General features: G+C 44.5%; 2 pseudogenes; one reads left to right on the forward strand and one right to left on the reverse strand.

Moving 5' to 3' along the window:
• The first annotated feature begins 52,577 nt into the window (after nt 1-52,577).
• On the forward strand, nt 52,578-224,611 carry LOC146857418 (uncharacterized; annotated as a pseudogene).
• On the reverse strand, nt 190,552-193,951 carry LOC146857419 (uncharacterized; annotated as a pseudogene).
• Nucleotides 224,612-288,358: the final 63,747 nt, after the last annotated feature.

Consider the following 288,358-nt stretch of genomic DNA (forward strand, 5'->3'; position numbering starts at 1 on the left):
AGATATTTTAATTTAGTCTTTTGCCAAACAATTTCATTCATAGGTATCATATCAGGAGTACAATAAATGTTTAAAGGGAAAAATTCAGTTTTATTAGTGTTTAATTTGTAACCAGACACCATAGAATATTTTGATATAATCTCTAATAAAGAAGGAAATGAGGATAAGGGGTCATCAATAAACAAAAGTACATCATCAGCATACGCTAAAGTTTTAATAATAATCTCATTAATAATAATTCCTTTAATGTTATCACATTTTCTTATAGCTGTAAGAAAGGGTTCAATGCCAATTAAAAACAATAGCGGGGAAAGGGGACATCCTTGTCTAGTACCTCTAAATAGGGAAAATTGATTTGAAACTTGGCCATCAATAAAAAGACGAGCAGTCGGAGCACAATATAGAGCTGAAATCATATGAATAAAATTATCACCAAAGTTAAATGATGACAGAGCATGAAATAAAAACTGCCAATGCAATTTATCAAATGCTTTCTCAGCATCCAGAGCCATAATTCCTGCAGGAGTAGTTAACGTATGACCCTGTTCAATGACATGTAATAAAGTTCTCGTATTATTTGCAGAGTGTCTATTTTTCATAAAACCAGATTGATCCGAATGTATAATAGAATCTAGTACAGGGGATAATCGTGTGGCTAATATTTTGGCATATAATTTACAATCCTGATTAATTAAAGAGATAGGGCGATAATTAGATTCAAGGGTGGGGTCTTTATCAGGTTTGGGAAGAACGATAATTAAAGCTTCAGTAAAGGATCCTGAAGTAATTCCCGTAGAGCCAAATGTTGTAAAAAGTTGAAATAAAAAGGGTAAAAGATGGGATTGAAACTCTTTATAAAACTCCGCCGGGATACCATCAGGACCCGGAGATTTGTTTTTTTTAAGAGACTTTATAGCGACTAAAATTTCATCCTTAGTAATTGGAGAGTCAAGCCCCATTTTATCCGATGGAGAAATTTTAGGTAGACCACATGAAGATAAAAAAGAATCAACTAAAGAGTCATTGTGAAAATCAGGTTTATCATATAACTTGGAGTAAAAATCCAAAAATTCATTCACAATATCTTTATGAGATATATCATTTTTACCATTGGATCCATGAATAGAAGTGATTTGAGTTTTATCTTTTTTGATACGCAAATAATTCGCTAACAATCTTCCAGATCTGTTTGCATTAAAACTAAATTTAGCTTTGGCCTTAGAAATCTGAACGCCAGCTCTTTTACTAAGAATTGTATTAAATTCATATCGAAGCTTTTGCAACTTACTTCTATATTGAGGGTCATTAGACGAAATAAAAAGACGTTCATTTTCCGCTATTTGCTTTTCTAGCTTTTTAATACTGGCATTAAAAATCTTATTTTCGTAAGCCATAATAGAAATAGTAACCCCTCTAATATAAGCTTTAAAAGCATCCCATCTATTAACCATTGAAGTAGTACCTTCAGGGTTAAATTGAAAAAAATCATGAATGGCAGAGAGGAGCTTTGGTTTATTAAGTTCATTGAGAGCTATACCAGAATTCATTCTCCATCTAGGCTGGTTAGTAAAGGTGGAATTTAAATTTAAAATACAAGAAACCATAGCATGGTCAGAGATGTCAATGTTGCCAATCCTAGGGTTACTAACACAGTTGATCAGCTGCTTCGAAACTAATATGTAATCGATCCTAGAATGAGAATTATGTGGGTTAGAAAAAAAAGTAAAAAATTTTTCTGTAGGCAAGTGTAAACGCCAAATATCAACTAATTTTGTGGTTTGAAGAAATAATCTAAAAGCAAAATAAACCTTAGGGGGGTGGAATTTAGTACTAGATAATCTATCTAATAAAGGATCAGATATGACATTAAAATCACCTGCAACAATTAAAGGTACATTACCAATTTTTACAACCTCCGTTGAAAGAGTAGACCAAAAAACAGGGTCATCTGCAGTAGGGCCATAAACATTTAATAAAAATAGGATAGAATCATGAACTTTAACCTTAACAATTAAATATCTGCCATCCGTATCTGTAATTTTGCTCAAGACTTGGCAATGCGTTTTTTTCGCACATAATATAGCTACACCATTTGTCTTGCCATTAGCAGGAGAAGAAACAATATTGTCAACCCATTTTTTCTTCATATAGTTTAAAATTTTATCATCTATATGAGTTTCTTGTATAAAACAAAAATCAGCTTTGCAACTACCCAAATAATCCAAAATTTTTGTACGTTTCACAGGATGGCGTAAACCTTTAACATTCAATGACACTACTTTAATATTAGCCATGACAAAATAAAAAGGAGAGAAGGATTAGAAAGAAGAAGGTCAGAAAAAGACACAAATGTGAAGAAGAAAGTAGCTCCAGAACACACAAAAGGGAATGGAAGAAATAAAATATAGCAAAAAAGACAAACAAAATACATAAATATGAACATTGGGACGCACACACGCTTTACAAGCATGGCCAGAACCGCTGGAGCCCAAAATATTATGAGTTACATAACTCTGTCAAAGAAGATCATACATGAAAAAAAAAATCAAGTGGTAGGACCCTGAGTGTCCATAGTTTGCTGTATTTGTAGATCCAGAAATTGTCGCAGATCTTCAGGACGCTGAAAGGATTTTGAAAAATTATCTTTCCAAATGCGCATAGTTGAAGGGTCAAAAAGGCCATATTGGTATCCAAGGCTTCTCAATCGTGGGCGAAGATCAGTAAATCCCTTACGTGTTGCAACAGTTTCCTTGGCAAAATCTTGATGAATAAAGATTTTGTGACCATTGACCAACAATGAAGGAATTTCTCTAGCTGCTTTTCTGATCATAACCAAATGATGATGACGGAGCACTTTAAATATCATTTGTCTAGGCTTGGTATGTTGAGGATTGCGACGTGAAGGAATTCTGTGAGCCTTATCAATTTCAAATTTTTCTGGAAATTTGACGTTTAAAAGACCAGGAATTAAGTTCTCTAAGTATAGTCGACAGTTAGAACCCTGAACCTCTTCTGGTAAATTAAAAATGCGAAGGTTGTATTGTCTATTGCGATTTTCCATGTCCAAAAGTTGTGAGCACAGAGGAGATATTTTCGCCACAAGTGGAGTAAAAGCGTCGACTTTAACTTTATTGTCCTGTATTTTAATTGAGTTGTCTGAGATTTTCATCGACATACTCGCCATTTCCTTTCGTACATTTTTTATTTCATTCGCAATAGTTTCTGTATTCGCACGAAGAGCCTGAATTTCCTCCAAAATTAAAGAAAGCGAAGGTTCAGATGACTCCACCACTTTTGATTTTATTGGGGGCGGTGAAATCTGCTGTTTTCTTTTATTGTTGAGGGGATTTTTATTATCCATTTTTGAGAAAAATAATGAAATTTGAATAAAAATGAAGAAATTATGAGTGAAAGGAGCGAAAAGATGCAAAGCAATCCTCAAAAATACTGGTGCAGCAGCTAAACTGGACTAGGGGAGTGGCTAGGCCCAAGCCAGGCCCTTTCCTGAAGTATGCTCCGCCCCCCTGACAGACTAACCAGGCAGTACCTCAATGCAGAGCTCGGAGCAGGAACCAGGGAGACAGAAACACGACTTCCCACGATCAAAACGGCCCAAAAACTCTTCACAATGCTGGTAAGCCTATAGTTTTAGCAGCGACCTCCTTTTAAGCACAATTCTGACAGAGAATCGTCGTTTTAAATAAAAAAACGGGCGAAAACGCGGAGGAGCTCACCGGGTGGCGGCCATCTTGAATCGCGCGCTCGCGCGTCCTCCATTCCGGTGTAATTATGAGTGTAATTCAACGACTATGAGTGACATTTTCTCGCAAGCAAAATGAAACCTATGGATATCAGAAGAAGCATACAATTTCGTTTACAGTCCTATTTAAACTCACAAACAGCAACAAATAAGCGTTTTTCTCTTGGGAAGGTGGCAGCCCTACTAGCAGATGTGCATAGACCTGCACTTGTGTGTGTGCACCCATGCCAGGCCAGATCCACTGTACATTGTGCGAGGTGAGGGCAGGCTTACTCGCAAGTCGTTGACACATTCCAGTGTTAACAATGTATTTGATAAACCACCATCGGGCTCACACATGTGAAATGTCTGATGTGAGGAGTTTCTGGGGCCCAGGAGCAAGGGCAGAGCACAGCAAAATGCACCCTTTGGAACAGCAGCAGTGCTGCTCCCATTCACAAGCACAGACAGCGACGAGTCGGGCTGCAGCACCAACAGTGACACTCATTGTGTGAGTACTGTACACAGTCAGTCACGGGTGCGGCTGTACTGTAGTCAGTGCGGCCGGGGATGCCTGGAGAATTTAACATATTTAAGGCTAGAAGTGCCTTCCGCGGGATCATCACCGGGAGCAGTTAAAGACTGCGGTCGACCTCCTGGGCCAAGGGCTCTGTTCAAGCGCAGCACACGTCCTGCTGAGTCCGTCCCAGTCTGAGCCGCCCTGCCACACGGCTGTGCAGGACTCAGAGCTGGCTGCAAGCCATGGCTCTCTGCCCTAGCCCTGCCCCCAAATAGCAGAGTCACTCGGAAGGCCGCGCTGCTGGACCTGGCGGTCACGGTCACTTTGTTCCTATGAACTGTATAGAGGTGCACAGGGCTTTACGTGGGATGAAAAAACTGGGGGGGTCACTCAAAGGGGTGTGTCCAGTGTAATTAAGGGTGTGGCTTTAAACACATAAGCTAAAAATCTGTGCTTAGCATAGTGTGCCGCCCGAGTTACATCGTACCTAGAGCAAGTCACGACTATTGGCTTTGTCAATGGTTGTTAGTTGCATAAGATAAATAAGCTGCAACTATGGCTTGTATATAATATTGAACAAGCTTCCACTTAAAGCCCTGGTGACACCACAACAATGTTGCTGCTCCTGAGTTTCAAAAAGAGAAGTGGCAATTTGCAGTGTGTGCTATTCAAAATGGCCCCCTCACTCGCAACAGCGCTCAGAGTCTTGTGTTTTAAAAAGCAGACACATGGGAGATGTAAGAAGCAAGGATTTCCCTTCCCCTACAACACTCACCTGGCATGACGTCATGCCGTAACTCCTCCACTTATGAGAAGTGAGCAGTAGGCTAATGGGCTGCATAGTTAAATACATATAAGGTCCCAAAGGCGGGACCGTTTGCATTGCAAATGCTTGTTTTTCTTGCATTCAATATTTCCTTTATAAAATGTTTAATGTGAAAAAGTCTATAAAGCCGACTATTAAATGGTTAGAATAGGTAAACAAAAGGTGCGTAGCTAGAGCTTGTGGCGCCCGGGGCTATCCCTTAGATTGCCGTCCCTGGGGAGGGGTTGCTGGGGAAAAAGGACGGCAAGCACTTGAAAGAGGACCGAGAGACACGTAGTATCGCCGCTAATAGTTACCTCGATCATGCAAGTTACATGCACATACATGACACGGTCCAAGGCTACACAGTTGAATACACCGGTGACTGGCAGTACAAAAGAGAACACACAGACTGCATGATCTATCTGGGGACTCAGAAAAACCGCATGTGACATCCATCAGAGAGCTGCGTGAACAATTACCTGATAATCCCCTCAGCACAATGCAAACATGCACATACATGACACTGTTCAGGGATCCATCATCTACGGCTGACATTAAATGACCATTCATCATGGTCCCTCCATTAAAGCAGTGCACATTGTGATCTGCATGGTACATGTTCTTTGCAGCAGGCATATTAACCCTCTGTGCTACCTTTCCAGGAGTCAACCCTTCCACTAGACAAAACGCGGATCTCTCTCTAGGAAGAACATTAATCACCGAAGTTATCATGACATTTTTATTGTTTATGAAAATTGCTGGAGGGCAGGAAGGAGGCAGCAAGTTATTTTTAAACCATAATATACTTGCAAACACTACGCACCCACCCGAAATAGGTACCCAGTGCGGTCACACCGTTTGCACCGCCCTAACCTGCTCAAGGTTCATGTGACCTCAGTGACAGAGTCACAGTGACTGGATCACTGTTGCTCTAGGGTGTGCTGCTTCGTAGGCCTGCCCGCAAGACTGGAGATGAACTTCAGTATGGATTGTGGTGGACAGGACTTCAAGGTTAACTCACAATTGACACAACTAGGGTACACCTGCTTGTGCTAAGACATCAAGCCTTCTAAGGTCTAGTGGGGCCTTCTAAGGTCTAGCATGGGAATATGCTCCCTCAGTAGAGTGGTCTGGTGGACTGGTCATGAAGGCTGAACCCAGTCCCCCAGTTCCAAATTCGACAGCTCTGGCCATAGTGCCACATCCTCTCCCCCACTGAACACCATAATGCCCCACTGAGAGAAACTTGCACTGCCTTCAGCTACAACCTAATTGTGCCCGCTATAAACACTTGGATGTAGCTCAATTCAAATTATGCACTTGATAAGAGTAATATGCTGCCTAAAAAAAAAGTAAAAGCAACCACTTATAGGGAATGCAAGATTAAGTAAATCATGTGAAATGTAAGCAGGAACAACATGGTTACCTTAACGATCTCTCACTCACTATTCAGAAATCAGCGAGTGGTTTTACCTGAAAAGTTATGGACATGACTAGAGGGCCCTGAAGGGAACCGTTTTAATGTCCATTGCTTATATCCTTAATAAACGTAAGCAGTATGGCTTAAAAAGACCACATCCATAAACACAGAGCCATGGTACACATTTGTTTTCCAATCCACCCATCAACCAGCTATTGCAGTACCTCTAGGAATGGTACACTTCCTCACCTGGGAACAACAATGCTGTTCAAAGAAAGACGAGAAAACAAAAGTAGCGCTTCACTGCAAAATCTGTAAAGTGAGGCTGATGTGTTTGGATGTAAATAAAACCAATCTGGCCACTTTGCAACCACTCTGTCTTGCTTTATTTAGTTATGTATTTATTTTTCATATTTAAAACCTTCTATTTCTCTCCATCCCGCTGCACTTTGGAATAGAAAAATGTCAGAAAAAGGGTATTTCCCGCAAGAGTGTTCTTCTTTTTTGGATCCATTTCACAGGGAAGCAACTAAATGAAAGAAGGAAAGAGGTTGTGAACCGTTTCTTCAAGTTACTGTTTGCAGTAAGTGAGGAGCAAGACAGGAAGAGAGGGAATAATAGGAAGAGAGGGGGGGGACAGCTGCCAGCACAAAAAAGAAGAGGACATTGCCCGAGTCCTATTCCTTCTCTGCCCGTACCCGAACGTCCACGAAAGCAAGCCGAGCCTTATCTGAATGCCTTTGTCCGCCCCCAAAATAGTGCCGCCTGGGGCGGACCGCCCCCACCGCCCCCCCTAGCATTACAGGCTATCTATTGTACAGAAGGTCTTTTGAAAAACGGTTTTCTGCCACACAAAGCTCTGCTTCGCAATATTCCTGGATTCCTCGAGAAGCGATTGCTTCTATATCTCCACACAGGATGCAGGAGGCCAATTCTCCATGCTTAACTGAAGTGAGTAAGTAAAGAGAACCTGGCAGCCTCAGCACCTTTATCTGTGAAGCACAAACTGATGACAGCCTGCAGACCACCTATGTACACCGCCACACTGCCTCGTGAGGGCACCTCCTCCTGTGCTCCCAATCGGTCATGTGAGGGCATTTTCGAGGCACTGTGGCCACGGATCATTTATGTCTTCTGTTTCTTGGTGGCACCCTACGATCTTCCTCTGTTTCTCCTGCCATAGTGCAAATCATTCGCTGTCCCTTATCTGCTGCTACCTAATTTATGCTATTGCTGAGGGTGCATATTTTGTTGGCAGACTGGTTTATTGCTTTATGTAACTTTTTAGCCCCCTTCTTCTCCTGCTATCTCATTAGGCTGTACATACGAATATATGACGTTACTTAGCATACCATTAGTGCGCATGTTATTAGTGCAATTTTTTTACTTCGCAATTACCATTACTACGCATGTTTTCAGTGCGCATGCTTTTACTTCGCAAGTTAATTGAAATTAAATAAATATGCTTTTACTTCACTTAACATTAGTACGCATACAACTACAAAGCGTTTTAGTTCGTAATAGGGGTTTTGGGTAGGGGAGTACTTTTAAAAATCGGGTATTATATTATTATTCGTGTATTAAAGTAACACCCTTTTTTTAAAAAAAATACACACGTTTTGTAATCATTCTTCATATTTTTTATTTCCTTTACCCTTTAAATATATTATATGTCCGTAAAAAAAACGTTATTATTTTTATAAATAATAAATTTAATAATTTATTGTGTGTTCATAAATTGAACATAAAATGTATAAATCAGTATTCAATCAATTGTAAAATGCTTTATGATATGTCGACAATTTCTTTTCAATCTTAATTGTAGCACCTGCCACAATTTAGACACATTCACATTTTTCATTTTAACCACAAGAATACACTAACCCTCAAACACTACTCTACCCTACACTACTCTAACACTGCTTTATTACCCTAAACCCTAAAACACTGCCCCCTACACAACCGTCCCCCTTCCCCAGTCAGTGCCCTACACTCTAACACTACCCAGTACGACCCCCCCACACTACCCTAAAAAACTACCCTACACTACACAACCACAACGCCACTACTCTAAACCCTAAATCACTACCCCCTGCAGGACCTTTTTCCTTTCCCCACTCCTGTTCCTACACTCAATCACTACCTGCATGATCCCCCAGCACGTCCCTAAACCCTAAAACACTACCCTACACTACACAAACACCACAGCACTACCCTAAACCCTAAATCACTACCCCCTGCAAGACCATCCCCCTTCACCCAGTCCGCTCCCTACACGCAAACACTACCCTCCACGCCCCCTACACTTTCATAAACCCTACAACACTACCCTACACTACACATACACCACAACACTACACTAAACCCTAAAACACTACCCCCTGCACTTCCCTCCCTTGACCCCTGTTCCTGGTCCTACTCCCAAACCCTACCCTTCACGACCCCCGACACTACCCTACACCCAAATACACTACTGTACACTACACAAACACAACCCTACAACTTATTAGACTACCCCCTGCACGACCCTAAAAACTACACAGCCCCATTTACCTCTCTCTCCTCGTGGTTCACCTTCCACTTCTCCTGCTTCCTGCATCAGAGTCGCACGGCATTATTTGGAATCGGAAGCGCCTCCAAATGAAAACAACGATGTGAATAGCCTGCGAAGTTAAGGTATTTGTGTCCATAGAAACAATTTTAAAACCTTGGGAAACTTTTATATTTAACGTTTATATATTGTTTTTGCGCATTTTAATACTCTAACAATACCGAAGTAATTTTTCTAAAAACGTACATGCATTGTGGTAATGTTATTTGCGCAGTCACCTATTTGCAAAGTAACGGTATGTGCGTACTAGTAGCATGCGTAGTAAAAGCATGCTAAGTAATCGTACCGGCGAAGTAAAAAATGCATAGGAACGGTAAATCGTAGTAGTGGCCACGATTTAAAGGTAGAATACCGTCCATAATCCTTCCTATACACTAAGCTGCCATTTTGTGACAGTTATGGAAGTATTTCTAGTTTTCCAAGGTGCACCCTCTGCATTCTCACAAAGTATATACTGTAGCTATTCTACAAGAAAATCATATAGAATGCATCTGAAAGTTAGTAAATATGCGATTAAATATACTGGATCTGGTGGTATAGAATAACGGCAATGTAACAATGCATATCCTATACTATAAGCAATACCATTAGCCAACCTCATAGGTTATAGGGTTTCACAGTACATATATAAGATCCCATGCATTCTCCCAGTCTGTCCATGCCCCTTCTTCCATACCATGTCCACCATGTAATGGCCATGTCCTCTTTTCCCCTAATGCTCTACATCTGTCCCACTCTCTTCACATAAAGCTCCCCTCCCCCACAACTGCCATTTTGTGTCAGCGGTCACAGAAGGCTTTTATTTTGCCGTCCATCTCCCCTTAGAGGATGTTAGTTAGATGATAGTTGTCTTAACTGGGTGGAGTGTCAACTAGCTGTAAATCACTCGAGTGTTCAATCCTATTTTTATGTATTGGAGGTGGGCCTGGAGCTGGAGCCGATTGCTCAGTATAAATAAATGCAGAGCAGACAATTGTTTTCCTTAACTATCTGACCACAAGGTCCAGGCCTCGGGTCCTTTTATTATCTTCCCGGTCATGTCATGGCCCATATCACTTGGGCCATGCGTGAAGGGTTCCTCTGCTTTCCCCCCCCCACTATCTTTGAAGAGTGGGATGTTCCAATCTCCCAAACACAACATCCCTCCTTCACCCACATAAAACAAAACATGGAAGTGAAAACAAAAATTCAAAAATATGCTACAGCTGGCATGGCGATTAAACATTTGCAAACATCATGTGTAAATATCTTGTCCCAAATGGTTTTGTTATCATTGCCAGAATAACTAGGAAAACATTATCCAAGCCAAGTAGTATACTTTATCATAGAAAAAAATTTCAAGTCAAGTCAAGTCAGCTTTATTGCGGTTAGATTTACCATAAAAGCACATACAGAAAAAGAAAATTAAACAATACAGTTGGCAAGTCAATTAATACATTCAATACACAAATCTCATATTCCTAGTTAATTGGTAGACATTTTTAAAAAAAATGTAAATAAATTCTAGAAAATTCTAAAATTAATAAAAGACAGATCATTTAAAAATATAAAAAATGTGTCTAAGGACTTGATGGTCATAAGCTTAAAATTAGAGTGCTACAGCGTTGTTTATCAGATTCCTTCGGGTTATCCACATAGAATGTAAGTATTTGGCTACTGCAAAGGCGATTAACGCATCGGTATCTGTTTTCAGGACCCTAAAAAAAGCCAAGTATTGCCTTATGCCCAAGTTCTTGCATAACTGGATTATCCACTTCTTCCTGGTGTAAGAATAAGCTGGGCAAAAGAGGATAACGTGTACAGAAGTTTCATCTTCTTGTAAGCAACCTGGGCAGGGTCGTGCGGGGCCCCCTTTCCACCTGTCAATTTTCTGAAAAAGGGGTAAAGTGCCATATCTAAATTGCAGATACAATTTCTTTGCCAGTGTGGGTTGGATTTGATCGATCACAGATTCAAAACTATAGAAATGCTTGAAGTCCAAGAAATTATCAGTCAAACTTGAGCTTTTTGTTGAACTGAATAAGTTCATTAGATTTTTTTCTTTGATCTTACATATCATAGTTTGTTTAGAAATGGCTGGGCAGGAGACTTCGGGGTTAAGCCAGAGTTCCTCAAGCCCAGTCAATATAAGTGATTTTTTTACAAAAGCCATCCACGGAATCTTACCGGATCCTAATGTTGCTAGCACTAATTTGAGCTCCTCCTTATAGTGCGCCAGTTCTGGGGTGCTCCACAAGCGCTTCCAGTAGAGTAGGGGCCGAAGGGCAGTAATTTCTGCAATTGGACAGATGTTTAGATCTAGTCTTAAGGGGACCAGAGGTGTAATTTGAGGCAGGTCCAGCAGCTGTCTTATAAAGTTATTTTCAGTTAGTGATAGATTACTAACTGGTATATGTCCCCAAAGTTCCGCCCCGTACAAGGAAGATGCTCTGGCTTGAACTTTAAAAATTTCTAGGGGGGCACTTATTGTTTTGTATGTGCAGTTCTTTTGTACTTTCAGAATACCTCCTGCTGATTGTGTAAGCCTTAGATTAGCTTTAGTCAATTGTGGACCCCATCCCATTTTATCGTTGAGGGTCAGACCAAGATAGTCGAAGATCGGAACCCTTTCAAGAGGTCTAGCATCCATTGTTGGATGGGGGCAGTTGACAGTATTGGCGTTAAAGACCATATATTTGGTCTTGTTTACATTAACCACCAAGTTTCTTTTCGAAAAAAATGTCATCTTAACAGAAAATTCTTCAACTTCTTGGAAGTCGCTAGTTAGTGACCTAGGTTCTATCTTCGCCTACCTTGCCGACTGGGACCAGGTTCACTTCCTTCCCACTCATCCAAAGGCTGAGCGACCTCCGCACTTGGACCTGCTCTACTAGTGTCTCTCCTATGATTCCGTGGAGACTCTGAGGGGTAGGGTTGCTGGTGGTGAACATCAATACCCCTCGTGGTGACAGAGGGGAGGGGCAAATACCATTTTGCAGACTTTTCATGTTGTCATCATTCTCTGCAGAATCAGTCACAGGAGCTAGATCTCCCCGATTCAGGCTCAGTCTATCGGTACAATTCGAAGAAAGATACATTCCTCATTACTCTCTCCCCTTGCTTCTGGGAAGTGATCATAATTTCCTTCACTGCACTCACTCTCCATGTCTCAACCTCAAAAGATTTACTTCCCGGACATCGATTTTTGTCAAGTACCAAGTAACCAATTTCAAAATTCCGTCCGTGGCTTGGCTTGTCATCTCCGTGATGTGCTGTCATTTAGTGTATGGCATTGCTGCAGAGCCTCTGCAGAGTTTTCTTTGACCACAGAAGTTTCCACAACATGAAGAATGGTATCACCCACCATCTGATTAATACACAAAGTGCTTGGGGATACTCCAGTGGTAACATGTGGAGTGAGACAGTACACTCAAAGGAAGGGATACAGTGAGCACTGCATGTTCTGACCATTAGCTAATTGAAATTCTCAGTATTTTATTTAAAGTTTGCATGAAACCCTCTGCCTCACTGTGTGCTTGTGGCCAGCGGGGAATGAGCTTCCTTTGATGAAAGCCTTGTGAAGTAAGGTACTCAGCAAACTCATGACTAAAAAAGGGAGGACTATTGTCAGTCCTGAGTTCATTCAGCAGACCATGAGTTGCCATGATTTTTTCCACCTAGGGTAAGTCTGGCGGCCGTCATTGACTTTAGAATCTCATCTTCTGGGTATTTTGAGAAATCATCTCAGTGCCAAGGAATGGGGGAAAGTGATTTAGTGATGAGGGGTGCTGGCGGATCTGTCAGGCAAGCGGCTTGGCACATAGAACATTTGCTTACAGTGCGTTCCACCTGGTCATCTAGACCAGGGAACTAGACCTTGCATCGGAGCCTGGACTTCGTCATTACTACTCCTTGATGAGTGCAGTGGGCTAGATCAACCACCTGTTTTTGCAGTGATTCTGGAATGACCAATCTAGGACCTCTTAATATACTTCCTTAAGGAGAGACCACCAGTTCATGCCAGGCATTATGTAGTGACAACAATGTCAACTGGCCATCATCCATTCGATGAGAGGCATTGTGAGTGAGAGTGTGCCACTTTCTAGAAGACACTGCTGATATTTCAAACTGAAGGCAATCATCTGACGGGGTAGTGGCTACAATGTCATCCAGAAAGATAGGCAGAGACCTTGACTTCTCTACTGCCTATCACACGTACCCCTCCACATCTTCAGCATCTGACTCTTCACTGACAGTGGCTAGTCTTGCGTGCCTGGAGAGATAGTCAGCTGGGTTTTGAGATCCTGGGTGATACATCACTGTGAAATGGTATTCCTGTAGCTGAAGGATCCATTTCTCGATGCTGGGAGGTGGTTTTGATGAGGACCCTGTGAATATGGGTATCTGTGGCTTGTGGTCCATGTGAACTATAAACAGATGCCCGTGAATATAAAGGGGAAAATGATGACACCCCCAGTGGGCTGCAATGGCTTCCTTCTCAATATGAGAATAACACTGATCCGTATCTGTTAGAGCACCACTGGCATACGGCACCAGAGCCCATACACCTTCGCCCTGTTTTTGAGAGAAAATGGCCCAGGCTAATAGGGCTGGCATCCACGGACAATTCTGATTCATGGCGAGGGTCAAAAGTAAGCCAGCGTGGTTTGTGCTGACAAAGCTTGTTTTGTCGCTTCAAACGCTTCTTCTTGGGCAAGCCCCCAACCCCAAACTGCATTTGCTTTAGTCAGTCCTCGAAGAGGAGCTGTGAGTGTGGTCAAATTTTGAATGAATAGGTCACACTATGTGACCAACCCTAAGAAGCTGCAAACGCCTGTGACACTGGTTGACGCTTGGGCTGACTGAATGTCCAGAACCTTTGTGGGTCAGGCATGATCCAATGCTCAGAGAAACAGTAGCTGAATAAAGCAAATTCTTTTTGGAGAAAAGCACACTTTTCAGGGTGCAGGTTGAGTCCACTGTCCTGCAATTGCTTGAATGTTGCCGTCAGCTGGTCAAGATGTTGTTCAATGGTTGAAGCATACATTAGGATGTCATCACTGACATTGATGACACCTTCAAGACCGAAGCAAATACAAGGAGATGATGGACGGAGTGCTGAAACCGGTCCCAGGATGCTTGTTTCCGGTCCAGGGAAGACATGGCTTGGCAATTCGGGCTGTACTGTTCCCATGAGGCACAGGGTCAAAACTGATTTGCATATAGCTGTGTCTGAACTGGGGTGGCGAAGTGAGCTAAAGAACGATGATGGATTCAACCCAGATCTGCGACTGGGGATGAGTGTCTGAAAAGTTTCAGCACTCCGTCCATCATCTCCTTGTGTCTCCTTTTTTCACCCTAAGTTGGCAGGGTATGCCCAGATGTGGGTCCCTTGCTCACTTTGCCACTGGATTCAAGCTAGCCTGGCTTATGAGGGCTGTTAGCCCGAAACCGGTCCCAGGATGCTGGTTTCCGTACCAGGGAAGATATGGCTTGGCAATTCAGGCTGGACTGTTCCCATGAGGCACAGGGTCAAGACTGATTTGCATAAAGCTGTGTCGGAACTGGGGTGGCGAACTGAGCTAAAGAACAATGATGGATTCAACCTAGATCTGTGACTGGGGGTGAGTGTCTGAAAAGTTTCAGCACTCTGTCCATCATCTCCTTGTGTTTGCTTTGTTCACCTTCAAGACGAGCCAGCACACCCCTGATGGTATCTTGAAAAAAAACTTCTGTCGCACTCGACACCTCTGGCGTTTGCATCTCCTTAGACCCACGCGTCTGGAGAAAGTAGTGATAGATCTGGATTCTGGAGTCTGCAACAGTTGATGGTATTCTGCTCGGAGATCCATCTTTGAGAACCATCTCACTTCCCCCACGATATCATCCAGAGTGGGTGTCAGGTGGTGTTCACGCCGGATGGCTATGTGGGTTAGTCGCATGTCGATGCAAATCCTGACTTCACCGGGCTGGTTAGGTTTGCAGGCGACTACAATTCCTTGGCTTTTCCCCCCTCAATTGCTTTGAAGAGTGGGATGTTCCAATGTCCCAAATACAACACCCATGGTACAGCATCATTTTTCCCTACCTGTCTCTCTGTAATCATAGGGAAATCAGTTTTTTTTCTCAGTAAAAAGCCTACTTTTCTAGTTGTTTAACCAGATCTCCATAAACTGGAATGCCGAAATGTAGCTGGCCTATTTAGTAGATTGGAAAATTTCAAGCAAATCTGTTGATGGGGTCAAAATTATAAGCCAATCAAAAATGCCTTTTCAATGTAAAGTATGTATGCAGCCTTTCATTCTCACAAAATATATGCTGTAGCTATTCTACAAGAAATCATATACAATGCTTCTGAAAGTCTATAAATATATGATTAACTATACTGGATGTGTTGGTATAGAATAACAGCAATGTAACAATGCATATCCTATACTATAAGATATGCCATCCCATAGGCTATAGGGTTATACTGTACATATATAAGATTCTTTGCATTCTCCCAGCCACCTTTGAGAACTTTAAGATACTCAGAATGGCCGGATACAACACTTCGTTTCTGGGTTCCTTGAGATACAACCTTGTTGGGAAGTGTGAGTTTGGATACATAATGCCCCTCTACATGATCCTTGTGTTTTATCAAAAGAATTACTTTGGCCAAAGAAGTAGAAATACCCACCATTAAAATACCGGTCTATCATTAGCAATGGTGCAGCCAGGGCCGGACTGGCCGTAGCGGGCACCGGGCAATCCCCCGGTGCGCCGCACGGGTGGGGGCCGGTTTTGGGCCTCTGGGGGCCGTTTATGTTACAGGGCCGTTTTTGCAGCATAGCTGCAAAATCGGCCCTGTAACAAAATCGGCCGAAAACCGGCCCCGGCAAAGAACTCGGCGGCAACCCCAACCCCTCAGGGGGGCCTGCCGAGCACTTTGCCAGGGCCGGTTTTGGTTCCCAGTCCGGCCCTGGGTGCAGCTCATTTTAGTCCTTATTATAAGTGGCCTTTTAATTCTACTGGGATCTTTAACGAAATTACAGACCTCATCAACATTGCTAGATCCATGGAAAAACTGCAGATCTGTTGAAAAACAGTTATAATCTCTGATGATGGATCAGCAGGAAATGAGGACTAACCAGGGTATCATGACATAATTGCCGATTCCCACAGTAATTCCTAACTTCTAAGAGTATCCTAAGGGATGTAATACTCAGTAACTCCAACTCCAACCCGTAGAGTTACTCATGCCCTTGGTGTTGCTATCTATAGGGAGGCTCATTTATGGTGTTCTATTCGACAACACTCAAAATTGGGGCATATGGGTCATCTTGAGTAGGTCTGAGCAAAATTGAAATTACGCTGGTGCAATTTGCCTAATTTTGTGATTTTTGCGTTACGCTTGTTACAAGAATTCTCCCAAATTAAGCCATTTTGTGTAATTATGTGCCGTTTACGATAAAGTATTTACTGCAAACATGCCATTCACAGTAAAAAGTTACCAGAAAAGCATGGAACACTAGAACACCAGTAGATTTTTCTAATGATGCTTTTGTAAAGTGGGGGCCACTCGGCCCTCACGCCCACATGGCGGTGTGGCGCCCCCCCTCCCCCGGCCTTTCGGTGTTGGGGGTGTGTCGCGGGGCGATGACGCGCGCGGCGCGCCCCCAACACCGATATGTTGATGCCTCCCTCGCGACCCGGAAGTAGCCTTTCAGCTTCCGGGGCAGGGAGGCAGGACGACTGGGGTGCGGGCCCCCTCGGCCGACGTGCAGCCCCCAATATAAGGCGCGGGGAGCGGGCTGGGCGCCCTCTTGCTCCTGGCTCGCTCCCCGCGTCTTCCGTGTGCCCCACGCTCGGGGCGTACTAATTATTTCCCCACCCACCAGCCCAAAACACAAGCTAATGAACAATGCTAGTCAGGGGTGCTAGTTAAGTTGGACATAGGCCTTTTTCCCGTTGAAAGGTAGGATTGGGTGTGGTTAGGTAGGAAGGTTGTCTGCACTTAGGCTTTTTTTTTCCCGTTATACAGGTGTGATTATGTTATTAAACAATGTTGTGGGTACCTAGGCCTTTTTCCCGTTATATAGCTGTGATTACGTTGTCATTAAAAAGGTAATATTGTGTGTACTTAGGCCTTTTTTCCCATTAGCACAGCATGCTTTGTATCTATATTGTTTGGTTTTATTGTAGTGTAGTTGTCCTTTAGCGAGTTCTTTTCCCTAGGTTCATTGTCGTATTTATTAGGGTTGGTCATGATCGGTGAGCAGCAATTTAAGGTCCTAAGGGGGGCGTTACCATCCACGGAGGGGGCGACCCAGGGGGAGGGGCCACTGGTCCCTCCTAGAACTTCAGGGGCAGGAATATCCGCTAGCTGTTAAAAATGCGGGGGAGGGAGTCACGCTTTCCTTAGGCTGGTAGCCACCCCGCACATACACCATGACGTCAGCATATGACGCAAAGTGTAAGGGCCCTCCTTGTTGGTTAAATGGAGTTCACGATGCCGACGGGGTAGGCGGTCCCCTGTCGCGCATGCGCACCCCTAGGTAAGGGCGTGGTTAGTAGGACTTGACACCGGTTAGCGACCTTGCCGTCCGGCCAGTAATGTTAGAATGCAAAATTCAGGCAGGATGTTAGATTCGGATAGGAAACACGCTGTATTAGACGTTTGTTAAGGTTAGCCTTTGATATTTGTCTACGATACTGTAAATCTAATGTCATGAATTTTGCTTATTCTTACATAACTGATGTAATGTTGATATTCATCCTTTTATTATTTTGTATAATAAACACGGCCGGGGGGTCTTCCAAAGATAATTTGCTTATGTTATGCTATGTTATGTTATGTTAACCAAATTTATATAGCGCACAGCTGCCCCAGCAAAGGGGCGTCCCGGCGCTTCCAGACAAGGGAACGGCACATAAACAGACAGTGGACGAGCCATGATAATGCTAGGCATCCAAAGAAAACAGGAAGGTCTTGACGGCCTTCCTGAAAGTCAAAAGTTCATCAATAGCGCGAATATGGAGAGGAAGTGAGTTCCAAAGCTTGGCAGCGAGCACACTAAAAGATCGGCCCCCGGCCCTAACCGGTTTAAAACGTGGAACTGTAACCAGATGTACCCCTGAGGATCTTAAGGACCGCGATGGTACATACGGCGAAATAAGATGTTTCAAAATCTGGGGGGAAGAATGCTTCAGAATTTTAAACGAGAGGCAGAGAGACTTGAACTTAATCCTCTGACAGACAGGGAGTCAATGAAGTCCATGAATAGATTTTTTGGCCAAGCAAAATCTCGGCAAGCCGATCAAAGCCCTGGCGGCTGCTTTTTGGACTCGTTGGAGTCTACAGAGTTCTGCCTGATTGGCTCCAAGCAAAAGGGAACTCGCATAGTCCAACCGAGATAAAATAGTCGCTTGTACAATAAGCTGCCTGGTTGGAGCGTCATAGAATTTAAAAATGGGTCTAAGCCTGCGGAGAGTCCCAAAGCACATGGCAGCGATTTTCTTAGTATGAGGAACAAAACTAAGTTTAGAATCTAGCCAAATGCCAAGATTTTTTACCTCAGTGGCAGGAAGAGGGGTAGGGCCAAGCTCAGGTGGCCACCAACAATCACCCCATAATTGGCTCTGATTGCCCACAATCAGCACCTCCGTTTTTTTGGCGTTCAGTTGTAAACAATTGTCTGTCAATCAACTAGCCACCGACCTGATTCCCTCACAAAACTTGGTGGCCTCTAGGTCAGACGCCCCACTTATTGCAACCGCCAGCTGCGTGTCGTCGGCATAAGACACCATGGTCAGATTACATCGCTTGACGACAGCAGCCAGCGGCTGAACATAGATATTAAAAAGAGTGGGGCTAAGAGCTGACCACTGTGGGACACCCTGTGTGATGAAATGGGGTTTGGACTGGTAAGGAGGGGTAACGACCCTGAAAGTGCGACCAGATAGGAACGATCGAAACCATTCAAGTGCCACGTGGTCGACACCAGCCTCAACCAAACGCTGTAGTAGAATTGCGTGTCGAACGCGGCACTGAGATCCAAAAGCACTAGAGCCGCCGTATGACCAGAGTCCACCAGAGTGCGCAGGTACTCAACCATAGAGAGAAGCGCGGTCTCAGTACTGTGGCCAGGTCGAAAACCATTCTGAGAAGGATCCAAAATATTGGCAGAATGGATATGGTTACATAAGATAGTATTAACATGGGCCTCAGTCAATTTTGCCACCCAAGGAAGAAGAGAAATGGGGCGGTAGTTCTCAAATTTTAGAGGATCGAGAGCCGTTTTTTTCAAAATAGGCATCACCTGCGCTTGTTTCCAACTGTCGAGAACAGTGCCGGACTTCAAGGATAAATTTACAAGATCACAGAGTGGAGGAAAGCATAAAGTTGCAGAATCTCTAAATTGAGCAGGACGAAGAGGATCCATAGGAGAACCTGATTTAACTTTTGCTGCAATCTTATAGAATTCTTCCATAGAGATCTCAGGGAAGGAACACAGAGACATGATAGTTTTCAGGCCAGAATCCAGTTTCCCCAGAGGAACAGATGAACCAGGGAAAGAACAATAAATGGCCTCCACCTTTTCCACGAAAAAGGCCTCTAAGCCCTCACAGTGAGTGGCCGAACAGATATCGGCAGCAGGAGCTCTACTGACTGTGAGATCCTTGAGCACCTTAAATATTAATTTAGTAGGGTTGGTGCTCGAATTAATTTCACAGGAAAAGTAGGCGGCACGAGCTTTACAGACCGCCCTATGGTATGTTTTTACCTTGGCAAGATACAGTCGTTTTTTGTCAGGCAGATATGACTTACGCCAAGCTCTTTCCGCTTGTTTACAAGATTTCCTTTGGAGCCGAAGTGAGTCATCATACCAAGGACTGGGTCTGGCGCTTCGGCGCTTACTCTCCGTCATGGGAATCAGGCAGTCCAAAGCTCCTGTTAGCCAACTGCAAAAATGATCGTAGCCCGCCTCAGTATCAGTAAAAGGCCCCAAAGGATGAAGACCAAGGAGTCGATGAAAATCGGCTAACTTAAGTTTTTTCCATGGGCGTCTGAGAGACGTAGGCACGGCTGCACTGAGAGGGGAGTCCTCAATCCGAAGATGCAGTTCTATAAGATGATGGTCAGTCCAGGCCATTGGCCTGGGGGGCAAGACTTTCACCGTAGATACATTGGTGAAAAAAGGATCTAAAATGTGCCCACCAATATGAGAGCTGTGTTTAACCAGCTGAGATAGCTGAAGGGCTTCCAAATCAGCGAGGATGCTACTCACTGCAGGGGAGTAAAGAGCATCCAGATGAAGATTTAAATCACCAATAACGCTGAAATTAGCAGCCCTTAAAGCTAAGGCACTAACAGCTTCAGGAAGAGCAGATCTAAAAGCGGCATCCGTCCCAGGTGGTCGATAAATGAGGAGTCCGGAAAAGGTAAAATGTGGACTAACCGACAGACAAAAATGAGCACTTTCACAACCTACTATATCCAGGACCGTCCAAGAACATGGATAACAAGATTTGACAGCGGCCGCAATACCGCCGCCGCGCGAGTTACGATTATGTGTATATATCACATACTCCGAAGGGAGAGCTAGATTGATTGCAGCCAAGGCTTCGTCATGAAGCCATGTCTCTGACATAAAAAGAACGTCAGGGCTTTCCTCCATGAGTAAAGTGTGAATGTCCGGATGATGTTTGACCAGCGATCTCACATTAAGGTGACATATCTTGAAGTCATTAGGGGCCCGTGGATTAGTTGGTGAAGTGGTTGGACAATCTGAGCATTCAGGAAGGGCTACCCGATGGCCAATAATTGGGGCGGGAGAAATGAGGCTGAAGACACACTCTTGGCATTGATAAGGGCCAGAGAGGGTATGTATATGCACCTGAGTGCAGCAGGAAAAATTTCGTAAACTGAGCAGTTCCTTGCGAGAATACATTCGTAATCACCTGGTCTGACACAGCACCAACATAAATGAGTGCTGGAGCCCTGATCGAGCCCTGACTCGGCGCGGACGAGCGCAGACGGGCAGGACTCTGGCGCGACTCCGCGCAGGGAAGGCGCTCCCGCTGCGCGTCACCGCTGCGCGCTTAAAGGGCTGGCTTATATAGAGTGACATCGTAAGGCAGCACCGCTTAGGACGCTAAGGATGGCGCCCAAAATACGTCCCCACAGCTCCCTAATCCAAAATGGCCACCAAATCCCCCGATTAACAGACCGCCAGGACCGGACCCGCTCTAACAGCGGTGGATCGACTGAATTAACGTGCAGGTAAGAGGGCGACCCCCAACAATAAAAACAGGGGAAAGAACTGAAAGCTAAACAAAATACAGAATGCGGGAGATTAAAATACCAATAGGCAGAGCGCGCCTTGACAGCACTATGCACACGGGTACACTGACGCGCTAATGATCGTAAAAACCTTGACAGGGCTGACCCCCTTGAAGTACCGCTTATGACAATTCTTAAAGGTGGTGTGGAAAGCTGGGAGGGGAGGGTAGCCAGTCACGGACCATGTGTACTGTTTGTTAGCGCAAAATGCAAAAATTGCCACGAGGACTCATTTCACACTAAAATATAGCACTAAATGATGAATTTGTATTTCATATAATTACACAAAGTTTTGCGTAATTTGCCGAAATGTTGTTTAATGACACAAAAGCTAATTATGTGACTTTTGTAATCCCCTAATCTTGAAGATGTGCTATGTAGCAAGAAGTAATAATGAAAAAACAAAAGCACAACAGAAATAAAAAGCATGAATACTCAGTATTCTTTCATCGTAAAAATGAGAAGGGCATTTAGTCAACTCACTACTGCTGTTTTATAAGTTGTGAGACAATGTGGCAGAATGAATAGTGAAATGAAAACTGAGAACACTGGCTTCTGAATTCATGGAAGTAGAACAATAATTTAACAGCATCTGAACACGAATGTTGTCTGAAGTACACATCCATATCCGGCAATTCCTTATTTTACCTTCAATTATCGTTTGATTTTAAATTATTTTCGAAGTGTTTGTGAAGCAGGTGCATAGCTTTAATAGGTAACTCTATTTTTGTCCACATTTTTGGATTAGCTTAGTACTTGCTTCCCTAGGCCACAGTAACTAACTTTGTGATCCCTTCGAGCTTCTGGTGTCTAGGAAATCTGCACTTCAGTCGCACAGCCCTAGAGAATAGTATGCTAATAGGTTACTGCAGAAAGCCCATAGGGTTTTCCATGGAACCAGGTCTTTGAATCCTTTGTGCTCCAGGATGTAAGAGTGTGTCTGCGTTGAAGGCCGCACGGTGTTGGACTATCTGTCACTCAAACAAAAGGTCAAGTTGAACAGAGGAATAGCCACTCAGAATGGCAAGAAAGAGTATACATAGCAAATCTGTTTTTACTTCCTCTAACATCTATAATTAAAAGATTAACCGTTACTGTTTATTTGGAAAATGAGTGGACGCTTTGCTGCTCTGGAAGCATTAATTTACGATGCTCTATAAGGCGGCAAACAAGCTTGAGGGCAAAACCTCATGGTTTTGGTTTGTTTCTAAAGACCCCTTGATCACTCCTGGTTCCCCGTTTTACCAGGGCCATACGGTATCACAGTAGGTCTCAAAATCCAAGCAGCCATCATCATGCAAAGGAACATTCTGGAATGTTTATTGTTGGCGATTGTTCGAGATGTGCAACTGGGTAAAGTTTTTTTTTTCGTTGACGCTTAATTAAGTTAAAGCAAATTCTTATGGAGAGCTGCATTTGGCACTACCATAAGAGGCCACAAGAGGTTAAACGTTGACAACAAATAACCTTAAATACACAGGGGCATATTTAAAGCTCCTAGTGCCACCGGAGCGTCAGGCATTTTTTACGCCCCGGTGGCGCTGTGTGTTGGCCCATATTTACAGGGCCATGCATAGACACCCTGTACGGCTTTTAATGGCCTTGTACATACAGCCCCTTTTCACACATCACTTTGCATGAAGAGGACGCGCAATAGGTGTTGCTGTCGGCGTTCCAAAGCAGCACCCATTGTTTTTTTATGCTGTTCCAGATTTAGAAGGGTGTGTAAATCTGAGGCAGTGCCAAAAACTAACGCCACTGGGACCTCATTTACTATATTTTGATGCACGACAGCGCAGCAAGCCTTCCTGCTGTGCTGCCTTGCATCAACATAAAAGCGCAGGAAAGTGCCATATCTACAAGATACGGCGCATTCCTGTTCTTCTCCTCTGCACCGGCGCACAAACAGCAGCTGTGCGCCAACTGAGACACCCTTGTGCCATGGTGCAAGGCTGCCTGAGTTGCAGGGATGATTGTTGTTGTGAAGGAAGGGACACCTTCCTACACCAAAACAATAAATGGCATTTTGCAGAATGCAGCACGCAGAGAAAACTGGGGAGAAGTACAAGTATCTCTCCCGGTTGTGCCACTCCTACGCCTCCCATGGGGAGGTGTAGGTTTCTGATGCATTCCCTGGTTTACGACCCTTTGTAAATCTGGGAATGTGTCAGGTTCCATGGAAGGTGTGTAGAAACACCCACATCAATACCCATGAAACGCCCCTTTCATGCAGAGTAATGCCTGAAAGGAGTCCATATTTACAAGGCCAAGAAAAGTCATGCAGGGTGACTTTACGCGTCCTTGTAAATATTAGCAGCCAAATTGCTCACTGGTGCATCTAAAAAAGTCATGCAGGGTGACTTTATGTGTCCTTGTAAATATTAACAGACAAACTGCTCACTGGTGCATCTAAAAAAAGTCATGCAGGGTGACTTTATGTGTCCTTGTAAATATTAGCAGCTAAACTGCCTCACTGGTGCATCTAAAAAAACAGTCATGCAGCACAATGGGCTTGTATATGAGGCCCTGAAAAGCAGGAATTAGAGCGGCACAAGAAGGAGAAATACTTTTATTTCTCCTCATTTTTTGATCTTTCTATGTATGCTGCATCTGCAGCACACATAGAAGGAGAAAATTGCCATTAATGATTGTTTATGTGCAAAAGGGTGTCCCTTTCTGCACAACAACAATCATCCCTGCAACACAGGCACCCTTGCACCATGGCACAAGGGTGTCTGCGTTGGCACTAGGTAGCTTTTTAGCGCTGGTGCATGGAAAAACACAGGGGTGCACCGTATTCTTGCAAATGCAGCGCATCCCTGCATTTTTAAATGCTGCAGCATGGTGCAGCTAAATTGCTTGCAGCGCCCGCCATTTCTTTGTAAATATACCCCTCAGTCTATAGTAAAAAGGGAACGCCTATCGAACGAAACATCATTTTACCTGGGACGACAAAACTATTGTGTTGCAAAAGAAATACACTAAAAGAGAAAACATACACTATGAGCATTGTTTTCAGCTGTGATCCAGATCGTATACCTGGAAAAGCAGATGATTTTGTGAAAAATGCCCCATGCAGAAAAGGCACTGTTTCGACAATTTCAGCATTTCTATATGAATGTTATGCATTCACCTCGTGAACAGGAGGGAGGGTAGAGCCACGCAGAAACTTTTTAAGGGATGGGCAACATGGACAATTGCCCAAAGCTCCCACCGTCCAATGGGGCCTTTTGGAAAGTGATCTTTCTGTCTCACCTCTGAATATTTCTTTATCACAACCACTCTCCCTCGCCTCTACCTCTCACTCTTTCTCTCTTTACCCAGCATCTTCCTAAGGATTTGTGGGACAGTGTGCAACACACATTTCATTTGTTTTTGTGTGACTCACTTCCTGAAAGTTTAAATGTAATTGAATATTATTTGACATCGGGGAGGGGGGGCTAGGGGGAAATTGGCTGAAAATGAGTTCTAAAATTAAACTTTGTTCCGAACAGGGGGCCCCAAAATGTGTTGTGCTCGGACCCCCAAAAATCCTCAACATGACACTGGGTAGTAGGTGTGGTCAATACTTGGGTGTTCAGATTTTTGAAAATTGTCTGAACCATGGATGGAGATGGGAGTAAAAGAAATACGAGTTCCGGGGAAGAAATGGCATTTAGAACCACTATCTCTGCTAATTCAATGCTTAGCGCACAGTATATTGTCATCACTTATTCTTATGTAACAATTGGGGTATTTTCACATAATCAGTTTTGTGGAGTTCTCGAAGTCTGCTTTATGTAAGGTTTGTCAAGAAAGAGTTGTATGGTAGGCTAGTTGTTTCGGGTGGATGTTTGTAATTTAAGGCCCACTTGATTTACTATATATTTTGCAAGCTTTGTTTTTTGTGCAAATTCCTTCACCTTTGGTGGGTTGTCATAAAATCAACTACAGAAATATAGTGCTGCAAAAATATTGCAGAAAAAAATACTGACAGCCTTAGTATCAAGGAGGTAAGTGAACATAGTAAGTACGGTACATATAGATAAACTACTCTTACCTATATATCTAGATACATTGATGCTACATCTATCATCAAAGTGCCTATATGTACAGTTAAGTGTAGTAAACCTATAATTACATACATATTCTCACCAGGTCGATTTTCTGGTCATTGATTTTTGTGCTATGATATTTGATGATTTGTTTTGGTGTGCTGTTTATTAAGACGGTGCTTGCTTCGGCACATTGCGCATTCTTAGTAGAATCTTGCGGTGGCTTCATCTGAGCTTCCGGAAGACTGTCACCCAGATACTAATCATTAGTCGCCTTGATTATGGTAACGCCCTAATTCTAGCATCCAATGAATCCTTTTCATCCAAACTGAAGGTGGTTCAAAACACCGCAGTCTGCCTGGTGAACAAATTGCCTCCACGGATGCCATCAGCCCCCCACACTCACAGCCCTTCATTGGCTCCCCATTAGAAAGAGAACACTTTTCAATCCGCTCTGCATGACCTGCAAATAATTGTCAGTGAAAGGCCCAAAATACATACAGGACAGACTCCTCCTCTACCACGCGTACCTAAGGTCCAATAATCAACTTCTTCTATGTCCTCGGCGCATTCGAGCTTCAAAATATGGTGGACAGGCCATTTTCTATCTTGCCCCCTACCACTGGAAGAGGCTCCCTCTGTCCATCCGTGCATGCTCCAGTTTCTCTGGCTTCAAAAAGCAGCTAAAGACCTGGTTGTTCTGATCAGCTGCCTCTCAATCTGCCTGTCCTCACAGCGCCGAGATGTTCCTTCGGGGCCGAGTCGCAGCTCTATACCAAGAGCCCTTGACATAAGGTGCACAGTTCTGACATGAAACAACCTTTATCGGAGCTTCTTGAGGCTGAGAGCATGTTTGATTAATGTTGCCATGGCCCTTGTTTGTGCTTCAGTAGAGAGGATTCAACCTGAGATGTCCTGGGCTTGAATGACAGTTTGTGTGGAATCAGATTTCCGTTTTCCTTTGTGTATTTTTAAAGCATCTGCAATTAAGAGAAGGGATTGTATATATTGTTTGTAGAGATGTTATTATGGAATACCAACATTGTAAGTGCGCTGATGTTAGCAGGGTTAACTGTATTGCAATTTTCCCTTGGTGCATTCTAATAACATCTCTAAATAATAGAAAAAATTGCAGACACTCTGTGTTGTAGTCATGTGTGACCCACACCATGTTTGGCCCTGATTATGGTCCTTGGGAACTGTTACAATAGGATCGAAATATCGACCTTGTCTATGAAGGGGATGCCTTATGGAAGACAGCAACATCCTTGTTACTCTTGGGATTGTACTATGAGGGACAATGCTGATAGGCTGCTGGATAGCTTGTCCTTTCATATATTAAAGGGGGCTGAGGATAGGACTCCTGTGTGGCAATATGTTGGGGAAACGACAGGCAAAGAGGAAGAATATCATGTATTCCACATCCTCTGAGGACGAAGGACCTATTCTAGTGAAGCGTCCTGGCAGGGATGGACAGGAGCCGGATATCAGTGCTGTTAATCTTCCTCTCATGTCAGAGAGGTGCAGGATATGATTGAGGAAGCAGTATCAAGAGCTTTGGCTTTAGCAAAAGATAAGTATGGTGCAAAGCATTCTAAAGAAGGGAGGCATGGTGTTGGTTAGACCTGGCACCATTGGCGTGGGTCTACCTTCCATTTTTTCGCTGTTGCCTCCGGTGTTTTTGCTCTGTTTTTGATGGTCTTGATGCTTTGGGCACTTTGCCACTGCTATTCACTGCCAAAGTGCAAGTGCTCCCTATTGTATACCTGGGACAGGTCTGCTCTTAAAAACAATGCTATCTCCACCCCCTGCCAGGAAGCTGCACCCAGCAGGACAGAACTGGTTTTGGCTGGGCACAGACACCCTCTGCCTCCAGAGGACAAAGGATTTTGCAATATAAATATTGGGGCCCAGATCTCAGAACTTTAGATGACTTCTGGGAATCAAGATGAACCTTTGCCAAGGAGAAGAACCAAAGAAGCTGAAGGAGGAGACTGCCCCTGTGCTGTGCTATTTCTGGGGTTGGCCTGCAATGGTTACTTACTTGCTAAGGAAAGGAGAAAAGGAACTTTGTGAACGTTCATCATCTTGAAGAAGACTCTGCAAGGGCTTGAAGTGTACTTGCCTCCTGCTTGAAGTCTCAGGGATACAAGACTTCACCACCAGCTCCCTTGAATTCCCTTGCTGGGAATTCTACCTGCAGAGAGGTGCCTACTGTTGTTTGGGCCCTCTGAGAAGACAACGTGTTTCTGGGAGCTGGCAGCGTGACGCAACGAGGATGAAGCGTGTCACCGCTGCAGCAGTTACCGTCCCATCACCGATGAAGCGTGTCGCCACCGCAGCTGTTCGCCGTCGCATCATCGACGAAGCGTGTCACATCACCGGAGAAGCGTGTTGCAGGGCCTGTCGCGGCTCAAGACTTCACCGAGTCGCCGTACGGCCGTCGAGCATGCACGCATTGCATCCACGTTGTCGCATCGCATCAAAGACGCCATTGTGTCGCATCACACCGGATCGTCACATCTCATTGGGGCGCCATCTTGTCACATCGTCCCGGTGCCGCAGTAAGAAACGATGCATCAACTCCCCACACAGTAAGGAAGTGACGCATCACCTCCCCTGTGCTGCAGTAAGGAACCGACGCATCCACTCCTCTGAGTGTAAGGGATGGCACATCAACTTCCCTGCGACCCTTTTGTTTGTATTGCGTGATGCATCCCAGGTACTTTGAGAGTAAAGTGTCGCATTTACCATCTACATTGAACTAAAATATTTCTACCATTTTAAAGTCAAATTTTTATTATTACAGTATTGTGGATTTTTGTCATTTGGTCTTGTGTTAAGTCTAGTAAAGATTACTTATTTTTCTGGTGTGGTGTCCATTTGTAGTGTTTTCACTGTATTACTGTATGTGTTCACAAATGCTTTACACGCTGCCTCTGAGATAAGCCTGTCTGCTCGTGCCAAGCTACCAAGGGGGTGAGCAGGGGTTATCCAGGAGTGTACCCCCCTTTCCCTGACTAAAAACAAGGGCCCCTACTCGGTCAAAGGTACCTACCACTGCCAACTAGAGACCCCCATTTCTAACAGTGTTCCTTCTTATCTGATGCGGAAAAGCCATCCACATCAACAGGAAAATACCATCCACATTATTGCCTTATCTGCTTTCGTTTGGTGTTCCAATGTCGGGTCCCTGATACTTAGTAAAGCCCCCTCGATGGTGGTCAGGATTGGGTAACCCAGCATGTCTTTGAGGTGTGAAAGGATTTCTTCCCAGAAAGGCCGAATGCCCGGACAGTCCCACCAGTTGTGGCGAAAGTCCCCCTGAAGGCTACATCCCCGCCAGCAGAGATCGTCGGTGTCAGGGAAGATCTGTTGAAGTTTAGTAGGATAAAGATACCAATCCAGCAGCATTTTATAATGAGCTTCCCTCAAGACCACAGATTTAATGTGTCTAGTGATATCGCCCCACATGCGTTTCCATTCCTCCTTGGTAATGTCCTGCCCTAGAACCCTTTCCCAGAAAGACATATAGCGTGCCCGGGGTGCGTGCAGTGTATTTAGCAGCAGATCACAGAGTGAGGAAATGGCGCCCCTCATGGTGCCTGCCTTTTGAATCGCCAGCTTCTCCATGGCTGTTAGCGCTCTAGTGGCGGCCTCTCTGACATGTGGGAGTGTAGCCCAGTGCTTAAGCTGGAGGTAGTGGTAGTGTTCGCTGTGGGGCATCATAAATTCTCTTTTGAAGCTGTCAAACTTTAGAACATTGTAGTTGTGAAATAGATCAGAGAGCATGAGGCAACCCCCTCCCTCCAGCAGTCAAAGGATCCCTCACGTTGTGCCAGTGGGAATGCCGAATTAAAGTGAATTGGAGTGAATGGGGAAGGGAATGAGGTCCAACTCTCCCTCCTTGTGACCTGGTCCCAGATTGTCAGAGTGGTGCGGGTGGGGGTGTTGATGTAAGCATTGGCAGGTCGGTCCTTTTTGGGCTTCCAAAGGATATCCCAGATAGATCGTCCAACAATTGACCGGTTCATGTGAAGCCAATGCTTGTCGGACTCCTGCGCAGACCACTCCATCACCACTCTTAACTGTGATGCCTGATAGTACAGAGTGAAGTCCGGCAGGGCCAACCCCCCTTGTTCCTCAGTCGTCTCAGGACATGAAAAGGAAGACGAGCACTACCTCCTTGCCAAATGAATGTGGTGACCAGTGTGCACAGGCGCGATATTAGTTCTCGATCAAGTTCAATGGGCAGGGCTTGAAAAAGATATAATAGTTTTGGTAAGACTGTCATTTTAACCACGTTGATCCTCCCGAGCCGAGAGATGTAGAGGGTCTTCCATCTCTTGAAGTCTTGTTGCAACTGCATCACTAAAGATGGGAAGTTAGCTCTATAGAGATCTCCAATTTTGGACGTGAGATGTACCCCCAGATATAGGAGAGAATGGTTGGCCCATTGTAGAGACGCCTGGGCTCTCACGTTAGCCACCTCAGCGGCAGAGAGTGTGAGATTAAGTATGAATGATTTAGACAGATTTCACTCAAATCCTGCCACCCTTTCAAATTGTCCCAGTCCCTCCCGTACTGCCCGGAGCAAGAAGGCTAGGTCCGTGAGTAGGATGTCGTCAGCAAAGAGAGATGCCTTGTGCTCTATGCCGCTGAAGCAAATTCCTCGGATTTTGACGTTAGCCCGGAACTTTGCCGCAAGGGGTTCGATACTGAGGGCAAATAGAAGGGGGGAAATTAGACACCCCTGCTAACAAAGGGGAGTGATGGAAACCTGTTAACTAAAACTCGGGAGCGTGGGAGGTGGTAGTTGGCCGAATGTCCGCATGGCGAGGAAGCGGAACGACCAGTCCACCCTGTCGAAGGCTTTTTCCACATCGAGACCCACCAAAATTGCTGGAAGCTTAAATTTAAACACTTTCTCGATCAGGTGTATGGTGCGTCGGAAATTATCATGCGTTTGCCTTCCCTTTATAAAACCGGATTGCTCAGGGTGGACTAGATCGGGCATCAGGTCCTCTAATCTAGCGGCTATGATTGCAGAATAGAGCTTCCCGTCAAGATTGAGGAGAGCTATAGGTCAATACGAGGCAGATAATTGAGGGTCCTTACCGGGTTTGGGAAAGACAGATATCACCGCTTCAGCCATGGATGGTGATACCCGGGCATCTTCCGCTATTGCCTGGATAATGTGGTGAGGTGGGGGAGGAGTTCGGATACGTAGCATTTGTAAAATTGTGCCGTGAGGCCGTCAGTTCCGGGGGCTTTATGCAGCTTGAGTTTTGAAATGGCCTGTCTCACTTCTTCTGAAGTGATGGCGCCGTCTAGGAATTCCGCGGTCGCGGGGGAGACACTTGGGAACGTCACGGAGTCAAGGTATTGCTGTTGTAGGTCCATATCGGGGGTAGCACCTTGGTAAAGTTCCCCATAAAAGGGGCCAAAGATGTTAGCTTTGGAGGCCTCATCGTGAGTGAGTTGGCCACCCTGGTCTAGGATGCCTCCAATGAATTCCCGTTCTCTCTTCATTCGAAGCTGACGTGCTAAGTGGGGACCCAGCTTGTCACCTTGGGCATAGGACATCTGGCGCAACTTCAAGAATGTATACTCTGCTCGATTGTTGGAAATGGAGCGCAATTTGCCCCGGAGTGCAGTGAGTTGTCGCTGCAGTGCCTCAGTGGGTGTCGCTTTGTGTGCCTTTTCAATGACCTCTAACTCCCTTTTGAGTGCAACACGTTCCTTAGCCCTTTGTTTATTTAGGGTCGCATTAAGTTGGATGCATTTTCCCTGCAGCACCGCCTTGAAGACGTCCCAGTTATTCGGCGGGGATGTATCCTGCGGGCTATTGAGTGTAAAGTATTCTGCGATGGAAACCTTGAGTTCCTCACGAAATGCCTTATCCCTCGTGATCGCCTTCGGGAAGTACCATCTCGACGCGCTAGACTTAGGCCCACTCCAGTTCAAACTGATGGTGACCAGGCTGTGGTCCGAAATTGAAATCAGCAATATCTGCGCTGCCTGCAGCGACCCTACCAAGGCCTGACTGATGAAGATATAATCGATCCTGGAATACGTCTGATGAACGTGGGAGTAATGTGTGTAATCTTTGGTGGTAGGGTGGAGTATGTTCTGTTTGACCCCTTTTGAGAAGCTACTGGTTGTTACCCGATTGGAGTGAGAGCTGTCTAATGTCTCATGCCATGTGAGGTTGAAATCGCCTAGCAGGACCACTGGGCCCTCCGTAAAACCTCCCATCAAATCAAGTGCAGTGGACAGAAATGTGGACTGGCCTGAATTGGGAGCCTAGAGAGAGATAAACATGCACAGGGTGCCCTTCAACCTCCCCTTGACCATTATAAGTCGGCCTTCCTGGTCTGTCTTAGTGGCTTCCGGTTGGAACTTAGCAGCAGTGTGAAAGAGCAGAGCTACACCGTTGTGCTTAGTACCAGCCGAGGACTTATATATTAAGGGGTATGATTTCTGTCAGAGTCTTGTGTCTTAAGACTTTTTTTTGTTGTTAACTTTGTTTTATTGAGTTTCAGGCAATAAAGGAAACACAAGACAAACCCCACATATTACTGTTTGGGTAAGCAGGACCCTCTCCAGCGTTGGACCAACCTCCCAACGTCTTCCCAATTCACAGCTATAGTTCGTCTGCGCCTTCGGCCTGGTTGCCCCCACGCTCCTCACCTCTCCTGCTCCTGAGCCTCCTGCTGCCTGAGCACATCGCCGCTGCGAGCCGACGCCGATTGCAACGCCCCAGCCGCCGCTGGGCCGCCCGCTTAGCCTGCACCCGTTTTTTCCCGCCGCTGCCTGCGGCCCCGCCCCCACGTCAGACGATTGGCTGCCACGATCCCGCCTCCCAGCTGACCCGACCTCCCGGCTCCCTTCTTATGATGCCCCCTCAGCGACCGCGCAGCGGACGCGCGCAGTGGGAGCACCGACTGAGCGCCGAAGGTGCGCCAAAGGTAAGCCCGTCTGCGCCCGTCCGCGCCTGGACCGCGCCCAGTGCCAGGACCCCTGGCCCCCGCAGACTCCAGCCCTCCCGCCGCACCTACGATGCCACCCAACTCTACGCACTCAACGCCGGCCGAACCCTGGGTTGCTACCGAGCCACCCCGAGACGCACCCACGGACCCTTCTGCTGCCACTCCTGCAAGTTCACCTGCATCCGGACCTACACTACTCCTGCACCGACCAAGACCAAGACGAGCAACAGCAGCAGCCACCTAAAGTGCATCCTACTCAACACCCGCTCCGTCCACAGACACGCCATCGAGCTCTGGAACCTGCTCGACACTACTTCACCAGACGTCGCCTTCCTCACGGAAACCTGGATGAACGCCTCTTCAGCGCCCGACATCGCCATCGCCATCCCAGACGGCTATAAGATCATCCGAAGGGACCGCATCAACCAGACCGGAGGAGGCATCGCCATCATCCACAGGAACACCATCCGCATCACGATCAACACCGACGACACCCTCGCACCCGCCGAGCACCTGCACTTCCAGGTCCACATCAACCCCAAGACCACCCTCAGAGGCACCCTCATCTACAGACCCCCGGGACCACGCACACAATTCAGCGAAGACATCGCCGACTTCATCAGCCCGCACGCCCTCCCCTCCGCTGACTACATCCTCCTCGGGGACCTCAACTTCCACCTGGAGAACAACAACGACCGCAACATCACCACCCTGCTGGACAACCTCGCAAACCTCGGACTCAAGCAGCTGGTGACCAACCCCACCCACTACGCCGGACACACACTTGACCCAGTCTTCTCATCCAGCAAGAACATCGCCTTCAGCCACGCCACCGGACTCCACTGGACGGACCACAGCTGCGTCCACTTCAGCTTCAAAAGGACCACGATCCACTACCAACAGCAACAGGTTGCACGCAGAAGCTGGAACAAGATCACAGCCGACCAGCTCGCGACTTCCCTGAGCAAGAACCCACCCACCAGCGCAACGAACCCCAGCCAAGCGGCCACCAACCTCACGAAATGGATCAGCGACTGCGCAGACGACCTCGCCCCCCTGAGGACCCCGCCTAGCAGACCCGGCAGCAAGAAAGCCCCATGGTTCACCGACGAACTCAAGAGCTCCAAGAAGGACTGCCGAGCCCTCGAGAGAACCTGGCGCAGAGACCCAACACCAGACAACATGACTGCCCTCAAGCTCGCCACCCGAAAACACCACCAACTCCACGCAACCAAGAAAACTGCATTCAAGGAACGACTGGACAAAAACGCACACAACAGCAAGGAACTCTTCAACATCGTCAAAGAGCTCTCCAACCCCAACGCCGGAAACAACGACATCACCCCTTTGCAAGACCTCTGCAACTCCCTCGCCTCCTACTTCCACAACAAGATCGCAGACATACACAACAGCTTCAGTACTCAACCGACGCACGCCACGACCGAACCACTGCCCCCCACCACCACCCTCCGCGCCTGGACCCCGATCAGCGCCGAAGATACCGTCCGCACGATGAACTCCATCCACTCCGGATCTCCGACCGACCCCTGCCCTCACCACGTCTTCAACAAGGCCGACGCTGTCATCGCACCCCACCTGCGGGACATCATCAACACCTCCTTCGACACCGCGACCTTCCCGGAGAGCTGGAAGCACGCCGAACTCAGCGCTCTACTAAAGAAGCCATCAGCCGACCCCACCGACCTCAAGAACTACCGCCCCATCTCGCTGCTCCCGTTCCCTGCAAAAGTCATCGAGAAGACCGTCAACAAGCAGCTGGCCGCCTTCCTCGAGACAAACGGATCCCTCGACCTCTCGCAGTCTGGCTTCGAGCCAACCACAGCACCGAGACCGCCCTGATCGCAGCCACCGATGACATCCGAGCACTGCTTGACAACGGAGAAACAGCGGCCCTCATCCTCCTAGACCTCTCCGCGGCCTTCGACACTGTCTGCCACCGTACACTAGTGCAGCGACTCAGCAACGTCGGAATCCAGGAGAAGGCACTGGAATGGATCATCTCCTTCCTCGCCGGAAGGACACAGAGAGTCCGCCTCCCCCCGTTCAGATCTGAAGCCACCGAAGTCATCTGCGGCGTTCCTCAAGGGTCCTCGCTCAGTCCAACCCTCTTCAACGTCTACATGAGCCCCCTCGCAGACATCGCACGCCAGCACAACCTCAACATCATCTCCTACGCCGACGATAACCAGCTGATCCTCTCCCTCACCAACGACCCCGCCACCGCCAGAGCCAACCTTCACGAAGGGATGAAAGAGGTAGCCGAATGGATGAAGAACAGTCGCCTGAAACTGAACTCGGACAAGACGGAAGTCCTCATCCTGGGATCCTCACCCTCCGCCTGGGACGACTCCTGGTGGCCCCCCGCCCTAGGCAGCACACCCCAACCAACAGACCACGCACGCAACCTGGGCTTCATCCTGGACTCCTCCCTCTCCATGACCAGACAAGTCAACGCCGTCTCCTCGTCGTGCTTCAACATCCTGCGCATGCTACGTAAGATCTTCCGGTGGATCCCCACCGAGACCAGGAAGACGGTCACCCAGGCCCTCGTCACCAGCCGTCTGGACTACGGCAACTCCCTTTACGCCGGAACCACCGCCAAACTCCAGAAGAGACACCAGCGGATCCAGAACGCCTCAGCACAACTCATCCTGGACATCCCCCGTCACAGCCACATCTCCGGACACCTGAGAGACCTGCACTGGCTCCCGGTCAACAAGAGAATCACCTTCCGTCTCCTCACCCACGCACACAAAGCCCTACACAACCAAGGCCCAGGATACCTCAACAGCCGCCTCAACTTCTACGCTCCCAAACGCCAGCTTCAATCGACCGGCCACGCCCTCGCCACCGTCCCCCGCATCCGAAGAGCCACCACAGGGGGACGGTCCTTCTCCTACCTCGCCGCCAAGGCATGGAACTCCCTCCCGACCCACCTCCGCCTGACCCAGGACCACCTCGCCTTCAGGAAACAACTCAAGACCTGGCTGTTCGAGCAGTAGCAGACCCCCCTCCCCTAGCGCCTTGAGACCCTCTGGGTGAGTAGCGCGCTATATAAATGCCTTGATTGATTGATTGAGGCCATTATCCAAAGCTGCCCAGCAGGGCGAAGGCCCTCGCCAGGTACACACAAAGCAAACTCATTTTGACAGAAGAATAAAACCCCAAACCCCTTACCCCCTCAACCCACCCCCGCCCGGAACCGGTGTGTCATGGTTAGTTCGAATGCGGTTAGCACCTATGATGGTTAAGGTATATCTATTCTTCAGTAGTGTCCTCTGATGGCGAAGAGTCTGTAAGTCTCAGGAGGCGGAGATATTTCGGGCATGTGACTTCATTACATTCCAGCGCTAGTAGAGCAAGTAACGGGTGCCATATAGTGTTAAAAGAGGACATGGATTGGGTGAGAGTTGCCTGAATGCGCTCCATACCAACTATGTACCATAACTTATGGAGCCACCCCGTGTGCGAAGGGCGAGTCTGCGTGGCCCAAAGCGATAGGATATGTTGAACAGCCGCCCCCAATCCCAATCCCATCTGTTTTCCCCTAACTGATTTCAAAGGAAATCTAAGTGCATTGGGCAGCCCCAAGAGTGCATAAGCTGGAAAACAAGGAATTTCAGTGTCAAATTGTTTGTCGATGTTGTTAAGAACCTCCGTCCAATATCCCGTCACTTCTCGGCACTCCCACAACAGATGAGTCAGTGTGCCCTCCTCGTCAAACCCCCTCCAGCAAGTCAAACTGCGGTTGGGATTACACCTGTTTAATCGGACCGGTGTTAGGTACCAATAAGTTGCTACTTTGACTGCTGCTTCTCTGTTCGCAGTGTTCCTAGCGGTGTGATTTGCTCTATAGTATATGGCCTGCCATTCCCGTTCAGAAGGAACTCTACCCAGCGTTTCTGACCTGCTGAGCGCTGCTTGAGAGTGGGTGAACAGAGCATCCGGTAAAGCAGTTTTCGGTCTGCCTGCTTGGTAACAAGCCATTTCTCGTAGGTCGTCAGTGTTCTACCCACAAGCGGGCGTATCTCCGGGTGCATCAACCAGTGTCTAAGTTGAAAGTACTAGTATCTTTTTGGGTTGGTGAGATCGTATAGCTGTGAGAGATCTGAGAACTTAAGGAACCCGTCAAATAAATGGCCTGCGGATTTGCATTCCGAGGTGCGCCACTGCGAAAATGCACCTATATCCATCCTGGGTTCAAACAGTGGCGTAAGCGATGAGGGGAACGAGGTAAGCCCCTTCTTAGTCGCAACCACATCCCATACCCTCATCACTGTGCGGGTGATTGGGGATTTGTTGATATATTTCGGTCTGTCAGTTCGCCTCAGGAAGGGTATCCGCCATAGGGCTGACTGCGCCATCGCTCTACCCTGGAAGAGCCACCTCTTCTCTGATTCAGGCCGGCTCCACTCCACTAAGTACCGAAGTTGGGATGCCTGAAAGTACTTTAGGATGTTAGGGATCCCTAGCCCTCCCTCGTCTGGAGGCCGGTGAGAGAGATCTCTGCGCATTTGTGGCCTCTTCCCAGCCCATATGAATTGTTGTATGGCGTCTTGCAGCTTTCAGAGTGTTCCCATGGGGGGGACCAACTGGGATGGTTTGAAAAACATCCAACATTTTAGATAGGATGGACATCTTTATCGCCGCAATGCGGCCAAGGAGCAACAGTGGTTGTTGCTGCCATCTTCTCAGATCTCCTTGTATTTGAGAGAGGAGTTTTGCGTAGTTCAGGGAGACTGTCTGCTCTGTAGTCAGGCTTAGAATAATCCCCAGGTATGGGATCAAGGCATACGATTGGTGGTCCCCATATTCTGGAGATGTGATTTGTGGCATAGGGTCGTTGCACCCAAGGGGTAAGAGCATTGATTTCCCTGTGTTAACCTTGAAGCCAGACACCTTCCCAAATGCCTTCAGCTCTCGCAGGAAGGCCGGTACTGACCTTGTAGGTGCGTCTAAACCTGCCAGGATGTCGTCGGCATACAGACTGATTGTATGGTGCTCCCCTCCAAAGGGAATACCTACTATGTCGGGGTTATCTTGGATCTTCTGGGCTAGGGGTTCTATGTATAAGGCGAAGAGGAGGGGCGACAGTGGGCACCCCTGCCTCGTGCCCAGTCTAATGTCAAATGGGCGTGAGTTTGTACCATTCACCCTTATCGACGCCCTCGGTTTATCGTAGCAGCTCGCGACCCAGGCCCTAAAGCGTTCCCCGATGCCAAAGTGTGCCAGCGTTTTGTCTAGGAATCCCCAGTCTACCCTGTCAAATGCTTTTTCAGCGTCGATCGACAATAGCATGGCATCCATCCCATTATAGAGGGCTTTGTCGATTAGGTGCATGAGGCATTTAGTGTTGCCGCTTCGGAATAAAACCAGATTGATCTGGCTCTATGATGCCTGGTAGCCGTGGACCCAGTCTGGCTGCGAGGACCCCTGTAAAAAGTTTTAGATCCAGGTTAAGTAGGGAAAAAGGTCTATAAGCGGCACACTGAGTGGCGTCTTTCCCTGGCTTAGGCAATACAATTATGTCTGCCTCCAGCATGTCTGAAGGTATAGAACCTGGCCCCTGAAAGGAATTGAAGAGTCGAGTTAAAGTTGGTGCCAAAAGCGGGCAGAATGATTTATAGAAGCCAGCTGAGAAGCCGTCAGGCCCCAGAGATTTCAGGGGCTTGAGGCGGGAGATCGCTCCGATCACCTCCTCGATCCTAATTGGCATGTCTAGAGCTGCTGCTCCAGATGTATTAATAGCCGTGGTCACCGCCTGGCGGAGGTAGGTCTCCCCATCTGCGTTGATAGTCTGGTCTTTGCTATAGAGAGAGGCATAGAAGTCCCTAAATGCCTTCACTATCTGATCATCGTTCCCTAACCTCTCTCCACGAGCGTCATGGATGGTGGCGATTTTAGAGCTTTGAATACGAGCTCTGAGTTTGCTCACAAGGAGACGCCCTGTTTTGTCACCTCCTACATAATATCTGTGTTTTAGCCGCAGGGCCGTGTACTCAGCTCGGTCAATGTCCAGGCCTGCGAGCTGTGCCCTGGCCGCCTTCAACGTTGGCCGTAAGTACTTCCCTATTTCTGTTTGCTCCTTGGTTTCTGCTGCCGAGATCGCTATCAGTTCACCTCTCACTACCACTTTAAGAGCCCTCCACAGCGTAGATAGAGATGTGTCGGACTTGTCATTAGTTGTGAGATAATCCGTAATGCATTTATGGAGCTTTTGGGTCACCCCCTTCCTGTGTAGCAAGGATTCCCGCAATCGCCACCTCCCTCGAGATGTTTTAGTGCGAGGGACTGTGAGAGACACTAACACCGCCTCATGGTCGGAGAGCACAGCTGGGACGATGTCCACCTCATCTACTAATGTGTTAAGTTCCGAAGAACCAATAAAATAATCTAACCTGGCATATGTGTGGTGCACATGTGAGTAAAAGGAGTAATGTGTGCTCCTAGGATGGGCCTCCTGCCAAATATCCAGTAGCCCCCTCTGTCTCATCTAGTTCCTCCCCTCAGTTGATATTGCCCCTGTAGAGCCACAGCGGTGGCCCGATCTATCTAATTTTGAATCCATAACAAGGTTGAGGTCCCCTCCCACGAGAACGTGCTTATCCTGAGATCTTAGAAGTTCTGACAATGTGCCCTTGAGTAAGGTTTCCTGACCCGAGTTAGGGACATAGAAAGACCCTATAACCATAGTCGTTCCACCTACCCTCACCGTGTGCGCTAATAGTCTGCCTTTAATCTCTGCCACCTTATCACCCACGGTGCCATGGAAGTGTCTAGCAACCAGTATAGCTACCCCCGCCTTCTTATCCGTAGTAGAGAATTAATACTGCTGGGGAAAGGCCCGGGATCTCATTCTATGCCAGTCCCTAGACAAAAGATGTGTTTCCTGTAGGAGAAATATCGAGGCACCCGAGTTCTCTAGATATGACAGAATGGCTCTTTGTTTGATGGGGTTATTTAACACCTTTATATTAAGGGTAACAATTTTTATAGTAGGTCTCAACATAATGTCGTTATGAAGTGATACAGCATTGTCATCAGATTTCTGCCCCTGCTAAACGCCCTTCCTGAGATCTCACCCAGGGTAACACACAGGTTCCATCCTCCCCATCCCTCCCCTCTTCCCCCTTCCCTCACCCCCTTTCTCATACCTCTCCCTCACCAAGGCCCCCTCTCCCCCCACCCGAACCCCAAAAGAACAATCCCAACAAACCACCATTGTCCAATGCCCGCATACCAAAGATGCCGGCAAATGGGGAAAAAAGAGAGTAGGGTCCTCGCGCAGCCCAGTCGACCCTGGCTCACCCCCGCCCCCTACCCCAGCCAGCCATATTTCCGTGCTATGGGGTCCCCATGTGCTTCTTTAATTTCACTTCGGAGTTGAGGTGTCCCGCATCGCCACTTCCAGGGCCGATGCCATCTCTTGGGATATAGCTACTCACTGGGTCTGGCGTTGATTCGGCTGAGGGCGAGCGTCCACGTCCCACTCTCTGCCATCCGCTACCCGTCGACTGCTGTGATGGAATAGGGGAGGACGCCTGGCTGTGGGGTGCTAGGCCCAGAAGTTCGCAAGTTTCTTGGAGTGAGCGAAACTGCTGTATCTTGCTGTTCCATTTAAAGATTAGGCGGAAAGGATGTCCCCATGAATACGGCACTCCTTTGTCTTTTAAGTAGACTCACTTCCTTGAATGCTTTCCTCTTCTGCTGGGTGATGGAGGCCAGATCCTGGTATAGGGCTATGGGGTGACCCTGGTATTTGAGAGGTTGTTTCAGTTTTGCCTCCCGTAGTATACGTTCCTTCAACGGGAATTCCAGTAGGAAGGCAAGAATGTCAGGCGGCGGAGCCGGCGCTCGCATCCCAGCCCCCACTCTGTGTGCTCGATCGATGTGGATCTCAAAGTCTGGGGGCTCACCAAGGATTTCTTTGAAGAGGCCCTGGAGGTATCTGGCCACGTCTGCCCCTTCTTCTCGCAGTGGAACTAACCCTGGGCGCGACACTACGCTTCGCCCACGTAGTGTACGTAGCGCTGCCTGCTTCGCAGTTTTCGAAGTAGGCGAAGCAGGCAGCACCTACGCACACTACGTGGGCGAAGCGTAGCTGCCTGCCGCCCACCACCCGCCTCCCGCCCGCCGTACTTTTAAAAGAAAAAATTAATTTGTAATAAAGGAAATTAGGCACTTACCTGACGCGCGGCGTCTCCCGGGGCTCCCTCTTCCTGTTTTTCAATTTTCCTGACTAATGCGCATGCGCGGACGCCCGCGCATGCGCATTTCTCGCAAGAAATGCGCATGCGCGGGCGTCCGCGCATGCGCATTTGTCAGGAAAATTGAAAAACAGGAAGAGGGAGCCCCGGGAGACGCCGCGCGTCAGGTAAGTGCGGCTTTAATTTGCTTTATTACAAATTAATTTAATCTTTTAAAAGTAGGGTGGGTGGGTGGTGGGTGGCGGGTGGCGCGTAGTGGGGCTACGCGAAGCGCGTAGTGTGCGTAGATTTGGGCACACTACGTGCTGCTTCACGTAGCCCCACTACGCCCACTACGCCCACCCTTAAGTGGAACCCCCTGACGCGGATGTTATTGCGTCGTGACCGATTCTCCAGATCCTCAGCGTCCGCCTGTAGGTCCATCTGCTGATCCTTTAGGCGGATGATATCTTGCTGTAGGAGCTCTACTTTCTCGCTTTTGGACTGTTCTCCATTCTCAGTGGCGGCTAATCGCTCCCTGAGTTCGTCAACATCCCGACGTATTTCTCTTACTTCGCCTGCCACCTCCTGTTTTAGCGTCTGAAAATCATCCCGGAGCGTGTTAAAGAGCATTTCCAGAAACTCTCTGGTGATAGGAGCGTCATTTGGCTCCCGTTCAGGGTGGGGTGGGATGCCGGCGAAGCAAGACCCCCTTTGTTTTCTGTTGTGGGGGTTTTGGTGAGCATTTCTCTGAGCGTTCTCTCCCCCTTCTTCCGTGTACCAGCAATCTTGCGGCACCCCACCAGCCCTGTTTACCAGCAATTGCACACCCGCGCAGGGGGTGCCAAGGGGTGCAGCTGTCCAGGGAACGAGGTGAGATCGCTGCACCCCCACCAAGTCCTATTCCGCAAGCCTCCTCCTGCGTCACCTCCGTGTGCCTGCTCACCCACTGCAGGCCTGTCTGACCGGGCCCCCAGTGCTGGATTACCCTAACGGTCCCGCTGAGTTGTAGAAGAGGGGGAGGCCTGGGACTCTCCACCCCCTTCCAAGGGCTCTGGTGGCAGTTCAGTGTGGGTTTGTCTATGTGTGTGAGCTCTCTCGTCCAGACCACCCACCAAGCCACTCCTCGTATCGGATCACCTCACCTGTGGCCCCACTTGCTCAATGACCGTGCTGAGGTTTGCGTAGATGTCCTGGTAGGCTTCAGACGGGCCGTCTGTCTACATCGGCATCCCTCTCTCCCCACTGGGTATGTAATGTGCACCCTGCCTGGGCCCCCGGTGCACTCTCTGTCTCCTTGGCCAACCTTAAGTATGTGGGCCCAGCCGTTAACTGCTCGGCGGTGGCAGGTGACTCTCGCTGCCCCGTCTGTCTGGATGTGGAATGCGGTGAAGGCCGCCGTGCACGGCCCGACCCAAGCCGCTGTTTTGCTTTTGCTAGGGCCCGCCCGTAAGGCCTGTCACACGTGGGGACTAATCTCTATTCGCTGCGGGCAGGCCCCACTGTCCCTCTGTTCGTGGAGGCACTCCACCTGCTCCCTCCAGTGCCCTTATATTGGCCCCTGCCGCTGCTCCTGTCTTTAATGGGGGCGCACGTCCTCTTCTATGCAGGCACTTTTGGGGTTTATTGTCCTCGTGCCCACCTTCTGCCTGCCGCTGCGTGCCCCCGGGGGCTGCTGTCAGGGATCGCCGCTCTCGCACCACTCCCTGGCGGGTCCGATAGTTCGTGCTGGGGTCTATGCGCCGAAGACTTGCGGCCCCTTGCCTCCTCACCTCTGCCCCATGGCAAATGTGTGGCTCTCCCTGCATGTAGCTCTGCTAGGGCCTGCCGGCTCCAGTTCCTAGCTGCCGTCGCTATTGTGCGCCTGCCAGGGCCCTATGCTGGAGTCCTCGTAACGCCACCAAGACAGGTGGCGTCCGTTCGCAGCCACGTAGGCCCGACAGCCCAGACCTCAAATTTCGTGCCTCCGCTCAGGATCGACCTTCTGCTCCCCACCGCGCGCCGGTTGTGCTCCACCGGATCCTCTGTCCCGCTGCTCTGTCGCTGCTGCCTCCCACTCACTGTTTGTCAGGGCTGATGGTCGGCGGGCTGTCACCGGAACCTTGGTGTCTCTACGGCCGAGCTCAACCGTGTCCACGTCAGTGCTCACTCGGCCTGGGCCCCATTTCGCAGCTGCGAGCTGTGGGCTGCTGCGGGGTTTCTCGGCGGTAGCTCACCTCCAAAAATGCTCACAGGTATGGCTCCTCATCTCAACTCTCCGCCGATGTCAATGCATAGCTGGGGACTCTTATGCTTGAATTGGCCGGGGAAGAGGGCCTGGCGCAAGGAGCCTCAAGGTCCTGCATCCTCCTAGGCCGCCATCTTGGCCACGCCCCCGTCTTCAGACTTTTTAAGGTGAGTCTCTTGAAGGGCCACCACATCAAACCTATGGTCTGTGAGGTATTTCCAGATTTTCTGGGGGAGTTCAGCCCCTCAACATTCCAGGATGCTACTGAGACCATCGCAGTAGTACCCCCCCCGAGGGCCCTCCCCCTCAGGTTCCCAGTATCGCAGAGGAACTAGATCTACTGCCCCCCATTGCCCCATCCCATGAAAATTAAAATTAAAGACTACTCTGAGATCACCAACAGGAATTCCCCCCTCAAACCCAGAACCCCAACATCCCCTGGAGAATTTGTGCCGAGACGCCAACATGTCTTCAACTCTGTCCATCGTTGAGAAGTGAAACAAAAAATCCTGGGCAGTACGGCAAGACCCGCACCCTCTGGCTGCCTTGTGGCAAAAACATAGAGAGCAGTTGCAGAGATCAGCGATATCGGTGACTACGGTGCATTCTAGTCCGATCTCAAGATGTGCTTCCTGGGTGGCTCAAATGTGCCGGTAATTCGGTAACCATTAACTCAGTGCCTGGACCGCGTAATTGAGTCTCCGTGTGAGAGAGTGACTATAGACCCCTCCTTTTATGGAAGTGGTTAATTTGGGATTTGTCTGTTCTTTGTGATGGTGTGCCAGGATCGAATCCCTCTCCACAGCGGCCTGAGCCGTGCAGGGGACCTGCAGCGTTGTTGTCATCCAGTATTGGGAGGCCCAAAATATGCAGACCCCCACTCAGTTCGGTTACATGGTGGGGCTTATTTTGGTATTCAAAGGCGAGACCAAAAGGATAGGTCCAGCGGTAGCGAATATTGTCCTCCCGGAGCTTGGTGGTGACAGGGCGGAAGGCTTGCCTGCGCGCCAGTGTGGAGGGTGTCAAATCCTGGAAAAGTGCGCACTTATACCCCTGGAAAGAAGTCTTGTCCTTCTTCCGTGCGACGCTAAAGATGGCCTCTTTCGTTTGGAAGGAATGCACCTTCACCAAGACATCTTGTGTCCTTTGACGTTCTCCTGTTAGTGGGGTCCCCACCCGATGAACTCGATCAATCTTTATCTTCAATTGGCGAGGTGCCACAATTTCAGAGAAGAGTCCAATTATAAACGCCTCAAGGTCTGGCCCTTCCGCGCCTTCTTCCAGGTCTCGGATACGTATGTTCTGCCTCCGGGATCTGTTCTCCAAGTCCTCCACCTTCAGGAGCACTTGCTGGAGCTGGGACTGGAGATCTTGCTGGGTGTCGTGCACCTTGCTTGAGCGAGCCTCGAGGTCCTGTGTCCGTTCCTCCACCTCCAACACCCTGACACCCACCGCGTCTACATCTTGTCTGAGGGTCACCATCCCCTCCGTTAGGTCGGCCTTCAACTGATCCATCGTGGCGTGCATATCCTGCTTTATTTCTTGGCATAGTTCAGTTTTAAAGTCTCTTAAGGAAGCCACCAGGTCCTCCCTGGTGAGGGCCATGATCTTTGCCTGTTCAGAATCAGCAGCCTTGTCAGTGGTCGCAAAGAAGCGAGATACTTTATTTGTCGCCTTTATTGGTGGCATAGGGACAAAGCGAAGTGTGCCTCCCAGGCAGGTAGTTTTTCCTTCTGAGGATTGGTGCCAGGAGGAGGGCTCCAGTCCCCCAATCAACCCGGTGCAACATAGGCCCTGCTTTTAGCAGATTACATATTGGGTGCCATCTTAGAGTCAGGCAACTTGTGTAGCATACTGGCACAAAGGCACTATCAGCCAGGTGCTTTCAAAGAAATCAGGTGAGACATAGACAGGGGAGAAGGTGTCCAGCTCACCTCATCCCCTTTGCTGTCATTGTGACAGGATTGCGGAGACGTTTCAGCGGGCAGGCGCCATGTTGAGGTCAGGCAGGCCTCGTTGTCCCGTCGCTCCCCTCGTGGAATCACTTACTGCAAGCAAATTCGACAATTAAATCCCCCAGCTGGTGGAAGTCGAACTTCAGGAGCCGTCTTTCAGCCTCACACTGTCAGCACATCTACAGGGTGTCCCCGGTGCTTGAAGAGCTGGGCCGTGTCTCCGGTGCTTAAAGAAGCGGGCCGCCTCACCTCATGGCGGAAAGATCTCGTCTCACTAATGGCCGAATCCCTAATGATGGTGGTAAATAGTGGAATCCGCCTCCACACCACTCCACTGCCGACGGAGCCCACGAACAGTTACAACGTAGAGCCGAGGGTGCCCAGGGCCGCGGTGCTCACTACTCCGCGCCGGTCCCGGTCGGCGCCGTGCCCTGCGCCATCTCAGCTGTCATCCTGGCCTCCTGCTTCGTCTAGCCTCGGGGCAGCCTGCGGAGTGCGGGACCACGTTCAGGATCCGCCGATGCCCTCTCGCCCAGCATGGATCACCACCAGGTAGGATTATTCAATTTGCAGCCCTCTTTGTGCGCTGGAAATGATTGGTGGCAGCCATGGGGGTCCGTAGCTGAAGCGGATCACGTCCGCTCAGCCATCTTACTTGGCCACGCCCCCACTCCCTCGCTTTCATTCATATTTCCTTCTGCCCTCTGAGTATGTACAACTGACACATAGGTTGTATGAGAGCTTGGTTACTAACAGGAGGTGTGGTGGAGGGAAGTTTTGTTTATAGGATTGGCGTGTGATGCCCTGGTTACTTACCACTAATCTTCATTACTTCCTCGTCACCTGAGTTATACAATGAGCTTCAGCTCTACAGCAGAACCCTCCAAGCAATTTTATGCTCCAGTCCTCCCATCCCTCCTCAACATGGCAGACCTCCTTCAGCCTTTACCTGGTACAAGAGAAAGACACACAAAAAACGATGGATATAGGCACAGATTTCTGTACAGGGGTGAATGTATGGCATTGTTTAGCATCCTCTCCATTATTTCTTCTTTTTGCATTTGTCACCCCGAGTGAGACAAGTATGCCCAGACGTGGGTCCCGTGCTCTCCATGCCACTGCAGTCAAGCTAGCCTGGCTGATGAGGGGTGAAAGCCTGAACCAGGTCCTAGGATGCTTGTTTCCAGTCTAGGGAGGACTTGGCTTGGCAGTTTGCACTGGACTGTTCCCTTGGGGAACAGGGTCAAGACTGATTTGCATATGGCTGGGTCTAAACTGGAATGGTATGGCGAGTGAAACAAACTATGGATTTAGGCCCAGATCTCTGTACTGGGGAGAATGTATGATATTATTCAGCATTCTGTTCATCAATTGTTCACTTTGCATTTGTCACCACAAGTGGGACGGGTATGCCAAGACGTAGGTCCTGTGCTCTCCATGCCACTGGAGTCAAGCTAGCCTGGCTGATGAACCGATCCTAGAATGTTTGTTTCCAGCCCAGGGAGGACCTGGCTTGGCAGTTCAGGCTGGACTGTTCCCATGGGGAACAGGCTCAAAACTGATTTGCATACGGCTGGATCTAATCTGGAATGGCATGGGGAGCAAATAAACAATGGATTTACGCCCAGATCTCTGTACTGGGGTGAATGTATGACATTGTTCAGCATTCTGTTCATCAATTGTTCTTTTTGCACCACTACAAGAGGAGGCACACCCCACTTCCAGCCTGGTAAGCAACCACTTGAAGACGACAGGCAAACAGGAAGGGAGGGATGGCAACTCATATGGCGAGGAAGACTATACTCGGAATAATGTTGATTACTGGTAAGTAACCAGGGCATTACCCCTCGTAAGTATTCCTCACCACCTGAGTTGCATAGTGAGCATATACCAAAGCCAAGTGGCTTCATGGTCACCAACAAGAAACCACAGACCAAAGGTTGAGGCAAACACCAAGTTTTTAATCCAAACAACAAAACAGAGGGGAAAAAAAACAGATACCCAACAGAAGGAGTGCCAATCAGGTGCAGGCAGTGCCAGCCTGTAGAACAGCCTCAGCAAAACCCCCAGCAGAAGGACCTCCCAAAACCACACAATAGTGGCCCATGAACATGTCGGTAGAGGCCCACATTGCAGCCATACAGATATCCTTAACCGAGAACTCCTTGAAAGAGGCCCAGGAGACAGAAATACCCTAGGTAGACCTACCCTTGACCCGGGCAGACACCTCCAACACCTGGGAACCACAGGCCAGAAGGATCGTCTGCTTAATCCACCTACTCGGGGTGGAAAGAAAAGGCTTATGACCCAATCTCACCGGGCCAAAAGTGATTATCACACTTTCAAAAAGTCAACGTCCACTCCAGATAAACCAACACCACCTGCCTCACATCCAGCAGGGGGAGACTAGCATCCACCCCAGACCCAGGCACCGGGGAGAAAGTAGGCTGAACAACCTCCCTGGAATGATTGGCAACTGATGGGACCTTGGCAAAGAACTTAGGATCGGGGCATAGCACAACACGATCCGACAAGACACGCAAGAAAGGAGGAGACCGCAAAACCAACCCCAGCTCTCCAATCTGACCAACAGACCCAATGGCGCCCAAAAACACCACCTTCATGATCAAGAATGTTATGTCCACAGACCCCAGGGGCTCAAAAGGAGCTACCTGAAAGGCATGTAACACCAACGGGAGATCCCAGGCTGGGGCAGGACAAATCACTCTAGAACATTGAATAAAACAACTACGCATTAACCGGGCCACCAATGGATCCAGCTCATCCAAATGAGGACTATGGAATGCCCACAAAGCAGCCCCTTGATCCCGAAGCATAGAAGGAGCCAGGCCCAAGGCAAAACCATCTGATAGAAAATTCAACACCCTGCTCGGGTCCACCGAACCAGATTCCAGACCTTTAGAAACACACCACCTAGAAAAGGACCCCAATGCTGGGAATAAGACTGAAGAGTCGCTGAATGTCAGGAACTTGAAGCAAGTCAACCACTTCCACGGAGCAGCCACGGGACAAGAGGCTCACCCTCTCAAGGGCCAGACCTAAAAATGGAGCCGATGCAGAACCTCTGCAGGAAGTAGTGAACCCCTCAGTAGAATACAGAAGATTTGGAATCGCCCAACACTACTTAACGGCCAGCTCCCTCAGAAGAATATACCACGGGCGGTGAGTCCACCCCGGTACAGTCAACTGAACAAATGCCTTGTCCAGGTCGAATCTTGCACAGAACCAAGGCAATCAAAGGGATCAGAGGAAATGCGTAAAGCAGGGTGTCTGGCTACCTGAACGACATCGCATCCAACCTCCACACCTCCAGACAGGGAATAATCGTGCAGATGCTGGGTAGCTGAGCATTGTCCCTGGCAGAAAACAAATCCACAAATCAACTGCCGGGCACCCAAACTTCATTTGCAACACACGGAACACCTGCCCCAACAGTGAAATCGAGGACATAGGGGAAAAACTCTGCTCAGGTGATCCGCCACACAATTCTCTCTCCCTGGGAGATACACCACCGGCATAGACAACACAACACCCTCTGCCCAAGTCAGAATCTGCTGAGCCAGGTGCCAAACGGGCCGAACCCTACAGCACCCCTGATGATTGAGGTAACCCATCACAACATGATTATCTGTCTAGACCAGAACAAGATGCTCCCGAAGGGCTGATGCAAACTCCAGACAAGTCATCTGAACCGCCTTCAGCTCCCGGAAGTTGGACGAGCAACCATCCTGCAGCCGATCCCAGAGACTCTGCTTGGGCCTGGAATACAAAATCACCCCCCAAACCAACCGGCTGGCATAGGTCGTTACCACCTGGGAGGGGGACACCTGAAACAGAAGACTCCTTGCTTGTTTGGACTCCACCATCCACCAACCAAGGGCAAGCAAAATCTGAGGGGACACTACCACCGCAGATCGGAACAACGGGACCAATGGGATAGGAGATGGTTTTCCAACGCGTACAGATGTAAACGATCCCACGGCAGTACATTTATTGCAGCCGACATCAAACTCTGCAACCTCAACCACTGATGCACCGGGTCAGAATCCAAGGCCAGCAGACAACCCAGGTCCCTCCTCATGGTTGGCCTCCTCACGGCCGGCAAAACACCAAACACCAAGTCCTGGGTGGGAATCAAGTGCAACTTTTTGTGGTTGATAAGGAAGCTATGCCTCTCCAGAATCTCGCAGGCCCTCTGAAAGTAAAAAGTCCCCTTGGAAAAATAAGAGGCAGAAATCAGCCAGTCATCAAGGTACAGGAATACCCAAATTACCTCCCTATGGATGATTCTAATCAAGGGAGCCAGGACCTTAGTGAAGACCATAGGGGCAGAAGACAAACCAAATGGCAATACCTGGAACTAGAAATGCTCAGTCCCACACAAAACCTGAGGAACCGCTGGGACGCACGGTAGTGGAGGTAGGCATTGAGCAGATCCAAGGAAGCCACCACGTCCCCCTGAACCAGTAAAGGAAGGATCCCCTCGAAGACAGAATTTTATGGTTTAATTATTTTTATTGAACAATGCAGGAAGCAAGATAGCATGAAACAGGCCATACAGAGCCCACCATAAATACTAAGAAGTGAATTGCTATTACAAAAAAAAAAGAATTAACTGTTACAGTCCCACCCACCACCCCAAGAAACGGAAGAAGAAGGAAAGGAAGAAGACACGGAGAAAACCACCCCCCACCCTCCCCCGGTCCATTCCGTCTGTGCGGTGCTGCTCAGTGCAGAGTGTCATTGCTAAAGGCTAGTCAGCCTATGTAGAGGGATCCGGTGCAGTTAGGCGTAAGAGGCGTAAGTATCTCGGGCAGGACAGCTCCCAGAATTCTTGTGCAAGTAGGGTAAGGAATGGCTGCCAAAGATTGCTAAAGGGTGAGCCTTTCCGGGCCAGGGTAAGAGAGATCTTTTCCATGCCCAGGACGTGCCATAATCACTGATACCACCCTGTGTGTGCAGGGATGCGGTAGGTTCTCCAATGAATCAATGTGTTCTGGATGGCTGTGCCCAGTGCTATGGCTATCTGTTTCCCTCGCCTGGAATTCAAGGGGTAGGTAAGCGGATTTGGCACCCCCAGTAGGACATATGCAGGAAGTCTAGGGATTTTGGTGTCAAGATGTTTGCCAACATCGTCCAGTATGTGCGTCCAGTAAGTCCAGAGGTGTTCGCAATCCCATAGAAGGAGAACCAGTGTGCCCCTCTTCCCACACCCTTCCAACAGTCAGGGCTCTGAATCGCGTCAGCTTGGTGGAGTCTCTCTGGGGTGTAGTATCAGTGATAGACAAGCTTGGTGATCGTTTCAGTAAGACCTACATGTGTCGCCGTGTGGTGCGCTCTGTAGCATGCACCCTCCCATTCCTTGGGGCTAAGATTACGTCCAAGCTTCCTCTCCCAGCGGGTGCACCCCGCATGATAAGTGTTGGTATATCTGGACAGGAGCATCTTATACAGACCTGAGATCAGCTTCTTGTCCGAGGACCTTGTGATGAGCCACCGTTCATAGGGAGTGGGAAGTCTAGTCGCCTGCGATCGATAGCCAGGATGCACATCCCAGTGTCGCACCTGTAAGTAGTGCATGCGTTCAGAGTCTGGAAGGCCGTAATCAGCCCTAATGTGTGAGAAGGGGATAATGTCACCTTTAGCAAATAAGAGGCCTAATGCTCGACATTCGGCCTCTCTCCACAATCGGAAAGACCTCGGGCCAATCCCGGGGCTAAAGTCAGGATTATCAAAAAGTGATGTGAGTGGAGAAGGGAAAGGAAGACAACATTTTAAACTTAACATGAGGGACAAATGAGTTCACCCTTTTCAAATACAGAACAGGACAGAAGTCCCTGGAAACATTTCTTACAAGAAAAATAATGGAGTAGACCCTTTAACCCCTTTGATAGGCTGAAATAGGACAAATTGACCCTTTTTGAGAAGATCCTGAAAACCCTCCAGTTGATGGCAAGGGAGTGTGAACAAAAAATTCTAGATGGTGGAGAGTTGAAGACAATCAAGTAACCCTCCCTGACAATAGACAGGACCCACTAGTCGGAGACCGACCTTTTCCAAATCTCCACGAAAGTCAACAATTGACCCCACACAGGAGGCCGATCCACAGGGCCTCATGGATAGTCAGGACTTTGACGAGGGGACAGAACCACCATCCAACAGTTGCGACCGGGCATTGTGGGAGAAAAGAGCTCCCCGGCTGCGACCCCTCCCCTCAAATGGCAAACTCCCCCTAGGAGCAGAAGACGGATCGAACACCCTCTTGGTGCCAAAGAACCTCTCCCTAGAAGGACGGATGGGAGCCAACAGCTTCCTATCCTCTGTCGATTTCTTCAGCATCTCCTACAGGGGAGTGCAAACAGTTTAGCCCCAGAAAAAGGAATCTATATCGAGAATGGACTTCTGTGACACTGCGGCCTTCCAGTGGCGCAACCAGACCTGGTGCCATGCCTCAATAGCAGCGCCCCCAAAAGCAGCTGCAGCAGCCCCTACGGTATCAAAGGAAATGTCGGACAACTGTCTCGTCTGCTGCTCCAAGACCGCCAGGGTAGGCAAGACATCAGCCCCCTGCTCCATAAGCTTGGTGAAAGACTGAAAGTCCTTCAAAAGAGACTGAACAGTGTAGGAAAGGTAGGCAGATGCCCTAATGGAGAAGTTGGCGGCGGCATAAGACCTCTTAACTGCCGCCTCCACTCTTTTGTCTACCGGGTCTTAAGGAGAGGAATCCTCTGAAATGATGGACCCATGAGAGGGCAACCCAGCTATTAGAAAATCACCCTTCACAGCATCAGGAAAGTCTTTAGAAAAATTCTGAATAGCATAGCTTTTAAAGGGATAGCCCTGGAAAGACGGTACTACATGTAAAAACAAGCATTGGCATAGCCAATAGGTCTCGCCTTTGGACCTTACAAGTGTTTAGCCATGCAACAGTTGCATAACTAAACACTTATAAGGTCCCAAAAGCGAAACCTATTGGCTCGAAAGTGATCGCGATCAAACATCAAAGCGGCTGCGCGGCCGCGAAAGTGAAAATAATCGCGGTAAAGTGCGACGCGCGCGCCCGCGCACATGCACTGTAGCTCTAGGCTGGCCTGGTAGCACTTTTTGGAGCCCTCTCAATAAGTCTCGCCAGACCAGCGCATGCGCTGGGTCAGGTGAGACCTAATCATCCGCATCCTCCTCAACCTGAAGTACAGAAAAAGGCAGGCTATCCTTAATGTGCTGCAGGACCTGCTTCAGCTCCTGCCCCTGCACATATCTGCCTCGGAGATCATCCACCTCCTCATCCACCTCAGCACTGGTGGAAGGCTCAAGGCGCTGCTTTATGGGGGAATGGGAGCACTCACACTCTTTAAAAGCTGCAGCCAGAGCAGCCTGAATCCTCTGCTGGATGGCCTGCAAGGAGGACGCCTCTGCAGGAGCCTGCACCCTAGGGCCTGCCTCCATGTGGGGTCCTTCACCAGGCCCCATTCTGCCCCACACACTGAGAGGAAATGTAAATCTCCCAGCAAAGCGAAAGGAATAAGTAGTGAATTCATGTCGTAGAAAACAAACACAACCGAGCCCAGATGGTTGCCAAGCAGCCCACACCAACAGCAGTGAGCCTGCCAACACCGGGACGCTACGCCCGCATTCCTAGGCAAAACGCCGGAAAGGCTGGAGTGTGTGGCGCGTCATGAGAGTAGTAGAGCCAGGCCACCGTAAGACAGCCGACCGCCCTACTGCCGCCCAGCAAACAAAAGCAGCAGGAGAAGGCGGCACAGGCCAGTGGAACAGCTGAACCAGCAGGTTACTCTCAGAAGTGCCCCAGCGAAAAGAGAGGCAGACGTAAGGAAAGAGCCACACCCCCAGAATGAGCCCGCTGAAACAGGGCCTCCACCATCCATGAGGAGCTTGCTCTGCTGAGCCTCGGCGAAAAGCCCCACTAGAAAAGGGTAGAAAGGTGTTTAACAAGAGCCCGCTTCGCAGGGTCTCCACCCCAGGTGTCCTTGTCCCACATACCTGAATATCGCGCTTGGAGAGTCTGAAGCGCAGAACAAAAGGACAGGAAGTGGAGTGGGTTGTGCCTCTCCTTGTACTGGGTCAAGGGTGAAGGAGGTCTGCCATGTTGGGAAGGAAGGGGAGGACTAGAGCGTAACATTTCTTGTAGTGTTCTAGCTGAAGCTCACTGTGTAACTCAGGTGGTGAGGAAGACTTACCGGGAGGTAATTGGTCTGATGTGTCAGTGAGCAACATGTGTAATGAATGAAAGCGAGGGAGTAATGCCATTACCTGTAAGTAATTTAAGCATTCCCATTTAGCTGGGTAAGAAAAACATGTATTCCTACTGTATATGAAAGTATGACTCCCCCAAAGGGTACAATAGGCTTTCTAATTGGTAAATATTGCACTGTACAAAAACACATGACATAATTACGTTTTTTTTATCATTACAACCCCATGTGTTACTTTTCAGATGACTGTTGGGCTCACAACCTTCTGTAGAATATTTCAAGAAACCCTTTTGAGAAGTATACCCAATCTACACTTCGATGAGTAATCTGAGATATTGCCTCGGTTATTCGTTTGTTGTTGAGTGTAGTCTTGTCGTTGCTAAAAGTTTGTATGGTTTTCTAAAATTTTACTCTAAACCGAAGTAATCTGAGTTTGTGTTTTATGTTCTGTGGTTGCTGTGACCCTGAATACCTCTCGGTTGGCTTAATAAATCTTCCAACGCACAGAACATTTGGTAGAATATTTGGATTGATTTCGGATTACTCACATCACTTGTAGCACGTAAACTGCAAGGCACACATTTCAACACTAGCTGTCACACTAGATGTGGACACTAGATGTCACTATTGTCATATAGAACGCTAATTTAAAAGCAGACTACCTTTGCCCATATTGTTTGTTACATAAGCGGACATGGTAACTAGGATATACGAGACCAAGTAAGAGCTGTGAAGCGAGAGTCAGAGGAGAATTTGGAAGCGAGAGTCGGGTAATTGAGCGAAAGATATGGGAGGACAAAATGCAACTATACCATTTACTAACCAATGCAAATTTCTACTCATATCAGTCATATGTTCATTTAAACGAAATGCGTAGGTGGGAGATATACGTAGGCTATGAAACTTCTCATATGATCCTTTCTTAAATGTGCATGCGTCATGGCATTGAGAACGAAAAATACAGTCTTTTGTCTTTTTCTACTTGTTATTCTTTTCGCAGAACGAGGTATGGATGGGCGTCTACCTCTAAAGTTGAGTTCAAAGGAAGCAGGATTTGCAGTACATTATAAAAATATCGTGGTACACTAATATAATACTAATATTCTGTTGACACTAATATTGTAGGACATAACAACACATGTTAGCATGTTGGGGACTATTTACAAATGTACATTTACACGAGTACATCTACTCTTTTAAATGTGTTCATATTTTGGAGTAGATGTATTACTTTTGAGTATAAATGTATTTTAAACAGGCCCAGCTCCAGGAATTTTTATTTGGGTGGGCCAAGGGTGCGTTCGGGGGGGGGCCACTACCGGCCCAATTGATCGCTTCTGGAGGTAGTCTACAAGCCATAGATTACATCATATCTACTTGTAAACAGTCACTATGATACAAGGATTGCTTCAGTGTGTATGCAGAGCATATGGAGAGTTATTTATTGGCGCCCCACCACTGACCTCTTTCTCTGTAGATACCTTTACTACAGCCCTCTAACATTGCACTCCATCTCTCTGCAGCCCCTCCCCCTCATGGCCTCCTCCTCTGACTCCCTCACTACCACCCTCAAACAGTGCTCCTCATCTCTCCGTATCTCCCACCCTCTCCCCATGACCTCCTCCTCGGATTCCCTCATTGCCACCCTCAACCAGTGATCATCATCGCTCCAAAGCCCCTCACCATCGTGACCTCCTCCTTAGATTCCCTCACTACCACCCTTCACCAGTGCCCTTCATCGCTCCATAGCCTCTCCCCCTATTGACCTCCTCCTCGGATTCCCTAATTGTCAAACTCCACCAGTGCCCCTCATCACTCTAAAGCCCCTCCCCCAATGACCTCACCTTGGATTCAATAATTGCCACCCTCCACCAGTGCACCCCATCGCTCCATGGCCTCTCCCCCTCATCACCTCCTCAGACTCCCTCACTACCAACCTCCAGCAGTGCACTTCATCTCTCCGTAGCACCCCATGACCTCCTCCTTGGATTCCCTCACTGCCACCCTCCACCAGTGCCCCTTATCGCTCCATAGCCTCTCCCCCTATTGACCTCCTCCTCGGATTCCCTAATTGCCACCCTCCACCAGTGCCCCTCATCTCTCTGTAGCCCCTCTCTCATATTCAATTTAATTTGTTGTATAGCGCTACTCATAGTGTAGGCTGTCACAGTACTTTACATCATGCACACATATGCAGAGACAATGAATCATACAAGTATGTAAATCAGCCTATAGGAATGTCACATAAGCCAATGAGAATTACAAGGTGTAGGAATCACATGTAATCCATACTGGTGCAAAAGATACACAATTGATGGACGGAATGCAGAACAAATCAAAATATTCACCCCCAGTCAATAGATCTGGGTTATATCCATCATTCTTTTACTCACCATGCTACCCCAGTTTAGACCGGGCCATATGCAAATCAGTCTTGACCCTGTGCCTCATGGGAACAGTTCAGCCCGAATTGCCAAGCCGGGTCCTCCCTGGACCAGTAACAAGCATCTAGGACCGGTTTCGGGGTTTCACCCCTCTTCAGCCAGGATAGCTTGATTCCAGTGGCACAGTGAGCCCAGGATACACGTCTGGGCATACCTGGCGCACTTAGAGCGAGGAAGCAAAAGACACAAAATTGATGGACGGAATGCAGAGCAAATCAAAACATTCACCCCCAGTCAATAGATCTGGGTTATATCCATCATTCTTTTGCTCACTATGCCACCCCAGTTTAGACCTGGCATGCTCAGATGTGAATCCTGGGCTCTCCATACCACTGGAATCAAGCTATCCTGGCTGAAGAGGGGTGAAACCCCGAAACCGGTCCTAGGATGCATGTTTCCAGTTCAGGAAGGACCTGGCCTGGGTGTTCGGGCTGGACTGTTCCCATGTGGCACAGGGTCAAGACTGATTTGCATATGGCTGGGTCCAACTGGAATGGCATGGTGAGCAAAAAAACGATGGATTTAGGCCCAGATCTCTGTACTGGGGGAATGTATGACATTATTCTGCATTCTGTCTTTCAACAGTTCTTTTTGCATTTGTCACCCCGAGTGGCACGGGTATGCTCAGATGTTAGTCCCATGCTCTCCATGCCACTGGAATCAAGCTATCCTGGCTGAAGAGTGGTGAAACCCCGAAAACGGTCCGAGGATGCTTGTTTCCAGTCCAGGGAGGACCTGGCCTGGCAGTTCGGGCTGGACTGTTCCCATGGGGCACAGGGTCAAGACTGATTTGCATATGGCTGGGTCCAAACTTGAATGGCATGGTGAGCAAAAGAACGATGGATTTAGGCCCGGAACTCTGTACTGGGGTGAATGTATGACATTGTTCTGCATTCTGTTCATCAACAGTTTGTTTTGCATTTGTCACCCCGAGTGGGACGGGTATGCTCAGACGTGAGTCCCGTGCTCTCCATGCCACTGGATTCAAGCTATCCTGGCTGAAGAGGGGTGAAACTCCGAAACCGGTCCTAGGATGCTTGTTTCCAGTTCAGGGAGGACCTGGCCTGGCAGTTAGGGCTGGACTGTTCCCATGGGGCACAGGGTCAAGACTGATTTGCATATGACTGGGTCCCAACTGGAATGGCGAGCAAAAAACGATGGATTTAGGCCCAGATCTCTGTACTGGGGTGAATGTATGACATTGTTCTGCATTCTGTTCATCAACAGTTCTTTTTGCATTTGTCACCCTGAGTGGGATGGGTATGCTCAGACGTGAGTCCCGAGCTCTCCATGCCACTGGAATCAAGCTATCCTGGCTGAAGAGGGGTGAATCCCCGAAACCGGTCCTATGATGCTTGTTTCCAGTTCAGGGAGGACCTGGCCTGGCAGTTCGGGCTGGACTGTTACCATGGGGCACAGGGTCAAGACTGATTTGCATATGGCTCAGTCCAAACTGGAATGGCATGGTGAGCAAAAAAACAATGGATTTAGGCCCAGATCTCTGTACTGGGGTGAATGTATGACATTTTTCTGCATTTTGTCCATCAGCAGTTCTTTTTGCATTTGTCACCCTGAGTGGGACGGGCATGCTCAGACGTGAGTCCCGTGCTCTCCATGGCACTGGAATCAAGCTATGCTGGCTGAAGAGGAGTGAAACCCCGAAACTGATCCTAGTATGCTTGTTTCCAGTTCAGGGAGGACCTGGCCTGGCAATTCGGGCTGGACTGTTCACATGGGGCACAGGGTCAAGACTGGAATGGCATGGTGAGCAAAAAAACGATGGATTTAGGCCCAGATCTCTGTACTGGGGTGAATGTATGACATTGTTCTGCATTTTGTCCATCAACAGTTCTTTTTGCATTCGTCACTCAGAGTGACGGGTATGCTCAGACGTGAGTCCCGTGCTCTCCATGCCACTGGAATCAAGCTATCCTGGCTGAAGTGGGGTGATTCTGTCCATCATCAGTTCTTTTTGCATCCATATTGGTGGGCAGTATGTTTTAAGAGGGTTTGGTAAGGAGAAGCACAGACACAGGATTTATAGCATGCCCCAGTGTTTGCCGGGTTGGCTTTACTGATTAAAATGTATATCTGCCAAAAACAAACTCTTTATAGCAACATTAGAGTAATGAAAGAGTGGGGAAATTTGAACTATATTGCAACACTAAAAAAAGAAGTTCTAATTATTCCATTCAGGTTTGTATGCAGCTCTTCGATGTCAGTTCGTAGGTCACTGTCCTATTTTAGGATTGTAACTTCTGTACTGCAAGTAACCCGCTGAGCTATCCACATAAAATACAGTTTATCTGCATTTAAAAATTACGAACAGACAAAATATTTCTCTCCAGCAAGATCATTAATCACCAGAGTTATCTGGACATTTTAGTAGTTGTGTCTTGCATCCGTCATGATACGATACAACGATATAAATTACATATACACGGCATACACGAAGTATGTGTGTTGCTGGACCCTCACAGACTTTTAAAATATTAACTAATATACACACATCCTCGAAGCATAAACGAAGTATGTATCTAGCTGGGCCGAAGCAGATTTAAAAAACCGGAACAATAGTCACACATTCTCTTACCTACTCCTATCCGGATCTGATAAACAGCTGAAGAGGTCAGGAAAGATTAATCAGGATCAACAAACTAATTTTCTCCAGCGCTAAAAGCAGGATATATCCACGCAGCAGGACGGTACGCAAAGATTACCTGGTACCAAAGAGGATTTCTCCCCTTCGCCATGCCCCTGTACCTGCACGAGTGGGCGGGGACACAACCCACCTTTCGAAAATGAGATGAGTGATTGGGGGTGCCTGTGAGAGCCCAGGCCCAATCGCGCAACTCCTAGAAAAATAACGTTCAGAGGAATGTTTTAACTTGCAGTGGGCATTTTCAGTTGGCCTTCCTGACGTCATTGCGAGGGCCAAGATTCATGTTTGGGTGGGCCAGGCTCATGTTTGGGTGGGCCTGGTCCACCCGACCCACCCTCTAGAACCGGGCCTGATTTTAAATTGTAGACTTACAAATACCTAACCCCTAAAACCAAAGGGTTCAGTCAAATTTATGAGTGCAAAGTAACTACTTGTAACTTTTCATAAATAGGCAGAGCTCTCTGCCACTGTGGCGAGATCTACGCCATCACAGTGGAAATCTCTCTTTGAGGAAGTATATGTTTTATAATATTTTTTTAACAATTTGTTTTTCTGGTAGAATATAAACGTGAAATAAACTAAATCAAATATTTTTGCCGTAAACCAAATAAAATAAAATATTAGCAAACAATACCTCTTAAAAATAAAAGTTTATTAAATAATTAAAGAATTTAGGTATATTTTGTTTTATAAATATTAATTGTAGACAAAATAAATTATAATATCCTTCTGAGCAATTTTATTTTTAATTGATATTTAGTGGAGTTAATTAAAACTTGTGTTTAATAATATAAATTAATTTTGAAAAAGTGTATAAATATAATTCACTTTTTAATAAGTTAACTATAAGTTTTTAAACTAATAAAATATTTAATTATTAATGTTACGAGTTTATGTCTATCTATCTATCTATCTATCTATCTATCTATCTATCTATCTATCTATCTATCTATCTATCTATCTGTCTGTCTGTCTGTCTGTCTGTCTGTCTGTCTGTCTGTCTGTCTGTCTGTCTGTCTGTCTGTCTGTCCAGTGAAATTCAGCAGTTATAGTTAGCTGAGCTTACTATAACTTGCGCCCCCAAATGCACTGCTTATGACCTCACATATTACATCACTCATGACATGGTCAGTGGCTTATCTGATGACATTACTGGTGACATCTCAAATGACATCATCCAGTCACTGTGAGAGTTTTTAAAACGTTTACGAGTGTTAATTATATAAACCAAGGTGTATTGGTGATTCAGTGGGTGTATGAGTGCCTGTATGGATGATTCAGTAGGTGCGTGACTGACTGTATAAGTGAGTGATTAGGTGTCTAAGTGAATGTATGGGTGAGTGACTGGTTCTGTGAATGTCTGAGTCAGTGTCTGTATGGGTGTGTGAGTGGGTACGAGAGTGGCTGTAGGTGGGATTGATTGGTAGTCTGATTGCATGTATGGGTGTCTAAGTGTCTGTGTGGGTGGGTGAGGGGATGTGCAACTGCCTGTATGGATGAGTGAGTGGGTGAGTCAGTGGCTGTGTGGGTTAGTGAGTGGGTATATGGCTGTGTGGGTGAGTGAGTGGATGTGTCAGTGGGATATGGGTGAGTAAATGGGAAGATGAAAGGCAGTATAGGTGAGTGATGGGGTATCTGAGTGACTGTATGGGTGAGTGAGTGAATGTTAGAGTGGCTGTATTTGTAAGTGAGTGCTTGTGACACTGACTGTATAGGTGAGTGAGTATGTGTTAGTATCTGTATGAGAAAGTGAGTGTGTGTGTAACTGTGTGTCTGAGTAAGTGGCTGTGTCATTGGCTGTATGGGTGAGTGAGTAGGTGTATGAGTAGATCTATGTGTGACTGACTCATCGTGTGAGTGGCTGTATGGGTGTATTCGTGGATATGTCGGTTGCTGCATTAGTGAGGGGGTGTATGAGTGGCTCTATGGGTGAGTGAGTGGATGTGTGTGTAGATCTATGTATGAATCAGTGAGTGGGTGTGTTGACTACTGGTATGGGTCTTTAAATGGGTTCAAGAATAGTTGTGCCGGAGTGGGGTATGAAATGTTCTAGGGGGGAGTGAGTGGGTGCATTAGTGATTCTGTGGATGATGTCATCAGTGATGTAATTGAGATGGCATCAGTGATGCCATCAGTGATTTAACTGACCATGTCATGAGTGACGTAATATGTGAGGTCCTGAGCAATGCAATGCAGGGGTGCTAGTTATAGTTAGCTCAGCAAACTATAACTGATACATTTCACTGGTATTGTATGAATGAAACTTGAGCCTAACTATAATGTCCCTGTAACTTCAGTTTTTTTCCAATGAATTTCTAAGGTTTTTAAATGCTAATTCCTAATTGTAATGTCCCTGTAACCTTTGGTTTGTTCATTGAATTTCTATGTGTTTTTAAGTAGTAATTAAATTTGCAGAGTGGAGGAGAAAGGGGGCATGGCCTCCCACTGTGTGGGACTTACTGGAGGGGACAGAATTGCTTGTTGGCCCCAAGGACCTTCCGGATCCAAGGAGACTTAATCCCCCAACCGGCAGTGCTCCAGGAGGTAAGTTTGCTGAGTGGTGGTGAAGGGGCCGTGGCCTCCTGTGACATGCCAGAGGTTTTTTTTCCTTTCTTTTTTTAAGGGAGGGGAGCTGTGTAGCCCCCTTCCCTGAGCCATTTTTGGCCCTGGGAGTCCCCTCCGCCAGGGCCAGGCCTTTTTTCAATGAGCCTGGGAGGGGGCCACGCAGCCCCCCTCCCCGGTCCTATTTCACCCTGGGGACCCCATCCTCAAAGCACTGCCATTTAATTTTTTGCTAAAAAAATAAGGGGGAGGGGCAGCACAGCCCCCCTCCCCGGCCTATTTTGGCCCAAGGGACCCTATCCCCTGGTGCACAGCCTTTTTTATTGTTGGAGGGGGGCCGTGCGGCCACCCTCCTGGGCTGATTTTGGCCCAGGGATTCCATCCCCAGGGGCCTGCACTCTATTTTGGGTGCCCTCATCCCACCCAGATAACCCATTGACATTTGTTAGGAACCACGGGGGGCCTCAAGGCCCCCGCAGTCTCTGCCAGCTCCCCGTATCCACGAGAGCCTGCATTGATTTCACATACGTGGAGCTACTGGAAAGGTAGTTCCCTGTCTGTGAAACCAAATATGCTCCGCTTTTAGCAAGCAAGTGCATTTTTTATGTTCTCACTTGTTGAAAGCAGAGCAGGGATTGCTATGGCTTGGCGGGCTCTGCCAAGCCATAGCAAACTGCAATGTCACAGGGTGGGCACCCTGGGAAATTGCTGGAGCTGGCCCTGAGTGAAAACTGGCCCCAGGGCCATCTAGGGATCCATGCGGGGGGCACACTGCCCACATCCTTTGTTCTAATTTGCCCCGGGAATAGATGGTCTCTGAGGCTGGGGGTCTGCAGCGGACCCCCTGCATATATATATTGGGAGCCCTGGGGAGGTGGTGGTCCGTGGGTTGTTGGGGGTGCCAAGTGGGCCCCCCTGAATTTCTATTAAAGGTTGCCCTTGGGAGGTGTTGGTCCCTGGGGCTGGAGGGAGCCACACACCTCCTCCTTTCTTTCAGTCATTGCCCCGGGAAGGTGGTAGTCTCTGGGGCCGCAGGAGGGCCCAGCGCCCACCCACATTATTACATTATGAGCCTGGGGGAAGTAGCTGCGGAGGAGACCATATGGGCCTCCCCAGCATTAATTTCAATCAATAGCCCAGGGGTGGTGGTGGTCCCCAAGGCTGCGGGGGGCTGTGTGGGCCCCCCACATCAGTTAATATATGTATGCCCATGGGAGGTGGCAGGACCCGAGGCACAATACTATAAAAACTGCCTCCGGGACCTAGCTCGGCCACCTGGGGGCTAATTAATAACGAAGCGTGAAAGTCTGCCTTTCCTTTTTAAAAATATTTTTCAGTGGGATTCTTGGACCCAGCACTATCGAAAATAAAATAAAAAGATGTGTTTTTACCCCTAATCCACCCCAAGAGGCCTAGGGGGTCAGGGTGTTTCTACCCTGCCACCTTTTCTTTATTTTTAATGTTTTTTCTTAGACTCTGTTCAACCAAGTCACAAGATGGCTGCCAACATTTCCTGGTTTGAAGTGTTGGCAGCCAACCAGATCTTAGCACAAGATCCCGGTTGGTTCGCGTATCATCCACGTCCACAGTTGTATATCTAAAAAACTGTTAAATAAGTCCGCAACAACTGAACGGATTTACAACAAATCTCAAAAAGGCGCTTCCTTGGACAAACTTCTACCTGGGCTCTGAAGGTTGGTGGTATTTGTGGGTACTGTACTATGATAATCCTAGTGTCTTATCACATCTAAGAGTAAATCCAGTTTAGGGCAGTCACTATACCGACACTTAACCTAGAGTTAGAGGTCTGGTAGAACAAAGTGGGGTATTCCAGCAACCAAACAGTGTGTACCCAAGAATATTTTGCCATCCTGTTCTCCTTCCAAGTGCGCCCGCGGTGTTATAAGTAAAACCAAGTAGACCTGTCAAGAAGGCTTTGACACTCAAGCAAGATTTTACACTGTAATGTCAAAAGAATACTCAAAGCCACCTTCCTGCATATTCTTGGAGGCTCAGAGGTGTCATCTTTGCCCATTCAGGGCAGCCTAATGTTTGCTTCTAGGATGCATTTCACAACTTTTTCACACTGATTCAAATGTTAATCAGAGGCTGAGAGAAGTTTGAGAGCAAATGCAAATTAGCCTCCAGGAATTTCAGACAGGTAAAAGGTTACGTAAAAAGATACTTTGATCTAATATTTATTAAAATCGGACATAATGTTTTTGTGTAGTTTTATACAGCATGAACTCCGTCCAAAGTTATCAGAATGCTTTACATAAGCACCAGTTGTGTTACAGACAGACACATTCATTTTGTTAGGCACTGGGAGATTAAGTGATTTGTCCTGAATCACAGGATGTTGAGCGTCCCTGCGGAGACTTAAACCCAGTTCCCCAGCTACAAGGACAACCACTCTAGCCATTAGGCCACATCCTCTCCAGTTGAATTGGATTTGTAATAGCTATTAAAAATGGTTGTTTAGTTGTTTTTCTAGCTAGTCCACGTTCCAAAATACTGTTTTAGTTTTTCAAATCTGTGCTGTGAATTCCCTTCAAATGACACATAGGCCTGCCCGTTGATAAACAGCTTTTGGATGCTCATCACTGTAGGACATGTTAACATTAACTTTCCATATTTCCTACATTTGAATACCATGCACTCTACCTTGTGAACTACAAAGCCTAGGTAGGGAAAGTGAGGTTTGGCATGTCAAAAGGGTTTATTTTGACCAGTCAGTTTGCAGTGTTCAAACTGTCACAGTCAGGCTACACTGGTAGGCCAGAAGCCACATTCTACAATGTCGTTGTAGTGGATTGCACAATAGGTGCTGCAGTCCAGTAGTGACATTTAACTTACAGGCCCAGGTTACATTTTGGACCACACACTAGGGACTTGTAAGAAAGTTAAATATACCAATTAGGCATATACCAATTCAACCATATTTAAAAGGGCGCACAGGCACTTTACCACTGTTCAGCAGGGTTAAAGTGCACAGAGTTCTAAAGTCAGCTAAAATATAGTGTCCAGCAAAAGGCGGATTTCCTACATCTGTTATTCATTAATGGATTTGATCTGTATTGCGACTGCATTGTTCGAAAGAGGTCTTACTGCCTTCAGGGATGTGTCATAACGGGCCATGATAGATCTGATTTATGTTATACCCTTTCATGATTATTGGTGTCTCCGATAGGATCAGGGGATATGAGTTTATTTTCTGCTTTCAGCAGTGTGAGGTATTAGTTCAGGATGTTCAACAATAGAGACATCCATTCTCATTTATTATGAAAATGTGCATTGTATTCAGTATTGCAGTTTTCAGTTTATGGACTAGGCACATTTTTATATTTGCTATTGACTTTTCATGGCATTGATATATTTTATTATTACTCATTCGAGGCTATTTACCTTTTCATGTGATTCGAAAATATTGACTTTTAATTAGATATTTTCCTTTTCATTTAATTCGAAAACGTTTATTTTTCATAGCATTGATATATTGTTACTTCTAATCATTTGTGAATATCTTCCTTTTACAGTGCAGGCATATGTATCTTTTATCAATCTGCTCAATTTCCAAACCTGGAAGGCCTCTGGTAATCCCTGTTTATTTTATCTTTCTTATCCCTCTGCTGTCACTCACTCCTGTTCACTTATAGTGCAAAACTATATTACTCCCTCCACAAATAACTTTTACTTGTTTTCTGCCGCCCAGGGCCCCTTGAATTCCACTGCAGGTCAGCATAGAGTGTTATTTACATTTTCCTGCCAAATTATTTGAAAATTGGAATATATATCACTTGATAAAATCATACATCTATGATTGTTGTTATCAGGCACTGTTTTTAGTCTTTATTGTTTCTATGAACACGTGCTTGTTATGTTCTAAGTTTACCAAGATACAGAATGACATTAGAAAGTTAGTTTATTCATTAAATACAGTTTAATTGCAAATTTATACGAATCAAAAAGCTGATACAGGTCTTTAAAAACAGCACACCCGAAAAGTGTGCAATAGACACACCACGTTCTTTGTTGGATAATGCAAGAAATATGATGGATAATAGAGAAAACTTGGAAGATATAAGATAAAAACATACAGAAATCACATGCAAAAGAGTAAACGAGTTGGATGACAGAGAGAAGAACCATAGGCAGATTGGTGACTGGACATAATAGCAGCTCACTGCCAATATTCAGCCTCTTGAAGTTAGCCACTTCAAACATTACTATTCAGCTTACATTTTTCAAGCACCATCTCATTTGACGCACTAGTAGTTTCTTTGTGTACTCTTCTGTTTTAATTGATACATTTTCTGTTTTCATTTTAGGGGAATAAAGCAACCTCCTGAGGACTTTGGAATTTTGCAACTTTAATATTCCACATTCTTTCAGTAAATAAATGCCCTCTGCCTTCTACAGGCCCTCCTTGAACTCATTAAAACATTGTTTGGATAGATAGCCTCAAAGGCCAGGTTGCTCCACTTCCTAATGTACAGCAACAGTTGGGGTTGTAGATGTTTCATTGTTTACCTAACAGTAATTTCCTCTGTCCAGCCATGCAGACATGGAACTCACAATGGCTCTCTCCAGGCACTCATCTTATTTACCGCTTTGTGCTTCATTTACTCATTGAATAGGGTCTGCATTTTTGTGGTACTTGTAAATTCACATTGTTAAGTGAAGAGCTGTGCTGTTAAGCATGTTTCATTACTAAGTAGAGATTGCTGGTGGTGCAGAATGGGGAAAAATGGGACACAAGCCTGAAATGTGGTTCACTTTTCTATTTCCGCGAGAAAAGTGGAGCACGGAACTTTTACCCTTTTCCATGCTTACAGCTGATTCTCTGCTTTATATAGAAACAGAGGGGCATATTATCAAGGTCAGGCGTTAAAATTATCGCCGCTTTATCGGCAGAAAACTGCTGCTAAAGCGGTGATAATGGGCTTGATAATATGCCCTTGAGAATTCCAATAGAAGCCCATGTTTTGGTGTGAACATGGGGTTCTATTGGAATTCTCTGCGGCATATTATCAAGCCCATTATCGCCGCTTTAGCTGCAGTTTTCTGCCTATAAAGCGGAGATAATTTTAATGCCGTTCCTTGATAATATGCCCCAGAGTTATTATAAAAATGTATATCTGCGTAGGTGGTTATAGAGGGTTTACGCTGGAAGAGCAGCAGCTCCATTGCTCTTGATGCTTATGTCATGTTTTGGGCTGATGATATGTAACCTGAGTTTACCAGAAATGTTTGCAGTTTTTGTTCGCCTAGTCTATTGATTTCTCTAATTGTGGCTACATTTAAATTTCAGGCTATTTTGTGGAGTCTGTGTGTGCCTATGGATCTTCGTTAGTAGTCAGAGTGGAAGTAGGCCAACATTGATATCAGTGCACGCAATGTTTAGTGAGTTCAATGACAACATTTTTGTGAGTTCAGTGACACAATATTGTGTATCATTGAGTAAAATATCGTAGTCAGTAATATCATCCCAAAACATACAGAAATATGTTTATTCAAATATATACAGTTTACAGTAGTAAATGTTAAATATTATAATATATAATATTAATTTAATGTAAAATAAATATATTCCACAAATTATTTATTACTAAATATATATACACACACATATATAATTATATATTTATATAACTTTATATAAACACACGCATACACACCCACACACCCACACACACACACACACATATATATATATATATATAAATATATATTACCTACTGGCGGTCGCCAGTAGGTAGTTATAGTTAGGACCCTGTTTCCATAGGAAAACCGCAACATTCTATTTGGAATAACTTTGGCGCCGGTCGACGAATCCTCGCGAAATTTTCAAAACTAATGGGGCGCTACGCTCCGCTCCTACCCTGAAAGTCTCGGGGGGATTCGTCAAGCGGGGGCTGAGATAAAAGGGGGGTCCCAAAACGCGTTTTTCCCATGCATTTTTCCATAGGACCTTTAGACACAGCTACAGCCCGAACGGCTGAACAGAGTTCCTTGAAATTTGGCAGAGAGGTAGTCTACAGGTCAAGGAAGTGCCTTTTGTAGGTTTGGTGTAAATCTGTTCAGTAGATTCTGAGAAAATAGCCTTTAAATCAATATATATATCTGAGCCAGCTTACGGTGTGCTTACGGTGCGCTTACCGTACGCGCACGCCGCCGTGCGCGAGCGCGATTCTGATTGGCTCTTAGATCTTAGTAAACATTCGAATCGGTCGAAACCAGGAAGCGGCGGCCGCCATTTTCTCTCTCGCAGTCTGAGAGGGGGTTAAAAAACAAAGGCCAAAAACATGTAAAGGGGCTGTTTAGACAGCTCCTAAGCACCCAGCCATGTTGAGGGAGTCCTCAAAGACCCCCCAAGGCCAAAAACGGAATTTTAATTTTTTCGATAATTTTGCCGATTACGCTTACCGTACGCTAAAAAGTAATAAATACCAAAACATTATCGATACTCTCCCCACCCCATGTGCAAATGGTGCCCGAAGGGCACCATTCCTGCATGGCATATAAAATATGTGAAAAATTAAAATATTACCTTTCACAACGAAGCGCATCATATGTCCTCCATGTGCGCACGGTGCGCGAAGCGCATCGTGCGTACATGGCCCATCTAGCGTAACGTGGGCACGCGGTGTGCGTAGCGCACCGCGTGCCCACTGTGCGTGCACGGCACTAACTGCGTAAAGTGGGCGCGTGGTGCGCGAAGCGCACCGCGTGCTCACTGTGCGCGCACGGTGCGCGAGGCGCATCGTGCGTGCACGGAACGAACTGCGTTAAGTGGGCGCGCACGCCACGAATGGCGTAAAGTAACTTAGCATTTAAAAAAACGTACAAATTCACTGAAAACACCATAGGTTTCACACACGTTATAGTTAGGAATTAGCATTTAAAAAACCTTGCAAATTCAGTGAAAAAACCATAGGTTTCACACATGTTATAGTTAGCTGGAAATTTTACTGATAAAAAACCAATGAAATTCCCCCGTTATAGTTAGTGCAGGCAACTATAACTCACGCGACCACAATCTTCTGCTGATGCTAATACTGTATTTAGACACTTATTTGCCCATGTCTTCTTCCATTAAATTTTAGCTATACATATATTACAAATATTTTTTTTTCATAAAGACACATATGTCATCAGCAGAGGATTGCGGTCGCGTGAGTTATAGTTGCCTGCACTAACTATAACGGGGGAATTTCATTGGTTTTTTATCAGTAAAATTTCCAGCTAACTATGACATGTGTGAAACCTATGGTTTTTTCACTGAATATATATATAAATTCACCATAGGTTTCACACATGTTATAGTTAGGTGGATATTTCACTCGTAAAAAACCAATGAAATTCCCCCGTTATGGTTAGTTCAGATAACTATAACTCGCGCGCCCGCAATCCACTGCACATGACGTCACATATTACATCACTCATGACATGGTCAGTGGCATCACTCATGACATCACTGATGACATCATCCTTGTGATAGAGTGGCGGTCGCGTGAGTTATAGTTATCTGAACTAACCATAACGGGGGAATTTCATTGGTTTTTTACGAGTGAAATATCCACCTAACTATAACATGTGTGAAACCTATGGTTTTTTAAGTGAATTTGCAAGGTTTTTTAAATGCTAATTCCTAACTATAACATGTGTGAAACCTATGGTTTTTTCAGTGAATTTGTACGGTTTTTTAAATGCTAATTTATTTATGTATTATTATTTTTTTTATATATTTATTTTACAATAAACTACGTATTAAAAATGATTATTTTTTTTTTTTGGTTTTCACCCTGCGATTTAAAAAAAAAAATAATAATTTGGGGGGGTTTTTCAGGGTGCGCGCACTGTGCGCGCACCCCCGCGATTTTTAAAAAAAAAAATTTTTTTTTTTGCCTTCGGGGTCCTTCAGGGACCCCCTGACAAAGGCTAGGGGGTCAGGAACTCTCTACCCTGCCCCCTTTTCACGTTCGCCACCTTCCTTTTTCACACTCGCACTGAAAACAAACAAAATGGCGGCCGTTAGGGTGCTCGCACGGTGCTCGCACGGTGCGCGCACCCTGCGCACGTATAGATATGTATATGCTTTTAAATGCTATTTTCTCCAGAAATACTGAACAGATTTACACCAGACCTGCAAAAGGCACTTCCTTGACCTTATGGCTACCTCTCTGCCAAATTTCAAGTAATTCTGTTCAGCCGTTCGGGCTGTAGCTGCGACTAAAGGTCCTATGGAAAAATGCATGGGGAAAACGCGTTTTGGGACCCCCCTTTTTTCTCGGCCCCCGCTTGACGAATCACCCCGAGACTTTCAGGGTAGGAGCTGAACAGAGCGCCCCATTAGTTTTGAAAATTTCGCGAGGATTCGTCAACCGGCGCCAAAGTTATTCAAAATAGAATTTTGAGATTTCCTATGGAAACACGGTCCTAACTATAACTATCTACTGGCGACCGCCAGTAGATAATATATATATATATATATATTCACTAAAAAACCATAGGTTTCACACACATTATAGTTAGGAATTAGCATTTAAAAAACCTTGCAAATTCACTGAAATAACCATAGGTTTCACACATGTTATAGTTAGCTGGACATTTCACTCGTAAAAAACCATTGAAATTCCCCCGTTATAGTTAGTTCAGCTAACTATAACTCGCGCGACCGCAATCCACTGCTGATGACGTCACATATTACATCACTCATGACATGGTCAGTGACATCACTCATGACATCACTGATGACATCTCAAATGACATCACTGATGACATCACTGATGATATCATCCAGTGAATATGTGTCTTTCTGGAAAAAAAATATTTTTTATATATGTATATCTAAAGGTTAATGGAAAAATAAATGGGTAAATAAGTGTCTAAATGAATGTTTTTTTTGTAAAATTAATTGTATAACTGACTTATTAACAGTATCTTAGTGAATAAAGTGATGTAATATGCGATATCATCAGCAGTGGATTGCGGTCGCGCGAGTTATAGTTAGCTGAACTAACTATAACGGAGGAATTTCAATGGTTTTTTACGAGTGAAATGTCCAGCTAACTATAACATGTGTGAAACCTATGGTTTTTTCAGTGAATATATATATATATATATTCACTGAAAAAAACATAGGTTTCACACACGTTATAGTTAGGAATTAGCATTTAAAAAACCTTGCAAATTCACTTAAAAAACCATAGGTTTCACACATGTTATAGTTAGGTGGATATTTCACTCGTAAAAAAACAATGAAATTCCACCGTTATAGTTAGTTCAGATAACTATAACTCGCGCGCCCGCAATCCTCTGCTCATGACGTCACATATTACATCACTCATGACATGGTCAGTGGCATCAATCTTGACATCACTGTTGACATCATCCTTGTGATAGAGTGGCGGTCGCGCGAGCTATAGTTATCCGAACTAACTATAACGGTGGAATTTCATTGGTTTTTTACGAGTGAAATATCCACCTAACTATAACATGTGTGAAACCTATGGTTTTTTAAGTGAATTTGCAAGGTTTTTTAAATGCTAATTCCTAACTATAACGTGTGTGAAACCTATGGTTTTTTCAGTGAATTTGTATGGTTTTTTAAATGGTAAGTTATGTATGTATTATTATTTTTTTATATATTTATTTTTCAATAAACTACGTATTAAATTATATATTTTTTTTATGGTTTTTCACCGTGCGTGCACGGTGCGCGCACCCCCGCGATTTAAAAAAAAAAATGTAAATGTTTTTTTCTGCCTTCGGGGTCCTTCTGGGACCCCCTGACAAAGGCTAGGGGGTCAGGAACTCTCTACCCTGCACCCTTTTCACGTTCACCACCTTCCTTTTCCACTCTCGCACTGAAAACAAACACAATGGCGGCCGACACTTCCTGATTTCGACCGATTCGAACGTTGACTGACATGTAACAACCAATCAGAATTACGCTCGCGCACGTTAGGGTGCGCGCACCGTACGCGCACGGTGCGCGCACGGTGCGTGGCTATAGATATGTATGTGCTTTTAACTGCAATTTTCTCAGGAACTACTGAACAGATTGCCTCCATATATGCAAAAGCCACATCCCTCACCTGAGGACTACCTCTCTGCCAAATTTCAAGTAATTCTGTTCAGCCGTTCGGGCTGTACCTTCGACTAAAGGTCCTATGGGAAAATGCATGGGGAAAACGCGTTTTGGGACCCCCCTTTTTTCTCGGCCCCCGCTTGACGAATCCCCCCGAGACTTTCAGGGCAGGAGCTGAGCTGAGCGCCCCATTAGTTTTGAAAATTTCGCGAAGATTCGTCAACCAGCGCCAAAGTTATTCAAAATAGAACTTTGAGATTTCCTATGGAAACACGGTCCTAACTATAACTATCTACTGGTGACCGCCAGTAGATAATATATATATATAGATATATATAGATAGATATATATGTTAGCAGCACAACTCAGTCTAACCAAAACAAAGATGCACACTCACAGCGATCCGAAGGTGAAACAGAGATTTATTCCAATCAGTTAATTTCAAAAACACCATTAGTATGACATTTTTACCGAGCTCTTTTCAGCGTAACACATGCCTTGCTCACGGGTAATATGCTTTGAAAACCATGCATGTTAAGTAACTACATCAAGTGTAAACATTAAAGAAGGATTCTGAGTCTTGCCGTATTTCCTCGACTTCTCCATGATTATTTGAAGCCCATTTTGTGTTGTTAATTATATGACTTATTTTTATTTCTGCATAATTTTAACTAATGTTAAGATGGCCTCCGATGTATGGGGAAACCCTGTGGACCTGTGAGTCCTTCTTTAATGTTAACCATAACGTCCCTGTAACCTCTGTTTTTTTAAATGAATTTCAAAGGTTTTTTATATTGTATTTTCTAACTGTAACCTGTAACAGTAGGGGCATCATTTATGAAAAGTGACGCTTTGCAGGGCAAAATAGCAAAGCATCACTTTTTGTTGCGCCATCCTCGCGACACCATGGATGCGCCATACAATACGGCGCTCCATGTCGCAAGGATTTACGGATATATCAGTAATTCTGACGTATCTGGTGGTGCAAAAATGATGCATTGCTCCAGTGTTACAGAAAACTGCCGCAACTCCAGCAATGTGTCATGACCCATGGGCGAGTACCATGTGAAAAGACCTGTGTCAATCCTTATGCCAACTTGAAGCAGGCGTAAGGATTTTAAAGCAGTCAAGTTGAAGACATGGCATCGTAAAATCTCATACATTTCACTGCGCCACTACGAGGCTTTTTTACAGGGGACTCTGATGCAGGTATAATGTAGTGCAGGCCTTTACAAAGTCTGCCTAGTTGCATCGCTTTGTAAATAGGGTGCAGTGTGGTGCATTGATTACGTCGCTGCAGCGTCACAATAAAGTGGCACAAAAGCAGTGCAGGCCCTTCATAAATAGGGGCCTGGGAGTGTGAGTGACTGTGTAGATCAGTGAGTGGGTGTGTGGCTGGCTGTATGGATCTGATAGTGGATGTGAGTGGTTATGTGGGTGTGTGAGTGGGTGTGTGAGTGACTGTATGGGTGTGTGAGTGTGTGTGAGTGTCTGTGTGGGTCTGTGAGTGGATGTCAGAGTGGCTGAATGGGTGTGTGAGTGGGTGTATGAGTGTCTCTGTGGGTGTGTCAGGAGCTGTGCGATTGACTGGGCCTCAGTAGAACCTCACCTGCTGCTTCTTTCAAAAATGTTGATGGATAAATACACATAAAATGAGTAAACATTAAAAATTGTTAAATTCAGAGCAAGATGTTTAAACATAGTGCAAAAAATTTGACACCTATTATAAAACACTTTTTCGAATTTAGGCCTCTCATTTCATTATCACATGTGCGTCCACATTAGAAGACCTTATAATGCCTACAAAGGGTGCTTTAGATACTTTTGTTTTTGCACCACAACACTTAAAATCGCAACTTCTGGTCATACCATTTTGAATTAACTTTATTGAAATCTCGTAAGTAACTTATCTTGCAATACGAAATTGTTGATTGTATTTGAAAATCAAGTAATGATGAGTATAGAACATCAGAAGTATATCATCATCTGTATTTATGTATGTGTATATATAGATGTCTCATTGGATTTCAATCCATGTATGCACTGATATGTGAAGTATGTTTACTATGTTCATTGACCCTTATTTCTAGTGGAATTTGCTGTACTGAATTCACTCGAAAAAGGCTACCAGCCGAAACGCGTCGTCTTGATGCACAATAAATCAATTGTGCAGTCTCCTGGTGTGCCGCTCCTTTCTATCTTCATTTGAGGATTAACCGAGGACCCTAAATATATATATATATATATATATATATATATATATATATATATATATATATATATATATATATATATTCACTGAAAAAATCATAGGTTTCAGGGGTGTTATAGTTAGCTGGACATTTCACTAATTCAAAACCATTGAAATTCCTCTGTTATAGTTAGTTCTACTAACTATAACCTGCGCGCCAGCAATCCACTGCAGATGACTTCACATATTACATCTACTAGATGATGTCATCAGTGATGTCATCAGTGATGTCATTTGAGATGTCATCAGTGATGACATCAGTGATGTCACTGACCATGCCATGAATGAATTAATATGTGACATCATCAGCAGAGGATTGCGGGCGCTCGAGTTATAGTTAGGAGTCAAAATGTGCCCTAATTTTTTTTTCTGCAGCACTGATCATAATTTCTATGGCAAAATGAACCTACTCATTTTGTTCCTTTACTAATTAAATGTTTTAAGTGTTACCACTTTATTCCAATCAAGATGGGTTCAGGTGTGCAATACGTTTGTCATGAGTAGGACTGTTAGCGCTCTAGTTGTTCTTTAGAACACTCTGGGACATACTGTCATTGGGCTATACTTGGGCTACATCTGGGTGATATTTGTGCTACATTTGGGCTCTTTTGTCTCTGGTGGCCATCTTGGGAGACTTATTTGTTATGAAGTTTTTAAATTTCCTCATTTACTACAGTCTCATCAGTAGGAAATACTTTCAGTTTTTTACTTTGATTCCATCAAGAAGGCATTCAGATGTATCACACATTTGCCATAGATTCAGAATGTTAGTGCTCTAGTTGCTCATTAGATCAATGTAGTAAAGCTACTGCTCACCAGGCAAGTCTGCTGCTGGTATTGAAAGTGCATGTTTCAGTCTGCATGTCAGAATTTGTTAATGAAATAGAAGAGGATTTGAGATGTCACTCAAAATGTGCCCTAATTTTTCTTTCTTCAGCACTATTCATAATTTCTATGGCAAAATGAACCGCCTCATTGTGTTCCTTTTTAAATTAAATGTTTTAAGTGTTACCAGTTTATTCCAATCAAGATGGCTTTAGGTGTGCCATGCGTTTGTCATAAGTAAGACAGTAAGTGCTCTAGTTGTTCTTAAGAGCAGTCTGGGACATTCTGTCATTGGGCTATATTTGGGCTATATCTGGGTGATATTTGTGCTACATTTGGGCTCTTTTGTCTCTGGTGGCCATCTTGGGAGACTTATTTGATATGCAGTTTCCTAATTTCCTGATTTACTGCAGTTTTCTCAGTAGGAAATACTCTCAGTTTTTTACTTTGGTTTCATCAAAAAGGCATTCAGATGTGTCACACGTTTGCCATAAATTCTGAATGTTAGCACTCTAGTTGGTCATTAGATCACTATAGTAAAGCTACTGCTCATCAGGGAAGTCTGCTGCTGGTATTCCAATTGCATGTTTCAGTCTGCATGTCAGAATTTTTTAATGAAATAGAAGAGGATTTGAGAAGTCAAAATGTGCCCTAATTTTTCTTTCTGGAGCACTAATCATAATTTCTATGGCAAAATGAACCCCCTCATTTTGTTCCTTTTTAAATTAAATGTTTTAAGAGTTACCACTTTATTCTAATCAAGATAGCTTCAGGTGTGCAATACGTTTGTCATAAGTAGGACTGTTAGCGATCTAGTTGTTTTTAAGAACACTCTGGGAGATTCTTTCATTGGGCTATACTTGGGCTACATCTGGGTGATATTTGTGCTACATTTGGGCTCTTTTGTCTCTGGTGGCCATCTTGGGAGTCTTATTTGTTATGAAGTTTCCTAATTTCCTCATTTACTACAATCTCCTCCGTAGCAAATACTTTCAGTTGTTTACTTTGATTCCATCAAGAAGGCATTCAGATGTGTCACACATTTGCCATAAATTCAGAATGTTAGCACTCTAGTTGCTCATTAGATCACTGTAGTAAAGCTACTGCTCACCAGGGAAGTCTGCTGCTGGTGTTGAAAGTGCATGGTTCAGTCTGCATGTCAGAATGTTTTAATGAAGTAGAAGAGGATTTGAGAAGTCACTCAAAATGTGCCCAAATTTTTCTTTCTGCAGCACTAATCATACTTTCTATGGCAAAATGAACCCCCTTGTTTTGGTACTTTTAAATTAAACGTTTTAAGAGTTACCACTTTATTCTAATCAAGGTGGCTTCAGGTGTGCAATACGTTTGTCATGAGTAGGACTGTTAGCGCTCTAGTTGTTCTTAAGAACACTCTGGGACATTATGTCATTGGGCTATACTTGGGCTGCATCTGGGTGATATTTGGGCTACATTTGGGCTCTTTTGTCTCTGGTGGCCATCTCGGGAGACTTATTTGTTATGAAGTTTCCTAATTTCCTAATTTCCTACAGTCTCCTCAGTAGGAAATACTTTCAGTTTTTTACTTTGATTCCATCAAGAAGGCATTCAGATGTGTCACACATTTGCCATAAATTCAGAAAGTTGGCACGCTAGTTGCTCATTAGATCAATGAAGTAAAGCTATTGCTCACCAGGGAAGTCTGCTGCTGGTATTGAAAGTGCATGTTTCAGTCTGCATGTCAGAATTTTTTAATTAAATAGAAGAGGATTTTGGAAGTCACTCAAAATGTGCCCTAATTTTTCTTTCTTCAGTACTCATCATAATTTCTATGGCAAAATGAACCCCCTCATTGTGTTCCTTTATAAATTAAATGTTTTAAGTGTTACCAGTTTATTTCAATCAAGATGGCTTCAGGTGTGCCATGTGTTTGTCATAAGTAAGACAGTAAGCGCTCTAGTTGTTCTTAAGAACACTCTGGGACATTCTGTCATTGGGCTATACTTGGGCTACATCTGGGTGATATTTGTGCTACATTTGGGCTCTTTTGTCTCTGGCGGCCATCTTGGGAGACTTATTTGTTATGAAGTTTCCTAATTTCCTCATTTACTACAGTCTCCTCAGTAGGAAATACTTTCTGTTTTTTACTTTGATTCCATTAAGAAGGCATTCAGATATGTCACACATTTGCCATAAATTCAGAATGTTAGCACTCTAGTTGCTCATTAGATCACTGTAGTAAAGCTATTGCTCACCAGGGAAGTCTGCTGCTGGTGTTGAAAGTGCATGGTTCAGTCTGCATGTCAGAATGTTTTAATGAAGTAGAAGAGGATTTGAGAAGTCACTCAAAATGTGCCCAAATTTTTCTTTCTGCAGCACTGATCATACTTTCTATGGCAAAATGAACCCCCTTGTTTTGGTACTTTTAAATTAAACGTTTTAAGAGTTACCACTTTATTCTAATCAAGGTGGCTTCAGGTGTGCAATACGTTTGTCATGAGTAGGACTGTTAGCGCTCTAGTTGTTCTTAAGAACACTCTGGGACATTATTTCATTGGGCTATACTTGGGCTGCATCTGGGTGATATTTGGGCTACATTTGGGCTCTTTTGTCTCTGGTGGCCATCTCGGGAGACTTATTTGTTATGAAGTTTCCTAATTTCCTAATTTCCTACAGTCTCCTCAGTAGGAAATACTTTCAGTTTTTTACTTTGATTCGATCAAGAAGGCATTCAGATGTGTCACACATTTGCCATAAATTCAGAAAGTTGGCACGCTAGTTGCTCATTAGATCAATGAAGTAAAGCTATTGCTCACCAGGGAAGTCTGCTGCTGGTATTGAAAGTGCATGTTTCAGTCTGCATGTCAGAATTTTTTAATTAAATAGAAGAGGATTTTGGAAGTCACTCAAAATGTGCCCTAATTTTTCTTTCTTCAGTACTCATCATAATTTCTATGGCAAAATGAACCCCTCATTGTGTTCCCTTATAAATTAAATGTTTTAAGTGTTACCGGTTTATTTCAATCAAGATGGCTTCAGGTGTGCCATGTGTTTGTCATAAGTAAGACAGTAAGCGCTCTAGTTGTTCTTAAGAACACTCTGGGACATTCTGTCATTGGGCTATACTTGGGCTACATCTGGGTGATATTTGTGCTACATTTGGGCTCTTTTGTCTCTGGCGGCCATCTTGGGAGACTTATTTGTTATGAAGTTTCCTAATTTCCTCATTTACTTCAGTCTCCTCAGTAGGAAATACTTTCTGTTTTTTACTTTGATTCCATTAAGAAGGCATTCAGATATGTCACACATTTGCCATAAATTCAGAATGTTAGCACTCTAGTTGCTCATTAGATCACTGTAGTAAAGCTGCTGCTCACCAGGGAAGCCTGCTGCTGGTTTTGAAAGTGCATGTTTCAGTCTGCATGTCAGAATTTTTTAATGAAATAGAAGAGGATTTGAGAAGTCACTCAAAATGTGCCCTGATTTTTCTTTCTTCAGCACAAATCATACTTTCTATGGCAAAATGAACCCCCTCATTTTGGTCCTTTTAAATTAAATGTTTTAAGAGTTACTACTTTATTCTAATCAAGATGGCTTCAGGTGTGCAATACGTTTGTCTTGAGTAGGACTGTTAGCGCTCTAGTTGCTCTTAAGAACACTCTGGCGACATTCTGTCATTGGGCTATACTTGGGCTACATCTGGGTGATATGTGTGCTACATTTGGGCTCTTTTGTCTCTAGTGGCCATCTTGGGAGACTTATTTGTTTTGAAGTTTCCTAATTTCCTCATTTACAACAGTCTCTTCAGTAGGAAATACTTTCAGTTTTTTACTTTGATTCCATCAAGAAGGCATTCAGATGTGTCACACATTTGCCATAAATTCTGAATGTTAGCACTCTAGCTGCTCATTAGATCACTGTAGTAAAGCTACTGCTCACCAGGGAAGTGTGCTGCTGGTATTGAAAGTGCATGTTTCAGTCTGCATGTCAGAATGTTTTACTGAAGTAGAAAGGGATTTGAGAAGTCGCTCAAAATGTGCCCTAATTTTTCTTTCTGCAGCACTAATCATACTTTCTATGGCAAAATGAACCCCCTCATTTTGGTCCTTTTAAATTAAATGTTTTAAGAGTCATCAGTTTATTCTAATCAAGATGTCTTCAGGTGTGCAATACGTTTGTCATGAGTAGGACTGTTAGTGCTCTAGTTGTTCTTAAGAACACTCTGGGACATTCTGTCATTGGGCAATACTTGGGCTGCATCTGGGTGATATTTGGGATACATTTGGGATACATTTGGGCTCTTTTGTCTCTGATGGCCATCTCGGGAGACTTATTTGTTATGAAGTTTCCTAATTTCCTCATTTCCTACAGTCTCCTCAGTAGGAAACACTTTCAGTTTTTTACTTTGATTCCATCAAGAAGGCATTCAGATGTATCACGCATTTGCCATAAATTCAGAATGTTAGCACTCTAGTTGCTTATTAGATCAATGTAGTAAAGCTGCTGCTCACCAGGCAAGTCTGCTGCTGGTATTGAAAGTGCATGTTTCAGTCTGGCTGTCAGAATTTGTTAATGAAATAGAAGAGGATTTGAGAAGTCACTCAAAATGTGCCCTAATTTTTCTTTCTTCAGCACTATTCCTAATTTCTATGGCAAAATGAACCGCCTCATTGTGTTCCTTTTTAAATTAAATGTTTTAAGTGTTACCAGTTTATTCCAATCAAGATGGCTTCAGGTGTGCCATGTGTTTGTCATACGTAAGACAGTAAGTGCTCTAGTTGTTCTTAAGAACAGTCTGGGACATTCTGTCATTGGGCTATACTTGGACTATATCTGGGTGATATTTGTGCTACATTTGGGCTCTTTTGTCTCTGGTGGCCATCTTGGGAGACTTATTTGATATGCAGTTTCCTAATTTCCTCATTTACTTCAGTTTTCTCAGTAGGAAATACTCTCAGTTTTTTACTTTGATTCCATCAAGAAGGCATTCAGATGTGTGACACATTTGCCATAAATTCAGAATGTTGACACTCTAGTTGCTCATTAGATCAATGTAGTAAAGCTATTGCTCACCAGGGAAGTCTGCTGCTGGTATTGAAAGTGCATGTTTCAGTCTGCATGTCAGAATGTTTAATTAAATAGGAGAGGATTTTAAAAGTCACTCAAAATGTGCCCTAATTTTTCTTTCTTCAGTACTAATCATAATATCTATGGCAAAATGAACCCCCTCATTGTGTTCCTTTTTAAATTAAATGTTTTAAGTGTTACCAGTTTATTCCAATCAAGATGGCTACAGGTGCGCCATGCGTTTGTCATAAGTAAGACAGTAAGCGCTCTAGTTGTTCTTAAGAACAGTCTGGGACATTCTGTCATTGGGCTATACTTGGGCTTCATCTGGGTGATATTTGTGCTACATTTGGGCTCTTTTGTCTCTGGTGGCCATCTTGGGAGACTTATTTGTTATGAAGTTTCCTAATTTCCTCATTTACTACAATCTCCTCCGTAGCAAATACTTTCAGTTGTTTACTTTGATTCCATCAAGAAGGCATTCAGATGTGTCACACATTTGCCATAAATTCAGAATGTTAGCACTCTAGTTGCGCATTAGATCACTGTAGTAAAGCTACTGCTCACCAGGGAAGTCTGCTGCTGGTGTTGAAAGTGCATGGTTCAGTCTGCATGTCAGAATGTTTTAATGAAGTAGAAGAGGATTTGAGAAGTCACTCAAAATGTGCCCAAATTTTTCTTTCAGCAGCACTAATCATACTTTCTATGGCAAAATGAACCCCCTTGTTTTGGTACTTTTAAATTAAACGTTTTAAGAGTTACCACTTTATTCTAATCAAGGTGGCTTCAGGTGTGCAATACGTTTGTCATGAGTAGGACTGTTAGCGCTCTAGTTGTTCTTAAGAACACTCTGGGACTTTATGTCCTTGGGCTATACTTGGGCTGCATCTGGGTGATATTTGGGCTACATTTGGGCTCTTTTGTCTCTGGTGGCCATCTCGGGAGACTTATTTGTTATGAAGTTTCCTAATTTCCTAATTTCCTACAGTCTCCTCAGTAGGAAATACTTTCAGTTTTTTACTTTGATTCCATCAAGAAGGCATTCAGATGTGTCACACATTTGCCATAAATTCAGAAAGTTGGCACGCTAGTTGCTCATTTGATCAATGAAGTAAAGCTATTGCTCACCAGGGAAGTCTGCTGCTGGTATTGAAAGTGCATGTTTCAGTCTGCATGTCAGAATTTTTTAATTAAATAGAAGAGGATTTTGGAAGTCACTCAAAATGTGCCCTAATTTTTCTTTCTTCAGTACTCATCATAATTTCTATGGCAAAATGAACCCCCTCATTGTGTTCCTTTATAAATTAAATGTTTTAAGTGTTACCAGTTTATTTCAATCAAGATGGCTTCAGGTGTGCCATGTGTTTGTCATAAGTAAGACAGTAAGCGCTCTAGTTGTTCTTAAGAACACTCTGGGACATTCTGTCATTGGGCTATACTTGGGCTACATCTGGGTGATATTTGTGCTACATTTGGGCTCTTTTGTCTCTGGTGGCCATCTTGGGAGACTTATTTGTTATGAAGTTTCCTAATTTCCTCATTTACTACAGTCTCCTCAGTAGGAAATACTTTCTGTTTTTTACTTTGATTCCATTAAGAAGGCATTCAGATATGTCACACATTTGCCATAAATTCAGTATGTTAGCACTCTAGTTGCTCATTAGATCACTGTAGTAAAGCTGCTGCTCACCAGGGAAGCCTGCTGCTGGTTTTTGAAAGTGCATGTTTCAGTCTGCATGTCAGAATGTTTTAATTAAATAGAAGAGGATTTTGGAAGTCACTCAAAATGTGCCCTAATTTTTCTTTCTTCAGTACTCATCATAATTTCTATGGCAAAATGAACCCCCTCATTGTGTTCCTTTATAAATTAAATGTTTTAAGTGTTACCAGTTTATTCCAATCAAGATGGCTTCAGGTGTGCCATGCGTTTGTCATAAGGAAGACAGTAAGCGCTCTAGTTGTTCTTAAGAACAGTCTGGGACATTCTGTAATTGGGCTATACTTTGGCTTCATCTGGGTGATATTTGTGCTACATTTTGGCTCTTTTGTCTCTGGTGGCCATCTTGGGAGACTTATTTGTTATGAAGTTTCCTAATTTCCTCATTTACTACAATCTCCTCCGTAGCAAATACTTTCAGTTGTTTACTTTGATTCCATCAAGAAGGCATTCAGATGTGTCACACATTTGCCATAAATTCAGAATGTTAGCACTCTAGCTGCTCATTAGATCACTGTAATAAAGCTACTGCTCACCAGGGAAGTCTGCTGCTGGTATTGAAAGTGCATGGTTCATTCTGCATGTCAGAATGTTTTAATGAAGTAGAAGAGGATTTGAGAAGTCACTCAAAATGTGCCCAAATTTTTCTTTCTGCAACACTAATCATACTTTCTATGGCAAAATGAACCCCCTTGTTTTGGTACTTTTAAATTAAACATTTTAAGAGTTACCACTTTATTCTAATCAAGGTGGCTTCAGGTGTGCAATACGTTTGTCATGAGTAGGACTGTTAGCGCTCTAGTTGTTCTTAAGAACACTCTGGGACATTATGTCATTGGGCTATACTTGGGCTGCATCTGGGTGATATTTGGGCTACATTTGGGCTCTTTTGTCTCTGGTGGCCATCTCGGGAGACTTATTTGTTATGAAGTTTCCTAATTTACTAATTTCCTACAGTCTCCTCAGTAGGAAATACTTTCAGTTTTTTACTTTGATTCCATCAAGAAGGAATTCAGATGTGTCACACATTTGCCATAAATTCAGAAAGTTGGCACGCTAGTTGCTCATTAGAACAATGAAGTAAAGCTATTGCTCACCAGGGAAGTCTGCTGCTGGTATTGTAAGTGCATGTTTCAGTCTGCATGTCAGAATTTTTTAATTAAATAGAAGAGGATTTTGGAAGTCACTCAAAATGTGCCCTAATTTTTCTTTCTTCAGTACTCATCATAATTTCTATGGCAAAATGAACCCCTCATTGTGTTCCTTTATAAATTAAATGTTTTAAGTGTTACCAGTTTATTTCAATCAAGATGGCTTCAGGTGTGCCATGTGTTTGTCATAAGTAAGACAGTAAGCGCTCTAGTTGTTCTTAAGAACACTCTGGGACATTCTGTCATTGGGCTATACTTGGGCTATACTTGGGCTACAACTGGGTGATATTTGTGCTACATTTGGGCTCTTTTGTCTCTGGTGGCCATCTTGGGAGACTTATTTGATATGCAGTTTCCATAAATTCAGAATGTTAGCACTCTAGTTGCTCATTAGATCACTGTAGTAAAGCTGCTGCTCACCAGGGAAGCCTGCTGCTGGTTTTGAAAGTGCATGTTTCAGTCTGCATGTCAGAATTTTTTAATGAAGTAGAAGAGGATTTGAGAAGTCACTCAAAATGTGCCCTGATTTTTCTTTCTTCAGCACAAATCATACTTTCTATGGCAAAATGAACCCCCTCATTTTGGTCCTTTTAAATTAAATGTTTTAAGAGTTACTACTTTATTCTAATCAAGATGGCTTCAGGTGTGCAATGTGTTTGTCTTGAGTAGGACTGTTAGCGCTCTAGTTGTTCTTAAGAACACTCTGGCGACATTCTGTCATTGGGCTATACTTGGGCTATATCTGGGTGATATGTGTGATACATTTGGGCTCTTTTGTCTCTAGTGGCCATCTTGGGAGACTTATTTGTTTTGAAGTTTCCTAATTTCCTCATTTACAACACTCTCTTCAGTAGGAAATACTTTCAGTTTTTTACTTTGATTCCATCAAGAAGGCATTCAGATGTGTCCCACATTTGCCATAAATTCTGAATGTTAGCACTCTAGCTGCTCCTTAGATCACTGTAGTAAAGCTACTGCTCACCAGGTAAGTGTGCTGCTGGTATTGAAAGTGCATGTTTCAGTCTGCATGTCAGAATGTTTTAATGAAGTAGAAGAGGATTTGAGAAGTCGCACAAAATGTGCCCTAATTTTTCTTTCTGCAGCACTAATCATACTTTCTATGTCAAAATGAACCCCCTCATTTTGGTCCTTTTAAATTAAATGTTTTAAGAGTCATCACTTTATTCTAATCAAGATGTCTTCAGGTGTGCAATGCGTTTGTCATGAGTAGGACTGTTAGCGCTCTAGTTGTTCTTAAGAACACTCTGGGACATTCTGTCATTGGGCAATACTTGGGCTGCATCTGGGTGATATTTGGGATACATTTGGGCTCTTTTGTCTCTGATGGCCATCTCGGGAGACTTATTTGTTATGAAGTTTCCTAATTTCCTCATTTCCTACAGTTTCCTCAGTAGGAAACACTTTCAGTTTTTTACTTTGATTCCATCAAGAAGGCATTCAGATGTGTCACACATTTGCCATAAATTCAGAATGTTAGCACTCAAGTTGCTCAGTAGATCAATGTAGTAAAGCTACTGCTCACCAGGCAAGTCTGCTGCTGGTATTGAAAGTGCATGTTTCAGTCTGCATGTCAGAATTTGTTAATGAAATAGAAGAGGATTTGAGAAGTCACTCAAAATGTGCCCTAATTTTTCTTTCTTCAGCACCTTTCATAATTACTAAAGCAAAATGAACCGCCTCATTGTGTTCCTTTTTAAATTAAATGTTTTAAGTGTTACCAGTTTATTCCAATCAAGATGGCTTCAGGTGTGCCATGTGTTTGTCATAAGTAAGACAGTAAGTGCTCTAGTTGTTCTTAAGAACAGTCTGGGACATTCTGTCATTGGGCTATACTTGGACTATATCTGGGTGATATTTGTGCTACATTTGGGCGCTTTTGTCTCTAGTGGCCATCTTGGGAGACTTATTTGATATGCAGTTTCCTAATTTCCTCATTTACTTCAGTTTTCTCAGTAGGAAATACTCTCTGTTTTTTACTTTGATTCCATCAAGAAGGCATTCAGATGTGTCACACATTTGCCATACATTCAGAATGTTGGCACTCTAGTTGCTCATTAGATCAATGTAGTAAAGCTATTGCTCACCAGGGAAGTCTGCTGCTGGTATTGAAAGTGCATCTTTCAGTCTGCATGTCAGAATTTTTAATTATATAGGAGAGGATTTTAAAAGTCACTCAAAATGTGCCCTAATTTTTCTTTCTGCAGCACTAATCATACTTTCTATGTCAAAATGAACCCCCTCATTTTGGTCCTTTTAAATTAAATGTTTTAAGAGTCATCACTTTATTCTAATCAAGATGTCTTCAGGTGTGCCATGCGTTTGTCATAAGTAAGACAGTAAGCGCTCTAGTTGTTCTTAAAAACAGTCTGGGACATTCTGTCATTGGGTTATACTTGGGCTTCATCTGGGTGATATTTGTGCTACATTTGGGCTCTTTTGGCTCTGGTGGCCATCTTGGGAGACTTATTATGAAGTTTCCTAATTTCCTCATTTACTACAGTCTCTTCAGTATGAAATACTTTCAGTTTTTTACTTTGATTCCATCAAGAAGGCATTCAGATGTGTCACACATTTGCCATAAATTCAGAATGTTAGCACTCTAGCTGCTCATTGGATCAGCGTAGTAAAGCTACTGCTCACCAGGGAAGTCTGCTGCTGGTATTGAAAGTGCATGTTTCAGTCTGCATGTCAGAATGTTTTAATGAAGTAGAAGAGGATTTGAGAAGTCACTCAAAATGTGCCCTAATTTTTCTTTCTGCAGCACTAATCATACTTTCTATGGCAAAATGAACCCCCTCATTTTGGTCCTTTTAAATTAAATGTTTTAAGAGTTATCACTTTATTCTAATCAAGATGGCTTCAGGTGTGCAATACGTTTGTCATGAGTAGGACTGTTAGCGCTCTAGTTGTTCTTAAGAACACTCTGGGACATTCTGTCTTTGGGCTATACTTGGGCTGCATCTGGGTGATATTTGGGCTACATTTGGGCTCTTTTGTTTCTGGTTGCCATCTCGGGAGACTTATCTGTTATGAAGTTTCCGAATTTCCTCATTTCCTACAGTCTCCTCAGTAGGAAACACTTTCAGTTTTTTACTTTGATTCCATCAAGAAGGCATTCAGATGTGTCAGACATTTGCCATAAATTCAGAATGTTAGCACTCTAGTTGCTCATTAGATCAATGTAGTAAAACTGTTGCTCAACAGGGAAGTCTGCTGCTGATATTGAAAGTGCATGTTTCAGTCTGCATGTCAGAATTTGTTAATGAAATAGAAGAGGATTTGAGAAGTCACTCAAAATGTGCCCTAATTTTTCTTTCTTCAGCACTATTCATAATTTCTATGGCAAAATGACCCCCTCATTGTGTTCCTTTTTAAATTAAATGTTTTAAGTGTTACCAGTTTATTCCAATCAAGATGGCTTCAGGTGTACTATGCGTTTGTCATAAGTAAAACAGTAAGCGCTCTAGTTGTTTTTAAGAACACCCTGGGACATTCTGTCATTGGGCAATACTTGGGCTACATCTGGGTGATATTTGTGCTACATGTGGGCTCTTTTGTCTCTGATGGCCATTTTGGGAGACGTATTTGATATGAAGTTTCCTAATTTCCTCATTTACTGCAGTCTCCTCAGTAGGAAATACTTTCAGTTTTTTACTTTGATTCCATCAAGAAGGCATTCAGATGTGTCACACATTTGCCATAAATTCTGAATGTTAGCACTCTAGTTGCTCATTAGATCACTGTAGTAAAGCTAGTGCTCATCGGGGAAGTCTGCTGCTGGTATTCAAAGTGCATGTTTCAGTCTGCATGTCAGAATTTTGTTTAATGAAATAGAAGAGGATTTGAGAAGTCAAAATGTGCCCTAATTTTTCTTTCTGCAGCAATAATCATACTTTCTATGGCTAAATGAACCCCCTCATTTTGTTCCTTTTTAAATGAATTTTTTTAAGAGTTACCACTTTATTCCATTCAAGAAGGCTTCAGGTGTGCAATATGTTTGTCATAAGTAGGACTGTTAGCGCTCTAGTTGTTCTTTAGAACACTCTGGGACGCTGCAGTAGAACACAAAGGAATCAACTGACAGTCTCTGCCCTTGTTGGATGTACATGTTTTACTGAGAATGTCAGACTTCATTCTCACATGACTGAGAAAGATAATGTGAATTTACAGTAAATATGCTTTCAGTTTAGCTTATAGATCACCTTCCAAACCTCTTTGGGAAAAGGATGAGAAAATAGTTTTCTCTCAAACATGATTCATGATATCCCAGCAGAAGGCTTTTTCACATGGTAAAATCACCTTAGAACAAACCACAATTCCTAAAATGAGTATGGTACCATCAACAAATGATTGATAATGTAACTAAAGTCTTAAAACCTTCTATTAATTGCAATGCTTTTTAATGAGGTGCCAATCAGATCTCACGATGAGATGTGTGGTTAGGCTCCGCCCAGATATATATGTTATTTTACTTTTGATCTTCTCTGGAACTACTGAACGGATTTACACCATTTAACCAAAAGGCACGAGTGTGAACCAAGTGCTACCTCTTTGTCAAATTTGGTGTTATTCCGTTCAGCAGTTCGGGCTGTAGCTGCGATTAAAGGTTCCTATGGAAAATTGCATGGGGAAAACAGGTTTTGGACCCCCCTTTTTTCTCGCCCCCAACTTGACGAATCTCCCTGAGACTTTCAGAATAGGAGCGGACCGGAGCGCCTCACCAGTTTTAAAAATTTCGCGAAGATTCGTCAACCGGCTCCAAAGTTATTCCAAATAGAATGTTGCAGATTTCCTATGGGTAATAGGTCACTGAAAAACTATAGGTTTCAGGGGTGTTATAGTTAGCTGTACATTTCACTTGTACAAAACCATGGAAATTCCACCGTTATAGTTAGTTCAGCTAACTATAACCCGCGCCCCACAATGCACTGCTCATAACGTCACATATTACATCATTCATGGCATGGTCAGTGACATCCCTGAACTAATTATACCGGTGGAATTTCTAAGGTTTTTTAAATGCTAATTTCTAACTACAATGTCCCTATAACCTATAATGTTTTTTAAGTAAATTTTAAAAAGACGTGTATACTTTTTATAGTGAAAACTAACTTAACAGTAGTCTTTTATAACTTATAATTATGGCTCCTGGTTTTATGGTATTTATTTTTTGGGCAAATCCGTCTGTATTTATCCATATTTTTTTTAAATAATTGTATCTGTATTTACCCATATATATTTTGGGTTTTGTGTAAAAATGAATCTGAAATGAGTATGATTCCACATTTATTTGTCTGATAAATATGCACTCATGCCTGAAGGACTGACCGTTTTCAGTCATATAAACACTCTCAGATGATAAAATATGCACAACCTTGATATTAAACTGTGCATGTTTTCTTTTATGAGCATAGATATTGCTGTTTAAGGCTCTTTACTAAAATTATTTTATTGTTTTAACCCTTTTACTTTTAGAACGACAGACCTATTGGCCTGGTAGTCATGATTGACAGCATTTAGAATCGCTCAAAAAATAACCCAATTTCCGTTTTTATCCACATTTAAAAAAAATACAGACAGGAAAATAAATAGTTTTCTGTCTATTTATCTGAAAAAAACAATAAAAATGGAAAACAGGAAGCCCTACTTATAATTTAACAATGTTTACAACTTAATTAGCAGTAATTAACATATAAGTGTAGTTAAAGTGTGACGCAGCACCTATAATACCTGACTTCGAACAACAGTGTTCACAGTTCGATTCCCTGCTCGAGCAGCATGTTAGCCCACCACTATCTCACTGGCGGCAACACCTTGCTTAATCTTCCCAATGCCCCCGAGTGCCAGCACACCTTTCCAAGGGTAGCTGTACGCTTTACAAATGTTGGCATTTTTTTAATTTAACAGCATAGTGATGACAAATATTAGCACATATGTTTTTTTTCTTCTATTGTGAACAATATTTTTTTTATGTCTTCTATTTAGATGTTTTTTATCATGTGAATGCAAATGACACAGTTTGCCGGGTAACAGTTTTTAAAATCTCCAACGTATGTACATATTAAGGACCTTATACGTGTTACGGTGGAAATCGAAACCTTTACAGCTTCACATTTTGTAACTTTTCCCAACATGTGCACAAGTTAAACAGTTAAAACGTGAGCATGTGTAAACTTATAAAACGTGACATCTAAATAGGTGGAGTCACATCTTCCTTCTATAGACTGCTCAATAACCAAAAAGTATATAAACCACCCCCGTTGTTCGATTAGTTTTGTTTTCGTGAGTTATTTTTCCGTGTCCATTCTGTGATGGTTCCCTTTTTCGGATTCTTGTTTTGCGGCAACAAAACATATTCCGGAGTTGTAAGTTGTTTGATTATGGCATAGTAGATATTTATAATACGTACCTATTTATCAATATTTAAACATTTTTATCTAGAAAAAAGTGTTATTGCATGTTTTTGCCTTTTTTTCTGTATCATCAGTAGCTTGTTTTCAGAAACATACAGTGTGTGAGTGTATGTATAGGTGTATGAGTGAATATGATAGTGCTTTATTGATGAGTGACTGCATGTATGAGTTACTGTATGGGTGAATGAGTGGATGTGTGTGTGTAGAACTAGGAATCACTGAGCAGGTATGTACTTACTGCTATTGGTTTGTCTATGGATTTGATATTGGTAGTCTGTATTTTAGAGTAGGTGTTTAAAAGGTTTTATTAGGGTGTGAGGAGGTGCATCAGATTATCACATGGATGATGTCATCAGTGACTGACCATGTTATGAGTGATGTAATATGTGACGTCATCAGCAGTGCATTGCGGGGGTGCGAGTTATAGTTAGTTCTACTAACTATAACGGCTGAATTTCTCTGGTGTTGTACGTGTGAAACTTACTACAACGTCCCTGAAACCTGTGGTTTTTCCAGTGAATTTCTAAGGTTTTTTAAATGCTAATTTCTAACTATAATGTCCCTGAAACCTGTGGTCTTTTCACTGAATTTCAAAAGTTTTTTAAATGCTAATTTCTAACTATAACGTCCCTGAAACCTATGGTTTTTTAAGTGGATTTCAAAGGTTTTTTAAATGCTGATTTGTAACTATAACAAAGCGTTTGCAGTGTGGTGGAAAGGTGAGCGAGGCCTCCAAACACCTTTTAGCAATCCCACTGTGTGGGATTTAGCAAAGGTAACAGAAGGGATAGTTAGCCCCCAAGTCAACCTTGGGGGCCAAATACCCCTTTTATTACCTCCAGTAAGTCCCACAAAGCAGGATTGCTAACTTGTTATATCAGGCCCGCCCCCTACTTTCCCCACTGTGCAAAGGCGCCCCCTGGCGCATTGTAAGTTGGGGGATTAAGTCCCTCTGAATCTTGAGGGTTCCTGGGGCCAAGTAGCCCACCAGTTACCTCCAGTAAGCGCCACAGAGCTGCATTGCAGAGAGGTGTTCCAGGGCCACACCCCTTTTTACACCACACTGCAAACACGGCTTCTGGTGCACTGCTGCTAGGAAGATAAAGTCCACTTGCGTCCTGAGGTCCTCAGGACACAAGAGGACCTTATCGCCCCCTGCATTCAGTAAGATACGTTTAATCACTCACTTATAGAGTCAGTCACACACCTACTAAATCATCCATTCAGACACTTATACACCCATTCATTCTTCAATACACCTTTTTCTATTTATATTAAACATATTTAAACTTTACAGAAACACACAGTCACTGGATGATGTCATCAGTGATGTCATCAGTGATATCATCAGTGATGTCATCATTGATGTCATTGACCATGTCAAGAGTGATGTAATATGTGACGTCATCAGCAGTGCATTGCGGGGGCGCGAGTTATAGTAAGCTGAACTAACTATAACGGGGGAATTTCTCTGGTTTTGTACGAGTGAAATGTCCAACTATCTATAACTTTCCCTAAAACCTATGGTTTCTTCAGTGAATTTCTAAGGTTTTTTAAATGCTAATTTCTAACTATGACGCGCCTGAAACCTATAGTTTTTTAAGTGAATTTCAAAGGTTTTTTAAATGCTAGTTTCTAACTATGCCTACAAAGATAGGACATGTCCAGAAAGAGGAAGAAAGGCACAGAAAGAAGCAAGAGAAATGCAGAAAGAGGCAAGAGAATTGTAGAAAGAAGCAAAAATTCAAAAAAACACAGGGAAACATGCCTTCTAAAAGACTGAATATAAGCACCTTCCAGTAACAACGGCCACTAGTTCGTCCAAAATATAAGTTTGCTTTAATGCACGAACACAAAGGAAATTATCGTAATGAAAGATACACAATTGATGGACGGAATGCAGAACAAATCAAAACAATCTCCCCCAGTCAAGAGATCTGGGTTAAATCCATCATTCTTTTGCTCATCATGTCACCCCAGTTTAGACCTGGCCATATGCAAATCAGTCTTGACCCTGTGCCTCATGGGACCAGTCCAGCCCGAACTGCCAAGCCAGGTCCTCCCTGGACCGGAAACAAGCATCCTAGGACAGGTTTCAGGGTTTCACCCCTTTTCAGCCAGGATAGCTTGAATCCAGTGGCACAGTGAGCCCGGGACCTACGTCTAGGCATACCCGGCGCACATAGGACGAGAAAGCAAAAGACACACAATTGATGGACGGAATGCAGAACAAATCAAAACATTCTCCCCCAGTCAAGAGATCTGGGTAAAATCCATCATTCTTTTGCTCACCATGTCACCCCAGTTTAGACCTGGCCATATGCAAATCAGTCTTGACCCTGTGCCTCATGGGAACAGTCCAGCCCGAACTGCCAAGCCAGGTCCTCCCTGGACCGGACACAAGCATTGTAGGACCGGTTATGGGGTTTCACCCCTCTTCAGCCAGGATAGCTTGAATCCAGTGGCACAGTGAGCCCAAGACCTAAGTCTGAGCAAAATTACAATGGATTAAACCCAGATCTGTGCTGGGGGTGAATGTTTGACAATGTTCAACATTCCGTCCATCATCATTTTGTGTTGCATTTTACCCCTAAGTGGGAAGGGTGTGCCCAGACGTGGGTCCCGTGCTCACTACGCCACTGGAGTCAATTATCCTGACTGATGAGGGCTGAAAGCCCGAAACTGGTCCTAGGATGCTTGTTTCCAGTCCAGGGAGGACCTGGCCTGGCAGTTCGGGATGGACTGTTCCTATTGGGTGCAGGGTCAAGACTGATTTGCATATGGCTGGGTCCAAACTGGAATGGTGTGGTGAGGAAAATAACAATGGATTAAACCCAGATCTGTGACTGGGGGTGAATGTTTGACAATGTTCAACATTCCGTCCATCAGCGTCAAAACTGATTTGCATATGGTTAGGTCCAAACTGGAATGGCGTGGTAAGCAAAACAACAATGGATTAAACCCAGATCTGTGACTGGGGGTGACAATGTTAAAAATTCCTTCCATCATCTTTTTGTGTTGAATTATCATAATGACACAGAAATACAAAGTTTGTCTTATAATGAAAGACAGAAACTCGTACCAACAGCACAGAATATGAGATTCAAACAGTGCACAAACTCCGTTCAAAAATGCGATAAGACAAATGCATTCGGATGACATGAGCACAACAGGGACACATTTGTACTCACACGCAGCCTCTTTTACGGTGTTTAAGTATGCTTTATTTTGGAAAATAAGCGTTTATCTCAAGCACTAGTGATCAGTGCCCTGAGACCCATGTGTCACGGAAACAGACATGGAGCACACTTGTGGTAGTAGCAGTCAGAAGCCAGTGAGCTGTAAGGTGCAACACTCCGTCTCCTCTGGTACGGTAAAGCCTGCAGCTCGCGTGCACATTGACTGCTCATGAAACCGTGACATATATATGGGGTTGTGTGGATGACAAAGAGGATGTCTTGTGGGCTATGGCTAGTTAAGGGAAATTCTTTTTATAACACCCCATAGTTCCAGTGATACAAGTGGCAATCTGCTGGTGCTTTAGTTTTGCGTTGACAACACCATAGATGATATGCAACGAGTTTAAAGGTGCTTGTAGACGGGTGGTAGGTGTGTGCTGAACACGGCACCCTCGCTTCTACTAAAGGTGTAATGGTGCTGTTTTGGTGTCGTACATATCTACTGATCTTGGCACGCAAGTAAATAAATTGAAAAACACATGCATACACCTATGAGCTCAGGAATAAGGCACATGGCAAGGCTTTTTGCACTTGAAGTAAAGTTGAAGAAATTAACGGTGCAAGTTTCCTGGACAGAGCCCCTAGCGCCTATCTGGTTCTCAGCTCCCGATGCCGACTGTGGTGCGCCCGCTGCTCCTCGGCCCTTGGTGGTCTTCTCACGAGCTCTCTGTGCACTTGTGATCTGGTTCGAGACTCTGCGGGTATCACTCCGAAGACTCAGTGCGGTGTGCACTTCTGCAGGGTTGGGTTCGAAGCCTATGGGTAATGCAGTGCTGCAAAACATAGATACCTACCCTTACCCATTACCACAGTGCCCCCTTCAGCCTCAGGAGGCGCAGCTCTCCCTGCTCTCCCCTCCGGCTGGCCGCCGGTCACGGCTCAGGTTTCCGGGCTTCGCTGCGAGTCCAGGCTGTCAACCCTGGGAGGAGGGTCCTGCCCACTCCCGGATCGGGTTCCCGTGACTGACAGCGTCTCCGCGGCAACCCCATCCAGATGATGCACAGCATATACTCGATTCAGGGGAATCGTGCCTTCTGATTCTTCTTGACCTCTCTACAGCCTTTGACACTGTTAATCACAACACCCTCCTTAACACTCTTCAACAAAGAATGGGCGTGGAAGGCACAGTACTTAAATGGCTTGTCTCATTCCTCTCGGATCCCAAATGATCAAGATTGCAAACAATCTGTCATCTCCACTGGTGGTTGGTCAAGGCGTCCCTCAAGGTTCTATCCTTGCACCCACTCTGTTTAACCTCTATCTGGAACCATTAGGGAACCTCCTAAGCAAATCTGGAATCCTTTACCATCTCTATGCGGATGACACCCAAATCTACCTCAAGGTGTCTTCCTCACAAGATCTCTCACTACTCAACTCTACTCTCAACTCTATTCACAACTGGGTGTTAGTCACCAACTCATTCTCAAGCCCTCCAAAACTGAATTCCTCCTCCTATCTACCTCTCTCTCCCCGCCTCCTGTTCAATCCTGGATGGATCAGCTGAATTTACTCAACAGTAAACCCATCATTGTCGACTGCGCTAAATCCCTAGGTGTCATAATTGACAAAAGACTCAACCTAATCTCACACATCAACTCCATTGCCAATAACGCACGTTTTCAGCTGTGCCTTCTGTGAGTGATTTGTCGGTTCTTCCCAAAGAAAGACCTAAAAACTTTGGTCCAATCGCTAGTTCTCTCTAGACTGGATTATTGTAATTCTATTCTGAATGGCCTACCCAAATCTCACCTCTCCCCCCTCAAATCCGTCCTCCATTCAGCAGCTCGCTTCATTTCAGGGTCCAAACGAAGTGACCACAACACTGCCATCCTGTCTCCTCTCCGATGGCTTCCCATCGCGGCAAGAGCTATTTACAAAATGGCCTGCATCACCCACAAAGCCTTGCACACTTCCTCCCCTCGCTATCTGGCGAATAAACTGAAATTTTCTGGAGGCTTGAGACCTTCTCGGAATGTGGAAAAGTTGCTGCTTGAGTCCCCCTCCTTCAAAAGGGAAAAATCGATGGCTCAATCGTTCTCAGGTAATGCGGTGAGAATCTGGAACTCGCTTCCTCCATTGCTCCGTGCCACCACCTCCAACCGGATCTTCAAAGCTGACCTCAAATCTCTTCTATTCCAAAGACACTTTCAGAACTAATTCCTTGATTCTCAGACCCCGCCAGGAAGTTCGTTAGCCATTGTAAATTTGTAATTTTTTTTAGACATTCCTTGCTTGCTGTGTTTGATATTGTGTTCTTGCCTTCTATGTTTTTCCCTACCTCCTCTTGCCTGCTGTGTTTGTTACTGTGTCCTGCTATTTTTGTAATGTTATATTTTGTAACATTTCTCTCATGTAACATAACTGGTTCTATTGTACAGCGCTCTGACACCTTCGGGTAAAGTCTGCGCTTTATAAAAATGCAATAAATAAATAAATAAATCCCCGGCTCCCACCACCGCCTCCCGCCTGCCCCGGAGTTATGTGTCCTACCAATTAGCGCGCATCTGGGCCCTTCTCATGGCCGCTTACAATAATATTATGAAAAAGCTGCCGGGGCAGCCTGAGAGAGCGAGCTGACTGCGGCACTGTATCACCGTCAGCCCCACGCTGCCAAGAGGCTTCAAGTTAAAGGGTGGGGGTGCACTCCCAGCGCCGCTGGAAAGCAGAGACAATAGACACCCAAAGTCAAGTACCTGTGCAAGAACTTCACAAAAGTTTTCACATTTTCCTGGCGAGATGCCAATGCTTGTATTCACTGCCCACCACTCTTATTTGTCCCTCTGTCTGAGGTACACGATGGCTGCCAACACTTCCTGGTTTGAAGTGTTGGCAGCCAATTATAGCCAAGCTCGTGCTCGGAGGGTTAGGCTCCGCCCAGATATCGAAACTTTTTATTTTTTTAATATCTCAGGAACTTCTGAATGGATTTACACCATTTAACAAAAAGGGCTCTTTCTGAACCAAGGGCTACCTTTTTTCCAAATTTGGTGTAATTCCGTTCAGCAGTTCGGGCTGTAGCCGTGTCTAAAGTTTCCTATGGAAAATAACATTGGGAAAACACGTTTTGGGACCCCCTTTTTTCTCAGCCCCCGCTTGGCAAATCACCCAGAAACTTTCAGGATAGGAGCTGACCGGAGTGGGCTATAAGTTTTGAAAATTTCGCAAAGTTTTGTCAACTAATGCCAAAGTTATTGGGAAAACCAAAAACAATTTTCCAATGGAAACTAGATCCTAACTATAACTATTTACTGGTGACCGCCAGTAGATAATATACATATATATATATATACATATATATATATGTATTATCTACTGGCGGTCGCCAGTAGATAATTATAGTTAGGACCCTGTTTCCATAGGAAATCCGCAACATTCTATTTGGAATAACTTTGGCGCCGGTCGACGAATCCTCGCGAAATTTTCAAAACTAATGGGGCGCTATGCTCTGCTCCTACCCTGAAAGTCTCGGGGGGATTCGTCAAGCGGGGGCTGAGAAAAAAGGGGGGTCCCAAAACGCGTTTTCCCCATGCATTTTTCCATAGGACCTTTAGACACAGCTACAGCCCGAACGGCTGAACAGAATTACTTGTAATTTGGCAGAGAGGTAGTCCGCAGGTCAAGGAAGTGCCTTTTGTAGGTCTGGTGTAAATCTGTTCAGTAGTTCCTGAGAAAATAGGATTTAAATCAATATATATATCTGTGGCAGCGCTCCGTGCGCTTACCGTGCGCTTACGGTAAGCTTATCGTACGCGTACGGTGCCGTGCGCGAGCGCGATTCTGATTGGTTGTTAGATCAAAGTAAACATTCAAATCGGTTGAAACCAGGAAGTATCGGCCGCCATTTTCTGTCTGTCGCACTGAAAAAAAAAGGTTGATAACATGAAAAGGGGGCAACGAAGAGAGTTGCAGACCCCCTAGCGTTCGTCAGGGGGTTCACGAAGGACCAAAAAGTATGAAAAATAAATGTAATAATTTTTTTTTAAAATCGCGGGGTGCGCGTAAGGTAAGCTTACCGTACGCGTACGATAAAAACAAATTTAAAAAAAAAAAAAAATTAACAATCACATTTAATATATAAATCTAAGGACCCCCAAGGGAGAAAAAAACAATTGATATTTTGCAAAAAATGGCGAGGCGAGCACGGTACGAAATGCGCAATGTGGGTGCTCGGTGCGCGAAGCGCACCGAGCGCCCACAGCGTGTGCACGGTGTGCGAAGCTCACCATGCGCGCAAAAATTAAAAATAAATACATAACTTAGCATTTAAAAAACCGTACAAATTCACTGAAAAAACCATAGGTTTCACACACGTTATAGTTAGGAATTAGCATTTAAAAAAACCTTGCAAATTCACTGAAAAAAACATAGGTTTCACACATGTTATGGTTAGCTGTACATTTCACTCGTAAAAAACCAATGAAATTCCACGTTATAGTTAGTGCAGGCAACTATAACTCACGCGACCGCAATCCTCTGTTGAGGCTAATACTGTATCTTTAGCTATACATATATTACAAATATTTATTTTTCATAAAGACACATATGTCATCAGTGATGTAATATCTGACATCATCAGCAGAGGATTGCGGTCGCGTGAGTTATAGTTGCCTGCACTAACTATAACGTGGAATTTCATTGGTTTTTTACGAGTGAAATGTACAGCTAACCATAACATGTGTGAAACCTATATTTTTTTCAGTGAATATATATATATATAACAATATATATATATGTGTGTGTGTGTGTGTGTGTGTGTGTATGTGTTAGTTCCAATGTGTGTTTGAGTCATTGTGTATGGGTGAGTGAGAGGGTGCATGAGGGGCTGTATGGCTGAGTGAATGTGTGTGTGTGTGTGTTTGAGTGGGTATAGGTGGGTGAGCGAATATGTGAGTGGCTGTAGGGGTGAGTGAATGGGTGTGTGAGTGGCTGTATGGGTGAGTGAAAGAGTATGTGAGTGGCTGTATAGGTGAGTGAGTGGGTGCATAACTGCCTACATGGATGTGAGTGGATTTGTGAGTGTCTGTATGGGTGAGTGAGTGACTGAGTGGCTGTATGGCTGAGTGAGTGGGTGTGTGAGTGGGTACATGGGTGGGGTAGTGACTGTGTGAGTGGCTGCATGGGTGACTGAGTGGGTGTGTGAGTTACTGTGTGGGTGAGTTAGTTGGTGTGTGAATGGCTATATGGGTGAGTGACTGGATGCTGCATGAGAAGCTGTATAGATGTGTGAGCCAGTTTGTGAGTATCTGTATGGGTTGAGTGACTTCCTGTGTGAGTGGTTGTCTGAGTGAGTGAGTGACTGTGTGAGTGGCTAAATGGCTGAGTAAGTGGCAGTGTGAGTGAGTGTGTGGGTAGATGAGTGACTGTGTGAATGCCTGTATGGCTGTGTGATTGACAGTGTGAGTGGCTGTATGGCTAAGTGAGTGAGTGCATGGGTGTGCAAGTACATGTGTGAGTGTATGTGTGGGTGACTGAGTGGGTGTGTGAGTGGCAGTGTAGGTGAGTGAGTGGATGTTTGAGTGGCTGTATGGGTGAGTGAGTGAGAATATGAGTGGCTATCTGGTTGAGTAAGTGAGTGTGTTAGTAGCTGTATGTGTCAGTGATTACATGGGAGAGTGACTGGTTATGTCAGTGGCTGTATGGGTGAGTAACTGGGTGGGGGAGTGGCTTTATGGGTGAGTGAGTGATTGTGCCAGTGACTATATAGGTGAGTGAGTACATGTGTTGGTATGAGTAAGTGTGTGGGTGTGTGGGTGAGTCAATGTGTTAGTAGCTGTATCTGGGGAAGCCTGGGCTGAACTTCAAAGGCAGCAGCTCTGGAAGGCTTTTCCATCCTGAAGGAGGTGTGAAGCACATCTGCCCAGATTCTGAGAGTGCAGGCTATTACCACATGAGGTCAGAAACATGTCTGGCGAAGGCAGACTGGCTATGACTAGTCTGAGACCACACCAGTGCTTGGTAGGTTTTCAGTGGCCCTCTAAAGGAGCTCCTGTGTGCATGTATTAATAAATCTCTCACTGGCATCAGTGAGGATTTATTAAGACAAGATGTTTGGTACCAAATATCTTAGGGTACAGTGAAGGCACCATGGAGCTAGGAAACTCGTAATGACAAGTATGCAGCCCATGTTCTCTTTATGGCTTCCCTGCGCACTTACAATATCCAAGAATGGCTCAGAAATTGCAGGGTAATATCTGCTCATACAGCTGTGACCACACATGGGATATAGTGCACCCTGCTTAGGGCTATAAGGCCTGCAGTGGGGTGAGGTACCTATAGCTCATGAAGTGTGTGAGGGCATGACATACAGGGTTGTGCGCCATGCTGACTTTTCAGTTTACTCTGCACCAAGACACGCAGCCTCCAGTGGCAGTTTGCATCGCCTTGGTGAGGAGTCCCTAGGGTGGCACAATTCGGGCTGATGCCCTAGTGACGCCTCTTCAGTACCCATGCCCTAGGTAGCAAGGGTACTGTTAGAAATGGGATTTCTGGTTGGCTAGGGCTTGTGCCAAAGCCAGGCAGAAACCACCACTCTAGTCAGGGCTGGGGAGTTACACGCCAAAGATAACCCCTGCTCACCCCCTTGGTAGCTTGGCACGAGCAGTCAGGCTTATCCCTGAGGCAATGTGTAAAGCGTTTGCGCGCGCACCCAGCAACAACACCCAAGGCCCACCACAAAAGAAACTCCACACAAGGTATTGTATAAAAATAACCTTTGTATTATACCACAACACATTAGATAAAAACACACACACTCTACAATGTGCCAACAGGCACGGGCAGAATTTACAAGGGATTATATGTACAGGGGACAGGGCCACATGGACCACTGTCAGGAATTAGCACTTTTGGAAATTAGCTCAAATAACCAATAGTAAATGTAGAACATAACACAAAGTAACTGTAGAGCACAACCAGTAACTACTGGTGCAATAATGACCTCAGCGTCATCACACTAGCATCAGGTATAAAACCTATCCTGTATCTATCACAGGGGCATAAATCACATTATGCAATTCTCATTGGTCTAACGCATTAGACCTAACCACCTAAGTATAACTATACTAGGGGCGCACATCGCACAGGGAAGTACATTCTCACTACCATTAACCTAAGCAGGTAAAACAACCTTCTAGGCAGAAATAACCACATTTAGAGGTATCAGACACAGGGTGCGCCAAACATACTATACACAGTACATTTCCTAGCACCATAAGCATGAACACGGGGTGCGCAAAACATACTACACCGTACATTTCCTAGCACCAAAATCACATCAGAGTCCAGGTTGCGCCAGAACCTAAACGTAGCAGCTGCCCACTACTTGCTGGGCAGCTGGGGACAAACACAGGGCCTACACGCTGCAGCTGACACTAAGTGCTGCGCAGCTGGGGAAGGCACATAGTAGGCAGGGGCTCTCACTAGCCCCTGAGACAATATCCAACGTTAGAGCACCCTAGGCTCGAAAATGACATGTCCCCATGGAGCGCACGGGCTCCTGAAATAATGGTGCGCCAATATAGAAAAGGGGCTTGCCCCAAAGGACTGTGGAGCGCACTGGCGCTCTCTGGAAAACCAATGCTGGGTTGGAGCCTCTCTGGCTCAAGACAATTCTGCCCCCACATCGCTAGAGCCACCCGGGGCTCTAAAAATACAATACGGACCATGCCCGCCTTGTGGCTCAAAACCAATTATTGCCACATCGCTGGAGCCACGCATCGGCTCTAAGGATGTACATCTGTGCCCCCGATGAAGCCACGGGGCTCTTAAAACAAATAGGCCCCCGTTGGAGCGGCCCGCTGCCATCTGGGGCCGCTCTAGACTTTCCTGCAGCTTCTGCTAAGCCTCCCCTCCAGCTCCGTACACTTACCGGGCTGTTGGGACCGGGACTTCTCCAGAGGCGGGAGGCGGCAGGCGGGGCTCTCTCTTTCTCACGAGAGCCTCGCTGACGATTCGGCCGCCCCCTTCTTCGCCACAGGCAGCACCACTCACCGGCTCTCTCCTCGCCCGGTCCCTCTTCTGGGACCGGGACTTCTCTGTTGGAGCCTGCGAGGCTCCGGGACTGCCTCCTAACAAAATGGCGGCACTTCCGCTTCCGTCCCGCGGCCCCGCCCACAACCAGGCGGGCCGCGGGCTCAGCGGCAGTGTTGAATGCGGCTCAGGCCGCGGCGGTGATTTCTTTTGCGGGCAAAGTGCGGGGTGGGCACCCGCAATTTTAAATAACTAAATAAGCGGGGTAGGCACCCGCATCACTCCTGAATATCCAACGAAGACGCAGGGTGGGCACCTGCGCACCCCAGGCAACCAGATAAGCGGGGTGGGCACCCGCAAGGCACGCATCATGAGGGAATCCCTACGCTGGGGATTCCCTCTCTCGCTCGTAGCAGCGCAACGCTGCACAGCTCCAGCTCCTCTCTCTGGGGGAATAAAGCGCTCTCCAGGCGCTATGTTCAGGACCAGAAAACCACCTTGCTGTAAGGAAAATAAAGCGCTCCCAGGGCGCTAGGCCAGCATCAAGCCTTGGCAAGGTAAAAGGAAAGTCACAAGGGTCCAGAAGGTCCTGAAGGCATCCAGGGAGCAAGGTAGGGCCCAGGGGCCAGCACACAGGGCCCTCCAGCAGGGAGGTAGCCCCCATGGCGGTCCCTCCTGGGCCCCACCAGCAGCATGCCCCTAGTAGATTCAAGACAGAGCAAGAACATTTTCATGGGGTCACAGCCCCTCTTTTATACACCAAATCCCTTTGTTCTGGGTTCAGGGTGAGGGGGGAAACCAGTCGCAGCTGGTTGGGGAGCACCCTTGATGTGCTCAGCCCCTCACTCTATTCACTGGCAGGGCTAGGGTCGTCAGTCGCACCACAGGGGGCAGAGCCAGCATTGTGTGGGGAAAGCCCTGCCCTATTCAGGACCCAGGTGTACTCCTCCCACCCATCTAGCTGCTGATCTCCCTATTCACCACCGGGTGACTCCTCCTTACTCTGGGGAATCCCTAGCCCATCACATGACCTCAGCCAGCCAATCACGCGACAAGGCACACAGTTTACACTGCACACCGAAGTGCCCACTTCTAGAAGTGGCACTTCCATACTAGCTACACGCACGCCGCATGCATCATTGCGCAGCATTTAACCACACGAGTCCGCACATACCAAACTCGACCATGCACACCCCACGCATCAGGAACTACCACGGACACATACATTCCCCATGCATTCCTATGGGAGGGCAGGCCTATCTCACCACATGCACTCAGAGGGCGCACGCACTTTACCCTGGGACACAGGAAAAGTGCGCAGAAACCAAAAACCACTATCACCAAGTCACCAGTAAAAGCAAAAAGTTTAGGGGTGAACCGGCCAGAAGGGCCAAGTCCAACAGGTACCATTTATTAGGGACTTACAAGGGTGGATGAAGTTGTACCAATCATTGTACTGTTTTGGGAAAGAGATCTGGCACTGGGAACCTGGTTAGCAAGGAGCCAGTACACTTACAGTTCTAAATCACATCAAGCAAAAAGTGGGGGCTAACCATGTCAAACAGGCACATTCCTACACTCCTTTATTATTATAAGTGGTGCAATAAATCTAAACATAACATGTGTATTTGTAAAGCACACGTTCACCTCCAACAGGGGGGGGGGGTTTGCTACCTAACACAATGGTACTCATTTTATCGACCTAAGATGGACGAAAGGCTGATTGGACTCACCAAGATTTGAACCTGTGACCATGAGGTCCAACACAGGCCCCTGCAGTGATTGCATTAGTCCACTGAGCCACCAGACCCGGCATATCCCAGTATAAAGGATACTGGAATATGGAGGCCTTTTTTAAAGACATCATCCCTGGTAGGCCGAATGATGTCATAAACACTGCTGATCCACGTAGAACAAATATACTCTACCCCTCTACTAGTTTTTTTTAACAGTAATCATTTTGAGATCTTTGGTTGAAGAAACAAAAGAAAAGACTTTGGTAGCTTAAAAGGTAGTTTTTGCTTGAATTTAAGATTGCTGTCATTACATTCCATCCGTCCAGTTTCACTTTTTAAATTGACAGTATAATGTCCATATTTTAAACTAAGTCATTCATGAAAGATGAAAGCCACAGTAGTATAAGGTCTTCCAGAAATTGATATTTATCCAGCTTTGAAGTTTGTAATGTATGTTTCCAATTTACTTCCATCTGTTCTGCATCGTTGTGGCATTAATATAAGGTATTTTCCACTCGTTCGTATATGTAATGTTGACATAAATCTGATCGTCAATTTGGGCAGGTATAGTTTTCGTTAGCTTTCTTGATTAATCTGTCAAAAGACAGTTTTGGAATTGGATAGTGTTAAGTAAAGAAATCGCTCTGAATCGATTTGAGTACTTGACTCGAAAGAGCAATCGTGACACTCATCGTTCCATGAGTAGCTCAATCCAAAGAATACATCAATACTTATTTGTTCTTCTACTAAAACTCCAAGGATGACCATTATAAACTCCTCTGCACCTTGTTGAGTTTTCAGAGTAAATTGTACTGATCCACTACATATAGCTACTGGATCTCAAAAGCCTGAAGCACAATGTAGTACAGTCCTTTCACTATGTTATCATAATCTCTTCTGTAGTTTCTTGTCAATAGCATTTACAAGATGTGGTAACTGTAAGAGTAGATTGAGAACAACACTCGCATAGCAGTTGATACCAAAAGGGTTTGACAACTAGTAACCTAGAATATCTGTCTCATTTTCCACTTTTTCTTCTTAACAGATTCCTTGTTCTTCTTTTCAGCAATATCTGTGCAATCCTTTGTAAGCTTTCTCTTTGGACAGATTCGCAATTTTTCATTAATGGGATACTGTCCTAAATGAGGAACATATACACTTATTTTGTACTCTTTGACACAACTTGCATCAGCAATTAATTTTCTGTCATCAAATTCAACCAAAAACAAACTTTTCTAACTCGTGATAACACTACATGTGTTATTTTTTCTTTATACACAGTACTTCCATTATTAATAAAAGCTGCGTCTACACTTAAAGCTTGCGATATATGGATAGTCACAGTGTATGCTAGAGAAACTGGAAACTGCTGTAGCCGTACATTCAAGTCTTTTACAAGCCAAAAGAGTACAATACACCCACCAATCTGATTTATGCCACCAATCTGATCAAATTTTATTGCTAAGTATTCAACCTTATTCTATCAGGAAAGCTAATGTAATCAAAACCTTTACCCATAGCATCATTTACTAATGTTTACTCAACATTTAAATTTCTATGCAAAATTACTCTGCAGTCTTGCGAATACTTAAATATTTCTCTAATCCCACAGACTTTTCCAACTAATCCAGTTTTGCTTGCAAATTTTCATTCAGGAGCACTGTCACACCCTGGTGTTCCATTTTGTCTATTGCTGTAAGTTGCAAAAGTTCTTCTTTCTCCAAGTTTAGTAATTCTTCGTTAAAATAGGACGACTCTTGAAGTGTAGGCATTAGGCAGACAATCGATTTTTCTTCTTGGATGAAATTAAACATTAGCTCTGCTGCTGTCTTGGTTGTAGGAAACATTTTCTTAACAAGTCAACTTTCTTATTGACATTTTCCATCTTTGGTAAGAACTCCTACTCTAATAACCTTGAGAATATTTCCACATTCCACGTCAGATGCTTGACTCATATTCCTAAGTAGTTCCTTGTTTTGGAAGTTTAGCCAAATTTTTAGGTTCCCAATACTTCCTAAGGAATTCCGAGTTTCATCATCGAGAAGTGTCTTGAACACAGGCTGTCTTTTGATGGGGGTAAGTTGTAGTAGGTTGTTGAACACATTTAGGTGCTTTCCTCCAAACAGCATGTCATACAGTTTTTAAAATCTGTTGCGTTCTCAAGTGTACAAATGCAAGCACAAAGTTTGAGACCATACTCGCCTCATCGATGATTAAAACTTTCAGGGGGATATTCTCAAGAACATGTGATAACTACCGCAAAAGTAGGTTAATGCAACTCTTCACATCGCAGTCTATCGCGGGAAAATAACAATTAATGTGGTATTCACAACACGGTGGCACCATGCGATAGGCCCACCACAACGCATCAAATGAACGCATTAAAATCAACGCGACACTGAAAAAATGCGAAACACCAACGCAAAAAAAGCGGCAATGACGCAAATCGCGATACAAAAATCAGCGAAAACCAGCCACAGGCCTGCAATCCCCACACGACATATGGGAAAATGCACTATAAAATTCAGAGACAAAAACCCATACTATAGCCAAACAACAGCGAAGCACAATGGAGTCAGCCGGAGCAAGTGCAGAGGACAACCAGAACCCCACAAACCCCCGGAGGACCAGCCTGGGACCTCGGGGTCAAAGAAGGGTAAGGAGAAGAAGAGTAGGAAGAAGCGGTTCAGTCCGCAGGAAAACAGGATCTTGATAACGGAGGTGATAGAACACCATCAACTACTGTTCATCACCCCACTATGTCACAGCAACTAAAAATGGAATATGGCAGACCATCGTGGACAAGGTGAATGCAGTCGGAGTGCTGAAGAGGACAATGGAAGAGGTCAAGAGGCGCTGGAATGATGTCAAGTGCAAAACCAAGCAGAAACTCGCAAACAACCGGAAGGCAGCAATGCAGACTGGAGGTGGGAGTCCAGCACCACAGGAGGAGCTGGACGAGATGGAGGAAATGGTGTCCACTGTCATCAGTGGGGAGATGGTGGTAGGAGTTGGGAGACCGGATACTGTTCAACATGACCGGACACAACAGCAACAGGGTGAGTAACGACCAGGGACTGCGGGGACGGGAGAGATGGCCACAAAGGCACACATGCACAAGTAAACAAAGCACATCTGCAGACAAACGATGCCTCGGACCCCCAACTCCCACCAAGAGACCAATGTATCCAAGTATGTAACATCTCAGCACTGTATAAGCACAGAAGGCAGAGGCACACCGCATGTTAGGGATAAGGGGCAGCCAAATCTGCGCTGCAGGAGCGACTCCCCCAAAATGCGGCACACACACATTACATGCAGAGCACATCAACATTGACAATGATGTGGTACAAACTGCAACACGTCCACAACAGAACAGAGGATACAACTGGTGCCGCTTGTATACAGAAACTGGCCAATCACATTTAGCATAGCAGGGAAATGTGAGTTGACAATGTACAAGTAAAAACATACATCCATGATGTTGTCGAAATGTCCACTGTCCCACATCATATAGGCAGCTCCCCACAAACAGTCACACTGTCATGCAGTCTGAATGTAAACATGCACAATGCATCAACATACATGTGAACACAATGTTAAACTGCATCTCCCCTTCACATTGCAGAGGGAAATCTAACACCTCCTGCAGAGTAGGCCGAACCTCTCTTCTCTGATGATGAAGAGGACCACAACACATTTGACGCCCTCCAACAGCTTGTGGAGAGCCTCCGCAGCTCACTTCCAGGAGCAGGGCAGCCCAGCTGCTATGAGGAGAACCCAACCCCTGCACAGAACACACAGCAGCAGGCAGCACCCACCACCATGGCTGCCTCCCATGACCCCCATGACAAACACATGACCTTCCACACACTGTGTGTTGGGGTGCCAGGAGAAGCTGACTGAACAGGTGCAGGTGGGGTTCGACCGCATGGCAGCCAAACTAGATGCCATACATGGGTGTCTAAGTTCCATCAGGGACCACTCACAGTCCCTAAAGGACACCGACAGTCTGCTCCATGCCCTCCAATGAACCATGGCTGACATCGCCAGAGTCCTGACTCTGCGACAAGAACGAATGTCTAGTCAGAGTGGCTCCAGCGAGCTCACCCGGGAGTTGGGACTCATGCAGAGGCTCATGGAGAACATCGAGCGGACACGGGTGGAAAGATCGGCTGCCACGGCTGCACACGAGCGAGAGGTAACTCGGTCACTCAATGCCATAAAGACCCTCCTCATGGCATTGCTGCCACAAGGCCTGATGCTGATGCGTGATGTTGCTACCACTCCATCCACATCTCCAGCCCCTGGAGTGCCAGTGCCACACAGTGCAGCGGACATTCTACCTCCGGCCCCTGAGGTATCAGTGCCACTTAGTGCTGGAGACAGAACACCACCACCCACATGTGAGGCACGTGAAACAGCAGAGGACGAAGATGCAGATGAATCTGCCCTCGTGGTCAGAAGGAAGTGGTAGCATTCATCTCCGCCATATGGCCTGTTTCTGCTTGGTTCTGCACTCTGCATCATCACCTTCCACTGTCCCCCGATGCACTCTGCGACACTCACCTTGGTCCTCAACAAGGACTGCCATATTGTTTGGTCACCAGTGACACAGCTATCAGACTGCGGACTGAACTCTTCCTCTTCCAATGTACTTGTCATTCCCTGAAGGACACTGGCTGGCCCTCCATGTGCCAACACTTTAAAGTGGGGTTTACATGGCCCTGTACTGCTCCAGCTGCAACACTCCACTGAATGTGCATTAAACATTCATTTTCACACCGATGTGTCTTGTCTATGATCTTGGAAGTGAGGAGGTATCGATGCATGTAGGGTCAATGATTTCCCCTTAAGTCCATGTTGCTCATGTTGTGGGACTGGGGGCCCAGGGTGACACATTGCCAAATGCGTGTCGGGTGGCGCCAACACCAGAACGGAGACACACGCACTAGTTACTTCCTTGACCAACCCAGAACGAAACCACGCCCAGAGTCCGGGGGTCATTGTTCACACCCTACGCTGGACTGGCATACGCCAGGCCAGCCCACTCCACTTATGCTCACAGGGGATGGGACAACGCTACATGTCCCATGTCTTCCCTGTAGGGATCTGCTGCTCACAGGTCTAGTTGTCAGCATGCCCAGCCACTCCCTCACGGCTGGTTTACACCCACACCACACCCATCCAGCACAGCCGTCACAGGATATGTGACCCTGCCAACAAGAAGGGCCTGGTGCACGTGCTGGATGCTAGTTCCACTCTGTAACTGGGTGTCTCCGTGTGGGTATCATTTCTGCATGAGGGCTAGGGCCCTTTCACCTCACATTGCCCGGTTCAGGGGGTAACATGAGGGCATCCGCACCATGGGACTCAATCATAAAGGGTCCATGGCTAGCGGTGCACAAACTTGGTGGCACTGGATACACTGCGGCAGGCACAGGCACACCGCCATAGGACGGTGTCTTTCAGTGCACTGAGGTAGGGGCACCTAAAATGCTGAGCGGGTGTGCAGCCTGCAATGATGCACCATCCAGGTGGTCCGGAATGGTGGCATTAGTGTGAGCCCTGCTGGACAGCAGTATAGGCCTGAGCCAGCGGGCAGTGCAGGCCTCCCGACATGTGGCGTCGCCTCACGGTTCACAGAGTTAGTGACACCTCTAGGGCTGAGCGGGTGTGCAGCCTGTGATGAGGGCGGGTGCACTGATATGTTCTCTGCCGTAGCAAAATCAAGACCCAGAATTAAGTGTGTGACCTGGTGGCCTGCGGTGAAGGGCTGCAGAATGTGGAGGGTGCCATGGTCGTGGGCCCCTGGCTTGGGGCTCCCACCGGCACGTGGTGGGCCCTCTTGGAGACATGCCAGTGGGGGAAGGTGAGCAGTGAGGCCTGGTTGCCAGGGGTGGGCAATCTCCGCTGTGCAGCAGTCGGGGCTGGGGTGCAGCTGCCTGTGTGTGCAGGGGCGGGCAAGTGCTGATGGCGTGTGCTACTGTATGGACTCTGCCATTCATCTCTCTAGCAACTGTTTCAGATGAGGGACCTGGGGGACTGCAGTGTGTACCGGCACGTGGTTGGAGACACACCGGTGGCTGCAGGTGAGCAGTGAGGCCTGGGTCTGTATTGTCGACACTCTCTCTCCCTCTCTTTCTCTCTCTCCCTCTCTTTCTCTCTCCCTCTCTCTTTCTCTTCCTCCCTCCCTCTCTCCCTCTCCCTCTCTCTTTCTCTCCCTCTCTTTCTCTCTCTCTCTCTCTCTCTCTCTCTCTCTCTCTCTCTTTCTCTTTCTCTCTCCCCCTCTTCTCCTCTCTCTCTCTCTTTTGCTCTCTCTCTCTCTCCTTACTTTGATGGGCGCATGATACACCTTTATATCTGTATTTCTGTCTTGCAGGCTGTGACTTACAGAATGCCCAGACAAGACTCGTTGTGCCTCTTCAAGATTGTTATTTTTTGTTAAATATGTAATAAATTTGGTTCATATGATATGGATGTATGATTTCCATTTTTCTGGCCACATCTGTATGTTAGGTGTTGTGATTTTGCGACTTCTGGCGATTTGTTTGGTTCAGGGTTTTGTGGGGTTGATGTGCATACTCTTTGTCCAAAGGGAGGGGGGGTGGGTGGTCAGGGGGTGGGTTTGGTTGTTGTTCAGTTGCTCAGGGGCATCTGTTGTTCTTCATGTGTGGCTCTGGGCTGTGTTCTCTTGTCTGGTGCCGGTTGTCGTCCGACTTTACACCAGGTCAGAGCAGGTGTTAGTTTCCTGTTGCTAATGCGCCTTATCGTCTGTTTTGTGCTCTTATCGCCGAACTGGCTGGTCGTTGAGAATGTTGTGGAGTGGTGTTGTTCGCGGCTTTTTGCTCGGGAACGCCTACTCTGCATCTCATTAGTGATAGTTGCCGGGGTCATCCGTGGCGATGTTTTTTGAGGATGCTATCGCCGGAAAACTGGTGATATGGGCTTTTAGCACCGGCTTGTGAAAGGGGCGGTAAATTTATTGTGACTTTGGCTGCGATGAAGTGCCGATAACTCAGCGATAGATCCTTGAGAATATGCACCTTAGTTTCTTCAGTACTCTTCAGACTTTGGGTCATATTTACAAGCAAGTAGCAGTGCGTGGGTTAGCTCAAAGCTTGCTAACGCAGTGCTCCATCTTTTTAGAAAAGCAGGAATGCGCCATATTCACAATAATATGGTGCATCCCTGTGCTTCTCCCTGCGTTGGCGCTATATTAAGCTGCCTAGCACTAACACAGGCACCCTTGCACAATAGTGCAAGGGTGCCTGCGATGGAGCATTGATGTTTTCTTTCATCTATCTCCATGAATGAATTAACCCTGGAAAAATGATTTGTGACATTAAGTTATGAAAATGACAAATGTGTATTAGGTTACCAAGTTTCAGATAAATGCACAAATGACGTTTGATTTAGAAACTGCATTGCCAAAGCATGAAGAATGTTAGATGTTGTTTTCTGAGAACACTTAACAGTAAGCTAATATGAAGTTAAACAAATTATATTGACATATGTTTTCTATATACATAGATGAACTTAGTAAACAAACGATAATATAGAAATGTATTTATAGGAATAAAGTCCTTTTATGTGTTAGGAAAATGGTCATTAACATTGGAATGTGTAATGTGAGCACTGACATTGATGAGAAAATAGATGCTATAATAATTTGGACTATGTACAGGTTTGTTTTAAATGTGCCTTTCAAATCCTGAATAATGTAATAACCTATAAAGTGCAAGGAGACTTACAAATGTATATGTGAAATAATAATGAAGTGTTACATCTAAAAAATATTTTTATGGCTACCTTTTACTGATATGATGTAATTGCAAATCCTTAATCTGCCTAATTGAAGAACTAATGCATTGATTTCAATAATGTGAGATTTATATTTTGTCACGAATTCATCGTGCACAAGCTGTGTTTCATAAAGGCCTACAAATTTGCTTTTTTTCCTAGTAGAAACTTATCAACTGAATAGTCCGAAGCCTATGGGAACCTTACATAAAGTTTCTACTTGTGCTCTAACACTCAATAATTCCTTTCACGTTTGTAGCTTACATGACTGGACTTGCAACAAAATTGTTACTTCCTAGAGCAAATTCTGGGAAAAGAAATATCAAAGGATGAGAACATGAACTTGCCTACTTCCTAAATGTCACATATGACTAAAATACAGTTGTCCTAAGGAAAATGCAAAGTAATGGATTACTTAATTCTTCCTGATTTGTTTACTTATACCTACTACATCATCTTATCCTATCGAAACTGACCAATGGGACAGACTCGTCTGACAAATTTGGTGATGTCAAGTGGTGTGAACCAGAAATCGATGGTGTAAAATTGCTTAACTCTGGACAAGGGTGGCTCCTATTTTGTTAATCTCTCCTCTACCCATCTTGCCGTACAGGCACTGACGATTTGCACTCCCAGAAACAACGCAAACTGAGACCAAATACTGCTTTTGCTGCCAACTGGTATGCTTGCGTAGTGGAATCTTTCCAGCTGGAATGCTTCCGACAAACAGCTGTGGAATTGACGCTTCAGTGTGGGCAGGGGCAGATAATCCTGTCCATGAAATGGAACTGGCTATTCACTGATTTACTGAACTAATCATCAATTGGGTTTGTATGAGAGATAATTGATTTCCTATAAAACTCATTTCCTGAGGATAAAATCTCCCTCAGCTGAGGAAGAGAGCTTCCTTCAGATTGAAATTCACAAGATGCTAATGCGTATTTTATCTGTTCAAATTCTTAAAATTACATATATATGCTAATCATTTGAAATTTGATAAAAATACAATTTGAGATAAAACACTCTGCTGAGTTTGTTTCATTATTTGTTGTGGCCAATTAATCTTCTTTAACATTAACTGACCTAGAGGTAGATTTACTTGGGAAATTCCATCAGTAATCCATGAATGTTAACAATTATCTTATTCCAGGTGCTCATATGATAATTGTACATCCCCTAAGTATTGTAGTCCTTTTCAGCACAGAACAAGATCCATCGGAGGACCTAAGAGATTTAGTATGGTAGCTGAGGTTATTTTGAGGTTAAGAGTAACAAGATCAATTTAAATAAGTTATATGTCCCAACATGTTTGTGCTGCAGTAGTTTTTCTGGTAGTGTGTTGAATGGTTTACTGTCTGACAAAACTGGGATATAAGGGGGATGTGTAATGAAGTTACCAGAAATTTGCCCAAATCCCGAGTTTTGTTATCCCTTGACCGAATGCCAGTTCTTAAGACAACAAGACAAGTGGTGTGAGTATTAATAGGGGAGTTAAAATATTGTGTTATATGGGTTTATAACGATAATTAGTAAAATGTATATTTTAGTGTTTGATGTAGAATAGAGTTGTTGTTGCATTGAAGTTGTTATCAGGTCTGAAGTGGCCTAAGATCCCGGATTATACACCTAACGGTGGTCTCAGTGAGACATACGTTGAGTAAGTTTGTCTGCTGTTTTGAAGGTGCTGTACGTGAAATGTCGTCGGAAGTACCACCAGAGAAGGGAACTTTGTGAGAGAGTGAAAAGCTAAAATCATTAGGATTTTTCTCAAGTGTGCAGAGATTAATAGTAAGGATTTTTAAAGTGAGGTCATGCTGTTCGAGATTTTGCTTAGGCTGGATGAATAATTTTTGGTTGTACGGAGACCTATAATTTCTTTTAGTCGAGCAGACAAGAGTTTATCTGTGTTTTGTGGATTTTTTTAAGATCGGAGTTGAAAAAGTTGGATTGTAAAGGGAGGGTCAGTTGCTGCGAGGAGTTGGTTGACGTCATAGAATGCCACGCTGTGATATGATGGTTGGTGTAGAGCCACGCTGGGAATTGTTGAGGGTGTCGGATAAGCTGCGCAGTGATTGGGAGCTAGAACGATAATAAGGAAACAGTATATCTTTTGAAAGGTAAATGGAATAATTGTAGAGGACGTTAAAATTATTTGATCAAAAAGCACAAAAATTCTAAAGAGTTTAAAAACATTGATGCATGGAGATGTGCCTGTACCCACTAGAGGAGAAGTACCAGTAGCACCTAAAGGCACACCTGCACTGTACATGTCTTTAGAGAAAGGATATCCTACATGTACATGGTTAGAAAACTGGATGAAATATACTGAAAAAGATGAACCTCAATAGGGTAACTTTAATGTACGAAATCCTGAAAATTTAAGGAGACAAATGAATGATATTAAGCCATCACCTAGACCTATGCAATTCAAAGCCCTTAAAGAATGGGTACATGTGGCCTGTCTGAAAGAAAAGGAAAATTATCAGGGCCAATAAAAAAACACTTTAGATAAGTAGAGATTCATAACGAAAAATGTGGAGAAGATATATTGCAGAGGGAGCACGAATATCTCCTGTATTAGTTGCAGAAATAATGAGGGAGAAAAATGCAAAGAAAAGTAAAAGCAACTAGAAAATCCTCAAGCTCTTACATTAATTGAAGAGAGTGGTGATGGGATAGATGAAAATATTCTTTGTAAATTACTTATGAATCAACCCCCACTATATAACGAAGAACAGTCACAGACAGGGATAATTCCATTTGTGGGAATTCAGCCAGATGCATCTGCAATGCCAATTAGCTTAGATTCTGTAAATCCCTTTTTGACTGAAGAGCAAACACCCAGAGAAGTAGGGGTAAATAACCCCATACTACCTAATGCTCCACATGATCTTTCAGTTCCGGTAACTATAGGACATGTAGTTCCTATATATCAGGCAGGCATGGGAGTTCAGCAAATAGATACATTGACCATTCCGACTGGATTAGGACGAGCTCAAGAATTGAATAAGGATCAAATAAATTCCAATTTAACATTTCCAAATGAAGGTACATCGCAACAAGGGAATGAATCAGGAGTTAGTAAAAGGACCATTTGGACAACTGTACCACCTAACCAAGAAAGACCAAACCCAATATCCGGTATTGCAGAAAGAATTATGAAAACTACCAATACAGGACTACAGGTCCTGACAGCTAAAACCTTACAAATGGGAACTCAAAGTCCTGAAACTTATGTCACTCCACAAATGGAGAGAGCTTGTGGTAGATCCCAAGAGGGTGCATCAAATCAAATGGTAGGCCCTACTCCACAGGAACTTGATGACTGGATTAAGGATATAGCTCCTTCCACCTTTGAAAGGGATACAGCAGAAAGAAGAATTCCAAACACAGGAAATTCAAATGAAAAAACACTTGAAATAGCTAAACTTAATAAGGAATTGGAAGAAATTATTTTGGGAACTATTAGTCCAGAGATGATTGCTAATTGCTGTGACAATGATTTACTGTCCATATGTAAGGATATCACTAGGAGAGCTAGGACTACACATAAGAAATTTGCTGAGGTGGCACAAAAATATGGGGTGGAGATGCAAAAGTCCAAGGCATTACAAAAAACTTATCGATTTTAGTGACAAGAATCTAGAGAGTCTAAACCCATCAGGAAAAATATTACAGAGTAAATAATTACTGTCAACACTTAGGAAATGGAGTGAGTTAAAAAGATGGGAAGGTAGATGGGCTAAACAGAAGGCAATCATGCCATTGTACCCAATGTTAGAAGGAGAAACTGAAACTTTTTATACTAAAATATTTCCAATGAGAGAAGTGCTAGGAGGAGGGTGTGTTCATGTTCCTTGGACTTGACCATACATATTGTCCTTTACAAATGATTTCCCAAAGTTGACAGAGAAACCAGTTGAATGGCATAGGTAAGTTGAGAGATTTGTGAAGGTTTCAAAGGTTTTGCTGAAGGACTTGGATACATTGTTTGACATCGTGGTTTCAAATGATTTATGGACGAGTGTAAGATTACAGTTGATTGGCCAGAGACAGAACTTACGAAAGATTCGAGAACTGGTGCACCATCACCTGAAGTAATGAGAAAATATAATCAGGTCATTAGTTATTTAAAAGGAAAAATTTCTCCAAAGGAAACTGATTGGGTAAAAATTTACACGACAACACAAGAATTGAAAGAGACAGTTTATGAGCATGCGGACATTTAAGCAATATAGTTGCATGGAGAATGTGACAGGTAAATATATGGGACATTTTATATATTGATTAGTGTATGGATTAAGACCCAAAATAGGTGCAATGATACAGAATCATTTGATTTGCAGGCGGAGCAAACTCAGAGTCGAGATACTTCAGTATGCAAAGTATTATGGAAAAGAAGTGAATTCTAAGCATAAGAGAGTGAAGGAAAATTTTATTTTGGCTCAGATGAAGACAGCAAAGAAAGGTTATGCGGGAGTTGGTACTTATTGTTCTGTTATAGTACAGGCAAATGGCTAAATGAATACTAGTATGTGAGGAGTAACAGGAGGGCAGCAACAAAATGTGACAACCCAAGGCAGAGGAAGAGGAGTTTCGATAGAAATGTTTCGATAGAAATGTTAACTCACCCATGTCATATCTGCAGCAAGTTTGGACATTGGTAGCGCGAGTATAGGTTCAACACACTGAATCAGATAAATGGGCAGGTAATGCAAGGTAAAATTACACAGGCCCAAGGAGGTGATATGATGCAGAATCAGCAGACGAAAAGGCAGAAAATAATTCATTTGATTTTGCCACAAGCCCCTATGCCTCAGTTGAATGGCCAAGTGCAGAAGTATAATGTGAACATGAGATTGCATATAAATGATCAAATTGATACAAATTCAATTGTAATCCAAAATACCTAATACAGATTGATGACAAGGATTCTGATTTGTCACAATTGTGGTGCCGGGAGGGGCATAAATGGAACACCTATTTTATTTCTTGAGGACACTGGTGGTACCTGTTCCACTGTGAGAACAGTGGAAGTTCCAAACCTACCCTCTTGGCTGAAAGAATCCCTCTGTAGGAGTTTTCAACTGATTAATGTCAACACCTTTGACTGAACCTGTTACAGTACAAATTGGATCATTTAAAGATCTGCACAAATTTGTGATATGTGATTCCAGCCCAGTGAATCTTTTAGGTCGAGACCTATTGTGAAAATTGAATTTCTCTAACTATTGTACTCCAAAAGGAAGGGAATTCAATACCATTGATGAGGATATTGCAATCAAAATGTCAAAACAAAAGACAGGAGTTGAGGGTTTATTTCCTTTATTGACAAGCAGAAATTTGCCCCTAGAATTGAGCGACACCATGTTCCCAGAGGTTTGGGATTTCACAGGAAAGGATATTGGGCTGATCAAAGGAATAGCTCCAAAACTAATCACTTTGAAACCAAATGCAGAATTGAGTCCTGAGACCATCGCAGGTATAACACCATTGATTGAGTCATTGATCAAACAGAGAATTTTGAGATAAATCATGGGAAGCCCAACTAATTGACCTATTATGGGAATTCCGAAACCAAATGGAAAGTATAGGACTGTAAAGGATTTGCACAAAATTAACCAATTTATAAACATAACGTGTATTTTTAAAGTGCATGTTCACCCGTAGGTATCTTGGCACTGAATAACAGATGTTTCTTGTTACCCAACTCAATGGTACTACCACTACAATTTGTGATACCATGTTGTCCTATTTTGCCAGATCCAGCCGTGATACTATATCAGATTTCTTGTGAAGCTGAGTGGTTTTCTGTCATTATTTTGTGTCAAGCCTCCTTTTCCATCCCTTTCCACCTGGATAGCCAATTTTTATTTGCTTTCTGGTTTGCAAACTGTGTCTTGGCATGGTGCCAAGTTCCACAAGGGTATACAGAGAGTCCTTCCATTGTCAGTAAAATATTGTAAAAATAATTTGGAGTCACTGGTAATGCTAAAGCACTCTTTTCTGATACAGTACATTGACAATATATTGGTAGCATCAGGTGCTCAGGAGGCTTGCGTATGTGACACTAATGCATTACTAAATAATCTTGCAATGAGTGAGAATAAGGTGTCACCAGCAAAGATACAGTGCTGCAGGAGGGACGTCCTTTACCTAGGACATCACATTGAGAAGGGAGTCAGAAAGGTGTCACAAGATCAAATTGCTGCCATTCTGCAGATGAACCCGCCAAGGACTCAAAAAGAGCTTCACTTGTTTCTGAGAATGGTTGGCTATTGCCGCCAATGGATTCCAAATTTCTCATTGACTGCTAAGCGATTTCAGAGCCTTATGCACAAGGATGTGCCAGATCCAGTTCCATGGAGTGATAAATGCATGTGCTCTTTTATGAACTGTGAGAGAGTCTGTGGCGAGCTCCAGCACTGGGAATACCTGACTTTAAGATAAGCTTCACTCTATTCGGCAGTGAGCTTGAAGACTGTGCATTGTCAGTCCTAACGCAAATGCATGTAACTGCGCGCAGACCTGTTGCATACTTCTCAGCTACATTAGATCCTGTAGCAGCAGCATTGCCTGTATGTTTAAAGGCAGTTGCTGCCACAGGTGTGAATTTGGATCAGTGTGAGAGCATTGTGATAGGTCACCCGCTGAAAGTGCATGTGCCACACTCTGTTGAGATTTTGCTTGCTTATGCTCGAAAGAAACATCTCACAAGTAGCCGGGTAGCAAAGTATGAGCAGGTGATATTGGGTGCTGAGAATGTAGGATTGGTGAGATGCTCAGGTCTAAACCCAGATACCTTAATCCCTTACCAGGAAATGAAATTGTGATTGATGAAGCAGATCGTAATTGTTTGGACATGACTGTGCTGTGTACGAAACATTATCTGGATATCATGGATATTCCATTGCCTGAGTAAAATCATGTGTTGTTTGTGAGTGGAACATATTTGAGAGATGCTGGAGGAAACGTGAACGCTGCATATGCCATCTGTACGGTTGTGAGGGTGGTGGAAGAGTCATGGTTGCAGGTAGCTGAGCTGATTGCATTAACGAGGGCTTGCAGCATTACAATTGAGAGTTACCATCTTCATGGATAGCCAATATGGATTTGGAGTTGTCAATTATTTTGGCCAGTTGTTGTCTCAGCATGGGTTCATGACCTCTTCAGGTTCACCTATTGGAAATGAAGAGTGTCAATAACGTTCTGCTTATTATTAAAATTGCCAGCCCAAGGCACAGCTTAAGGTGATCAACCAGTGGCTCCATGCGCCCCAGTCGGATCCCGCGTTTAAGGCAGATAGGGACATACTGGGTGAAAGGGGTCTGCTGACTCCACTATATGATGCCCGGTTGGCCCCGAAGCTGATCGGTCCCCTGCGACAGACTGTATCTCTCTGGCATGCGGCGCAGGCCAGGCTGGGTTGGCGGGGAGTTCTGACGAAACTAACGCCTCTCTGGGATACAAAACGACTGGGGCGGCTGAGGGACAGCAAGGGCTTCGATGCTTGGGATGCCATCGGGATCTCGGTGGTAGGCGATGTGGTGCAGAAAGGGGAGGTGGTTCAATTCAATCGCCTACAGCAGCAATACGAGCTAGCTCCCTCGGAATGGTTCCGCTATCTACAGATGAAACATGCCCTGACGACGTAGTTAACCCCAGGTGTGCCGATTCCGGAGGCCTCCCCACTGGAGGACAGGTTATTGACCGAATACATGCCTAAGAGAGCCACATCCTTTACGTACCGTAAATTGGTCAACAATTTGCCTGACTCTATGGGACTATTGAGGGAGAGGTGGGCAGGCGAGGTCGGCGAATTTGATGACACAGACTGGCGGGAGGCGTTGGCCTCACCGCGTGAGGCGGGTATACCCTCGAGGCTGCGGTTGGTGCAACTTCGTATTTTGCACCGCTCATATTACACCAGGAGCTTGCTACATAAACTGGGTAGAGCGCCGCACCCCTTCTGCCTGCGGGGTTGCGGGGAGGAGGGCACCTTCTATCACCTGATCTGGGACTGTCCCGTTCTCCAGTTATTCTGGAGGCGAGTGCTGCGCACGATGTCACAGGTGTGCGGGGTGTCATTGCTGCCTGAGCCCAGGCGTTGCCTCTTGAATGTGTGGGAGCCCACAGATCTCAATCGTCAGGCGCAGGGCTGGGTGACGCTTGGGAACATGACGGCCAAACGGAACATAGCCCAAAAATGGGGAGCGGTGGAGACGCCGTTGCTATCAACGTGGAAGGGCGAGATGGATAGGGCTATGTTTGCTGAGTGCTCCGTTTTTGTCAGGCGGGGTTGTCCTCGTAAGTGGGCCAGAGTGTGGGGAGCATGGAACAAGTATAGAGGTAACATATGTGATCCACCACCTCTTTCTGATGAGGACTCCTCTGATTCGGATGGCTAGGGAGGCCTTGGGGGTGGAGGGGAGGGTGGGCGGTACGGGTGATTGTCGGATATCCAACCTGGGCCTATTTGAAATAATTTTGACTGTGCACGGTGATTTCCTAATGTACTATATATACGGCCTGATTCTATTTCTGTTGATTGTCTTTGTTGCAAAAACAATAAAAACGTTTAAAAAAAAAAAAAAAATTGCCAGCCCAACTTGCAGTGATAAGATGCCCAGCCCATCGACAAGGAAAGGATTATGTGACGGACGGTATGTGTCAGGTTCTTTATTTGTCCCAATGCACAGGAGCAGAATGGTGCTTTTTCGCAGTTCTCCTCTCCAATTCTCCCAATCATCTAAAATGTACCCAGAGTGTCTGAGGAACTCAAAGGCGGGAAAGGGGATGGGGATTGCGAAGAGAACAGCCAAGTCTTCTGGTTCCTTTCTGTTTCTTCTGAATACATGTCTCACTATTGTGGTCTTCAGAGTGTTCGTCTCGGAAAAGGTTTGGTAGAACTGAAACAATAATGCATATTATAATCTTCAATTATTAACTAAACTTTATTATTTCTTCTAAGTTTCACTCTCTACATTATTATTTACATAAACAATTACATAACCACTCTTGACTTGACCAATGCCTCTTTTCTTTCTGCTTTTCCAATGTTGAATCTTTGTAGTTGATTGATGCTGCTGATATGTTGTTTACTAAAGGATTTTCTATTATACTTCTTTTTAGTGAGCAAGAGATTATATTATTGTTAATGTGCACTCTCTATTTTCTTTAGGTATGAACTGACATAGCTAACAGATGATTCGAGAAAGGATTTCTAGGGTATCAGAAAAAGGTAAGTTTCCTATGTTAAATTTCCACTTGTGAGGGAACAGAGACTTTAGATTAAAAGTGCTCTATTAACATTCAGTAAAAATGCAGTGTGCTGCCCTGCTTGCTAGCATCTTATTTAACACTGCTCCCTTCCGAAAAAATAACAAGAGATAAGCAGTTAACAAAGTAAGCCGAGTTGCTTGTGCTGACGCTTAAACAAACATGTACACATGCGCAATGGCAAGACACTGTTGATATTTAAGCACTCCCTCTAGTTTTCTGACAGGAAATTGCCCAGAAATAACCTTACTTACATTCTCCAGGGAAAGACGCTATTCACCACAAGATGTATACTGAAAGCACGATGAAATTAAACGCTGCGACTTGACAAAAGTACCCTAAAACTAATCTTCACACGACGAGAACCGGGAAACAGCTTCTTCTTCCTCAGGTAATTAAAGTGAAGTGTGAGGTGCCAAAGGAGCACTCGCCCAACATTCTAACTCAGTCTTGGTTTTTTGGAACACTAGTATGCGGCACAGGAAGCTGCTCCTTGCCGGCCATTTTGGAGTTTCTTCTGTGCCAATGTAGATTCCAGTGCGCAGCCTTCTTAGTTTCTGGTATTGTTTGGCACCAAATTACACCGACTGACATTCTGATTCCAATAGTACGATGAGAGGTTCTGACAGTACCCCCTCGCAAGGAAGGTCCTTCCAGCCTGGGTTTGCCAGGAAACGTTTTATGAAAGCCTCTAACAATTTGTGGAGCATGAACGTCAGAGAATAACTCCCAAAATCTCTCTTCAGGACCATGTCCTTTCAAGTTAATTAAATAGTAGATTTTTCCTCTGGATACTTTAGAATCCAAGATTCATTTCACATCAAATTCTGTCCCTTTCTCTGTGTGCACTGGCGTTGGGGGAAGGATTTTTCTTAGATTGTTAGAGACCTTTTTAAGAAAAGACACATGAAAGGTAGGATATATCTTTAAACCTTTTGGGAGCTTTCATTTATAGGTCAACCTTCTTTCCACTACATAAGGTCCTATAAATCTAGGTTGCAACTTCCTATTGCCCTTAAGTCTCAGGTTTCTTGTATTTAACCAAACTTCGTCCCCAACCTTAAAATCAGGTTCCTTTTTTCTTTTCTTGTCAGCGTAAAAGTTATAACTTTCTTTAGCTTTAGTTAAATTCTCTGTCGCTGATTTATATATGTGAGCCATATGCTGTGCTAAATTCTTTACTGCTGGGACTGCTACTTCTTGGAAATTAACTGCATGATTTGGATGTCTGCCTGAATTCAAATAGAAAGGCGAATAACCTGTAAAAGCTTTTTTCACATTGTTGTGTGCAAATTCAGCTGCCCACAAGTATTCTTGACAATCTACTTCTTGGTCTAATAAGTACAATCTGAGGTATTCTTCTAATTCTTGATTTGATCTTTCAGTCTGCCCATCAGTTTTTGGGTTATGACTAGTAGAATACCTAGGGCCCGATTCACAGAACTAACTTAAGACAAAATCCTAAACTTACTACCATTTTGGTATTCACAGAAGGCACTTACTCATTTTGTTATTCACAGAAGGCACTTACTCATTTCGGTATTCACAGAAGTTAGGAGTCCTAACTTTAGGACTCCTAAATGCCTTCTGTGAATACCGAAAGTCTTAAAATTAGGATTTTTCTCAGTTTAGTAGTAGTATAGTTAGGACTCCTAACTTTAGGACTCCTAAATGCCTTCTGTGAATACCAAAAGTCTTAAAATTAGGATTTTTCTCAATTTAGTAGTCCTAAGTTTAGATTTAGGACTACTAAATTGAGAAAAATCCAGCCGTGATACTATATCAGATTTCTTGTGAAGCTGAGTGGTTTTCTGTCATTATTTTGTGTCAAGCCTCCTTTTCCATCCCTTTCCACCTGGATAGCCAATTTTTATTTGCTTTCTGGTTTGCAAACTGTGTCTTGGCATGGTGCCAAGTTCCACAAGGGTATACAGAGAGTCCTTCCATTGTCAGTAAAATATTGTAAAAATAATTTGGAGTCACTGGTAATGCTAAAGCACTCTTTTCTGATACAGTACATTGACAATATATTGATAGCATCAGGTGCTCAGGAGGCTTGCGTATGTGACACTAATGCATTACTAAATAATCTTGCAATGAGTGAGAATAAGGTGTCACCAGCAAAGATACAGTGCTGCAGGAGGGACGTCCTTTACCTAGGACATCACATTGAGAAGGGAGTCAGAAAGGTGTGATAAGATGCCCAGCCCATCGACAAGGAAAGGATTATGTGATGGACGGTATGTGTCAGGTTCTTTATTTGTCCCAATGCACAGGAGCAGAATGGTGCTTTTTCGCAGTTCTCCTCTCCAATTCTCCCAATCATCTAAAATATACCCAGAGTGACTGAGGAACTCAAAGGCGGGAAAGGGGATGGGGATTGCGAAGAGAACAGCCAAGTCTTCTGGTTCCTTTCTGTTTCTTCTGAATACATGTCTCACTATTGTGGTCTTCAGAGTGTTCGTCTCGGAAAAGGTTTGGTAGAACTGAAACAATAATGCATATTATAATCTTCAATTATTAACTAAACTTTATTATTTCTTCTAAGTTTCACTCTCTACATTATTATTTACATAAACAATTACATAACCACTCTTGACTTGACCAATGCCTCTTTTCTTTCTGCTTTTCCAATGTTGAATCTTTGTAGTTGATTGATGCTGCTGATATGTTGTTTACTAAAGGATTTTCTATTATACTTCTTTTTAGTGAGCAAGAGATTATATTATTGTTAATGTGCACTCTCTATTTTCTTTAGGTATGAACTGACATAGCTAACAGATGATTCGAGAAAGGATTTCTAGGGTATCAGAAAAAGGTAAGTTTCCTATGTTAAATTTCCACTTGTGAGGGAACAGAGACTTTAGATTAAAAGTGCTCTATTAACATTCGGTAAAAATGCAGTGCGCTGCCCTGCTTGCTAGCATCTTATTTAACACTGCTCCCTTCCGAAAAAATAACAAGAGATAAGCAGTTAACAAAGTAAGCTGAGTTGCTTGTGCTGACGCTTAAACAAACATGTACACATGCGCAATGGCAAGACACTGTTGATATTTAAGCACTCCCTCTAGTTTTCTGACAGGGAATTGCCCAGAAATAACCTTACTTACATTCTCCAGGGAAAGACGCTATTCACCACAAGATGTATACTGAAAGCACGATGAAATTAAACGCTGCGACTTGACAAAAGTACCCTAAAACTAATCTTCACACGACGAGAACCGGGAAACAGCTTCTTCTTCCTCAGGTAATTAAAGTGAAGTGTGAGGTGCCAAAGGAGCACTCGCCCAACATTCTAACTCAGTCTTGGTTTTTTGGAACACTGGTATGCGGCACAGGAAGCTGCTCCTTGCCGGCCATTTTGGAGTTTCTTCTGTGCCAATGTAGATTCCAGTGCGCAGCCTTCTTAGTTTCTGGTATTGTTTGGCACCAAATTACACGACTGACATTCTGATTCCAATAGTACGATGAGAGGTTCTGACAGTACCCCCTCGCAAGGAAGGTCCTTCCAGCCTGGGTTTGCCAGGAAACGTTTTATGAAAGCCTCTAACAATTTGTGGAGCATGAACGTCAGAGAATAACTCCCAAAATCTCTCTTCAGGACCATGTCCTTTCAAGTTTATTAAATAGTAGATTTGTCCTCTGGATACTTTAGAATCCAAGATTCATTTCACATCAAATTCTGTCCCTTTCTCTGTGTGCACTGGCGTTGGGGGAAGGATTTTTCTTAGATTGTTAGAGACCTTTTTAAGCAAAGACACATGAAAGGTAGGATATATCTTTAAACCTTTTGGGAGCTTTCATTTATAGGTCAACCTTCTTTCCACTACATAAGGTCCTATAAATCTAGGTTGCAACTTCCTATTGCCCTTAAGTCTCAGGTTTCTTGTATTTAACCAAACTTCGTCCCCCAACCTTAAAATCAGGTTCCTTTTTTCTTTTCTTGTCAGCGTAAAAGTTATAACTTTCTTTAGCTTTAGTTAAATTCTCTGTCGCTAATTTATATATGTGAGCCATATGCTGTGCTAAATTCTTTACTGCTGGGACTGCTACTTCTTGGAAATTAACTGCATGATTTGGATGTCTGCCTGAATTCAAATAGAAAGGCGAATAACCTGTAAAAGCTTTTTTCACATTGTTGTGTGCAAATTCAGCTGCCCACAAGTATTCTTGACAATCTACTTCTTGGTCTAATAAGTACAATCTGAGGTATTCTTCTAATTCTTGATTTGATCTTTCAGTCTGCCCATCAGTTTTTGGGTTATGACTAGTAGAATACCTAGGGCCCGATTCACAGAACTAACTTAAGACAAAATCCTAAACTTACTACCATTTTGGTATTCACAGAAGGCACTTACTCATTTTGTTATTCACAGAAGGCACTTACTCATTTCGGTATTCACAGAAGTTAGGAGTCCTAACTTTAGGACTCCTAAATGCCTTCTGTGAATACCGAAAGTCTTAAAATTAGGATTTTTCTCAGTTTAGTAGTAGTATAGTTAGGACTCCTAACTTTAGGACTCCTAAATGCCTTCTGTGAATACCGAAAGTCTTAAAATTAGGATTTTTCTCAATTTAGTAGTCCTAAACTCAGATTTAGGACTACTAAATTGAGAAAAATCCTAATTTTAAGACTTTCGGTATTCACAGAAGGCATTTAGGAGTCCTAAAGTTAGGAGTCCTAACTATACTACTACTAAACTGAGAAAAACCCTAATTTTAAGACTTTCGGTATTCACAGAAGGCATTTAGGAGTCCTAAAGTTAGGACTCCTAACTTCTGTGAATACCGAAATGAGTAAGTGCCTTCTGTGAATACCAAAATGAGTAAGTGCCTTCTGTGAATACCAAAATGGTAGTAAGTTTAGGATTTTGGCTTAAGTTAGTTCTGTGAATCGGGCCCTCAGTGTCTATATTCAGTTTCTTAGTGAAGGCCCTCCATAAATGTGACACAAATTGAGAATCACGATCTGAAATCAACAAATCAATTCCATGTGCCCTTACTAAATTCTGACTAAAGATGTGTACTAAAACCTTTGCAATTGGGACTCCTTTTAAGGGAACAAAATGGGTCATTTTTGAGAAGGCATCTACACAGACTAGAATGGTGTCATAACACTGACTAGACGACAGGTCTACAATTAAATCTAATGTCACTGTGTGCCATGGATGGGGTAGATTGGGTATGGGATTCAATAACCCTGTTGGGGAATGTCTCTGTGTTTTCCCGAGCACAGATTTTGCAAGTGTTGGATATCTTTTGCCATCTTTGGCCACCAGAATCTGCATTTCACCAAATCTTCAGTTGTTTTAATTGGTTGTATGTCGTTACAACGCACACTTTTACAACGCATGCACTTACAACGCATTTTTTACAACGCAACATCCACTACAACGCATTCCATTACATAGCATGACACTACAACGCATTTTTAAAAACTACCTTTACAACGCATTCCATTACATCGCATACTACCTTTACAACGCATACCATTACAACGCATAATATTAAATTGCATTTAAGGTAAGTATTAGATAGTATAGGGGTAAAAATTACTATTCTAACTCCAGGGGGTGCAACAGTAGGGTAATTGTTGGATAGTATAGGGGTAAAAATTACTATTCTAACTCCAGGGGGTGCAACAGTAGGGTAAGTGTTGGATAGTATAGGGGTAAAAATTACTATTCTAACTCCAGGGGGTGCAACAGTAGGGAAAGTGTTGGATAGTATAGGGGTAAAAATTACTATTCTAACTCCAGGGGGTGCAACAGTAGGGAAAGTGTTGGATAGTATAGGGGTAAAAAGTACTATTCTAACTCCAGGGGGTGCAACAGTAGGGAAAGTGTTGGATAGTGTAGTGTAATATTATGCGTTGTAATGGTATGCGTTGTAAAGGTAGTATGCGTTGTAATGGAATGCGTTGTAAAGGTAGTTTTTAAAAATGCGTTGTAGTGTCATGCTATGTAATGGAATGCGTTGTAGTGGATGTTGCGTTGTAAAAAATGCGTTGTAAGTGTAGTGCGTTGTAAAAGTTGCGTTGTAAAGGTTGTTCCCCGTTTTAATTCCTTTGTGACTCGACAAAAGTACCCTAAAACTAATCTTCACATGACGAGAAACGGGAAACGGCTTCTTCTTCCTCAGGTAATTCAAGTGAAGTGAGAGGTTCCAAAGGAGCGCTCGCCCAACGTTCTAACTCAGTCTTGGTTTTTTGGAACACTAGTATGCTGCACAGGAAGCTGCTCCTTGCTGGCCATTTTGGAGTTTCTTCTGTGCCAATGAGTATTCCATTGCGCAGTCTTCTTATTTTCTGGTATTGTTTTGCACCAAATTACACCGACTGACCTTCTGATTCCACTAGTACGATGAGAGGTGCTGACACTATGCAAATGAGACCACGTGCTATTGCACCCTAAAGTCGTGCATCTTCAATGGGGATCCATTAAAAGAACAACACAATGTTGCAGAATACATGCTGATATTTTCAGTTATGGAAATATGGGATGAGATAAAAGCATTACAAAATGAAGTTTCAGAAACCCAAAGACAGGGGTGGATAAAAGTAGGTTGCACACAAAGACAAGAGGATGAGGTGTAGGTGTACAGAGATGGGAGACCAGTCTCACCTGATAGTTTGTTGTCACCAATGGCAAGAAGCTACCATGGACCTACACATGGTGGAAGAGATGCTATGATGCGTCTTTTCCGACAGACATGGTTTAACTCCCGATTTCGAGTTGTTGCAGAGGTGTTGTGCCAGAGGTGTGTAATATGTCATTGTTGGAAAGGCGTCCGCCGGAGGGGGGTTCGGTACACGTCTTGCCCACCCCGGTGACCCACCTCTCCCCAGTAGGCCGAGCCAGGCGCGCACACTCTGAACGCACACTACGAACAGAAGGACACCACACGTATTCTTTGTAGGACGATAGGTTCGTTTATCGAAGGTTTCAAGGGATCTTTATGATCCAAGGAGTAAGTAGTACATCAGCGGCACAAGATACTACAAATCGGTGGTAGGGGAATGGGGGTAGCGGGACAGTCTTTGAAGGTAGTGTCTCTGCCAAGTATCCTGCGGATAGCTCACAATCCTCGAGCTGGAGGGTGTTGTTTCTCTGGGCGATCTCTTGCCAATTCGGACTTGAGGGGAGCGCCGCGAGTCACTCAGCAGGCACAGGTAGTCGGAGTTCGGGAGCCGCGATCTCGTCAGCAGGGCTCAGATGGTTCGATGGCTGGGGGCCGCGAGTCACTCAGCAGGCCCAGGTGGTTCGGAGTTCGGGAGCCGCGATCTCGTCAGCAGGGCTCAGATGGTTCAATGGCTGGGGGCCGCGAGTCACTCAGCAGGCCCAGGTGGTTCGGAGTTCGGGAGCCGCGATCTCGTCTGCAGGGCTCAGATGGTTCAATGGCTGGGGGCCGCGAGTCACTCAGCAGGCCTAGGTAGTTCGGTATTCGGGGGCCGCGACAGCGTCAGCAGGCTTCGATGGTTCCAGGTCTTCTCTGCCATTCGTCCCTCCGGCACCCCCTGTTATACTCCCCCTGCCCTTTGAAGTCCGGAGTCCTCGCAGAGAGGGGTCTTTGGTGACTGAGGGGGTTCGGCGGGATTTCCTGCCGCTCGTTTCTTTGGTCTTTTCAGGTGGGTCTGGGAGGGTCCCCAGACGCTCGGCAGGCGAGGCGCCTGCTCCCCAGGGGCCTGGTGGCCGATCGAGCCCTCCCGGGGGAAGGTGATCCGAGGTGCGGCTGGGCTGGCGCCTCTTGGTCTGGCTCGGGGGTTCCCGCTCCCTCGGTCGGGCATGCGTGGTAGGGTGTCGAGTCTGTCGGGGACTCTGGCCGGCCCTCGGGTCTGTGTGGCTGGGGCGGCCGGAGTCGGAGATGCCGTGTCTTGGGGGTGGTTGCAGGTTGGCGGGATGATCGGGAGGGCATACGCCGTGAGGCCGGTCTCACAGTCATTAACAAAATGTGGTAAAGGAAACACTTGTCACAATGAGTCATGTAGGGAGGTCTGGAGGACCCTTTATTAGAATGCAGCTCGGCTTTATTGAATGCCTCCTTGCAATGGACTAAAATACTTTCTAGTGATTGTGTGTCTGTTCTCTCGTTGGGTGGAAGCTTATCCAACCAGGCATAATGACAGTTTAACTGTAGCTAAACTACACCTTGGAGACCTTATACCACGGTTTGGATTTACAACATCTTTGGAATCAGATAGAGGAACGCACTTCAATAATGAGGCAGTATGAATGCTTTGTGCAGCCTAACACAGTGAGCAGAAGTTACACTTTACATACCAACCAGAGACATATGGAGTGGTCGAGCAAGTGAATGGAACACTAAACTCCCAATTGGCAAAGGTGTGTGCATCCACGTCTCTGAAATGGGTAGATTCTTTGCCCTTGGTGTTGATGAGTTTGAGAAGTATCCCAGACAGAAGAAATGGACTGTTCCCACATAAAATTATAATGGGGAGGGCTATGAGACAGCGTATAGTCCCAGAAAATCAGCTAGTGAATATAACTGATGATTTGGTACTCGATTACTGAAAAGGATTGGCAGATGTGGTCTGATATGTGTCTCACCAGGTTGGGAAAGCTTCCAATTTACCACAACAGGAGCAGTGCCATGACCTGTGTCCTCGTGACTGGGTACTAGTCAAGAAACGTGCGCAAAATGTTTTTGACCCTCGTTGGAGTGGGCCGTATCAAGTGATTCTTGTTGCCACAGCTGCTGTCAAATGTGTTGGACTGCCTAACTGCGTGCCCGCTGCCCACACTCACCGAGTCCCATGTCCCCTTGAAAATGCTGTACCTGCAGTGGATGTGCCAGTGGTCACATTGAGACATCAAAATCAGGTTAGTCACAGAATAGATGGGGCGCCAGCTACTGGGTCTTGAAGCACTGGTTCAAAAGAGGGTTCGAGTGAGTCAGTCCCTACAGGTAACGGGGGTCATGCGGAAGTGAATCAGCTATTGTGAACAGTGTAAGCTAAAAGCGAGAAATAAGTGAAGACCATTGGCCCAGAAGAACTAGCAGATTATGACAAGTCTTGGCAGAAGGCAAAATACCCCCAACTGTGATCGAAGTCTCAAGTCAATCTGAACAAAGTGACACAGACGATGATGAGGCTACAGTGAGAAAAAAACTAAAAGAGCTAAAGTACCAAGTTGGAGATATGCTGCACCAGAGTGGATTTATTTAGCAGCAAAAAATGACTGGGAGAAAGCATTTCAATCATTTTGCTTCAAGGATTTGAACTCATAAAAACCACCTTGAGGAACTGTTGTGAAAGGGGACATTTTACAAGGCAGAAAAGCAAAAGGAAATGGCCCATGAATAACTGAAGAGACAAATATACACCAGATTATGCCAATAATTTGAAACTCGTGAACTGTAACAGCAAAAAAAATAAAGAAAAATCTTGTTCCAAGAAGTGTAAAGAATACGTGCTGTGAGATCCTACATTACAAGGCATTCTCAACATTCAACAGGATAAAAATCAGTTGCCTTTCTAGAGCGGTGGGAGATCCAAGCCCGGTAGCGTGAAAACGTGAACACATATTTGCTTGCTTTTTTGCTGCTTTTTGTATACTCCTTATATTGTTAATTATTGTTTTAAAAATTCCTCATCATGTCTACGTAAAGCATAACGTTAACCCTACTTCAGCTACTAAACCGTTAGAAGAAAAGAATGGTGAAATTGCAAATAATAACCTAACGGACAAGACTTTACATCATGATTAGTCTATTAATGATTTTTCTCTAAATGTCTTTACATGACTACTTAGACACTATGGAGGCTACAGATTGTTATGTATGCATGCAGCTACTTACCTCGGTATCAGAGGGAGTGACCTGCCATCCCTTACCTCTTACCTATGGCATTTCTTGCAGTGTACTAACCAGTTTATTCCATTGGAAAGGGCAATCTCAACATTATTACTCAAATTATGATTTGATCTTCTTGAAAATACCTATTAAGAAAAATCTAAATATTGTACCATGCACAAACTGCTGAAATAATGGGTGAATTCTTCCAACCTACACAAAGCATAGATACAGTATATGGGCATAGAAATAATACAACTTGCTCTTTACAGAAAGTAGAAAAGGATTTTATAAATGTAGTTGAGGATAGACGTTGGGAAATAAAGAAAAAGGCTGAAACACAGTCAAAAATCCCACCTTGAGCCTATCGGGGGTGAATTTAAAAAGGGTGATGCACACTCTGCTATGGCTCTGGATTGGCAACATAACGGAAAGCTAAGCATATTGAGACATAAAACTGAATTTAATAATACATTGGTTGGTTCCAGTGAATGTGATAACACCGTCCAAATTGTGGGAGGTTGGGGATTATATCTCAGAGGATCTGATCCTATTTTTCCAAAGGTGAACTATATTTGTGGGAAACATGCCTATTATAGGCTGCTAAAACACTGGTATGGATGCTGCTATATGGGAATAGTATTGCCCAAAATTTAACATGTGGGTCAAGCTGGTGGAACCTACGAATTTAAACACACTTGTTTAATAAGGGAAATAAGCGCTGCTGAAATAACTGGGGATACATAGCTGCCAAGGTTTCAGATTGCTATGTGTGACATTTTCATAATTTCAGTGTAATTATGAGTGAAATTCAACGGCTATGAGTAACACTGTCCTGCGAGCAAAATCAAGCAATGTAGTGCATGGAAAGAATTAAATATTAGAAATTACAGCTGTTTGTCAATAGGAAGCACTAAAATATCTGGGAACAGCTCAAATCACCTGCAATAAAAGGTTAAGATACTGATGAGATAACCGTTCCGGGCACCAACATCACGCTGTAGCAGTCAGAAATGTGATAGCAATAGAGCTAAACTTTTGCAAAGGGTTGCAGAGTGTGCAAGGTGAAGCCTGTCTGTAGGATAAAACTGTGGAGACAGCTACGGGTAGGACCTGTGCACTCATGTATGATAAGAGTAGGGTTTTCATTATCCACATATGGACACTGCCACTAGTGGAATGGGAGGCCAAGAACAGCAGAAGCCCTCAGTGAGTGAGCAGAACAAGTATCTGCTTATAACCTGCAAGAGCATGGGTATAGCAGCAAGGCACAAGTGTCGTCCACCATGGACAAGTGCTTCGACCAGCGGATATGCAGTGCTATACGGTTAGTTATAATACCTATATTACACCTATATTAGTCAGTCGCTTGTGAAGAGATAACATCCATGTAGGAGGTGTTCTATTAAACCACTGAAGGAGTGGATCATCATGTCCAACATCTCTTACAAGAATCCCTCCAATAAGAAACAACCAGAAATGATACATGGTTGCACAAGTTTGTAAAATGTTTCCTGTGCTCCAACACAAAGACTAAATGATATGTTTGATATAGAACCATAGCTGCAGAAGGAGGAAATCCTGTACAAGGAGGCATTCCCTTTAAAGCTGTTTTGATGGAATCCAATTCACCATGATGGATACAGTATTAAAATGTTCCCAAAAATATAAAGGTAAAGGAATTATCATTGAACACATCTTACACACCCATGCCATTACACTTTTGTTAACCTAATATGGTTAAACCCATGCTGCTGATATCAAATAAACACAAGGGCACAGCATTTCTTGGGCCTTCGGGACAGAGGATCACAAGTAGGTTTCCTCTTCTAAGGAGTTACTCGCTCTGGTTGGCAGCAGTTTAGAAGGTTAGGGAACCCTCCACACGTTGTTTTCTGGCAGGATTTGGGAAAATTAAAAAACATGTTACCTGGTATCAGTCAAGCGCGCCGAAGACTCTTTTGAAGTCTGGCTAGCATACAGTGCCAATGAGTCGCTTAGTGGATCATATGATGCCAGCCCGCACTCTCTCTGCATGCGGTGGGTGCCACAAAAAGAACAAATGTTTCATTTCATTTGCCAATAATCCAGGACATTGTATCCAGCGAGGTTCACACCGGTTGTCTCTTAGGGAATATGGCAGTAGCTCATTTGCTGTCATGATCCAGACGACGCGTCAGAAGCATTTGAGCTCCTACGACTGAATGGTGGTGCGGCTAACCAGCACTGGCACTTTTAAGCTAGTGTGCGTTGTGCATATACAAGATTCTAACTCCCTTGCACACATGCATGTCTGTGCATGCTGGGGGGGGGCAGAAAAGTGAGATACATGTGTTCCTGCTCTTTCTGCTAACCGGTGCCGCAAAAACATCTTGCACGGCACTCGTTGTGCCTCTTGCAGAGGAGCACACGCGTTCCGCTGTGCTGCTTCGCCACCATGTCAGGGGGTGCAGGCACAGAGGAGAAGAATAATGCTACTGCTGCCTGGCTAATACCATAAAAAACGTGGAGTCCAAATGAAGCTGGGCCCTCCTCTCAGTGTGTTGTCAGTTTCACACCGGATGCACGTAGCACAGAGAATTCGGCCTGAGTCCTCACAATGCTGATACTATAAACAGAGTAGCAAGCTCTGACAGTCTGTACAGCCGTCTCTACCGCATAGCATGCTCTAGCCTCTCCCTGACACTGTGCAGCCCCCAGCCCTCCCTGCCTGCCGTGACACTGATGGTGTATCACAATGAGTCTTGCACCACGCAGCTGCAGTGTGTCTGCAGCGGTTGTGGTAACTTTATGCAAACTATTTTTCAGTTCAAACAGGCTCAGCCAGCCAGGCTGAGGTGCTGAAAATGCGTGATTGTGCATTTTAATGTGGTGATGCAGACTACCACATTAAAATGCATTAGGCTAACGCCTGATGCGTGGTACTTGCCAATTCAAAACTCTCCCCTGTAGTTGATCGCTTATCAACTGATACAGCAGGAGGTTTCCTTGTCATAGATAAAGAAATGATTGTTATCAGATCTATGGTATTACAAAACAGACTTCCATTAGATGTCCTACTCGCAAAGGAGGGTGGAGTCTGCCATATGCTGAAAGTCCAACAGTGCTGTACTTATATCCCTGACAAAAGTAAAGAGTTAAGGGAATATATCAGCAATATTACTAATCTGGGAAAAGATTTGGCAGATTTAAATGCTGATGGTGTATGGGAATCGATTGGCAAAGGGTTTACCTCTGTGCCAAAATGGTTTGCGACATTGGGAGGTAGTTGAGTGGGGAAAAAATTAACACCCATACTAACTTTGCTACTAATTGGCGTACTAATAATTGGTGTACGAATAATATTCAGATATTGCAAACGTATACAATTTGAGAATGAAAGTGGAGCAATAAAGATAATGAAAGCAAAAGGTGAAATAGAAGAGAGATAATGTAGATACTTTGATGAATTAAAGGCTGTAGAACAAACTAGGTTAAAACTAATGAAGATATCCGCCTTATAAATGTGACATCAGATAATGGCAAAGATAAGAGTGTGGTGGTTCTATTCGCCATCTAAGGGGGAATTGATGGAACATGGATGTTATATTTCATCTATCTCTATGAATTAACCCTGGATAAATGATGACATTAATTGACGAAAATGTCAAATGTGTGTTAGGTTACCAAGTTTAAGAAAAATATACAAATTAAGTTTGATTTAGATACTGCATCATAAAAGCATGCAGAACGTTAGACGTAATTATCTGATAACACTTAGCAGTCAATAAGCTAATATGAAGTTTAACAAATTATATTGACACGTTTTCTTTATACATAGATGAAATTAGTAAACAAACGATGATATAGAAATTTATATATAAGAGAATAAAGTCATTTTATGTGTTAGGAAAATGGTCATTAACATCAAAATGTGTAATGTGAGCACTGACATTGATGAGAAAAAATAGATGCTATAATAATTAGTGCTATGTAAAGGTTTATTTTAAATGTGTCTTTCAAATCCTGAATAATATAAAAACCTATAAATTGCTAGGAGACATACAAATTTATATTGCAAAAAATAATTAAGTGTTAAATTGTTTTTTTTAGGGGTACCTTATAATTACATAATGTAATTGCAAATCATTAATCTGCCTAATTGAAGAACTAATGCATTGTATTCAATATTGTGAGATTCATATTTTAGCACAAATTCATTGTGCACAAGCTGTGTTTCATTAAGACCTCAAAACTTTCTTTTTGTACTAGTATGAACTTATGAACTGAATATTCTGAAGCCTATGGGAACCTTTCGTAAAGTTGCTACTTGTGCTCTAACACTCAAAAATTCCTGTCACGTTTGTAGCTTACATGACTGGAATTGCAACAAAATTATTACTTCTCAGAGCAAATGCTTAGGAAAGAACTGACAAGGATGGGAACATGAACTCGTCTACTTCCTAAATGTCACAACCAATCATATGAGGAAAATGTAAAAAGTAATGGATTACTTAGGGGCATATTAACAAGGGCCGGCGATACATATCGCAAAGCGCGCTTAGCGCTTGCATATATATCGCCGGCTATCTCTGGAATATATCGCCTGGTTAGCGCGTTATCAAAAACGCGCATCGCCGAGGCGATAAAAATTCCAGAGATAGTGTGGATATCGCCGTTTTACCTGGTGGAAAACGGCGATATCCTAGATGATAGGGCCTGTGGTCTTAGCCACAGAATCCACCCCCAATGTTAAGTATGCCTTAGTCAGGAATTTAACAGACATTAATTCCTGCGTTAAGACATCCTTATCGCGATTTAAATAATCGCTACCCTTCCTTGTTAATATCTCAATATTTTCCCTGGTTGGTTTCACAGCCACACCTACTTTGCATCTCGTTAGCGATGCAAAGTTAGGCGTGCTGGAAAAGGGCGCTAAGTCAGCAAAACACGCAATAGCGTGTCTTTGCTGATAAGGTGATAAAATTATCGCCGCTTTTCGGCAGAAAACAGCCGCAAAAGCGGCGATAATTTTATAGCGCCGACTTGTTAATATTCCCCTTAATTCTTACAGATTTGTATATTTATACCTACTACATCATCTCATCCTATCGAAACTGACCAATGGGACAGACTGGTCGGACAAATTTGTTGAAGTCAAGGACCGCAAACAAGCAATCTATGGAGAATAAATGCCTAAACTCTGGACAGGGGCCTCTCCTATTTTGTCTATCTCCTCTCTGCCCATCTTGTGATACAGAGAATGATGATGTGGAGTCCCAGAAGCAACACTAACTGTGACGAAATACTGATTTTGCTGCTGGCTGGTTTGCTTGCGTAGTGTAATCTGTCCTGCTGGAAGGTTTCCGACAAACAGCTTTGGCATTGATGCTGCAGTATGGACAAGGGCAGACAATCCTGTCCATTAACTGGAACTGGTCATTCGGTGATTTACTGATCTTTCATCAATAGGGTTTGTATGAGAGATAATTGATTTCCTATAAAACTCACTTCCGTAGGATAAAATATCCCTCAGCTGAGGAAGATAGCTCCCTACAAATTGAAATTCACAATACTTATTAAATCTGTTCAAATTCTTAAAATTAGATTTGTATGCTAAACATTTGAAATTTGATCAAAATTAATTGAAAATTGAGATAAAATACTTTGCTGATTCAGTTTCATTTTTTGTTGTGGCAAATTAATCTGCTTGAAAATCAACTGACCTTGAGGTGGAATTACCTGGGAAATTCCATCAGTAATAAATTAATGTTAACAGCTATCTTATTGCAGGTCCTCATAGGATGAATGTTCATCCCCTAAATATCCTAGTCCCTTTCAACACAGAACAAGATCCATCGGAGGACCTAAGAGATTAAGGGCCCAATTACGATGGTGGACCGAAGTCAGTCCATCCACACCGTTTTGTATTTGGGACCGCCCGCCTACAAGGCGGCGGTCCCACAGGGCAAATTAGGATATGACCACCACCGTGGTAGTCGCTTTGCCCATGTTTTGTATTGCAGCGGGAGCTGGGCTGTGAAGCACCCTCTGCAATACAAAACAAACCCACCACACATATCCCTGCACTATGTGGCAGGTGCCATGTGGTGCCTGCCACATAGTGCTGGGATATGTAGGGGGTACCTTAGGTGCCCCCCAGGTCCTGTGTCTGCGGGCCAGAAAGTAAGGATGGCCCACTAAGGGGTCCCAATGGCCGTTTCTGCCAGCCTTTTCATGGCGGGTTCACTGCCATGAAAGGCCTGGCGGTAAAGAACATCGTAATGCCTATGGAGGTGCCTGGTAGGCACCGCCACCATTGTATGCATTACTCAGCCTCCGATGGACCAACAGGCTCCTTGAGCCCGTTGCATCCATGGCGGTCAGTCACTCCGACTGCCACACAGCCGCCTGTCATCCAAATGTGGTGGGCGGTAAAGTTGGTTAATTTAAGGTGGTGGGGAAGCTGCCACCGGCAGCCTGTCGGTGGCTGTGTCCCCGCCATTGTAATCAGGCCCTTAGTATGGTAGCTGAGGTTATTTTGAGGTTAAGAGTAACAAGATCAATTTAAATAATTTATAAGGCCCAACACTTTAGCATTACAACACCTGCATTGTGGGAATGATTGTTTATGTACAACATAAACAATTCAGAATAGCGATTTGTAACTTCTATGTGTGCTGAATTGTGCGGCACATATAAAAGTTGCAAATTGTCATTTTTGTAATGATTGTTTATGTGCAGAAAGGGACACCTTCTTTCACATAAACAAACATTCATGGCAATTTGCTGTTTCTATGCGTGCTGCACAATGCAGGACACATAGAAATAGCAAAAACGAGGATAAATAATGCATGTCTCTTAGTTTTGCCATGTTAAGACCAGGTTTTCCCCATACTTACTTTTGGTGCTGCCTCTTATTTACGCCACACTTGTAAATATGAGGCAGCATCAAAATCAATGGGTGTTGTGGAGGAACGCACACTGCAACTCCCATTGCCCATCCCGTTCATGCTAAGTATAGCGTGAAAGGGTGCCTTTATTGACAAGGTGGCATTAAGCCACGTTAAGTGGCTTAACGCTGCCTTGTAAAGAAGGCGAAGCCACTTTCGCCAGAGGAACATCATTAAAAGTGACGTTCCTGTGGGTATAGGTGCTTGTAAATATGCCTCTTCATGACAAGCTTCACCGAATAACTTTTGTTACTCCAGTTTGTTGTCATGTTCTACAGGTAACTTAAGTAGTCGATGTAAAGTGAGTCCTTTAATATTGTGTGCAGCTAATCCAGTTCTGTAGGTAAGCAGTGATAACTTCAATTAATAAGCTTTTCCCAGTGCCAGCATGACCACTGGAAAATAATAGTACTGGCTTAAATGCTGAGCATTTACATTCGTTCCTCTAGTGGAGGAATCCATGCTCTAATTTCTTTTTTACCTATGTATATTTCTTTCTGCTCGTCGCTCAGTTGTCCTAACTACTCCAAATCAACAAGTACTTGCCTTGGTTGCTGCAATGCAGTCTACACCTCCTTCTTGGCTATGGCTCCTTCAATTTCAATAATTGGTTGTCCAATAGGATCTTTACTTAGAGGTCTGGAACTTTGGCTGCTTTGTGAACTGTCCTTATCTATCTCTGCAGCAATTGTTTCCTCCTGTTCAATCTCATCATTTAACATTTTCATGTAGTTGGGAGTGACTGAACACCTCTTCGTAGCAGTCAAAGTATCTGAGTAAGTCTTATTCAGAATGCCTAGTCTTATATAGTTGTTGAAGTGGCAAATAGAAAAACTCTCTTTTAACAGGAGTTTGGCACCTAAGCTTTCTGTAGTTTATTAAACTTTCTTTTATATGTCAAACCAAACAACCATGCATACCAACTACTGCATATTTCACATCATCTACATTTTCTGTTACATTCTTTCTATATCTATATTTTTGAAGTATATCATAAAGATACACACTTTCAAGGAGTGGACTCCTTCTTGGATAGTAGGTATCCAACATATTTGTTTTCACAATGCAGGAAAGTGCCTCTTTTGACATTGTTACCCTCCACTTTGTGCCTGGAAGAGGATGTGATTTTGACTGAAAGTGCACTGGGTCCTAGCTAACCAGGTTCTCAGTCCCAGAGCTCTTCCCCAAAACTGTACCCGATTGGCCCAACTTCTACAACCCCCGTAAGTCCCTAGTAAATGGCACCCCTGGTACCTAGGGCATTGGGACTGAAAAGTGTCCACTAGGGTTGCAGCACAAATTGTGCCAACATAGGGACCCCTCAACAAGACCATGCAAACGGCTGTTGCAGGCTGCATGTCTTGGTGCAGAGAAAACTGAAGACTCCCCATGGCACCCATCCCTGTGTGCCATGCCCACAGACACTGCATGAGATATAGATAGGTCACCTCTACTACAGGCCTACCAGCCCTAAGACAGGGTGCACTATATCACATGTGTGGTCATACCTGTCAGAGTAGATATGACCCTTTAATATCTAAGTCCATTCTTGGATATTGTAAAGGCACAGGCCAGCCATAAAGAGTCATGGGCTGAACACACGTCATTACGAGTTCCCTAGCACCATGATGGCCTCACTGTATCCAGAGATGTTTGGTACCAAACATCTCATCTTAATAAAGCCACACTAATGCCAGTGTTGGATTTATTAATAAATCCACACAGAGGGCCCCTTATAGGTGCTCTATGAAAATCTACCAAACATTGGTGTGGTCTCTGACTAGTCTTAGCCAGCCTGCCCCACCAGACATGTTTCTGATGTTATTAGGTGAGAGCCTTCACTCTCAGAGATTGGGAACAATGCCTGCTCTGTGCAGCTTTGCTTTACACCTCCTCCAGGCCAGAATGGCATTCCAAGGCGGGAAACTTAAAAGGTGATTCCACCTTTGAAATGCAACCTAATCATCTCCACTTATTGAAGGATGTCAAACCCCCTGCCCTGCTCCACTTTTGGCAAGAGGACAAACATGAATATTAGTTACATTAGGAGGTGTGCTCACATTCAGCCAGCACCACCCCTAAGGTGGGGCAAGTGATGTGGACACCACTTTTCTAATTCCTCCATCTTGCCTTGGAAAGAATTAGCCAACCATGGTCAGGGTTATGCCCACTTCCCAACTGAACTGGTCATAGGAGGGTGTAGTCACCCTAAGGGTATGTGGCCCATTGGCTAGTACCTGGTGCTCCCCTTAATGCCCTTAAATATAGTATTTAAGTGGCACCCATAGGCCCTAAAATCAGATCCTGCCTACCTAGGATAAAAAAGGATATGAAACAGCAAGGAGAAGAGGACGTGTGACTGACCTGGCACCAACCCTGCAGGCCTGCCTGTTGTCTTTGGCTCCTGCACCATAAGCTGACTCGTCTTGCTGCTGAACTCCAGAAACCCACGAGCCCTGCCTGCCTTTGACAAAGAACCAGGACGTCCCTTGTATTGGTGGAATCAATCCCCTGCATGACGCAGGTCAACCAACATCCGAAACAACAACTGAAGTGCTCCCCACTGGACCCATCGAGGTGGTGGTCCCACAGTGAATTGTATAGAGCCCCCCCAAGAGTGTTAGCTGGCTCTCACCAAAGTTCCCAGCCCCACTGCACTCTCGACGACCTCTATCTTGTGAGGGCCATCTGTTCAACATCTGCCACATCCATGGATTATTGTTAGCCAATTCAGCCTCCTACCCCTTCAGTCTTCACTCCAACAAGATGGCATTTCTCAAAATCTGCGACCGACATCGGAAACAATCCCGCTCCTGTGATTTTGCATCTCCTGTTTTGTGGCATTGACTGTGTTGCAGAAACCATCTTGGCATGACCAACAATCGTCGACAGACCAACGAAGTGTATCTGTGGCATACCTGCCCCCTGTAGTGGACATTTCCATGTGCCCCTGTATCTAGCATCCCTGGGCAAGGTAATCGAGAACTGCCTGTCCCACTCGGGCTGGTCCCCAAAAATCTCTGCAGAGCAGACTAAACATGACTCCAACTGCCCGTTGGCACAAGCCTTGCAGAAGCCAATGTGCTTTTATCTCAGACAGCTATGTTCTTTAACTATGCAGCTATGCCTGCAATTTTAAATGTGTCTGAAGGTGACACAGGTTAGCGCTGTTTATTTTGACCAATGGTCCTGCCCGTCTAAACTGTTTGACGGTGACACAGGTTACCGCAGTGTATTCTACATTGCCCATCCCTGTAATGCTTGACATTGTTTAAAGTTCTTTGTTCTGCAACTGTTTACAACTGTATTTTTGAAACTTGCCTAATCATACTGATTTTGGTGCTCAAAAATATTTATAAAAATGTGTTATTTTTGCAAATTGGTCTCATATTTGTTCTTGAGTTTGTGTCTCATTTTTTGCCTCTGTGAGTACAACACATGCTTAGCACTACCTTCTGATAAGCCTAACTGCTTGCCCACACTACCACAAATAGAGCTTTAGTATTATCTAATTTTGCCTCTGTATACCAATTTGGGTCTCAATGGACTCCCTGCACAGTGCACTTCATTTTATTGCACTATATAGAGAGCCAACTACCTATATTGGTGGATCAGCGGAGTGGCCTACGACTTTGACCTTTACTGCTACCTCTTTGTCAATAAGTGCCCACATGGATAAATCTAAAAATTGTCTTTAGCTAGATGTATTTTTCAATTAGTCTATTTTTCAATATTTCTAAAATTAACTACTAAGCCCATGGTTAAGTCTCTAAAATTAGTGGTTAGAATTTAAATGGCTTTTCTTTAGTTAGGACAGAGTTTTTTTTTTTAGGCTTTTTTTTATCTCTCCAAAAATGTCCCAACTTTAGTGGAAATAATGTCTGACACAGAGGACCAGGCTCAGGGGCTCGACCTGACCCTTTAAATGGAGTTATTCTACTCCCAATTAAGGGCTCTCAGTAAACGTTATGGCATTAAAACTGTCTCTCGTGCTACCACTGACAAGCTTAGAAGGCTTTTGGCAGAATATAAGAGACATTATCCAGTGGATGAATATGTGTCAACTAAAGACCAGATCAATGGTAACCCTTCTGAGGAGGTTGCAGAGTCCCTTCACTCAAAAAAGAGAAGCCCTCAGTGGAAGAGCTTGTTCTAGAAATATTGACCAGGAGGTTAGCTTTAGAAGCTCAATTTCTGGACATAAAGAAACAGAGAAATTAGATGGGCCTAGGACCTATCTCTGGTGGCAGCAATTTTATAACTAGGAAGAGAGAGGAATCTTTTAACCCAAAAATCCTCAAAGGGGTTGCCCTCAAATATACACATGGTGATGATATCACCAAGTGGTTTATGCTTTTGAGAGAGCTTGTATCAGTAGAAAGGTAGCCAAGAAAGTTTGGGCATCTCTCTTGTGGGAATTGTTCTCAGGTAAACGCAGGGTTAGACACCTGATACTGAATGAGACCTTTAGGTCACTGCTAGGTCCCAGGCTCCACATGAGGATTAGCCTGGGGAAGACTCAGAGGAGAGGCTCCTAACAGAAATCCACACTCCACCTGTTCGTTGGCACACTAGAGGGGCCAACCAAGAAATACTCATGACCATTTTGCTATCTGCTGGCCTACTGGACTGAAGGGAAGGGCCAGTATGAAACACCTTGGCCAGAGGAGGGATCCTTCGAACCAGAGGATATGGCCGTCCCAGAAAACTGCATCCGGCACGGAGGGGGAGATCTGTGATGGAATTTCCCCTACATGCAGGAATGTCTGAGAAGATGGGAACACTACAACGGGAAGAATACGACGTAACCGCTCTACCCAACGAGTCCCTCATTGTCCCATGGGCACAGATGGACAATGAGGGACTCGGGAGCAAACTGCCCCCATTGAGGGATGGGACACGAAAGTGGATCTCATGCTCTGGGAAAAACACAGCTATTGGCGACATAAAAAGTCTTCTCAGCAGCCTCATTAGCGAGCAGACCCACATGGTATTTTCCTGAGCCCACATCCCGCAGTCATTCTGATTAACTCCGAGCATGATGGGGCTGCATTCAACTCCTTCAGACACCAGATATGGACTGCCCTGAGGGAGATATTCCCTGACCACCCAGAGGTATGAGGATTGATGGCAGAAAGCATGAAGTCTTGGGAGACCATGGCTGATTTCCTAGATAGAATGAGGGAACAATGGGGACCAGAGACAAGACAGTCCTGGACTGGCACGGGTCCCCATGTTGCAATCTTCTACAACATCTTCAAAAAAAATGCCCACTGAGATACAGACCAGACTAGATGGCATAGTAGGGCTATAAACCCAACCATGGAAAGAAATACAGGCCCACATATTACATTATTACAGGTAAAGACAGGAGAAGGACAGGGAAAAGCAGGAGCACACCTCCTAGTCTCGATAGTTTTCCTGCCTTTCCTCCTGGCAAAAGTGGAGCAGGAAAGGGTTTTTTTGGCCCCCCCCACTATCTAGAGTTTCCTGGGTTAGATTTCAAGGGTGTCATGGCCTTTGAAGCTTTAGATACAGAAAGGCCATCCTGTCCTGGAGGAGGTGTGCAACACCTCTGCCCAGAGCAGGCTTTATCTCTGTCCTCTCAAGAGCATGGGCTCTCGCCCCATGAAGTCAGAAACAAGTCTGGTGGTGGCAGAATGATGAAAACCAGTGAGTAACCACACCAGGCCTTAGTAGGCTTTTAGGGTACCCTCTAAAAGGGCCTCCTGTGTGAATGTATCAATACATCTATCACTGGCATCAGTGAGGATTTATTAAGACAAGATGTTTGGTACCAAGCACCTTAAAAATCAGTGAAGCCATCATGGAGCTAGGAAACTCATGTTAATAAGTATCCAGCCCATGTACTCTTTATGGTTTTCCTGTTCACTTATAACATCACAGAATAGACTGAACATTGTAGGGGCCTATCTCTTCATGCAGATGGACCCACACATAGGATAGAGTGCACCCTGCCTTAGGGCTGAAGACTGACAGTAGGGATAGCTAACCTATACCTTATGCAGTACATAGGAGGCATCACACACAGGGCTGTGTGCCATGTCAACTCTTCGGATTTTCGTGCACCAATACACGCAGCCTGCAGTGGCAGAGGGCATAGCCTTGGTGAGGTAGCCCTAGGGTGGCACAATCAGTGCTGCAGTCCCAGAGGACTCTCTTCAGTACCCATGCCTTAGGTACCAGGGTACCATTTAATAGGAACGTATAGGGGTAACTTAAGTTCTGCCAATTGAGGTACAGTTGTGGGGGAAGAGATTAGGCACTGGGAACCTGGTTAGCAGAGACCCAGTGAATTTACAGTTAGAAATCCCATCAGACATCAGACAAAGTGGGTGTTAACCATGTAAAAAGAGGCACTTTCCTGCAGGTTCCAAGGCCTAAAATGGGTGAACTATTAATATAAACTACAGTGCTTTTACATTGCCAGATTTAGGCAACAATAGTAGGCCCAAAGCCATATGTCACACTGTTACTCTGTTGGATGGCATAATAAGTGCTGCGGTTGCAATAGTTACATGTAGCTTACAGACCCTGGGTACATATTGTACCACATGCTCAGGACGTATAATATATAAGTGAAATATAGTAATTATGAGTTTGCCAATTCAACCATGGTTAAGGGGGAACACAGGAACTTTACTACTAGTTAGCAGGGTTAACGTGTTAGAGTCAGCAAAAAGTGAAAAATACATGGAGATCACGCAGAAAAGGTGGATTTCCTACTTAGCCCCTTCTCCATCCGAGAACTACAGTAGAATAACCAATCCCTTAATGGACTTCCATGCTCAGGTGATGACTACAGAGGATTTACCACCTCTGCTGTCGGACTTGAATCTGAACCTACCGAGACCCCTCCATTACTAACCTTTCCCAAGAGGAATCCTCCTTACCTGCAGACCCCACCTAGGAGGCACCTAAATCTTGCTCGGTCACAGATGCATCCCAGTAGGTGGACAGTATCACCATGGCCAGCAAAGTTATGTGGGACATTCTGCCCCCTAGGTCAGACTTCTTCCCCAAACCCAGGGAAAGTTTTCTCCAAAAGAACAACCAACATAGATTACCTGAGAGGAACCAGCCACCTGGCTATCCACTGCCAGATGAAGTCCCTAAACTGGGTGGACCTCACTTCCAGCCTTGGGGCTGGCAAGGCATTCCCCATTGCTCCTGAGGTCTCTCTGAAGTCTTAGGATTCTCACGGGGGGTTACCCTCAGTGATAGACACCCTCCTCCCACTCTTTCTTCCGAAATCTCAGGAGTGGCATCCTGTAGGTGGCCTTTCAGTTCAGGGTCTGTACCGTGAGTCTGAACAGATATATGGCAGTCCAGGGCTTCAAATAGGTACACACAGTCCCTCTCAAAGGCGACACACTCTGTGTACGTCATGTAGTGGCCTGTCCTCTGTCTCTGTGTTAGCTCAGGCAGCAGCTCCAGGTCAGAAGTGGATTACCAGGGTCAGTCTTGGGGTGCTCTCCTCTCACAGGAGGTAACTTCTAGCTCACTGTTTCTTCAACTGTGGATGGCATCTACCTTTTACCGCTTAATCATTGTGTGGGCCACCTTGGCCTACCTTTAGGGAGAGTACCCATAGAAATCTAATTTTTTTTGGTGGCTGTGTAATCACCCCTCCCCAGATCTTTTATCGTCAGTGGGAGCTCATTTTCAATGATGCAGTCAATGGGCATCAGGGGACTGACACTGACTTTCCTCTGTGATTCTAACGATACCAAGGCCATAGGATAGAAATAAACTTGCCCATGGATCTGAGCTACCCTACATGCCTGTCCTGGCAAATACTGTTCTGAAGAAACCTGCCTTACTATTACCATGGTCTGATTGGTACAGTTATTATCCAGAGCAGTGGCAAATGTCATTCAGACAGAATATCGACAGACAAGAATATTTAATCAGAAATATTGTGACATGGAAATATCAACAGCAAGAATATTGATATCAAGAATACCGATTTTTAGGTCAGCAATATTGATTTTTAAAATATCAAAGTCATTAAAATTGTTTGCAAAAATATAGGGCCTAATTACAATGTCGGTCAAAAAGCCTCCGACCACTGGTCGGAGGCTTTCCGACCGACAGTGTAAGTTCAAAGTCCGACCGCCATATTATGATGATGGTGGTCGGAGTTTAAACTAGCCAGGGAATCCGACGCAGTTCCGACGGGCTCAAGGAGCCTTTCGGGTGAGTCAAAAAGGCCTCATCATAATCCCTTAAGGACGGCGTTTCCGCCGTTGGGAATATGATGTCGGTTTTAATCGCCAATTCATGTCGGCCTTTCTGACATGGATTGGCTGTCAGAAACTGACTTTGGGGGCTCCTAGCAGGAACCTCTTCCTTTCTGGCCCTCCACATTTGGCCCTGGGAAGGGCACTGTGGGGTGCCTACTAGTCCTCACAGTGCAGGGATGTTATTAAAACCTCAATTTTTCAATGGGTGCTTGTGCTGCGGGCTCTTTCCAGCCCACCGCACATCCTCTCATTAAAAATGTGATGTTTCCGACTGCACCATGTGGGGTCACATCCAAATAATGCGGTTCGAACCACCAACATGAGGCAGCTCTGACCAACATAATTATGAGGGCCATAGTTGTTTAAAATATTGTTTTTTTTAATTATTGCTATGTATTTTAGTATATATTTTAAATGTATATGATGTAATTTTTTTGTCTAATTATTGTTTATGTTTTTTAAATATATTTGTTAAATTATTAGTAGCTATTAAATTAAATTATATTTTGTGCTGTTTAATTCTGTAGTGGTTTGTGGGTTTTATAGGTGTATAGGGTGGGAAGCAATTTATTTATAATAATGTAGGATTATTTTTTATTTAAATATTTATTTTTGTGATATTTAATTAAGTTATTTGTGTTATATTTTTTAAAGTACATTTTGGTGCCGATTCCAATCTGATAAAAAAAATTCCCGTACGACTCATATCCGTATATTTTTACGTACGATTTGTACAAGTCCCGTCCCACCGGTGAAGTACGATTCGTACGTGAAAAATACATATGAATCGCTTCGGGAATAGGTCTACGAGACGTACCCGGACAGTTTTACGTACAAATCGTAAAACTGAAGTCCGAGCGCACAAGTACGATCCGTACCGCCCTTCCGAATACACAAGCGTATGTAAAACGTCCCGTACGGAGCGAACTCTGTACCACTCGTATCCTGGGTAAACTTGTGCCCGGGATACGAGTCGTACAGCCCCCCCTCCCCCCGCGTATGTCCGCACGTACCCCCGTATGTCAGCACCGTACCCCGTATGTCAGCACCGTACCCCCCATGTCCGCATCATACCCCAGCCCCGTACTTGTACACACCGTACCCCACCACCATACCCCAGCCCCGTACTTGTACGCACCGTACCCCAGCACCGTACCCCAGCCCCGTACTTGGATGCACTGTACCCCAGCACCGTACCCCAGCCCCGTATTTGTACGCACCGTACCCCAGCACCGTACCCCAGCCCCGTACTTGGGCGCACCATACCCCACCACCGTACCCCAGCCCCGTACTTGTACGCACCACACCCCAGCACCATACCCCAGCCCTGTACTTGGACGCACCATACCCCAGCACCATACCCCAGCCCCGTACTTGTATGCACCGTACCCCAGCACCGTACCCCAGCCCCGTACTTGGACATACCGTACCCCAGCACCATACCCCAGCCCCATACTTGGACGCACTGTACCCCAGCATCGTACCCCAGCCCCGTACTTGTACGCACCGTACCCCAGCACCGTACCCCAGCCCCGTACTTGGATGCACCGTACCCCACCACCGTACCCCAGCCCCGTACTTGTACGCACCATACCCCAGCACCATACCCCAGCCCCGTACTTGGACACACCATACCCCAGCCCCGTACTTGTACGCACCGTACCCCAGCCCCGTACTTGGACATACCGTACCCCAGCACCGAACCCCAGCCCCATACTTGGACGCACCGTACCCAAGCACCGTACTCCAGCCCCGTACTTGGACGCACTGTACCCCAGCTCCGTACTTGTACGCACCATACTCCAGCACCGTACCCCAGCCCCGTACTTGGACGCACCGTACCCCAGCCCCATACTTGGACGCACCGAACCCCAGCACCGTACCCCAGCCCCGTACTTGGACACACCGTACCCCAGCACCGTCCCCCAGCATCGCGTATGTACGGACCTTACAACAACATTGCGTATGCGAGTACGGTACAACAACATCGCTTATGTACGCACCTTACATATGCGAAAACACATCGTACTGAACCAGGACACTGTATAACAGCCCAAGGAGGGTCAATTTGACTCGCACAACACCACTAAACACATCTACAGTAGAAAATACATCAAAATGACTGACCTGGCACATCCAAACAGGCAAACAGAGGCCCAAACTCACAACCACCTCTTATAACACACCCACCAAAATTTCAAACTCAGGCACACCCACAAATGGACCAATAAAAAGGGCCCACATACACAAACCATTAGCCTTTGCAACAGACTCACTGCAGCTACAGAGCACACCCCAACAACTGCACCCATACACCTTAACATATACACCTTCACACACACTCCTTCACACATACCCCCTCTTCACAATCCCACACACATCTTCACATTCACACCCACACACCCACAACCATCCAGACCCTCACCCCACACCATGCCCACAGACACGAATCCAAAGTTCACAAGGGAGGAGCTGGACATCCTTGTCAACAAAGTCATCAGAGTCGAGCCACAGCTCTTTGGAACATTGGTCAGACAGACCAGCATAGCCAAAAAATCACACCTGTGGCAGAGGATCGTCGATAGGGTGAATGTTTTTGCACCCATCAGAAGGACCAGGAATGAATGCCAAGCCAGGTGGTACGATCTGCGGAGGGCAGTCAAGCGGAAAATGAACGAGGACTATGCCCAGAGCAACATCACTGGAGGTGGGCTGCCCCGCAGACCGGTACATTACCATCCCTGGGAGGAGAAGGTGATGGCCCTGCTTCCACCGGTGGGAGTACACGGAGTTGAAGGAGTTGCAGAGCCTGGTGAGTACACAAACAGTGTATGCCCCTTTCACAAAGCAAGGCCATGCCATGTCCCAGGCTACACGAAGCACAAACCCAAGACTGGATGTCCGGGATGCTGGTAGGGTGGGGCTCACAAAACACATTGTTCAACTCAGAATCAGACACCATTGCCCTCAGCCCATATGGCCCAGGTATATACCCATGCACCATGCTCAATGCACACGGACTGGCAAAGTACTGACAAGGTAGCTGACACTTGGCCCTGCTGTGGGCAGCACAAGGCCCTCCTGTGACCACTGTAAACTCAAACACCAACACCACAAGCTCAGATATCTAGGACAGGAACTCACACTCACTGTCATGGCAGCATGCATCATGAGGGGACAGATACATCACCTGGGAGACCCATTGCCAAATCACACTACACCCACCAGCAGGCCCTGTCACACACACCCCTTACACAAGCACATCCCCCCGGGGCAGGCAATGGATTTACCCACTCTCACAATGGACATGTGACACAACAAGATCAATCCATAGCCAAAGAAGAATCCAAGCCAAAAATCTGCATGTCAAACACTCAGGAGAACATATCAATCTGTCCCCCGCAACATACCCATCCACAAGTGAACATTGAGGGGAATGCTAGGCACATACAACTACCTGGAGGAACTGTGCCAACTTGAATATGTATGAAATATGGATGTCGCATGAAACAGCATTAACATTGTCTCTCTCTCACACACAGGGCAACGTCATGGATCTCCCCCCAACAATGAGGGGGAAGAATCACAGTCCCAGGCTCGGGAGGAACCTGATCCCACTGGCAGCGACGCCTCTCAACACTCCGCGGATTACCACAACCCACCTGGACCCTCTGGTGTCCCAGCCCCTGCAGCACCTGCTTCAGGTGCATCTGTGCCAACCACCACCCCCATTCCTGTCACATCCCAGGAGACACCCAGGAGCCCTGCCCGCACTGAACAACTGAGCCAGTCTGACCTGGAGGGACAAGGTTCGCCGGGCACCCAGGAGGAGGCAGACAACCCCGCAACTGCCATCCCTCAGGGGTCCCGTGTACCCAATGTGCCAACAACAGCAGGCCAGGCTCTTGTGGGCAGGGGTGGTGGGAGTGGAGGCAGGCGGAGGCGAGAACCTGACCAGCCAGCTGAAGGGACCGGTATGTCACACATACGCAACATCATGGACGCATACCGGCGTGACACCAGGGCCATCAGCCAGGTAGTGGAGACCCTCACAGAGATTAAGAACCAGCAGGTCGAGCAACACGCCAGTCAACAAGAACACCAAGGACGGATGGAGGCAAGACTGGCTGAGCTCCTGGCGGTGCAAACAGACATAAGCCGTTCACTCAGTCGGATCGCCGACAACATGGCCAACCCTCCCTGTGCCACCAGGCGAAGACCACAACCAGCCACAGGGACGGAGGAGGAGGAGGATTCGTCCGACAGAGCGTCCCAAACATCGTCAAGGCCTGCATCTGAGGGTCCCGCGAGGAAAGTGGGTCATCCACGGAAAAGACCGTGAGAGGCAGCGGACCATCCACATCTCCCAGGTCACCTGGCCTGGCACCTGGCCTTCATGCGCAACAGCATCACCTCATTCACTGACATTCTCTGCCACTTGGACTTGCTGGTCACAGTCTGACCAATGATGACAAACACTGTGGTCTGGACTCTGATGACTTCAAATGCCAAGGATCCCATCTCCCCCTGTGAACTTTGGATTCTAGGCACACTGTATAGCACCGATTTTTTCCCACAAAACACGCCTCCCCACCGAGAATAAAACTAAATTTCTTTAATTAGATGTTGCAGTCATTTTGCATGAGTACACAACATACGTGTGGGGAAATGTCAAACTATGCCTGAGTGTTGAACTAACTCCAGCCATCCATACCCTGGGATCTGAGTGCGGTACAGGACACGCATGGGTCACAATGTATCATCCATTACAGACATGGAGCACCAAACTCACCCGTGATGGCCTCAAGCTGCTGAGGGGGGGCTTGCAATACTGTGCGGACAGACCAATTTGGAAGAGTATCATTAAGGCGTAGAGATCATGGCTCATGTGGAGGTTCCCGGGGAGAGAGTCCCAGGTATGTTTGGCCAGGTGGGAGAACTATGTCCTGCATGCTGGAGTTCGGTGGATGTGAAGAATGTTGGCCAGGGCAAGGTTGGATGCATGGAGTTGGCCCAACGGGGTCTTGGATAACAGACGTCCAAGGTTGGTTTGGGGTCTGGGGTTGCCTCCTGAGTGTGGGTGAGGAGTCTGAAGGTCATCCTACAGCAGACAGTGATCAAATCAAATTTTCAAATTTAAGTTTATTATGTTTTGGCTCTCAAAGAGGGCCACATAAAATAAAGACACAATTATACAACAATACTTACAATAAAATCACAGACAAACAGTTGAGAAGAAGATACATCATATACACTGGTCAGACAGTTGACAGATATTTCTCTATATTTCATTCAATAAATATTTAAAAAACCTTTAAGAAAGTTAAAAACTTTAAAACAGAACATTTCATTTGGAGGACAGTAAAGTGCCTGAAAAAAAGTGTTTACATTTAAAATTCCTAATTGTAAACAAATAGGTTTCAACCATTTATAAAGCAATGGGCGTAAAGCAGGACAGATAAACAGAACGTGATTACGATCCTGTACAGCATTATGACAAAGATTACATATAGGAGATACACCAAACCATTTAGCTAAAAGTTGATTTAGTGGAAGCAAATCTTGTCTTAACAGGTACCATAACCTACGGACTCTGTGGGGGATATTCCATGTGAGGTATTGTTGTGGCAGCTTTAATGTGTATGTGTTTAAAAGAAGTTGCCTTTTCGATTTTCCTTGTTGGGCAATCATATCCAATTTATAACTGAGCTCCCAAGATGCATTTTTTAATTTAGACTTTAGTTCAGAGGGAGTAAGTAGTAACAGAGTACTTACATCCAACTCTAACAGAATTACTGCTTCTCTAAAGTTTTTTACTAACAGGGAAAACTCATTGAAATTGCCCAGAAGCTCATTTTTTATGGCTTCCCGTAAGGAATCCTTTTTACCTCTAGCTATGCAAGCTACCCACCTTACCAGAGCTATCAGCCCCTGTACCCAACAACTTCGGAGTCCGAACTCCAATCTACATGAGGATACAGAACAAGCTGTATTAATGGAAGTAATTCTTCTTAATATCTTTCCTTCCATTCTATGTAAAAATCCCCAGTGTTTTAACTCTACTAATTCTAACCCATACAATAAAGTTGCAGGGATCTTTGCCCTAAATACCTCCATAAATAGTGTAAGGTGTCTCTTCCCTGTAGCCTTGTACAAGGAGCATAATCCCATACCATGGGCTAATGCTTTACGCGAGTTATGATCTGTATGGAGTTTCTCACTTAAGTTTGCCGAGATTATTTTACCCAAAAAGGTGTAGGTTTTTACCACCTCTAACTTATGTCCGCCTATGGCCCATCCATAATTTACAGACCTACATTTTTTCTTTCCAAAAATACACATGATTTTACTTTTCGAAGCATTAATCTTCATGAAATTTGCTTCTGCAAATTGATTTAATGCACATAAGCGGTTAGACAAGCCCTTCGGAGTTAAATCTAGTATGAGGATATCATCTGCATACATTAAAATTGATACAGGAGATCCTCCAATTATTGGGGCTATCCCACCGCACACTGAAATGGAAGAAGGAAGGTCTGCCGTATAGAGAGAAAACAATATAGGGGCCAATATGCACCCTTGTTTCAGCCCATTAGGTGAGGGAATAGATTGAGACAAACCTCTTTCTCCACCTTGTAATACCTTACACCACTTGTTCGAGTGAAGGGCTTTTACAAGTTCGAGTAAATATAACGGCATCCCTAGAATAGCGAGTTTTCTCCACAGGGTTGGTCGGTCGACCTTATCAAACGCTGTGGAGAAATCAATGAATGCCGCATATATTCCACCACCGTAAACACGTACATATTTATCGACAATCACCTGTAATGCTGTTAAGTTATCAAGTGTACCATGCTCTTTACGAAATCCAGTTTGTTCCAAAGGTAGGATGTCATTCGCTTCCATCCATTCAGAGATTAAAATCAAAAGACATTTTGCAAAAATTTTCCCTATCGAATCTAAAAGAGCAATTAAACGATAGTTCCCAGGGCTATCCCTCTCTCCTTTTTTGAATATCGGGATTAATATACTTCCCCTCCAAGAATTAGGGACTGATCTCTGTAAAAAGCACGCACGGAATACTGGAAGGAGAATCCTACTCCAGGATATAACGTCTTGCTTTATTATAGACATGGGCAGCTCATCCGGGCCCATAGCTCCGGACGCACTCATACTCTTTATCACCGAAGCGATCGTTTTCTCAGATGGGAGCTCTATATTAGGCTGACTATTTAGGGCTGAATCCCAGCTGTCCCCCTCTACATTATTAGAAGCATACAAGCTGGATATAAATGATATCCAGACATTTTCAGCAATAGAGATAGGGATAGGGGAAGTTCTTACCCCACATCCTTTCCCTATTAGGGTCCAGAATTCTCTAGATTTATTAAAGGCCGATGCCTCTCTTAACCTGATCCAGAGAGAATCTTCTTTTTCTCTTTTTAATTTGATTCTAAGTCTAGCTCTCCTTCTTCTTAATAAGGCTATCTTATACTCATTTTCCTTAGTTCTACTAATGAACTGTTGCCTTACGAGTTTATTTATTTCCTTATTTAGGGGTAATAATAAACTAGGAGGGAGATATGGCTTTTTAGGTTTACTTAATTTCCTAGCTCTCATGGTAAGGGTTTCCTTAAGAGTTTCAAAACATGAAAATTCCCTACCCTGCCAATCATCTAGTTCAAGTAAGGTTTGGGCGAGAATATGTTGTACATCTTTCATAGTGGAAGGGTCCCAGAAACACCTTCCAGACTTGCAATGAATAGAAACACCTTTATTAATTATAGACCATGATTCAGTATCTGGGGTTTGTATTGAAACTATTATATTAATCACATTATGATCGCTCAAACAAGATTGAGAGACCACCATGTCCTGAACATAAGAAAATGAATCATAATCCGTAATTACATAGTCCAGACAGTGATCCTTTGCAGCTATCTCAGGTGGACGGTGATGTGGCTGGGGTGCAGGATGTTGAAGCTGAGGTGTGCAGATGCACCCTGGATGTGGACAAGTTTTCTGGGAGTTTGGCTGTACTTGCTCCGTAGAGGGCGGGGCTGTAGTTGACACGGCTGGTGTTGTGGACCTGGGGGGCGGTCTGTCTTGCCTTGGAGTGGATCTATCTGTGGATCATGTGCATCATGCGGAGGGTGTTGCAGCATGAGGTACAGATGCTGGTGAGTTGCATGGCAATTGTGAGCGACGAGTCCATGATGCACACCATCTTGTGTGCGTGGCCACTGGGTGCTGGTGCAGTGCCCTGGCGGGTGGGACACAAGGAGTTGACCCAGCTGTAAGGGGACAATCCTCAGATGATTACCTCAGTCCTGTACAAGTCCAGCCTCAGGTGGCTGATGTTCAGCCATTCATCAACGGACCTCATGCCTTCTTGAATGTTGGAACTGGCAATGGCTGTGTCTTTGGTGAGGGTGAGGAGCAGCTGGCTGTCAATGGCATACGAGATGATGATGAGGTTGTGTGCGCATGTGATGGTGGAGAGGGGGTCCTGGACACATTGAAGATTGACACGCTGAGAGATGAGCCCTGGGCCATGTGCCAGATGACGCCACTGTACTACATGCTTAAGGCTTGAGTCCCACTCCCATGGCCTTGCTGATGAGCTATTTGGTGATTTCATCCTGGTCCATCCCCTGGATACCAGTGTTGGAGATGTGTGAGCTGACAGTGTGTGAGCACATCGTGCATAATGCTGTGGAGAGGTCAAGGGGGGTGGCCTCACCATTGTTGAGCAGGGCAAAGTTGTCGGTGTTGGTGGCAATGATGACGGTTGCAGTGGGGTGATTACTGTGGAAGACGGTCCTGTGCAGGTTGCCTGGAGCTCTTTGCATGGAGGAAGTTCGTCAGTTGCTCGTTGACTGTCTTCCTGATGACATTTGCTGGCTAGGGAAGCACGTTGATGTTCCTTGAGAGCCAGCGTTCCTGCCGTCCATTGTCTAAGAAGGGCCTGGGTCACTGCATGCCTCTATCTACCATGGAATGTGGCTAACTCCAATGATACATACATGATGTGCTGGACGTGGGCTACAAGGATGGGGAATGATGTGGTTGAGATGTTGTGTGGGAAGGGGCCTGATGGAGATCCCCAGGGGATGTTGCACATGAGCCGGGTGTTGTATCTGCTAATGATGGAAGTCCAAAACCTGAGGGTGGTTGGTCCCGCGTATAATAGTGCGTTCTGCCTCTGTGTGCCAAGGCTTGCATGTATGTCCATGAGCTTGCAGTGGTAGAAAGTTGCAAGGGATTGGCTCAGCCTTGCAAGGGTGGGGTGTCTTTTGGATGGAGAGCTGATGCCAGTGCACTCACGATGCTGATGAGCTCCTTTATGTTGTGCGTTTTTTTGGCCTCGGCCCCATCTGAAGGTTCTCCAATTGTCCTTGCTGATGATATGGTGATGGTTGTGTGTGCCGTTTTCCAGGGTTGAAAGGCTACTGATGGTTATTTGTGTTGCAAGCTGTGCACAAGAGTCCTGCTAGACGTGTATGGGTCCAGTAGGTCTGCCTTGTCCCAGGTGGCTTAATTGTTGATGTGCGTCACAGGAAAGTCCATCAACTTGGCTAGATTGTTGGATCAGTTGCTGATCCAGTGTGTGAGGTTGCAGGGTGTGGCGGTGGTGTTGGTTCCAGTGTCCCACACAGCATGTCTGTGTTGACTTACATCAAGCATCTTTGGGGGATTGGTAGCGGGGTGTAAGGCAGTGTGTTGCTCGTCGGAGACGTGCATGCTAATGTGGATGGACCAATGATGGATGCTGGTGTGGTTCTCATCCAGCCAGAAGTTCCTGGCCCACAGCCACATGTATCCTGTGTATGCGAGGGCGTGTGCGACGATGGATGTGTTGATGGCTTTGCAGAATTGTGGATGTAGGCCTGGAGATCTGTAGATGAGTGTTACTCTGAGGGTTTGCAGGAGGTTTGTGCTAAACCGGATTTGTGACCCTGAGTGCGTACTTGGGAATAGATATCAATTCATCCTCTGGGATTGTTAGTGCCGTCCCTGCGGGTGCTCTTGTATCCGTCTGAGATGGCAATGAAGAAGTTGTGTGCTGAGGATGCTTTCATCCAGGTCACTGTCATGAAGGTGATGTGTGGGCCTGTTGTATTGAGGATGTAACAGAGTCCAATGGCGTGCTGGTGGACAGAGCTGGTGTGGAGTAGGAGGGACATGACCTGGTTGGTGTGACAGGGCCTGGAAGGCGGGGCAGCGCTGTGTAGGCAGTTGGAGTTGCACACTCAGCATGCAAAGGTGTCCTGTGTGCGCTTAGGGTATGCCTGAGAGCATGCGGTTGATTTTCGGTTTGACATTGCTTGGAGGGTGGCTGCAACATGAGACTGTTGTGTGATGTGGGTCATGCAAGGACATGAGGGTCATGCAATGTGCACATTGCATGCGCTGACGGTCCTGCCTTTGGCACCGCGTGGCCGCAACAGTGGCACAGACAAGCTGATGGCAGCCTAATGAATGGGTGGAGGGAGGAAGGGAGGAGCATCTTGGAGGCGTGTGGGTTGCAGAATCTGGGAACTTGGTGGGCCCTTGCCGCAGGGGCTGCAGCAGCAGGCGGCATGTACTGGAAACTAGGCCGAAAGTAGCACACAAAGACAAGGTTGTCAGAAAGAACAACTGCAACAGGCGTATGTAAAGGAAGGAGTGTCAGGTTACTCATGGGTCACCCAGAGAAAATGGATGAACAATCATCAAAGATGACTGACACAGGATCACGAAACAGAAGGCCGAGCTGCGCACAGGAGACACACCCTCAGCAGGCGTTGATGGCCCGTTGGGGGGAGCAACCTACCCAAATACATACACAACCATGGACTTCATGCACAATAGAGATTATAAGCCATGAAGAACTGCATGCATGTTGCCAAACTACACATAGACTCATATGCACAATCTTTGACAACTATGCCAGAGATGACGCATGCAAAGTGGCAAGAGACCTGCATTGACAGAGATGAGGCACTTTGGAGGGTGAGGAACACCTTTATTACTCAGGCTCACACTAAGGGAAATGCATCAATATGAACAGACTCACAGGTAATTTGCCTGAACATGTGGGACCTACGCTGGACCCCCCCTTCACAACACGGATGTTGTAAATCCAAATGAACTGGCACACAAGTTAAGGGGATGAGCGAAACACCTCCTCCTGCACACGGAGAGGCTGCAATTCCCCATTGAGCCTGTTATGGGGATGTCCCACACTATGTCCACCCGTAGCATCCCGTATGTTTCAGAGGGAAGTTTTACACACATTGATGCCTTCATCAGAATCCAAAAACCATTACAGATGACTGTCACGAAGGGTGACTATCAATTCATGGGAGTCATGCTACATGTTATGTGCCCCATGGTGAGTCGACATGTATGCATGGTAACACAGCATACACAGAAGCAGTCCCTACACATTCCAAACACGTACAACACCCAAAATGCCTTGCTGCAATCCTTACCCAAAATGACATCTCCCCATGTCCATGCATGGAACGCTGATTCAGCACACGTTGCAATACTCATGAGGAATAGCAGGAGGACAACGATGACACGAGCATACAACATACGCAAGAACCTGGGAATGACAGACACACAAGAAGTTAGCTAAAATATTTTTTTCCGCATACATGGTCATTTACTAAACAGGAACAATGTGGTCCCCATGCTAATTTAAAAGAAAGTGTCTCAGCTAAAATGTGTGGAATGACATCATCACTCGAGTGACACATCAGAACACACATCTAAGTCACTTAGCATACAGTCAGCTGGACACACACATTGCAACACATGCCACCCAAGGCTCCAAGCGTGCACACTCAGACCCAGTGACTCACCATTATGAGAAGAAGTTTCGTATGAGCTGACTCCGGATATCCTCCTCCTCCTCTTCCTCCTCACTTGCCTCATGACCAAGCCCTTCATCCTCCATGGGTGGATGTTCCTGCTTGTTGGAAAGGCGTTCTCCGGGGGGCTTCGGAATACGTTCCGGACCACCCTTCGACCCACCTCTCCCAGAGTTAGGCCGAGCAAGGGCGGGGAGGCCCTTCCTGGAAGGGTCTCGTACCTAGGATCGCACACGCTGAGCTTGCACTCTCGGACAGAGGGACACCACACAGTAGTTCTTTGTAAGACAGTACTTTATCGTTAACCTTTAGGGACCTTATGATCCAAAAGGCCGGTATTGAAGCAGCGCCACAAGCGGCAATAATTTCGTGATGGGGTATGGGGGTAGCGGGACAGTCTCTGAGTTCAGTGTCTCTGCGGAGTATCCTTCGCACAGCTCTCAATCCTCGAGCTGGGGGATGTTGTTTCTCTTGACAATTTCTGCCGATTCTTCTAGAGGAGAGTGCCGCGAGTCACTCAGCAGGCACAGGTGGTTTCGGAGTCGGGGAGCCACGATGGCGTCAGCAGGGCTCAGATGGTTCAGAGTTCGGGGAGCCGCGACAGCGTCAGCAGGGCTCAGATGGTTCAGAGTTCGGGGAGCCGCGACAGCGTCAGCAGGGCTCAGATGGTTCAGAGTTTGGGGAGCCGCGACAGCGTCAGCTATGCTCAGATGGTTCAGAGTTCGGGGAGCCGCGACAGCGTCAGCAGGGCTCAGATGGTTCAGAGTTCGGGTAGCGTTCTTCCGTTCAGGGATCGATCGAGCCGCGACCAGGTCAGCAGGGCTCTCGTAGGTCCAGGTCTTCTCTGCCTCCCGTCCCTTCAGCACCCCTTGTTATACTCCCCCTCCTCTTTGAAGTCCGGAGTCCTCGCGGAGAGGGTTCTTGGTGCCTGGGGGCGGTGTGTCGGGATTTCCTGTCGCTCGGCCCTTTGATCTGTTCAGGTGGGTCTGGGAGGGACTCCAGATGCCCAGCAGGTGAGGCGCCCCCTCACCGGGGGCCTGGTGGCCGATCGAAACCCTCCTTGGGGAGGAGACCAGAGGTGTGACAGGGACGGCGTCTCCTGGTCTGGCTTGGGGGTTTCTCGCTCTCTTGGCCGGTAGGGTCCAGGGTGTTACTGGGGCCTTGGCCGGCCATCGGGTTGTTGGGCCATGGTGGCCGGAAGTCTGTGACATCGGGGATCAGGTGCGGTTGCAGGGTGGCTGGCTGGTCGGGAGGGCCCACGCCACGAGGCCGGTCTCACGTGCCCCCCCCAGCTGAAAGGCGGGGAGAACTACCCATCCACTTGGGGGGTTCTCCTCGCTGAAGCGGAAGAATCGGGACAGGCCGTCTGCATTGGCGTGGTCAGTCCAGGGGCGATGCTCCACAGAGAAGTCCATCCCCTGGAGGGAGATTGACCATCGTAGCAGCTTGGGGTTTTCTCCTCTCATCTGCATCAGCCACCGCAAGGGTCGATGATCCGTTTGAACCCGGAAGTGGGTTCCGAACAAGTAGGGCCGTAGCTTTTTGAGGGCCCAGACTACTGCGAAGGTCTCTCTTTCAATGGTGCTCCACCGCTGTTCTCGAGGTAGCAACCTTCGGCTGATGAAGGCTATGGGCTGATCGATGCCCTCGTTGTTGAACTGTGAGAGGACTGCCCCGATGCCATGCTCCGAGGCGTCTGTCTGGACCACAAACTCCTGAGAGTAGTCGGGGGCTTTGAGTACCGGACCGGTACATATAGCGGCTTTCAAGCCGTCGAACGCTTTTTGGCACGGGGGAGTCCATTGTATTTTCTTCGGGTGTTTTTTGGAGGTTAACTCTGTGAGGGGGCCTGCGATGCTGCCATAGTTCTTAATGAAACTCCGGTAGTAACCGGTGAGGCCCAGGAAGGCCCGGACTTCCGTTTGGGTGGTTGGGGGTTCCCAGGCCAAGATGGCGTCGATCTTCGGCTGGAGGGGGGCGACCTGCCCGCTTCCCACCTGGTGCCCCAGATAGATCACTGAGCCTTGTCCAATTTGACATTTACTGGCTTTTATGGTTAGGCCGGCCTGGCACAGGGCCAGCAGTACTTGCCGGAGGTGCTGGAGGTGCTCGGTCCACTGGGAGCTGAATACTGCTATGTTGTCTAGGTACGCTGCGCTGAACCCCTCCAGCCCGGCCAGGACCCTGTTCACCAGCCGCTGGAAGGTGGCTGGGGCATTCTTCATTTCAAACGACATCACCCTGAAGTGGTAGTGCCCATCCGGGGTGGAGAAGGCGGAGCGCTCCTTGTCTCCCTCAGTGAGCGCAATCTGCCAGTATCCGCAGGTTAGGTCGAAAGTGCTGAGGTATCGAGCGGCCCCGAGGCGGTCGATGAGCTCGTCTGCGCGGGGGATAGGGTGAGCGTCCGCTCGGGTGACCGCATTGAGTTCCCGGTAGTCCACACAGAACCTCAGCTCGGGGGCGACACCAGGGGCAGCCGCTTTCGGGACCAGGACTACCGGGCTGGCCCAGGGGCTGTCGGAGGGTTCAATCACCCCGAGGGCCAACATCTTGGTTACTTCGGTCTGGATGCAGGTTCGGACCCGATCAGGGACCCGGTAGGCTCGGTCTCTCACTGGCGGGCTGTCGCCGGTGTCTACGTCGTGGACACCAGTCGGTGACCCTAGGGGTTAGGGAGAAGAGGTCGGTGAATTGTCTTAGTAGCCGGCGGCAGTCGTTGGACTGTTGGGGGGTGAGGGTGGTTGACAGTCTCACCCCTCTACGGAGCCATCTGTCTCTTTAGCACACAGGGGGTCTGGAAGGGGCTCTGTGTCTTCTTCAGTCCCATCGTCGGTGGCCAGGAGCAAACTCAACTCCGTCCTCACAAAGTGGGGTTTGAGGCGGTTCACGTGGAGGACCCGGAGGGGGTTCCGCGGGGACTGCACATCAACGAGATATGTGACTTGGCTCTTCCGCTCGACCACCTTGAAGGGACCAGTCCACTTGTCTTGGAGGGCGCAGGGTTTCACCGGGGCCATGACCCAGACTTGTTGGCCCGGCTGAAACTCGACCAGCATGGCATTCTGGTCATACCAGCGCTTCATCTCTTCTTGGCTAGCCTCGAGGTTGGCCTCGGCGAGTTCTCGGAATTTCCGGGTCTGGTTGCGAAGCGCCAGGATATAGCGGAACACGTCAGGAGGGATCCCCCGGAGAGTCGTTTCCCAGCCCTCCTTGACCAGGCTCAGGGGCCCCCGGACGGGGTGTCCATACAGTAATTCGAACGGGCTGAACCCCAGAGATTTTTGGGGAACCTCCCGATAGGCGAACAGGAGGCACGGGAGGAGGACGTCCCATCTCCGGTGTAGGGGTTCTTCGAGGCCCATGATCATCCCCTTCAGGGTCCTGTTAAATCGCTCGACTAGGCCATTCCCTTGGGGTGGTAGGGGGTGGTGAACTTGTATGATACCCCGCACTGCTGCCATAGGGACCTCATGTATTTGGAGATAAAGTTCGTTCCACGATCACTCACGACTTCGCAAGGGAACCCCACGCGGGAGAAGATCCCCATCAAGGCCCGGCCTACCACAGGGGCCGTCACGGTGCGGAGGGGAAAGGCCTCGGGGTAGCGTGTGGCATGGTCCACCAGGACGAGGATGAATCGGTGGCCCTGGGCGGTCTTGGGATCCAGGGGTCCCACAATGTCGATCCCCACCCGCTCAAAAGGGGTACTAACAACGGGGAAGGGTTGTAGCGGAGCCTTGCGCTTCCCCCCACTCTTTCCGCTGGCCTGGCACGTGAGGCATGACTTGCAGTGGGTCTCCACATTCGCTCGCATCTTGGGCCAATAGAAGTGGGTAACTAGTCGCTGGTAGGTCTTGTCTTGGCCTAAGTGTCCTGCTAGGGGTACATCATGGGCTAGGCCCAGGAGGAGACTTCCGAAGCGCAGGGGTACCACCAGTACTCAGGCCGATCCCTGCTCGGCCGACTTCTGTTCGCTGTACAGGAGGCCGTTTTCCCAATATGTCCAGTGTGTGCCGGACTGGTCGCCTGCTGCCTGGGCTTCGGCCTGCTGTCGGGGTCCAATGAGGGAAGGGCAGGTGGCCTGTTCCTGGCAGAATTCTTCTCGGGAGGGACCTCCCTCGCAGTGCCACTGGGCCATCTCGGGCAGGTCCCCGAGCTCGGTCAGGGGCTCGGGATCTGAATGCACTGACCCATTATCGTGGACGGTTTCTTCTTCCGGAAGAGGGCCGTCGGGCTCTGGTAGTGCGTCCCGGACCTCGGGGACGGCGACTGTGTTCAGCGGCATGGCCTCAACTCCCTCGGAGGAAGGCAATCGGGTAGTCATAGAGCGCGTGGTGGTTCATACCCATTCGGGTAGGCCCATCATCTCTAGATGGGCTCTTCGTTCCACTTGTCCCCACGGGGAGCTCTCGAGGTCGTTGCCCAGGAGGCAGTCTACGGGTTGGGAGGTTCGGACTGCCACCCTCAATTTACCGGTGACTCCCCCCCATTCGAAGGGTACCAGGGCCATTCGGCATAGGCTCTCTGAATTGTCCGAAGATATGACTGGACAGAAGGCGTCGGGCAGGATCTGGTCTTCGGAGACCAGGTGGCAGTGGACCGCTGTGACACTCGCCCCGGTGTCGCGGAGGCCCTCGACGTGGTGACCGTTGACCGTCACCTGCTGTCGGTACTTCTTCGTGTTGGCGGGTAGGGGTGTTCCGGGGACCATCTCTTGGTCCCCTAGGGAGACCAGGGCCATGGCGGCTCATTCCCACTCTTCGGAATCTTCCATCTCTTCACCTAGGGCTACGGAGGCCATTTGTCGAGCCAGAGGGGTTGTCGTTGCGGGTCGTTGGTACATGGGACACTGGGGGTCACTGGCCTAGTGTCCGGTCTGTTGGCAGCGGAAACAGGTGATCTTGACTCGGGGTCCCGACCTCCCCGGTGGCCCGGTGCTGGCTGGAGGTGGGGCTGGAAAGTGCAGAGGTTGGCCTCTGGGGGGACTGTGCTGGGAGCCCCCCAGGAATGCCCTCTGGCAGGGGGGTCCCTGACTGTGGCGACCGTAGTCTCCCACAGGACCCCGGGAGGCCCGGGTGTTCACCCATCGGTCAGCCTCGATGGCCAGTTTTCACGGGTCAGTGAGCTTGCTGTCCAGGAGGTGCTGGCGTAACTCCACAAAGCAATTGGCGGACAAGTGTTCCCACGCGATTAGATCGAACAACTCCTCAAAGGTGGAGACCTTGCTGCCCTTGATCCACCCGTCCAAGGCCCGGCTGTAAAAGTTCACGTACTCTACCCATGTGGTACTGGGTATCTTCTTGCAGTCTCGAAACCGTTGCCGGTACATCTCGGGGGTGAGCCCATATCTGGCTACTAGGGCCTCTTTCCTGTGGCTGTAGGAGTTCAGCACCGTGGAGGGCAGGTCCAGCAGAGTATCTCTCCCCTCGTTCAGGAACCGGCCCCACAAACCAGCCCCCCAGTCTTTCTGCGGAACTCAGTGGGAGGTCATGGCAACTTCGTAGGCCTTGAACCATTGCTGGATGTCGTCGTTTTTGTAGTATTCCTTCACCACATCCTTGGGGATGTGGACCTTTGGTTCCACGGTGGAGGAGGATGGTTGATTTCCCGAGGGTCTGGACTCCTCACTTTTAGCCTTGAGCTCGATTTCCTTCAGGCTGCGTTCGTGTTCTAGTTGGAGTTTTCTTTCTTCGTGTTCTCTCTGGTGTTTTTTTTCCTCAAGTTCTCCTTGTAGGCGTAATTGTTCTACCGCCAACTTTTTCTCTGCCAGTTTTAGCTCTCCCTCGATTTTCAGTTTCGCTAGTTCTAGTTCGTGGTTGCGGCTCCTTTCTCGGTCTGCTAGTTCCTCCGGGCATAGGCCCCCTTCTGGGGCGCTGCTCCTTACCGGGATGCTTCGTGGTTTGTTTGGCGGCTCTCTTTCTGTTTGGGCCAGGGAAGCTCCTGCCTCGACCCAGGTCTTCAATGCTCCCTGGAAATCTTCTTTCGTGCTTAATCCGGTGGTAGCGATTCCAAGGTCTTTGCAGAATTGTTTTAATTCTCTGTGCGAATAATATTCCAACTGGTCCTCTCGGAATGTCGAGCTTGTGTTGGTACCTGCGGCACCTAGGGAGGTTTCTCCTTCCATCTCTTTCCGGTAGTGCGTCAGGTGTTTACTGCACGATCTCTAGGTGTCGGCTCGGATCCCGTCATCTGCCACCAAATGTTGGAAAGGCGTTCTCCGGGGGGCTTCGGAATACGTTCCGGACCACCCTTCGACCCACCTCTCCCAGAGTTAGGCCGAGCAAGGGCGGGGAGGCCCTTCCTGGAAGGGTCTCGTACCTAGGATCGCACACGCTGAGCTTGCACTCTCGGACAGAGGGACACCACACAGTAGTTCTTTGTAAGACAGTACTTTATCGTTAACCTTTAGGGACCTTTATGATCCGAAATGCCGGTATTGAAGCAGCGCCACAAGCGGCGATAATTTTGTGATGGGGGTATGGGGGTAGCGGGACAGTCTCTGAGTTCAGTGTCTCTGCGGATTATCCTTCGCACAGCTCTCAATCCTCGAGCTGGGGGATGTTGTTTCTCTTGACAATTTCTGCCGATTCTTCTAGAGGAGAGTGCCGCGAGTAACTCAGCAGGCACAGGTAGTTTCGGAGTCGGGGAGCCACGACGGCGTCAGCAGGGCTCAGATGGTTCAGAGTTCGGGGAGCCGCGACAGCGTCAGCAGGGCTCAGATGGTTCAGAGTTCGGGGAGCCGCGAACACGTCAGCAGGGCTCAGATGGTTCAGAGTTCGGAGAGCCGCGACAGCGTCAGCAGGGCTCAGATGGTTCAGAGTTCGGGGAGCCGCGACAGCGTCAGCAGGGCTCAGATGGTTCAGAGTTCGGGTAGCGTTCTTCCGTTCAGGGATTGATCGAGCCGCGACCAGGTCAGCAGGGCTCTCGTAGGTCCAGGTCTTCTCTGCCTCCCGTCCCTTCAGCACCCCTTGTTATACTCCCCCTCCTCTTTGAAGTCCGGAGTCCTCGCGGAGAGGGGTCTTGGTGCCTGGGGGCGGTGTGACAGGATTTCCTGTTGCTCGGCCCTTTGATCTGTTCAGGTGGGTCTGGGAGGGACTCCAGACGCCCAGCAGGCGAGGCGCCCGCTCACCGGGGGCCTGGTGGCCGATCGAAACCCTCCTTGGGGAGGAGACCAGAGGTGTGACAGGGATGGCGTCTCCTGGTCTGGCTTGGGGGTTTCTCGCTCTCTCGGCCGGGCATGCGTGGTAGGGTCTAGGGTGTTGCTGGGGCCTTGGCCGGCCATCGGGTTGTTGGGCCATGGTGGCCGGAAGTCTGTGACATCGGGGATCAGGTGCGGTTGCAGGGTGGCTGGCTGGTCGGGAGACGAGGCCGGTCTCACACTGCTCATCCTGCTCCAGGATGAGTGGCACTGCCTTCTCCACTGCCATGTTGTGCAGCATGCAGCGCACGAGGAAGATTTTGCAGACCTTCACCGGTGCATATGGGAGGGACCCGCCTGTCTTGTGAAGGCAGCGAAATCGGCTCTTCAGGAGGCCAAACATCCTCTCAATCACTCGCCTGGTCTGCCCGTGTGCATTGTTCTACCGGTGATCTGCAGCTGATCTTGGGTTGCGGAGAGGCGTCATCAGCCATGACATGTTCGGATAGCCAGAGTCCTCTCCACAGAAACATCATGTAAATAAGTGGGTCAGGAGATGCCGTACGAGCCAAAGATACCGCAACACACAGGACAAACAGAGTATACCCCCCAACAAGACATGCTCGTTCATTGTGCAGCCGCAGCATCATTTGTGGCACCCTGCTACGCCTCATGATGTAGGCATCGTGTGCTGACCCTGGAAAACGTGCACAGACATGGGAAATCAGCATGTTAGCAAGACACACCACAAGGGAATTTATAGAGTGGCAATGTTTACGGTTGCGATAGACTACCTCCTGTGCCTGTGGTGGTACCAAAGCCACATGTGTCCCATCAATGGACCCAATGACATGGGGCATCCCTCCCAGGGCATATAAATCACCCTTGACACCTGTCAACTCCTCAGGAGTTGGAAAATGGATGAATTCATCAAGGTGCTTCAACATGGCTGCCAAAACATCACGCAGGACACGGCTGAACATTGTCTGTGACATGCCACCAACATCAGCTATGGTGAATTGAAACGTACCTGTGGCAAAAAAATGTAGGGCTGCCATCACCTTCATCTTGGGGGTCAACGCAATCGGATACCTGTGTCGCGGTTGGAGGTGTGGTGCCAGCTTGGCGGTCAAATCCTCAATCAACTGTTGAGTGAATCTGTAACGTCGGATGCAGGCACGTTCCCTCATGGCACCCAAGTCTGGCATTGGTCGGGGGACAGGCGGTGCCCTGCAGAAAATTGTAATGAATAACGAAGATTGAGAGCATAACAACATCAATGTCAATGAACAGAGAACATGCTCAACTGCTACTACACATCTGCTAAATACAGAGTCTGGTCTGTGCAATACATCCAGGACATGTATGCCAGCTTGGTGATACTCCTACGAAAAGCCAGATACACCCGTTGATTGGCAAGTCTACATGACATGCCCTGAAACGAGCTGGGGGCCAGTCTGAGTGAACAGCCAGAGACATCACAGGAGTGACATACATCCACATAGCTGCATTTAAAGGATGTCATCTCATACAGACAGCTGACGGCAAGCTAGACGCACAGGTCACATGGAATGTCAAATGTACAGATCAATGTAACTGTACTTATGAAGGTGGTATGGGTAATAGGGTATAGGCGCCAAGGTAATTTCACACTCCTAAAATCTATGTTTATGGCTACAAATTTCAAGACGGTGCTGAAGGGATTGAGAGAACTACCTGCCTCCCTATTGTTTCTGGCCGAAGCCAAACAGGAACATAGTATACATTTCCCCAGCACACACAATTCTATAACATTTTCATTTCTGCTGTTTTACACATAAAAAGAAAGCACATCAAGTCATGAAATCAGTTTCTTCTTATTTCTCATCCGAGTTGTTTAATGGGTATGATCTTTCCAAGCCAAAGCCAACACGTGTTTTGTCGCCTCAGTATATTTGTACACGTGACTTGTTCACGGCTAGGTAGGAAATAAATGCATAAAAGCTAAAATGACTTATACGTAAGCATCCATTTGTATAACACAAATGTGCACCCAGGGTAAAGAAAACACCATTAAAAAGTGTGAGGGCCACATCCTTGCACCTCCACAGTCTGTGTTCGTGCACATCTACATTTTACATGATGTGACATGTGTGTACCAGAACATTTATATTGCACATAATTAGAATCAACATCTTTAAGAAAGCAAAACACAGTGAACATGTGTTGGACCTAGAGTCCTAGGGTAGCTTGGCTCAGGTAGAAAGGCTTTACTCCAGAGGTACATGTCGTGCTTGCATCGCACTCACTTCACACCCCAGCGCTCTTCCACTTAAAAATGACGCTACACCAAATAATTAGAAAAGGTAGGAAAGTTTTATCTTTCCTTCAAGTGAAGTCAATCAATTTTTATCCATTGCATTTCAGGTTCAAAACATATCATTTTGTCCAACTTAGCAGTACTATTCTACTTCAGACTGGCAAGTCATTAAGCGCCACTTGGTGGTTCAAACCAGCGCAGTATGCTCTAGAGCGCATTGAATAAAGTGACCAAACGTAGCGCTCCGCATACCATTTACATAGCACTGGAAATCAGGTGATTACCTAGCCTACACGATGCTTTTGAAAACAGGTCAACACATTAAGCACTGCACCTAGAATTCACATTGCGCTTCAAATCAGGTTATTACATTAAGCGCTATACTTGAAACTCACAATGCGCTTGAAATCTTGTTACACTAAGCACTTATACTTTAGAACTTACAATGTACTTGAAATCAGTTTGTTACATTAACCCCTTCCATGCGGCGCGAATTCCGCCGCGGTGCTGACCGTTTCTTGCGCGGGCGGGCTCATGACGGAACGGTTCCGTCATGAGCACAGCTCAACCGACGCTCATGACGGAACCGTTCCGTCATGAGCATGGAAGGGGTTAAGCGCTATACTTGAAACTCACAATGTGCTTGGAATCAGGGTGTTAAATTAAGCACTTATACTTTGATGCATAGAATATAATCTCATATATGCTCACGACATCGGTCTGGTCTTTACATCATATAACATGGCTTTCCCATGAAGCCGGCAATCTGGTCCGTCAGGACATCAAACTGGCATTTGTCTCACAAACTCCTGTTTCCCCCAAAATGCCCAGCTTACTAGTTGTGTATCACGTCTTCCACACGGGGAGCTTGGAGTGGCCAGGAGCCGATTTCTTCTTTCTACTGGACAGGGGGCTCGCCGTGCTCAAAGGGAGATCTCCTCGGGGAGGGGCGAATTCAGGGCACTACCACCTTCCGCCCTCCTCCCCAAAGGTTTCCCTACTTGCAGGATTTCACAGTTGGTTGAGGACTCGCTCCTCAGAGCCCCACACTCCGACAGGTCCCACTCTCTGGCGGTCTCTTGGGGAGTTGCAGCGCCGACGTGGAGTCGTCCTCGGGCCCCACATCGACCCCTCAGTGCAGGCGCTATCACATTCAACCTCGGCGACTGCCGGGTGGCGCGCCCGCCACCAGGAGCAGCACGGCCTGCGGGGGCGCGGCTTCCTCACTCTACCGGCAACGGCGGGAGCGGCGCTCCACAGTCCGCCCCCTGCACGTGAGATGGGTGATGCGGCCTCCCTTCCCCTGCGGTGACTTCCTCACACTTCTGGCTGCACCGCCCGTTCGAATACAGGCACAATGGGGCCCCAGATTTCCTCACAGTCCCCCGGGTGACAGTAGAGACGATCTTCCAACCCCTGGGCTGCGGCGGTGAGTGTTTCCGGATAGGGACTCAAGACAGGGGTGGCTAAAATTAAGGAGGCGATCTGCACCCCGGGGCAGTCGAATCGGACAACCAATTTCCTGGGTCTACGACGCAGATCACCTTCCCTTCACTCGAGAGTAGTGGTCAGTCAATAGAACTGGTTTATTCCAGAGTTCCAGGCAACAGCAGGGATGTGGAGGATGTGGCCCAGGATGGTGACTTTTTACCCTGACTTCCTTCAGGGGTCCTGGCTAAACAGGAGCGCTTAGGGTAAATGTGACCCCAGAGTCAGTGGCCGTGGACAGGGACAGGTCAAGAGGTCGAGGGTGGTATCAGCTGAGAAGGAAAGTAAAGCAGATCCTAAGAACTGTCAATTTCCCTCTCTAGCGCATCCACCTCCCCACTCAGGTGCCTTACTCTTGACTACCTCACAGTACACCTTCTTCTAAAATGGCCGACGCACCTCACCTCTATTTATAACCTGGGCCCTGACTGGCCAGAGTGGTCCAGAAGGTTCTGGAACCCCTCATGACAGTCTATGGCCCAGGTTCTGAGGTGACAGTTTAGTCCACCATTTTGTGAAGGAACTCTCTCCCTCCCTCCATTTTAGTCAAGCACCTTGCGCCTCACCCTCAGTTAGTGAAAATGGGGCACCCAGAGCCTCTACGTCAACACCCAAAAAAAACTAATGGACAGAAAAATTAGAGGGCAAAAGGGTGAAAAGGAAGAAAAAAAAATGAGGAGGGGACAGCCAAGGGCTGGCAGGTCTAACAACATGACATCGTAAAATTATGTGAACGTATCTAGTTCTATATGTAGTTATGAAGGCAATCCACCTATATCATCTCCGTGTCACCCAGTGACAGCAACAAAGTCTCCAAATTGTGAATGAGAATAGCTCTCTAGTGTCACAACCTATGAAAATTACTCCATAGAATGGTAAAACAACCAACCTGAGAAGAATGACTGAGTGATAGTCTGAAAACAATAAGAAAGAACATCTAAGTCCAGAAAAGTCAACCAAATGTCCATTTTTATCAAGTCTGCACTACGCGATAAACTCAAAAGCCCATGAGACTACTACAATACATACATGTAGTGTGGTGATAATTCCATGCCACACTGATCCTGTGGCGTGAGGTATAGTCTAAAACTTCAGGGCATCTGATAATGTACCCAATATCCTCCTGGTACTTGTGTTAAGCAATCTGTGGACGATATAAATTAAGAATACTAGTCTGAGAATGGGATTTTACTGAGTACATATAAAACAAAAGGGCGCAAGACCTGACGCATCACGCCTGCATAAAATGCCACTAAATACATTCTGTGCAGCCAAAGCCTACCCGTCAAGGCGCCGATCCGCGTCCCCATCTCACGCGTCCCTCCTGAATTACGAGAGCCGGCATTCATCGCAAAGTGCCCTATTTAAAGTGAAAGATCCCCGAGACAGCGTAAGACGTATGCGTAAGAACGTCTACGGTTAAAAATCCCGCCATCTTGAAAGTTGCATTAATACTACCAAAGTGAACATAGCTGGAACACCTATTGAGTAACATAATGTTCTCAGTGAACCTAACAAAGCCCCAGACATATCCATCCTATACGTGCACAGAAAACACAGACATTGAGACGACGCAGATATGTCCTCATGTCAAAATATCATGTTCGATGCATACAGACCCTGCTTACGTGGGAATCCGCATGTGGCATGGTGTGCGTAGATGTGTGCCATGCCCATCTCCACACAGACACATGTTGGATGTAGCAACGGCAGATGTAGTTGACGGAACACTAACAACAAGCTCATGGGAACACATGACACACACATGACATAGTCACATCGGGGCACGCTGATCGTGAAATGTCAGTTGTTAGTGTCCCTGTCCCTGGCATCAGGAGACAGTTGCGTGTGTTGGTGACTGTGCCATACCAGTGATGCTGTGCTTGACACGTTTGTACTACAGGCACACATGTGCAAAGTGTGAAGGGGAAGTGTGCCACATAGTGCCCCATCATACATGACATGTGTACACAGGGCATCACACATCAATTGTGCAACTACATGAGGAGACATGTGCAATATCACTGCCTGACACACCTAGGCCCTGCACATGAAAGTCTGCAATGACAATGACGATGTACAGCTTTGTGCGAGTTGGAGACCTTCATTCCTTTCGTGTGCGCCTCCTATCACCAGTGTAAGCGTGTGAAACACACCGTACACATGCTCTGAGAACGTGTGTACAGTCCGTATCACTATTGTAGTGGTGCCGTAGGAGTACACGTGGTACGGACCGTACACACACGCGTATTCCTATGGCACCACTACTATAGTGATACAGACCGTACACACGCTCTCAGAGCGTGTGTACAGTCCGTATCACTATTGTAGTGGTGCCGTACGTGTACAGGTACGTGTGAAACGCACCGTACATGTTTTTTGGAATCAAAAATTACATAGGGGACAAGTATTAGGCCCAAAATGCATGCTGGTTGTCATGGATACAAAGATTTCAGTTGCAATGTGACCATCATGTGGGCTTGAGAAGTCAGTTGGCCCAAAAATGACAATGTTGCAAAGTGGTTTTTGCCTTGCTATGATGCTCAAAATTTGAACCATGCAAATTCGTGTCATTGGTGTATGTTTAAAGGGATTGGAGGAAATGTAGGATGCAAATGAGTCTGACCAATCACTCTGTACTCCTGTAAATGAAAGCCCCCAGCAAGACAGATATAAGACAGCCAGAACCCATGAGAGGGCACTTGCCTGCACAACTTTCCTGTCGACCACACTGCTGCTGTCTGTGCTTCCTCTGGCACCATGTCGCGGACTGTGGAGAGGGCCCAGCCATTCACACTTGAGGAGAATGAGGCATTGCTGAATGTCCTCCTCCCACAGTACCCCAGCCTGTATGGGAGACCAGGGGAGCAGGTGAGTGCTGACTCCACTACCTTTAACTGTGCACCTTTTTTGTGACTGTCACTTCTGGCATTGTGTCCAGGTGTGACAGACATGCAATGTGGTTTAGAGTGGGTCCCGGGGGGGCGGAAGGCTTATGTCTGTCATGCAGAGCATGATGTAGTTCCTGTGTGCACTCCTCACTTGCATTGTGCTTACTGTGACATTCACTGCATAGTGCATGACACATTCAGCCTGGCAAATCCTTGGTGGCATTTTTTGGCTATTGTCCTGAGGTGATTCAGTGGTCCCCCTGGTGTGACAGGTGACTGTACCCACAGATGTGTATGAGTTGAGTGGAGCTGTGGTGAGAGTGTCCAAGTGATGTGTACGCTCTCCTGGACATTGATGTGTGTGAAGGTTCCTTGTCATGTGGGTGAGTGTCTATGTGAAGTGTTGCACCACAGCTGCATGGAGGAGGCAACCCATCTGATGTGAGAAGTAAGCCGCGCTGTGTGTCTGACTTGCTGAGCTAGCCCAACACCTGTGACACCCCACAGGCAAGTGGCACATGTGCAGAGTGAGGTATGTATCCGCTGTTGCCAATGGCAGGTGGTTGATCTGTGCCTGTGTGTGTCTGTGTACTCTGCTGAGGTTGCATCAGTGGCCTGGGGCATGTAACTACTTTGAGGTGCTGTCCATCAGCCTGGTGTTGCATGTGATGCACAGTGTGTGCCATGATCAGGGAGTGTGTCGCACCCCTCCTGCCACCTGTGTACTTTCAATGCCATGTAGTGCATTGGGGCTTCCACAGAGGCCAATGTCTATATGAGTAAGATGCTATTCATTGGCAGCATCCTATGCCCTGTTCAACATATCATCGATGTTAAAATGTGTGTCTCAGTGACATGGAGCAGGTGTAGTGATGTTGTCTCACTTTGTCATCCTCACAGGTAACTGCCTATGAGAAGGGGGGATGTGGAAGGAGATCGTCAGGGCTGTGAGAGTGTCGGGGGGTCGCAGTCGGCGCCTAGCCGAAGTCTGAAAACGATGGCAGGACATCCGGTGCTGGACCCGGCGGATCGCCCGGGTCCAGCTGGGGCTCTCACCTCCACGCCCCCACGGCAGGTGCTGACGCCTGACCACCAACATGATGCGTGTCCTGGCGGTGGTCTTCCCTGACCTGGATAGGCAGTTACAGGAGGGACAGCAGCAAGGAGGGGGTAGGTACCTGTCTGTTTGTTGTTTTGTGTGTCCCCAGCTTTTGGAAGTGCTCTGTAGCCTGGATACACTGCCAGGGTTTATATGTGCAGTGCATATTCTGTTCCCCAAAGTCAACCGGTGCTCTTATTCATCCCTTCCTCTGCTTGACATGTGACCCCTGGTCTGTGTGTAATCACAATTGCACATGGTCATCTAGCCTGCCAGTTGATCCAAGTGCACGGGTAGTGTGTAACGCTATTGACACCGCTACGAGCAACGTGAGAAGCGTCTCACGCTTCACGTCCCTCGATTGCGCCAATCATAATGCACCTGAAAAGTGCCGGGAAAAAATATATACTTTCACTGTGGGAATAGCGTTACACGCTACCCGACACCGCTACGAGCAACGTGAGAAGCGTCTCACGCTTCACGTCCCTCGAACGCGCCAACCATAATGCACCTGAAAGGTACCGGAAAAAATATATAAACGCGAAACTCTGAGGCGGCATTTGCTTTTTATTTACCATCCAAGGACACACCAGTCTACCTATCGCGGAGGGTTTTTGCCGACATGATAAGCGCCTAAATACGAAGGTAAGCACCACGAGACTCTATCGTGGCATATATAATTTCGGTTAACAGACACATTGTTACCTTGTGTTAAATGACAACAATATGCTTTGTAGTCCATAAGAATCAGTACCTAACAGATAGTAAATAAACACATACGATGTACTTGTCACTAGCAAAGTGGATAGCTTCATTGCTATTCAATCTGTACCAACAATATCTGAAGAAATATACAAATACATTTTTTCTTTTTAAAAAAAGCAGTTTCATTCTTTACTGCCCTTGTCCTATTTCAACCAATCCCCCATTATTCTTCACCTTTCGGTTAAACCATACCTACTGCGCTTATGCTGCTCATATGCCAAATATCCTTCACTCAACCAAGACCTGGCACCTAAAAAAGAGCCCGCTATCAAACAGAGGTAATGCTTGTTCTATATTAATAAGGAATCGAGCATTGTTAACCCATTTAGATCCATTAACAAGGTATAGATATAAGTAATGCGTTTTTCAATTCTTATTTTATTTTTAGATTTAAACACCTCTACGAGCCAATATCCATGTAATATATACAAAAGAAAGGCTATCTACTCTCTGACTGACCGAGTACCGTTAGATGATTAACCAAATATCAAGGTACAAACCATAACCGTCTAAATAATACCTTAGAGAAATGTAACTCTCTACAGAGATATAACCATGTGCTCTGCATTGTTAGGTATCCATCTACCCGAAACAGCTTTTAACTTCCTGGAACTCCAGCATCCATCAATTGGAGCACAGGTAGATATACAATCAAAGAATAGACCCAAGATTGATATCTAGCATTAAAGAAAGATTTAGAACCTATCTCTTCTTTTTCCACTCCTTATCCTTTTCTTTTCCACAACTCTGAATAATTAAAATAATAAACGACTTTTTATTAAATGTTTATACATATTTATGTACCAGTTGCTCACCTTTCCCCTTTTATCCTTTGTCCCCCCTTTATCTATTTAGCAAAGTGTTGGCTTGAACAAAAAGAAATCAATATAGTGTTAGAATGAAGGCATACCCTATATCAACTCAAGAATAATTCCTAGTCAGACTCTCGATATGTCAATCTCAAAAATGACAAATGTGTGATACATACAAAAAAGTAGTTATGAAATGTTGTTTAGACTTTTTACTTTTTTTAAATTACAGGAATTGTGGCTTTTTTCCTAACGAAGGCGTTAACTACGCCGAAACGCGTGTCGAAAAGTATACAACTGTGCCACAGCATTGTTTACTTCTCACTCCTGTGTAGACCACAACTTATTTTAATGATTGTAATGATTTTAACACTTGTTTATGCATAATAAAATTGTTTTTATTTATGAATGTACAAATTAATTATAATTAAAAAACAACAATATTTCCATATTTGTTTCACTGTTTGAGTTGTTCTGACTATTGGATACAGAATTAGTTAATGTTATCATTCATGTGAATTGCCTAGGTTGTTAATTTTCAAATAATCCTTGCCAGGTCTGACCTGTGTGTGATAATTGGCTGGACAGAGACTCAACGTGCAGTGACCCAGTGATGTTGTGCAGGGTTTAATGTTTGTGCTTTGCAGCATGTGTCAATTGTTTAAATACATGATTCCTGCTCATGCTTTTTTTGCACCAGTGTGTGGTCCAGATGCTACGTGCTTTGGTCTTGTTGTGCTGACATCTGTGTGGACATTCTGGCTTGCCATGGGGGTGTCTCCTCAGTGCAGGTATGCCTTTTTACGACACAATTGCAGGCCCATTAGCTCATGCATTGTCCTTGGTTTGGACATGTGTGCCACTCCACATGACAGGCAGTGGGTCAGATGTGTTGGCAACTGTGTCATCAGGTAACGGATGGCCATGTGACAACTGACATAATTCAAGTTGTTAGTCACAAGGTATTGCACCTTGGCACTCACAACACTTGTCAACAGGTCTTCATGTTTTAAATGCTTTAGTTTGATGTTTTGTTGTTAAGAACAATAATGTGCCTGCATGACAGATGTATCCCAAGGAAGTGCACAACAAACCACCTTTACACTTTCAGGGAACACGCTGGCACAATTTAAAAGAAGGCACTGTTCTAATGAGACTGTTTTTCAGATTATACATATACATGTTCCCCCAGTGTTGTGGAAATTGGGTAAGTGCTTGGTTGTTGCTGATACCAACTTACGAGTGTTAAGTCATCAAGACCTCCGTGGGCCCATGTATATGTACTTTCTGCAACAACATTTATTTCTAACAGTGGCTTCTTTAAAGAAGGCTGCCAGCTTCTTCAATGACTGGGTAAATGTAGTTGTGTGTGCACCTCCTTGGGAGCCATCTGTTATGAAGGCACATGTGTGTTCTGTTCACAAAATGGCACATTCCCACATTCTGACCATGTCGATTGTGTAAAGTATTGTGATTCCCAAGGGACCAACATTTTTTCGTTTTGTGTTCCAAAGTACTTACAGGTCTCTGAGTGTGGGGACACCTTTGGTATTGAGGTGTGTTACTTTGCCTTGGGTGCACCACTGAAGTACTGGGTATTTTAGACCCAGCGGTGCAGGGGCACACACCCTATGACTTCTGGGTTCACCCTGTTCCAGACCTACAGAAACACAGAGTCTTCTAGGTGAAGTCAAAGATTCATTTATTGGCTGCAGACCAATTACAGGTATCCTAGAAGTACAACAGTGTGTATGTTCTCAGGAGACTGCTGAAAATCATAGAAACGGACTTCATCTTAAATACAGTTTTCCCTGCCTCAGGCATACATTCCTAGGTTTATGATACGGCAATATACACGTGTACATTACAAACGAAAAGGCAGAGTCATGATGACCATCCCACATTCCAGCTAAACCAGCCCACCATTATTTACACAGCAAGGTTCAGATCCCACATTAGATAATCGATAGGCCCCAATAAACATGAGCATCTCCTGTTTTGGGAAACAAGCCATAAAGCAGGAACAAGCAGGTGCGAAAGTGATTAGCCGGAGGCTTGTGTGTGATGAAAGGACTTTATGGTGCGTTGAGCCCTGATGCTAATCACAGGTGGCCGGAGGAAGGGGAGCTCGTGAGACCAGTTTGACCTGGGGCAGTAGAACCGAGCCGCCCAGGACACAGAAGAGTCATGGAAAGGCACATGGATTGCAAGGCCCGTAGTTGCTTCATTATAGCCTATGTGAGGGCAATCACAAGATGGCCACTGCCTCCAAAATGGAACCCGCGTAGTGAAGCAGAATAACGTGTACACAGTGCATTCATAGCTAGAACGATATGTAAAGCACTCGTACATACCGCATTAACCATTTGCGGTTTGCTAATACCAGGATAGACAGGGGTGGGGCTCTGTCCCCTACGCGGTCACAGAGATTAAAGTACGACAGACCCTCCTTTTGCCCTTACATAGGCAATCACTATACTCATCTTAATCCGAGTCTAGGTCAATGTTCACAAAGTCATGGAGATGTTGCTGTAGCATCATCCTATTACTCAGCTCGTCCCTCGATACAGGTTTCCTTACACATAAGGTAGCACAGAGGCCACATATCGCAGGAGCACACTGTATGCACAGACAGAACAGGTAAAGAATGGCTAAGATCATTCCAATGACCATTAGAACTTTCCAACCCCAGGCAGATATCAGTTCCCAGAACCACCCCACCAGTGACCAGTCTCCCTTATCCACTTGTATGGATTCAGATATCTTATGGAGTTTGGAGATGGCTTGATAGACTGTTGGAGCGTTATCTGGTATGAAAATGCAACAACTGGATTGGATAACCTTACATACCCCACCGCGGTCTGCAAGAATAACGTCTAGAACCATGCGGTTCTGCAAAGTCATAAGGCGATCCGCTTGGAGCTCAGCGGTCAGATTACCAAGGGCACCAGCCGTTACATTGACAGTGGATTCCACCACACGAGCCAGTTGTCTCAGGTTCCTACTATTTACCATAGGTCCCCAAAACGGCAGGAAACCCAAGAAGAAGTCTCCTGCTTCCTGACCGGCAGTATCCTCCTTACTAATCACGCCCCTCACAACTCTGGTCTTGTGATAGTCAGCGGCAGCAGTAAATGTTGTTGGTAGCAAGTTCGCAATATAACATGTGCCCGAGAAATCAGGGGGCAACCATGTGTATGCTCGGTCATTGCAGATGAAATATGGACCCTTGGCAGCCAAAAACGCAGGGGAAAACTGTGACGGGAAAGTGTACGTTTCAGTACAGTCACTTCTTCCCAGTTGGGCTCTAGGATTCTGACCATTACCCTGTAAGCAGAACCGACCTATGTGGGGTACGACCCAGATTGGAGATGAGATTTTTCGCTGTCTTTCACCCAGACTAATACTATACCCCGTCGCGTTCCACCCTACATAAGCTCTCAGCTCTTCTTTGGGAATGGATGAGTATGCATCAATATCCCTACTCATATCGGCAATTCCTCTCACTAAGGCTTTATTATTTGTACTAGGTCTGATGGAACGCGGTTGTCGCGGGGAGTAGGCATCTAGAGCGTAGAGGAACATGGTCTGGAATGCCCATGACGATCCATTGTAACTAAAGGGCAGCACCAAATAGGGAATACCCTTGTTAATGGTATGTGGCATTAACCCACAGACCCAGCAATTGGTTGTATTCATTACTAGTTGGTGTTGTTGCAAGAGCTGAATAAACGAGTTATTTACAAATTCTGATCGTCTGGTTTGTTCATGTTCAGGCAGAGGGTGAAAAGAGTGTGAGGAGGCAGTAGAAAGAGGTATAGGCTGTACAGTGGGTGCAATGGGCTCCTGGGAGGAGAAAAACACAAATCCCACAGTAAACATTATCATACTACACAGTATAAATAGGCACAGAAATACAAAACATTTACTTTTTACAATTTTACATATCTTTGCTTTAAAGTTCATTTCCTCAACGGGTCTCTCCATCTTAAAAAACTCCATCCTCTAATCGGGCCGCTCGCGGCGGATGAGTTTCTTCTGCTAAGGAGTACGCCTGTCAGTCCAGGGAAACGCCCTAGACCAACCAGAACCGTTGACCTAACGTCTTCGGCCTGTACCCCAAAGTCTTGGCACCGCGACCCTGCGGCTGAACCCGGATGGTGGTTCGAAAAACAAAAAATCAAGAAAGTCCTTCAGATGGGAGAGCTAAAATGTCAAAAAGGAAATAGTAAGGAAATCTTTATTTGTCCATAGGCCTTGGTCTCAAATTATAGCGGAGACGGCCAGGTGCTGTTTGGTCTTGGAACAAAAGTTCAGGCTCTGTGGTGTCCAATCGATTTGACAGTGGCACAGCCTCTTGCAGAATATTGTCACTCTCTTGGTCTGAAACTGTGCCTTTTATGCGTGCATCACTGAATGATACAAAACGAGGTACAGTGTCCGTCTCAGAGTCGGCGATACCCTCCTGGACCCACCGGTCATATGGCAGGGGCAAGGGAACTACCTTGCAGTGGGTGCCGTGGATCCAGTGTTTCTTCCCCTTCACTCGCACCGCTGATCTTGTTGACAAAAGGACAAGGTGAGGGCCGATCCAGCGAGGCTCGTCGTTGCTCTTGCGCTGGAAGTTTCTAATCAGCACCCATGTGCCAGGGTCGATAGGGTGTCCAGGAGTTTCAGAAGCTTGAGGAAGAGTATCATGCACCTGTTGATGTAAAACACGCAGTTTAACAGTCAAATCATACAAGTAATCGAGTAGTACTGGATGCTCGATCTCACTGAATTTCGCCGGTCTTGGCACGCCCCATACATTAGCCGGGCGGCCAAAGACGACCTCATAGGGACTAAGTCCCACTCGTGAGTGTATGGTCATTCTGGTGGACAGGAGTGCTAAAGGCAGAGCATCAGGCCATTTAAGACCGGTGCTCGCCTGGATTTTGGCCAGCTTAAGTTTTAGAGCACTGTTGTAGCGCTCTACTAATCCAGCTGATTGGGGGTGATTTGCAGCGTGGAACTTTTGCTTTATGCCTAGCCCTTCACACACATTCTTCATCACTTTACCCACAAACTCACTTCCATTATCACACCACACCATTCTTGGCATTCCAAACCTGGGAAAAAACTCCTTCACAAGAGCTTTGGCTGTGGACAGGGCAGTGTTATCTTTCAGAGGATAAGCCTCTACCCATTTGGAGAAAGCACAAACAACCACCAACACATATTTCAGGTTGTTGCACCTTTCCATGTGAATAAAGTCCAGCTGCAAAACTTCAAATGGGTATGATGGGGGTGCAAAATGACCAGCTGGAGTTGGGGTTCCCCTACCAGGGTTGTATTTCAAGCATACCATACAATTCTTGACCACATTCTCTGCACACTTGGGAATCCCAGCATTCTGCCATACTGGAGCCAACAACTTACAAATTCCTTTCGTACTGATATGTGCCATCCCATGTGCCATTGTAACTACTGGAAGCACATATGCATCGGGCAACAACCATCGCCTATGTTCTGTCAGATCAATCCAACAACCATTCTCATCTAACTTACCCACACTTTCTCTCCACTTGCTTAATTCTTTCTCTGTAGCTTCAGCTTGAAGCGACTTCACACTCTCTATTGTGTTTTCACACATCCCAACATCATCAACCCATCTTGCGGGGCCTGCAATATACATTCTAGTCTTTACATTCTGTGCTGTTTCTTTCGCGATCTCATCAGCAAACGCATTCCCACGTCCAACATCATCTGTGATTTTCCTGTGCGCACTGCATTTCATAATCGCAACTTGTAATGGTAGGGTCAGTGATTCAAGGAGATCATTCACCAACTTGCCATTCTGAATTTTAGCTCCATGCGACGTCAGGAACCCACGTTCTTTCCACAGTCGTCCAAAATTGTGAGCCACGCCAAAGGCGTACTGGCTATCCGTGTATATATTCACTCTCATTCCTTCAGACAACACGCACGCTCTCGTGAGGGCGATTCATTCTGCTGCTTGGGCCGAATTATGTGGCACTCGTGCAGTTTCCACGACCGTGTGTAACGTCGTGATAGCATATGCAGCAGTCGTATCACCATTAGGGAGCTTGAAACACGAACCATCCACCCATAAAGTACCATCACACTCAGTCAGGGGAGTATCTTTTAGATCTACTCTCCCTTTCGTCTCTTCTTCTGTTCTGAACAGACAGTCATGTTGCTCATTCTCATGTAGGTCTGCTGGATTTGGCAATAATGTAGCTGGATTCAGCGTGTTGCATCTCTTTATGTGTATGTGGTTTGCTAACAGTGTGAGCTCATAGCCTGATAATTGCGCACTAGTCAAGTGTTGTGTCTTGGTTCTGTTTAATAATGTGTCTACAGCATGTGGAACCATAACGATCAATGTGTTGTCCATTACCAAACCAGCAGATTGTCGGATAGACATAGCTGCAGCAGCTGTCGCTCTCAGACAGCTTGGCAATGCCCTCGCTACAGGGTCCAAGGTTGATGAAAAATATGCGCATGGGCGCGGTCTGCCACCAAAAGGCTTTGTTAACACTGATAATGCGCAACCATCTTTCTCGTGAACATACAATGTAAAAGGCTTGCTGTAGTCAGGAGTACCCAACACAGGTGCTGAACACAATGCAATGCGCAATTCCACAAAACTTTTCTGGCACTCTTCAGACCATGGGATAGGATTCGGTGTGTCTTTGCATGTTAAGGCTAACAAAGGTTTTGCCAACAAGGAAAAATTTGGGATCCAGTGCCTACAGTATGAGGTAATGCCCAAGAAAGCACGCACTTCTCTCTGTGTTCTTGGCACACTCAACTGTGCAATGGCTTGAATTCTTTCTGGGGTCAGTTTCCTTCCCTCCTTCGATAAGAGATGACCTAAGTAGGTCACTTATTGTCGACAATATTGCAGCTTGGAGAGAGACACTTTATGATGGAAAGCAGATAAATGGCGCAACAATGACAATGTGGCTTCTTTGCAGATCTTTTCAGTATCCGCGGCGATTAGTAAATCGTCCACGTACTGAATCAGAATAGCGCCACTAGGTAAAACAAGTGCATCAAGCTGCGCTTTCAAAGCTTGACTGTATATGGATGGACTCTCACAGTAGCCCTGGGGAGCGCGTTTGAAGCGGAAGCTTCGGCCTCCCAGACTAAAGCCAAAAATGTCTCTGCTCTCTTCTGCAATTGGGATGCTAAAGAAAGCATTCTTTAAATCGATCACTGAAAACCATGCAGCAGAGGCTGGAATCATCGTTAACAAGGCAGTTATATCAGGGACAACTGGAAACTGTGGCACAACAATCTTATTAACCTCTCTAAGATCAATCACAAATCTGTAAACAGGTGGCTGTGAAGGGTCCGTTCGTTTTAAAACAGGTAAAATCGGGCTGTTGCAAACGTTGCCTCTTGTCTCTTCAATTACACCCTTATTAATCAAATCGCTGACAATGTCTAACAATGCTTTCTGGCCTTCATTAGAGATCTTGTACTGGGGAATACGTGGCAGTCTGACATTAGCCTTTAAAGTTACCACGTATGGCGGTATCTCCAAGAGGCCCACATCATTGGGACCAGTAGCCCAAAGGACATCCGAAGGGATGACAATTCAGGCGGCATTGTATTTTTAGACAAGTACATCGGGGAAATCACTTTCCTGCCTAATGTAAGTTGTACCCCTGACGGTGAACAATACAGTGTAGCATGTAATCTTTTCAACAAATCTAACCCTAGCAAATTCTCACCACAACCTGTTGTTAGAATCAGGGGTGCTTTCAGCTCGCAAGGTCCAATAGAAAGTGACATGGAACTAGAAATCGGGTTTCTAACCGGGTCGCCAGAAAAACCTACTGAAACATTTATATCGCCAGACAAAGGTGCGCCAGGGAGTTTTGAATGCATAATTGAACTCTTTGCAGCACCAGTGTCTAGCAGAAAGGGCTCCGTTACATTTGCTGTAGTCACCTCAACATACGGTCCGCTCTGATCCACTGGCACTGAAACAACTCCCTCTCTCTGTCTACGGCTGTCCTAGTAATCATTATTTTCTGCATCGCCGTCCTCTGCATAATAATCATTATTGTAGTACTGAGCTGTATTACTAGTCGCGTTAGCTTGCTGGTCAAAACTATTGATGGTATTTTGAGGCGGCAGAGGACGCGCGTTCTGGGGAGCATTTCCACACCCTCTGCCTCTAGGAGCTTGCTGTCCACCCCTACCTCTTGCGCCATAAGCATTACCGTTCCGCTGCATTAATTTAGGGCAACTATATTTAAAATGACCTTCCTCTTTGCAGTATGAACATTGGTTGGGACCTACAGGGACACGTGGTTGATAATACCCATTCATTTGCTGATTGTTCTGAAATTGTTGGGGTTGGTGATAGACACCTTGGGGTTGCCTATAATTATTCTGACCTCCACGTGGCGGATAGGCCTGCTGCAAAAGGACCTTTGTCTTTAGTTCCTTCGTTTTCTTATCTGTTCTATCTTTTTCATCTTTATCTCTGTTCTCGTAATGCTGTGCAGTAGCCAGTATTTGCGCTGAAGAGGAAACAGCCCAAGAACTTTCTGAATCTTTTAACTTTTTACACAGGTCAGGAAGTAAATTCTGCACAAATTTATCCACAAAAAAACCGTTGGCCACCCTCAGTACTCATATCTTGCCCACTGTGATCAATAAACGTTTCTTCAAACCTGGTAAAGAAGTCTGACATTGTTTCATCTTTCTTCTGCTTGCATGCAGATAGCTTGTCCCAATTTACGCGCATCGCGGGCATTATGGTCTTCATATACGTGATGATTCTACCAGGGAGTTCTGCTATTAAAGGCTCTGGTTTCGCGCCACCAATCTGTCTAGCGTCAGCAGCGATGATGTTAGCCCATGTGTCCCCTAGTTCTGCAGCATGATCCATATTACGAATGGATCCCCACAAAGGCTGTGGAACCACATTCCCAAACAGCATATCTATATCAGCCAGATTCATTACACAGGATTCTGCAGTTTGTGACAACTCCTTATAATAACCGGTAGGGTTTTTACGGGGATCAGGCAATGTCTGCTTAAGTGCTAACACCTCAGAACGCTTCCATGGAACATGTACCCAAATACGCTGAAAATGTGCTAAGACAGGTGGATTAGCATTTGGTTCAGCAGGTCTCCAAACTGGGGGAACCTCACGCATCGGATATTGGCGTGCTTTTACCCTTTTTCCCACAGGGACATCAGGTTCAAACAACGACTGTTGACAATCATCATTCCTGAAGGATAATACAACCGCAACTGCTTTATCTACCTCGCGATCCACAATTGTACCAGTTCCAAAATCAAACCTCACTCTACACAACTCCTGCGGGCTCGGGTCTTTACCACTATCCTCCAATTCTTCACAGAGAATTTCGCACATTTTCTCAAACACATATCTCTGTTTTGGGGCATCCCATTGATGGAAAACGTTGACAACTGATTCCACATCATACAGTGAAGGGAAAACAATCCATCTACGCGCCATGCGATCTATTACCTTTTTCTCATCGGGGTTAGGCAATTGACTGCGCAATTGCTTACACTGTAAACCAGGAGTCGCACCAGATGACTCAAAGAGAGGAGACATTAATGTAGTAACCACATTAGCTAAGCGCTGTCGCGCTGAAGGAGAAGCTGAGGCGAAAACAGGGGGATAAACAGAGGGGAGAAAAGAGGATGCAGAAACAGGTACTGGAGTGGTGCAAGGAAGAGTATCAGGGGAGGCAGTCAATATGCTAGGCAAAGTCGCAGGAAGCGCGGGGGCAGTTGGAAACACAACTGGCGGCCCTTGAGAAGGCTGCGCTATAGGGATAGGAGCCGGCTGCAAAGCAGCTGGCGGTAGCGGCAAGGCTTGCAGTATATTGACTGGAGGTGGCATATTCACAAGCTGGGGAGGCGCCGTGGCATTTTGAGCATACGGGGGTGGCGAACTCAACAAATGCGACATCAGGGGATCTTTCTCCTTTTCTTCTAACTCATTCTGTTTAGAGTGCGGTAAAGCTGGGTAACATTTGTCGATCCCTAACTTACGCTGCCTGTGCAATTGCTCATTCATCTGCTCCTCCTCATTGTCTTTGAATTGTACAGCTGCTTGCATTACTGTCATACCTCTCTCCCTTTTATTCATTTTTGCTAGCTTAATTTCCTTCTGTTTGGCTTCCTTTCGCCACAAGCGGAAAGAATCAAACATCGCCGGCCGGGCTTTCTTTTTAAACAATTTAATTTCCAGATTATCTAAAATATCGGTATCGAAACTACCATTTTGGGGCCATTTTAAAACACCGTCTTTTCTGGTGTAGTGGATCCACACTTCGTTATATGCAATAGGGCCTACGCCATGTTTTACATAGAGCTCATAAGTTGGAGTTCCAACCGGAGGAACCGGACATGATTCCTCCAGCTGGAAATCTCTTCCACAACCCAAACAAAATATTCTACCAAATATTCTAGAACCAGGCATCTTCGCTCACTAGTCTAGATCTAAACATCAGAGGATTATCGATTACGATAGTCTCGTGAATACACGAGTCCTCTGGATTTGGCGTTTGCAAACTCCAAATTTTCAAATCAAAATGATCCCAAGGGATACCAAACAAATGGGAGACGCTCCACTTATACTTAACTGAATATTGCTGATCGATGGCGTCACCAGAAGACTCTCTCGATTGTTTTGCTCTCTCAAAACTCGTCAAGGGTCCAAAACAGGTCGATTAAAAAGGGCAGCAGTCCTTCGTAGCCGTCGGGACGCGGAGAACCTCGCAGAAAAGACTTTCGGACCACGTCGACATGCAGGGGTCGATGAAGTGGCGGCCTTCCTCCAGAATTTCCACACGAAGCTCCTCACGAACCTCTGGCTTGGACCGGTACCGCTGAAATCGTCCCGAGTTGGGCGCCAAACTGAAGTACTGGGTATTTTAGACCCAGCGGTGCAGGGGCACACACCCTATGACTTCTGGGTTCACCCTGTTCCAGACCTACAGAAACACAGAGTCTTCTAGGTGAAGTCAAAGATTCATTTATTGGCTGCAGACCAATTACAGGTATCCTAGAAGTACAACAGCGTGTATGTTCTCAGGAGACTGCTGAAAATCATAGAAACGGACTTCATCTTAAATACAGTTTTCCCTGCCTCAGGCATACATTCCTAGGTTTATGATACGGCAATATACACGTGTACATTACAAACGAAAAGGCAGAGTCATGATGACCATCCCACATTCCAGCTAAACCAGCCCACCATTATTTACACAGCAAGGTTCAGATCCCACATTAGATAATCGATAGGCCCCAATAAACATGAGCATCTCCTGTTTTGGGAAACAAGCCATAAAGCAGGAACAAGCAGGTGCGAAAGTGATTAGCCGGAGGCTTGTGTGTGATGAAAGGACTTTATGGTGCGTTGAGCCCTGATGCTAATCACAGGTGGCAGGAGGAAGGGGAGCTCGTGAGACCAGTTTGACCTGGGGCAGTAGAACCGAGCCGCCCAGGTCACAGAAGAGTCATGGAAAGGCACATGGATTGCAAGGCCCGTAGTTGCTTCATTATAGCCTATGTGAGGGCAATCACAAGATGGCCACTGCCTCCAAAATGGAACCCGCGTAGTGAAGCAGAATAATGTGTACACAGTGCATTCATAGCTAGAACGATATGTAAAGCACTCGTACATACCGCATTAACCATTTGCGGTTTGCTAATACCAGGATAGACAGGGGTGGGGCTCTGTCCCCTACGCGGTCACAGAGATTAAAGTACGACACCACTACTGTTTCTTACAGGGTAAACAAGAGGTGGCATGACTTTATTGTATTGCTGTGCTCACCTGTTCTCAGACACTAGCTCCTCAGTGTATTTCTCATTCAAGTTTTGGGCTGGTGTGTCCTATTTTTCCTTGTGTCAAAGTGGCATGGTGGGTCTACCAACTGGGGAGTACAGGGCTTACATATGTTCAGAGTAATCTAGCTGTTACTCATGATGCATTGCCTGATATGCACTGCGGCCTATTGGTTTTGTACTCATGTGTCAGATGTATACAGGTGATTGATGTTTTTCTGTATCTTCACCTTGCCCACAGCATCATCATTGGAAACCGAGGGAGACACCTGCACGGACCTGGATGAGGGACCCTGCACCAGTGCCACCAGTGCTGGCGAGTCTGCGGGAGCCAGTGGCACGGAGGGCGAGGGGAGTCAGTCGGAGGACCTCTCTGGTGGCGATTCCAACTACGACGCAGACGGGTCTGAGGCTGACCTTATCGAGGGGGCGGAGGCTGCTACAACACCTGGCAGCAGCCCAACATCTGTCCCCGCCTCCTCCATTCCCATCACCGCCCTCCCAGTTGCTCCGGTCCCTTTTGTCCGTGCAGGGCACCACCATGTCTCCTTCGGGACAGACACCGCCACAGTCTGAGTCCGCAGGCCTCACAACCCAGTCCCTCCAAAGCACTCCCCTTGGCTCCCCTGCCAAACTGACACCCAAAGTGGTCGACATTGGTGAGCTGCCCATCACCACCACTGTGACACCACCCCGCAAGCGGGCGAGGAAGTCCCCGGGCAGGGTAGTTGAGTCCCCCCCCTGTCCACCACCTCCCCCAAGAGCGCTGCACCCCATCCCTCGGCCACCCCCCCTCCATCGGCCCTGGGGTTTCTTCCAGTGTAGGGCTTTCCCTGGACACCCTGGCAGCAGTGTGCAGCGATGTGCTCACCTCCACCTTTGGCGCTGCCCCACCCCCTGTGGTGGAGACGTCCACCCCTGCACCCACCACACCTGCCCTTCCCCCTCCTGTCCCTGCGGTGCCTGGTCCTTCCCCACATGATGCCCCCCCCCCCGGTCGACGAACCTGAGAGTTCCACTGTGCAGGCAAGCTAGGGGAGACGCGTGCCCATGCGTCCCCCCAAGGACTTCTATTATGGACTGGCCATTGGCCTTTGTATATAGTGTCATTTCATTATTTGTTTTTTATGCTGAATAAAGCATTTTATTTTTACTTTGCACACTATTGCATTTCAGGTATTGATGTTGGTGCTGAGGCTCCAGGAGCTGGTGTTGTGGTAATGTGTTATGGTTCTGAGAAATGTTCTAGTCTGATGGTCATGAGCTGGACCATGGTATCTGCGTGCCATCACAAGGTCTCTGCAAAGAATCATTGGTAGTGTGTGTTATTTTGGTTTTGAGACATTGTCCCAAGGAGTGTTCCTTCCTCTGTGGCACCTGACATCTTCCCTGCAAAGAGTTGCACAATTTTTGTACTGACCTGTGTCTACATTTGCTTTGTTGTTGACGGATCCCTTCAACTATGGCCATGCCTGCTCAGCAATGTCTCCGGCTGCATCGTCAGTGCCATCCTTGCTAGTCACTGTACTTGTGTATTGAGTATGTCGAAATGCCTTCATGGAGAAATTCTCCCTTTTCAGCACTATGCATGTGTGTACTCCCAGCCTAGCACACATATGGTACTTGTTCTGCAGGGTATTTGGGCACCTGACTCACAATTGTGGGCATTGTATCTGTGGGAACTCCACCCTATTCCTTCCATGAGAGTCAACATCTTGGTGGCTAGCCCAGCACCTAAACATTCCTATCAGTCCTGGGATGTGCGTGACAGTGTGTGTTCCCTTTGGCTCTCTTAGTTTAGTAGGCAGTGACATGACTATACAGTCTTGTGGCATGATCTCAGTGTGTGTATTGTGCTGCATCCGCCAGGGGTGGGTATGCATGTGTTATTTGTCCTCACACCTACATGTGGTGTGTCATGCAGTGAGGGAAAGACATCCATCCTCCTGGGAGTGGGACACTGCTGTCAGTGATGTGTTGCTATGGCACTATCATCATTGTCCAAAGTTAGAGATGCGTACATACACCCATGGAGTTGTGGTCATCTGATAATGATATACACCACCCCATGTCTCTGTCCACTGCTGGGAGTCCTCTGCACCCACCCATATATGTCTGTCCACTGCTGGGAGTCCTCTGCACCCACCCCTCACATGTCTGTCCACTCCTAGGAGTGATATGCACCCACCCCCATGTCTCTGTCCACTGCTGGGAGTCCTCTGGACCCACCCCCATGTCTCTGTCCACTGCTGGGAGTCCTCTGCACACACCCATATATTTCTGTCCACTGCTGGGAGTCCTCTGCACCCACCCCTCACATGTCTGTCGACTGCTGGGAGTGATATGCACCCACCCCCATGTCTCTGTCCACTGCTGGGAGTCCTCTGCACCCACCCCTCACATGTCTGTCGACTGCTGGGAGTGATATGCACCCACCCCCGTGTCTCTGTCCACTGCTGGGAGTCCTCTGCACCCACCCCCATGTCTCTGTCCAGTGCTGGGAGTCCTCTGCACCCACCCCTCACATGTCTGTCCACTGCTAGGAGTGATATGCACCCACCCCCATGTCTCTGTCCACTGCTGGGAGTCCTCTGCATCCACCCCCATGTCTATGTCCACTGCTGGGAGTCCTCTGCACACACCCATAAATGTCTGTCCACTGCTGGGAGTCCTCTGCACCCACCCCTCACATGTCTGTCCACTGCTGGGAGTGATATGCACCCACCCCCATGTCTCTGTCCACTGCTGGGAGTCCTCTGCACCCACCCCCATGTCTCTGTCCACTGCTGGGAGTCCTCTGCACCCACCCATATATGTCTGTCCACTGCTGGGAGTCCTCTGCACCCACCCCTCACATGTCTGTCGACTGCTGGGAGTGATATGCACCCACCCCCATGTCTCTGTCCACTGCTGGTAGTCCTCTGCACCCACCCCCATGTCTCTGTCCACTTCTGGCAGTCCTCTGCACCCACCTCCATGTCTCTGTCCACTGCTGGGAGTCCTCTGCACCCACCCCCATGTCTCTGTCCACTGCTGGGAGTGATATGCACCCACCCCCATGTCTCTGTCCACTACTGGGAGTCCTCTGCACCCACCCCCATGTCTCTGTCCACTTCTGGCAGTCCTCTGCACCCACCTCCATTTCTCTGTCCACTGCTGGGAGTCCTCTGCATCCACCCCCATGTCTCTGTCCACTGCTGGGAGTCCTCTGCACCCACACACATGTCTATATCCACTGCTGGGAGTCCTCTGCACCCACCCCCATGTCTCTGTCCACTGCTGGGAGTCCTCTGCACCCACCCCCATGTCTCTGTCCACTGCTGGGAGTCCTCTGCACCCACACACATGTGTCTGTCCACTGCTGGGAGGCCTCTGCATCCACCCCTCACATGTCTATCCACTGCTGGGAATCCTATGCAGCCACCCACCCACCCCCTTGGTGCAGTACACTGCTGTCCTGGGCCTACACACACACCAATATAAAGGTAATATGCTGCACCAGGCCGTAGGCCAACATTCGTGTACGCCTTGTATCCCAAATGTACTGGTGCCGTAGGGGTATGGGTGATACGGACCGTACCCCTGCAATCATCGGGTGTGTACGGTCCGTACCACCCGTACCCCTACGGCCCAAATCCAATGGTGATACGCCCATACCCACGCTATGTATGTGTGGGTGCGGTCCGTATCACTATAGTAGTGGTGCCGTAGGAGTACGCGCGGTACGGCCCGTACACACGCTCTGAGAGCCTGTGTACGGTCTGTACCACGCGTACCCCTACTGCGCCACTACAATGGTGATACGGACCGTACACACGCACTGAGGGCGTGTGTACGGTCCGTACCGCCCATACCCCTACGGCACCACTACAATGGTGATACGGACCGTACACACGCTCTGAGGGCGTGTGTACGGTCCGTACCACACGTACACCTACGGCACCACTACAATGGTGATACGGACCGTACACACGCTCTGAGGGCGTTTGTATGGTCCGTACCACACGTACCCCTACGGCACCACTACAATGGTGATACGGACCGTACACGCGCTCTGAGGGTGTGTGTACGGTCCGTAAAACGCGTACCCCTACGGCACCACTACAATGGTGTTACGGACCGTACACACGCTCTGAGGGTGTGTGTACGGTCCATACCATGCGTACCCCTACGGCACCACTACAATGGTGATACGGACCGTACACACGCTCTGAGGGCGTGTGTACAGTCCGTACCACACATACCCCCACGGCACCACTAATATAGTGCTATGGACCGTACCCACGCTATGGATGTGTGAGTACGGTGCGTATCACTATTGTAGTGTTGCCATAGGGGTACACGTACGAGTCCACTTCCGTTGTTGCGTGACGCAGGGATTGGTGGACACGCCCCCCGGAGTGACCAGACCCTGGAGGTAATGTATGTCCTCAATATTGTAGGTTTTAATTTGGGTAAGGGGTATGTTTCCTGCCCCTCACCCCCCCTTGGCCCCTGGGTGTTGTTCTCACCTTCTGCGGCGTGTGCGTCGGGTTCGGTGCACCAGGTCGTAGGCTAAGAGGGCCGGGATGACACGTAGGATGGGGTCCATGGCTGTCCGTCACGTACCAGGGCTCCGTTTTTGCATCGGACTCAGTTTCCTGGCTGTTTTTGGCTGCCGTAAAAAAATAGCTGTGCGGAGTGACGTAGGGACGAATTGTACTTGCTGGTCTGTAAAACGCTGCCTGACTCCGTACGGACGTCGCGTATGCGCTGTCCAGGATCAGACACGTAGGTATTTTTTAGCCGTACGGAGTTTTGTACGAATCGTACGGAAATGCTATTTCTGTACAAATCGTACTTGCTGGATTGTACGGTGGATTTCCCGGTTATGGAGAATACGCTCCGTACGACGAATCGTACCCGGGTCTTACAGGATTGGAATCGGCACCTTAGTGAGCGTGAGCACCTGCTTGTGTATCTGTTCATGTTTTGGTTCATTTACTGCTATTTCGTAGCGCAAAATGCATCCTTGCGTCCATTAAGGACATGAGGGGGTATTGTTGTGGTAAGAAAATACCTCTAAATGCAGAATAACTCTTAATTTAATTCCATGTAATCGCGTAGAATGTTTAGGTAATTCCACATGATTATGTTATAGACCTCATTTGGGAGTAGTCAGGGGTCGCAGCTGTGATCTCTACCTTGTTCTCTGCAACTGTAGGCACTTCCTTTGTGACCCTTGGCCTCAGGCTGGCAAAGCCTTTGCCCCCTCTGAGGCCAGGGGTTGCAAAGGAAGTGCTAGGAGTAGCGGAGAGCAAGCTAGAGGTCACAGCTGCTACCCCTGGCTTCTCCCAAATGACCATTAATTCTAATGGGGTAGCCAAGTTTCCCGCATGAACCGGAAGAATAATGTTATAAAACAAGGACTGGCTCCAGTTGGTACTCCCAAATGACGTCCATGGATTATGTTTCACAGAATTATGCGAGTTACCCCACCCTTTATAAAATGGCACAAAACATTTTCGCAGGTATGAATTTAAAAGTAGGTCACGTGTGCTAGAACCGTATCTGGAAGTAAACATTGTGGCCAGCATATGTGTGGACATTACACAGAGGTCACTAGTATGTGTAGAGAATACGCACAGTGTGAAATCAATCAAACGCATTTTGTTCCTCTTAACTGGGTACCTCATTTCCAGATGCCTTATAACAAAAGATGCGCCTACCCTAGTCAAAAACGAAGGTCATCCTGGAGTGATTCTGGACTTCTCTGATGACTTCAGCCAGGCTGTTCCCGTAATTATCAGGGGACAACTCAAAAATGAGCATGGATAACTCAGGATTATTTAAGGAGAACTACAGAATGAGTGTGGATTACTAAATGATGACTACATAAGGACTTTCAGATGATTGTGAAATACTCTTGGATTATTTTAAGCCAATTGAAGGCCAAGTGTGGATTACTCCCAGATGATTTAATTAATAATATAGAATGCCTGTGGATCACTAATAAATCATTACGGGTTGGATTACACCTTGACAATTCCATGTTAGGAGCACGTTAGCCGACTGACAATATTGCCTTGCAAGGTCCCACTAGAAGTTTAGGAATATGGATTTGTTGGTAGGAAAACATTTGGAGGACCACTTCCTCCATGTACAGGCAATGTGGATGTAATATGCCTTTTTTACACAATACCAAGATTTTTTTGCAATGCCATGAGTTCTAAAGTAAGGCCCAGATTTACAAAACTGTCGCTGAACGAAGTGCAGCACCCTAATTGGATGTGTTGCATAACAGGGAGAGTAGGAAAGTGTCATGTCTATCCCTCTCACTAGCACCACTTACCATTAGGCAGCTGAGAGCCATGCACACACATTGGCACTATAATGCAATGTGGTCTGCGAGAGTCTAGCTTAGGTTTTGTGATGGAAGGGTACCCTTCTGTTACCAAAAAAATACTATGTCTAGACAAACGTGAAACGTTTCCCATTTCGGATGAGTGTTGTACCAAATACCAATTTGCTCTGGTTTGCAAATCCTGAAAAGGATTTTGATGCAGGTCTGCATTATAAAACTCAAGCAAACCAGACACAAAACTTCTATAAATCTGGTCCTAATGATCAGATTAATTTTCTCCTGCTTTGGAAAGATTACCTTTTAAACTCTACAGTGAGAGGTAGACACTTGTATAAAATAACTCTGTGAATTGCCATTTTTGGCTAGGTTTGTGCTGCAGAAATACCACAACCACCTTCATACAAAAGAAATGGTCTGCAGCAATGTTATACCTTTGCATTCAGATAAGCTTAACGTGTGCCGCTACTCCCATACTCCTGACTCACTGGGATTTGCCTTATTTTGAGGTACAGAGCATTATCTGACGCTGTTTGACATGGTGGCCATTTGCAAAAGACTAAACAAAACAGTGGTTAAAGGAAAAATGATCAAAAGGGATGTGTCAACATGTAATTTTATTTCTCTAAAGCACATATTTGGCCCCACAGGGGCCAGGATACCAAACAAGAGAAAAAGTCCAGAAAAAAAAATCCAGGGAAAAAAGGCCAGACTACTGCAACAAGAACAAATGGCTTAATGAAAACCAGCAACTTCGTGGTTTGATTCTAGATGCAGAGTTTTCATTAATCCTCTTCTGGCATTGCAAATTTTTATAGTCAGCTTCCTTCTCATACTTCTGTTGTCCAGTGATGGCCAGCCGTTGGCACCGCACACAGACTTCATAAACTCTGGAAAAACAAAATAACACACATCAGTATCATGCTACGACCACTATTTGGGGATTTTAATAGGGCTGGGCTGCCTATAAAAAGTTCAAATTCCATTATTTCATACAGTGTGCCAGCTGAGATATGGTTAGGGTTACAGGGTTCCTAAGTGAAACATTAAGGTCACTTGGTCAAAGAGGCACAGGTGAGAGCAAAGCATTGATGAAGAGGAGGGCAGAAGGTGAAGAAAGAAAAAGTTCCTTTATGAAGTTAAGAGTGAAGCAGCAAGTTGTATAGTCAGGAAATCTGTTGGAGTTTCAGGAAGAGGACAGACATGTCCACCTCTCACAAAGGTCTTAACTTTTGTGGGATGAGACCTCTGATGATAAAAAGTTGGGTCCCCTCCAAAACTTCATATAACATTTAGGGCAGCAGGAGTGGGCATGGCTAAGAGCAGGGGTACTTTTCTGTAGCTCAAAATCTGCACTAAATGTGAGAATTATAAAAGAGCAAACGTGACTTACAACAGAAATTGAACACAAAGCACCGCCACATAACTGGTGTTTAGCCCCTGGTCCCTAATGACAGTTCTAGCCTCAAGTAGCAGTCTGTCGTCTCTGCCTCTTTCACTCATTTGAAATGCTGGGATACTTGGAAGAAAGACTGTACCAATGTAGATGCATTGAAACAAACATGTGCCATACTCATGTTCACTAGATGCTGTCATGCTTCCTCTGCAAACAGAAAGAAATCAGTGCCAGATTTCTTTACAAAACCCACGGTGAGTATGAACTGTACTTGCAATATTCATATTTGGAAAACAGTCTAAGAAACTAGCATAGTGAGCAGAAATCAAAATAGGAGCTTACAACCAAGTGCTAGGACCAGGACCAACTGATCTAATTATTAGGAGAGTTGATCAGGTCTAAATAAAAGCTGTGAGCACAGTATATTTTATAAGTGCAGTTTGCTATCACCCATTCATCCAGTGTGAGCCCCTCACACCTGGACCTACGGATTTAGAAATGAAATCCCAACTCAAGGCTTTGCACCAGATTTGCATGCCATTTGTAGCACAAGCTCAGCACAAACTGTTAAGAATGTACAAGCCACCCCCATTGCTCTTATTGTTCTTTTGCAGACAGCTGTTAAGTAACGATGGAGTCATCGTACAGTACACATATGCAAACACAACTTAACACAATGTATAATAATGAATTTTCACAATTCAAGCTCGACTGAATGTTAATTTGAACATTTGTAATCAATTACCAAACAATGCATCAACCTTCTCCTCATTAAGGGCAGCTCTTCCAGCACGAGACTTCGTTACATCTTTTGCAGATGCAAGTTCTTTAGGAGAAAAAAGTATTTAGCTGATACCATTGAGAAGAAAACCTGCACTGTCCCGAGCTGCCTTGGCTTCCTCCAAGAGTCTGTGCAATTTTCTCTTTGGAACGAGTACATCTCTGAACCGTGAAGGATCATTTGAGTCCTTTATCAACTGCTGCATATCAGTCTGCAAAATAACACAACTATTAACTATTTGCCATTATGTTAGGTTACATACTAAAAAATATATATAGAATAGAGTGTTTTTTTTATTTTGATTTGGCATCTGTACATGGCTAACAATGTCATATTTGCTAGGTTAGCTCCAGGAGTATAAAGTAGCCATATTTAAAAACATTGCATGCAGAAAGATTTCAAAATCCTCATGTAGGAAATCTATAAGGTTTGTCCTATATAAATTTTAACTGTGCTAAAAGAGTGGCAAAGACAAGAAGTACCTTTTGTACAGTGAATGATCGACTGCATATTATAGATGCTGTTGTATCAGTTAAATTGCTTGAATTGGTCAAAGCAGACAGTGCAGCTTGCAAATACTGTATAGCTAACTCACTATTGCAAGTGCCTTGCAACTGTGCTTTAATCAAATAAATACAGTTGTTAAAGGCAGCAGATAATAAATACAATATACACATAACAAGCATACTTTTTGGCAATGCATGTGTTTGGATCGATAAAAAGGATTATTAATGGAAATGTTTTGCAGTTTACGTGGAAAGGTAGAATATCAAGCACACACCTTTTAAGTGTTCGCTTTCAGCTTGTAACCGTACACACTCCTCATTCAGACAGGAACCAGGGCCAACAGAAAAGCTTTCGTTTTGATTAATTATGGACAAGGAGTTATATACCATTTCCTTAGAGAGAAAGCAAATCATAATTAGGTCAACAAAGTGGAAATGCTATTTCCTATGTACCTTAAAAAAAATCACCCCAGTGTTGAATGAGGGACTTTCCTCTGTCATCAAATGAAATGATTCTTCATTGTCCTGAGGGGGATAAAAAAGAAAAGCAACCTTTAGTCCATCATTTATACTGATCACATCAAACAGTTTTCCATTTGTTTACTCACATTTTTTTAATAGGAAGGTATATGTGCCCTATTGTTGAGGAAATTAATGCACCATATTAATTCAATGTTTTAATAAGTATCAAGGCTTTTTGCAGAGATAACCGGTAGAACGTATGTAGTTTTGGCAACAAAAGGCATGTTACGGTTACCAAGGAAAAAAGGCTGGCATACAGGCTTAACAATATGCAAATCTGTATAATGGCAGCACTCATTTAGCTCTGCTTACATTATGGTCACAGCTTTCGTTGCTAGCAAACGGGTCATCATGGCAAGGGGTACGGTTCACATACACAGGTGTTACTGCAGATGGAAAGTCACTGTAGGCCGGGCTGTGTGACTGCGAGCCGTGAGCCACAAAGCCTTGTGGTGTCAAACTATGTGGTGCCAAGTGTACCATCATTTTGGGATCTTGTTTGCAGGGTCTAGTTGGTGTTACTTCATTGCTCGAAACAGCCAGCTCTTGTGTAGGAAATAGTTTTTGGGGTATTAACTCGTGTGGTGGTGAAAGGGAGGCATGTTTTTGTCCTTGATATTTGGATTTAAGTGGGGACTCCAAGACAAGTTGATTTTCACGTTCTACTGCGTCATATTTACTTGTAGATTTTTGATGAAGGACACTAGCCATCCCTGCTAAAAGGGCCCGGTTTTCAAGTTTCTGCAAGTTCATACGCGAACTCACATCACCAGGCTGAAAAGCTCTGCTTTCGGCATGAGTATGGTTAGCAACTCTTATGTAATCCTGCCCACTTTGCTTGGCTTTTTTGTCCTTGCATCTTTTCTCTGCAATTTCTTCCTCTTGGAGTTCACGTAACAACCAAATTGTCCAAAAGCAGAAAGTCTCCATCTTTTCTGACACACACAGAGCAATCGCAAGCGAAAAATAGGACGTTGACTGAAACCATGATTATGTCCTGCTAGATATAAAAACCAGGAATTAGTTTGTGACTGGTTTAAGTTTCAGAGGTATAATACAAAGCATTTCAAACTGATTCACAGATTATTTAATTGGAGAAAAGCATCACAAAAAGTACACTGACCTGGTGCAATTTATAACTAATGCGCGTAGATTTTGGACTACAAAGAAGTGTTAAGCATTCACTGAAGGCCATTGAGGAAATTGCATAATTATCCAGTTAAAAAAAATATTTATTTATTTTACAGAGTTTTATATAGCGCAAACTTGACCCAAATAGGTATTCAGAGCGCTTAACATAGTATCAGTTGCATTCCATGAGGACACATTCATTTTTTTTATTTTTATTTTTTATTTTGTGAGGCATGGGGAGATTAAGTAATTTGTCCAGAATCACAGAATGTTCAGCATCATTGCCCAGACTCGAACCCAGTTCCCCAGATTCGAGGTTGACCGCACTAGCCGTTAGGTGCGAAAGGGATTACATTCATATGATATAATGGTGGGCAGATCCGTATGGAGCTGCAATATTTTGACAAATTAGCGTTGCTTGGTAGCGCAATACAGCTGTACACACCATTAACCATGCCCCATCTCATCCATTCTATCACATGCTTCTAACGATAGAGAGTGACCACTGTATACCCCATAGGACTACGGGAAGACTTCTGATGCTGTTTGCCGGGGGAAAAAAAGCTAGAGTGGGGATTTCTTGGAAGAAAAGGGAATGAAAGGTAGTTGGGGCAAGGGAGCTCCCATATATGTGCACCATATGCAAACCACATGCACCTCAAGGCAACAGGAGCAAAGAGAGATTTGGAGGCTGTAGACAGTGTGGTAAATACCATAGAAATGCCATAGAAATACTTAAGTTGTTCCTAGTGGTCTCATTCACAAAGCATTATATGCCGACCACATGTAACTTCAACATACATGCATCTGTAAAGTGCACGTTCACCTAGGGGTATCTTGCCGCTGAACAACATGTTTATCATTGCCCAACTCAATGTTACTCATTTTGTCGACCTCAGAAGGGCGAATGGTTGAGTGGACCCACCATAATCTAAACCTTTGACCATGATGCTTTATTCCCCTAAGCCACCCGACCCAGGTATTTCAAGGCATCAGGAGCAAAGAGAGAAGTTGGGAGGCAAAGTAGAGACCAGGAAAAGGACAGAAAGTGTTTAAAATAATGTCAGAGCGTGTTGTTACCAATTTTGGAAAATCAGATATTTTATTTTAAAAACCCTCCCTCCTCGACCTGGCTTAATAGAAGTGACAATTGACATCATTTGACCGCTGAGAACATCGTTCTACCTTAGTTACACAACAGCCTCCTGTTTGCTAAGAACCAGCTGGCGAATTAGAAAATTAGTGGGACATAAAAACCGGCTGGGAACCTGGCCATACGAAGCACATCCCCTTCAACTGAAGTAAAACTACACATCAACATTCATGCAGCAGCAGTGATGAAGGCACCCCGACTCGGGTGGGTGTAACACAGGCCTTGGAGCCCCTGCTGTAGAGACTGCGGCATAGGGATCAGGTTTCCCAACAATCATGGTCGCATAGCTTGTTAACGCAGAGTATCTAAGAAGCAAGACATGATGGGGGCTTAAGGGGTAGCGGAAAGGGAGAGCAGTGCAACTAATTAGTACAGAATACATTTATGTGGGTGTTTTACCACTCCAAACACCTGTCCCCCCCAAGCTATGCCCCGGTCTGCTCTTCTCATTACTCAGCAACGCAGCCAGACCTCTAATAGTAGAGTACAAGCACACAGCTCTAATCCACTTTCCTCAGCATCTCTCACTACACTTTCGATCTGGAAAGATGGTGTGCCATCAGCTGCTAAGCAGCCAGTGTCACTATACAAATACACTAAGCTATTATGCAGTACGCATTCAGATATAAATGCATCTGGCACCGCATGCGTGTGCACTGGGGCATACCGTGAGATTGAAGGTGTCACTAAAACAAAAAAATGAACAGGTCCATGTGTAAAGTAACTAATGCTTAAGCCTAAAATCTGTGCTTAGCATAGTGTGCTGCCCCACTAGTATTTAGCTGCTTCTGTCCATTAATTTTGCCATAAAACACAAGTTACATTACACCTACAACAAGCCAGGACTATTGGCTTTGTCAATGGGTGTAATTTGCTTCAGATAAATAAGCAACAACTCTCACTTTGTTGTATACAATACTAAAGATTTTACTCGTTTTTGGTGGCAAACGCTGTGGCTTAATGTTAGAGCAGTCGACTCTCATGTTAATAAAGCGGGTTCGAGCCTGCACCTCCTGTGATTTGAAAAACGTTTCCCCTTTATATTTTAACTGCTGCTCAATTTAATGCGCTCCCAGCGTGCGCGATATATTTAAAACATAAAATCTAGTCCCTGTGGCAGTGAGGGGTAGAGAAGGGCACCTAAAGATTAACGGTCAGCACCGGCAGGACCTGGCCCACTTTAAGACCAGGGGCCGGGAGTCTAGGACTGCCTGCTCTTTTTTTATGTGAGGTCCGGGGCTCAGAATCAGAGTTGACCCTGGCCTGCAGGCTCCCCCCTCATAACAAAACAAAAAACAAACGGGCCCTTCACTAAAGCCAAACAACTTTCCTTTGCACAGAGCTGCCACACTGGAAATTTGCTGCTTCTGTTCATTCATTTGCTATAAAACACAAGTAACGTTACACCTACAACAAGCCAGGTCTATTGGCTTTGTCAATGGGTGTAATTTGCTTCAGATAAATAAGCAACAACTCTCACTTTGTTGTATACAATACTAAAGATTTTACTCGTTTTTGTTGGCGAACGCTGTGGCCTAATGTTAGAGCAGTTGACTCTCAAATTCATAAAGCAGGTTCGAGCCTGCACCTCCCATGATTTGAAAAATGTTTCCTCCTCATATTTTTACTGCTGCTCAATTTAATGCGCTCCCAGCGTGCAATATATATTTAAAACATAAAATCTAGTCCTTGTGGCACTGGGTAGAAGGGCACCTAAAGATGAACGGTCAGCACCGGCAGGACCCGGCCCACTTTAAGTCCTGGGGCCGGGAGTCTAGGACTGCCAGCTCTTTTTTTAGGCGAGGCTCCGTGCTCAGAATTGAGGTAATTGACACTGGCCTGCAGGGCTCCCCAGTAGCCTGGGGGTGCGGTTGACCGAGTGGGACGTGCTGCTAGTACCGCGTCGATATGAACCTCAGGCTTGTCTCGAGTAAGCTGGACCCCTTGGTCTCTGCTGCAGCATGCCTTACCTGAGATACGCTGGTATCCCTGAAGTTTTCCTGCCCTTTTTATGGCCATTGCACCCTCACTGCATTCATTCTTGCAGCAGAGGTCACTTCAGGCGCTCCCGGATGTGCGTTGGCTTTGCGAGTTTACCTGATTAGTTCAGGTATAGGCCTAAAGGTGAGTGTAAGCAGGACATGCTGTAAATTTTAACATTTTGGCTATTTAATAGTTATGTATGTATTTGGATGCTACAGTTGACGGAGGGGGAGCTGCTGTCTATTGAGGACCCGGGTTCGAGTCCAAGCTCGGGCAGGCATAGGTTTTCAGTGGGGTGGGGTCTGTAAAGTTATTTCAGTTTGTTTGTGGGGAACATTGTGTAATATAATGTAACTGATAAATATGGTGTGCACGGCCTTGAATTCCTCTTGCTGACCTTCGCTGCTTTCCTTATTGAAACAGTTGCATCTGATTGGCTCATGCTGTAAGATTGACTCCACAGCTCCCAGAGCCGGTGGCAGGCGTCAGAGGCGCTCGTGGGAAATCAGACCTTCCGATGTATGCAGGGTTTCTTAAAAAGATTAAGCCCTGAGTACTCTTGAGTTTACTTGAGCCATCCGGCCAACTGCGACCACTTATCTCGATTGGTCCATGGACAGCCTAATTATTTTCTTTCATTTCAAAAGTAAGCAGCATGTGTGGGAATAAATATATCTTCCTAGCCTTTTTTGCACGCTAAGGTAGGAGGCAAAGACTGGCTAATTAGACTAGGGGTGGCCGAACAGCTTGATGTGGAAATGTTTTTGATAATTTTCTGCACATTTAAAATTTCCTTCTTTCTGCACTGTGCAACGTTAACATATAAAGCCATGAAATTGCGAACATTTTGTATTATTTTTTATTAGTACATGGGTTCATTCTTTCAGAAGGAGTGCGTGATATTATCTCCTTCTAATTTGAATTCTTTTATTCCCCTCAATTTTTACAAGGCACTTTGTCTTTTTTACATGACGTTCCGAACAAAAATAGGGCTTTAAGTTTTAAACTTGGTAGACAAATAATTAAATCACTCCACTTCTAAACTGCTACTCTGTTGCGGACAAGATTCTTTATGCTTAAGACCATAGGTTTAAATTCCACCTGATCGCTTTCTCACCCAAGACAATAAATCATGCAATTTATATTGTGAAATGGTATTATGTATGAACAGTGCTATATCAACAAGTGCCACTACTAAAATTCCACTTTAAAAACCGTCATATACAGCTTTTCAACTGCTTAGTGCACATCACCGTCACTGACCTCCCAGAAATCCCAGCTCACCCCCTATACACTTCTAAAAAGAAAGTTAATCCTTACATCCAGGATTTTACCTATTCTCAGCTTTGAATATTGTCCAGGAGCCTTGAGAGCTCAAGTACTGTTGTAGTTGGGTAGGGCAGTGATGGAATCCGAAAGAAACTCTGTAAACCCACTGATAAATCTAGCTTTTTTACTGTACATGCACTTCTGTGACATGGGGGTGTAAAGTAAACTGCGGATGCATGATGTAGTGTTGAGTATTCGAGCGAAGCTTGCTCTTCTACCCGCTGGCCTGTCTTTTGTCGCATTTGGACCAATTTGTACAGTAGTAAGCTTGTGCTGTACTTGTTCGGCATCTGTCTAAAGTTACAGTACTCCCCTGCTCTGCATCATCTGTGCAAGAAAAGCTTCACATGTTTTTGTCTGTGCTCTACATGCACAGTGTCGGAGAGAAGCTTGTCCTGTTCTGTTTGTGGGAGTCTAGTTATGCCTGGTGCTGCCTGTACTTTACTGTACTATTTTCAGTGAGAAGAAAGCTTGTTCTGTTTGATGTTTGTAGATGTTGTGTGTCTACGCGCAATCAGTTTTATTTATGGTGGAGGCTTGCTCAGTGACATATCCCACCACCAATCACTGCACACCATGCAGCAGGTGCATTTATCCACCTGGTTGTCTGCTGAGGATGCACAGCCCCCCTTCTCTCTCCACTTCCCCATTTTCTCTGCATACCATGCATTAGGTGCCTGAACCTACCAGGCTCTCTCCAATGGCTCTCCTCTCACTGACTGACTGACTGACGGATGTATGACGTTACAACGCACACTTTTACAACGCATGCACTTACAACGCATTTTTTACAACGCATAATCCATTACAACGCACTACACTTACAACGCATGACACTACAACGCATTTTTAAAAACTACCTTTACAACGCATACCATTACAACGCATAATATTGAATTGCATTTAAGGTAAGTATTAGATAGTATAGGGGTAAAAACTACTTTTCTAACTCCAGGGGGTGCAACAGTAGGGTAAATGTTGGATAGTATAGGGGTAAAAATTACTATTCTAACTCCAGGGGGTGCAACAGTAGGGTAAGTGTTGGATAGTATAGGGGTAAAAATTACTATTCTAACTCCAGGGGGTGCAACAGTAGGGTAAGTGTTGGATAGTATAGGGGTAAAAATTACTATTCTAACTCCAGGGGGTGCAACAGTAGGGTAAGTGTTGGATAGTATAGGGGTAAAAATTGCTATTCTAACTCCAGGGGGTGCAACAGTAGGGTAAGTGTTGGATAGTATAGGGGTAAAAATTACTATTCTAACTCCAGGGGGTGCAACAGTAGGGTAAGTGTTGGATAGTATAGGGGTAAAAATTACTATTCTAACTCCAGGGGGTGCAACAGTAGGGTAAGTGTTGGATAGTATAGGGGTAAAAATTACTATTCTAACTCCAGGGGGTGCAACAGTAGAGTAAGTGTTGGATAGTATAGGGGTAAAAATTACTATTCTAACTCCAGGGGGTGCAACAGTAGGGTAAGTGTTGGATAGTATAGGGGTAAAAATTACTATTCTAACTCCAGGGGGTGCAACAGTAGGGTAAGTGTTGGACAGTATAGGGGTAAAAATTACTATTCTAACTCCAGGGGGTGCAACAGTAGGGTAAGTGTTGGATAGTATAGGGGTAAAAATTACTATTCTAACTCCAGGGGGTGCAACAGTAGAGTAAGTGTTGGATAGTGTAGTGTAATATTATGCGTTGTAATGGTAGGCGTTGTAATGGAATGCGTTGTAAAGGTAGTTTTTAAAAATGCGTTGTAGTGTCATGCGTTGTAAGTGTAGTGCGTTGTAATGGATTTTGCGTTGTAAACAATGCGTTGTAAGTGTAGTGCGTTGTAACAGTTGCGTTGTAAAGGTTGTTCCCCCTGACTGACTCTCACTCTCTCACTGACTGACTGACTGACTCTCTCACTGACTGTCGGTCTGGACTGTTCCCATGAGGCACAGGGTCAAGACTGATTTGCACATGGCTGGGTCCAAACTGGGGCAGCGTAGTGGGCAAAAGAATTATGGATTTAACCCAGATCTCTTGACTGGGGGAGAATGTTTGAATCATTCAGCATTCCGTCCATCATTTGTTGCAGTTACACTTTTCGCCCTAAGTTTGATGGGTATGCCCAGACGTGGGTCCCTTGATCACTGTGCCACTGGATTCCAACTAGCCTGGCTGAAGAAGGGTGACATACCCTGAATCCGGTCCCAGGATTCTTGTTTCCGGTCCAGGGAGAACCTGGCTTGGCAGTTCGGTCTGGATTGTTCCCATGAGGCACAGGGTCAAGACTGATTTGCACATGGCTGGGTCCAAACTGGGGTGGCGTAGTGGGCAAAAGAACCATGGATTTAACCCAGATCTCTTGACTGGGGGAGAATGTTTCAATCATTCAGCATTCCGTCCATCATTTGTTGCAGTTACACTTTTCGCCCTAAGTGGGATGGGTATGCCCAGACGTGGGTCCCTTGCTCACTGTGCCACTGGTTTCAAGTTAGCCTGGCTGAAGAAGGGTGACATACCCTGAAACCGGTCCCAGGATGTTTGTTTCCGGTCCAGGGAGGACCTGGCTTGGCAGTTCGGTCTGGACTGTTCCCATGAGGCACTGGGTCAAGACTGATTTGCACATGGCTGGGTCCAAACTGGGGTGGCATAGTGGGCAAAAGAACAATGGATTTAACCCAGATCTCTTGACTGGGGGAGAATGTTTTAATCATTTAGCATTCCATCCATCATTTGTTGTAGTTACACTTTTCACCCTACGTGGGATGGGTATGCCCAGACGTGGGTCCCTTGCTCACTGTGCCACTGGATTCAAGCTAGTCTGGCTGAAGAAGGGTGACATACCCTAAAACCGGTCCCAAGTTCCTTGTTTCTGGTCCAGGGAGGACCTGGCTTGGCAGTTCTATCTGGACTGTTCCCATGAGGCACAGGGTCAAGACTGATTTGTACATGGCGGGGTCCAAACTGGGGTGGCGTAGTGGGCAAAAGAACAATGGATTTAACCCAGATCTCTTGACTGGGGGAGAATGTTTGAATCATTCAACATTCCGTCCTCCATTTGTTGCAGTTACACTTTTTGCCCTAAGTGGGATGGGTATGCCCAGACGTGGGTCCCTTGCTCACTGTGCCACTGGATTCAAGCTAGCCTGGCTGAAGAAGGGTGACATACCCTGAAACTGGTCCCAGGATGCTTGTTTCCGGTCCCGGGAGGCCCTGGCTTGGCAGTTCGGTCTGGACTGTTCCCATGAGGCACAGGGTCAAGACTGATTTGCGCATGGCTGGGTCCAAACTAGGGTGGCGTAGTGGGCAAAAGAACGATGGATTTAACCCAGATCTCTTGGGGAGAATGTTTGAATCATTCAGCATTCCGTCCATCATTTGTTGCAGTTAGCAGATTTCTGTAAGGCACAGCTTATAGACATTGGCAAAGTCAATATCTCTGGCTAAATACTTATAAGGTCCCAAAGGCAAGACCTATTGGTTATGCCAATGCTTGTTTAATATCCACTAGGATCTTTGAGTCACCTGATCTCAAATATTATTGTTGCAGTTGTACTATCTCTTTTTCTAATCTGGATAGTCTGTCGCGTATGGAACATAACACAACTGTGTGTTTCGAGATTGCTATCCCCCTTATGTATACCTTGAATGCCTCCCAGACTGTTGAGAAAGAGGGGCCATATTATCAAGGAATGGCGATAACATTATCGCCGCTTTTTAGCGGCAGGAAAGTGCTGCTAAAGTGGCGATAATGGGCTTGATAATATGCCCTTGTGAATTCTCATAGAAGCCCAGGTTCACACCAGAACCTGGGCTTCTATGAGAATTCACAAGGGCATATTATCAAGCCCATTATCACCGCTTTAGCTGCACTTTCCTACTGCTAAAGCAGCAATAATGTTATCGCCTTTCCTTGATAATATGGCCCAAAGTTACTAAGCATATATTGTCTTCATAAAAGCCCTGTATGGATGTGGCTATATCTCCCTGAAAGACCGGGTCCAGTAAGGAGTATGGGGGAACCTCCAAGTGAAAGGTGCAAAGTGTTCAGTTCATAATTATATGTCTAACATAACCATGGCATGATCTGAATATGTTCTTGGAAGCGGGTCGCAGGTGAAGACCCGGGTGAGCACACTCTTAGATATCAGCCAGCAATCAATTCTGGAGTGGGTGTCGTGGGGTGCAGAATAATGTGTGAATCCTGGGGTGCCATCAGGGTGCTGTCACCACACATCTAGCAGACATAACTGGTCGATAATATCTACTGTTGCTCCAGCGGCAGCAGAAGGGCAATGTGGAGGGCCCTTGGAGCGGTCACGGGTAGGGTCCAATATGCAATTAAAGTTGCCTCCCCAAATTTGTGGAAGATCAGCCACTTTAAGTAGGCGGCTGAGTGAATGGCAAAACTGCAGATGATCGTGGTTGGGGTCATATATATTCACTAACTTGACCTTTAGTCCTTCTGTGTGGCAACAGGACATATAATGATTAAGCACACATGTCTGACCTTTATTTACATGACACCCTGCTCTGAAGGGTTGCCTGGGGTGACTTATATGAAATAAAAGGGGATTTTGAGGCTTGGCAAGTAGCTTTAAATGCCAAGTCGAAATGGCAGTAAACTGCATACCGGGCTCTACAATGGCCTGAGAAAAGTTTGACAGGCTACTTATGTTGGGGTAATCAGTGCTAGAAGCTCACTGGTAACGTTTCAAGTACAGGGCCTGGGTATATGATATACCCCTTTACAAGAGACATATCAGTAATTCACGAAAAATGTAAATCTTGAAAACGATGCTACAAGAGCATTGTATATTTGTCAGGTGTTAATACCTGTTAGAGGCCTCCCATTAGCCAGAAAGATACTGAACTGAGATGTTTGGCATCATAAAATAATACCAGGCGAGGAACTCAAAGTATTGTATCTGCGAGAAAGACCCACAGCTCAATTTCCATATTTAAAGTATATTTCAATCTGTACTCCACAGTATGTACATCTGTTGAATGTGCAAATAATTATTCAAGACTATTGGAAGCAGAAAAAATGATGCAAGTGAATGAAGGAGGACAACTAAGAAAAGGAAAGAAACGTGGGCCATACAAACATGGTTATTAGAGGTAAGCGCACATTATAAAACATTACACTAAATCTGTTCAGAGGACACTTCAATCTACAAAACATATTTACTCACAACGGCCAGTAACCTCAGAAGGCACTCTCTTCTATAATGACAATTGTATTAAAGTCTGCTTTCAACACTAGTCACTTTCAACTGAACATTTGCCTCGAAGTGCATAAAGGTATGTGTTCAGAGATTAGGATGATATCAATTGTCCAATATACAGAGACACTAAGATGCAATTAATAGTACTTTAGATGGCTCATCTTTTTTTTGAGGCAGCAGTGTGAAACAGGCTTCCTTGCAAAGAGAATGATCTGCTCTGCATGATTTTTGTTTTACCCTGCTGTTTTCTTTCTTGTGGTCATTTAGTTAGGCAAGCCCTTAAAAGAAGAAGCATGTAAGTAAGTAATTAAATGTTGTTAGCTATGCACTTAATATATTATTGTAATCGTCTTCAAATTCATGTTCTGCGGAGACAAAGCATTGTGTTTTTGAATTAAATGGCACAGTAATTTTAACATGATCACAAAGTTAAATTGTCCAGTTTTGAGAATACATTATTGACCTAATAAGTCACCAAGCCAGCTTCTCTGATTTGACTTTTAGAAGTCGCAAGGAGTCCTGTGCTACACATTACCAAGTGCAGAATCTAATTAATTGGTCTATTTCTATATGAGAGTAGACAGAACATTTCATTAAAGAAGCAGATGACAACATTATACAATAAAACACACAAGATGATGGACGGAATGTTGCACATTGGCAAAACATTCACCCCCAGTCATAGATGTGGGTTAAATCCATCGTTATTTTGCTCACCACGCCACCCCAGTTCATACATGGCCATAAGCAAATCAGTCTTGACCCTGTGCCTCAAGGGAACAGTCCAGCCCGAACTGCCAAGCCATGTCTTCCCTGGACCGGAATCAAGCATCCTAGGACCGGTTTCGGGGTTTCACCCCTCTTCAGCCAGGATAGCTTGACTCCAGTGGCGTAGTGAGCACGGGACCCACGTCTGGGCATATCCTTCCCACATAGGGTGAACAGCAAAACACACAAGATGATGGACGGAATGTTGCACATTGGCAAAACATGTTGTTTTTGCAACATTATACAATATGCAGCACCAAAGAAAGTTAAAGAAGGATCCTTGTAGACTTCAAGCACAGCAGATGACATTATCCCCAAAGGTACAGTATGAAATTATATACTCCTTTTTATACCGCTTGCATTAACAATTTGATGCATGAACGTATATAGTTTGAAAGCACATCACCTGCAAAAATGAAGGTCCTCATCAACCCACATTGAGTTTCTGCCACAGTAAATGTACTTGTTTACTGACACATAATACATTTACAATCTAATTAAACAGATTTTGCTTACTAAATGTACAATAACATACTTTCTTTTGTTACAGTTCTTCATACATCACCTTCTGCAGAGCAGTGTACATTGCATTCAGACAACAGTACAGCATTACCAGATTATACCCCACCAGTAGATGACACAGATGAAGATCCAATTGACACTGTTTGGGATACGCTTTGTAGCAGCTTAAAAGGTGAAATGGATGCTCAGCTTAAAGATGATTTAATTAATGACTCGGATTCTGGTTCTAACAACCTATGGATCAAGTTGGATATACCATTCAAAATGAGTACAAAGACATTAAAATTTGTTCTGATCAAACTAATACCACAGATGAATCATCACCTATTTTTGAGGGCTCCAAATAATGTTTAGGGGTGGTCATACTATTGCTTTGTTGCTTTATTATTCGTTTTCGCTTGAGTGATGAGGCAGCTGGCTATATGCTGAATCTCATCTATTTGCTCTTGCCACGTGGTAATAGAATGTTCAAAACTATGTATCACCTTCACAAATATATCAAAAAAAGTATTTAGGCCCCAAATATTACTTACTATTGTTCCACTTGCTATACACATGTTGATAAAAACACTCAGACCTGTCCTAACCAACATTGTTTGAAAGATTTGATTCAAAGTGACTCAGTGTCTTATTTCATTCAGCATAGCCTAATTGCACAGTTACAGACTATGTTTAGGCGAAAACATTTTACAGAAAAGGTAAGGAAACATCGATTTGATGACTATATGGAGAATGAGAAACAAACAATGAAAGATGTATATGATGGGGAAATGTATTTGGATTTATTCAAGAGTGGATTCCTGAAAAACCCTAACAGCCTTTCATTTGCAATGAACACAGATTGTGTTCCTGTGTTTAAAAGTTCTAAAATATCAATGTGACCAGTGTACTTAATGGTAAACGAGCTGCCTGTATCTCAAAGAAAGCTGTGTGAAAATATATTACTGTATGGTATTTGGGTTTCCACAAAAAAGCCAATAATGTGGTCTTTCTTAACCCATTGTGTGCTCATGACGGAACCACGTTGTCATGAGCCATGGGCGGCGTGTGCTCATGATGGCGTGGTTCCTCCCACGCGGCTCTAATTCCCCGCCTGTGCGGGCGAATTAGAGAGTGGGCGGAGTCGTGACGGAACCACGCCGTCATGAGCACAGCTCGCCCGTGACTCATGACGGCGTGGTTCTGTGGAAATATGGATTTTTCTGGTCAGTTATGTCCCCTATCTTGGACCCCAACGGTTCTATGTGCATGTCACAAGTACATGTATGTTCCCTCCAGTTCCAGTTATGAAGACGCAAATACATGTGCGTCCACCGTCAACATGACCTCTGTCAGATCCGCCATGAATAGGCCGGATATTCCATTCCTAAACATGAAAGGCCACCGGCTTTATATGGTTCACTTATGCCATTTTACAGTCCAGGCCAGTAGGCCCTGATTCTGTCATCAAACTCCTCTTGCTTTCTGCCTCTGAAAACTCCAGTTCGAGCCTGCATCTGTGACCATGAACTTTGTCTCATTCTCTGCGCGGCTCACGAAGCCTGACATCAGCCTATTCTCTGCCAAGAACTGTATTTCGCCTTCGAGTTATCTGCTTCCCCCTCAGCCGATGCATTCCTGTCTAGTAGTTTAAGTAAACATTCTTCCAGCTACCGAGCAAAAGGCTCGACTTCTCTGTCCTCATGCAAGTAATTCATAGCCCTGTTACCATGGAATATTCCTACCCCCTCGCTTTCAGTGTAGACACTTAGACGCTTGTACACGCACGCACAGTCAGTATAGAATAGATTCTGTCCGAGAGTCCTTCTTTTGTGGATAACATAGTTCTTTAAACATAGGATGTTAGATATGATTTGGGATTAGGTTGACTTGACCTCCCAGACTTTTTGTCTCCACATGTAGAGCTAAATGTCAAGTCCCCTTCACCCCCTAGTTGCACGTCAATCACACGTCATACTGCTGCGCGCGCATCTATGCCAAGTATTATCTTATAGATCCACCTATATGTGACATCATAACCAATTATGTTCCTTTTTACTCCTTATTACACCCATTTTTTGGTTACGCAGATAAATCGTCATTTTCCTTATCAATTGTTACGCCTATTGCATTCGCTTCATTGTAATGTATGTACTATAAAGGTTACTTCTTGTCAATAAAGTATGTACTTCACTTCCTGAACCTCCGTGGTGATGGAACTTGGAGCAACCGATTATAATCGATCATTGGAATAAAGCCCATTCCGAACCTCTAATACCACGGATTCTGCCTCTCATTTTACTGAGCTATTTAATTATGTTTCTGTATCAAATTAAGTCCAGGTAAAGGAAAATTATTTACCACATGAATGGCGCCCGAACAGGGACACTTTCTCATCTCACGCGCCGGCGGTGAGTTGCAGGCCCGGTCTCCTGCCACAGCTGGACGGACAATAACGCGTACCAGCAGGATTTCCTGTATCTCCCTCCGGTCAAGCGGGGGCGACTGAGACTGCGATCAACACCCAGACGAGGCGGTGAGAAGTGCGAAGTATCCCGACCAGAGCCTAGCTGAGAGAGCAAGATCCGAGGTATACAGAGACCCACCAGTTCGAAGTCAAGCCCAGTGTCCGACGAGTCGAGTCGAGTCCAGTCCGGTTCAAGTTCAAGTTACCGAGGCCTTCCGTTTCCGAAGCTACCCGGTGAGTACCATTGCTGGGGAGGCATTTCTGACGTGCACATAGGTTGTGCCGGTCAAGACGGGTTTGGGTACACAAATCCGGTCTGCACTGTTTTAGCAGTGTATCTGTACTGTTTAGCAGTATATCAAGTATTCCGAAGTATCTAGTTATTGTCAAGAATTAAGCTTGGTGATTAGTTATGCAGACGATCATCATTGTTGTTTCAGTTAAAAGTTTAATGTTTAATGTTTAATGTGTTAAAACGTCCTGCATATTGTGGTATGAATGGTTGTTCATTATTGTGCTTTTGTATTAAGTGTGTTCAAGATTAAGTATCTGATCAGTTGTCAATATGCCGCTCTTTTCGAAATTAAGACAGATCACTACTAGAAAAGGGGTTCTCGAAGAAGCCGTCCCTATTCCTCCTAGGGACACTCCAGGGCACTTCATGTATCACAAACATGGCTTAGACGCTATATTATTTCTTGATTTATGGGTAGACTACACCAAGGGATTACCAGAAAGTCAGAGGTGGCCCGCAGCGGGAACCTGGGATGCAGAGTGCATCATGAAAGTCGAGGAAGAGTTATGGAAAAGGAAAGTCAGACAGTCACAGAAAGACGCCGTTGAGTTATGGCGTAAAGAATCTCATAGACGCACAGAAAAAGCACGTAGACAGGAAGAAAAGAATAAAGAAAGTTCAAATAAAGTTCGAGAAAATCTATTAATTGAGGAAGGTATCCGAGTGAAATCAGAACAAGTAGACAGACAAAGAAATGCCCTTATGAATGGTATGTATCCCCTTCTGGCCGAAGGATTACCTAAGGCTACTCCAGAAATACCGAAAGACTTGCCACCCCCATTATTCCCAATCAAGGTACATCCTAAGGGGCATCCTAGAACCGCAGAAGATGTTTTTCTTTCCTCATATTTAGATGACGCAGCTCCCGAGTATGCTAATTCCGCCCCGCATAGACCGCATACCAGGGAGGTCCAACGCCAAGATCCAGTACCCGTATCCCTACAGCAACAGATCGAGTCACAAGTTCCGGCAAGCACATCTGTTTCTACATCCGTCCCTACAGCTACTTCTATAGCTGTGTCCACACCTGTAGTTGCTGTGTCACGTTCAACGAATCCTTTCACACCCGACACCCCAGATGGGGCCACGGGAGGTGCTACCAATATTTTTTCTACGCCACCCAGAATAAATAAACTTACTTTTCAAGAGTCAGCACATTCGCGTACACCCAAACTCATAAGTGCCCGTACGCTGAAGGAACTTCTTATAGATTGCAGATATGACCCTGTGCCCGGTAAAGAGGACGAAATGACCCTGGCATCATTGCGTATCAGACGAGCCGCAGTGTATTTAGGGAAGTTACCAGGAATGACTGCGCATCTAGATAAAATATATCATTTTGTCCAAACAGGGCGAGATCCAGAATGTATTAACAGAGCTATGGAATACCAGAAAGTAGAGATACAGGGGGAACTGTTACGTTTCCTCATAAACTGTGTGATCAGAAATCAAGACCGACCGGGGGTAGACCCGGAAGCAATGCAAATTCTTACCAGATGGAGCCAGAATATATCAGAAGGGAGACATGATAAGCAAAATTGTATAATAGCCATGTGCCGAAAGATCCGTAAAGAAATAGAACGCCTACACGAAGAAAGATTAGAGGTAGACGAGTTCGAACAAAGCGAGGAAGAAGGGTCAGGATTGCCCACAGGACAGTCAGACACCATAGCCTATGTAGGTAGAGGAAGATCTTGTAATAGGAATCAGGCTAGATGTCTTACTGACTCGATACGTCCGATATGTCCAGATAATAACAGGAATTTCCAAATACCTATAATTAATATAAGGTCTAACGAGCATTCGTTCCAAACCGCCGACAAACTACTCCGAGAACGAAGGGGTTATCATTTTCTCGATTCTATGGATGAACAAGATTTAGCCAGGGCAGCTGTCCATTGGGTGGACAGTCCCGGAAAATATAGTGATGAAACAGTAGTACGCACATTTTTGAATCTCACCCCAGATGAACAGAGGTTAGCTGGGATTTATATGATTCAACAACTCATTATACTATATCGGAGTCAGCATTCGGACCCTGGTCCCTTACCTGACATATTGACTGAATTGCTTATGAATAAATGGAAAGGTGCAGGTACTAAATTAATTAAAGAAATTCTAGAATCAAGAAAGCAGTATATTCTTTTTGTATGCGCAGAGCATGTCTCATTGCCCGTCAAGGAAAGAACCACGTATTACATGGATAGACAGAATCCCTTACGAGAAGTGCACCCAATAAAAGGCGAGGACAACGAGTTTAAGCGCGTATTTGTATATACGCCCATATCGAAAATAGAATTGTTACAAATGAAGAAAGTGGTACCCAGTCATGACAAAGATCCAGCGGGTTTTCACCGAGAAATTAAAGACATGTTACTCATGGGAGAGTATACCTATCCCGACATTATGACAATATTAAAGGTATTGATGCCTGCTGGTATTTATGAGAAACTCAAGGAAAAAGAGTGGGAGGTAGGAGACCAAAAGATAGAATGGTCAGTATTAGAAGCGGAAGAAAAGGCCCGAACTGCAGGAGCAGGACTGGGGGATAAAACTAAAGCATTACCAGGTTTACTAGTACAGGTACTGCCACGTTTATTAACTACGAAAAAGGAAGATTGGGGTACAATTTCAGCCTGTAAGCAGAAGCAAGATGAAGACACTAGTGATTACTATGCCCGATTTGAAAAATGTTTTGGTATAAATAGTGGCATAAAAGCAAGTAGCGAATCATACCCGCATCTGTTTGTAACAAAATTAGTAGAAAATGCCCTGCCCCCAGTAAAGAATAGAGTATTAAAATTCGAGAGTACCTGGCAAGGTAACACCCCATCACAAATGTTACAAATGTTACAGTACCATCACAATAGAATTAGAGAGGAACAAGAACATGAACACAGACGCATGAAAGACACGAAAATGAAAATGCTAGTTTCCCAGACAGTTCCAGCTGAAGGACATAAAAAGGGTATGACACATTCCGATTCAGCAGGACCTGTAAAAGGGACATGCAATTATTGTAAAAAGCCAGGTCATTACGTACACGACTGTCCAGTTTTAAAACATAATATCGCCATAGGTAAAACACAAGAAAGATCACGGCCACTCAGACAAGATCAGAATGAACAAGGAGCTCTGCAGCATGCCCAGGCCATGCCAGCCGCACAACAGCCAATACAGTTTGTGCCAGCTGCACCACCGTTGCCTGTTGCTGCTACACAGACAACAACACGACAAATGTATCAGACCGCGCAGTATGAATATCCTGAGTATCAGCGTTACGCATGAACTAGCCTAGAGAGGGAAGTTGACTTACCCCTTATCGAGATTCCTGTAGATCAAGAAGGACCTTATGTACATAGTGAATTATTAGGCCAAGATAGGAAATTTTTACTCGATACAGGGGCAAGTCGAACAACTATAAAACGTAGTGAAGTTCCAGGGGCACCCCTCTCAGGCTCACAGAATATTTCCCTTGGTTTTTCAGGAAAACCTATTGTTAATGAAGTGTCACAACCTCTGCCACTTAAGATAGGACCTCTGACCCGAACTACAGATTTATTGCTTACTAAATCATGTCCAGAAAACTTGCTAGGAATAAAAACATTGAAAGCTCTAGGAGCCATAATATGTTGTTCTCCGGAAGGAGTAAGGTTGTTTTTACGTGATTTTAAAGGTCACTATGTGTCTAGAGACATGGATCCCCGACTGCAGACTTTACCTACACGTCTATGGGCACAAGGCCCTACTGATGTTGGTTGCATGAATATTACACCATATAGAGTCACATTAAAGGCAGGAGTGGTGCTACCACGAATGCGACAATACAAGTTACCACCAGATGCTGTAGTGGCTTTACTACAAATCATTGACGAGCTCATTGCCCAAGGAGTAGTTGTAGAAACAGACTCCAATGTATGTAATTCACCGATAATTCCGATTCTTAAACGAACAGATCCTAAGGCCCCGCCAGTATATCGATTGGTTATTGATCTGCGCGAGTTAAACAAATGCATTGTGCCACAATTTCCTGTGGTCCCAGATATCTCGTCATTACTGACAGCTATTGATTCCGAAGCAACATTCTTTACTGTAATTGATCTCAAGAATGCCTTTTTCAGCGTCCCAATAGATCCGGAAAGCCAATATTTGTTCGGATTTAGTTTAAATGGACGTAGCTTTAAATTCTCACGCGCACCTCAAGGATTTACAGAAAGCCCCAGCATCTATAGCCAAGCACTGAAACGAGAACTCGATAGTATCCACATGCCAGTTAACACTGCTCTGCTTCAATACGTCGATGATCTGCTGATCACCGCGAGAAGCGAACCGGAATGTGAAAAAGCATCACTGACAGTTTTACAATTTCTAGCCGAAAAGGGGCACAAGGTGTCCCCTTCTAAGCTGCAATTCTGTGTCCAGCGAGTTGTTTATCTTGGACACTCGCTGTCCAAGGAGGGAAGGCAGCTTACACCCGACCGCATTCAGTTAATAGCTAACATGCCAATACCCAAGACACAAAAGGAAGTACGAGCTTTCATAGGCCTCACTTCATATTGTAGGCAGTGGATCCCTCAGTATGCATTTCTAGCAAAACCACTCATTCAGTTGACAACACAGGAGGCAGCCACATCGACTGTTCTCCCTTGGACTCAGGAACACACACAAGCTTTTGAAAGCCTAAAGAAAGCTTTATGTCAAGCACCTGTTTTAGCAACGCCATGTTACAGAAAACAGTTTACACTCTTTGTTACAGAACGCGAAGGTACTGCCTTGTCAGTACTCACACAGGAACAAGCAGGAGCACACAAACCATGTGCTTATTTTTCTAGTACATTAGATCCAGTAGCTCAGGCTTTGCCTGCATGCCTGAAATCAGTAGCAGCGACAGCTTTAGCAATCAGACAAAGCGATGCCATAGTGTTAGGACATCCATTGACAGTTCAAGTACCACACACAGTAGAGGTCCTTGTAAATAGAACGCAAACACAACACTTGACTATAGCGCGACTTACAGGGTATGAACTTACATTGTTTCAGCCACATATAGAAATCAGACGCTGTAACACATTGAATCCTGCCACACTTTTGCCAGTAACCGGAACAGACCCACTAGCTCATGACTGTATTGAAGTTATTACTATAACGACAAAACCCAGACAAGACTTGACAGATGTCCCATTGTCAGATCCAGACCTGACGTTGTATGTAGATGGTTCATGTATGAGAACAAGTACAGGAGAGTTAGTGGCTGCTTACGCAGTCACCACAGATACTGAAGTCATTGAAACTAATCGTATAAATACTTTGTCAGCTCAAGCCGCAGAGCTCATCGCTCTGACACAAGCCTGTATTCAAGCCACAAATAAAAAAGTCAACATATACACTGATTCACGTTATGCATTCGGAGTTGTACATGACTTCGGCGTGCTGTGGCGAGAGAGAGGTTATTTAACTTCCCACGGTGCCCACATTCAGCACGGACCCCTCATTCATGCCTTATTAGATGCAATACATCTACCCACTGCAATATCAATTATGAAATGTAAGGCTCATACGAAGGTTACTGATATCATTTCCCAAGGCAATCAGCTAGCCGACAGAACAGCTAAACAGACTGCTCAAACTCAAACCCCCGACATGACAAAGACAATAGTCCCGACACCGACACATTGTATGACAGTCAAAGATCCTACCCTTGACGTAATTGACATACAGACACATGCTACACCAGACGAAATAAAGAAATGGACTGAATTAGGAGGGATCCAAACGGACCAAGGATGGATGATGAAGGAAAAGTCTGTATGGTTCCTTCCTGATTCAATGGTCCAAGTTATAATTAACACTATACATAGTCCAGCGCATCTAGGAGAAAAAGCTATGCTAGACAGCATTCAACACATTTGGTTCAATAAACATTTACGAGCAGCAGCCAAACAAAAGGTCCGTACCTGTATGATCTGTTGCCAGTTCAACCCAGGAAAAAGCGTTCCCGTAGAACAGGGTGGATTTCATCCTCCTGACCACCCTTTTGAAGTCCTCCAGATGGATTATATCCAGATGGAACGATGTCGAGGATTCAAATATGTTCTCGTAGTTGTCTGCGCTCTGTCCCGTTGGACGGAGGCATACCCGGTTTCAGATTACACTGCCCCGACTACTGCCAAACAGTTGGTTCGAGAATTCTTCCCACGATACGGTTTACCACGTGTTGTCTACTCAGATAACGGCCAGCCGTTCTCATCCGAATTAATGAAACATGTTTCACTTCTGCTAGGATATCAGTGGAAATTCCACTGTGTTCGACACCCCGAGGCAGCAGGTCTCGTAGAAAGACATAATCAGATACTGAAAATCAGACTGTCCAAAATATGCAGAGAGAAAGGTGTCGACTGGATAGTAGCATTACCAGTTGCACTCTTTTACATGAGAATGGTAGCCCACTCTCGAACAGGGCTATCCCCGTATGAGGTGATCTTCGGCAGACCACCAAATATGTGGGGGACGCCCATACCACGCAAAATAACTGATATTGACTGTAATATGCTGACAGATTACTTGGCTTCCTTGATGTCTGCACTACAATCTTGTCGTTCACAGGTTGCTGCAGCATTTCCCGACAACACTGAGGTGAAACCCCATGACGTAGTTCCGGGTGATTTCGTGTTTGTGAAAAATTTCGACCGAAAGACTCAGCTGGAGCCCAGGTGGAAGACACCCAAGTTGGTTCTGCTGACCACAAGAACAGCCGTGAAGATCGAGGGCCGCAAGGGCTGGATTCATTCAAGTCATATCAAGAAATTTCATGGACTATCCTCGGATATAGACATTGTGCCCTGCACTCCCTCACAGACTGATTCAAAACTTCCTTTGGTTGAAAAGACTGAAACCGAACTCTATAAAGTTAAATTGAGGCCTAGAACGTCAGACGATTTGATTGTTTAAGTCCTCTCCTAGGTGAAGCGGTTGAATCTGTCTCTGACATGTATCCTCTAGACCTGAATCATGGACAGTCGCGAAAAATGATGAAACGACAGGCGTATTGTAAATCACTGCGTAGCCATTGCATAGTGACATTAATAATCTTGTTTTTCTTGAGTCTTTTAATAATTACTGCAAGTATATTGTTGCACATATATTACCCTATTTCTAGACATGTTTATAATGTTACTGCTGAACATTCTTTTAGTGACTTACCTCCGCATGAATTGTCTTATAGACTTGCGCTGCGCAATAACACTTTCATTAGTATGTTACATCATTCCCATCAGACTAGTAATGCCACTAATTGTTGGGTGTGTGGCCGACTCCCTCCCTATCAGAATTATGAAGGAGTCCTGCCTTTCTTTCCACATCCGTTTACACATAATGGATCCTGTGGAGCATGGTTTAGTTTAATCAATTCCATAGACTCAGACACAGCAGTTTACCAAGATCATTGGGTATGGGGAAATCTGAACCTAGTTTTACTCAAGGTCTGCTACCCTGACAAGGAGGGTCGCCCCAAGAGAACAGGAACTGATCTAGAAAATGAAGTATATGGATTAGGTAATTTTACACCTAATCTCATGATTCTAAATGTCGTATCCGAAGTTGAACTAGTCTTGCCCAACATGTCAGTATTCCCAGCGAAGGGTGAATTATGTGTAAGAAAGGTTGGTTCCATACATATGGGCCATAGTAAATGCACTACTATAGTAGAATTCAGTGATCGAGGCAAATCTTCATTTAGAGCTTATCGCCACTCCTACTTTATATGTGGTCAGACTGCATATATGCGTCTACCTCTAGATTGGGATGGTACCTGCTACATTGCATTCCTTTTGCCACCTGTTTTCCTAGCTCCTCCTGATTATTACAGAAATATTCATTTAGTACACAACAGAGAGCGGAGAGATCTCCCCATTGTCGATTACACTGAGACGGCATGGGACAAGTATGTAGATTTCAATAAAGGCATCTTTCCTTATATAGGTACTGTTACTAATAGTAAACTGATACGTAGATTAACTAGAACCCTTGAAGCAGTAGTGAATGAGACTATTTCCGCCTTAGGCAATTTAACGGAAGAGCAGTCTGCTATGCGGATTGTTGTGCTTCAAAATCGTCTTGTTCTTGACGTCATCCTGGCTGATAGGGGCGGAGCTTGTAGGGTCATCGGATCAAGCTGCTGCGTATTCATACCAGAAAATTCGCCATCTGTATATAAAGCCATCACTCGCCTTCATAAGATTGTAAACCAGATACACCAGAACCCAGGCACTTGGACTTGGTCCAGTTGGTTTTGGAGTGTGATATCAGCCTGGGGATGGAGAGTTTTATCCTTCCTAGGTATTGGCCTTCTCATACTATTCAGTTGCTGTCTATGTCTACAATGTGGACCAGCGATCTGTGGTCTGTGTGCCACATCGTGCATTCCACATCAAGATTTTCATTCAAGATCCCGGAAGACGAAAGAAGAACAAATGATGCTATATGAACAGATCAATGGATTGATGAAGATTGATATCTCTTAACGGGCAAGTAGGGGACAAGGAGGGAATGTGGAAATATGGATTTTTCTGGTCAGTTATGTCCCCTATCTTGGACCCCAACGGTTCTATGTGCATGTCACAAGTACATGTATGTTCCCTCCAGTTCCAGTTATGAAGACGCAAATACATGTGCGTCCACCGTCAACATGACCTCTGTCAGATCCGCCATGAATAGGCCGGATATTCCATTCCTAAACATGAAAGGCCACCGGCTTTATATGGTTCACTTATGCCATTTTACAGTCCAGGCCAGTAGGCCCTGATTCTGTCATCAAACTCCTCTTGCTTTCTGCCTCTGAAAACTCCAGTTCGAGCCTGCATCTGTGACCATGAACTTTGTCTCATTCTCTGCGCGGCTCACGAAGCCTGACATCAGCCTATTCTCTGCCAAGAACTGTATTTCGCCTTCGAGTTATCTGCTTCCCCCTCAGCCGATGCATTCCTGTCTAGTAGTTTAAGTAAACATTCTTCCAGCTACCGAGCAAAAGGCTCGACTTCTCTGTCCTCATGCAAGTAATTCATAGCCCTGTTACCATGGAATATTCCTACCCCCTCGCTTTCAGTGTAGACACTTAGACGCTTGTACACGCACGCACAGTCAGTATAGAATAGATTCTGTCCGAGAGTCCTTCTTTTGTGGATAACATAGTTCTTTAAACATAGGATGTTAGATATGATTTGGGATTAGGTTGACTTGACCTCCCAGACTTTTTGTCTCCACATGTAGAGCTAAATGTCAAGTCCCCTTCACCCCCTAGTTGCACGTCAATCACACGTCATACTGCTGCGCGCGCATCTATGCCAAGTATTATCTTATAGATCCACCTATATGTGACATCATAACCAATTATGTTCCTTTTTACTCCTTATTACACCCATTTTTTGGTTACGCAGATAAATCGTCATTTTCCTTATCAATTGTTACGCCTATTGCATTCGCTTCATTGTAATGTATGTACTATAAAGGTTACTTCTTGTCAATAAAGTATGTACTTCACTTCCTGAACCTCCGTGGTGATGGAACTTGGAGCAACCGATTATAATCGATCATTGGAATAAAGCCCATTCCGAACCTCTAATACCACGGATTCTGCCTCTCATTTTACTGAGCTATTTAATTATGTTTCTGTATCAAATTAAGTCCAGGTAAAGGAAAATTATTTACCACAGTTCCGTCATGAGCATGGCGGCGCCGCGCTCACCCCTCACCCCCCCAGCGCTGCGGCGGAATTTGCGCCGCAGCGAAGGGGTTAAAACCATTATATAAGGAACTTGCACAGCTTGAAAGTGGAGTGTCATTTAAAGATCATAACAATTGTAGTTTTACTTGCCACTCTACACTTCTGACAATCACATGTGATTTACCAGCTCGTTGTCTTGTTTCAAACAGCACCCAGTTTAATGGGAAGTTTGGGTGCTGGCATTGTCTACAAGAGGGTGAAGTGACTGTTTCAGGAAAAGGGCACTGTAGAGTATTTCCTTACAATGCTGAAAACCCAAAAGGCCCACCAAGGACACTCAATACTATTAAATCTGATATAAACAGTGCAATAGGTAATATCGAGAGTGGACTTTCTGATTATAGTGTAAGAGGGATCAAAGGTCCCATGGGGTTCATGTTTTTGAACATTTTTGTGTAACCAGAGGATTTGTGATTGATTACATGCATGGAGTGTGTAGTGGCATTATGAAATTGTTGATGAACATCTGGTTCACTAAAGAATATAAGCATAATTCATACTCTTTTTATGAAAAAGTAAAAGTACTTAATGTCTATTTGAAACAGATAAAACCCACACTGGACGTTAGCAGAGTTCCAAGGTCTGTTGATGAACTACCATATTGGAAGGCCTCAGAGTTTCAAAACTTTCTTTTATTTTATGGAATGCCTGTGTTAAAACATGTTTTAGATAGATCACGCTATTTACACTTTTGTGTACTGAAAGCAATTTATAAGCTATTAAATGATGACATTAGCCAGGAAGATTTAAATATAGCAGAACAGTGTTTACTTTTGTTTGTGCAACTGTTTATTGATTTATATGAAAAAAGATTTTTGACAATGAATGTTCATCAATTGGTCCACTTAGTAGACAGTGTAAGAGCAGCAGGGCCTCTGATTACTGCTAATTGTTTTGTTTTTGAAGATCTTTATGGTTTTCTTTTACAACATATGCATGGTACAGTAGGCATAGTAACACACATTCTAGATGCAGTAAATATGATACAAGTAATACCTGTGTTAATGGAAAATCATTTGCCTCCTGATAGTGTTGAGGCTGAATTTTACCAGAGTATGATGTGTTCATATAATAGAAAGAGATAGCGATACTTAAAAATAGAAAAATATATTTACAGTGTTGGTTCTACATACCCTTACAGCTTAACAGAGATTGAATATATAGCAGTAACTCGTATCACTCATATTTTAGGCTCGGATGTAGTAGCCTATAACAAAATATTTTTAGAACAAAGCAATCTTCTTGTTTACAGCTCAAATTACACTCGTATTCAGAGGAGAGACCAAAGTGTGATAAAATATGAAACAGAACCTGGAGTGTTTGCCTATGGCAGAGTCACTAGATTCATTCAGTGTAAGCAGGCAGAAGTGTCTGTTAACCTAGCACTCATGGTTCCACTTAAGTGTGAATCCTGTGACATCAGGGAAACAGTTCATCTGGTAGTAGTAGATAACAACATCACAGCTATCAGGATATCAATGATAAAATGTGCCTGTTTTTACATTCAGGTAGAAAATGAATCATTTGTAAGTGAAATGCAAATCGATTTGAAATAGATTAAGGCAAATCATGATAGAAAGTTCTCCAACATGCACATCTATTTTTATAGCACACTTGATTAGACATCATCTTGATAAGCATTCTTAACCTGTGCTCCAAGGACACCTAGGGGTCCGCGACATCTACGCAGGGGTCCTAGACTGCTCATAAAACATAGTAATGTTGGTCAAATAATAAAGTGTATATCAATATAGAGGCAAAATGTACAACTGAACAATCAAAAATGTTTTATAATTGTGCAGCCACTTATTCATTTGGTATCCTGACATTGATTTTTGGAAGCAGTGTAAGTACATCAAGTACAATACAGTATGGCCAATGGGTGGTTTCAATTGAGTTTAGAAAAGCTTCAACCTTCCCATTAAAGGTAAAAAAAAACTTTGTATTTGTTTGTGAATTAAATGAAATATTTCATAATTTGTGTATTTGTTTGATGGATGCTTGTTTCTGTCACTTTGTGTATTGTTTTGCGGTGCAAATCAATAAATATCAGTGCGCTAGATAAAGATTCTGCTGCATAATGTGCCTCCAGTGATTGCATAATGTGCAGCATTTGTTTTTGTTACGTTATTTAGTCTATCCTGCCACATATTTTCATACTTCATTGTCGCTTAACTTCAGTGACTATGCATACAATGGCCAATGTTCATCTTTATTAATGTTGAGCATTGATCCTTTTACAGTGGATGCTTATTTTACCTGTTTTGAACAAAAAGAAAGTGACAAAAATAAACAAATGTGTTAAAAAATAACCTATGACTTATGCACAGTTTGCTAAAGCACATTGTATTCTCAGTTGTGTATAATAGAAAACTTATATGTCGTTTTGCGTTTATCCGCAATTAATCGTGCAATCATCCAACAGTTTGCATTTTTCTAGAAAAACTGAAACAAAAGTGGTGGACGTGCGCTCTAAATAGACAAGCAATACCTGTAAAAATCACCAAAAGCAAAAACATCTAATTGAAAACACAATAGTACCTTTGAAGTAATCAGATACTTATTTTCAAATCATCCCAAAGTCATCAGGAACAATCTCATCTTGTAAAGTTATCGGATAGTCATTTTCAAGTCATCCTTAAATCATCAGGAAAAACGACACCTTCTGAAGTCATCAGATACTCTTTTTCAAGTCATCCATAAATCATTATTATGAATAATGACACCTATTAAAGTCATTGGATACTCATTTTAAGGTCATCCTCAAATCATCAGGCTGAGCTTTTCAGCTTTGCTGATGACTTCAAGAGTTTTTTGATGTCTGATGATGTGAAAATGACTTCTAATGTAGTTGGATGACCATCAAATGACTCTAGGATGGCTTCTAAAGGAATCCTGTTTGACCCGGGTACTCTACCAACTCCTTCCGGTGTGACCTGAGCAGCTTCCTCCATGTCTGCAGCAGAGAATCAAGATGTTAGGACGGGACAGAGAAGAATTGTGCTTTTGGATTGTTGAAGTTCCGAAGGTTCGATGGCTGTCCTAACACTGTAAAAACAGTGCATGCGCCATTCTTCTTATCACACAACACCTGACAGGTTAAAGGTCTAGGAAACATTATAATTGTGATAACCATAATGCTATTTTGAGCATAAAAACACTTATCTTCAGTCATGGATCTGAAGGACACTTGATTGCACCACACACACACTGCACACACAAGATTTTTCATGTCCGAAAGGACGTACGTCTTAATCTTCAGAAAAAAATATTAAATCCATCTGCTGGAGGGTTGGCTTTCTTCAAAAGATACCTGCATCTAATACAGAATAGCTGCAAACAGGCCCTTGTGGGGGCTGCGAAAATCCTCTTCCATCACAACGTTGACCGACTGTTCTGTTTCTCTCTTCTCAGATACTCCTTTCCTGTAATAGCCATATATCAATATTCAAAAGGATTATAATTAGGCCTGGGCTAAAATTCCATTCCGCTCGCGTAAATTGCGATAATTTGACATTTTTGCGTTCCGTGGAAAGCGCGAAAATGTCAAAATTTCCGCAATCCGCATCTTACCGGTAATTTTTTTCTTGCTTGCGCTGTAAAAAAATACATACTTGCGTGTGCACGATCGACTTACCTTAGTCCCCGCGTTCGCCGACATGTTTTCCCGATCCGGTCGTGTTCTCCGCGAGATGTTGGATTATTGGTAGCCATTTGCGCTGTCTCGCGACAGTTCGCGCCCGCATTAACGTCGTTCTTCTCGTGATCATGCACCGCGAGAGTATGAGAAGATTGAGATCTCGAACACGTCATTCTCCACTGCGAGCGAGAACGTGAGGACGCGGGCACGTCATATCGAATGTGAAAAGGAGCAAGAGACCCCGAACACGTCATATCCAACGCGACAGGGAGCGAGAGAACGCGATCAAGTCATTTTGGACACGCCATCAACATCCGGCAGAAGTAATGTGAAGCTCGAGAACTCGAACATGTAAAATTTTCAATTTGGAGAAGAATATCAGCTCTAGCAGCATTAAACCTTCTGCAAATGATGATTTGGATGAAAATAACTCCTCAGATTGACATTTGGCTGTCCTTTTTTGTGCAAGGAGTCCTTTTTTAAAAAGGTGGGGAGAGGGAGGAAGTGCCACAGAATCTCCAACTTCCTGTTCCTGTCCAGCAGGCTCCTCCCAGTGCTTTGTCCATCTCCTGCTCATTCTGCCTTTGGATTTTGAGCTGGAAAGATCACTCTTTTTGTCTGCTGCATCATTGCAATTGGATTTGAGGATTTTTTAATTGGATATTTTACAAGTTAGTTGGTTGTTGTGTCTGTTTGATTGGGGGCATTGCAGTTGTTGTAACTACAATTTATTTTTGGTAACTATCATTCCTTTTTTAAAAATGTTGTGGGTAGTAGTAGACAGTAGTAGGCCCGAGCTAGTCATGGCCTCATGGGTGTGTGCATGATGAAGCAACTGTTCCTTTGGTGTTTTTTGAATGCATTTCATTTTCAAGCACTATTTAGGGCCTGGATGGCATTGGATTGAGTTGAGAAATGTGTTTTTTTGGGTGGGCTTTCTGTTGTTGGGCCTGGCCTTGTGGCTGGTGGCCATTTAGAAGCCTAGGCCTGCAAGCTTGTCTGGCCTTGTCTGCCAACAGACCTGATTTCATCCAGTAGGATCAGAGCAGGTAGCCACAGCTTTATTAATCAAGTGTTTATGTGTGGTCTGTTGAATTTAGACATCATTTAGGGCATGGATGGCATTGGATTGAGTTGGGAAGCTATTTTTATCCCCCATCTTCCTCTCTAGCACTAAACAAGCATCAAACGGGGCCCCTGCACAAAGGTAAGATGGAGGGGCATAGAACCAGATTTAATATTCCCACGTTTAATCAATTTGATAGGCTTTCAGAATTGGAGGGGGTGGATTGACTTAGTATAGAGGGCACAATTGATAGTTTGATCCCTAATCTGGTGGATGTGATTTCTTCCCCTAAACGGTCTATAATTGTCACCACTAATACTCCTGAAATTTACACTTCGATTGAGAATTTGCAAAATATATCAGTTATCTTGGGTTCAGCCGACAGAAACAACCGAGTAACTTCGGTTAGTAAGATCCAGTGTATTTCTTTAAAGGAGAATACAAGAACAGGCCAAGTTCATGCTAGCTCTTGGGGCAACTCTAACTTGAGCATACTTTACTGGAACACTGCAGGTCTGCGTACAAAAGTGGCGAATGACATTTGGCTTAGTTTTGTCCATAAATTTAGTATCCTTTGTATACAAGAAACATGGCCTACATCTGAGATACACTCCAGCTTTACCATCACCTTCTGGTAGAGGAAAAGGTGGTCTGACTATATTTGTTTCTAATCTTGTGCAGGTCAAGAAAATAGTCCCAAGTAAATTTGAATCGAATTTCCAAATCTTAATCCTGTACCTGGGTAAAACTGACATTTTTATACTGGTCAATTTTTACAACAATCTCCATCCAGGAGAGTTTATAAGAGTGATTAAAGAATTTTTTCTTTCCGTCCAGGATATAATTAACAAGGTCACCAAAGATGTGGTAATTATTTGGGGTGGCGACTTTAACCAAACTCTTTGCAGGATTAGCGATTACTCAGTTTGTGGTATTAAGGACGAGAACGAAAATCCGATAACTCATTTTCCCCATACCGCATCAGGGGATTGCTTGAATGAAACCTTATGTGGCTTAGACATAGCTTTGGCAAATTACACGGTGAACCCCTCTATTCCCCTTATTCCTACCTTCAACGGTAGAGGAAGGTTAAGCATAATAGATTTTATATTCATCTCCTCCAAAGCTGGATCTCGAGTCTTGAATTTTAAGACCCATGATATCACTATTAGTGATCATTATCCAAACAGTATTACCCTAAATCTTCCGCAGAAGCAAGATAGGCACAATATAATGAGGACCCTTGGGCAAAATACCTTGATTTTAGATAGGCTAAATGGGTATTCACTTTAGTGGGAAAAAGTGGACCCATTGGACATCACCACGAGTGTGGTTAAAATTCACGAAATGCGATTGAAAACTGTCTTGATTTGGCTACCCCTAATGAGGATGTTTTGACTAATTTCGCGATCGTGACAAAATCAATAAAAGAAGCCCTTCACGTCAAATTGAAAAATAGTAAGCCCAAAACCAAAGTAGGGTTTAATAGTAGTTGTGCTAATGCATATATAAAACTAAAAGCAGCATTACATAAAACAAAAAGGGTCACCCAGGAAATCGGCACTCTTAGAAGGGAATATAACCGGGTTATAAAACTTAGGAAAATTGAACTGAAAAAAGATCTGTGGGCTCAACTCCATAAATCTTGCACTTTAAGAGATAGTGCCGCTTTTTGGGCGCTCATAAAGTCACCTTTTTTGTCAGATTCTAGTCACAAGCCCAAAATTGATGTCGCGATAGATGAACAACTATGGGTTGAGCATTTTGTGCGGATTTTTGGTACCCCCCCCATAATGGGCATGAAACACATAATGCAGAGGTCACAACCATTACTGAGACCAAAATAACTCCATTCCTGATTGCTCTAGATGTAACGCTCGAAGAAGAGGAGCTCGCAGTGATGGGCAGCAAAAATGGAAAGGCTCCAGGCCCCGATGGGGTCCCAATAGATCTTTTTAAATTCAACATGGACTTGTGGATCCCAATTCTGACCAGAGTCCTACGAGCATCCTGTGCTGTAGGGCTTGTGGACTCGTGGTCAAAATCCATTCTTGTTCCCATTTTTAAAAAAGGGGACCGCCAATCCCCTTCCTGTTACCGTCCCATCTCTCTGCTGGACTCTCTGGGGAAAGTGGCGGGAGAGTTATCCTTGAGCGACTCCAGCAGTGGGCGGACGATAACAAGATCATATCAGATATTCAATTTGGGTTTCGAGAAGGACTTGGAACTACTGAACAAGCCCTCAATTTGTCTCTTTTGATGGGCAAGTACGTAAATGCTAAGGGGGGGGGGCTTTATATATGGCGTACGTTGATCTGTCGGCAGCCTTTGACTGTGTTAGTCATACTAAGTTATGGTCCACTCTACTGGATATGGGGGTAGACCAGTCTCTTGTAAATTTTTTGCGTGAATTATACTCTGTTGCCACAGCCAGAGTTAGGTATGGCGTTGGGGGGGAACTAACGGCATCATTTAGGGTAGAGAGAGGGGTTAGGCAGGGCTGTGTCCTGGCCCCCTTTCTCTTTACCCTCTATACAAATGGCCTGGAACAGGACATGGTAAAAGGGTGCCAGCCCAGGATCTGCCTATTATCAACAATCGCCCAATACCGGCCCTACTCTACTCCGATGACGCCGTGAATTTAGCTCGCACCCCCTTAGAATTACAATGCGCTCTCGTGAGATACAGCACTTTTATGGCCAACCTGGATCAAAAAATGTACATTAAAAAAACTTTTGTTATGTCCTCAGGTTCCAGAATTAAGAAAATTAAGGCTATCTTTATTGATAATGTAAAACTTGAGAGCACTAACACATACCCGTATCTGGGAATTCTAATAGATCATAAAGGCTCCTGGAGGCAGGCTATTGAGTCGAGGAAATTGCTTTTTATAAGGGCAACAGTTGCGTTAGTTAATTGTTCGAGGAGATTGGGAATGAAGCCTCCCACTGAACTCATCAAGATATATAAAGCTAAATGTGTAGCCATTGCAACATATGGGGCCGGCGTGTGGAGGCATGGGAAGGTTGAAGCCCTACAAAAGGTTGAAAACAGTTTTTTAAGGTTTCTTCTCGCTGTCCCTCAGGGCACTGCGATTTATTCGTGCCATTTGGAACTGGGGCTGTCTTATTTGACAGACTTAGTTAAAATCCAACCTCTCCTCTTATGGCACCGTATTTGGACATCAGATAAAACTATCTTCTGCCAAGGGTTTATTCAGGACTGTATTTCTCTAGAGAATGCTCATAAGATTGGATGGATAGCTTACATTAAAAACATTTTGTATGACTTGGATATGGTGCAATATTATCATACTCCTATCCTAATCTCAGAACTCTCTAGAAAAGCGTTTAAAAAACAATGCTTGATGCACTTAGAATACCTGTGTCTGACTAATGAGGCCAGGAAAATAACAGTCCAACATATGTTATTAATTCAAACAACTCTGTCCATCCAACCCTACTTAACTTTCAATCCTTCTAGCTACAAAAGATTTTTGTTAACCCGGTTTAGGTTGGATATTTTCCACCGTCTGGTCACTTTTCCAACAACTAACGACTGGGGAAAGAATCTACAATCATGTCCTTGTGATGATGTCTCTGCCCAATCTACAATCCACACAATCCTATTCTGTACGTTTTATCGTGAACCAAGGAAACGTTGGCTTGTACCGATTCTAAAAATGTTGGGCTTTTGAAGGTGTCGCATCGCATTTCTCTCCCTCCAATATTTGGATGAAGAATGCTCTGCTAAAGCTATAGTTACATTTTTGAAGTTTGTTATCAGACAAAGGCCAAATTTAGACTAAGCTGAGAAATGTATTTGTCAGGATCATCCTTACTTTTTTATTAGCTGTACAGCTTAAGATGTTTCTTTTTTAAACTGCTCTTAATTGTATTTATTTTTTTAATTGTAAAAATCGTGATAGTTGTAGATGAATTTTTTCATTTGTCCTTTACCAGAAGATTCAAATTATCTTATCTGTGTAAACCTTCTCTTAATATGTACTTTTATGGTTTTTTATTTTCCAAATATATAAAAACCGAATAAAGGACTAATTGATTGATTGAGTTGGGAAGTGTGTTTTTTGGGGGTGGGCTTTCTGATGTTGTTGGGCCTGGCCATGTGGCTGGTGGACATTTTGAAGCCTAGGCCTGCAAGCTTGTTGTCTCTTGTCTGGCCTTGTTGTCTGCCAACAGGCCTGCTTTCATCCAGTAGGCTCAGAGAAGGTAGCCCCAGCTGTATTAATCAAGTGTTTCTGTGTGGTCTGTTGAATTTAGACATCATTTAGGGCATGGATGGCATTGGATTGAGTTGGGGAAGTGTGTTTTTTTGGGGTGGGATGTCTGATGTTGTTGGGCCTGGCCATGTGGCTGGTGGCCATTTTGAAGCCTAGGCCTGCACATTTGTCTGGCCTTGTCTGCCAACAGGCCTGCTTTCATCCAGTAGGATCAGAGCAGGTAGCCACAGCTGTATTAATCAAGTGTTTCTGTGTGGTCTGTTGAATTTAGACATCATTTAGGGCATGGATGGCATTGGATTGAGTTGGCAAGTGTGTTTTTTTGGGGTGGGCTTTCTGATGTTGGTTGTCTTAAAGACATGCTTTTGTTGCATGTGTCTGGTGTGTGTTGGTGTGCAATGCATGCACCCTGCAGACCTTTTTGGGGCCTGTGAATTTTCGTATTTGCATTTTGTTGCATTAAAAAGGCAGAGCAGTGTGTTTTAGCATGCATCCTTTGCCTGGCTTTTATAGGCCTTTTGTCAGCTCCTGGTGTTTCCTGGTGTTTCCCAGGCCCCCTGCTTGTTTGTGATTTGTGAGTGTCCATGTGGCTGGTGGCCTTTTTTTGTGTTGGGAGTTATTAGGGTCCTGCTTTTGCCATATAGGCCTGCATGGTTTTCCAATTGGCTTACTGCTTCCAACCATCCACCCCCTTTGCCAGCAGCAGCTCCATGGATGCTGAGATGCTCAAATAATTTAATGGCAAATAGGCAAATAGGGTCCACCCCACTTCCATTACATTTTTATTTTGGTGGGTCTTATTATCTTTCCTATCCTTCCTGAGAGTGTAGTGTGTGACTGTGTACACACAGTAGTATAACATAGCCCTTGTTGAAAAAAAGTCAGAAATGGGTAGACTATATCTTTTGTTTGCACTAGTACAGTAGTAAGTAACTGAACCACAACAACAAATGCAACATTTCACTGATGTTCTTCTCCTGGCTTATTTGCTTTTAGGTGCACAAAACGCCGGAGGAGGTGTCATCATCATCACCCGTTGTACTTCCAGCCAGACAGAAGTCTGCGCATCACGTCCACGTGTGACCAGACCTTGCTGTGCATCTGCGTCCTGCCTGACATCTGAAGAAGATGGCCCCAAAGAAAGGTACCAGGTCCAGTACCAAGAAAGTTGCCGGTGAGAAGAAGGAACAGAAAAAGGAAGTACCATTAACCACGACTGGTGTGCCGGCCAATTTTTATTTGGCACCAAAAAAGTTACGCCTGCAGCAGCGTTGTCCGGGAACCAAGCTGGGAGCAGCACCTCAGCACCAGCGGTCCAACCCCACCAACCTAGGCCCAAGGCCTTGAGTGTCGCAGAGTTAGCCAGTCTACTAACGAGCAGCGATGTTGAAATGTCATTATCGCAAAGTAGTACACAATCAACGCAGGCGGAAACTCAATAGATAAGTGCGCAGCCGCAACAAGAACAGCAGCAGCCACAACAAGAACAGCAGCAGCCGCAACAAGAACAGCAGCAGCCGTGACAAGAACAGCAGCAGCCGCAACAGCCCACCATAGTAGTTGTTGCTCCTGACATAGGGGCATTTCAGGAAATCGAGCTTCCTGCAGACAAAGTGGAGCAAACCACTGTTTCGGAAGATCTATTGTCTTCCAGACCACCAGCAAGGAAAAGGAAGCTCAGTCCATCATCTTCTTCTTCAAGTCCCGCTTCTGATGATCGTGATGCCACTTGGCAGCCACCAACTCAGTCTGAGAGTGCTGCACGCCACAAGACAATGCTTCTGAAAAGGAAGGTCCCAGAAAAACTTAGAGTTATGGAGGTAGATGTAGAAGAGGGAGGTGATGTTGATGAAGACGAGCCAGTCATCACGCACATCACTCCCGCCCCAAAGGGATTGGAGACCAACATTCTCTCCCTATCCAGAAAGGCTGCTACTGAGCGGGATGTAGCACGGATATCACCAACACAGTTTACACCACCACTTCCTCCAGCTGCCATATTTTCCAAGGCCCGGCAGGGACCTAAATCCAGCTCAACCATCTCAGTAGGTAGTGGTAGTAAAAGTCACAGATGAGCATTCCAAGCACACCCTCCAGTTAATCTGGTACCAGCAGTGCCAGAAAGTTCTCCTCCCCAGTTTGGGACTTCTGTTAGCACCAAGGAGGAGAACGTTGCTATATGCTCAATTTGTCGACAAGGTTTTCGGCGGGGTAAGCTTGGTACAAACTATGGTACCGGAGGCCAAGCAAGTCATCTCAGAATACACCACACTATAGTGTGGGAGAATCACCTACTTCAGTTAAAAGAAAGTAGAAAAACTCAACCCATTGAAGTTGGTCAGGAAGAATCAGGGGGCGATATTATTGAGGTGGAAGGTGAAGAAGAGGGAGGCATTTATAGCCCTGTCCTCAGTAGTGTAGTGGTACCACCCACATCCTCCTCAGTAACATCTGAGTGGCACCGCAGTAAGAGCCATACTCAGAGTCAGGCTGAGACACCAAGGCAACCGAGTACCGCAATGAGACAAACTGCGTTGTTGAGCCTAAGTAGGTTAATGAAAACAACAGCACCACAAAGGAAAGTAATCCAGCCTACCATTGAGAGCATGCTTAGGTTGGAGGGGCAGTTCCAATGCAACTACCCAACAGCACGGTTGTACAATGCGAAGCTGGCTAAAATGTTAGCGCTGGACCTTCTCCCTTTTTCATTTGTGGAAGGGGTGGGTTTCCTTGAATTTGTGTCAGCCATCTGCCCTAAATGGAAGTTTCCCAGCCGGTCCTATTTTGCAAGAATTGCTGTTCCGGCACTACATCATGATGTGCTGGAATTGGTTGGACAAGCTTTGCAGCAGAGTGCTGTTCACAATATCCACCTGACAACAGACATGTGGACCAGCTGCCAAGCCACAGATTACATGTGCATCACTGCACACTGGGTCTCTTTTGTGGGGGTTAGAGGTAAGCTATCTGAACGAGGTGCTGTTGACACAGCTGCGATTTTTAAAGGTACTCGGAAACATGCAACTGTAGCCATGTCCGCCATGGAGAAATCTCATACTGCTGTAAACATTTTGCAAGAGTTTTGCAGCAAGGTTTTTGAATGGCTGCGCCCAAGAGGGCTTAGTATTGGTTTTGTTGCCACAGACAATGGCAGTATTGTACTTAAGGCCATGGATCTTGGTTCCTATTTCAGGGTTCCGTGTTTGGCGCACTGCATAAATATTATAGTTCAAGACTTTCTGAAAAAAGAACCCATAGTCAGCAACTTACTGGCCATCTGCCGAAGAATATGCACTCATTACAGCCATTCTTTTAAAGCTCGGAAGCAGCTGAGGATCATTCAACGTGAATATAGGATGCCAGTCAAAGCACTCATCCAGGAGGTGGCAACACGTTGGAACTCAACGTATTACATGCTTGATCGTCTGTTTGAGCAGTACAGGCCACTCAATGAATATGTCTGGCAAAGAGGGGATGCTACTGTTAAAGGCATGACCCTTTAGATGGAGCAATGTGGTCTAGTTAAATGCCTGACTGAGATGCTCCGTCCTTTTGAGGTCTTCACACGTGAAGTCAGCAAGGAGGACTGTACAATGGGCCAAGCTATCCCATTATTGCAAATGCTAGAGCATCAGCTGAAGAAGGTGTCTGAATCATACAAAGGTGTAGAGGACAAAAAGGGAGCCTATGACTTGGTGGAGAGCTTAGCCCGTCGCTTAGCTGAAAATACAAGGATATAAAATAAAATTTTGTCACAAGAACATTACATTTGTGCCACAATTCTGGATCCACGGGCAAAATTTGGACTGAAGACATTCTTTCCTTTTTCAGAGATTGATGTTACCCGCTACAAAACTTATATAGCTGAGGCAGCGAGTAAGTTGGAAAATTAACGGCTGCTAATTAAAAGCCCGCAAGTTCAACCCACAAGAAGTACTGCAGCAGGGCATGCAGCATCAAGTGCAACTTCGGAGGCTGAGGGCAGTGCGTTTGGATCACAACACTCACCATCACTCTCAACAACAGTAACAATAACTGGATCATTAGGCCCAGTAGAATCGTTAGACGATTGGTATGTACAGTTAGGCGGGACCAATCTGGTGAGAGGCAAGATGGCGATTGCTAGCCTAGCGGTGTGAGCAGCCTCCCATCTCGCTCCCTGATTCCCTGACCCGAAAAAAACCGGCGCTGAAGGAAAACATACTGGCCGATCCTGGTCTTACAATGAGCTTGCGATAGTATCAGCCGCTCCCGCTGAAGCTGCTATCGATACATTATTCACCATCGTTCCTGGCTCCCCCCTCCTCTTCATCTCCGAATTGAACTGAACTGAACTGAACTTACCGTGTGTGTGATTTCGACTCTATCGGCGCTGGGCTGCCCATATTTCACACTAACTGTCCTCTATGTGGCTTCTCCTTGCTCAGCTTCCTCGGCTTCGATATTTCACCCGGCATTTCGTGCTTTGGTGGGCTAGACATCCAGCGTCTTGCTCTGTTCTACGCTCATACACAATGCCGCCAAAAAACGCTAACCTGCAGGTGAAGCCCCCAAACACTCGCAGCGGCAAGAACAAGCACGTCCGTACTAACGGCGCAGAGGAGCTGGAAGCTGCTAACTCATTGCGTGGGACATTCAAAATTGGTGAGTTTACATCTGTTTCTTCTGCTAAAAAAGGGGGAGAGCCCTCGTGCAGGAGCTCTAATCTGACTGTACCCGCACTCTTTGAGAAACAAGCTGCCAAAAATGTTATTAATTTATGCACATTTGCATCGACTGTTTCTCTCGCACCAACAGACACAGGAGACCTAATCCAGCATGACAATACTGATAGTACTAATATCATTGTGGGCTCCTCGCAGGCTACGGGGGTAGATGGAAATACTGCTGTCGTCTCTGTAGTCAATGACACTTTATTAAACCCCGCGTCCGAACCAGAACTGATGCATTTCTCTGATCCCTTGCCTGTATCTGGAGCATCGTCACACAGCATTCTGGGATCCGTAGTCTCTAATACTCTGAATACAGCTGCTGATGTTGGTACTGTAGGCGGGGAGCTACTGAACGCTACTACAAATGCTTTGACTAGCCCTATGACTATCTCTGCTCAGCCCACATTACTGTCTATTGCAACGTTGTGTCAAGAAACTGCCTTGGAGCCTACTGAAATTTTCTTTTCTATGTCTGACCTTACATCCGATGAAAGCTTGGACAAGGATTGGGCTGATTATCCAGATGACAATAGCTCGGGAGAGGAGACGGGGGCAACTGAGACGTCACCTGATTCTAGCGTAACCGTAAAGAAACACAGGGTCAGAAGGACACCTTCATCCAGGAACAGGTCTAATGGGGCAGAGGACCCTCTATCCATACAGCCTAATCTCCCGAATGATCAAGCTATTCTTGAAGAACCTGATTCTGATCCATGCTCGTAAGTGACTCTCTCTATGATATATCAGACAATGTTGGCTCATAGATCAGACACAAAAATGGAGATTGCCCGCACTCAAGGCACATGCCAAAAAGTGAAAAATGCGGTGCGCCGTTTTACAAAATTCTGCACCGACATGACGGCCAGAGTCTCGGAAGCCGAAACCAGGATATCTACCCTCGAAGACGAAGTTGCCACACAAAAGCAGGAACTCGCCTTTGTTAAAGCACAGCGGGATGATGTCAGCTTCAAGCTTGCTGAGATGGAAAACCAATCGCGGAGAAATAACTTGCGTGTGTTAGGAGTTCCTGAGAATTTTGGTGGAGCAGATATCCGGAAATTTATTTGTGAACTTTTCCTGGCAGCATTTCCGGAACTTACTTCCTGGGACTGGCCGTTGGTCATTGAGCGCGCTCATCGATCTCCACTCCAAAGTAAATCTAAGTCAAAAGAAGGAGAGTACCCGAGAGCTATTCTGGTCAGATTCAATAACTTTTTAGCCAGAGAAGCTATTTTTGATCTGGCCAGACCTGACAAAAAGCGTTCTGCTAATGGCTGCTGTTTTTTCGTCAGGCCGGGCTTTTGCCAGTCTACTGTTACTAAGCGGTGGCAATTAAGGCAATTAATAGCAGGTTTCCAAGGCAAAGGCGCCACTGTTTATTTACAAAATCCAGCCAAACTCAAAGTTATTTTCAAAAATCAGACAAGATTTATTGTTTCAGAAATTCTGGCAAAGGAATACCTTGATTCTCTATGACCTAATGTTCATTCTCTATAGAAATGTTATTTAAAATATTATAGCTATGTTGGATTGATATCGTTCGCTGGCTGGATTAAGTTGATTTTTTTTTTCTTCGGGTCATCTGGGAGGGGGTGGGGAGGCACTCTGTGATCCCAGGGACTGGTTGTCCCTGTTCCTCATAAGGTGGGTTGGGGTGGGGGGAGGGTGTTAGGGGGGGATGCGGTGGGGTGGAGGTGGTGGTGGGGGTGTTATTCAACATCAGTCAAATTTGAGCAAGATATAATGAAAATGACTGACTGTTTGCAGGATACGGAGTGCTGTTCAGGCTTGGTTACTAATGACGCAATATTGGGCAAAGTAATGAAATCTCTTGCTATTGTGATTTGTTTCCATCTCTACAAGGAGCCATGTCTGATAGACCACAATTTTTTAATCTTCTTCTGTGTTCCATCATCCAATGGATAGGATAATTAAAATCTGCTCTCTCAATGTCAATGGTCTTAATGATGTGAAAAAGAGAGGTATGCTGACCAAATTGATTCATTTGTTACAAATAGATATACTCTGTCTTCAAGAGACACACTTATCTTGGGAAAAAAGGGATTTGCTAAAGAATCTGGGATTGGATGTGTTAATAGTTTCTAGGCAGACAGGCATTAAACGAGGCGCAGCTATACTCATGCGCCGGAATCTGGGTACTGTAATCAAGACCTCTGCTGATAAATGGGGCCGCTGGGCCGCGGCAGAACTCTAAATTTCTCAGAACAGATTTGTGATTTACTCAGTCTACGGCCCCAACCTGGATGACTCTGAACTATTTAATCATCTAAATCAGGAGCTCGCTCTTAGCAGTATTCCCATTATTTTTTGTAGGGATCTCAATATTCACATTGAGACTGACTTCAGCATCAGACAAAATCCAAGATATAAAGGTATTAGATAATGCCTTATCTGATGCCTGGCATATTATCCACCCAGATGAGTATGGCTTTACTTTTTTCTCTGCTCCGCATAGGAAATTTGTTCGTATTCATTACTTCTTTTTATCTCAGTTTTTTTGGATAAAATTGGGCTAGAAGTTTTACCTAAACTACCATCTGATCATAATCCTCTCTGCTTAAAGCTTAGTCTTCCATTAGTTGGACAGGGCAATAAATCAACCTGGACGTTCCAGCGGAATTTACTCTTACAACTGGATTATATTCAGTTTATGTCTAATGTTATCCAGGAGTTTTTCGAGATTAACAATGAGTCGGCCTCAGTTCCAGTAGTCTGGGACACATTTAAATCAGTTGTACGGGGAGAGACATTAAAATATGCTAACTTCCAATTAAAAGATAAGCGGAACAAATTTAAAAAGGACTGTGATATGGTTCTACATGCAGAGAAACGGCTCGCGGAAAGCATTAAATTGAATAGTGACATAGAGGAATCCCAACTCGATCTATCGATTAAACGCAGCTCGGTTTATGCGCTTATAGCCAACCAGGTAGCTCTACACCATAATCAACATCGGACTGAAAGCTATGAACTGAGCGAACTAACCGGTAAAGTTTTAGCACAAAGATTACGCCAAAGAGCTACGGCCAATGAGATTCTCAAAATTCAAGATCTTAATGGGGGCTCTAAAACTTCTAAAGAAGATATACTGGCAGCATTTAATGAATTTTATCAACTGCTGTATCATCAACCGGACAATGTATCTGATCTCGCCATAAAACATTATCTCGATAAGATTAACACTTTGGATATGCCACCAGAATATGTGGAGTGTCTTAGTGCCCCAGTTACTTGGGATGAGATCGAATTAGCTATCACCAGTCTTGCGGTCGGCAAAGCCATGGGCCCGGATTCCATTCCTCTAGAATGCTATCGAGTATTTAGAGGAATTTTAAAGTCAGAACTAATGAAGATCTTTTGCTCTGCTTTCGCCGGTAACCCACCTGAGTCATGGTCTCATGCTATTATAGTAATTTTTAAAAAGAAAGGTAAAAACAGTGAAGAACTAGGCTCATATCGACCCATCTCTCTGATTCCTACTGATAGTAAAATTTACTCGAAAATTCTTGCCAACAGATTGAATCCACTGATGCCGACGCTCGTGTTCATCAGACAACATGGCTTTATACTGAAAAGAGACACGACAGACCATGTTAAAAAAATAATAGCACTATTAGACTGGGCCCAGACCTCTGAATCCCCAGTTGCGGTGGCCCTGTTGGACGCAGAAAAAGCGTTCGACAGGGTCTCCTGGGAGTTCTTATGGTCTGTCCTGTTCTGGATGGGTTTTCCCATTGCTTATATTAATGCAGTTAAAGCCCTCTATACCCAACCTAAAGCTGCTATAAGAATAACCAATTCTCTCTCTAAGGGCTTTACGATAACAAGGGGGACTAGACAAGGCTGCCCTTGTTCCCCCTTGTTGTTCGCATTATATCTAGAACCATATCTACGTAATTTATCCTCTGCGGCAGATATTATACCTGTAATAATTAATAATAACTCATTTAAAATGTTCGCCTATGCGGATGATGTTGCCGTAACTACCATAGACATTAGACGTGCACTACCAAAAATTATTCTCCTGGCGGAAGAATTTGGCCAGTTATCTGAGCCAAAACTCAACTAATTCATTCTGATTTTGGCCGACCTAATGAATTAGTTTTTGACTCTGAAGCCCAATATCTGGGGATAACGATTTCATCTAAGGTCGATGAGATTGTACGCTTAAATACTGAGCCTGTCTTGGACTCTTCTAATAAAACTCTGGAGAGATTAAATAACTTACACTTCTCTTTGTATGGCCGAGTCAATATAATTAAAATGCTAATCTTTCCAAAGTTTTTATATTTATTCCGAACCATACCACTCTTGTTCCAAGCATATTACTTCACCAAAATTGATAGAATGATCTCCAGATTCCTGTGGGGGTATCATCGCTCTCGTTGAGCGTTGAAATGGTGCTCTTTACCCAGGTTGAAAGGGGGGTGGGGGGTTCCTAATTTTCGGTTGTATTATTGGCTTATTTCTTTAAGATTTATGGGTATACTCCTTTTTTCGGATACTGTCACTGAAGAATCCGTTTATCCCTCAATCTATGAATTACTGCTAGGCAAAGCGGCTCCTCAATGCTTGGTTAAAATCATTGAACCCAGTTATTATAAAAAAAACAAATTTAAGATTATTTTAGCCTGTGCTACAATTTGGCGACAATTCAGGAAAAAAATTCTTGGTCTGGGTGAAATTAGCTGTTACTCCCCAATGTTTAACAATCCTGCTTTACCTCCCGTCTTTCATGACCATATCATAAGAAAATGGCTTCTCTCTGGAATACAGATTTTGGGAGACTTATACGAAGATGCTCAATTCTCTTCATTTTCAGCTCTCCAAACTAAATATGGTCTATCTCAGCATCATTTTTTCAAGTATCTTCAGATCCGGAGTTTTTTAGAATCGAAAGGTCTTCTCACTCATTCCTGTATGAACCCTAATAAGATATTAGAAACTACGAGGAAAGAAAAGAAAATAGGCCCAGTCTACCAAATGATTATTAATCAATTTGAAGACGACTTATCTTCTGTGGAGAATAACTGGCAAAGGAAGCTAGATTTAGTAAATATCGACATAGGAAGATCAATCGAGTTATCCATTAAGGTACTCTTTAACAGATCCCTTCAAAGCCAACACTTTATGTCTATCTTCGATCTTTATTATTCTCCCGTTAACATAGCTAAGTGGAAGGCTGGTGGTGTATCAAGATGTAATCGCTGCAATGAGGTGGATGCGGACTCCATTCATATGTTTTTTAAATGTGAGAAACTTTCTTGTTTTATTATTGCTATTGAATCTTTTATTAATAATAATCTAGGGATTGCTGTGAAATTTTCTCCTGATTTGATAATTTTTGGTATTCAAGCAGACCAGTCTGGGATAAGATCCATGGCTGAAGAAGCATTTTTGTTTATCTGTATGTCCGTTTTCCGTTTCTGCATCACTTCTCGCTGGATTGATAATGAACCCCCAACCTTTCATCAATGGCAATGTAAGCTACTTTCTATTTATCATTTAGAATTGGCTATGTATAGGCTTAAGGGGATAAAGAAAAAAAGCCAAGTATCAAAAATCTGGGACCCAGTCACTAAATGGATTTAAGATACTTCCCTTATCTGTGTTTTTTCGCTGTCTATTCTTTATGTATATTATTTCTGTTCCTTCTTATATTGCTCAATGTATGACTTTGTTGAAGTAAAACAAAAAATAAATTTATAAAAAACAAAAACAAAAAAAAGGTATGTACAGTTAGGCATTAATAAGCACAGTGCTGATGCACAGAGAAAAGAGCCCGAAAGCTTATCAGCAGCACCCATTGAACATTGAGCGGATGGTCCAGGCCTATCTGGACGACCCAACAGAGGTGTACATTGATCAAAACCCGTTGCAGTATTGGTATAGGGAAAGGTCTGGATGGCCACTGCTCAGCAGGCTGGCGATAAACTATCTGGCTTGCTCTGTCGCAAGTGTCTCTTCCGAATGTGTTTTCAGTGCTGCTGGTTCCATTGTAACAGTGAGAATGACCAGTCTCTCGCCCAAAAACGTGGAGAGGTTAACAATGATCAAAATTAATCAGCACTTCATACCACCGAATTACGCAATACATGAAGCAAGGGAGGAAGATGAGGACAGCGGCTCAGGTGACGGAATTAGTGTGTCACATGATTACCTACTACTGGCTGAACCCCCAGAGTTTGAGGACGAGCTATACTTCCCTGACAATTAGGCTTGCACTTACTGTCTTCCTCCCTTTTATTCCCCTTTATTTGTGTGTCTGTCGTTCAGGTTACAAACTTGTGAATCACAACAAATCCATTACCACCGTCTTCTACTCTTCTTATTTAATATACAAGTTTTAGGTGTCTGCAATTTGACAGTACAGTCCTCCGAATCCAGCTCCTCTGCTCCATCATACTGAATCTCCTGCCTAAATCCATTGCCCTCATGAATGATGATTGGATGATGGAAAATAGAAGAAAAAATAAAAACTTTCCTAGTCCCGCCAAAAGAAGTGGAGCATGAATCAGATGACTACTAAAGCTATCCTCCTTTCAGAGCCGAGAGACACTGCCCATAAGCTGAAAATGAGATGGAACAGGTAATGATTGATGCCATGCATTGGACGCAGAGTCCCAGACTGAGTGATTTTGTTGTTGTTTGTTGTGTATGAAGTTATGTCATTGTGCACTAATCATCTTTCTACAGTACACACTAAACGTAACTCAAGGTGAATTTTCCCCTTCTTGCAAATAAGAAATTTGTACTTCTCCTGCAGCTTGATACATTGCGTTTAATTGAATACATTAAGGGGACTCACGCGCACTGAGTATGACTGACAACAGCACCGTCCATGATGATGATGATGACGAAAAAGACGGCCCATTAACTTAAGATGAGAAGGAACAGGTAATGACAATTAATTGCATGCATTGGACACCTGACTCTGAGCGATTGGTGTTTGTGTTTTTGTTGTTTGTTTGTTGTGCACGAAGTGAAGTCAAAGTGTACTAGTAGTCTTACTGTACACACTAAAGAGTGACTCAAATCAATAATATTTCTACTCTTGTTGTGTAATAACAAAATGTTACTTCTACTGCAGGCCGATCTTCACAGTCAGTCAGTACAAGTATCGGAGATGATTGATGGAATAATAACAAGTCAGTAGGACGTTTCATGAGTGGCATAAAAGCCTAAAGGTAAACACGTCAACAACAACCACAGCAGACCCAAATGTCTGTGTAGAAATGGAGTCGAGTGTAGCGGTGGGATGACTGCGGTGCATTGATTTACCAACTTAAATTGTAAAATGCTATGTTTGGAATGGATATGTGCTTTGCCTTTGTCCAACTCTTTTAAAAAAAAAAAAGAACTCTTAACGGAGGATGTGCTAAGCAAAGTGCCATCAGGCCTGTCACTGTGGGCCTGCTCTCTCCTGTTGTTGTTGAAGGTCAATGCTGGAAACAGACTAGTGTAGAGATGATGCATACATGCCGCCTCGGAAAGTGTTCTTGTTGCACTACACCATAACTTGTGCATTTGTTTCAACTTTGTTTCTCAATATCCCCTTTGCTTTTCCATCTACAATTACAGGCCGGGCCTTGCCCTATACTTGGGAAAACATTACAATGCACACTTATCTTACCAATAAATCTACATTTTTTTCCAGCCGGGCAGTGGCGAGTGGCGACACCCAAGATTGATGGACGAGAGGACCAAGAGAAATGCCGAGATGCAAATCCAGTCCACATTTTTGACCAGGATAACACAGTAACAGTATCAACTTTCATTTCTTTTGTCTACAATCTTTACAACAGTGTGTTTTTCTTGTTGTTGTTATTATCATCATTAGGTTTGCTCTCTGTTTATGATTCATCCCTACCAATATTTAAAATTTCTATTTGCTATCTGTAAAAGTATTAAGGCCGGAAAACAGAACAAGAAGTGTATGTAATCCGAGTCTAATTATCAATGATCATCATGCATGCATTTCCTTTTTCTCCCTTAACATATTGATATGGATATGGTAGTCTTCAAAGATTGTCGTTTGTTTGTCCATGCGTACTGTTTTTCACTGTCAAACCTTTCCCCAAACCCCCTTCCCATCCATTCAACAAACCCTAACCCTCTTCCCCCGGGCTGTGTGACTTATTGTCGAGGTGTGACTAAATTAAATGTACACCAATACTTAATCACACACTTGCTGGGGCGGACGTGGCGAAAGCAACAGTACTTCAATTTCAAGGCAGAGCGATGATCTTCTTCTGCTTGCCCAACCATGAGCAGTATATTTTAGAGGTGATTTTATTTAACAAAGGAACATATACCTCAGCATTAATTGCCGGCATTGATTGGATTTGTTGTCATTCCTCATACACAGCACTAACTGTTACGCTGTAGGCCTGTTCAAGTGACTCGACACAACTATCGTTTGTAACTCTGTCTAGTAGGCTATCCCCACCACCATTATGTTTTGTTGTAAAATATTTTAGCATATTATTGTTGCTTGGTAAGTTCTGTACTGTACTTCATTCTACTACTCCTCGAACAGTCTCTCAAAGGCGACTGACTGTCTCATTTTCTTTTTTTGCAAATGCTGCTGCCCTGCCAGTGTCTACTACTACTACTATACTACCACCACCACCCCAATCATGGCATGTTAGAAAAAGGAAACCATCTTCACCATGCAGCCATTGCTGTGCCTAAGTTAAACATCAAGCAAAGGTAAGAGAAGTTTGGGGGAGGCATAATTAATAATGGACATGTTTCAATAAATTCAACTTCACACACCCCTTTGAGTCCAGATAAAGAATGCATAGACTAGAAGAGAGACTGAAAGTACTAGTAGGACAACTCAATCAGTGAGGGGTGTCGCATCTATCTGTTTGTGTCTTACACAGTCAGCCAATTTTTTAAATCAAACACTGGCTATGGGCGGGCCTGCACCAGCAAGGAAACAGTGTGATGTAAAACAGTAACCCCACCTACAAAACATTAACAACATTGCATGTAACGTAGAAATATAGATTTAATTGACCCTAACAAAAATAAACTAAAAACCCAAAAAAGCTGACCCACCCCCCTCCCTAACCCCAACCAATGTCCGTAAGAAAGTCCAGAAAATAGTCCAAAACCCCACCGCTGTCGATGCTCCCGGAGCCCGTACCCAGACCCAGGCCTGCCACCTGCTGTCAGTGTTGAGGGGAGGTGGCGGTGCACAAAGAAAATGAGTGCAGCCAACTCCACCTCCCCAAATAAGGCCCGTGCCTGCACCCCTTGTGGGCGCCACCTTCCACAAGGAAGGCGGTCACGGCTCTGGCTGCGTCGAGCCCTACCCTTTGACATGGTTCTGGGGATGAGAGACGGGGCAGGAAAGAAAAGGTAATAACATTTAAAAAGTAAGTAAAGGAAATAAATAGCAGGCAATAGAAAGAGTGAAAAAGTAGCTAAAAAACAAAAAAAAAGTAGACAAAAACCAAAAATATAGAAGCAGGAAAATAGTTAGAGAAATAATAAATAAAAAAGATTTAAAAAAAAAAGTGGCTTCAAACAAAGGATTGGAAAGATACGGGGAGGATTGAAAATCAGGCCCCAGAACCATGCAATAGAGTGAAAAACAAGATGGCCGCGCCCATTGCGACCACGTGCGCAAGTTCGTGTGATATTTTCTCCTCGAGCACGCAAAAAGCAATGTCAACAAGTAAAAGCGTTCCCGAACAGGAAATACGTACCACGAACGGGCGCGAGCATGAATTGCGCGACCCAGAACAGACAGTAAGCATCGCAGGCGGGCGGGACAAGTGAAAACAAGATTGCTGCGCCCGTGAGCAACCACATGGGTAAGTTGGCGAGCCGCGATCACGCAGAAAATACCGCGAACAGGCGGGAAAAAAACTTCCGCGTCTTCGCGATATTTCCGGCGTGTTTGCGGAGATTTTCAACATTTTCGCGATAGTTTGCGAAAGTGAATTTCGCAAATTCCGCCCACCCCTAATTATAATAACTTGTCCTTGTGTAGTGGGCACTACAGGTGCGAATCCTAACTACAGTTTTAGTGTAGCTAGGTTTTCACTCACTTTTTCTAATTTCCAACCAACTAGATAGAATCATGAAGTAAACCGAAGTATTATTGGACACATATTTTAATCTACTTCCTAGTATTCATTTCTACAAGGTCCAGAACAGCTTTAGATTATATAGCCCACTATAGTACAAGGATCAATATATGACAAATAATATTAGGACTGAAATGTAAAGTTCCAAGATGCCCTCCTCAGGGTAATTGCGCGCTTTACGAATCATATTCATTCAGTATGTCATTTGTCATAACTATTTGTATTCTGTGTTCCTGCCATTTTTGATAACCCTTTGACTGTGAATATAGATAGCATTGCTCTAGGTTTTTTTTTTTAAATGCGAACGTTCATGTAATTGCTCCATTTTCCTTGTACAGCATCACAGCATCCTGTACTGTACATTCTCCTTTTATCAATTGTTTCTTGTTAGAGGCAATCTTCCATTTTTTCTATTAAGTAGTCTTGACCTGGTTTTGTTATTCCATTTTACAGTTGGTGATGGATTCAACTAAGGTGATCGCCTGTGTTTTTGCTTGTTCTCGCCACCGATGTGTTATATGAAAAGTGCTCGGTCTCGTTTTAGCCATCTAAAAGGGATCAAAATAAATAAACTACTTGCACCTTTGGGCCTTACATTAACCAACTTCATCCTATTGGGATAGATGTATGTGCTTACTTATCTAAAGTTCATGCTCCTTTGAGCATTTCTGCGCCACTAAATGCAATAAATAGGATTCAGCAGAAAAGCTGAAATTGCCACAAATTCTCTACTCAAACATCATTAAAAAGCTCAAGGTCTCACTTATGAGGCCACTTGCTCCACTGGTGCGTCACTTTTTGTGCTGTTTGTGACGCTCTGTGGCACAGGAGCCTGCTCCATATTTGTGAGGCAGCACTATTCCACTTTCTTTGGCTTAATGCTGCCTTGTAAATATCTTTCACCTTTAAAGCAGTGTTCTGCATGTGTTTATGACACTGCCCCAGGAGAGGCATAAGAGAGACACAACGAGGAGAAATATGTTAAGTTCTCCTCGTTGTTCCCTTCTATGTGTGCTGAATTCTGTAGCGCACATAGAAAGAGGAAAAATCCTCTTGTGATTGTTTTTGTGCTTAAAAGTTTCCCTTCCTACACAAAATAATCATCCCTGCAATACAGGCACCCTTGCACCATGGTGCAAAGGTGCCTGCGTTGTTGCATGGCAGCCCGTTGTGTGCCGGCACAGGGTAAAAGGACAGGAATTTGCAGTATCTGGTAGATACAGTGCATTCCTGCCTTTTCTTTTGCCATAGGTTAGCACAACAGGAAGGCCTGCGGCGCTGCCCTAGGACAAAAACTCATAAATGATGCCCTCAGGCTGCGTGTTCATTGTCATGTAAGAAAGAATACACAAGCAGCGCATGTGTGGATGTCCTTATCAAGGCAGAGTAGGTCAAACACTAGTTCAGGAAGTCAATAGTTTCTGATACAAATGAGTTGTTCGAGCAGAGATAGCCAGAAATAATATTTTCTGCTCTTCTTAGTAAAGTACAGTTTTTAAGCCAGATGTCAGAAAGCACTGAAGCGGCTTTCTAGAGGTCATCGAGATATTGACACATCAATATTGGACAGCTAATGGACTGCTTGAAAGATTAATGATGGTTGTCTTTTACTGGTTGGGAGATCCTACGCTGAGCTGGGGAATGATTACTCTTCCTGCTAGTGCCTCTACACTGAGAGTAACACCTAGGGTATTACACCAACCTGCTGAGGAAAAAAATTAATGTAGGAGCCGTGATGTGTTGGCATGTAGGATATAGAAACAGGCTTGACTCGTGGTGAGACAGTAAAAAACAGAAAATGTCTGTGCGTGCTTGTATATTTGCTCTATAGCTTTTAATGTACAAGGAAGCACGAATTTCATTAATGTGTGTTTGTTGGTGTAGGTGTATTTGTGTATATGAATGCATGTATATCTGTGTGTGAGCTTGTATAACTCACTTGTGTATGTTGTGTGCATAAATGGTGCAATACGTGAGTCTCTGTGTGTGTTGTAAGTTTTATATGCTGTATAAAATGCATACATAAATGATGTGTGTTTCTGCTTGTGAGTGTATTAGTATGCGTCTCTGTGTATTTTTTGTGCATATTTGGTATCTTTAAATGCTGTTATAAATACAGACATGCGTAGATCTTTTATCTATCTTTGTATGTGTATTTTTGTGTGTTTATACATGTGTCGGTATGATCTTACATGTTAGCTACATATAAAAATTGCAAGAGATCCTTCGTCTGCTCACAGCATTGTTAGCGCTCGCTTCATCCACAAAGGAACCACGAACCACCAAACTGCAGGCAAATCAACTTTTTATTGCTGTTTCCTCCTGATTACGCGTGCCGGGCACCACTTGCCCTTGTTCACACAAACAGAGAGTAAAAACGTCATTTTTTTAAAATGCTTCAACCACGTGATAGAACACCACCAATAAACATAGAAAAAATACACGTCTGTCAGGAGAGCCAGTCTTTCTTTTTTCTTCTCTCTTTTTTCTCTCTTTTTCTTTCTTTATCACTGTTGAGTCCATAAGATATATATAATCCTTGTTTTTTCTTTGTCCATAAAAAGGTGATAGGTCCCAATGATTTCTTTGGCCGTTTCAATACATCCTTTCAATAAATATTTCCATTTTCATCTATAATGTCGGAGAATATAAATATGATATAAATAAAATAAATATATAAATATATTAAAATATATTGACCAATCTATTACATCATAGTTTGTGCATAATATCACCACTACATCACATAATATACCTAGAAGTATGTGCATATATATTCTCCAAGAAATGAATATTAATTTGAACTCTCCACTTAATTAAAAGTGACTTGTATTGATCTCCTGGAACTGCCTCCAATTGTTGTGTGCATAAATGGTGCAATACGTGAGTCTCTGTGTGTGTTGTAAGTTTTATATGCTGTATAAAATGCATACATAAATGATCTATGTTTCTGCTTGTGAGTTTATTAGTATGCGTCTCTGTGTGTACTTGTGTGCATATTTGGTATCTTTAAATGCTGTTATATATACAGACGTGCATAGATCTTTTATATATCTTTGTATGTGTATTTTTGTGTGTTTATACATGTGTCGGTATGATCTTACCTGTTAGCTACATATATATCTATATATATATATATTACCTACTGGCGGTCGCCAGTAGGTAGTTATAGTTAGGACCCCTTTTCCATAGGAAATCCGCAACATTCTATTTTGAATAACTTTGGCGCCGGTCGATGAATCCTCGCGAATTTCTCAAAATAGGTGGGGCGCTACGCTCCGCTCCTACCCTGAAAGTCTCGGGGGGAATTCGTCAAGCGGGGGCTGAGATAAAAGGGGGGTCCCAAAACGCGTTTTTCCCATGCATTTTTCCATAGGACCTTTAGACAGAGCTACAGCCCGAACGGCTGAACAGAATTACTAGAAATTTGGCAGAGAGGTAGTCCCTAGGTCAAGGAAGTGCCTTTTGTAGGTTTGGTGTAAATCTGTTCAGTAGATTCTGAGAAAATAGCCTTTAAATCAATATATATATCTGAGCCCGCTTACGGTACGCTTACTGTACGCTTACCGTACGCGTACGGTGGCGTGCGCGAGCGCGATTCTGATTGGCTCTTAGATCTTAGTAAACATTCGAATCGTCCGAAACCAGGAAGAGGCGTCCGCCATTTTGTCTCTCGCACTGAGTGTTATTTATCAAACATGATGCCCAAAAACATGTTACGGGGCTGTTTTGACAACTCCCTCCCACACAGTCATGTTGAGGGAGTCCCCAAACATCCCCCAAGAGCAAAAACGTTTTTTTTTTTCGGCAATTTTGGCGAGTACGCTTACCGTACGCTTACCATACGCGTACGGTTAAAAAAAAAATTTAAAAAAAAACACTATCCACACTTACCCCACCCCCAGTGCTTTTGGTGGCCGAAGGCCACCAAATGTACAGGGCTTATTAAAGTTGCTAAAAACCGTGCACGGAACGAACTGCGTTAAGTGGGCGCGCACGCCTCGAATGGCGTAAAGTAACTTAGCATTTAAAAAACCGTACAAATTCACTGAAAAAACCGTAGGTTTCACACACGTTATAGTTAGGAATTAGCATTTAAAAAACCTTGCAAATTCACTGAAAAAACCATAGGTTTCACACATGTTATAGTTAGCGGAAATTTTACTGATAAAAAACCAATGAAATTGCCCCGTTATAGTTAGTGCTGGCAACTATAACTCACGCGACCGCAATCTTCTGCTGATGACATATGTGTCTTTATAAAAAAAAATATTTGTAATATATGTATAGCTAAAAATGTATGGAAGAAGACATGGGCAAATAAGTGTCTAAATACAGTATTAGCATCAGCAGAGGATTGCGGTCGCGTGAGTTATAGTTGCCAGCACTAACTATAACGGGGCAATTTCATTGGTTTTTTATCAGTAAAATTTCCGCTAACTATAACATGTGTGAAACCTATGGTTTTTTCAGTGAATTATATATATAGTTAGGACCTATTTTCCATAGGAAATCCGCAACATTCTATTTGGAATAACGTTGGCACCGATTGACGAATCTTCGTGAAATTTTCAAAACTTTTGGCCAGCTCCGGTCCGCTCCTCTCCTGAAAATTTCACGGTGATTCGTCAAGCGGGGGCCGAGAAAAAAGGGGGGTCCCAAAACGCGTTTTTCCCATGCATTTTCCCATAGGACCTGTTGACGCAGCTACAGCCCGAACTGCTGAATGGAATTACACCAAATTTGGCAAAGAGGTAGTCCTCAGTTCAGACTCGTGCCTTTTGCTTAAATGGTGTAAATTCATTCAGCAGTTCCTGAGAAATTTAGAGTTAAAAGGATAGATATATCTATGGCCTCAGAGGATCCACACACCCTCCCCGCATCCTCCCCAGCACGAGCTGAATGCTAATTGGCTGCCAACATTCTGAATCAGGAAGTGCTGGCAGCCATCTTGTGCCTCGGTAGAACCGAGGCACAAGAAAACCCCCCCAAAAAGGCACAAAACGCGACAAGGGGGCAGGGTAGAAACACCCTGACCCCCTAGGCCTGCTCAGGGGGTCCCACAAGGACCCCCAAGGCCCCCCCAAAATTATTTTTTTATAAAAAAATCGCGGGATGCGCTTAGGATCCGCGCATCCCGCTGCCGAAAAAAAAACACGCTTTGTTTTTATTTAGCCCCCGGGTGCAATATGTATATTATAATGGGGGCCACACCCCGGGGTTAGCTGACTTATGGGGGGGGGCTCACTACCTCCTCCAGCCCCGGGGACCGCCACCCCCGGGGCTTTATTATTCATGGGTGGGGGGGCTCAAAGGCTCCTCCAAGCCCCGGGGACTGCCACTCCCCCGGGGCTTTATTCCAATGTATACGGGGGGGCTCATGGCCCCACCGCAGCCCCGGGGTCCGCCACCCCCGGGGCTTGTTTTTTTAAAAAAACCCTGTGTGGGGGGGCTCGAGCCCCCCCCACACGCCCCAGGGACCGCCACCTCCCCAGGGCACTAATTATTTACCATAGGGGGTCCGTTACGGACCACCAAGCCCCAGGGACCACCACCCCCCGGGGCTTTAAATTAAGTGGGAGGGGGGCCGTGCGGCCCCCCCGGATCCAATGATGGCCCTGGGGACTGCCAGGGGCCGGTTCCTGCAGTGTCCCGGCGTGCCCACCCCCGGGACACTGCTGTTTTCAATGGCAGGGCAGGAGCCTCGTTGCTCCCACCCTGCCATTGCAAACTGCTTTGCTTCATTGAAGCGAGAGCAGGGAAACCTGCTCTCGCTTCAATGAAGCAAAGCAGATTGCTTTTCCACATGGGGAGCAGCATGTTAGCTGCTCCCCATGTGGAAAAGCAATGCCGGCTCCCGCAGGAGGCGGGGAGCCGACTGGGACCGTGGGGGATTGGGGACCCCCCTATGGTCCTCAACGAGGTGGCCAGGCCCTGGGGGATGGGGTCCCTGGGGCCAGTAGTGGCCCGGGAGGGGGGCCACGCACCCCCCTCCCCTCCTAAAAATTTTAAAAATAAAACAAAAAAAAATGGCCCCGGGGGATGGGGTCCCCGGGGCCCAAAGGGGCCACAGGAGGGGGGCAAGGCAGCCCCCCTCCAAAATACAAAACTTTAAAAAAAAAAAAGGCCATGGCCTCGGGAGGGGGTCCACGCAGCCCTCTTCCAAATTTTGGGTTTTTTTTTATAAAAAAAAATAATTTGGGGCAGGCCCTGGGGGATGGGGTCCCCAGGGCCAATAAATTAGAAAAAGAAGGGGGGCTACACAGCCACCCTTCTAAAAAAATAAGAAAAAAAAGACAGGCCACGCCCCCTCCTTGCACCACTCTGCAAACGCGCCCCCTGGCGTGTTTGCATTGGGGGATCTAATTCCCCTTGAATACTGGGGGTCCCTGGGGGCCATCTAGCCCACCCGGAACCTCCAGTACGCACCAGGGGGCTGCGTTGCAGAGAGGTGTGATGTGGCCATGCCCCTTTTTACACCTCTCTTCAACGCAGCTCCGTGGCGCTTACTGGAGGTACCTGGTGGGCTAGTTAGCCGCCAGGGGACCTCAGGATTCAAGGGGACTTAATCTCCCAATTTAAAACACGCCACGGGGTGCGTTCTAAGTTGGGGAATTCATTGCTCTTCAATCCAGAGGTCCCCTAGGGGCCAACTAGCCCACCAGGTACCTCCACTAAGTGCCACAGAGCTGCATTGCAGAGTGTTGTAAAAAGGGGCGTGGCCTCTATACACCTCTCTGCAACGCAGCTCCCTGGCGCATACTGGAGGTACCTGGTGGGCTAGTTGGCCGCCAGGGGACCTCAGGATTCAAGGGGACTTAATCCCCCAACTTAAAACACCCCACGTGGCGCGTTTGCACAGTGGTGAAGGTAGGGGGCGGGCCCTGAGGTGATATGTGTGCAAACACGCCCTGTGGCGTGTTTTAATTTGGGGAATTAATTCCTCTTCAATCCAGAGGTCCCCTAGGGGCCAACTAGCCCACCAGGTACCTCCAGTAAGTGCAACAGAGCTGCGTTGCAGAGTTTTGTAAAAAGGGGGCGTGGCCTCTGAACACCTCTCTGCAATGCAGCTCCCTGGCGCATACTGGAGGTACCTGGTGGGCTAGTTGTCCCCCAGGGGACCTCAGGATTGAAGAGGAATTAATTCCCCAACTTAAAACGCGCCACAGGGCATGCTTGCACACGTCACCTCAGGCCCCGCCCCCTTCCTTCACCATTGTACAAATATTCCTCTAAAATCAGCCGAACTACGAATTGCGATTTACTCACCAGTTATCAGGAGGGAACCCAGGGCTGCATCTTTTAGACCAGCACTGACCCTTAAAAGTAATTCTAAGCGTACTTACCAGTAACTTGTATTTCCTTCCATAGGAATCCTTTGTGTGGTTTTCAGCAGAAAAGTTTCTAAGTGTCCATTTTTGAAACTTGCAAATATTCCTCTAAAATCAGCTGAACTACGAACTCCGATTTACTCACCTGTTATCAGGAGAGAACCCAGTGCTGCATCTTTTAACCCAGCACTGACCCTGAAAAGTAAGTCTAAGCGTACTTACTAGTAACTTGTATTTCCTTCCATAGGAATCCATTGTGTAGTTTTCAGCAGAAAAGATTCTAAGTGTTCATTTTTGAAACGTACAAATATTCCTCTAAAGTCAGCCGAACTACGAATTCCGATTTACTCACCTGTTATCAGGTGAGAACCCAGTGCTGCATATTTTAGCCCAGCACTGACCCTGAAAAGTAATTCTAAGCGTACTTACCAGTAACTTGTATTTCCTTCCATAGGATTCCATTGTGTGGTTTTCAGCAGAAAAGATTCAAAGTGTCCATTTTTGAAACGTACAAATATTCCTCTAAAATTAGCCGAACTACGAATTCCGATTTACTCACCTGTTATCAGGAGAGAACCCAGTGCTGCATATTTTAGCCCAGCACTGACCCTGAAAAGTAATTCTAAGCGTACTTACCAGTAACTTGTATTTCCTTCCATAGGAATCCTTTCTGTGGGTTTCAGCAGAAAAGTTTCCAAGTGTCCATTTTTGAAACTTGCAAATATTCCTCTAAAATCAGCTGAACTACGAACTCCGATTTACTCACCTGTTATCAGGAGAGAACCCAGTGCTGCATATTTTAGCCCAGCACTGACCCTGAAAAGTAATTCTAAGCATACTTACCAGTAACTTGTATTTCCTTCCATAGGAATCCTTTCTGTGGGTTTCAGCAGAAAAGTTTCAAAGTGTCCGTTTTTGAAACAAACAAATATTCGCCTAAAATCAGCCGAACTACAAATTCCGATTTACTCACCTGTTATCAGGAGAGAACCCAGGGCTGCATCTTTTAGCCCAGCACTGACCCTGAAAAGTAATTCTAAGCGTACTTACCAGTAACTTGTATTTCCTTCCATAGGAATCCAGTGTGTGGTTTTCACCAGAAAAGTTTCTAATTGTCCATTATTAAAAAACATACAAATATTCCTCTAAAATCAGGCGAACTACGAAATCCGATTTACTCACCTGTTATCAGGAGAGAACCCAGGGCTGCATCTTTTAGATCAGCACTGACTCTGAAAAGTAATTCTAAGCGTACTTACCAGTAACTTGTATTTCCTTCAATAGGAATTCATTGTGTAGTTTTCACCAGAAAAGTTTCAAAGTGTCTATTTTCACAAACTAAAAATATTCCTAAAAAATCGTCTGTATGACTTAAACACATTCTTTCAACTGTTTACAGGAGATTGGCCAGTGCTGGATCCAGGATCCACCACTGAGTAAGAAAATGTAACGATAACATTACTTACCTGCTAAGTGAATTTTCTGCCATAGGATAACATTGGTGATTCTATGTGAAAAAGTTTCTAAGTGTCAACTTTTAAAATACAATAATATTCCTTAAAAATAACTACTGTAACCAAAACGCTTTTACTCAACTGTTTACAGGAGATGTCCAAGGACTGAATCTAGGATCCAGTCCTGTGGTTAGAAAAGTAATCCATAAAGTAACTAATTGCATTTGACTAGAAATTCACCTTGAGCTCAATGTTGCATTGTGTTTGAAATTGTGTTGCCCATTGCAACAACTGTAACTACTGTACTTAAAATTCTATTGCCTATTTGCAAAGTATTTAAACTAAAGTAATTCATTCTGAGAAAGTATATTTTGTATTGTAATGTATAATGTAATTATAATGTAATTTAAAAAAATATCTAAAAATAAATAGTTTAAAAAATGTAGTAAATCAGTATCAAAAGTATAACAATTAATACATTAAAAATTGTCATTTACAAAACGTTTGAAATTCACTTAAAAAAACATAGGTTTCAGGCCTGATATAGTTAGGAATTAGCATTTAAAAAACCTTTGAAATTCACTGAAAAACAATGGGTTTTAGGGGTGTTATAGTTAGCTGGACATTTCACTCGAACAAAACCATTGAAATTCCTCCGATATAGTTAGTTGTACTAACTACATCTTGCACGCCCGCAATCCACTGCTGATGATGTCACATATTACATCATTCATGACATGGTCAGTGACATCACTGATGACATCTCAAATGGGTCCCCAATCCCCCCACGGTCCCAGCTGGCTCCCCGCTTCCTGCGGGAGCCGGCATTGCTTTTCCACATGGGAGCAGCTAACATGCTGCTCCCCATGTGGAAAAGCAATCTGCTTTGCTTCATTGAAGCGAGAGCAGGTTTCCCCTTCAATGAAGCCATTGCAAACAGCAGTGTCCCGGGGGTGGGCACCCCGGGACACTGCAGGAGCCGGCCCTGGGGGGTGGCGGTCCCCAGGGCCATCATTGGCTCCAGGAGGGGGGCCGCGCGGTCCCCTCCAACTTAATTTAAAGCCCCGGGTGGTGGTGGTCCCCGGGGCTTGGGGGTCCGTAATGGACTGCCTATTTTAAATAATTAGTGCCCTGGGGAGGTGGCGGTCCCCGGGGCGTGTGGGCGGGCTCGGGCCCCCCCACATAGGTTTTTTTTTTTTAAAACAAGCCCCGGGGGGGTGCGGTCCCCGGGGCTGTGGGGGGGCCATGAGCCCCCCTGCATACATTTACCTAAAGCCCTGGGGGTGGCGGTCTCCGGGGCTTGGGGGGCCTTTGAGCCACCCCACCCATCTATAATGAAGCCCCGGGGGGTGGCGGTTCCCGGGGCTGGGGGGGGACTGAGAGACCCCCCCATAATTCACATAAGCCCCAGGGGGTGCCGGTCCCCGGGGCTGGGGGGGCCCCTCTGGGCCCCCCATTATCATTTACATATTGCCACCGGGACTTGGCCCCCCCGGGGGCTAAATAAAAATGAAGCGTGGTAGCCCGCGCTTCGTTTTTTTTTCATCAGCAGGATGCGCATCCCGCGATTTAAAAATAACAAAATTATTTTTTGGGCCTTGGGGGCCTTGTTGGACCCCCTGAGCAGGCCTAGGGGGTCAGGGTGTTTCTACCCTGCCCCCTTGTCGCGTTTTGCACCTTTGTTTCGGTTTTCTTGTACCTCGGTTCTACCGAGGCACAAGATGGCTGCCAGAGAAGAAATGAGGGGGAGAATAACAAAAATCATTTGCATCTATGGCATATAATTAACTAGAGAGAAAACGAAACAATGATGAGTTTTAAATGTATAATTTCTGTTCAAAAGATTGTTTCTAAAATATAGTTTAAGCAAGGTAATGAATTTATAATTATTGTCAGATCGACACGACAATGCTGCAATAACAAATTGAATCACGTCAGTGGTATAGTCTGTTTCCCTCCTTTGTGGATGCAGCAGACCACGTGATCGGAAGCTTGTATTTTAATTGCCGGTAATGTGACTAGAGCTTGTTTGTGTGAACAAGCCTGCGGAGGCAGGCGAAACACGTCACCAGAAGAATAAAAGCACTGAAAGCTTTTAAGATTGAGTGTGTGTCCTTGTGTTGGCCTCCGAGTCCTGAAAGGTATCCGGAGTCTGTGTTCGTGTTAAAGCTGCGGTGCTAGAGAACGGCAGCAGCCAACACGTCCTCATTCAGGTGCTTCCTGGAGTCCGGCAAGTAAAAGGAGGGATGCGGTACATAACTGGAAGCCCCCGTGACACTGGATTAACTGGGAGAAATTATAGCGAGTAACGCCCATGCCGGTAGCAGTGGGTCGGAGGACGCCTGCAGTCGGGTGAGTTCTTTACTCAGCATAATCCCTTACTGCATATACAGGGAGAGGTTACCGGGAGGATTACCCGGTGGGACTCCTATCTCTGAAAAACACATCAGCTTTCAGACAGAAGTAACTAAAGGTGAAATAAGCGTAAGAGGAGAAAGTGAAAAGCCATTATGGACACGTGGCATAAAGAACGGGAGGAGGCAGCGAACTCCATGTTTGTTGACAATGTGATGATTACAGAAAGTCGCAATGAAACCCCACAGGTTGCCATCAATGAAGCAAATGTGCAACAATTAATGCGCAAATTAGAGAAGTTAAAACGGGGTGAGATCTCCAAATGGTGGGAGGTAGAATCAGGGAGAGTTTCTCGAGGGTTGAGAATCCTAGTGGCTCCCACGTTTGAAGACCCGGATCCAGAAATGCTGAAAGAGTGGGCTGCCAATAATGCGGACTCCTCAGGAAATATGATGAGGATACTGATCAAGTATGCGCACAAGGATAGAGACAAAATATTGGAAAATTGAACAGTCTCAAAAAATTTAAATTTGGCGAAATTTGAAACTGAGTTAGAAATGAAATTAAGAAAACACGAGCAAACTATAAGAGAGAAAGGCCACCAAATTCCAAAGGGACAGATTAGATTATCAACAAGGGCAAATCAATAATTTTGCTCAAAGATTTGATAGTCTTAGAAGACAAAAACTCTCTGGAAATGTGACAACGGCAAAAAGACAAGGAACCCGAAATGCAGAAAATGAGAGTGCTTCAGAAATAAAATCACAAATGAGCTCTGATGTGGAGACGGCGTCGGAAGAAGAAGGTGGTAGCTCTTGGAGGCACAACAAAATGACTCCGACCGTGGTCGAAGAGTTTCTTTTTTTAGGTATAGATCGGACCCAGAACAACATAGGAAACGCAAAGCCAGATGGGGAGGGAATGGAACTCCGATCTGGAACGAAAACCAAGGAGGGTTACAGACGGAAATGAACCATGACCCAGCCACAGTAGTTAATTTAACAACTATGGAGCTATCAAAAGAAAATAATGAGATATGAGCACCAGGCCTGTCATTTTGTAAAAGGACCAATTTTGATTATAGTCAGACTCGTGTGGACTTTTTTAAGTTTGTACGAAGTTAAAACTTAAAAATTATTTGTTTCAGAGAAGTCAATCTGAGAATATGCAGGACATTCCAGAAGAATCTTGTCATCTGCAAGTAGGGGATTTAAGTACCCTGCACGAGTTAAATGAACTGCAGAGAGAATGTGAAGGACTACAACCCATTGGGACTCAAAGAAGTACAGCAGGAGTCATGGGTTTGGATATATTTAAAGGTATAACAACAAACTTTAAGCCAGTGTCCACTTCTGTACCGAATACACCAAAAGATTTGGTTGATTTTTTCTCTGAGGCTGTAATTAAAGATTTGAAAGATTTGGCATTGTCATCAAGTACTGATTTTGAGAAAGGAAGCCGTTTTCAGGATAGAAAGAACAACCAGGTAATGGAAAAAGTTAAGAAAAATAGGGATATTGTTATACGTGAATCGGACAAAGGGGGCAATATGGTCCTTTGGCCACTGACAATGTATGATTCAGATGCAAAAAAACAACTACGAGATAAGGAATGTTATATAAAAATACCACACAGCAACCTCTTAGAGGTAAAAAATAAATTCCATAAGGACCTGGCACGCTGGAGGGGACTTGGTTTATTATCTCAAGATGAGTATTTATATCTAGATATTGATAAACCAGTAACGCCGATTTTATACTTGATCCCCAAGATTCATAAAAACAAGGAAAATCCCCTGGGTAGGCCTATAATTTCCGCTTTAGGAAGTCTTTTAGACAGGACTTCCAGATATTTGGATCATTTTCTGCAGGAGTTCGTCAGAGAACTCCCAGCATATATTTAGGACACCTGAGACTTTTTAAGCAAATTAGAGAATCTAGTTTGGAAAGATACTTATTTGCTAATTACCCTCGATGTAACATCATTGTACATGAGCATAGAACATGAGGCAGGATTGAATGTTATGCACCACTTCTTGAGCATGAGACACATCTCATTATATCAACACTTCACAATGTTAATTGAAATGGGCAGACTATGTCTAGAAAATAACAGTTTCCTGTATGGAAATGAAACATATAGACAGGTCCACGGGGCAGCCATTGGCACCTGCTTCGCCCCCAGCTATGCCAATTTGCATATGAGATGGTGGGAGGAGAAGGTGCTCAGGGTGGAGTATGCCAGGGAATGGAAGGAAAATGTGGTGCTCTGGAAGAGATTTATAGATGATCTTTCTGTGGTCTGGGAGGGATCAGTGGAGTCTGCTGAGCGTTCCGTGAGACAACTGAACAATAATGCCTTAAATTTAAATTTCACAGACACAATAAGTAGCTCCAAGGTAACATTCCTAGACCTTGAGGTATATGTGAAGAATTCTGTAATCCATACACAAACTTTCAGGAAAATTACGGCAGGTAATTCAATCCTTCATGCGAGCAGCCATCATTCCACAAAACTCAAAATGAGCATCCCTTATGCTGAGCATCTCCGGATGAAACGGAACTGTAGTGAGAGGCCAGCATTGGAGGATGCTCAAACTAGTCTCACCGGAACGTTTGAGGCTAGGGGCTACAAGAGCAATGTTGTAGAACAAGCATTGAAAAAAGTAGGAAGTATTGAAAGAAATGAACTCCTTAAACCAAAAGAGAGGAAGAAACAAAAAAGAAAGATAGTGAGGAAATAAGACTAATCACGGGGTACAGTGCCTACCACACTAGGGTGAGAGACTGTGTGAGTAGTCACTGGCACCTGATTAGGAGTGACCCTTTGTTGAGTACAATTGTAAAGCTTTTAAAATTGAGTGTGGGAGTGTGGGTCTCTGTGTTGGCGTCCGAGTCCTGAAAGGTATCCGGAGACTGTGTTCATATATATATATATATATATATTTTTTTTTTGTTAAACAAAATGCCCGAAAGCAGCGAACCGGCACTCGGTGACTCGCCAGCCATCCGGCTATGAAGTTCAGCTTGTATCGTGATGTAGGTAAGTTTTAGCAATGACTGACGCGTTTCAGGGCTCCTGGCCCCTTCCTCAAAGGCTGCTGTGTCTGCGCATAGAAAAGCTCTCCATACCAGTTCGTTTTGAACATTTTTATTGATTTCCTGCCTCCACTAGGCTGCGCTCAGTGCGTAGTCAACTTCTCTTGCATGCTGGGATTTGTTGTCCCTATGGAGAGTACAATATTACCATTAGTTGGTTCCAAGCACAGACAATATTAAAACGCTTTATTTTCCTTATCGTTAGGTACCATGTTCATGAGGCAATTCTTTTCGCTATTGTGGTGAGTCACGCTGCACAGGATTCGGACAGTTCTAATCCCCAGCCTCTTGTCAGTTTCAAGATGGTGCAGCTTCCACGGCAGGGCGGCCGTGCAGTAATTTTGTTAAACAAAATGCCCAAAAGCAGTGAAGTGGCACTCGGTGACTCGCCAGCCATCCGGCTATGAAGTTCAGCTTGTCTCGTGATGTAGGTAAGTTTTAGCAATGCCTGACGCGTTTCAGGGCTCCTGGCCCCTTCCTCAAAGGCTGCTGTGTCTGCACATAGAAAAGATCTCCATACCAGTTCGTTTTGAGCATTTTTATTGATTTCCTGCCTCCACTAGGCTGCGCTCAGTGCGTAGTCAACTTCTCTTGCATGCTGGGATTTGTTGTCCCTATAGAGAGAACAATATTACCATTAGTTGGTTCCAAGCACAGACAATATTATAAACGCTTTATTTTCCTTATCGTAAGGTACCATGTTCATGAGGCAATTCTTTTCGCTATTGTGGTGAGTCACGCTGCACAGGATTCGGACAGTTCTAATAATGGTAATATTGTACTCTCCATAGGGACAACAAATCCCAGCATGCAAGAGAAGTTGACTACGCACTGAGCGCAGCCTAGTGGAGGCAGGAAATCAATAAAAATGCTCAAAACAAACTGGTATGGAGAGGTTTTCTATGCGCAGACACAGCAGCCTTTGAGGAAGGGGCCAGGAGCCCTGAAACGCGTCAGGCATTGCTAAAACGTACCTACATCACGAGACAAGCTGAACTTCATAGCCGGATGCCTGGCGAGTCACCGAGTGCCGCTTCGCTGCTTTCGGACATTTTGTTTAACAAAATTACTGCACGGCCGCCCTGCCGTGGAAGCTGCACCATCTTGAAACTGACAAGAGGCTGGGGATTAGAACTGTATGAATCCTGTGCAGCGTGACTTACCACAATAGCGAAAAGAATTGCCTCATGAAAAAAGCGTTCTTGAGCCTAGTTCCTTTAGCGTGATTATTTATTCAGAAATAGCAAACAAACACCCGACGCGTTTCGGTGCCACTGCACCTTGGTCACGGGTAATCAGCAGTTTGTGCAAAGTGCTACATATAGTGTTTGAACAAAACATAAACATCAAAGTAGGACTACCTGTCCCAACTCAACAAAAAAGACTTTCAAATTTGGCATCCATTTTGTAGTGGTCACATCGTCACAAGTTACTATTCCAAACAATTTATAATTGCCACTGATTACAATGTTTTATAGAAGCAACATAAACATAATTGCGCAAATTGGATGCGTGGTAATTTAAAACAAAAGTAGTGATAAATCCAGCTCAAGTGAGCATACTACTACAAACAAATGATTTTATCAATCACCACGCAGTTAACCAATCTCGTTGTGTGTTACATTTGATTTACGCCCAAGCTGATTACCCGTGACCAAGGTGCAGTGGCACCGAAACGCGTCAGGTGTTTGTTTGCTATTTCTGAATAAATAATCACGCTAAAGGAACTGGGCTCAAGAACGCTTTTTTCATCGTGGAAAGGCTTGTGGAGAATATATATATATATATATATATATATATATCAGCAAACTCCTCGTAACTCTCCTCGTCTCTTTGAGCAGAAAAAGGAGCGTAGACCACAGCAAATTGGCGGTAAAGTTCGTTTATTGTTCCTTCTTACAGCGATGTAGCAGCCATTACGCGTTTCAGCCCCGAAGGGCCTTGATCACATGACACGCTGGTCATTGGTCACATGCTTTTTAAACCATTTTTTCATTGCTATTTTTTTGTAATTTAAAGTGCAAGTGTGCTTCAAAGTGACAGTGCTTTATACCACATGAGTAAAGTGACAACAAAGCATTAGCTTACTGACATTATCCCAGAATATTGAAGGTTCACACAATATACGATATCCACAATGTGAACAACATCTCAGGGGCAAAGAAAATTACTTGAGTGCAAAATTCGCAATACAGTACAATTAGGATAAATCCTTAGTGCAAATTACTTGAAGTCAAACTGTGCAAACATCGCAAAATAAAACAACAACAAGCTGCCCACAAATATTAACTTTACCTAAAATCATAGCATAAATGCCGTTTTGTAAAGTAGTTGGTTAAAAACCCAAAATTGGTGTATTATTGGGAATCTGAGATGAATAGTAAAAATTGTAAAAAATGCAAATTAAACATACAGATTCTTTAAAAATATTTGTTAAAAGAGCTGTATTGTAATGCCTAGGCAATTTTTATTGTGTGCAGTTGTTCTACGGGATTTTGGTCTGAATTAATCGTCTATCTGGTGGTTGATTATGGATGGACGTAGACTTGTCAAAGTAATGCTGATCACCCAGATTAGAGTGCTAAGTGTTAAAGTGCAAAGCAGCTATTTATTAAAAAAAATTAAATAAATAGAATGCTAAAAGAGTAATAAGTTTAAAAACATGACATGATAAAATAATACCCTTAATGGTTTTATTTATCTAAGATCAGGGAGAACAGCTGTCAAAATTGGCCTATTAATATGCTCATTTGTATGTTGAGGTGAGCAATGGTTTGGATATTCAGTTTGAAACTAGGCCAATATTGGAACTATAGAAATGTATGGAGGTCTTCAGTCATGTTAAGACCTCCTGGATGTTTACAATCTAGTTCCAAAATATATCTGGTTTCGAGTTTGCGTAGTGATTTTTCCCTGTCGCCACCTCTCTTAGAGATAGGGATTGCATCAATAATGAAATAAGTTAAAACTTTCGGGTCTGATTGATGCTTCTCCTTGAAGTGGCGAGCCACTGGGTAAGATTGATCAGCATGTTTAATTGCCCGAATATGTTGCAAGATTCTCTTGTGTCCCTGAAGTTTAGTGCTGCCCACATATCTTAGGCCGCATGGGCACTGGAGAACATAAATCACATGATCAGTTTTGCATGTGAGGGCTTTGTCAATCTTAGTTGCCTGCGTCTTAAAGGGTGTGGTGTAAGATGTAGTGTTGACACCGTTTTGACATGCCTTGCAGGTTTTGCATTTGGTGAAGCCTAGTCTGCTGGACAGCCAATTGGATGTTGGTTTGTCCACTGGGTTATTCTGAACCAAGATATCCTTCATTGAGGGTGCTTTGCTGTAAGTGATGGAAGGTTTTGAGGGCAACAGATGGCCTATTACTGGGTCATTAAGTAAAATAGGCCAATTCTTTTTGATAATCTGGTAGATTTCTTTTTCCTGATTACTGAAGCCCAGGATAATTCTAAAGTCCTCTCTTGGGGGAGTAGTTTTGGGAGGAAGGGTATCAGTTTCAGTAAGCTGTGATTTGGGTTGGAGCAATTGAGCCCTAGTTTGCTTCATGCTTTTCTGAATTGCTGTTTTGATACATTTTTGAGAGTACCCCCTCTCCATAAACCTATCTTGACTTGCTTGTTGTGCTGCTGATAGGTCAGTTAGATTGCTACAAATTCTACGCAACCTAATCATCTCACCGTAGGGGATACTTTGAATTAGGTGTTGGGGGTGGGCACTAGAAGCATGTAGTAGGGAATTTCCCGCTGTTGGTTTCCTATGGATTTTGGTTGCCAATAACCCATCATCGATATACACTTCAACATCAAGAAAATCACTTTGTCAGAACTTATTTCAGCTGTGAATTCAAGATTAAGATCATTCTTATTCAATGATTTGATAAATTCTTCAGCTTCGGTTTTGGTACCATCCCACACAACAAAGAGATCATCTATATATCTCAGCCAGAGTTTTACATTGTTACGGAGAGTGGACTCATGTTGGCTCTTGAGGACCAGCTCCTCCCACCAGCCCATATGTAAACAGGCATAGCTTGGGGAGAAGCTGGCCCCCATAGCCACTCCGCGAATTTGCTGAAACAAAGCACTCTGAAAGAGAAAAATATTGTTGTGCAAGCAAAATTCAATCATTTGAACCAGCATTTTGTTGTGTTGTTCTTGTTCCGGGGGTCTTTTGTTAAGATAGAATTGAACAGCTCTTAACCCATCCTGATGATTAATGCTGGTATAAAGTGATGTAATGTCCATCGTTATGAGTAAAAGTTGTTTTTGCCAGACAAAGTTATTGATTTTAAGAAGAAAGTCACTAGTATCTCTGAGGTAGGAGGGTAGACCTTGCACGAATTCTTGTAAGAAATAGTCTATGTACTGAGATGTTTTTTCCATTAGGCTGTTTCGCGCAGAAATTATGGGTCTTCCTGGAGTGTGAAGTGGGTCTTTGTGTAGTTTAGGCAGGAAATAAATGACTGGTGTTGTCGGTGAGTCATTTTTGAGGAATTTGTATTCGTCCACTGATATGAGTCCTGCACTTTTCCATGAGAGGAGCTTTGTGTAGTAGACATTGTAAGTTGTTTTCAGACTTAGATTATCGCTGCGACCATAACATTTGCGGTCTGAAAGTTGCCTCATGGCTTCCTCGATGTACTTTGTTTTCTCCCAAATTACCAAGTTCCCTCCTTTGTCAGCATTTCGAATGATCAGATCAGAATTAGATTTGAGTTTCTTCATTAGTTGATGGTATTGGATATCAGATTTGTTCATTATATATTTCGATGTTTTCTGTACTTTGAAATTTAGCGTTTTAATGCCCACTGTAATCTGTTCATTAAAGATATCTATTGCATCCCGCAACGCAATTGGGGTAAAGGTAGATCTTGGTCTGAATGGAGTTAAAGCCTTTAACCGATTTCCAGCCGTGTTAACAGAGTCACTAGAGAAAGTGGTCATATTTGGATAAGAAGGCGTTTGTGCCAGATCTTCCAAAACTCTCAGGGTAGGCATGTCAGATCCTGTGAGATTGAAGGGAGGCGAGATTTGTTGATCTCTAGTCATACTTTCTTCGTGTGGTGGTATCTCAGATTTCTTGTTGATTAGATGACATTTTTTCAGTTTCAATTTCCGTATTCCTTTAAAGAAATCTATTCTAGTAGAAGCGTAGTTGAAATTGTTTTTTGGACAATATGAAAGCCCCAGAGACAGAATCCTTTTCTCCGATTCATTGAGATGGATGTTGCTAAGGTTAACAACCGTGTTGTTGTTCGCATTCAGTTCTTTTGTGGTTTGCGCTTCCATTTCCTTTGATTTTGTCTTTTTTGATTTCCATTGTCTTGCTTTTCGCCTCTCCCTTCTTTTGATGGAAGTTGTCTTTCTTGCTGTGTCTGTTGATGGTTCCGTGGGCGAAGTGTTTGACGTCGTTCTACGCATAAAAAACCAACTTCTTGTTCAAGGGTATGTTTCACTGCAGTCTGTGCCAAGCTGAGAGCTCTTGATTCTTGTTCTGTTTCGCTTTCAATAGCTGAGCTGAGGTCTGAAGTGGAAGAGTATTCAAGTGTAGCTCGACTGGTGCTTGCCATTGCTCTTGGTTTTACTGTTTGTGCACCCGTGTCCTTGGGATTTCTGAGGGAATCGTATTTTCGCGCAAAGGTAAAAATGCGTCCGCATTCATAATCGACTTTGTCGCGATGGAATTTGAAAGTTTTGCGTTCCCTTATTTTTTCTTCTTCCTTGCGTAGGCGCTTCATCATTTCAGCTCGTAGTTTGGTTTCTTCATCTTTTAGGTTCATTGATTCAATTTCTGTATTTAGTTGATCAATCTGTTCCTGCGCCTTGAGACGGTCACTTTCAGCGTATTTGACTAAAATTGTGACTAGCTTCCTTGAGGACTCAAGGTTGGTCTCTGCCCACTCCTTCATCATCCTGGGGTCAGGGGTTTCATAGCTGGGGGCTATTAAAATTCTCAATCCCCGTGGGACTCTTCCTACATCCAAATAGCTCTGGAGGGACTTGGCTTCCCACCATTTACTTTGTTCGCCTTTCATCAATTTTTCCAGAAAACGCATTTTCTCTTTTAAACCAGTTCCTGAAATGTTTGTGTCAGTATTTTGACCGATGGCTTGTGTTTTGGGATTATGTGCATCATTAAACATTTCAAGGGCAGCTGTCTCCCGATCACGGAGCATGTCGGCTGACATCTTTGCTGTTTGAGGATTCAATAATAATAATAGGTTGGGTCTTTGGAAGTGGCAGAGAGTTCGTAATCGGTTGGATCAACACAAAGTGTCTCCCTTATCACTTGTCCCCGCAAGACTTCTCACCCAGCGCGTTCAGGTTGAACTGATCCTACCTTCACTCATGCGCATGCGTAGCTCCGCGTCCTCCAACCCGGTAACGCCGCACTTCGAGCTCGGCTTCGGATCCTTCGAATAACGGCTGGGGGGCAAAACTCCAGAAAATCCTCCCGGATTGTAGCATCAGTGTCCGAAAACGGACGTTGTCTTCCTTGTCTGTGTGTTCGCCCTCGATGAGAAGGGGTCTACGTTGAGCCGGGGACGACAAAAACCGGCTCCATATATCAGCAAACTCCTCGTAACTCTCCTCGTCTCTTTGAGCAGAAAAAGGAGCGTAGACCACAGCAAATTGGCGGTAAAGTTCGTTTATTGTTCCTTCTTACAGCGATGTAGCAGCCATTACGCGTTTCAGCCCCGGAGGGCCTTGATCACATGACACGCTGGTCATTGGTCACATGCTTTTTAAACCATTTTTTCATTGCTATTTTTTTGTAATTTAAAGTGCAAGTGTGCTTCAAAGTGACAGTGCTTTATACCACATGAGTAAAGTGACAACAAAGCATTAGCTTACTGACATTATCCCAGAATATTGAGAGAACAATATTACCATTAGTTGGTTCCAAGCACAGACAATATTATAAACGCTTTATTTTCCTTATCGTAAGGTACCATGTTCATGAGGCAATTCTTTTCGCTATTGTGGTGAGTCACGCTGCACAGGATTCGGACAGTTCTAATAATGGTAATATTGTACTCTCCATAGGGACAACAAATCCCAGCATGCAAGAGAAGTTGACTACGCACTGAGCGCAGCCTAGTGGAGGCAGGAAATCAATAAAAATGCTCAAAACAAACTGGTATGGAGAGGTTTTCTATGCGCAGACACAGCAGCCTTTGAGGAAGGGGCCAGGAGCCCTGAAACGCGTCAGGCATTGCTAAAACGTACCTACATCACGAGACAAGCTGAACTTCATAGCCGGATGCCTGGCGAGTCACCGAGTGCCGCTTCGCTGCTTTCGGACATTTTGTTTAACAAAATTACGGCACGGCCGCCCTGCCGTGGAAGCTGCGATAGCGAAAAGAATTGCCTCATGAACATGTTACCTTACGATAAGGAAAATAAAGCGTTTTAATATAGTCTGTGCTTGGAACCAACTAATGGTAATATTGTACTCTCCATAGGGACAACAAATCCCAGCATGCAAGAGAAGTTGACTACGCACTGAGCGCAGCCTAGTGGAGGCAGGAAATCAATAAAAATGCTCAAAGCGAACTGGTATGGAAAGCTTTTCTATGCGCAGACACAGCAGCCTTTGAGGAAGGGGCCAGAAGCCCTGAAACGCGTCAGGCATTGCTAAAACTTACCTACATCACGAGACAAGCTGAACTTCATAGCCGGATGGCTGGCGACAGTGGCGAGTCACCGAGTGCCGCTTCGCTGCTTTCGGGCATTTTGTTTAACAAAATTACTGCACGGCCGCCCTGCCGTGGAAGCTGCACCATCTTGAAACTGACAAGAGGCTGGGGATTAGAACTTTCCGAATCCTGTGCAGCGTGAATTACCACATTAGCGAAAAGAATTGCCTCATGAACATGGTACCTTACGATAAGGAAAATAAATTGTTTTAATATTGTCTGTGCTTGGAACCAACTAATGGTAATATTGTACTCTCCATAGGGACAACAAATCCCAGCATGCAAGAGAAGTTGACTACGCACTGAGTGCAGCCTAGTGGAGGCAGAAAATCACTAAAAATGCTCAAAACGAACTGGTATGGAGAGCTTTTCTATGCGCAGACACAGCAGCCTTTGAGGAATGGGCCAGGAGCCCTGAAACGCGTCAGGCATTGCTAAAACTTACCTACATCACGAGACAAGCTGAACTTCATAGCCGGATGGCTGGCGAGTCACCGAGTGCCGCATCGCTGCTTTCGGGCATTTTGTTTAACAAAATATATATATATATATATATATTTTTTTACAAACAGTTCGCTGGTTTCCCTGCCGCTTTTGCGGTGGCGGGCTCAAGCGAGGTAGCGATCCTCATTCAATTCTCCACAAGCCTTTCCACGATGAAAAAAGCGTTCTTGAGCCCAGTTCCTTTAGCGTGATTATTTATTCAGAAATAGCAAACAAACACCCGACGCGTTTCGGTGCCACTGCACCTTGGTCACGGGTAATCAGCAGTTTGTGCAAAGTGCTACATATAGTGTTTGAACAAAACATAAACATCAAAGTAGGACTACCTGTCCCAACTCAACAAAAAAGACTTTCAAATTTGGCATCCATTTTGTAGTGGTCACATCGTCACAAGTTACTATTCCAAACAATTTATAATTGCCACTGATTACAATGTTTTATAGAAGCAACATAAACATAATTGCGCAAATTGGATGCGTGGTAATTTAAAACAAAAGTAGTGATAAATCCAGCTCAAGTGAGCATACTACTACAAACAAATGATTTTATCAATCACCACGCAGTTAACCAATCTCGTTGTGTGTTACATTTGATTTACGCCCAAGCTGATTACCCGTGACCAAGGTGCAGTGGCACCGAAACGCGTCGGGTGTTTGTTTGCTATTTCTGAATAAATAATCACGCTAAAGGAACTGGGCTCAAGAACGCTTTTTTCATCGTGGAAAGGCTTGTGGAGAATATATATATATATATATATATATATATATATATATATATATATATATTACCTACTGGCGGTCGCCAGTAGGTAGTTATAGTTAGGACCCCTTTTCCATAGGAAATCCGCAACATTCTATTTTGAATAACTTTGGCGCCGGTCGACGAATCCTCGCGAATTTCTCAAAATAGGTGGGGCGCTCCGCTCCGCTCCTACCCTGAAAGTCTCGGGGGGATTCGTCAAGCGGGGGCTGAGATAAAAGGGGGGTCCCAAAACGCGTTTTTCCCATGCATTTTTCCATAGGACCTTTAGACAGGGCTACAGCCCGAACGGCTGAACAGAATTACTAGAAATTTGGCAGAGAGGTAGTCCTCAGGTCAAGGAAGTGCCTTTTGTAGGTTTGGTGTAAATCTGTTCAGTAGATTCTGAGAAAATAGCCTTTAAATCAATATATATATCTGAGCCAGCTTACGGTACGCTTACCGTAAGCTTACCGTACGCGTACGGTGGCGTGCGCGAGCGCGATTCTGATTGGCTGTTACATCTAAGTAAACATTCGAATCGGTCGAAACCAGAAAGCGGCGGCCGCCATTTTCTCTCTCGCACTCTGAGGGGGGGGGCTGTAAATAAAGGCAAAAAACATATAAAGGGGCTGTTTAGACAGCGCCCATGCACATAGCCATGTTAGTTGAGTCCTCAAAGGCCAAAAACGGTAAATTTTTATTTTTTGAAAATTTCGCCGATTACGCTTATCGTACGCGTACGGTGCGCTTACGCTAAAAATTTTAATAAAAAAAAAAAAATCTCTGTGCATGGCATATTATTGTCATCACTTACAAATTAAATTTAACAGATTACCTATCACAAGGAAGCGCATAATATGTCCTCCATGTGCGCACGGTGCGTAACATGGGCACGCGGTGCGCGTAGCGCACTGCGTGCCCACCTTGCGTGTACGGCACTAACTGCGTAAAGTGGGCGCGCGGTGCGCGAAGCGCACCGCGTGCTCACCGTGCGCGCACGGTGCGTGAAGCGCACCGTGGGCGCACGGAACGAACTGCGTTAAGTGGGCGTGCATGCCACGAATGGCGTAAAGTAACTTAGCATTTAAAAAACCGTACAAATTCACTGAAAAAACCATAGGTTTCACACACGTTATAGTTAGGAATTAGCATTTAAAAAACCTTGCAAATTCACTGAAAAAACCATAGGTTTCAGACATGTTATAGTTAGCGGAAATTTTACTGATAAAAAACCAATGAAATTCCCCCGTTATAGTTAGTGCAGGCAACTATAACTCACGCGACCGCAATCTTCTGCTGATGACATATGTGTCTTTATGAAAAAAAAATATTTCTAATATATGTATAGCTAAAAATTTATGGAAGAAGACATGGGCAAATAAGTGTCTAAATACAGTATTAGCATCAGCAGAGGATTGCGGTCGCGTGAGTTATAGTTGCCTGCACTAACTATAACGGGGGAATTTCATTGGTTTTTTATCAGTAAAATTTCCGCTAACTATAACATGTGTGAAACCTATGGTTTTTTCAGTGAATATATATATATATATATATATCGATATAGATATATATATATCGATATAGATATAGAGATAGATTATCTATATAGTTATAGTTAGGACCTGTTTTCCATAGGAAATCCGCAACATTCTTTTCTTTGGCGCCGATTGACGAATCTTCGCGAAATTCTCCAAACTTTTGGCCAGCTCTGCTCCGCTCCTACCCTGAAAGTTTCGTGGTGATTCGTCAAGCGGGGGCCGAGAAAAAAGGGGGGTACCAAAACGCGTTTTCCCCATGCAATTTCCCATAGGATCTATTGTTATGTTATGTTATGTTATGTTATGTTAGTGCTATTTGTATTGCGCACGGCTGCTCCAGCGAAGGAGCGTCCCGGCGCACCGACAAGGTGGCGAACACAACACAACTGGGGAACAGAAATAATTATTAAGAAATTGGGGAGTGCAGGATTTAACAAAGCTCAGAAAATAAATGAGTTTTAGCGGCCTTGCGGAAGGAGAGCAGGTCACCAAAGGTCCGGAGTTTCAAAGGGAGAGCGTTCCAGAGTGCGGCTGCCCGCACCTTAAAAGAGCGACCCCCCACCCGACTGAGTTTGAACCGAGGGGCTACCGCTAATTCTTGGTCTAGCGAGCGCAGAGTGCGGCCCGGGATGTAAGGGCGCAAGAGTTGGTGCAGTAGGGGAGGTGATAGGCCCTTCAGAATTTTGAAGGAAAGGCACAAAACTTTAAAGTGGATCCGCTGCCTAACGGGTAACCAATGCAAGGCTCGCAAAGATTGACCGGCCGAGCAAAACCTAGGAAGACCTATGATCGCTCTGGCCGCAGCGTTCTGCACTCTTTGAAGTCGGGTTAACTCAGCCTGGTTTAATCCTATAAAAAGGGAGCTGGCATAGTCCAGCCGTGCCAAAACCGTTGCTTGCACCACCAATTGACGAGTTGCGGCATCGAAGTATTTAAGGGCAGGGCGCAGATTGCGCAGGATGCCGAAGCAGCAAGCCGCCGTCCTTTTGGTGTGGCCAACGAAGTTGAGGGAAGGGTCCAGCCAAACACCAAGGTTTTTGATCTCCGCAACCGGAGTGGGGGTCGGCCCCAACTCAGAGGGCCACCAAGTATCTCCCCATAGGTCCGTCCGCTTCCCAAAGATCATCACCTCCGTTTTTTTGGCGTTTAGTTGGAGACAGTTGGACGTCATCCAACCAGCCACCGCCCTGAGTCCTTCTCTGAATCTTGGGGCATCCACCCCCGAGTCCCCGCTGATCGTGACCGCTAGCTGGGTGTCATCTGCGTACGACACCATGGTCATACCACAGAGCTTCACAACCTCAGCCAGCGGCCTCACGTAGATGTTAAACAACGTGGGGCTCAGTGAGGAACCCTGTGGGACCCCAAGAGACAGACGATGACATTTGGACTGGTAGGGCGGGGACGCCACACAGAAGGAACGATCCCTGAGAAACGAACGGAACCACTGGTGTGCAGTGCCGATCACCCCTATCTCCTCAAGACGTTGCAGGAGAATGTCATGGGAGACCGTGTCAAAGGCGGCGCTTAGGTCTAACAAAACAAGCGCCGCCGTTTGACCTGCATCCAGAACTACCCGAAGGTGCTCGACCATAGATAACAGTGCTGTCTCCGTACTGTGGCCAGCCCGAAAACCATTCTGGGTATCGTCCAGAATGTTGGCACGCAACAGATGACCAGAGAGGGCGGTGTTGACATGCGCCTCCGCGAGTTTGGCTGGCCACGGGAGAAGTGAAATCGGGCGGTAGTTCTCCGATTTTGTAGGGTCGAGAGATGGTTTTTTCAAAATGGGCATTACTACCGCATGCTTCCATTTCAAAGGCACTTGGCCTGATGATAGCGACGTGTTGATTAAGTCGCAAACCGGGCGAGCAAAAACCTGGTCTCTGAACATAGGTGGCTTGAGCGGGTCGTCCGGCGACCCCGACTTAACTCGGAGAGCCAAGGCCGTGTAAGACTCCAAAGAGAGAGAGGGGAGAGAGTCTAGCACCACCTGATCCAACCGGATGGGAGGCCCCATACTGGTTTGTGCAGTGGAGGAGGGGAAGGCCCTATATATGGTCTGGACCTTCTCCAGGAAGAAAGCCGCCAGCGCTTCACAATGAGTATTGGAGCTGATGGAGTTACCGGCCGGCTTCCTTGCCACAAGGTCTTTAAGGGCCTTAAAGATGGTTTTAACAGGATTCCCACTATTGCGAAACTCCAGAGCGTAGTATTCAGTATTGTCGCAGCTACAGCCCGAACCGCTGAACGGAATGACACCAAATTTGGCAAAGAGGTAGTCCTCAGTTCGGACTCGTGCCTTTTGCATATTTGGTGTGAATCTGTTCTGTAGTTCCTGAGAAAATTAGGGTAAAATAGTTAGTGATATCTATGGCCGCGGAGGATCCGCAGACCCTACCCGCACCGTACGCGAACCCTCCCAGAACCGAGCGCGCACCCTCCCGATCGCGCGCTGAATGCTAATTGGCTGTCGAGCGTCTCTCTACATTCGAAACCAGGAACTGTTGGTGGCCATTTTCTGACTCGGTAGAAGCGAGGCTGAAGAAGCAAGGGGAATAAGTGCGTAAAACATATAAAGGGGGCAGAGTGGGAATACTCTGACCCTCTAGAGGTGCTTAGGGGGTCCCAGAAGGACCCCCTGGGGCCCCCCTCTTTAAAATAAAAAAAGTGGCAAAATGCGTGCACGGTGCGCGCATCCTATTGCGTTGGATGCACGGATTCTCCCGCGGTGGGTGCGCGGATCCACCGCAACGTTTTTTGAAAAACGACAAGAAATCATTGGTTGTATAACAACTTTCTACACTGAAAGGTATGGTGTATGTTTTTGTTTTTTAAAGGTATGATTGTTATTGGTTAACAAAAACAGCTTGTAAGGAACATTATATATGATAAGCTGATATGTTGAAAAGTCAAGGACACTTCCTGTCTTGTGTAGGAACATTGTGTGCTGAACTTGTGACCTGTGAGCTCAGTGCAGTGTTCCATGACCTGTTTCTATGGTAACAGGCAGAAGGCAGATTGGGGGAAGGGTTGAAATGTATTTCAGTTGGAAAGAGTTGAAATGTTTAACCAATAGAAATGTGTGTTTGCTTTTGAGTTTATGTGCGAAGGATTGTGATTTGATGTTTACATGTATATGTGTGGAAAATGAAAGGGAAACTTTTCCATTCTTTGCTTTTGCTGAAATGTGCACAGTGCAGAGATTCTGTAAAAGAAAATATGGTGAGTGATTAATATACTCCTTAATCTACAAAAGAACTTGAAAGATGAGTTATTTAATTTTGAGGGGATGTATGTGGACTATTTTGATTTTAATCAGACTAATGTATTTTTCCTTCTAAAGTGTAGGGAGTACTTTTTTTCTCTACAATGTCTGTGCATGTAGAAACCATTCTGTGATTGGCATTTGTGTTTTTCTTGTTTTTGTAGAAAGATAACTTTGCAGTTTTTATATTTTGGTAGACTTAGAAACCAGTCATTGTTTATGAATTTGTGAAATGAGTTATGTTATGTTTCTATACTAAAATGTAGTACTACTTCTAGATGAAGAAATGTGTTTTCATATAGTGCAAGGGATAGTGTTGTTTGTCTAGAATCACACAGTGAGTTTGGGAACCACTGTGAGAGAAGCATTTGGTAATATCGTGTATTTGCTGACAGATAAGTGTTTTAAAACCAGTCAGGTTGTCAAGTTTTAGTAGCATTAGAAGACAGTTATGGCTTATGCTTTCATTATATGAGTCAGGCATTGATAGTAAATTGCAGTCGTGAAATATGTAGATTGTGTGCATTTCCCTTATCACTTCCAGTGTAGTGAATGAGTTTTGGTAAACTCCTAGGGATACTGGTGCTTGTCTAGAATCACACTGTGAGTCTTTGTGCATTTGGGAACCACTGTGAAAGAAGCGTTTGGTAACATCGTGTATTTGCTGACAGAAAACTGTTTTAAAACTTGTCATGTTGTCAAGTTTTAGTAGCATTAGAAACCAGTCTTTGCTTATGCGTTGATTAAATGAGTCAGGCATTGACACTAAAGTGCAGTTGTGAAATATGTAGATTGTGAGCAGTTCCCTTATCACTTCCAGTGTAGTGAATGAGTTTTGGTAAACTCCTAGGAATTTCTGGTGCTTGTCTAGAATCACACTGTGAGTCTTTGTGCATTTGTGAACCACTGTGAGAGAAGCGTTTGGTAACAACGTGTATTTGCTGAGAGAAAACTGTTTTAAAACCTGTCATGTTGTCAAGTTTTAGTAGCATTAGAAGCCAGTCTTTGCTTATGTGTTGATTAAATGAGTCAGGCATTGACACTAAAGAGCAGTCGTGAAATATGTAGATTGTGTGCAGTTCCCTTATCACTTCCAGTGTTGGGAATGAGTTTTGGTAAACTCCTAGGGATACTGGTGCTTGTCTAGAATCACACTGTGAGTCTTTTTGCATTTGGGAACCACTGTGAAAGAAGCGTTTGGTAACATTGTGTATTTGCTGACAGAAAACTGTTTTAAAACTTGTCATGTTGTCAAGTTTTAGTAGCATTAGAAGCCAGTCATTGCTTATGCGTTGATTAAATGAGTCAGGCATTGACACTAAAGTGCAGTCGTGAAATATGTAGATTGTGTGCAGTTCCCTTACCACTTCCACTGTAGTGAATGAGTTTTGGTAAGCTGCTAGGGATAGTGTTGTTTGTCTAGAATCACACTGTGAGTCTGTGTGTATTTGGGAACCACTGTGAGAGAAGTGTTTGGTAACATCGTGTATTTGCTGACAGATAAGTGTTGTAAAACATGTCATGTTGTCAAGTTTTAGTAGCATTAGAAGACAGTTATGGCTTATGCTTTCATTATATGAGTCAGGCATTGACAGTAAATTGCAGTTGTGAAATATGTAGATTGTGTGCAGTTCCCTTACCACTTGCACTGTAGTGAATGAGTTTTGGTAAGCTCATAGGGATAGTGGTGCTTGTCTAGAATCACACTGTGAGTTAGTGTGTATTTGGGATCACTGTGAGAGAATCATTTGGTAACATCATGTATTTGCTGAGAGATAACTGTTTTAAAATCTGTCATGTTGAGAAGTTTTAGTAGCATTAGAATCCAGTCTTTGCTTATATGTTGATTAAATGAGTCATGCTTTGACACTGATGTGCTGTTCTTAAATATGTAGATTGTGTGCAGTACCATTAACTCTTCCAGACTAGTGAATGAGTTTTGGTAAACTCCTAGGATAGTGTTGCTTGTCTAAAATCACACTGTGAGTCTGTGTGCATTTGGGTAAGGATTGTGAGAGAAGCATTTGGTAACATCGTGTGTTTGCTGACAGATAACTGTTTTAAAACCTGTCATGTTGTCAAGTTTTAGTAGAATTAGAAGACAGTTATGGCTAATGCTTTCATTATATGAGTCAGGCATTGACACAAAAGTGCAGTCATGAAATATGAAGATTGTGTGCAGTTCGCTTACCACTTCCACAGCAGTGAATGATTTTTGTTAAACTCCTAGGTATAGTGGTTGTTGTCTAGAATTACACTGTTAGTCTGTGTGCATTTGAGAACCACTGTGAGAGAAGCATTTGGTAACATCGTGTTTTTGCTGACAGATAACTAATTTAAAACCTCTCATGTTGTCAAGTTTTAGTAGCATTAGAAGCTAGTATTTGCTTATGCATTGATAAAATGAGTCAGGGTTTGACACTAAGGTGCAGTACCATGTACTATTCTGTTCACTGTGGCAGAACTGAAAATTTAAAAGTTTTACCTAAGCACTGTCCTAGAATTAGTCTGATTATTTAGTCAGTTTCTAAGTACCAAATAGATTGCTTCAAATAAAAGTGTTCTGACATACTATACACTTGTCTTTTACACCTTCAATTCCCTAGTCAGTATCCATACACTTCCAGGAAACATCCTGTCACTTCCTTTGCAGTCCTCTAGAGACCCATTCAACAGCATGTACTAATCCATTGACTGTGCCAAAACTCAAACATTTATAAAATCACCTAGACACTCTCTTTCCAGTACTCTAATGATTCAGTCACTGCCTAAGAATTCATGCACTGAGCCAGTTCTTAGCACATGGACTATGTCAAACCCATATCCACTATGCATGCAGTCCTCTAACCACCTACACACTTGTCTTTCACACCTTCAATTCCCCAGTCAGTATCCGTTCACTTCCAGCAAACACCCTGTCACTGCCGTTGCACTCCTCTAGTGACCCATTCAGCATCATGTACTAATCCATTCACAGCGCCAAATCCTAATAAATTCACCCAGGCACTCTCCTTGCAGTACTCTAATCATTCAGTCAGTACCCAAGTACTCATCCAGTGACCCAGGCCTTAGTATATGGACTGCTTCAAACCCTTAGCCTCTATGTATGCAGTCCTCTAACCACCTACACAATTGTCTTTCACACCTTCAATTCCCTAGTCAGTATCCATACACTTCCAGGAAATACCCTGTGACTCTCTTTGCAGTCCTCTAGTGACCCATTCAGCACCATGTACTAATCCATTCACTGTGCTAAAACCCAAACACTTATAAATTCACCAAGATACTATCTTTGCAGTACTCTAATCATTCAGTCAGTGCCTAAGTATTCATACACTGAGCCAGGCCTTAGCACATGGACTGCTTCAAACCCCTATGCACTATGCATGCAGTCTTCTAACCACCTAGACACTTGTCTTTCACACTTTCAATTTCCTAGTCAGTATCCATACAGTCCAGCACTTGTCACTGCCTTTGCACTCCTCTAGTGATCCATTCAGTACCAAGTACTAATCTATTCTCTGTGCGAAAAGCCTAGCACTTATAAATTCACCTAGGCACTCTCCTTGCTGTACGATAATCATTCAGTCAGTACCCAGGTAGTCATGCAGTGAGTCAGGCCTTAGCACATGGACTGCTTTAAATGCCTATGCAGTATGGATGCAGTCCTCGAATCACCTACACAGTTGTGTTTCACACCTTCTATTCCCTAGTTAGTATTCATACTCTTCTAGCAAACACCCTGTGAGTCACCAAGTGTGTCTCCTTATACTACTGTAATCATTTAGTCAGTTAGCATGTAGTGTTTTAGTGAGGTAGGCTTTAGGGCATGAACTGCTTCAAAGTAGTATGCACTATGCATGTAGTGTTTTAATTATCGTCACACTTGTGGTTCAGGGCTATAGTTTCATAGTCAGTTTTTATATAAAATGTGTTTCCACAGTAATGGAATAGTATAAATTTGAAAGTTATTAATATACATTTATTTGTGATTCTTTTTTACAGATACAGAACAGGAGTGTTTCTCATCTGTTTGCACTCTTCTCGTGCAAGATTCTTTGGATGAAGGGTCCTTAGGTGTTTCATCATACTTGCTGTGCCGCACAAGTAATTTTTTGTTAGGATCTCCTCGTATCAGGACTCTTTGGCAAATCTTGCGAGTGACGAAGGTGGCATTGGTCTTTGTTTTCTCCTTGGAAAAAGTAAAACATTTCCTCACCACTGAAGAAAAACGTTGTTTGTGTGGTACCTTCTGCAAAACATTTTCTTCAGAATCGGTAAATATTTTAAAGCGCCAACATTTACAGTTTTTGTAAGTTAAACTTATACAATTTTGTTAGCTGTATGCATTTTATATATCTGTGATTTGTTTCTTGTGGTATTTTGTTGAGAAATTCGATACCATGTTGTTTTTTTTTTAACAATCTTTCTTATTTTCCAGGTCTGTCGTCGACATCCATTGTCCCCACATTTTGTTTATTAGGTTATTGTTTATATAAATGTTGATAAAAAAATAAAGTTTGAAAATAGTTTTTCGTTTATATATTTATTATTATAAAAAATAAAGTTTGAAAAAATTTTTTGTAACGTTTTTGGTTGTTCTCTTAACTGCTGTGTGACTCTTTCTTGTTCTTATTACTGTTATTTGATGGAGTCCACCATGGTGTTAAATTTTGGGGGACTTATCGCTGGAATACTGGTGATATCTGCAGTTTGCACTAACTTCTGAATAGTGTGTTAGATTTATCTCAACTTTACTTCCGTTAAAGTGCTGATAATGAAATGGAGAGCAGCCGTTCCCGTGCAAAAAGACACGAGGTACACCTTTCCGATTTATTCTAAATACTAAAATATTGAATTGCACTGAGGTATTGGCTGCAGTTACAGTGTACACACAAAATCTATTAAGAAATCTCATTGTATTTATATTGATTGGGAATAGTGCGTCAGGTGCTGGATCTTGAAGAGATACACTACTCAGTTCGTATATTGTTCTGCACACGAAAAAAATCACATCACAACTTCACACCAATTGCAATGCGAAACAAATTCCGGCGATAAGACACGTTAGCACCAGGGATTTTACACCTGCACCTACACCTGCATTTGCGATGTCATTAGTGATGTCATCAGTGATGTCACTGACCATGTCATGAGTGATGTAATATGTGACGTCATCAGCAGTGCATTGCGGGGGCGCGAGTTATAGTTAGCTGAACTAACTATAACAGGGGAACTTCTAGGGTTTTGTACGAGGGAAATATCCAGCTAACTATAACGCCCCTGAAACCTTTGGTTTTTTCAGTGAATTTCTAAGGTTTTTTAAATGCCAATTCCTAACTATAACGCCCCTGAAACCTATGGTTTTTTCAGTGAATATAGATATAGATATATATATATATAGATATAGAGATAGATATAGAGATATATATAGAGAGATATATATATGGAGATATATTACCTACTGGCGGTCGCCAGTAGGTAGTTATAGTTAGGACCACGTTTCCATAGGAAAACCTCAACATTCTATTTTGAATAACTTTGGTGCCGGTCGACGAATCCTCGCGAATTTCTCAAAATAGGTGGGGCGCTACGGTCCGCTCCTACCCTGAAAGTCTCGGGGGGATCCGTCAAGCGGGGGCTGAGATAAAAGGGGGGTCCCAAAACGCGTTTTTCCCATGCATTTTTCCATAGGACCTTTAGAACGACCTATAGCCCGAACGGCTGAACAGAATTACTAGAAATTTGGCAGAGAGGTAGTCCGTAGGTCAAGGAAGTGCCTTTTGTAGGTTTGGTGTAAATCAGTTCAGTAGATTTTGAGAAAATAGCCTTTAAATCAATATATATATCTGAGCCAGCTTACGGTACGCTTACCGTACGCTTACGGTAAGCGTACGGTGGCGTGCGCGAGCGCGATTCTGATTGGCTCTTAGATCTTAGTAAACATTCGAATCGGCCGAAACCAGGAAGCGGCGGCCGCCATTTTGTGTATTTCACTCTGAAAAAAAAGAGTGAAAACAAGGAAAGGGGGCAATGAGGAGAGTTACAGACCCCCTAACAATTGTAAGGGGGTCAAAGAAGGACAGAAAAGTACAAAAAAAACATTTATTGATTTTAAAAAAAATCACGGGGTACGCGTACGGTAAGCTCACGGTAAGCGTACGGTAAAAAAAATAAAAATAAATAAATGAAAATCAGATTTAAGAGTTTAGAAATTAGGGAGCTCTAAAAAGAGCTGTTGTGTTTATGGAGTCATTTTTTTTTTTTTAGTGGTACCTACAAGTAAGTACCGATGCAGAGTCTAAGGTTCAAGAGGAAGACTCTGTTCCCTTCATCATTGAAGTGCACACCATCTCCTCTATAAATGTCTTGCATGTCGTAACGCAAGTTGTTGTGGTAAATGGCACCCATACCATAGTCACGGAGGAAAGCAGAAACAGATTTGTTGACGTGCTTTCTTGCTTTGTCAATCTGTGGACAGAAATGATTGGACCAGTTCCATTTTTGCCTTTGGCATATGTTGGAAAACACAAAGGCAGTTTTAGGGAAAAGTGTAAACAGTTGTGCAAAGGTGTCCTTCATAAGCATTTCCAGACCTACCCCAGTCAAAGTGCCTAGGTCATTGCCACCACAGTGCACTATTATGAGGTCAGGGTGTTGGATTTGCATGAAGGATTTCACCAATGGCATCAATTGGTGCCACTTTAACCCTCTCTGACCAATCCATTTAATGTCTACATTTGGCAAAGCAAGGTCTCTCACCATATCTGTTTTCTCTGCAAACTTTTCACTCCAGAAGACATAGCTGTGCCCTACAATCCACACTGTGAACATCTTCAAAGGAGAACTGGATGCACTCAGGAGGTGTCTTTCAGTAGAATGGCAATATGAAAAGAAAGACAGTTTGGAAATGGAGGCATACATATTTTTTACAAAACAAAAAGAACTGATTGGCTGTTTCATACCATTCTAGAAAAAAAACTAGGCTGTATGTGAAAATTAATAGAAGCATGTTTTGTATTGGTACAAAAAAATGTGTAACCAAAGAACAGTACTATGGATTTGCAGTTAGGATTGAAAAGTCAAGCACTCTTGCTCTGTGGAATTGAAACATTGTGTGTCGAACTTCTGACCTAACTGCACACAGCAGTGTTCCATGAGCTGTTGCTATGGTAGCAGGCAGAAGTCAAGTTGGGGGAAGGGTACTAGGCAGAAGTCAAGTTGGGGGCAGGGTACTTTTGGAAAAGGGTTGGTTTTCAACCAATAGAAATGTGTCATTACATTTGAAAAAAAGGGGGAAGCACTGAGATTTGAAACTTACATGTATATGTGTGGAAAAATAGAGGGAAAGTTTGCCATTATCTGGTTCTGCTGAGAGGAGAGAGGTGTAGAGAACAGAGATCCTGGCTCTGATAATCTGCTGTTTGAGTGACACATTTCTTTCACAACTAACTAATTTTAAAGGTGAGTTTACAGTTTGAGAGGGGATGTATGTGGTAACTTAAGAAATGAATAATAGAAATGGGAATTGTTTTTGTTGTAGTTACACATGGTGGATTCATAATGTGTCAGTCTGTAAAAGAGATTTTCACTTGGCCCGAAAAAAAAAGAGCAGTAAGTGTGCTTTCAAATTGGCAAAGAAATTTCGTTTTGGCACTAATGTGAAAACATGACTCTGTGTCCATAGAAGAATTATAGGCAGAAATTTATTGCGTCTTGCTCTGGTGATTTCACAGTTGCAGTAGATGGAAAAGAGGAGCGAATTTTTGGGGGAAGAAGCAGAGGCTTAGCACACACCCATGTGCTTGCCATGTATAGTCATGCACAGTAATTAGAAGCGAGTGGGGTTTTCAGGTTTAAGTCTGTAATGCAAATACATTCAGCATCACTAAGGCTGGTTGCTCCTGCTGGAGTGTAGGCAGTCACAGAGAATACACACGGTGGTGGTCTGAAAAAAAAACAGCTTGGACATGTGCATTTAAATAAATTTAAAAAAAAGGTTTCAGAATGTGTCAGTCTGTAAAAGTGATTTCAAAGTGTAAAAAGAGATTTTCACTTGGCCCAAAAAAAAAAGAGCAGTAAGTGTGCTTTCAAATTGGCAAAGAAATTTCGTTTTGGCACTAATGTGAAAACATGACTCTGTGTCCATAGAAGAATTATAGGCAGAAATTTATTGCGTCTTGCTCTGGTGATTTCACAGTTGCAGTAGATGGAAAAGAGGAGCGAATTTTTGGGGGAAGAAGCAGAGGCTTAGCACACACCCATGTGCTTGCCATGTATAGTCATGCACAGTAATTAGAAGCGAGTGGGGTTTTCAGGTTTAAGTCTGTAATGCAAATACATTCAGCATCACTAAGGCTGGTTGCTCCTGCTGGAGTGTAGGCAGTCACAGAGAATACACACGGTGGTGGTCTGAAAAAAAAACAGCTTGGACATGTGCATTTAAATAAATTAAAAAAAAAGGTTTCAGAATGTGTCAGTCTGTAAAAGTGATTTCAAAGTGTAAAAAGAGATTTTCACTTGGCCCAAAAAAAAAAGAGCAGTAAGTGTGCTTTCAAATTGGCAAAGAAATTTCGTTTTGGCACTAATGTGAAAACATGACTCTGTGTGCATAGAAGAATTATAGGCAGAAATTTATTGCGTCTTGCTCTGGTGATTTCACAGTTGCAGTAGATGGAAAAGAGGAGCGAATTTTTGGGGGAAGAAGCAGAGGGTTAGCACACACCCATGTGCTTGCCATGTATAGTCATGCACAGTAATTAGAAGCGAGTGGGGTTTTCAGGTTTAAGTCTGTAATGCAAATACATTCAGCATCACTAAGGCTGGTTGCCCCTGCTGGAGTGTAGGCAGTCACAGAGAATACACACGGTGGTGGTCTGAAAAAAAAACAGCTTGGACATGTGCATTTAAATAAATTTAAAAAAAAGGTTTCAGAATGTGTCAGTCTGTAAAAGTGATTTCAAAGTGTAAAAAGAGATTTTCACTTGGCCCAAAAAAAAAAGAGCAGTAAGTGTGCTTTCAAATTGGCAATGAAATTTCGTTTTGGCACTAATGTGAAAACATGACTCTGTGTGCATAGAAGAATTATAGGCAGAAATTTATTGCGTCTTGCTCTGGTGATTTCACAGTTGCAGTAGATGGAAAAGAGGAGCGAATTTTTGGGGGAAGAAGCAGAGGCTTAGCACACACCCATGTGCTTGCCATGTATAGTCATGCACAGTAATTAGAAGCGAGTGGGGTTTTCAGGTTTAAGTCTGTAATGCAAATACATTCAGCATCACTAAGGCTGGTTGCCCCTGCTGGAGTGTAGGCAGTCACAGAGAATACACACGGTGGTGGTCTGAAAAAAAAACAGCTTGGACATGTGCATTTAAATAAATTTAAAAAAAAGGTTTCAGAATGTGTCAGTCTGTAAAAGTGATTTCAAAGTGTAAAAAGAGATTTTCACTTGGCCCAAAAAAAAAAGAGCAGTAAGTGTGCTTTCAAATTGGCAATGAAATTTCGTTTTGGCACTAATGTGAAAACATGACTCTGTGTGCATAGAAGAATTATAGGCAGAAATTTATTGCGTCTTGCTCTGGTGATTTCACAGTTGCAGTAGATGGAAAAGAGGAGCGAATTTTTGGGGGAAGAAGCAGAGGCTTAGCACACACCCATGTGCTTGCCATGTATAGTCATGCACAGTAATTAGAAGCGAGTGGGGTTTTCAGGTTTAAGTCTGTAATGCAAATACATTCAGCATCACTAAGGCTGGTTGCCCCTGCTGGAGTGTAGGCAGTCACAGAGAATACACACGGTGGTGGTCTGAAAAAAAAACAGCTTGGACATGTGCATTTAAATAAATTTAAAAAAAAGGTTTCAGAATGTGTCAGTCTGTAAAAGTGATTTCAAAGTGTAAAAAGAGATTTTCACTTGGCCCAAAAAAAAAAGAGCAGTAAGTGTGCTTTCAAATTGGCAAAGAAATTTCGTTTTGGCACTAATGTGAAAACATGACTCTGTGTCCATAGAAGAATTATAGGCAGAAATTTATTGCGTCTTGCTCTGGTGATTTCACAGTTGCAGTAGATGGAAAAGAGGAGCGAATTTTTGGGGGAAGAAGCAGAGGCTTAGCACACACCCATGTGCTTGCCATGTATAGTCATGCACAGTAATTAGAAGCGAGTGGGGTTTTCAGGTTTAAGTCTGTAATGCAAATACATTCAGCATCACTAAGGCTGGTTGCTCCTGCTGGAGTGTAGGCAGTCACAGAGAATACACACGGTGGTGGTCTGAAAAAAAAACAGCTTGGACATGTGCATTTAAATAAATTTAAAAAAAAGGTTTCAGAATGTGTCAGTCTGTAAAAGTGATTTCAAAGTGTAAAAAGAGATTTTCACTTGGCCCAAAAAAAAAAGAGCAGTAAGTGTGCTTTCAAATTGGCAAAGAAATTTCGTTTTGGCACTAATGTGAAAACATGACTCTGTGTGCATAGAAGAATTATAGGCAGAAATTTATTGCGTCTTGCTCTGGTGATTTCACAGTTGCAGTAGATGGAAAAGAGGAGCGAATTTTTGGGGGAAGAAGCAGAGGCTTAGCACACACCCATGTGCTTGCCATGTATAGTCATGCACAGTAATTAGAAGCGAGTGGGGTTTTCAGGTTTAAGTCTGTAATGCAAATACATTCAGCATCACTAAGGCTGGTTGCCCCTGCTGGAGTGTAGGCAGTCACAGAGAATACACACGGTGGTGGTCTGAAAAAAAAACAGCTTGGACATGTGCATTTAAATAAATTTAAAAAAAAGGTTTCAGAATGTGTCAGTCTGTAAAAGTGATTTCAAAGTGTAAAAAGAGATTATCACTTGGCCCGAAAAAAAAAGAGCAGTAAGTGTGCTTTCAAATTGGCAAAGAAATTTCGTTTTGGCACTAATGTGAAAACATGACTCTGTGTGCATAGAAGAATTATAGGCAGAAATGTATTGCGTCTTGCTCTGGTGATTTCACAGTTGCAGTAGATGGAAAAGAGGAGCGAATTTTTGGGGGAAGAAGCAGAGGCTTAGCACACACCCATGTGCTTGCCATGTATAGTCATGCACAGTAATTAGAAGCGAGTGGGGTTTTCAGGTTTAAGTCTGTAATGCAAATACATTCAGCATCACTAAGGCTGGTTGCCCCTGCTGGAGTGTAGGCAGTCACAGAGAATACACACGGTGGTGGTCTGAAAAAAAAACAGCTTGGACATGTGCATTTAAATAAATTTAAAAAAAAGGTTTCAGAATGTGTCAGTCTGTAAAAGTGATTTCAAAGTGTAAAAAGAGATTTTCACTTGGCCCAAAAAAAAAAGAGCAGTAAGTGTGCTTTCAAATTGGCAATGAAATTTCGTTTTGGCACTAATGTGAAAACATGACTCTGTGTGCATAGAAGAATTATAGGCAGAAATTTATTGCGTCTTGCTCTGGTGATTTCACAGTTGCAGTAGATGGAAAAGAGGAGCGAATTTTTGGGGGAAGAAGCAGAGGCTTAGCACACACCCATGTGCTTGCCATGTATAGTCATGCACAGTAATTAGAAGCGAGTGGGGTTTTCAGGTTTAAGTCTGTAATGCAAATACATTCAGCATCACTAAGGCTGGTTGCCCCTGCTGGAGTGTAGGCAGTCACAGAGAATACACACGGTGGTGGTCTGAAAAAAAAACAGCTTGGACATGTGCATTTAAATAAATTTAAAAAAAAGGTTTCAGAATGTGTCAGTCTGTAAAAGTGATTTCAAAGTGTAAAAAGAGATTATCACTTGGCCCGAAAAAAAAAGAGCAGTAAGTGTGCTTTCAAATTGGCAAAGAAATTTCGTTTTGGCACTAATGTGAAAACATGACTCTGTGTGCATAGAAGAATTATAGGCAGAAATTTATTGCGTCTTGCTCTGGTGATTTCACAGTTGCAGTAGATGGAAAAGAGGAGCGAATTTTTGGGGGAAGAAGCAGAGGCTTAGCACACACCCATGTGCTTGCCATGTATAGTCATGCACAGTAATTAGAAGCGAGTGGGGTTTTCAGGTTTAAGTCTGTAATGCAAATACATTCAGCATCACTAAGGCTGGTTGCCCCTGCTGGAGTGTAGGCAGTCACAGAGAATACACACGGTGGTGGTCTGAAAAAAAAACAGCTTGGACATGTGCATTTAAATAAATTTAAAAAAAAGGTTTCAGAATGTGTCAGTCTGTAAAAGTGATTTCAAAGTGTAAAAAGAGATTTTCACTTGGCCCGAAAAAAAAAGTGCAGTAAGTGTGCTTTCAAATTGGCAAAGAAATTTCGTTTTGGCACTAATGTGATAACATGACTCTGTGTGCATAGAAGAATTATAGGCAGAAATTTATTGCGTCTTCCTCTGGTGATTTCACAGTTGCAGTAGATGGAAAAGAGGAGCGAATTTTTGGGGGAAAAAGCAGAGGCTTAGCACACACCCATGTGCTTGCCATGTATAGTCATGCACAGTAATTAGAAGCGAGTGGGGTTTTCAGGTTTAAGTCTGTAATGCAAATATATTCAGCATCACTAAGGCTGGTTGCCCCTGCTGGAGTGTAGGCAGTCACAGAGAATACACACGGTGGTGATCTGAAAAAAAAAAAAAGCTTGGACATGTGCATTTAAATAAATTTTAAAAAAAGAGCAGTTTGTGTGCATTCAAAATGGCAAAGAAATTTCGTTTTGTGACTGTTGTGAAAAGAAATGTAGTAATATATTTAAATACAATAAAGGATTTTTTTTTTTAGTTTTTTTCAGGTATTGCTGAAGAACAGTGAACAAAATTTAAGATGCCTACAAAATCTCGAGTTCAAAAAACGCTAAAAAAAAAACTATATTTGAGGACAACTGGAGGACCAAAGTTAGTAGAAGATGCTGATGTTGGGAAAAAGAAAAAATCTTCTGGTAAGCAAAAAAAACAATTCCTAAACAAAATATTGAAAACAAACAAAAATGTACAAAATGTCTGTTCTCGGAAAAATGTAACAAAACCTACAGAACAGCAAAAAATTGAGGATTTAGTTAATGCAAATATACCTTCTGCAATTGAAAAGTTTAACATAAACAGAAAAACAGCATTTAAAGAGATACGTAGAAAAATGTTTCAGAGAAGAGTTATGTCCAATTTGATAAAGGATATAAAGAAATATAAGCAAAAGGCTAAATATTATAAGAGAAAAAAAGAAATTGAAGCCATTGCAGCAAAAGCATTAGAATTAAAAAGGAAACTATTCATATTAATTTTGAATAGGATGCGTACATTAGATAAAATGGTTAATGTACTGAAATCACAAAGCAAAAGCAAAAGAGTAGTGAACAGAACAAACTTTTGTAAAGTGTTTTTAGGAAAGTGGATGCATAGTTCAAGTAGTGAACCTTTTTTTAATGAAGAAAGCTATTTTCAAAGTAATAGTTTGCTGCATGCAGTTGACACCAGAGGTCGTTCATACGAAGTAAAAAATGGTTGCATAATGGAGAAGGAGATAATGGTTCCAAGAGATGAGGTACAAGTGATGGCAGATGAGGCAATGGGGAGACGTCCTAAAGCCCCAGTGTACACTTGGAATTGTAGTAGTATTTGCACTGTGCGTCAGGAATCTATTGACAGATTTCGAGAGTTTCTAAGAGAATATAGTAAAAAAAGTGTAAAACAAAAGATTAAGGTGCTTCAAAGTCTGGATCCATGCAGAGTGAGAGAGAATACTGGTTTGCAGGGTCATTCTCTTGCTTGTCTATCTAGAAAAGTGTGCAATAGTGTTTTCCATCATTTTAGGATGCTGGCTGTTCATCATACTGAAATGAGAAAGTTTGTGAGACGGTTGTATTTTGCCAAAAGTCCAGCAATAAAGTTAAATGAATTGAATAGGGCTCTGTTCCGAGGAACGGTATCAGATGTAGAGAAGGTTGTTGATGAAATTCAGTTTTGTTACTTTGGTCCTGAAGAAAACAGTGCAGAGAAGGACACAGTAAATGAGGCAGAAGTGGAAGAGAATGTAGAACCCTCTGTAAGTAACACATTTAATGATCACATAACAAAATTTGCAATAGTCTCTAATGAAAGACCAAATGTTACTTGTATTTGTTGCCGCAGAACTCATTATAGAAAACAAACTAGGAATGTTGATCTCTACAGAAAGAGTGAAAATGAAGATAATTATAAGTGGATGGATTTTGCCACATATATATTTCTTGAAAATTTTTTTGAATTGGGTGAAGATCAGCGTATTTGTAAATACTGCTACAACAAGTTAGAGGAAAATAGAATGCCGACCAGAGCTGTACATAATAATTTAGAATTGGATGCTATTCCTGCTGAACTTTCTGAATTAAATACATATGAGTCTATACTCATTCAATGTGTTCATCCGTTCCAGACCATAGTACGTATGGAGCCCAAAACTGGTAAATTACCTCCTTCAGATTTACTGAGAGGTTTAAAAGGTAGAGTGGTGTATTTGCCCTTGGATTTGAAAAAAAATATGGAAACTATTGATGCAGATACTTTGGAAACTGAACCATTAATTATTCTGGTTAATGGTGTCCCTACAAAGAATAAGAAGATTTGGCAGGAGCTGGTAGATGTGCGGAAAGTACAAAGAGCAAATTTGTATTTGAAAAAAAATAACAAATGGTATGAATCAATTTATATACAAGAAGAAGAAGAAGAAGAAGAAGATTTACAAGGAGACACAGAAACACCAACTGGACAAATTGAAAAAGTGGACAAGTCAAAGGAAGAAGAAATTTATGAACATTTTAGCATACATCCTCTCCATTCGAAAGAAGTTATGGGAGACAATATTGATCTCTTTCAGATGAAGAAAGCAAAAGGAAATCCCGTGAGTGTATGGGAGGAGAGCTTGGAAGCTCGATGTTTTCCCCAGCTGTTTCCTACAGGAAAAGGAGGACGATACGATGAACGTCCAGAACAGATTCCAGCTTCTGAGTATCGGACTACAAGACTATATGCTGAAGATCCCAGATTTCGACAAAGTATCCCTTATTTGTTCCACCTTTTATTTGAAAGCGACTTGTCTGCACTGTCTTATGCAGTAAATCACATTTTAAAAAGTGGAGTACATTTACAAAATGTGTCTGCTAAGGATTTTATGGAGAAAGTGCAGCACCGAGATGATCATTTGGAAACACAACTGATCAATCTGATGGCTTGTCAGCGTGGGACAAATGAATATTGGTTCCGACGCCATGGTGAACTAAAATGCATGTTACGCAACTTAGGAACACCAACATGGTTCCTTACCCTAAGCTGCGCCGAGTACGCTTGGGATGATTTACTGGATTTTCTACGAGAGGCCAATTCAAACATTGAAAACATCGAATACAAGACAGCAGGAGAACTGTGCTCATTGGATCCGGTTAATGTTTGCAGATATTTCAATCATAGATTTGAGGCTATGATGTCCTTCATCTGCAATAAAAAAAATCCACCCCTTGGAGAAGTAGTGGATTTCTTTTGGAGAAAAGAGTACCAGGCAAGAGGTGCTCCTCATATTCATATGCTGCTGTGGATCAAGGATGCCCCAAAGTTTGGAACAGATACTGATGAAGCAGTGTTATCTTACATTGAAGAATATGCAACATGTGCTATACCTAAAAGCACAGAAGAGAACAAGTTAAAGGAGCAAGTTCTACGTTTCCAAAGTCATCGGTGTGGAAAATACTGTCGACGGAAATACAAGAGCAAAGAAAAATACTACACTAAATGTCGATTTGGATTTCCTAGACCTGTTCTTACAAATGGAAGAGTCAACAGTTTTATGTCAGCTGTGAGACATACTATCACAAGAAAATCACCTAAGAATACCTACAACCTTAAAAGAAAAGAAGAATCAAAAAATATAAATGACTACAACCCAGTCATTTTATCCATGTGGAACGCTAACATGGATATACAGTATGTTGCTGACAATTCCATTGCTGTTGCTCGATATGTAACGTCTTACATTACGAAATCAGAAAAAACAGAATTGAAGGAAATGTGGGAAGAGATTTCTCACGAGAAGACTGTCAGTAAGAAGCTGTACAGTTTCAGTTTGAAGATGTTATCGCATCGAGAAATTGGATCCTACGAATGTTCAGATAGGTTATCTTCTGCAAGTCTCTACTCGAAGTCAAGAAGAATAATTTGGGCAAGTTTAGGCCTTGCAGCAATGAGAAATCGGGTACTGAAATCTGTTGGAGAAATTGAATATTTGGCTGAGAATGACCCAGAAAGTACAGACATATTGAAAACAAACATGTTGGACACATATTATCCCAAGAGAAGTCATCATCTGGAGAACATGTGTCTCTATGAAGTGCTGCAGAACTACATTTATTCACGGAAAGCTGCAGAAGACATCAACAGTGGAAAATATAAAGTTGTTGGTGAAGAAGGATGTTTGGTGAAGCAAACCAAAGGAAGTTTGATAAATCACCGGAAGCTGAGTTGCGACACTACCGACAAGAAAGAATTTTACTACTTGGCTCTTTTACAGTTGTTTAAACCATGGCGTACAGAGGATGAACTACTGGGAGAATTCCAGAGCTATGAAGATTCTTTTAATGCTTGCAAAGACAGCATACAATGCAGTACATTCTCAACTTATCTGCAAATGTTAAATGAAGAAATTGAACAGGAAACTACAATTGCAGCAGAAATAGCTAGAGACAGTTCTCAGGACAGCCAAAGTTCAGGAACATACAGTCAAGATCCCCTAGGACAACCAATCGTTGAAAATGAAGCATCAATAGCCATGAATGAAGTGGAAACAGCTATGAATCAAGCTCAAGAAGAATTTATAGACTTAGAAAATTTGGAAAGACAACTGAATCAAGAGCAGCAACAAATTTATGAAGAGATCAAAAACAAAATTGATCACGGATTTCTACATATCAAAAAAGAGTGCTCATGCACATCATTTCATCCAATCAGGATGTATGTAAGCGGACAAGCTGGCACTGGAAAAAGTTTCCTAATTAAAGTCATCAGAAGCTACCTAAAGCAAAAAACGGATTCTACTTTGTCTTGTGTGGTTACTGCTCCAACTGGGTTAGCAGCATATAACATAAAAGGAATCACCTTACATCGTTTGCTAATGTTACCAGTGGAGCATGAGAACAAAATACAATTCAACAAGCTAACTGGAGAAGCATCCTTAGAAGTGTCAAGAGTATTGAAGAAGATGCAAGTTCTCATTATTGATGAGGTGAGCATGGTATCAAACTTAATGCTTGCCTTTGTGCATTTAAGAATGCAGCAAATTTTGAAGACAGACTATGACGTGTTATTTGGTGGAAAACACGTCATAGTTTTTGGGGATCTTTTGCAACTTACTCCAGTTAAAGGACAACCAGTGTTTAATACTGTGACACATGAAGACACGAAGAAGTCATTGGGAAGCATTGGAAATACAAATATTTGGTCCTTCTTTGAGTACAAGGAACTTACAACTAATATGAGGCAAGCAAACGATGAAGAATATGGAAGTATTCTGAAAGATATCAGAATTGGACTACTCACAGAAGTTGGCAAAAAAGCATTACAGAGTCGGCTGTTACATAACTTATTTCCAAAGGAAGAAATAGTTGCAGAGAAAATATACAAGAATATTGCAGAAAACAAAAGTGTCATCTGCTTAATGCCAACTCTACGTGAATGCTCAATATTTAATGAGGAGCTTTTGAAATTGGAAAATGAAGACATCATGAAATTGGAAGCAGTGGACAAAATTGAGGATGGAAGAATTACTGTCACAGTAACAGGCAAACTGAAAAATAAATTGGACTCACTAGAGAAGAATATCTCCAAAACAGCAGGATTAGAAAAAAATCTATATGTTTGCATGAACTGTAGAGTGTTTTTAAGGAGAAATTTGGATGTTGAAAAAGGCTTAGTGAATGGAGCGATGGGAAGAGTTGTGGGTTTTATTAATTATCAGAAAAAAGATGGAATTGAATGTTTAAAAATAAAATTTGATCAGATAGAGGAAGTTAAAGACATTTGTCGTTGTTCAGTTCGTTTCATGCTTGTGAAAGACTTATATGTACGTAGGAAGCAGTTTCCGTTTTCACTAGCATATGCTGTAACTATCCACAAGTCTCAAGGATTGACTGTAGATTGTGCATTTGTGAACATTGGTTCAACTGTGTTCAAAGTAGGTATGGCATATGTAGCTTTGTCACGAGTCAAAACATTATCAGGTTTATTCATGATTGACTTTGATGATTCTAAAGTTAGTGCTGATACAAACTGTGTAAAGGAGTATAATAGATTAAGAAGAACCTATGCTCCTCATTTAGGTCAGTATCCTGTGTTGGAGAAACGTGTAGTTTCTCGTAAAAGGAGAAATGAGAATATCTGTAATGAAGATGTAGAGAAGAGGAAAAAAAAGAGGAGTGATGTAATTGCAAGCAAAAAGAATAAGGAAAATGAAGAACAGGTTGTAGGATGTCATTTTGAAAATAGCTCTGGTGTCAACTGCTACGCTAATGTAGTGCTGAATGTTGTATTTTATCTGGAAAGTTTGCAAGAGCAGATAATAGTAAATCAGGGAAAAAGATTCTGTTCAGAGCTCAGTCTCCTTTTTCAAAAGCTGAGTAAAGATAAAACTCAAATAGAAAGTGCTACTGACATTAGAAAACTTTTAGATGTATGTTCAGGACGAACACAGTTTTCTCAAAATGTACAGCAAGACGCACAGGAATTCTTGTTGTTTTTTCTTCAGGTAGTGGAAGAAGAAGGAGTTCCCATTGACATTTTTTTTGGTCTCTCTTATAAATGGGAACATAGTTGTGAAAATTGTTATAATATATGTGGCTCTATTGTTGATAATGAAAGGTTTATTTATTTGACATTGCCAGAGAGTAAAACAGTCACTTTTGCAAAATTAGTTAAAGATGCTAATCATAGCATGAAATGTGGTGAGTGT

Source organism: Triturus cristatus, chromosome 3_2, assembly GCF_964204655.1.
Source record: "Triturus cristatus chromosome 3_2, aTriCri1.1, whole genome shotgun sequence".
Classification (NCBI taxonomy): domain Eukaryota; kingdom Metazoa; phylum Chordata; class Amphibia; order Caudata; family Salamandridae; genus Triturus; species Triturus cristatus.